Below are 243731 nucleotides of genomic sequence, written 5' to 3' on the forward strand. Positions count from 1 at the left end.
ATTTGCGTATACAATTATTGAATCCTGAATTTTTCCCGAACGTCCTACTTGTCGTTGAATTATACTACAAAATTTCTAAATTTTTTTAATTTTCGTGGCATCTCTTTTACTCTCATATTCTCATAATAGAAAATGCGATTTTTCCAAAAATTTCGGAAAATTTTGACGTTCTGACTTGTCATTGACTTATACTACTGAATTTCGTGCCATCTTCTTCGATATCATATTCTCCTAATTCAAAGTTCGATTCTTAGAAGTTTCGAAAATTTTTCGCATTTTTCTGATTTCTAATAGGAGAGCATGATAACAAAAGAGGTGACGCCTCGTGCCACCGTAATTTAATTCCAATATTGAATATTTATGTCTGGGTTGGGGAAAGAAGAACACATTAACTGTGTAACTAATATTCTTTATTTCTGACCAAATAGATTACACCGTTAAACGTGCACATATACAAAATAGAACAACGTGGAACTGAAATGTAGCATGGTATGAGTCGTTTCGCATGCACGTCGAGTGGTAGTGTACAGTGTACAGGTGATTGTAGCTGGTACAATGTGTAGTGTTGACGAGTTTTTCTTCTCTTTCTGAAGATCGGTCTTGATATGTTCTACTCGAAGACTACTGGCAGTCTGAACACATATTTTATACTTACACAGTTTTATTTTCTATAAAACATATTTTTATTTTAATGGCCATACACATTCGTCAACAATTCTTCCGCAGAAAATCTAGCAAATTTTCTCAGAAGCAAGCTAGAGCGAAAAGTTTATCGCTCTAGCTGTAGACGTCATCTAATTTAGTGTTGCAAACAAGATCATTGCAGGTGAACAACGTAGTAATGACAAAATTGCTCTCCCCGTTCTATGAGATAAATGTCACACTCAAGGTCCTTGCGAATGACGCTCCCAGATTATTTTCCACCCATTTTTTTTTTCATTTCCATCCAACAGGATATGTAACATGGACTTTTGTATTAACAATGTTCGTGTACCATCACGACTCGCATCACAAGACTCGCTCCACTTTTCTTTAAATATCTCCGAAACTAGTGCGCGGGTGAAGAAAAGTATCCTACGAAAATTGCTGGCCTTTTCACGTACAATAAGATCCCATAATAAAAAATATAGATTTCCATTTGAAAAAACAAAGTTGACCTGAAAATGACCTTGAAAACGCCACCCAAATAAAAAACCAATACTGCCCCCTCTTTCATACTTTTCGAGATATTCGGCTGGAAAGTTTTCAAATGAACACCCTGTATGGTGCAATACACAGCTTACTTTTAAAATCTGGAAAGAAAGAAGAACAAAGTGTGTCTGTAGTGCCACGAATCACTTTTTTGACATTTGATTTGGCCAGGTTTTAGTACGAAAACAAGGTCTAGTCTCTCCCGTGTATCGAGGCATTTCCGTACAGGAATCGTTGGCATATTAAACACTTGGGAGAAACTACCATTCATTTATTTTAATTCGCCCTCTCGTGGAGGACGCTGCGGGACAATGGCCGTGTTAAGAATCTGGATTGGTCGACGGACAGTTGTCGTCAGTTGCATTCGTAAAAATTCGTGTTGATGATTGTAGGAGTCTATTAAATTGTGCCCCACCTAGTCCACGCTCAGCTGTGCCGCAACGATATAAAAGCCGTCGAGCACACGGTGATGGCACAACTTTGTTTCGTCTAAACTAACGGCATCGGCATGTATTATGTTCTAGTGTCGTTTCTCCTAAGTCAGTTTAATAATCACACCGAATCGTTTGGTTAGTATAATACTAGTGTCCACAGTTATAGTCGGTGTTTGTCCAATGGTACCCGAAGGACGCGTCGAGCTGTAACGAGTTCTAAAACGTTTACATCGTACTCACTCTCCCCGACGACGACCGAGCGTTTGTCGAAAATTTCTTCGTGGAACTACAACACCCCCAGTGACCTGATTAACCTACCTTTGCACGGCGAAACAAATACAGTGATTCGGTAGATGTATCTACGTGTCGAGTGTCCGGACGTATGGACTCTCTTCAGAAAAGAGAGCATGATCCTTTGCGCATGAATAGTGGCAATGACTGATTTAGAGTTCCTTTCAAAAATTATGCGAGTACGCTGTTGCAATTTCGTGTGATTTTTATATGACAATCAACGCAAACACTTCAACAATTAGTTAGGTACTGCGGCATCGGCAACAGTGAAACTAGAAATTCGGAGCCAGTCATTTCAATTACTTTGACAGTTCTAGTGTTGATTGGTGACGATACAGTTTGATAAAAATGTAAAGAGTACCAAGGGAAACATTAGGTGCACTAGCGATTTGCCATTTTCGTATAACTGCCGCTATTGAGGCTTAGGATATCGGTCCCGAAATGATTCTAATTCAACCAAGTCTACTCAGCATTTGTGTACACTTGGAGCTAACAATACCCGGATCAAATACCTTCACTTAGCATGATCCCATTCGTTGAATCTTCCCTTGTCTACGGGCTGCTTGCTTGCGGCGCTAACTTCTTGCATATTCAAGTGTAAACAGTTGAGAGATTAATTAGTGGCTTACAGCCGAAAGTCTCGACAGTAACAATTGTAAAAATATAATGGACTCGTAGATGCATGAAAGTACTCGACAGTGCCACCACTGCCGTAGTTGATTAGGGTATGGGTTTAACGCCTTGAACAGACCCGTAAGGGCTAAGGAGCTTAAAATCTCGTTTCAGATCTTCCCTCAGCGGACAACGACGTTGCGTGGAAGCATGGAGCGGACTACACGTTCAACGTGACTTATATCACGTATCTGCAACCGAATTCTGATTCGCCGGCCGAAAACAACCCGGACCAGAAGTGGGGAACAAGTTTGATCAGCAAGCTGAAATGCAGGCCCGTGCAGGCGCTCAGGATGCGTTGCCACTTCAACTGCACCAAGTTCGTCGAATTAACGTCGCAAACGTACAAGACCGCGGTCGAAGGCCTACTCGAAGACGTTAACTACAGGAGTCTGGACTTGGGCGAAGCTTCGTTCGAGATCAACCCAGAGGGAATCACGAATTACGAATTCAATAAGAAACAAGAGACGGACGAAAGCTTCCAGAGGCTGTACCAATTGATAACGAGCAATCTGTTCTTGTCGGTGGTAGACAAAAGGTTCGAAAACACGAGCGTGGGCGATTGTCCGGTCGGCTATGAGGTCCAAAAACTGAAACAGGGCAACCCGAAGTGGAACGAAGCGTTTATGATCAAGCAATTGCATGACAACGAAATGAATGAAACGATCCATCTTAAGAGGCAGAGTTACCTGGGTGATTGTATCATTCAGAAGGATTACTTCACCGCGAACCAGCAAATACACGGTTTCATCCCCGCTGATTCTCATATCAAATTGGTATGTAATTGCACGAACTGTAACGCACAGATAGAGAGTATGTACGCGTTTATTTTGAAACTGGTGAAGTATTTTATTCGAATTTTGGGGGTACTAGGCACTTTCGTGTAGCTTCCGATAGATATACACTCATTAAACTATTTTGAATTTCGTTTGCACATGTCACAGATAGTATGAGCAAATGTGTGACTGACTAACGTCTCACTTAAAATTGTCATGATCAGTACATCGGTACAACCATTTTTCGCCTATTATTGTCGGTAACGTGGTGACTCTACCTTATCGCGAATCTACGGAGTCTTGGCTCTTAAATTATATAGAAAAGATTATTTGTTTATTTATAACGGGCTTGTTACGAATAGTGTAACAGTTAGTTATATTATTTTGAGCCTGGATAATATTTAGTTGGTTAATAACATTATTGAGGTCACTCTTTATATTTATGTAACAGAATTTATTCAGGGACTCGTTTAGAGACACGTTGAAAGCACGTCTTTAGGGTTTAAAGGAAACTTCCTGAATGAATTGTTCTGGTCAGGAGAGCAAATAAACAACGCGTAACGTAAACAACGATACGACACTCATGAACAGGTGAACGATAGCTTCATGAACAACTTGTGAGTCAAGGGTCAAATAAATCGATATTTTGTTCTGGGGGAATAACAGATTAATTTTGTACTTTACTCTTTGAAGTACATTCCAACAAAATTAATTTCACATTTTACATGATTTCAGGAATCAACTACGAATCAATTCTCCATTTCACTTCAGAACTGGACTTCGAGAACCGTGAATACCTTTGAAGTGATTGGCCCGAACAAGGCGCCCGTCGGTATGCTGTACGAACATTACCGCTCCCAGTTGGCCCAAATAGAGCCCATTAAGAGGCCACTGAAGGCCCTCCCCAATCTTTCAACGCTTGCTTAACCCTTTGCCCTACAACCACGTCTGAGACTCGTGGTTAGGTATGCGGACCAAAACTGATTATCGCGAGCTTGGCCCGTGGTACATCGGTGGGGCCAAAACTGGGTACAGCGAATTCTCGATATATGTCAACAACATGGGTCTTGTCAGCGTCATGTATCGTCCAGGAGACATACCCGAGCCGTGTTATGTTAAGGCCTCTCAAGCTTCGGGGCCCCTCACGGGGTATACCCCGTGGTAGTGGGAATAATTCCGCGACGTTTACCATCCAGGCCTTGGCGACATATATAAAGAAATCACTGTATCACGAGCCTAGCCCGTGGTACGTCGGTCAGGCCAAATGTAAACATCACTTGCCACGCTCGTGGTTGGTTGACGTGCCCCACTCCAAACAGCACAGGCCAGGCTGTTATCCAGTAGATTGTTATCATCATTTTGTCTCAGTTACGTGTTACATTCCGTAAGACGTGTGCGATTGGTACAAATTAAGACCGAATTATAGCTTTGATGCTCAGTAGTTGTGTAAACAAAAGGAATCCGTGTTAATAAAATAATTTAAACGTTCGTCGAGTACATTTGCAACACCAACAAGATTACTCGTTCTCATTGTCATGAACTCAAAAATTTTCGACTAATTACAGCGATTACTGTTGCGAAATAATTGAGATTTCTAGACTTTTGTAAGCATCAATCATCTCCATCACGTACCTATGTCTGTTATACACTCTTTAACCTGTCCACTTTCCATGAACCTGTTTTTTTTTCAGAAAAATGTACGAAGCAATTAAAATGCAGATCAATCCACGGTCGACGACCGATCTTCAGAGAACCTTAAAGGTTCATTCACCACTAGTATAACAATTTCTTGATTTAACACTAAACCTACCACCGCCGGTCAAAATGACCGGTTCCAGATTTTTTATTTTGCAATTATTCAAATTATAATGATGCTTCCGTGTGAAAATGGTAAACCCTTTGCCCTACAACCACCTATGAGACTCGTGGTCAAGTAATCGGCCGAAAAATGAGTTATGAGGGGTTAAATAAATATATTTAGTAGAACATGTATTCTAAAACGAACCGCATAAAATCCAAATAAATTCAATCTCGTAATTTTTATAAGATAACGTGTACCGGTTACTTTTAAGGCTCGGTAGGTTTAGTGTTCATATAACAAAATTATAATAATGTTCTCCATGTCTCCCCGAACTATATAATTAACGCCACGCCTTAGAATAGCGTCTCAGAAACGCCATGAGTTTTGGGCGCCGATCATTTTGAACTTTCATTATAAACTAGCAGATTTTGTCACTACAAATTATTTTATTTTTCATCGGTACACGTATTCAGAACCCGTCAAGCCAAATGAAATAGTAAGTTTCAATCCGAAACCGTATATAGAATAGACGCATTAATTTATGATCCGCTCTAATGCATGGTTGTTAATGCTGGTCAGGGAATCGTGTGTCAAAGAGGCGCTTAGGGGACTTGTACATAGTGTAACCAATTGCCAAATTAGCGGGAGACGTTGCGAAACGAACGATTTTACTACATCCGTCGGTTCTTGTGCTTGGCAGACGCATGAAATGCGAATAATTAGCACAATTTTGTCAACATTTATCTGTTCTCGCTAATCTTGTAAAACAGGTGCTTTTGGTACCTTCGAAAAGGTGCGTTTGTTTCTGACTTTCATATGTGCTCTCTCTGTCCCGTAATAATAGTAGCAGTTAATGAATTTAATTTGTCCCATGGTAATAGTAGCAAAACAAATTAAATATAGAACGCAACATTTATTATCAAAAAACTAGATTAAATTAAACAATAAATTAAAAATATTACTCCTAATTTTTATTTTGGATGTTCAGATAGTTTCTGGATTTTTCAATAATTTTAATAAAGTTGTAGGTAGGATCCCTTGGCTGCGAAGCTTTGCTTTCCCTGTATGCGTGAGCATAACATTATTGGAACCATCGTTCTTCAAACTCTCTTTTTTTCATCTTACTTTTACAATGGGTTGATATTCAACTGAAATAAAACAATGAAATTAGAAAAATAGTTATTATTCATAATAAGTAGGTTAACCCAAAAATTGAAAGATGTGTCAAAACAAATGACAGATGTCATGAACATTGATTTTCATTGAAGGCTTTGCAATTTTGCGCTACAACATAACTTACAGCTGCATTCACCAATAATTCCCGTTTAAATATTCACTTGCTACTATTATTATGGGACAGAGGGAGTAATAAATATTAAAATAATATTAATCTTTTTTTTCGTATGTCCAGGACGTTCACATCCGCGAGATTGAGATTTCAATTACGGAATCTGTGAAAACATTTTTGGCATGTGCTATGGGACGCGGCATCTTGCTCTAATGCATTTATAACAAAAATGGCTAGGTAGAATGCAAAACGGTAAATGCATGAAGAGAATTTAAGTTATCCATTTAAATATCCAGTCAATTCCATAAAAAATGGAATTAAAATTCACAGTTCAAATTTGCATTAAAATTCACAGTCTAGTTATCAATAACAACCGTTACCTACTTGATAATGTTGTCACTATACACTATACTTTATTTCAATAAACTGATATTAAGTACCATTAACCTACATACGCTCCCCAGAAATATAGTTATATAGGACTAGGATGCTAATTCACCCATTGTTTTTCTACAATTTAAATCAACAAATTATGAGGGTGTTAATTTCATGACAATCATTTTTAGGTAATACCATAGAGCCGGTGATTGATGACCACCGTGCGATTCAACGCTTTGACACGTTGACTGCCGCAGGAATTTGATCTATTTCGCGCAAGTCTTGTTTATTTCCCATAAACGATCAGAAGCATTGATGACCAGTTACTCGGTAATGAAGTTTGTACCTTACACCATCATTTGGTCCATTTCAGAAGGAATATATTGATATTTTTTGCCATTCATTTTACAATGATCATTTGTAAGCAGATCAAGAATGCCGGTCACAGCTGACCCACCGCGACATTGAACGTGTGAACAGCGACGAGCGAGTACAATCGCATAGTTCGTTATGGTCCTAACAGTAATATAGTTCTCAGAAATTCGCTTAGTTTAATCGATACGTGCCAGAATCAGCAGCGTCGACCGCGCGTACTTTATTTTGCTAGTAGAAATAGCGATCGGCTTCGGTAAATTGGTTAAGCTGGTTGATTGTAAGAAGAGGTCAGTAGTGTAGCTAAACTGCCACGGTATAAGAGCGGCCCCAACATCCAGTTACTCCATTGAAGTGGTTGTATGTTGCACGGTGTTACCATGGAGCTACTCATGCAAGTGGTGCCATTTTTCTTAGGTAAGCCAGTCGAAAGCCGGTGCGTAGTCGGGCCGGTGGGCCTTCCCTCAGTATCCGATGGCGGGTCGTGTCGTGTGTCGTGTCGACACCCGGGTGTCGGATGCCCCGTGAAGCCGATCGCTCGTCCACAATGAAATCTTCTCTCGATCTTTTCCGACTCGAATCGGCCAAATGGAGTACGCGGGATCCGTGCTCGTTCCCGTTCGGCGTGGCTGTCGAAACGAAAAGATAAAGAGCAAACAGACAGACACACACTCACACACACGCGCAGGCGCACGCACACGCACGCGCACGGGAGAGCCTCGGGGGCACACAAGGTGCGTCCGCGTGACACCTCATTCAAGACACTACCGACCACCTCTAATCGGCCTATTCAATCCTGGCAATCATTCAATTGAATGGCTACCGGTCGCGTGGGTCCCGTATACGTAGCGAATCGTCCCTCGGATGGCTATTGACGTGTTCGCGCGACCTACATCTTCGCCGGTGATGCGATGCGATGATTTCTTTGATGCGGGAACACGTTTTTCAGTGGCACGTGTCCCCGTCGAACAACCATGGGCCCACGGACCGGTCTACACGTTCCGTGTCGAGGTGAACTCGACGGCGATCCCGCGGGACGCTGTTCACAGTTTCCGTTTGAACATCGCGACCACCCTTGTCTGCCAACCGAAAGGCGTCACCGTGCTCAGCTGCTACTTCAAGAACTCGATGACGGACAGCTTCTTCACGAGCAGCCTCGACCCAAACGTACCCGGCAGCCCCGTCAACGCTAGAACCCCGCAGAAGGCGTACGAGATCTACGAGGATCAGTTCGAGATCAATTTCGCGACGCAGGGTCTGGATAGTTACCTGGTCAACGAGGACATTCAGCCCCGCGAGCTGGACATGATCCGAGCGATCATCGACCAGCTGAACATCGGAAACGTCGCTACCGATTACGATTACAACTACCATATAATGGAGAACTTCACGCAAGGCATCTGCGACACCCATCTGATCGTCAAGAATGACAAGAGCTATCAACGGCCGTGGACCCTTCCTGATTATCTGCTGCGCAATCTGGCGCACGAGTTCACTTACTTCACCTTGGCGTGGATATGGAAGATCAGGGACATGGGCGCGTGCACGCACAAGGTGCCGTACTTCTTCGGGTACGCTGGCAGCCACGAGGATCTTGCTATTAGCCCGGTAAATATGCGTCGGCGCTTATTCGATAATAATTAGACCGTGGACCTTTGTGGCAGAACAAGGGTCGAGTTGTACTCGTCAGTGTCTCGGGGTCCCTGATAGAGTTTGACTGACCTGCTTTTTTATGTAGCCTACTACAGTGTTGACTCGATATATGTCCAAAACACGGGTCTGGCCAGGGACATACAGTGTGTCCCACGAGCTCTGTCCACTTGCATATCTTGGTTATTTCAAACAATACGAGAAAATGTTAGTTACAGAAGTTGTAGAGTTTAAGAAGATATAGAGAAGCGTAGAGAAGATATAGAGGTCACCTTTGTTTTTTTAAATGGAATGTCCAACTTTTTATGCTCGATTTCGATAGATTGCCGTATTCTGAGTATAAAACTACTAAAGCGTATTTGTCCTAAAACTTACCGTTGTTGAGTATTTGACTGTTTCCATTCTATTACTTTCATTATGTAAACATTGGTAGGCTTTCGGCGTCTCTCAGTGTCAGTCAGTTTCTCAGTTAATGAGCATAAGATAGTCAATATAAAATTTTCATTCGAAGAACAATTAATGATGCCTCTAATTTATGAAGAAAGTAAGAGAAACGCAATTGTGGCTCGAAGTTTGTACGGTGAAAGATATCCAAACCGCATATGCCCTTCATACAAGATTTTTGAAAGATTGTGTACAAAATTAAAAGAGACTGGAAGTCTCACTATGTCTACACCGAAGACACTTACTGAATAAAAGGAGAGGAAGGCAACGCTCGATGTTGCCTCGGTGTGGATCGAATCGGTGTGGATCGAAGTCAATAGTGACAACAGAGAGGAAATGAGAGTGCTCACGCCCGGGATTTTAATATCCCCGGTATAGTGCTGCCCCCTAGTCTAATTTTTAGCCTGGACCAGAACCTGCATCATCTTTTTAGCCTGGACCAGAACTGATAATGTCAGAGTGGATGCTACTTCTATATTAAAAGAGGCTCCTCTATGTAGATTCTGATCCAGCCTAAAAGATGATGCAGGTTTTAATACAGGCTAAAAAGATAATGCAGGTTCTGGTCCAGGCTAAAAAGATGACGCAGGAAAAGTGGGGACACTAAAACCCCGAGCGTGAGCACTCTCATTTCCTCTCCGGTGACAAGCTCGATTGAACATTGAACGACCTGTGCATTCAGTGTTTAATTGTTCTTTTGTTTGCAGACGTCGTCGGAGAGTCGGATCGTGATCACCTCCACCGAATTCCTGTCGGGAACGAGGAACGTGATAAAACTGAATAAAGGACGGGAATCCGTGATACTTGATGAGAACATAACCTTATGGTTGGAGTCGATTACGCCCGCGAAGCAGGACCCACCGGAAGTCAGAGATCCCGAGGAGGTCAGCATGTTCATAGGAGACTGGATGATGGACGATAGCGACGAGGTCGAGTCTTCGATAGAAGACTCCCAGGCAGACTACATCTGGATAGGGACTTAAACGAGAGGATACCGGGTCGCTTCGTTTCCACAGTAGGCTATGAGATCTACGCTATGTAATAACAGTGATGAGAAGAAATTCAGTTCGAAACGATATAGGACCGACATGACACTGTGCCGATCACTATTGTTGTAAATAGTGTAATTGTACGACCGCACGATTCTATGAATAAAATGGAGAAACCTCTCGTTTTTAATACGCCAATCTGGGAAAGTACAGTGAATTCTCGATATATGTCAACAACGTGGGTCTTGCCAGCGTCGTGTATCGTACAGGAGACATACCTGAGCCGTGTTATGTTTACAGTTCTTGTCCGAGGCCTCTCGAGCTTCGTGACCCTTCATGGGGTATACTCCGCGGTAGTGGGGATAATTCTACGAAGTTTATCGTCCAGGTCTTGGCGACATATATCGAGAATTCACTGTACTGCATCCAGCGAAACGTATTCGATCGAAAAAGTTAAGCGTCTTTTATAAGAGTTAGTCGTATATTAGTCATCATGGTAAATACGTTTACTGGCTTTTTTTAAATTAAATGCTAATTTACAATGCACTCTACTTAACAGATACAGGGCAATAGATGTAAAGCAACGTTCCGAGATTCAAGATCGAATTTCTCAACTTTAATATATTAAAGATATAATGTATAATTAAATATATAATTCAAAATTGACTATAGCCATTATGGCAAATTTTATTATATACAGTGGGTGATCGAATTAGTAGGGCCACAATACGAAAAATATATTTATTGTACACGTGGCGAATAAACTTACAGTATTACTAAATGCGTATTTGCAAGCATCAACATTCTATAAATAATAAGAAGAATTCAGTATAGATCATTATATTGTCATTTTAAATATTGATTGTTATCACCCACAAAAAGTATCCATACTTGTCCTGTAGAGGCTAATATAAATTTTTACAATATTTTAAACAATAATACAGTATTATGTATTGTCAATTATTTTCTTTTTAGTAGCCAAGTGTAGCATTGCAAGTGGCATTTCAATACTACCTTCAACGTTTTCGTTTCCATCGAGATGTTATGAAACTAATGAAGTTATGAAAATAATACATTTCTAAAATGAATTTAAAAAATGTACAACATGGATTCAAAAATATTCGAATGAAGAAGCTAATAATAATACTTCTATAAATATCGCAAAATGATAGGATAATAATTTAGTATATTAAACAAAATGTATGTCTTCCCCAAAAACTTATTGTACAATTAAATATGACTACTACTAATAATTTTATACTAGTGAAAACAATGTGCAGTACTTTGATCGATGGAAATTTTGTTACCTCCGATCACCTACGCTAATAATTGCAATGCAATCTTTAGTTATTAAAGAAACGACTAACAACAAATAATACACCGTTACTGTTGAATAATAAATATTCATTTCCAAGCCAGGATTGCGTTTGAAAAAACAGCATTTACACATCAATTTATACAGCAACAGTATTTATACATCAGCCCAATACTTGGATAGTGTCTCGTCCAAACAGTTTTCATTAATTAACACACTAAATCCATCACGATGGGATAACCGCTTTTCTATTTTACAATTATTCAGTTCATAAAAACGCTTGTAAGGTAAACCACACAGGTCACTTAAAGTTCTTGTACCCTAATTTCAAATATTTGTACATAACATATCTTTTTATACTTTTTCTTTTTTTTTAGTAAATACAGTTCTAGAATCAATGTCCACAAATCTGCTGTTAATGGGACAAAAACGAAAAAATAAGATCTATTAAGATTTCTTGAATTGATTAATACGGACCGTTATGCATTTATGCAGGATCTGGATTTTAAGTAAACAAAACTACGCAATGCACTTTCATCTTTATTTCTGCTCGCACATCTGTTTCTTATAGCACATACTATTCGAGAATCTCTAGAAATCGGAATAAACACATTCTTATTATTTTTAAAGTGTAATATAGAATAGTCACATTTTGGTCATCCGCATATTTAGTGTCAAACATCGGTTGCATCTAGTTTGAAGCGAACGTTTTGCTCGGACACGCAACGCGCATTACCCGGAAGCAAGGATATCGTGACATGATCGCGGAGAACGTCTCAGAAAGTGACGATCCAAACGAGACAAGTCTGACCTTTAGTATTAACTGCGTTAACAAGTTCAATGGAATAACACTTCGACAACACGAGCCACTCATAGTACAGATTACGGTCACGATTTACGGTAAAGATTACATAGTAACTAAACTCCTTTCAATTACAGACTAATTATTCTATTTATTTGCGGTATGGACACATGATTATTCAAAATGATCAAGCGTAATTCCTACCAAGGCGTCTTCAAACACCTTTTCAAATTTTAAATAAAAATTGATTGGGTACACAAAGACGCATAAAGGGAAACGGTTCAATAAATCTACATAAAAAATAGTTCGTAATAGGTATATATAAAACCACGGTAGAAATAGTATTAATATTATAATATTTATATCGTTGCAAAAATTTAATGCACTTTCCCTGCACAAATTTAGCTACCACTATAGCGTTAGTCTCAATTTTCCGCAAAAATCTCGGAAACTAAACGAGACCGTCACTAACATACAAAAAGAAAAGGATTGTCCACAATGTCGATTTTTGGAAAACATACATAAAACGTCAAAAGCAGAGGATAGATAGCTTTTTTGCATTTTCGCCTGTTTCTAAAATTAGTCAATTGTACGATAACAGCTGAAGCTCTACCAATTTTCCCAGAAGTTTTCGAAGAAATTTTGTGCCCCCATTACTCCCGTCCACAAAGCAAAGTGGAAAAATCATGTGACCACTTACGTATACGCGTGTGTACGCGTGTGTACGCACCTTCAGCTACGCCGGAAACGGCATAGGATCACGTTGCATCAAGAGACAGGACCGAGCTCGAAGACGAAGACGGCACGTGTGCATCGTAATCTTTTCATTGTGGACACCTTTATAAAGGAGCTTTCGACCGCAAGGAGGGCAATTCTATAGTTAAACACGCAGTAACAACATGAACTTCGTATTAATTCCATTCTTTCTAGGTCCGTAAGCCCATTCATTTTAATCAGTTTTCAAGCCTACGCTTATCGCGGCGACTCCTCGCGCGTTCGGTTATGATTGGCAAACACTTTTTGCGACAATACGGGGGCAACAGCTTAAACTTTCGTTAATCGCTTGAAATCTCTCGATACAGTCCCATCGCATCGTCGTGCTTCGCTCAAAGACTAACTAGGGTGACCTGTTTACTGAATGAACACTTGAGCTGCATGTCTGTTGAAATTATTATTGGCAAATTGTTGTTTAATTTATTGAATGATATTTCTGTAGAAGGAATGCGTCATTGTTAAGATCTTACATTCCGCAACACAATTCTAACAATATTTTGTGGTTGTAGCTTGTATTAAAAATTTGACGTAGGATTAAACGAAAAATGGGCGAGATGAGCAATAAATGATCAATTTTTAATACATGAACAGAGGTATCGTAGGACCAATGAACCATTATAAAATTGTTATTCTCACGGAAACAATACTTACCTCGAATACTCGAGATATTCTAATAACTGCTGAATAAATGTATGTAGTGCCAAATAGATTAAAAGAAGAAGTGGATCTGTTTTCAGCTAGACATCTCCGAACTAACACTAGAATTACTGTATAAATTTCAACACGAAGAGGGTGTCGTAAATATTATTTTTCCACTTAATACGAATCATGTTCGCTGCGAAATATTCACGTGGCAGGTCACCTTATGCTTGCATCCAGCTTTGTTCTTCTTTTAGAAAATTATACAAATGCTCAAATTAATTCGAATACCACGATGTCATTAACGCGAAGAATGGTCGTCATTTGTTATAAACCATGCACCACTTGATTGATTATTCTGTTGCCGAAACAAATGACAAACGAGTTTTCGACTTACTTCTCAAAACGACGTTAAAATGCACGTTAAAGACACAGAGTGGCAATAGGTAAGCAATTTTCCTGAATATTAAAAATACTAATCCCGAGTTTCTGACAATTACAGCGGCGAGCGTCATGGTGGACGATCCATCGAAATGGCAGTACGGACTGGTTGGCCCATTTCCACGCGAATATCACGTTTAGTTGAGGCACAACGGAGGACTCGATAGAATCAAAAAACCTGTCGACAGTCTTTACTTGTCGTCAGAGTTCGATAGACGAGTTGATGAGCAGTTCTCCGGTCTTGATGTACAGGCCACAGTTTTTGGTCAAGTTCAACAAGAACGGGATCGAGAACTTGTCGTTCCAAGTGGTGTTGGCTCGGAAACAGCTATCCTTGATCAGGGCCATCATGATAGAGCTGAGCGTCGGCGTGAACCTGCTGCAGCATGCGAACGCGTTGTCGGCGTTCGTCGCAAACGAGAATTACATGCTAGGCGATTTCTTGACATTGTTCACCGTTTAGCAGGAAGTGGGTGTGTCCACGTTCTCTAATTTCGACGAGAAACGCAATTACGAATTGAAGATGTTATATGTACTATATATGTCGCCAAGGCCTAGATGATAAACGTCGCGAAATTATCCTTACTGCCGCGGGGTATACTCAACGAGGATCCTGGAAGCTCGAGAGGCCTCGAACGGCAAGGAGTATAAACATAGCATGGCTTCAGTATGTCTCCTGGACGATTCAAGACGCTGGCAATACCCGTGTTGTTGACATATATCGAGAATTCATTGTACTATCGGGCTGTGAATCAAATTTCAACTACTATCTTATTACTGCGATTATCGATAGGATTTTATTAAAACAGAAGAAACTCATCGTCGTATAATCTGAAACGAATTATTTTCAGAATTACTAACATAAACAGAGTCTGACATATTAATAATATAAGAAGTGATAAGTTTATGTGAAACTATTAATCTTATGGCCATAAGATTCATTAATAAAAATCGTATATTTTTCGAATGAATGAAACCGAATATGTTACTTTCGTTATTGCAAAAATTTCTGTAGTGCTCGTTGACGTTGAGCCGCAGCTTAAATGTTACTTGACACACATATGTATATTGATAACAAGATTCAATGAGAATAAAGTAACGCAATTGTTCATTGTTACAACGGTATCCGTGTCAAACGATCGGAGAGCCGAACGTCGTCACTTTGTTTTGGAAGGATTATTCGAAAATAAAGCAGCTGATAAGCAACGAAGCGAAATCATCGAGTTACGCTTCGTTCCCTCCAAGACCGGGATTCCTGGATTATTCGCGAGCTACTATGATAATTATTTCACCGGTGGTGGGACAGTTTAATTAAATTACGAGGTCGACAGAGTACACCGGTGATATAAAAGGACCTCCGTGACGACGAAGAGTGTTAAACCAGTTGAAGGCAGTGCCACGACATGCTCGCCTCATTAATTCCATTCTTCTTAGGTTGGTAAGCCAATTTTCCATTTAGTCGTCGTTATCGTCTACCTCACTAAATCGGACCAGGAACTGCACACGCGCATGACAAATTACGATTAATTATAACGTTATCTAATGCTACGCTAACGACACAGCTTCCATAATATTTGCTTGCAACACTAATTAGAGGATCGACAATACTTGTGCCAGGTTCGAGATTAGCTTTTCTGCGCGGTACATCATTGTATGCACACCATTAATTCGAGAGCTTTTTAATCATGAATAGTTTGAAAATAATGTTGTTACTAGAAAAATTAGTATTTTCGTCTTTGACTGACTTGAAGAATCACCACTCAAAATATTTGGAAATCCTGTGTATGCAGGGTGTATCGAAAACCGTGGTACAACCGGCCGATTGGTGATTCTACATGCAAAATTGAGTCGAAAAAAAAAAGAAATAACATTTTTCGTTTGACCCCTCTTTTCCGAGAAAATCGAACTAGATACTACGCGTCGATACTACTACTAGACGCGTCTGATCATGACCAACCAATTCTACTTTCTGCATATACCAAAGCACGCGAACCCGACTGGTCTTTGAACTCGATTTTCTCGAAAAGGAAGTGTCAAGCAAAAAAATGTTACTCCGTTTTTTCGACTTATTTTTGCGCGTAGGCCTACACGCGCCCTAAGACAAGCAAAACGTGTTATTTTTCGTAACGCAACAACGATGGACCGTATCTATAAACTATGTTGTATTAATTCAAAAACTGTTTCATATCACGAAATATGTAATCACGGCCGGAATAGTTTTCAGTTTTGACGTAGACAATTTTTTGATTTTGCATAAAGATCCGCATTGATGATGTATAATTAACGAAGACATGAGTTTTGTCCAACTTTCTAGCCCGCCGTCAGCAAAATGGTGAGTATGGAAAAAAAAAACTACCACCTACAATGTCCAACATGATTGTTTCAGTGGCCCGCGTGCCTGTCCACGATACTGTATGGAAGCATGGGCCGGAGTTCGTGTTCGACGTGGAGTTCAACTTCACGTCGATCCCGATGAGCCGCGACGCGGTACACAAGTCGAACTACACGGTGATGAACCTCTACTGTAGACCGAAGGGCGATAACTCATTGATCTGCCGCCTGGGCAACTGTCGAGGCCAGAGCATGGACCTGACCAACGAGAACCAGCTGGACATGTCCGAGGAGATCTATCAACGCTTCTGTGACGCGGACCCGTTCGAGGTCAAGTTCAACGAGCGCGGCATCGAGCATTTGGTTGTCCACGAGAATCTGCACGTCTCCGTCCTGAACGATCTCAAACTGATCGCCGAATGTTTGAACATTGGCGTCGATCTGAACGGTATCCCCGACGGCACCTTCAATGTCCAACAAAACACTACCATTGGGAGGTGCAACCTTAACGTCGGAATCAATCACTATCCGTCGAAGGGGCCGGTGAACAAGATGAGGAATCACCGTTACAAGCTCGAACCCTTGCGGCAGCTGAACAAAGTAGCCGAGGAAGCTATAGTGATCCAGAAGACCACCAACCTGAGCGACTGCACCCGCTACGCATCGTTTTACTTCGGGTCTTATGGAAACACTGTCGTCGAACCGGATCTTCGTTCTCATTTAGTAAGTTCATACTCGAACGGGTAGTTCCCGAAGTCATTTGAAGTAACTTTTTCCTTTGCGGAAATGTTCTCCGTGGCTTTGTTAACCCCTTCCCGTGGCATTTAGTTCGACGAAATCCGGGCTCAAACAGTAGGGGTAAACAGACCAGAATGATGCTCGAAAACTGTTGCAATACTAGCCGAAATGTAAATACCTGTGATACAGTCCTTTGTAAATCATTCCACGATTCTGACTCGTGATGTTTACATTTGGCAGATTTTCAGTCCACCAGTCGTACTCGTGATGTTTACGTTTGTGCCAAAATCTTCATCACGAGTCGGACTCGTTAAAGTACGGGAAGGGGTTAAGGAGTTATTAACGCAAAACACGGACCAATCAGAGCGCGGTTATAGAGAACTGCTCGGCGACAGGTCCCGATGAGCGTGACGTCGCCGTTGGTCGAGCCAGAATCTGTCCGCTGTAGCCGCGCTATGATTGGTCCGTGTTTTTCGTTAAGCGAATTCTCTATATATGTCGCCAACGCATGGCCGATAAATGTCGCGAAATTATCCCCACTACCGTGGGGTAGAGAGACCTCGGTCGCCGAGGAGTGTAACATAATACGGGTGCAAAAAAAAAGAAAGTTTCGAACGCAAAGAAGGACAGAGTATGGGAAAGAAAGAGACAGCGAGGGTCGAAGCAACTTTTTCATTATTAATTATTTTTTTATGAGACTGTCACCAATATATTCATGGAATTTTTCTGATTAAAATGATACCGAACACGACATGATTCGGATTATAATATTTACACTAATTTTCCGTTAACATAATTGTAATGGAAAGTAACATTCATCGTCCATTACGCAAGTCAAATATCATCGGAATTATATCATATTTAGTATCATTTTCATTAGAAAAATGCCACGAATATGTTGGTCAAAGTCCCATAAAAAAATAATGAAGAATAAAGAAGTTTTGTTGTTGGATTAGTAGTGGTCTCCTGGTCTTACACTGACATACCCGATCCGTGTTATGTTTATACTCATCCGCGACCGAGGCCTGTCCTACGTTCGGCTCGGATCAAAGAGTGACTCCTGGACGATAAATGACATCAAGACCCGTGTTGTTGACATATATCGAGAATTCACTGTAACTCCGTAACAAAGCCGTTTCGTAAAAAGGAAAAAGTTACTGCAAATCACCTCGGCAACCACTCCTTTCAAGGTTTGCCGTAAGGGCAAATAAGATGAGTTTTGTGCACAGTAATACGAAAATGTTATGTAACGTTCATAAACCTCGGCAGATAATTACACAAACGATTTAAATTACAGGAGAGCACGATCAGCCGCATTTTCATATCGGATGTTCGGTTTGTTTCGTCGTTAACAAGGAGCGGGACTCTGGGCTCTGACAATACGAACGACCTCGTTGCCATCACGGAATACCTGAGCGTAACTTTACGAGACATTCGAGCTGCCCAGCGCGAATTGATGCCCGATGTTCCAGATGCATGGAAGACCAGCATCGAGGTGAATTCGGAAGTGAATAAAATTTCCAAAATGGAATAAACTTAAAGACATTCGTATTCTACAATCAGACAGGAAAGTTCGATCTATGCACGCGTGTACGATCTATGAAGCAACCAATGTATGTACGGTGGAAAGATTGAAGATACGCATATAGTATCTCTTTGAGAGTAATAAAGAATAAAACGATGTGTCTAATTCAGATTAAACTATTTATGACTCTTTTGCTATACTATCAAAATATTAACACCAGATTTACGGAGCACTAAATGCGACTATTTTACGTTACTTTACAACAATGATAAGAACGTGTCTATCCACATTTTTAACGATTTTTTAAAATAATATATACCTAAAAAAATTAATTTGTTGAATAATTCCTCATGAATATATCTTTACAATGTTAATAATTGTAAATTACAAAGATTAGAACCCGTCATTTTGACGGATTCCGTAAATCTAGTGGTAAGAATCTATTTGAACTATTTAAGTACATCGATTTTCAGCTATTGATAGTTCTTAAAGAAGAAAAGAAACTACGGACAATTTTTATTTTGCGTAAAGTTCCGCGATCTAGTAATAAACATAACATTAGTAAGTACAATAATGTTTCCATCTAATACCCCCCCCCCCTCCTATTGTTGAAACATTTTAAAAGTTGTTGTGTAAACGTCGTTACGACACGTCGAATAATTGGGAAAAATGTTAGCAAAAACAATAACAATATATTAGTTAGTAAGTGAACTCTTTTACACGCTAATTATTCTCTTTATTTGTTTATTTGTTCGAAACAATCACAATGTAACATTACCTATCAATGAATTAACATAAAAGGGTATCCTGGTTTCGAAATTTTAACAAATCTTTTTTTTTTATTTTCTTTAAGTACGCGTTTAAAGGATTTGTTTGAATTCGCAAAATCAACTTAGTTATAAGCGATTAACGCTTGACATATAGTTCACTTTCGGTGGAATTGCATTGCAGAAACATGCAACAAATGATTACAATATACAAGATGATGTAAAATATTACTATATTATATTACACATAAGTTATAGTATGGAGTAAAATCCATGCGATAAAATTACAAAAATTAATTTGTAGCATGGAAATACGATTATTCGAAGAAATCCAGCGTAATGGCGGTGGTAAAAGATATAATATTATAATATTCAAGTTGTTGTGATAATCAAATACAGGAATGCGTAGTGGTAATCAGGTGCAAAAAAAGACAATTGTTCAAAATGAAGATTTCTGCAAAATATCTACAAATCATCAAAATCAGAGGGTAGGTAGCTTATCTGCAGTTTCATCTAATGCTCAGATTAGTCAATTATACGACTATGTCATATAGTGTAGAGGATGGTTGTTCCATTAAAAGCACCTCACAATTTTCAAATTCAATTTTATCTAAGAAATTTTGTGCTCCCATCTCTCCCGTCCACAAAGCCAAAGTGGCAAAATCACGTGACCACTTATGTATACACGTGTATACGCATGTGTACGCACCTTCAAACTGCGCCGCAAACTGGGATCACGTTGAATCAACAGAACGGACTGTGCTGGAAGACGAAGACGGCACGTGTGCATCGTAATCTTTTCATTGTGGACACCTTTATAAAGGAGCTTTCGACCGCAAGGAGGGCAATTCTATAGTTAAACACGCAGTAACAACATGAACTTCGTATTAATTCCATTCTTTCTAGGTCGGTAAGCCCATTCATTTTAATCAGTTTTCAAGCCTACGCTTATCGCGGCGACTCCTCGCGCGTTCGGTTATGATTGGCAAACACTTTTTGCGACAATACGGGGGCAACAGCTTAAACTTTCGTTAATCGCTTGAAATCTCTCGATACAGTCCCATCGCATCGTCGTGCTTCGCTCAAAGACTAACTAGGGTGACCTGTTTACTGAATGAACACTTGAGCTGCATGTCTGTTGAAATTATTATTGGCAAATTGTTGTTTAATTTATTGAATGATATTTCTGTAGAAGGAATGCGTCATTGTTAAGATCTTACATTCCGCAACACAATTCTAACAATATTTTGTGGTTGTAGCTTGTATTAAAAATTTGACGTAGGAATAAACGAAAAATGGGCGAGATGACCAATAAATGATCAATTTTTAGTGCATGAACAGACGTATCGTAGGACCTATGAACCATTATAAAATCGTTATTCTCACGGAAACAATACTTACCTCGAATACTCGAGATATACTAATAACTGCTGAATAAATGTATGTAGTGCCAAATAGATTAAAAGAAGAAGTGGATCTGTTTTCAGCTAGACATCTCCGAACTTACACTAGAATTACTGTATAAATTTCAACGCGAAGAGGGTGTCGTAAATGTTATTTTTTCACTTAATACGAATCATGTTCGCTGCGAAATATTCAAGTGACAGGTCACCCTATGCGTGCATCCAGCTTTGTTCTTCTTTTAGAAAATTATACAAATGCTCAAATTAATTCGAATACCACGATGTCATTAACGCGAAGAATGGTCGTCATTTGTTATAAACCATGCACCACTTGATTGATTATTCTGTTGCCGAAACAAATGACAAACGAGTTTTCGACTTACTTCTCAAAACGACGTTAAAATGCACGTTAAAGACACAGATTGGCAATAGTTAAGCAATTTTCCTGAATATTAAAAATACTAATCCCGAGTTTCTGACAATTACAGCGGCGAGCGTCATGGTGGACGATCCATCGAAATGGCAGTACGGACTGGTGGCGCATTTCCACGCGAATATCACGTTTAGTTGGGGCACAACGGAGGACTCAATAGAGTCAAAAAACCTGTCGACAGTCTTCACTTGTCGTCAGAGTTCGATAGACGAGTTGATGTGCAGTTCTCCGAGGGTCTTGATGTACAGGCCACAGTTCTTGGTCAAGTTCAACAAGAACGGGATCGAGAACTTGTCGTTCCAAGTGGTGTTGGCTCGGAAACAGCTATCCTTGATCAGGGCCATTATGAAAGAGCTGAGCGTCGGCGTGAACCTGCTGCAGCATGCGAACGCGTTGTCGGCGTTCGTCGCAAACGAGAATTACATACTAGGCGATTGCTCGACATTGTTCACCGTTTTGCAGGAAGTGGGTGCGTCCACGTTCTCTAATTTCGACGAGAAACGCAATTACGAATTGAACGTGTTGTCGATGCCTTATCGAAAGTATGGCGCGAACGTGATCATCGAGAAGAGGACGAACTCCAATTGGTGCAACCGTACCAATTACGATGACGGCTCTAGTCCCACCAGTATCTTCATTTCTGTACGTAACGCTTGATTTCTTTAAAGTTCCGAAGTGCAGAGTTTTGATTTTATTTCACCGTTCCCCAGAAAAAGTCAGTGACCAAAATACACATCGGCGTTAACACGTTCGTAAGTCTGAACAAGTTGACCGCCAAGGGAAGGAAACTAAAGGACAATCAGAGTTTCATAACCGAGATGATCACGCAGGTCGCATTGGTGGGTATTGAACCCGCCACGGAAGAACTACCGTCTTTGGATGCTCCACACAAGGTGATGTTATCCTCCTCCAACATGATACACAATTTCGTGGAAAAATGATCGAATCGTTCGATTCGATTAAGCTTTCGACACGAAGCAATATGTAACAATTTATAACACATAGCAGAAGTATGTATTTCGACGCAAAAATTATGATTATAGTAGGTTCTCTCGCTCATTGCACTCCTGATCGAATGGCCGTTCTTTACGCGAACCTCGTTCATCGCATTTTGTTCGCGCTAGGTAACAGCTTAATGGAAATAGTAATTTCGCGAAGGTGTTACGAGTCGCGGTCGCGATTGTTTCTTTATGTGGTTATATGTACACATTGATCGAGCTTCGATTCAATAGTGAAATCTTATCCGATTAGTTAGACACCTTGTTCTTTGAAAAAACATTGGATCTTTCCTGAAATTCCGGTCCCTTTCACGTGCAACGAGAACCTACTGTACTTAAAACTGTCTCAGACGAAACGATATCCATCCTATTCATAAAAATTCAGCGTAACCTTAAAATATAGCCAAAATACAAATTATACATACAAAATTTTAGAACACTAGATCTCTAATAACCTGACCATTCTTTATCTCCCAAATTATCTGAAATTGATGGGTCCGAATTGGAATACCATTAACGCGTTGGCCGCCGCGCGAATCTTGAGTGTTTCATACAAGTATTGCTTATTTCATTTGTATAAACGATCAGTGTACAGTAATTGCTAGCCCCACAGTAATTGGATCCTTTACCCTACTTGGTTCCAAATTCTTCAAATTGATGTAGACAATTTTCGCGCGACTCTCCTCTATCTATAAATAGATTTTATCAATAGTAACTCGTGGATAGTAATAGAAAGGGAAAGCGTCTTCTCTCATCTCGAGCAGAAACATCCGCGACGTGTTAGATAAATTTCTTTTTATTTAAATTACGGTTACATTAAATTATACCTAAAGGCGATCCGCGCGTGTTCGTCCGCGCACCGATCATCGTGTCCGCGTGAACGCGCGCGTCCACAGTTTTACAGCGATCATCGTAAGTTTAGATTGATTGACGGGTTCATTTAAAAACAAAGAAAAAAGGAAGAAAACCATGTTTTCTTCGCGCGTGATCGACAGCATCGATCGTGAATCACCGTGGACCTGCGTCGAAGCGACTCTGCTTCGTGGATTCAAGCGGCTTCTATACACGTGACTAATCCTTACGGTCTAGGTGTGCAGATTGCAATCGGCCCTCGATAAAATGTGTGCTTCGCCATGACGCTCGCGGCGACGACTAACTTCCTCGGCGTGTCGTCGGACACCTTCTTCGACGTTTAACTCTTTCAACGCAACGCTGCAGAGCGTATTTTTCTTCCAAAACAGAGACCTGACTTACCGACCTCCAACTACTCCAGGCTTGTGCCGTGTAAGCAAGAAGTAAGGCAGACGACTATTCTGACTATCGGTAAATAATTAGGTCTCTTCCACCTAATGGTAACAATGGTAACCGGTAGGCTGCGGATCTTTATTCAGAATAGAAAATGTCTCTTTCAATCGCAAGAAACTGGAGTTAAATGAATATTCCCTCAATTAACATTTTTAATACATTGAATAGGTTGACGGAACATTCTCAAGTTCTCCTTCAGAATTTATTGTTTTCTATCTGTCTCATTCATTTTTGTCAGAAATGCCCAAAATCGGCAGTATAGTAATCAGCCTCTTTTTGGAAATCAATGATTTGCTAACTATGTACCATCCATTTAATTCTTCTCGTGCAAATTTCGAGATTGCAGCTGTCATTTATCTCCTTAGTTATAAGATGAAGGATTTTCGCCGGGGTTCGCATAATTTTGTACATTTTCGTAAGTGTTACCCGTGCGTTTGTAATCGGTAGACTGCGGACTTCGTGGATATCTGACAAAAATGAGCAAGTGAAACATCAAACACTAGAAAGATAAAAGGGATTAAAGAGTATCGACGTATTGTCAACTCATTCGATCGACTTGTTTATCATATGCCTGAAGATTTTCACTTTTTGAGGGAATAAACGCCGTATAAAACGAAACGGCTTCTGGCTAACTCGATATTAATTTATTAATGAACAAACGCTCCCGTTTCTTATATTCATAGCTCGGTTAATTAATACACCTCTGTATAAATGCACTTTTTTACAGTTAAAGCACGGCGACGCATCGAAAGAGTTAAACGTTCGAATCCGATCTTTTCGGGTCAGGACATTCGGATCGTAACATCGAAATCCTGATATTAAATAAGAAATGCAACTCGGTACAAATCGTAATTATCCGCTCGTGGAATGGATAACGTTTAGTTGTTCAACTAAAAATAAGATAAAAAGATGTGTATAAATACGTTCGACGTGTCCCTGTCTCTTCGAGAAACGGTGCGTGTCTTTACTTTCTTTCATTTTTTCTTTCGCGACCCGTCGTTCTCGAAATGTTCGAAATAATTTCGATCGATTGCACTTTCATACGTTTCTCGCCTACCTACGCTCGATAATTCGTCTAACGATTTAGAGTTAATTTAGTAGAGAAGTACATCGAATACGATCGCAGTAAATGGTGCACTAACTTCGCCTCCGAAACGCAGCCTAATCATACCGGAGCTGTCCGGATACCCGAATACTTGGACAGCGGTAATTACACGTGAGAGGGTAGATGACTTCTCGTGATTGAATCGACTCGCACTTTGCGATCGAAATATTTTCGCTGCTCGTCGTTATCGATTAAACGAAACAGTCATAGTACCCCCGCAATATGAAGCCAACGAAACACAGTGTTTACTCTATATATGTCCGGAATGCCTATCCGGTAAAAGTCTGAGAACTATCCCCACTGCCGCGGGGTATACCTTGTGAGGTAAGGTCGCGTAGAGCAAAGAATCTCCTGGCCAATATATGTCCGTGGCTAGACTCGTGATTTGGACATATATCGAGTGAACACTGTACTCGAGAACCACCGTGAATGGAAATCAGTGGAAAATTGAATGGACTTGCAGTTTGCAACTGGAAAATATTTTCATCGGTCTCGTTCGTTGTTATCAATCAAATGAAGCGCTTGAAGTACCCCCGTAGCATGAAGCCATTGAAAATACTCGAGGACCACCGTAAATGAAAATCAGTGGGAAACTTGAGAACAAGTGTACAGAATATTGATCAAAAGTCTCTACCTAATGAACACTACCGATCCATACGAAAAAGCAATCGCAATTTCGCGTATCCAAGACACGCAATGGATAATCAAATTATGATCTTTTCGATTAGCTACTATCAACATTCTGCTCGACTCTTGAATCCTCAATTGTTCAGACTAGACTGCGGATTTTATGCATTTGTGACCAAAACGAGCTGGTGCAATTTAAAACGGTATGGCAAAAAGTAGTCGAAAGCAATGGCAATTCTTTTGATCGGTGTCCGATTAGAACATATCATGAAAATAATAAATATTCTAAGCGAAAAAAAGGGCGGCACGAATTAATGCAACAACCTAATATTTCTACGCTTCGCTCTGATCGTTCATCGCAGCTCCAACGTAAACGCACTCTTAGACAGGCGAGTGCGCGCCGCACGGAGGAACTTCCGGTTCTTCGGTTCGCAAAAAATTTTCGCAGCGTGTTGATCGTTCGCGTTCAATCTTTTTAAATACGTAAGTACGTTTGTTCCGTTTGAATTGTCATGCGTTCGGTAAACATCCAATCACGATTGCGCTCGATTATTATAATGGCACGATTACAATGATCATTGTGCGTTAGTTTCGTACACAGTTGGTTGTTCCATCGGTGGTCGATACTCGACGAAATAATTACTGTGTTCGAACGAGCTCGACAAATTGTGAATTTATTGCGTCGAGTTTGGTGGAAAAATAACGTCGATTCTTAATAGTGCGACAGATAATTTAAAACTTCCGCGTACCCTACAATTTATCGTAAATTTACGTTACAGCGTGTCGACCGCTAACGACGTTGATTATTCAAATTACAATTACCAGGAAACTTTGCGAACCTTCGTTGTCTTACCGGTTCAATTATTCTTAATTTTAAGACTGAGCGTACATATTATATTGTAAATTTGACAGACATGTTTTGCGCATATACACTTTCTAAAATCAGACGTCAGCGTGTTGTTCAACCAGTTCGCTGCCAATTACGAGTATACTTGTGTGTTGATTATCGACCTCCTATGTAAAACTATGCCCGAGGAGGGTGGCAGCGAACGCGTTGAATTACAATTTTTACGGACACGTACCTCTTTAATCAATTGATTCAACGTGTATGTAATCGCAATTGGCAATTCGAAATCTTTCTATTGGCACTATACAAAAAAGAACGACATTAGTCTCCCGACCACTGCGTAGCACTTCTTAGAACACGATTCAAATGGTTACAAAATACAACATCCAAAAAATGTTCGTCTGAAAAACTCTGCTCAAAATTTTGGCCATAAAAATGATAAATTTAAAGACGAACACTCGAGTGATATTCGGGCAACAGCCTCGTGAGCAATTGTTTAAACGCATTTACAGTTCTCTTAGTCGCATGCGCTTAACTCGACGAATTGATTGATTGATCGAAGAAGAAATTGCCATTGTAAAAATTATGACAATCCGTAGTATCAAATACATGTATACATCTCAAGTCTAGTTCGATAAGTCCTTTCTCTACCCGGCACGCCGCACCTTCCATGCCTGGACAAAGGCCTAAAAATCCTGGACATCGATCAAACAGCTCAATCATGGTTCCTTGTGACCGTCCTAGACCAGGTGCGCATGGTCAGGAAAGTTTACAGGATGAAATCCGTCCTCGTGATGAACGGATAGGCTCTCAGGATAGAGCATGTCAGCAACCAGCAGAAGCCCGAGACCTCTAAAATGTGATGAGCGGATCAAGGTGTACCAACCCAAAGAGGAACTAGACTACCTTAAGTTGATACCCTTGGAGGGTGCCGAGAGGACCAACCATCGGAACTTCCCCAATCTGTACTTCGCCGCCCTTGATACCGCCACCAACACAAGCCCAGCTGGGGAAAGAGGCTGCTGAATACGCGACAACGGACATCCAAGGTTTTGACCAAGCCATGATCAAAGCTATGCGTACAACGAGGAAAAGAAAGGATGCAAACACATCCGACGAGGCGCGCCAGAATCCCATCGTTGTAGGACAGTGGTGGACACGATAGGGGCCCCTGAGGTGCTTGGTTCCCCCACCAACGTCTCTTTCGTGCAGCACACATCTTTGCTGCGCAGCGGTGCCTCGTGGATGTGGATAGATAGCATAAGCCGCGGGTCAACTATGGCGAGACGTATGAGGGGAGAGACGGAGGCACGAGACACCGCTGCGCAACGAAGGTCTGCACAAAAGAGACGTTGGTGGTGAAAGCGTTTTGCCTGTGGCAGGCATACATGCCCATCACTGCTGTAGGATATACAGCAGAGGATGACAGGGAGACACAGTCGCGAAAAGCGGGGACGACCTTGGAGACAAGAGAAGACGCCACTAAATCAAGGCAGGAGAAAGAAGAACACTCTGCAGAAAAGGGCCAACATGTCGGACATGGAAGTCGACCCTCTGGGGTTAGAGTCCCCTCCGACATCTGCAAGCAAATTCAAGCAGACATCGGTGCTGTTATGACAGAGCAATCAGCCCAATGAAGTCGCATCGACATCCTAACACTAACTGTTGCCCTAACCAACATCGTGCCCCAGAGCCCAACAACACTCTTTACGCTGTGTAAGCTAGTAGGAACCTTCGTCGAACCTTAGCGAATGTCTTTCTTATTCCAGAGTATCCTCTCCGCGGTGCGTCACGACATTCATGCAGCACCTCTTGAATTTTGATCTTCGGGATTGCCCGATGCAATCGGTCATCGGAAAAGTATGCGATCGACCTACTTATATATTTAACGTGACGCTAATCATTTAACTACGAGGCGAGGGTGCATTCATTTCGCAGCAATGAGCGTTGTGGCGCGTCAATCGTCGGATCAAACGAAGCTCAATTCTATTCCAATATGGTGTAAATACCGATTTGATTTCCATTGAACATCATATACTTAATGTATACTCAACCCTGCTCCGTTCTGGGGTCTGTTTCGACCACGTGAAAAACATTTCCAACTTTTCGGTCCTATTATAGTTCTCCACTGCTTTCTTATTTACAGTCAATCATAGAGGTACGAATTAAATAAATTTCAAATGTTTAAGAAACGGCAAAGGCTTCTGTATATTACACGTATGTTTGTTAACTTGTTAGCTGATATTGGACATGCTCTGGTATAAAAAATAACATATGTGGGTCGTACATCTCACACAAAAATACGAAATCGTAAAATTTGCTGTACAGGCCGAAAAAACATATACAATCGTAAAATTGTTTGTTGGCATATTATCGATTACGGAATACAGATCTTACAGATCTTTGTATGCTGTTATTTTCAGTTTACTTGTTTCTCCAAAATTTTACAAGAAAGATTGTAATTTATCTGGAATTTGTTCAATCGTAACTAATAAATTAATCGACGACCATGGAATATCCAAACCCTCTGCTTCTTTATTTCAAGTATTTCAGATTCGACAGGTGTGTGTACATTTTTCTGCATATCTGTACGTATTAGAATTTTCGGAATCTGTTTAAAATACCAACCGGTACATTAATTGACAACTATAAAACATTCAAACTCTTTGCTCGTTTATTTCAACTATTCTGTGTGTATATCTTTTCCCGACTGTCCGTACGTTCCTTTAGGTTTCGACGAGTAGAAAAAGGTTGTCAATGTACGGTAAACGGCGAACCGTGGCATGATTAAATCGACTATTGACCGAGAGGATGCTCGAAAATCGGTTTACACGTGCCTACAGCCACGTGAGGGAGAGCTAGGGGGTGGGGGATATATGATTTCGACAAACTTTGGAGAAGGAGAATCCCATATCACACGAGTACAATGCTCGCGCAAGAAACGCGCAACCAGCCAAGCATGTGTACGTCCCCCTATCGAGATCCTCGGGATGAAAGCGTGGTGTAACGCAAACGCGCGCGGCGCTCGTCGTCCCTTACGTTCGTTGCAAACGACATTCGCACTAAGCCCTAGTTCAGACACGGCGGTTGTCCGCTGGAACGAATACGAAGACACGGATTGTTGGACCGCGCGGACAAGTTCGAACGAATATAAAGACGTTAATGCGAATAAGCTCCGCGCGGTTCGGGCCGTGTCTGAACCAGGGCTGAAACGATTTATGCGCGAAGCCTCCTATCAAGATCTACGCAGAGCGTGGGTTTTGAGCGTGTCCTCCAGCATCCCTGGCGTCTACGCAAGAACTTAGACAAACGAAAAGCAATCGCGACGAAGTTGGGCGCTTCGCCGCCGATGAATGGCCAATAAACCATTTCACCGTTGGATGTCTCTTTGCATCTTTTTTCTTTTTTTTTTTTTTGTTTCCCTGGTCGCTCCTTTTTTTTCTCTATCATTCCCTCGCTCTGATTTCATTTCGGCAAACAAGCTACCCTAACCTAGGTATATACAATCATTACGTTCGCGGAAGAGACACGGCCCGAAACCGTAACTCAGTCGACAGTTCTGATACACCGAGATAGCGGCGGCACGCGGTCAACAGCAGAATGGGACGACATTATTGCCCGTTGTTGATGTTGTTCTGTTGCTTCACGGAGTCCATGTTGGGGACGTAGTCCATCGCCATCAGACAGGCGAACACCGTCATCACCATCTTCGGTTTCACCTCGGTGATGTCCTCCGGCAGCGCGTAGACCCGCGCGCCGCATTTCCGGGCCAAGGATATCGCGTACTTCGCGTTGTCCAGGTTTGCCTGCAACCAACCGGCAGTTCGCGATTAGTCATGCCGATCCGACACAAGGCTGCTTGGGAAAGAACGTGACGACACCGATGGCGAACATCTTCGAGGAACGTACAGCGGCGGACGAAAGGATTCGCACGCCTTTCGAAAAGGAAAGGCTCTCTTCGAATTGGACCGGACGATTTGAATATTTTTGAAATGTTAGGAGGATTTGTTTATTAAATGTGTAAACTTTTTTTTATTAGAACGTGTGAACGAATCATTTAAATATGAAATTTCGAAGGGAAATGTGAAGAGTACGATTTTTAACTTTTCTATCTGAACCTATAATGGACATTTAACAAATTTTTTGTAGCTTTTGTAGCTCTTGGTATGCTGTGTACACACTGGCGTGCAAAATTAAAGGATTACCAAATTTTCGTTAAAAAATTTCCTATGCTGAAATTGTAAACTGGCTAAAAAAAAAGATCAAGGAGGGGCCATTCTAAAGACGAGACTCTAATCTTCAGATCTCCGTTGATTTCGTTAATTTCAAAAATTTTTTAACGTCTGCACATACGTTTCAATTTGCAAAATTTACGAAGCAAAAATGTAGGTTCACTTTCTCACCCATTTACATAGTGAAAAAACTTTGTTGGAAGAAACAACAATGATTAAAAATGGCACAAATCGTGAGAAACTGTGGTTCAAACAAATCGTAAGCCCTAAATTTAAAGATTTTTACATCGTTTAATACCTGTAAGCTTTTTCATGCGTCACCGTTTAGTTGTTAAGGAGTAAAGTGAACAGTCGTCGTAACTATTATAAATCCCATATCTCTTCCTTTGAAATTCGGGTTGTACATAAAATTATATTACGGGAAATCAAAGTTCAGGACGCCGTTATACATTAAAAACGCGTCACACAGTTCATTCGTAACCATTAAGGCCAGCGATAGAACGAGGGTTCGTATTAAAAACAAGAAACTTGGGACCACAGTTAGTACGATTTATGCGTAATGGCAGTGTAATGACTTTTCAAAAAGATCATAGGAAACTTGAACTAGTAACAGAGACGTCGCCCGATTTAGCAATGACAATCGCCATTCAAGTGACTTCTCCGTGACCACGTTGAATCTCTTTCACTAAGAATATTGCTTAACAGGCCGTTATTAGTGTGTCCCAGAAAATTGTGAGCAGCCGCAGCTACCATTTCCTGATAGAGTTACTCGCAATACAATGACAGAATACCATAAACGACAATAGCAATATCTTGCAAATTGATGCTACTTTCCTTATTGCAACTCTTGAGTACGATTGTTTAAAACTTAAGATACTGGTTCAGCACTGCTCCATAAATCTTTTATGTCATTAAAATATATCCTATTGGAACACTTGACACTAAATTGCCGGAGCCGGTTTGACTGATTTACGATTTTAAAACATATGTTGATTTTTCTATACATATATAGAAAAAGTGCTTTTTTTTAGCTTTTGGTTTTTAATAGAATTAGAAACACTAACTGACCAGATACTTTCTTTTTCATCCAGCAATCTCGTGTTAACGGAGTGTCTAAATTTCCATGTGTTAGGTATACGCAAAAGTTTTAGTCTTTTTCAATCGATCATGCGTAAAGGCTGTCGCCCTCTTAACAGTAGAATGGTCTCGTATGTCGAGTATAAATAAAAGAAAATTGAAGAAAGAACAATTCACTTACGAATTTGTGACGATAAATTATATCAAGTGTACATATAATCTCGGTGCCTGTTTTATTCAAACGTAACTTCAGTTCAAATTATACTTTCTTCCCGCTCTTGGTGGCATTTTCAGATCTTCAGCTTTAATAAAGATCGACAGCCGTCCCTTTCCCGGGAAGATCCATTAACAAGACGAGAAAAAGTACTACACCATTAAAAAAGGCACCGAATTTATTTGTGCAGCTAATAATTTAGTAACGCGAAATATTTTCTGGGACATCCTAACGAAACGAATCCTAACAGGATCACTGCAGGTTTACGTTTCTTAGCCTAGGGTGGCCGCCCATATCCGCGGATCCACAAAACCTTCAACCATCTCACCTCCTCGGTGCCACCCTCTTTGACAAGATCATAGTTGACGGTCCCCGGTTTGATAGCATCGATCAGATCGATCACCACCTTCCCGTCCGCTATCGACGAATCCTGGAAGCCCTTGATGCTGCTCGTCTTGCCGGCTCCTTGGAGCTTCGAGTTCACCCATTGCACGATCTCCTTTTCAACGAGGGTGCTGCCCTGCGTGCCAGCCAGCGACGTCAAGATAGACAAGGTGTACGATCTCATCAGTTGCCAGATCAACGCCAATGTCAGCGTGGTGTTCCCGTCGTTGATGTCCTGTCCAGCGATCCCGACCAGCGAGAAGTTCATCGTTTTCCCGAGCTCCACCGCGTAGTTACAGTTCTCCAGCTTCTCCATGAATTTCCTCAGTTTGGTGAACTTCTTGTGCACACGGTTCCAGTTGACCGTGCCGGGCTTGATGATGTCGTACAGCTGGAAGATCACCAGACCGTCCGCAAGGTCGGAGTACAGCCAGTTCACGTACGGTACCACACCCATCGAGTTCATCCAGTTTCTATAGGTCTTCTCCTCCCTGTTCTCTTCCAAGGCCTCCAGACCCTCTATGTTGCTCTCCGGCTTGTCCAGGCCCGGGTAGTTGTTGAACATGTTCGCGACGAACGCGAGATTCAGCTTGTAGATGCCGTTCACGACATCGCTGGGCGTGACGAAGCTGCGACAGCCGAGCTTAGCCGCCTGCTGCAGCATGATCTCCGCGCGGGACGTGTGGTTCGGTTCCATCAACGCCTCCAGCGTGACCCCCGCGCTGTTCGGCGCGATCTGCTTGATCAGGTAGGTGTAGATCTCCGAATCGGTGATGTCCGACTGGAAGTTGTTGCACCGTCTCGCGATTCCGGCGTTCTCCAGATGATGGTTCACCCATCGCAACAAAATCGACTCCGGGGACAGCTTCAGCAAATCCTCGATACGCTCGCCGTCCTGGAGCAGAGTGGCCAGGCCAGGACAATTCTCCAAGGTGATCTGGTTGAACAAACCGATCCTGATGATCTGCCACAGGAGACCGAGGACCAAGTGCGGCGATCCTTTGGTGAGGTCGTGAGCGTCGATGTTCACGATGTTGCAACCGATCGCCTGGGCGGAAGACAGGGCCAGTGTCAGGTTCTCGTGTTTCTTGTAAAGCGTCACGTTCTTCTTGTTGATCGTTCGCTCGTCGATCGTGTCCGGGCAGGAGTGATTGATTATTTTACTAGAACAAGACGTCGAGCATATTAGTTGGTTGGCTGGATCAACGACCGAAGTGGACGTACAGGTCAAAAGATTAGGCCCATTAGGACTGCCATTGCAACACACGATTGAATTTTTTAGACATTCTAATCGAGTAACTTAGTTATCTATTAGCTAAAAAAAAGTCGGTAATTTCACCTCAAAATGCCGCCGTTTTGTAAACGATCAAGATTTCCCATTTCTTTTGGTTCGAACCATAGCTACATTCATACTGATTAATGAACAACTTCATTTTTTTTTGTTTCCGATCAGTAGAAAGACCGGAAATCATGGCAATCGTCGACCCAGGTTTAAAAAAAAATATTCTATAAAAATATTTATAACTCGTGTAGTTTCGACTATTTTTACTTTTAAAAAATCACACATATATTTCAAACGCTAATCAATATGTGTGCAAATTCCCACTGCAAAAGGTTCGATAGTTTACTTGAAAAAAATTCCTACAGATTCGCGTAAAAATATCCTCGAAACTCGGAATACCCCCTTAACCCTTTGCACTCGAATGGTGACTCTGAAGCACCACTAGAAATTGTTGTGGCATTATTTCAAAGAAATTACAAAAAATATTACAAAATATTTGTAACATTACAAAATTTTTATTCAACAGATTACTAAACATTTAAACATTATATGTGTAAATCGGATCAGTTTCGTATGAATAAAATGAAAATATTCTAAGACGGAAGAAAAATTTAGTTTTAGAATGAAAATAGCGCCGAGTGCAAAGGATTAATAGTTAGAAGCATTTATTTATTTTTATGTATATACGAGCCAGTAGTTCTTACGTATCACGTGTACCATGTTAAAAAGTGTCGCATACCACAGAAGAATTCCGTCCTTGACCTTCTCGTACAAAGCCTTCCCTTCCGGATCAATGGGCAGCAGATGCTTCAAATCAGGATCGTGTGACAGATTCGTGTTGATCCAGTCGCTGAAAGCAAGCTGTTCCTCCAGTCGGACCGAGTGCGTGGTACCTTCGCTGGAAGCCTCCGAGATTCCACCCAAGGTCTCCAGATTCTCCTTCTTCGACACGACCTGCTTGAACGTCGAGCCCAGCTCGTTCGCTTTCAGCTCCTTGCACAGCTTCTCGAACTCGTCGAACGACAGCCTGCCCTTGTGCTGTAATCTCTGCTTATCGTCGTACTCCTCGATCATCTGGCGCACCTTGTACCCGGGCATTTTGAACCCGCAAACGTCCAGGGCGTTGCGCAGCTCGGTGAGGTTGATGAAGCCGTCCCCATTCTCGTCGATCTAACAAAAAGACGCTTCGCTCAGTGGGGATCATCTTTTGCGACGGAAATGAATTCAATTCCGGATGTCCGGGTTCGAGGATATCGAATCCGGAATACGTTATTTGGGGAATTTATTAGGCGGAGTAACAAGTTATAACAATCCAGTTATCTTTTGTATCTTTGGACTGCAATGTGTTCACGAATCGATTTTTCGAACAAGTCCACCGTGTCATTTGATTCAATTGATTTCAAAACATAACGGCATATACAGTGATTTCTCTATATATGTCGCCAAGGCCTGGATGATAAATGTCGCGGAATTATCCCTGTTCTAATCGCTGAAACCGTAAAATAAATCGTAATGCAAAGGGTTAAAAACAGTAAAAGCATTAGAACAATTGAAAAATACTGTTACATTACCTACCGGCGATTATTTCAAAATTTATATATTTTTCAATTTTTAAAAGTCTATCATCATTCAACAGCAATTTCAATCACGAACCAACAAGTCATCCCCAGTAACGTAATCTAATAATTTCTAATAATTTCGTTCGGGATCATAATGAAAAAAAAAATGTCTGAGCTTCCTTTTGGTGCAGCAGATGGACTTCCGGTGGGTAAAGTGTTAAGAAATAAAATAAGCTTCTACGTCACTCCAGTTTGCTGCAAGTAGGGTAGTCAATTTTTATTTTCCCCTCTGCCATCAAAAATGTCGACGATATCGCAGATTGGATGCGAGCGCAATGAATTTTATCGACGCGCGTCTATCGTCGCGTAACGATATCTAGGCTGATTGCGGAATAGAAACCGGCAGAGTAAGAATGCAGTCGCGATCACGGTCGCCGTAATCACCACAGTAACAATGGAGGGACACACGGGGGGCAGCCCGAGATCGTCGCACACGGAACTTTCTTGGAAAACTGCATCGGGGTTAATCGACAGTTCTTTATTCCAGGGAAGCCATGTTGCGCTCGACTAATTAGTATCCAGTTCTCGCCAGCGAACCGTTCCGCTACGTAATTACCGATGATAATTGTTTCCGTCTTATCGTCACGAAAACGTACATTCGACTTTTTCCCGCCACAGGCCTGTCTTCGGCTCGCGCTCCAGAAAACAATAATTTTCTAATCTGACAGGAGGTCGCATCCGAGAAGCGTAATCGTGAAACCGTGATTCACATGGCTCTCTAACGTTATCGTAAACGTCTTCGTCGCGTTATATTACTCTTAATGTTATGTTGTCTTAGTATCAAGAATCGATCGACTTCCACTTTGAAATGAAAAATGCATTTGTTTCGAGAGATCAACACGCAACGATGCGGAACAAGTCTCTGTGCTCGAAACACAGTTTGATAACAAATATTCTTTGAATGATATAATTCATATTGTCAAGTTCAAGTCAACGTCGCCTCTATGAAAATATGTTACCCTTTGTTGTCGCAGAGATCCGAATTCAAGTTTTGAATAGTTACGATTTATTCTTCTTATAAACATATTCCCGAACAATAATATTTCGAAATAGGTCGAACAGAGATTACAATCGCGAAATCGGGTGAACAATTTTCGTGACACAAAAGTGTCCCAAAAATTTTCAAATAATCTTTCGCCGAGACTGTAAACAACGTCCGATCGAAGGAAACGATCGCGCGTAGAGTGGTCGGGGATCGATAGATCTGCGGGACTGGTGGATCGGTGTGTTTCACGCCCATCGATCGATCGCGAGTCAAGTGGCTTACGTAAAGACAGTCGCAACAGAGTGTGCTGCGCACGATGAAACAATCGAGGGCGCACTTACCATCCTGAAGAACTCCGGCAAGTCCTGTAGGTACTCGTCGATCACGTTCCATTTCGGTATGTTGCGGATCTCCATGACAGGAAACAATCGAAATCGGCGCCGCGGGAAACTAGTTTGGTCTTTCGATGTGGGCGGCGCAAGACTGAGCTCGCGTCAGGTGCGTTATCACCATCCGCATGATAAAGCCGGGACCAAGAGAAAAAGTGTCCACGGTTTATCAGAAGCGTGAGCATCGCCGAGGCGATTATCTTCGATTATTGATAGCTTTCTAGTTATTTAAATCGCGAGTTTCTTTCGTGTCGCGAGCGAGATATGATCGAAGAGTTTTTTCTTGTACGCACGCTCGTTAATTCGATGTCTACAATGTAGTTGATTAAGTGTGTAATATTTGTTTACTACAAAGAGATTTTAATGCCGGTTTTCTCCGGGAATTAATCACCCCGGGACGACGAGAGTACTGTTAAGCTGATAGAAAATCAATTGCCACTTGAAAACCTGCTTGGGCTGCTATTACTTGCACGATTATGGCTGCAACGTGTGCAATTTCATCGGGGGTTTTTCAACTGAACTGTTGATTAGGCTTCGATCTTTTATTTGGGCGACAATAGAGAATAAACACTTTCTGTAGCAATTGCGGAATACAGCAGCCCAATAAAAGACCCTTTCTTTCTGGAATCATTTTTGGAAGTTGGAAATATTACAGCGGCGTTCTTAAATTATTGTTAAATTTTTACTGTTTTAAATTTCACTTACTCAGTTTGATTACTAATGCATCCAATCCGTAGCCTAATATCAAACTATACGCATATGTCTTATGAGTAGACTGCGGATCTTGAAAATCTGGATCTGTGGAAATACGCATTAAAATTGTTTTCTTTTTTCTCTTTAATGACTTTAATAAACTGAAAATAATATATCGACTTTCTTAAATTCTTTTAATTTATCTACTATTTTGAATTGCACCAACTCATTGTTGTTGTGAATGCACAAAATCCGCAATCTACTTATGAGGATCTTCTGCTTCGTCAGTTTTGAAATTTTGAAATTGTGACCGGATATTTGGAATACTGTCAATTGCATTCTATCATAATTTCTGATTCAGGAAGAAATATTTCTGTTTGTCGAAGCTGCGGGAATTCCCATTACTTGGACGCTCGTGTGCAAACGATATTAGCAAAACGAACAACAAAACAAACATCGAAATGTGCAATCGATATCGGGAAACTTTGAAGTTTCATTTCAAAATTGTGATCGGTGTAAAACGATAAACATTTGCTGCAACGATAAATCAATTAAACACATAATCGCGGGATTAAACTGATCTATCTTTATTTGGTTTGCTCATCAACTTAAAAGTTTTGCAATTCAACATTTACAGATCGCATTTTTAGCCGCGACAAAACTACAAGACACATAATGTCTTTTCTCGTGTTAGTGTTCAGAGGTTAAATTAGCAATATCTAAATTAAAATGTCTACTAAATTAATCATATTACGACAAGCTTGGGTAAATACCTTTTTATAGAGAATAAAAAACTGCATCGATTGATGCATAAAAGAATATACGGTTCTATTTAAAAAGACAGACTTGACCTTTAAATCTCCTAAATTCTTCCACTTATGATGCCCCCCTTGATGACATGTAAAATTGGTAGAAATAATTTTTTTGCGCGACGCATAATTTAGAAGCTATTCAAGGTTATCAAGTAAAGCGTCGCACCCTGTATGCTGTCTTATAGTATTGTCGCGAAGTGTACTAAGAAAAGTTACTATACAGAGTGTCCCAAAAATGTAATTCCTTCAAAGGGCTAATTCCTGAAGTAATTTGAAGTAACTTTTCCCTTTGCGAAAATGTTTTCCGCGGCTTCGTTCTGGAGTTATTAACGAAAAACACGGACCAATCACAACGCAGCAAGTGCGGACGGATTCCGGCTCGGCCAATGCCAACGCCACGCTCAGCGGGGCCTGTCGCCGAGCGACAGTCGGTCCGCTGTTGCCGTGCTCTGATTGGTCAGCGTTTTTCGTTAATAACTCCTGAACGAAGCCTCGGAGGTCATTTTCGCAAAGGAAAAAGTTATTTCAAATGACCTCGGCAATCACCCTTTTCAAGGAAGTACAACATTTTTGGGAGACCATGTAGTCAAGTGAATAGCTCAACCATATTGGTGGGTAAGCCTCACGAACCTCATCTTTCTATAAAGTACAACATTTTTGGGACAGCCTGTATGTATGTCTAACTTATACGAACCTACAAAATCATATTTTTCAAATTTTCGTTACAACCACAAATTGTGAAGAGCAATAATTCTATTACTACGCGTTAGTACGCATTTCGCATACAAATTAATAGCTGTATGAAAGCGTATAGTATACGTCTTCCGCAGTCAAAGGGTTAATAAACTTCAATTTTTACTATCAGAACGCGACTATAGCGGGCGGTCTGTGACTCGGCGACAAGTACCGCTAAGCGTGGCGTTGGCATTGGCCGAGCCGGAATCCGTCCTCTGTAGCCGCGCTCTGATTGGTCCACGTTTGTCGTCAATAACTTCTTAACAATGCCGCGTAGAGCATTTTCGTAAAGGAAAAAGTTGCTTCAAATGACCCGAGGAACACTTTCAAAGAAACACAACATTTTTGGCACACCCTGTATATTGAGTCCAGATCTTTAAAAAACGAGCCGACACGAGAGAAAGCAGTGATCTTTAGAATCTCCGCCCACTATCCGTCATTTCGAGCGAAGAAACAGGAAAATCGTGGTCCGCGAAGCGAGACGGCGGGCGTTCTCGGTCCGCAAATAATTCATCGGTAACTGGTTCCGTCGCCTTTCCGGATTCCAGCGAGCAGCAGCGACGCGTTTCGTATGCAAAAATGCGCATCCACCGGTGGCCATGTAACCCGGTAGATTGCAATCATGGTCGCAGTCCGTAGAGAATTCGTGAAAGCGAGGAACGCCGGGCGTGAAGCGTTTTTTTCCCCCGATATCGACGAGCAAACGGTAGAACTGGCATTGCGCAATCACGCGTGCGTGTAATATATTGTCTTCCCGTGCGTCTTGTTGCCTGCTCACAAGCCGTTTGCTAACTTCCGAACGCTGTCGTCAGCCGTTTTTCCTCGTCCTTTAAACGTTGTCGAGTCAACAGCTAGCGATTCGGTTCGCCGCGTCGCATGATACACCCTGGAAACACGCAATAGAGAGTGTTTCCTCCGTGAAAGTTTGCTCTTGTGGAACTCCATTGAAAGGCGGCTAATAATCGCACCGGTACATTCGACACGTCGATTTTTTCAAAAATGTTATTATTGGTCGTGCGAAATAAAAATTGTTTGCATTAATTGCAGGACGCAAGAACCGAAGTTTGCTTCACTCTCTTGTACTTTGATTAAGCGTGTAAAAAGGATATTGATTTCTACGTCTTCTTGTGCATAAAATCTGCACTCTACATATACAGGATGTTCCAAAATGGTCGTACTTCCATGAAAGGGGTGATTACTGAGCTCATTTAAAAGAACTTTTTCCTTTGCGAAAATGTCCTCCGCGGGTTCGTTTGGATGTTATTAAGGAGAAGCGTAGACCAATCAGAGCGCGGCTACAGAGGACGGATTTCGACTCGGCCAATGTCAACGTCGCGCCAAAATCCCGTCCGCTGTAAACCCGTTCCGATTGGTCCTTGGTTTTTCCTTAATAACTCCTTAACGAAACCGCGGAGAACATTTTCGAAAAGGAAAAAGTGACTTGGTACGACCTCGAGAATCACGCTTTTGAAAATACAACATTTTTGGGATTACCCTGTGCGATAGCGCGGCTCGAAGTGTAGAGTAACTCGCGAACGCGAAACTATTACCGATGCCCGCCCAGTTGCGATGCTAGTTGGAAAGGTATGCTTACGTTGACCCGGTTACAAATTACCCACGATCGAAGCGCGCTGGCCTTTGCTGGGTCAACGCGCTCCGCTCTGCTCGACTTCTCGGCATTTCCAGCGAAATAACGCCAGATTAAGTCATCCTGTGACTGTGCCTCCTGTGTCTCGTTTAATCGAACACGTTCGCTTAAGTGCATACATTGTTTGGCGCCTGGCGCATTTGCATGCGGCACACATGATGTCGTGTCGGTTCATTCATTCGACTCGAACAGTTCTTTCCCCCCCCAACTCGACTAAACTTGAATATCTTAGTACTTGAATTCGTTGGAACGGTGAATTCATGGATTCGGGTCAATTAGTCGCTCTTGTTCTATTAACTCGTATACGTGACAACATACGAAACGTTTGATTTGGGGTATGGGACCAAATTACTGTGAAGGTACCAATTATTATAATGCATATTAAAAAAGAGATATGTAGTATATATATTAACTGATTTTATAGAAAAAAATGTAATATCTCGTATTAGTATAGTAATTGGTACCCCCACAGTAACTGGGTCCCTTAGCCTACAGTAGTACTAAACATAACTATTTCCTAAATAGGGTGACCCGTCCAGGAAACGAACATGATTCATATTAAACTAAAAAATAACATTATGTCGCCCTGACGTTGGAATGTATACAGTAATTCTTCTGTAAGTTCGCAGATGTCTCGCTAAAGAGGTCTTCTTTTTCATCTATTCGGCACTACATTAATTTCTTGAACAGTTACCTCTGTTCATTAACCCTCGGACTCCTGCGAGTTCTATAGGCCTATGCCGGAGTCATTTTTGACCCACGTCGATATTTCACTATATAGTTTTTTTTTCGATATAAGGCGATGGCTCGGGACCGGCTTTCGTCGTATTTCGGTTGAAGAAGAAGAAGAGGGGATAGCGATTTTCTTATTCCGAAATAAAAAGCGCCGTCTTATATCGGAGTAAAATAGTACATATTGACGGTGGCTCGAGCTTATCCCCACCCCGCGACGGGTCACGAATGACTCGGGCATAGCATACGGTTAATTGGTAATTTCGCCGATATTTCGTTTAATTTTATGCTAGATTTTTAATAATAGAGGCACGAGAAAAGACCATTTTACATTACTTTATAAAAATGACAAAAAAGTATCCGAATTTTTAGCCTCGTACAATACATTGTTTTCTCGATATATGTCTACAACACGGGTCTAGCCTGGGACATATATGGACCAGGAGATACACAGTGTTCGACTACAGGTGGGAGAAAATTTGAGGGGTGGTTCTCCAAGACAGTATAACGCGAAAGTGAAAAATAAAATAATTGCAATTTTGGCTTCATTTTTTAGTTATTATCAATTAAAAATCCGCCTAACATGCGGCAATCCGATCAACAGAGGTGTACGTTGCTTACGTCATAAAGGCGCGCGACGTCGCACCCAATTCGCTCACACCCAATGGTTAGGCTTTAACATCACACACTTTTTCCAATAATTCGGCCAGAACGGAAAATGGAAGTACGGAACGGAAGTTTACACAATCATTCCTGCGGAATTTCTGCCAGGTGACTTCTTCTGAGACACGCAGGTTATCTGTCACTTGATACGCGTCTGTCACACGGTTCTATGACGTACGCAATGTACACCTCTGTTGATCGGGTTGCCGCATTCTAGGCGGATTTTTCCGAAATCGCAATTTTGTTATTCTTCCTTTTCGTCTTACATTGTCACGGAGAACCACACCTTAAATTTTCTCCCGCCTGTAGTCGAACACCCTGTATACCCAAAGATATGAATTTCTTGAATAATTTCTCACGGATGCATCTTTGCAATCTCAATTATGAATTAGAAATATTAGAACCCGTAATTTTGACATGAACCTTAATACAATCTGTAACCATAAAATATTGTTGGAATTGTGTTCTGAAATGTAAGATCTTAACAAACGACACAGGCCTTCTATGGTCTAGTCCTTTGATATATTTTCTGAAAAATAAAAATTTGGAATGCACAACTTTACCAGCTGCAAAGCCATATTAAACTTTTTAAGTGCGCGTGCACCTGACAATGCCACGAGAAGCCCGTTGAAAACGCGTTATTAATGATTGTAGTACTACCACATATAAGTGCACGTATTAATTAAAAGGTTGGTCTTTCTTCGCCTGCAATGCCTGTAGCAAAATCATGCGCGCACTCCAGTTCAATTAATTTCTGATTGAGTTTCGTTCGAGAACAATGGTTCGCGGAATACGTCGTTCCCGTTGGCCCTTGGGCGTAGTTCATTTGAAAGAGCACGGAACGACTCGTTTACAAATATATACGCGATTATGGGTTGTTCATAGCTCGCTGGAATTCCTTTTCGCCTGTGGCCGCGAGATTTCGCGCAATTTTCCGCGGGAACTGCTGGAAAAAGCTGTTGCCCGTGCTCTATAATAACTTTCTCGATTCTTTTCTTTGCGGCTGAAGTGCACCATGATCTCATACACCTGGAATTACAAAGGTAACCTCGCCGCGAACGAATTCTTAGCTTGCGTTACGCTCGAGCGTTCCGTTCTTTCCCTGGAAATCCTATTCGGCATTTTGTCAGACTTTTTTTCAGAGAAGAAATAAGTATTGTTCACGTATGCGCCTAATATGCAACATACGCGTACGTAATGTGGAACATTTACAAATTAGTATCAGACGATGAAGTTGATGATGATGATGGAGATGGAATAATTATTTTGTGGGGGTAATTACAAGAATGACACCGATGGCGAAAAATGGCCCCGGTGCACTTCCTGTTTACATTAAGGTCAATGAAAAATAAAGAATGCAGTGCTTCAGGTGTGTCGTTCACATGCCCCAACGTGTAGAAAACGGAAAAATTAACATAATGTAATACAAATTTAAAAAATAGAGGAAATTTCTTTATTTATCCTTTATAATAGAACAAATTCAAAAGTAAATTATGAACGACCAAGAAATTTTAATCACTGTAACCGGAAAAGAATTCGAAGTTCAATAAGAACCGAATACTTGAGAGCTTCGTAAAAATTTTCAAGAAATTGCGCGAGACAATGCTGAGATAAAATTTACTGCAATTTTATTTCATTGATAATTTATTGAAATAATGCGGGAAGGTAATTCATGTATCTCATGAGGGAAATTCGTTTATACGTTTGAATTTTCCTGCATGTTCATTTGCATACGTTTCTGCAGCTTGGCCGTGACGTAAGAATTAATTAACTTTTTCCAGAAGGCATATTCGTGAAATTCTCACAACTGTAATGGATGCTTAGAAATTTTCTGGATAGGTGAATTTATAGTGCTTTTCTCGAGACTGTGAGCTCGTCTCTTCTCAATGATTCTCTGGGGAATATAATAATAATCACTATTATTTAAATTTAAACTTTTATTATGCATTCGTTAGGAATGTAAGAATGCTGTATAATGATTTTAACGATCGCACAAATAGGTGCAGCTCATAACCGCTCCCTAAGTTTCATCAGCATAATGCAGATCGATGCCAGATGTAGAGTGTCCGTCTTTAATTAATTTCGTCGACTGCAGAGGGCTCTTCCAGCCATTCGAATTAATTATTCCGCCGAGATTACTCAGAAAGACTTCTTTATTCATGCTGCGCAAACATTCCAGAACCTTGGGATTGTATAACAAGATGATTCTGAAGACCCTCTGAGGCTACTGCGAATTTATCACCGAGAAGGCTTTAGTGTCCTTTCGATTTCGAATTCTATTGTGTTTACAAAACACCCACTATTAATGAAGTTCTTGATAGAATTTGTATTGTATTTCAATTGTTCTAACCTGTTTTTTTTTAAGAAGTGACATTACCTATAGTCATAGCAACTCCCCTGATCCATAAGGTGCAAATTGAGTTTATGACAAAAGTGGGCAGGTGCCATTTAAAACAAAAGAAAGATTAACAGAATTTAAGAGTATCGACACGTTGATTTCAGTATTCTTAAATTATTAATCAAACGTGTGCATTTTTATTTACCTCTCGTGTCTTGCAATTAATGTACAAAATTTTTATTTTGCACGCCAAATAGGCTAACATAATTGCACACTGAGCAATAAATGACTGAAAAATTGCAACTAAATAAAATATTGTCTTGCAGCAGAAGGATGCATCTATACATCCCAAGAAAACTTATTCGCCTGTCGTCAATACTTTTTTTGGAAAAAATTCATAACAATCGCCCACTTTTATAGTAACACTGATATGAACCTTTCGCACTCGAAGTTCTTCCGACTCCAAAATCCAGAATTTCATCGAGCCCAGAAATTTCGTGCGATCAAAAACATTTCATAAATAAGAAAATTTAAGATGTTACATGATTGATGTATCATTGTTACGTTTATGATGTTATATGATGAAAAGCATTTTCGCTCTAATTCCACCTTTTTCATAGCAACGGCCCAACTGTGGGGCGCTATCCGCGAGGAGGTTCGCGATGATCCTGACGTCCGGGCAGATTAAGAAACGTCGCAGGAGTTATTATGCCGCATTAAGGCCAATATCGTCGCCGATCTCGCCGTAGGAGCTGTCCGACCTAGTCCAGATTGTCTATTAACACAGCGTGCGCAAACAAACGCAGCTACACCTTTTTCCTCCCGCGCCGGTAATTCGATCGTGATTTCCAAGGGAGAGAAACTGAGGAACGCGCACAAATGGACGGCGGGGGTGGGGATCGAGCGCAATGCGACGCCGGAGAAACCAGTTCTCAGGATAAAAGCGGAGGAGATGTGTCTGACCCCGGCAGAGCTCCCATGTCTACAGGGTGTCCAGTAACCCATTGCCAGTCCCTTTTAACCCTGCACAGTCCCCCCCCACCACAGGGACCTTCTCGAATTGATTCGTCACAGGTCAATGAAAATATTGAGTACTCGACTCTGTGTTTCTGCCGTTCGCTAATAGATGTCGGAACTAATAGTACTCGTGTGCAATTTGATACGGTGCAGAATGTACGTGATAGTACTATAAACAAGCCTTAACACCTAGCGTAGAGAGTAATATTGATATTTTTAAGAATGATTGTATTGTATATCACTAGACTGTGAATTTTGAAAACGAGCTGCTGCGATTTAAAACAGTAGAACACAGTCCCGTTCGGCGATTGCCCGTGCGGGCAGAGAATTTTGTTCGCGGGCAACGAACCACGCCTCCTAGGGCAACGTTGCCATGTTTCGTCGCGCGTATTGTCGCTATTGGTCGAAGACAGTAACAGCAATCGGCAGCACAGTGTCGCCAGATCAAGACTTGTGTCCCCACTCTAACTTCCCCTTCTACCGCGCTTCCTTCGGGGCCCGGTCACGTGCTCCCTCCCCTCATCTGGCGAAACTGTCACGGACGAAGGCAGTAGAAGGACAAAAAGAATTTAATAATGCCAACACATTAGTTTCGACTTATTAAGATTATAAAAGAATAAAACAATCTTCTACGTGGCTATTGTCTCTTGCAATTCATGCAAACAATTTTTATTTTGCATAAAGATTCGCAGTATGCAATACACAGAGCCGCCGATCACGGAACACTATGACGTTACAGCGGCATGGATGACTATGACAATTGCACGGTTAGTCATCAGGTGAAACCGTTGACATTGATTCACGAATGTTTTTTAACGTTCGTCAAATAGGAACGGCGTTGCATTAGCCAGTCGCGACAATGTCGTGTCGTCTTATCGCATAGAGGTCGCAGATAAAAGCGCTATTACATAGAAGTAATTAGAATACGACTGAAGGTTAGCGAATTTCAATATACAGGGAATAATTGTTCGAACGGAGTAGTGACAATTGCATGTGAAATCGAAAAAACATTGCTTACAATATTTCCACTGTTTTATATTTGATCTACATAAATGCATAAAGATCCGCAGTCTAATAATAACAAATGACATTTAAGAAGTAAGAAGGTCGTATTTTGGAAGTAGTTGTGCCGTATCGATTGAAAGAAATGTAGTTTAAAATACCAGAAGCCTCATTCAGTATTTACCGAGTATCGATCGAAAGTGTAGCTATAATGGAGTACCAAGAATCAATAGACACTACTGGAAGAAGCGTATGACAATTACAGAATTGTTGACAGCCCATGTACGACACGAGGTCATATTAATGGGTCGTAGAACAGAATATAACTGATCTTGAACTTGAGGGGACGGATACGGCCAGCCATAAGTTCATTGAAATTGATATTCACAACCTTGAACTTGATCTATAATAGACACGGTACTAAAATCAGAGAGGAACTACCCTGGACGTGCACGTTCTATGTAAAATGTTTCAAAACAAAACAAAGCATTATTAGAGGATTCTCAAGCGTTTAAAAATTTTGCTCCTGCACTCACCGAATTCATTATAAATGGGATTAAACTAGCAGAATCTCGAAGTTAACATAGATCTAACTCAACTATTTGCAACTCTTGGAATACTTAACTTTTATAATGCATAATAGAGAACTCTTAACTATATATTTAGCCAGGGACATATATCGGCCAGGAGATACTATTGTTTGATCCACTAATCCAATAACAAAACTTCTTTATTTTTCATTCTTTTTTATGGGACTTTCACCAACAGATTCGTGGCATTTTTCTAATGAAAATGATACTGACAACCGTGCAACTGAGGTCTCTCGAGCTTCTTGGCCCTTCACGGGGTATACCCCGCGGTAGTGGGGATAGTTCTGGGACTTTTATCGGCTAGATATTTGGGACATATAGCGAGAAAATACTGTATCTTCAACTTTTTACACTCATCTATCATAGTCGATTTTTCTACCACCTTCATCTTTTCGTATTTCGACATGTCGATCATTCTTAACGGTGGACCCCTTTCGCAACTATAAAATTGATATTACTAATATTGATTTTTTTCAGAAATGGCGACGTTTGAAGTCAAAGTTACAATTTTTGCAACTTCAAGTTACTGCCATTTCTGAAAAAATAAATACTTTCAAAAATCCGTACCGTCCTTCTCTAGGCATTTTAATGTGGATTCGAAAGAAATTCTTTTCTTGCTCTGGGTGAAAAAATGAGGATAATTATCAGGCCCCGGGACACCTCTAAAAAGACGTGTTGGGTTCCGTAAGAGTTAGCGCTGCCATTTTGGATCGCAAAGAATAGAAAAAATTATTGTAAATACCTTCAGAAATGTTGTAAACCGTGCTCCAATTCAATTTTGTATTAAATGATCTTTTTATAATTATCTTTTCACTAAACAAAATTGTTTAATTTATTATTAAGTACTCTGGATTCGAAGCAAGAACTGACACTATCTAACGAATGATTCCCATGTGGAGAGCGTGAATCGGCGTGAAACCGCCACACGCGTGAACGCGGACGAATTTCGGGTCGGTGCTGACGACGCGACGAACGCGATTTTTTGCAGATTAATTCGCATGCGACGATTCGCTGCACCGTGCGGCATAAATTACGGCGGGCGATTTACAGCCCGTTGAAAGTCCGACGACGATCCAATAACGGCCACCGCGGTCGAAATGGAATAAAAAGTTTGCCAGCCGCTTCGCAGTTGGTCTCAAGTGGCGATAATTGAACAGCTTCGAGCGAGTCGCTCGATCGAGAGAGAGAGAGAAAGAGAGAGAGAGAGAAGCTGGTTATCCTCTGCTCGTAGTACGCCGCATCCATTTACTCCAATTCCATTCATGTTTCCCCCGCGAAACGGCGAGGTGTGCCTAAACGCCCGGCGCGGTAAAAGCAAACCGAACCGCGCGGTGATCGCGGGTATCGCAACCGGTAATTCAGATATTTCCGCGGCAGCTAGTTGGTTTCGCCGGACAATTCCACCGGAACGTAATCGTTAATAAACTCTGCCAACGATACGGGCGTCTGCGCAGTTATTCGACGAACTCGGAAACTTTCACGACGTATCGCGATGTCCTCGGAATAGGAATTTCCGATTTCGATATGTGAAACGTGTCTCGGACACTATTCTCTAGTTTCGTTGCAGCGTTTCCCCATCAACGATGCCGCGCTGAACTTTTCTACCAAACATAATATTCCATTCTTAAAAATATACCTCGAAAGAATTTTCACTGATATTGCATACCAAGATGTGACAAACAAAAGAAAATACTGCAACGAGTTGACGGTAACTATTACTTCTTTAGGCTTGGTGAAGAATAAGTTTGCCAGCATAAGTGCACATACGTGGTCCAGACACTCGCAAAGCCGAAGCAACATCGAGGAGTTTAAAGCCTCTTTTGTAATCAATAGAACGAGTGCCACAGGTCTATGTAATTTAACAAAATTTGCGACTTCGTGTGCATGAAATGCGAACAGTTGGCGTGCAACGGGCTTCTATAACCACGCATCACGACACGAACAATGCTTCCGTAGGAAAGGAATAATACTGAATTTACAACTCACTGTGAGAATTTCAATGGGTGAAAATCCTCTTTGCGCAAATCCTCCATTGAATTCGAGACAGCGCCACGGATTACCGGAAACAATGGCGTTCTATAATCGTGAAAACAAAATGTCGCCTCGACGCTGACTCGAGAGACGCGTATCCTCGACGCGTCTCTCTGCTGATGCGGCCCCGACTGGTTTCGTCGATCGTGGAACACGACTTCGACAACAATGAGATCGTGTCGCAGATTCGTTTGTCGTTATTAGAGAGCGTTCGGGACAGTAGTCGGTTCTGGCCATCGATCGGTCGTTCCTCTCCGATGACTTTGATCGCGGTTCGGTCGCTCGTGTTGCGCACGAGGCTCGATTCGCGCGTGATTTGACTTACAACGAACTTGCAACGTGAGCGAAAGTGAGGCTGGACGCGATCAAGGTTAGCGATACGGATCAATTACTCGCGTAATTAATTGCCATTGATGGAAGCACGCCGAGCATCCGCAAACTCCACGCTCACCGGTTCGGTACGAATTCTTGGGTCTTACTAAGGGTTGATGAGTGAGAGGTAGGTTCAAGGGCGTGATTAGGGATCGGTGAATACGAAGGTCAAGAGTATGGTTCGGGACTGACGAGTACAGTGATTTCTCTATATATGTCGGCGAGGCCTGGAACATAAACGTCGTGGAATTATCCCCACTACCGCGGGGTATACGTCGAGGAGTAACACGGCTCGGGTATGTCTCCTGTGTTGACATATATCGAGCATTCACTGTACTTCTATGGTAAAGATGGAATTTTGGGACTGAATCCTAAATATTACAGTCAATTCTCGATATCCTCGATTCACAAGCTATACCCTGTGGTAGTGGGGATAATTCCGCGACGTTTATCATCTAGGCCTTAGCGACATATATAGAGAAATCACTGTATTTAGGTTAGAGCGGTATAGCTTATACCGTTTTTATTTCAATTTAACAGTTTGAACGCCCAACTAGAAACCCCAAAAATTCCATAATATCAAAGTAAGTTATTTAATGAAATAAAAATTGCAAAAAATTAAATGTATGATACTGAGTAATCCTCCAACCTTCTTGCATGTTACAGATCCTAATCAAGTTTAGTACAATGAATATATCGACGTAAAAATTAATTTTAAAACCTGCATAAATAATTCCGTCACCCAAATATGGGTGACGCGGCGCCGAACGTGTTAATATAGCTTTTATTTGATGATCTTTCATAGTGGACCAAGGATCCTACGTCAGAACAGTGTCGCAATTTTCCACAGCCCAACCACCCTCTAGAAATCATTTTCGCCCTTTTCGGAGAAAATTTCACCCTTTGTCTCCACTTCCTACTATCTCTTGAACACCGCATTGCCGCAGTGCTCGATCGCTCCAATTTTCGTTAGAATGTATAGCATACAATTCGAAAGTAGAACGCCTTGAACCTTGTAATCTCGAGTGTGTTTCTAGTTAGCCGTGGAGCTAGTTTCCGCGCGAACGTAAAATGAAACGTCCCATTGGTGTAACTCTCGCGGCCAGTCTGTCCAACTACGTCGAGGGATTTAAAATGAATTCGCCGAAATGATTTCAAGGACGACGAATTAATCGTAAATTGGACAGTTCAATGAATCGTTGTCCGAGTGAACTGGTTGCTCGTAGTACGTGGGCCACGTGCAATCCGTTCCATTCTCATCTCACCGAGTACGCTCGAGAAGGCTCGGTGACCGGTGAGTCAAGCTCGCATTCTTCCAAGTGCGATCACCTCTGATTTTATTTCTTTGCCCGACGACGTATCCAGGACCTCCTTATACGCCGCGTTACCCTCTAAACATAAACCTGACCCGCGTTCATTCATCACTGCGGAACGTGACCATCGCGTATGATGATTTTTTTGTCGGACCCTTTTGTAGGACCCTCCGTTTATTCAACCCGTTCAAAGGACAAAAAGATTCGTATAACTGGTTCGCATGATAGGAGTCCACCGATTCTTCTTTTTCTCGTTTGTTCGTTCGCTTAAACATTCAAGATCGACGATCGATTGACAATTTCTTTGTATATGACCGACGTTTAGACTTTCGGATATTGTTCATATGTATCCTCAAGTTCTAGAAATCGAACGATGAATAGTATAAAATCGGCAATTTTATGCTTCCGGATTTTTGTAAAAATCGATTTTGCAACCAAAAATTCTGAAATGATTCACCGTCATGTGCGCTATTAGGTAGAATGTTCATGAATTTTTTCGTAATTTTTAGCTGAGCCGAACAGGAGAAACAGAGCAAAATTCGTTAAACCGTGCCGACCCTATAACTACCCTTGCGGTAGGGGTACCGACTCGAAACTTATCACAGAGGGGTTTCTTCGGGAGCCCTATCGAGCGGTGTGACCAAAACTCAATTTGTTTTGGGGGCACTTTTGACCATTTTATCCGGCTATACCCTTTCACATTTACTCATTTTTGCCATAAATGCATAAAACCCGCAATTTAATAATCGGAGCAGTTGTTCACCTCACTGCTATTACGCCAGGCTTGCAACATACGAGTAGAATGGACAGTTACTATGACGATAAATAGACTTTAGGTGATCTAAAGTATACTTACAGTCATGATACCTGTCTACTCCAATTCTATTACTTCAGACTTGCATCATAGGAGTACAATGGGCACCTAGTATGGCTGTGAACATATTTCTGGTGTCTGTTTCAAAAGCAAGTTACACTTTTGCTACTAAGATGAATAACTAATTTCATTTATTGTATTGTACGAATAAATGAATAATCGACGTTCACGATACGCATGCTTAAGTCAATATTTCTCGCCCCATATTTTCATTTTATTATAATTCAAGCGACCGCCATCACCCGATTCCCTGAAAAATTACAAGAGGGCCACCTTACCACCCGTTCCTTTGCTAGAAAAGTTTACGATGAAAAATGGAAGATACTCTCCAACTCCATTACGTTCTATCGGATAGCAGTGTACATAGTACTTACACCAAGTCCTGTTACCCGACCGTTAAGCCGTAATCACAGAGACTCCTAGCAGACAGTTCCAAGCTGCCGGCAAGTGTTTCCGACTGAGATAAACTGGACCAGCTTCCACGAAGCAGAAAAAACGTTTAATTGCTCGACTATGATGACCCAGACGGTTTACGCAATGAAGAACCGAGAGAGAGAGAGAGAGAGAATGTTCAGTGACGTCGGGACAGTCCCTTAGAAAATAAAACAATGATTCGCGGACCTGCTGCGGTTGCAGGAAATTTAACGCGGCCGCGACTCGCAGCAGCCGTCCCTCCCGGCTTGCGACACCACGGACAAAACTGGAAAGTCAACATCGGAAACGAGTCGACGTCCACAATGAAACCGCGCGTGTAATCGCGACGAGAGAACTCGATGCTGGGAGTCGTAACACCGATTGCGACGCGTAATTACTAAGCTCCGACTGTTTATGCAAATCTACACTTTTTTAGTGAACCTCTTGGGCACTTGATCGAGAACAGGTCCATTAGGTTGTCCCACAAGTTCTTTCCCGTAAGGTGCATGCTTATCCCTTCACCGCCATTACGGTAATAATTGTTTAATATTAAACCTACCGAGCTTCAAAAGCAGCTAGAATATGTTGCCTTATAAAAATGGCAAGACTGAATGTATTTATGAATTATTTGAATTTATTTGAGTATATTTGTTTAATCATTTTCCAAGAAAGTATCTTCATAATTTCCATTATTGCAAAATAAAAAATTTGGAACCGGTGATTTGACTTCTTTCGAATTTTTATTGTGAAGTTGATTAAACATTTCGTTTCACTAACACCTACATGTTACGTCAGAGATATCAATAAGCATCTCAGAATATTTTCGAATTCTTTTGCTGCCTGGAACAACAACAATTTTGGCCTGGGAATAAAAAATCAGGAAACCCTGTTAGTATTTAACACGGGTTTAATGTTAAATAATACGAGCGCGTACCGGCATTGTTCTAATAGTCTGAACACTTAGAGTGCAGATCTTTATACAAAATAAAAATTGCCTGCCTGGATTGCAAGAGATAGGGGTCCATGAGAAATTTCTTTCTCCCTAATAATAAGACTTAATTGTAGGTAATGTATTAACATTCTTCAATTCTTTTAATTTTTTACTATTTCAAATTTGATCGATCGATATTTGAAATCTCGACCGAATATGCAGTCGTGATCACAAAAAAATAGTAGCCCTACACGATCTATGTCACAGCACGGACCCGAGGATTGAGCTTTTAGATCAAGACTTTACTGTACCTAGGGATTAGTATAATTTTTTATCAGACACAGTTTATGTGTACTTTTTCCATTGAATCTCTTATTTTTCAAGTTTTTGTTGCGTTTATGAATGTAACGAGTGCATATAAAATTTACAGACTGGTTATGATGAGCGATCGATCGAGTCGCAGGCAGACGAGGGTAGATGAGTCAGTAAATTGATTATGGTTTCGTGAGATAGCGGAGGGTTGGAAGACCCCTCCTGGGTGAAGGGATATTTTTAAGGGATGCAGCACCGAGTAGGGGTGCTTGTTTAAAATGCAAATGATGATGCATGGATCGTTAAATGTTATCTAGACGTGGCTTTGAATATTTGTGTCTCTGTAAATAACACATACATACCTACATTAGTATACTCTTATTATACATTCTTCGTTATCGTTGTTTTTCCTTTATCATAATACCAGCAGTCACGATAATTTAAACTCAGAATTTCGCTAACAAAAATATACCTTCATGCAACGCGGTAAACAAATTTTATCTTCCCGAATACATATTAAATTATTTTATTAAACAAATAACCCCTTGACGTACAAAGACGCCTCGAATATATCGTGTGTTAATTATGCCATTGAACACATTCCAGTAAAGTATTAATATTAATAGCCAATATTACCAGCAAATTGTCTAATATTATCCTAGGAACAGATTTGTTTTATACAAAAATTAATTTTTGAATCCTTTGCAGTTCCCTCTTTTATTTAAACCATTGAGAACAGTCCTATTCAATTATACTTATTTTGAAATCATGATGAATTTTAAAAAAGAGATATATAACCGTATATATTATCTGTGTTAATGAAAAAATTGAACGTCTCCTTTTTAATTAGATTTAATTAGACTATAAAAATAAGTATAAGTAATATAAGCACAGTAATTGGCACCCCCACAGTAATTGGGTCTCTTACCCTAGTTGTTCTTACGTACCATGTAATCGTGACATTATTGACGAACGTAATTCAAATTAATAAAATAAATAGTATGGCTCGGCGTGGGACCGTAAAGAGTTAAGCTTATGCAAATGACAAGTTAAAGAATAAATGTTCTCTTTTGGTCACTTTTTTTAACACTTTCACTACCAAGCCAGCGAATAATTGAGGAATTATTCCATAAAGTCAAAGTAATTTATTGAATGGAATAAAAATTGGAAAGGTAAAATGTATGATACCTTCCAGCATTTTCCAAATCTTAAACCAATTTGGTGTAACGGATATATCAGTATAAAAATGTGATTTTAAATCTGGACAAATAATTCCGTCACCCATATATGAGTGACATGGCAGGGGACATGGCAGTGAACGTGTTAATACGCGTGTCAAGTGGTTAAAAAATACAGGTAAATAATAAAAATTTTAAATCTGTTGCGAGCCATTGCTGGACGCGGAACGGAATCGGTAATCGCATCGAACCTTGCACAAGGGTTCGTCTTACAGTTTCACTTCTCGGAAAATAAACAATCCCGAGCGGTCAGGAGTGGTTGACGCGCAATCGCGTCATCGAGAGCCAGACGATGACAGAATCGGAGCACGCAAGCAGTGATTGCGAGCGACGAGAGCCGAGCCCCTGCGATCAATCGTGGAAATTAAAACAAGTGAGTCAGTGCAGTAACGATAGGTCGTGCGCGATGATCATCTCTGCTGTGATTCATGGTAGCAATGATGGCGCTGAGGATCCCAGATAAATCCCGTCGCTCATTTTCATAATTTTAGACCATTCGTACCGCTATCGGACACGCAGCCTTCCGGCCAAGTCATAACCGAGGACCAGTCTGAACTTTATCTGAGAAACATTTTTTCTCCTGATAAAAAAAAATACTGTGCGACATAAAATACCTCCGTTTGTGTCTTAATTATTCTTCTATTTACAACGTACGTAATAGAAATTTTTAATGCACCACGTTTTTAAGACGGACTAAAATATATATTAGAAATATATACTAGATTATACTATATTAAAATAATTATTTTCTGCTTTTTAGTCTCGTGCGTATTATCATCCAGTTCTGAGGTATGTTTAAAGTTTCAAGTCTCTAGCTCATCGGGAAGTTAGTTTAAAATCAATTGCAAAAGTACCGAACAGACAAGCAGCAGACATAAAATCGAACTAATAAAAACGTGGTAAAATAAGACGGACGTCGCGATAAAATTTTGCAAAACAGAAAAATTCGTCTTTTTGTATTTCTTGTTCGGAAATAGATATTAACCCTCGAATGGTATTCTGTTTCCTCGGAATTTGTCGCATTAGAATCTTTCTGAAAATTCAGAAGAATCTAAAGAAACTTCACATTTGCAATTAACTTGCAACGCATCAGCGAAAAAAGCAGTACAGAGAAAATTTTGTTGGGGTCACGAAAGACCCCAGGGTACGTAGGGTAAGGGACCCAATTACCGTGAGGGTGCCAATTACTGTGCCTATATTAGTTATACGTATTTTTAAAGCAATGATGCACATGAAAAAAGAGATATTACATTATTTTCATTAAAATCAGTTAATATATATGTTATATGTCTCTTTTTTAATATTCTATTAATAAGCACAGTAATTGGTACCCCCACAGTAACTGGGTCCCTTACCCTAGTGAAATCGAGCAAAATAAATTTAAGTCGCCTACTGACTGGGCACTTGAATCATGTTCTTGGTAGTTCGCGTGTAGTCGTACGAAATTACATTCGCAATCTATTCATTATTCGCCGTCATATCAGTGTTTGTACAGTATCTTCTTTGTTTGGGATGATAAGAGGAATTAATGTGTGATCCGGATGCTCTGGGCGTTTACTTTGTCCCACAGATCATCCTCTACTTATCTGTCGTTCAAGGACGGTTCGTAATTCGTGTTTATCACTACGGAATTTTGTGTAATTGTTTACCATAATTAAACTCCTTACGATATGCGTTCATAAAAATAGGAACGTAATAGAATTTAATGAACATCTTCCATCACTTTCAATTTAAAATGTACATGCAGTAAAAGTAAATAAACATACTCAACGCATCATTGTTCGACTGTGGATTTTATGCATTTACTTATTATAAAATGAACATTGTTACATTCTTTGCAATTAAGAAAAAAATTAAGTTCCTTTAAAATTAATTAATTTCCTTTTTTGTAATTTATTAAAATTATTAAAAGAAGAAATAAATTTTAATTGAACCTCTGCTTCTTACACCTAATACAAATCATTTTTATTTTGCATAAAGATCCGCAACTGTGATCACTATATTTCTACCTACCATTTGATTCAAGAATCTATGCAAAACTTGTTTAAAAAAATGAATGAGTTACATACTCGAAATGAATCATCTTACTGTAGCAAAAACATATTTGACTTTATCGTGAGTAATATGGATTGGAGTATATTTAGAAGACGAAGTGCTCGAGAGAGGTGGAAATAAAATAAAGTTGTCCGATTTTATCGCAAGTGACATCATTTCGGCACTTGATGACGATAACATCGGTAAACGTGCTGAACAAAGAACGAAGTGTACGTTTAAATGCCCCGCCATCATCATCGGCTGCAGGCATCTTGAACAAACTCGCAGATTGGAGCAGCGCATGTAAAAAGACGATCTGAAAGTAGTCGCGAGCGTTTCAAGAAATTTTTTAACGAATATCTCGTTTCCTGCGGTTGCGTCTCTCGTGTTCTCATATTTTCAATTTTCTTCTCCCTCGTTCTCGGTTTTCTTGGCTGGCAACCGCATCCAGAAAACAACGAATTATTTTTCCCTTTTCCCGCAATGATATCTGTTTCTCCAGGTGTGATCATTTCTCAGAAGTCCAGTGAAACAGAACTACGGGCGGACATTTTTATATTTTTAAAAATAAGAGATGTAAAACAGCGAAAAGATTTAAAGAATTTAGAAACGCTGTTGTATCATCTCCAAGACGTTAAAACAATCAAAGAAAAGAAATAAATGTGTAGTTTCTGTATATTGAGATTAATGCCGACCATTTTTATTTTGCATAATATCCGAAAGCCACTGATTATTTCAATATCAACTGGTGATACTCCTTGTAAGTCTTTGAGTATATAGTATTAAGTCTCTCCGAATAAGGTCAAGAAATAAACAATTTTTACCAGAATCGTAAAACTAGTTTCTGGACTAAGTCTTAAAGTATTCCATTAAGCACAACGTACATTCTTCACGAAATATTAAAACAATTAACGTTTCTTAACAATTTCTACTAGGAAAAAGCCATGAAATCTCTGAACATTATGCTGCACATTATAACCTTAAATACCAAAGTGTACAAAACTTAATTTGACTGTATTTGAGTATGTATCCATCTGAATGTTTATTTCTTAAATAGTAGGTATCCAAAGAAATAAATTTGTTGAATCCCCACGGTCGCATCTTTCAATAATCGTAAATCAAGAATCCAGGAAGCCGCCATTTTAAACCTAGTCTTTCTACCTTTGCTGCCTAAAACCTTTCTAGTGTTAAATAGATAGAGTCCGATTGCACTCGTGTTTGTGTTGGCGTTATCATTTCCACGCACGACACGAGTCACCCAGGGTTAAAAGTAACAGTTGTAATTACAACGTGCCCACATCTCAGGGAAATAATACGGTGTGCTTTGCGTTTTTACCGGCGGCAGTGAATGCATACAACAACTCCGTGTATGCGCATTCTCGTGCCCTCTGTTGACACAGCTGACAATGTCTCGACTTTCTTAAACGCGCAGTCCTCGTTTTATCTGCGCGCGAGCCGAAGAGAACATTGCCATTTAGGTGACTAAAGGAGGCTCGGGTCGCCGGATGATGGGAGGGAGTGCGAATCGAGGGGAAAAAGTTACCCCCTCTCTGCCAGTACCAGGTTAGTCACGTGACACTGTGACACAGACGCGACAGAGACCGAACGCGTCACGTGACCAGGTCGTGGCGGAAGCGTGGGGGAATAGCGCGGTAGTGGGGAAGATTAGAGTGGCGGCAACGAGTCTTGATCTGGCGACTATGGTCACCGAGTCCTACGGTTTGTCCGTATAGAACGAGCGAAACGAGCGTCCGGAGGAAAAACTCGTCGTTTCCGTCGAAGGAGTCGTAGGCTCTCGCCGCGAAGAACAGAATGTCAACATTGGCGGGCTTTCGTAATTATCACCAGAAATTGGTGAAACCACCGGATGAAGAGCCAACGCCGGGAGAAGTTCCCAGGATATGAGCAACCGATCCAGCGTGTTTTCCTCGAACGCAAGCCAACGGCATCCGGCCAGCAATTTTTTTCCCCCCATTGTCTACTGACTCTCGTATTAATTAAAGCCGAACTTCACTGCCAAAGAATTTACATCGGGAACGGTATCTACGCGGTCTGGGAGGATTAACGGTTTCGAGGACATTCCGCATACGCAGGTTTTCACTGAAAGGTGTGCTTCTTTCCAGGTAAATCGTCGAGTTGCTCTCTTTGGAAAGATGGCGGAAGTGTTCAACTTGAAAAATTCACGACTTTCTTAACGCGTTACTATTATCCCATAATTTTTAAATGTGGATGGTGACTAGAGACTTTTTAATGGATCATTCAATAGCAAACCAACAACTCACCACCAGTTACGTCATTTAATCATTTTGAGATTTTAATGTAAATGTAGATTTCTAAGCTCCATTTTGATACAGCGTAGTTACTGAAAATCCGATTAACAGGCTTCCTTAGGCTTCTTGATGTGACGCAATTAAGGAGCTAGTAATTTTTTGCAGTTTGTTGCTTACAGAAAGAAATGATTCATTTTTCATGATGACATAGATTATAGATCTTCTACGTATCTCTTCCTTTACTAATTGTTCTCCAAGCTGTTCTAATTGCACGAATAAGCACCTTCTATAAATGTAGTCTCTTCTTATTTCAATTTGGATCATTCTCTGTCCATGATACACAGGTAGTAGCCTCTATGTTATTAATAATATTACTAACAATATGTTACTAATATTACTCATAGATCAACACCAAAAACTGATTGTAATACGAATTAATTTCAGATTTGTTTATTTGTGAAAAGTCCTTCATTCCCATTCATAATAATTACAATTATATTTTTTAGATTTACCGCTCTCCATAAATTTATTTTTGAAAATTGAACTACGAAAAGGATAAAATTAAAATAAAGATAAAAGGATTTAAAAAACGGTGAAATTCATTGAAGAAATGACACAGAGAGAAAATTCATTAGTATAATGTGTTTTGCTTGTACAATTGCATAATAATCAAGCTCTTCGATCATGCCTAAAAATTCTGTGTCCTATCCATCATTACCGATACCTAATCCATCACGAGTTCTGGCTGATACATCATTTATACCCTCTAACCGTAACAATTATACAGTGTGGTTCACCAGATATCACCACTTTGTATTATGTAACAGTTACTATTCATAGATAAAAATGCTTCGTGTAGACCTACATGGTTTAAGAAGAGAATTTTAACGTTAATAGCCTTTTTGTTGCTCCGTGAGTCACTAAAAGTTTCCTTAAATGGGAATATATATTTTTTGTCGCGCTAGTTGACGCATCTTAATATTGTTCACAAAGCTGTCTGTAATAAAAATTTAAATAACATGACGCAACGATTATAGTAAATTTTTGTCAACTCTTTTTCCAGACATTTTCAAAGTCACCGTGAACTTTTTCTAAATAAACCTATAATATTTTACAACTATCTTTAAAAAAATCGTACGGTCACTTTTGAGAGCTCATTTTAAAGGAGAAGCTCGAATCTTCAAAATGGTGGATTCAAGCATGGACAAAATTCTGCCGTTGTCGGAGAAACGTTTGAGAAATGGAAGGGGGATTCCGAAAGTAGAAGCGTCATGATTTAAAATAAGCCCGGAGGGTCTGTCATACGATTTCATTTTTATGTCAATAGTTTTTAGCAAAGATTCAAGTGTCCGGTGACTTATGGACGAGGGGGTGCAGTTCCGGTTGATAAGTCAGCTGGACACAACGGACCCTTGATGCGAGTCGCGGGGCAAATAAGGTGTCCCGAAATTGATGAGTCAGAGGGCGGATATATCTTCTTACGGGGGCTCGGACCCTCGGTTTAATAAGTTTCGTCGAGTTACCGATCGTCCGCGGTACCGACGACAGTCGCGCGCGTCACGTTCCGCTTCAATCTGGCGATCGCGATCTCGGGTTTCGCCAGGGGGGCAGGTTTGCTAATCGCGAAACGCGATGCCCGAAGGTCGCGCGAAATAGAAACGTTAGCCCGAGAACCTTTCGCGAGCACCGATCGGTAATTGGTCTCGTTGCACTTAAGCCGCGTTAATGATTCCACTTCGAGCCGAGTGCTGCCCGATTCCCTTAATGGGCGTCAAAGGTGAGCAGACTTTAGATGGCTCGCAACGTGCTTCTGAAATTCCCGTAGCAATTAGCTGTGCCCGCGAGCACCGAAGATCGCGGCGGCTATTGCACGGCCTGAAGAGCCCTTCACAGTTCTTTCTAACAGCGAATTAGAACTCTTATCGAGCTCGCTACATAAAATGAACCGCTTAAAGGTTCAAACGGTTGATTAGAATTTTTAATGACCCCGTTGCTACCTTGAAGGCCAAAGTGTCTTTCAGTCGTTAGAATAGTCCATTTGACTTGTCCCAATTGCGAGCATCTTGGGAGCGAACATTCATAAGTCTGAAGTGCCCTTCAAGTTTTATGGAAGCCGTTTAACATCTTGGTGGACGTCTGTTCGTAGTGGGAGTACATCATGAGAGCCGGGAAGCTGAGAAACGCTTTAGTCGTCAGTATAATTGATTAGCTTTATTGATCCCAGTGGAAAGTGGTACTTCGTAGCTCTACCGATCCCAGACGCTGAGATATATTCTAATTGGAATGCTTCTTGACTTTAATGGCAAAAATCGTGGGAATACTTTTTAGAAGCCTAAACTATCTTTCAGTAATTATAAAAGTAGAAGAGATTTTGAAGAAGACTGAACAACACTTTGTTCCAAGAAATAGTGGGTAAAAGGATTACGTATAGTTTATAGAATCCTATGCGTTATCACTCGCAAAGAGCCAATAACTCTTCGCAACGATCATTGGACTTCTTGCCCATTCGCATGATTTTTAGACGCGCGCATAGTCGCCAGATGTGGGGAGGGAGCACGCATCGAGGGGAAAAAGTTACCCTCTCGCGTCACGTGACCAGGATGGGCAGAAGCGTGGGGGAATAACGCGGTAGAAGGGGAAATTAGAGTAGGGGAAACAAGTCTTGATCTGGCGACTATGGATACACATGACACAATTACAGCCTCGGCTACTGCTGTAGAGGTAACGGTTTTTGCTAGATATTGCATTTAATAGTTTTATAATGTCATGCAAAGTATGTCCTGGATTTTATAACAGTTTTTGAACATGGGAAATTTTTGAACGAAAATTTTTAGTGGTCTTTCAGTTTTGCACTGCAGTGTATTATCCTAGGATCTTTCATGGAACTATTTCTGAGGAGCGTCCGAGAGTTAAACTTTGTTGTAAACAGTTTCCTAGGCGGATGTTCCCTCCACTCGCCCAACAAAGACGAAGAACCTAAAATTTCCAGCTCCTATCCGGTGTTGAATCTGCGCCGAAAGACATTTCCGCCAACAAGCGAACATACTCTTGCTTCCTGTGGGCGTCGTGGCGTTTGGTATTCCCTCGAGGTCGTCCACGAAACCATGTTCTCAGTATTCGTCCTGCGATGCTCGCCAGGACCTCGCCTCAAAAGCGTATGCTTTGGCTTGCAAACGTCGTGGTATCCTCCGAAAATATTTTGTCACTTGGAGAATAAAGAATTTGCCTTTGCTAGCAAGTCAAATCCGAACGAGTAGTCGAAGCTTTTCTAAACTGGCAGCTGAGACGACTCGTGATTCAACGGTGAATCTTTATGCAACATAAATATTCTCTGCACTCAGCGCAAGGATCAGGAGCTCGATCGTTCTTTCAATCTTTTTTGTTTTGGAAATCTCTCTGCAAAATAAAAATTTTCTTCGTCAATTTTAGTCGCAGGAGCCAAATTCGAATTTCTGCTGTTTCAAATTGCAGCTACAAATTGTTATCGTTAGACATAAAGCTGAAAAGAACATTATTTTTAGTTTTACTCTCCCAACTGTTTCAAATTGCACCTTTTCCCTAAATTCATAAAATCATTAAAAATCATAAAATCAACCTGACACCAAGGGACAAATTAAGCTTGAAAAATGGAGGACGGATGATGACGGTTAAACGAAACTGAAAAAGCCTGCAGTTTATTTTCTTCCTTTCGCCAGACGGTAATTGATCAAATCTGTTTCGGCTGTAGCATGCGTGCATATTTTATCAAGCAGACCGGACACGATAACGATGGCATACGAAAGTAATCGGTATCTAATCGCAATGGATAAAGCACACGGTCCCGATTAAACTAACATCGAATACGCTTTTCGTCCATTATAGTTCCCTGTAATCGATCCCCGAAACAACAGGTGCCGGACCATTAATTAACTCGGTGGAATAAGGTGAAATCAACGACGCGAGCCGACCATCGATCAACACTGATCGTTTCCGTGACGAAGGAAGCTCGTTTTGTCGCGCGTTATCTCCGCGCGCTCGGACGTCTGGAACCTCGCCACGGGAGGATTAATTATAAACGCAGGCGTAATAAGGAGCTAAGCGTGGGAACCGAACCGGCAAAGGACGCGCGCGTACACCACAACCACCTACTGTAAACACGCGCGCAACCGTCTCTATTTATGTGAGAAACCAGCCCGGTACCGACCATTCTGATCGTCTGGGAGTGGAATTAGTAACACGCGACCGCTTTTATATCCTGTGGGCTTTCAAATCTTATCACTGACGCAACAACTGCAAGAACCGCAAGTTCCGCGCATTTATAGCCCGTACGATCGGGTAAAGTAAATTAAAAACGAAATACTAACATTGAAACGTAAATTCGTCCTGCAATGTAAGAAATCTTTAAGAAACTCTTCAGATATTGTTGAGTTTGGTAAGCAACCCAGGGTAAGGGACCCAATTACTGTGGAGGTACATACCAATTACTATATCATATACTGTATCATATACTATACCATATACCATACTATATACCATACTATATATGTATATATAACATGGTAGCCATATATATTCCATACTATAATATATATAATATACTACATACCATACTATACTATACCATACTATACAATACCGTACTATACTATGTAATACCATACTATACACCATACATACCATACTATATACCATGCTATACTATATCATGCTACACACAATATATACCATACTATGCTATACCATACTATGCTAAAGCATACTATGCTGTACCATACTATGCTATACCATACTATACTATACCATACTATACACCATACTATGCTATACCATATAGTATAACTATACTAATTCTAGAACATTACACAATACTATTACTATATTAATTATGCTTATTTTTAAAGCATAATGAATATCAGAGAAAGAGATATATAACTTATATGTATTACCTGATTTTAATGAAAAAAACTTAATATCTCATTTTTAGTATTCATTATGCTTTAAAAATAAGTATAATTAATATAGACACGGTAATTGAGTCCCTTACCCTAAACATAAAAATTTTATCACTGACGGAAAAATTTCGAGTTCCAAGCATTTATAATCCGTAAAATTGAATGAAGTTAATTGAAATAGAATTATTAGCATTAAAACACAGTCTTTTTTTGTTTATTTATTAAGATCACGTCCACTACTAGGTCATTAGCGACTACGGAAGAGCTGATAAAATTTATAGCAGTAGATTTTATATAATAGGTATAGTGTAGTGTGTAACCTGAGGAATCTATGAGAAACTCTTCAGATTCTTTCGAATTTATTGGAGATTAATAAAAAGAGAATTTCTAAATCAAAAAGCAAAAGAATAAAGATAGCAACAGGAGCTTTTAGAAACAATTCGAAATGATTGATTGTTTCGAATTTGTCCCAGTAAATATTGTTTATAGTTTTCCTAACGTTGTTACCAATACGCAATGACTAATTCTTTGTCCGGGGTCTTCAACAAGCGAAGTAATGCGTCAGCCGAAAGTTATTCACAATATCGCATCGATAATGAACGCCTCATTGTTATTGCTTCACGATTCGTGGACGCTAAACAAGAGTCCAATGTACTTTAAAAAATAAGCATTCGATCTTTGCTGCATAGAGTATCATCTCCTTTGCTTATCTACGTATAAAACTTCCTAGCGACGATCGCGCCAGATGGCGTTACGTAATTCAAATAAAAAAGTAGAAACAAAAAAACGGTATCTATTAAAACAAACGAAAATTGTTTGCCTAACATGTGCACCAGCAGCGAACCAATAATTGTTCATCGAGATTGCACTCTATTATCAACTTGACCTTTTGATACTGAAAATAATTTATCGGTTCTGATAACACTATATTATACCGTGTCCTGTAATTAACAATACTTATAGAGTTGTCAAAATAAAAATGAAGTAAATTAGTTGTTAGCAAACCGATTTGCATACGTAAAAGAAGTGTCATACTATTAATATATATGAATGTATTAAACACAATACTCGCAAAAATTTCAGCAGAGAAAATAAGACTCACCAAAAACATACTCCAAAACACTATAATATTCAAAAAACACGGGGGAAAATATGGTTTACAAAGCATATTCCGAGATAAAAACTTGTTCGACCAAGAGACAATTTTCTTTGCTAAACTTTTGAGTTTGCAACCCAAGGATAATACGCGTCCGCCATCGAAACGGCTCCGAACAAAATTAAATCCGAGAAGAAAATACGAGGCAGTGAAAAATCACCGAGGTATGATATATTCGCGTGCAAGAAACTCTGCAGAATTTTCTCGTTATAAAGGGCCACATTCATGGGCGAGAAATTCGCGATGGAAGCGGTCCGCATTTTTCCGCCGCGGAAACAGGCGGAACATTGTGCGACACGAAATTGCGTTGAACGCGAAAAGTGAAAAATCTCCGCCGTGTAATGAATATAAATTGGCCAGTCGACGTGTTTCGCGAGATGAAACGATTAATGGGGAAACGGGAAAATGAGTTCTCGCACGTTGAATAATCGAAAATCGCTGGCGGTTCCCAAGGCGCCGGTCGAACTGGTGAAAGATTGCAAGAACATTCCATTTAAGTGTTCGTCGTTACGACGACGATTATGCGTGGCCAGTGCTCGTTTCACGGTGTTTTGCTTCCTTCTATTCGCACGGGTCCATTGTGGTTGCTCCGCGCTTACGCGTAGCAGAGAAAATTCATAAATGATTGAGTCTCAAAAGGAACAAATTTTTCCTCCCCATTGTTGCCATTTTGTTGCCATTTTGTTGCCCATTGTTGCCATTTTATTGCTCCATCTGTGTACCAACTTATTGAATGCTCGAGATAGTACAAAATAAAGGAGACCCATTACTATGATAAAATGTTTTTAACAATTCTGGTCTTATGTTATATGTTTCCAACAAAATGGAGTGAAATTTCTACTTACTTTCTTTCATAATATGTTTGATAAGTTGAAAATAATATAACGGCATTTTTTAATTCTATTGTTTTAAAATACACCTACCCATTTTGTCATAAATGCATAAAATTTTGACCAAGTGAAATTTCGTTTCTGCTCAGATTGAAAATTTCTTGTGTTACTAAAATGAAGATGCTGACTATAAACAGACTGCAGATTTCATGCATTTAGGACAGAAATGAGTAGATGGAACGCAAAGTAGAAGAAACATTAAACGTATTTAATATTCCTGGTACATTATTTACAACCAGTAAAATTATTAATAAAAAAAATCAATTTTTATGTAACTCCCTTTTCTCGTAATTGATGGAGACAATTTTATATCGCATAAATTAGAATTAACCTTTATGTTAGCAACTTGGTACAGGATATATTTCTTTAGCAATTTTCTACGTTCTTCTAAAAATATTGTAAAACTGTTGCGAACTTCCGGACACTGTTACTTCAATCTGTAGTTTCAAGATAAAGATTTATGCAATGGAGCTTCAATAATGAACCTTTAAAATTACTATTTGTTTGTCAACGCAAGGATTAAATGCAGATGTTTTGCATACAACGTTGTTCGATATAAAAGTAATATGGAGCCACTGTGACTCGTGTGAAATGCAACTCGAGTTCTCTGGAAGTTTGAAAGTTCACAAATAGTGAGAACGTTCAGGATTCGTTACAAGATTCATTCCACCTTTAACGCTCGTTCGCACGGTTTCCTGCACTTATTCTGCACTCGGTGATAGACAGTGGTTCTCCATCTCGGAAAATGAATCGAGACAAATTGAATCTCGTGAACAATGTTTCGGAGTTAATACCATAAAATTTTTTATTACGTCCCCCACCGCTGATCGGAGAGTACTGCAAAATAACATATATGGCAGTGACATTGATATTTGGAGTCTAACTTACGCTGCAGTATCAGTCAATTTCACATACAATTTCCCAAGAACCCCATAAGTGTTGTGTACTGTTCCGATAATTTATCGTACAGGATGTATACTTATCGTACAAATTTCGAGGAAGCAGGGGCCAATGATTCATAGTGTGTAATTTACTGGATAGCCAAGACACGTATCTGCTGGTTCGAATCTATGAACGAAAGTTGTCCATTAAATACAAAAAGCGAAGAAATAGTCAACTCATGTCCGCCTTTGTCGTAGGTCCTTATCTTTTGCTCCAAATCTCTTACCTTTACACGAGATTCGAATTTGCACGACCACTTAAGTTTCGTATCTATATTCTATGACTTTCAATCGAATTTCTAAATTGAAGCCCCTGTAGAGCACGATTTGTTCAACTTAAGTAGCCCCCCAAATTCCAATTTTCTTGCAGCCGCTTCCAATCATTAATCATTTTTGTTAGGTTCAATAAGGAGCGCAACGTCCATCTCAACGAGGTGCGTTCAACTGCGTTCCAAAATACATAAAATAATTTATACGTAAAGATTTCAGCAGATACAGCTGTAAAATCGTCAAAAGCCTTGCGAGGGTTAACAGGAAAAAACCCGAAATTGAAATTTAAATAAAAAAATCAAATTCGAACTCTAATCAAATATTGGAACCGCTGCTGACAATCGAGTATCAAGCAGCAGACATTTAATTACCCATTGTTCAACCCTGGGACTCCTGCGAGTTCTAGGCCTACGGGTCATTTCTGACCCACGCTGATATTTCACTAGAGTTTTTCTTTCGATATAAGACGATGGCTCGGGACTGGCTTTCGGATGACGAAGCAGAAGAAGAGGGAATAGCGATTTTCTTATTTCAAAATAAAAAGCATCGTCTTATATCGGAATAGAATTGTACACATTGACGGTCGCTCGAGCGATTATGACTTATACGAGTCGCGAATGACTCCGGCGTAGCACACGGAGGATTAAATGCTCGCCTTTGAACTTCAGATTCGAAATTAGATCAGGTTCAATTTTAAATCGAGCTTGATCCGAACCCCGCGAACGGAAACGTCTACATTTTCAAATTGCTAAATAAAAAATTGAAGGACTGAAAACGGTACACACGGCAGGACAAGGCGGAACTCGAATGGAGCAGTCGGTTTCGCAACGATCCCATTTCTTTAAGCGCCCGATCGTAGTCCATTTACTATTCCAGCGACGCGAGGTTGCATAATAATCGCGGCGCGCCATTATAACAACGGGGTTGAGCAACAATGTGAACAGAGCGCATTGTTAGCTGCAAACAAGCTTTTACTCCGGCACCGTGCCCTATATGGCCGCGACGTTTCGAGAAAAAGCGTGGCCCGCAATAGGAACAATTAATTGTCGACGATGTTTACGACGGAATTGCGAAACGTTTGCGGACGCTCGTCGAATACGCTTATCTTGAGCAACGTTTCGCGGAACAGGAACAGAACGATTCGAGAAAGAGATGTCGTCCTTGAAAGTCGATTGCGGAAACGGGAAACTGGTTGCGGCGACATATTTCGAGGGGAAAACGAGGTATAATGCAAAACCGAGCCTCTTAATCCGGTCTCTTGTTGTCGTCGGATTAAATTAATTATCCCACTAGCTTGCTTCATTTATGAACCACGAGTTAGTGCGATCAGTAGACGGATTATATAAATTTATGACAAAAATGAGTAAGCGCAATTTAGACCTAGCACTCCCAAGGGGAGGGAGGAGAGCTCGCCAAACCCACAGGTTGGACAACTTTAAATTAATACCATTTCTCTTGGGTGAAGAATTCTCAAAACATTATCGATTACCGTTTGTACATTTAAGTTTAATATTTCGAAGTCCCGTTGCTATAGGAAAAAAATTACAGTGCATAGAGAGGAAAAACCAGACAATGCATCGCGGCGTCGGTACAGCGGCAATGACGCTATGCGGCCCCCACCGCTCCTTTTATCACCAAAGAATAACAAAAATAATCCCAGAACTAAGAATTTAATCACAGGACTGATTGGCAAGGAACGATGCAGCATTTTCAGTTACAGTCGAGCATTAAATGCAGTCAGAAGTGAATATTTATTCTGAGAGAAGAGAATTATACTCCCTCTGTCCCGTAATAATACTAGCAATTGATGAATTTAATTGACCCCATAATAATAGTAGCAAAAGAAAATAAATATAGAACGCAACATTTATCACCAAAAAAATAGATTAAATTAAACAATAAATTCAAAATATTACTCCTAATTTTTAGTTCGAGCGTTTAGATAGTTTCTGCATTTTTCAGTCATTTCGTTACTGCATTTTGAACTTGTGGGTGTGGGTTCGAGGAGCCTCCCCTCCCCCCTTGGGAATCCGCGTGACGGCTCGAGGCTTGGGAGTGCCAGGGTTAAGTAGAGGACAAATTAAAAGAATTTAAAAATATTACTGTGTAGGTTTCAGCTAATTAAACATAGAATTCAATTTCTATTTGGCTTTGATTGCTTCTGTTTTATGAATCAGTCTACAGTCTACAGTATTGCGAATGTGCAGAGACTATGAAATAATTCGGAGAATGTGAAATGAACTGATGTTTCAGATACGGACATTTTGGTTTCATTATCGTCCACCGATGACTTTTATTGATCTTCGAGATAAAATGTTTCCTACACGAGCATTACAGCACATTTCTGCATTAATTTCATGCTCGCGCAGCTGTGAAACAGTTTCGGTCCGAAGTAACAATCTCACGGTACCTGAGAAACGCTTGATGCATGAAATATATAATAACAAACACCGTGATGTTCGCGTAAAATTCTAATCACTTGCTTTATATTAAGAGACCCGTTAAAATGCGCGAAAATGCAGAAGTTCTGCGCGGGGTATTATTATACCGTTCCGAATAATCGGGGAATTATGTACTCGAAGATGGCACAACTACCTGGCTAGATAACTGTACTCAGAACACTTTAATTAGTCGTAAAGATACGAACGACGCAGAATTCTACCCAAGTAAATAACATTTTCTTACGATCTTTAGTGCATGAAATTGCAAATGATAATTACTGAAACAAATCAGCTTTACAATGCTTGTTTCATTAAATTACTTCGATACAGAATTTCTGGCATAAAAATAAAAATACACCTTTTTCTGTTCCATAATATGTAACTTCAACGTTTCGATTAATAAACATCGAATAATTGTGAATAAAACTGTAGCTTAGCATCTGCAGAAATGTTCAACATTTTCTTTTGTAATTCTAGGTATGTAAAGAACACAATCACAAAGAAAATATGGTGCGACAGATTTTACGATATGGAGCGACGCATTTCGTCATACGAGGCGACACGTTTATGAAGATCTAACATTCTCCTATCCTTTAATCTTCCAAGTGAATCTCATAAAACACACTTCTTGTGAAATCTATATACATATCTCTTTCCGTCTCCTTTCTCATTGAAACGTACAACACCTGTGCTGCACCATTCGCATATTTCTTTTAGATCAATATTCAATGTTCCTTCGAGATCATTAATGACCCTTTCACTCCTCACCTTTCAACCATCCCTACAATTTTTGTATTTTATTTTCTATTATTTTTCATCTTGAATAATGCGATTAAATAGAATCATTCGATCTAATTAAAATTGTGCTTTTACTTCTTCAAAAATGACTGTGCCTCGAGACGCACACAGTTTCATATAAAATTCAATTTTCGAATTGTTACAGAAAGAACAAATTATAATTCAAGTGTTTCAATTTATCGAACATGCACAGACACATAAAATATTTATTCTTATTAATTAAACATTATTCTGATTCATGAAGATTAGTTCCCACTACAATACGCACGTGCCGGAAGCGATTTCAAATCAAAATATTAACATTAACAATGAAACAGTTAATTGGCATACTAATTGCTAGACCTAGGACCGGGTTTTCAGGTACAAAATCCGGCTTTCGAATTTTACAAAATTCTAGTAAACCGGTTTCTACGAACCGTCTAATCCTATCTCCAAATAATGTGAAACACTTATACGAACATTCGAAATCGTATTTTACGAAACAAGTAACGAGAATAAACCAGATTGACTATCTGTGGAAGGTTAGGCATTAGAGATTGACAAAATCAATTCTAATTACAATCTATTAAATTACTGTTAAGTGACCTATGTTCACTTTTAAACACTGGTGTGGCAGTCAGTGTGCAAAAGATTGACTATGCTTGTTAAAGCATCTTATTAATTATAATTGCTCAGAAGTTTATTAGCCTTCTCGTGATTGACCTGTTCGTTCAAGGTGACTGACCATAAAAAATTAATAACATCCTTCCATTAAAAAGTTTTAAGACTGTGAGACAAGAAAAATATATCTAAATACTGGAGGGGGTGGGGGGGATACTCACGTAACCCCTATAGGATTTGCAATTTTTCTCCCTGTAACCTCAACAGCAACGCGTGCGAGGTCAGTGAACGAATGCACAAGGTGCACTATACATTTTCATGAAGCACACACGGTAACTAATCGAATGAACCCTGCCATTCGGTCCTACCCATTGGCCCATTCACGAATCCAGCCAGAAACGCGATACCCACGAATGTCTCGGCTTCTCTCTGTTTTTTCAACCCCCCTGCGAGCGCGACCATAACCCAGACCCACCTAAACGCGAAGCATTTGATTCTCGGCTAACGCAGCGGCGCGGATGGTCTATTTTTGCTCTCGGTTAAAGGACCAACAGCACGATCTCCGTGCGAGAACAGAACGCCACGTGGCGTACGAACAACACAAGGACGGTTAGGGGGGTGGGGATGGGGCGCACATGCAATAGCACGTGCTCCTTTTATTCACGCCAGGGCATTTTACCAACGCAACTGGAACAACTAGTTCGAGGCAAGTTTCGCGAGCCGGTATACCCCCCCCCCCCCCTTCGTGGACGAGCGCCAGTATTGCTCCTTGTATAGTAGCCTACTTTTATCGAGCAACACTTCGGCAAGTTCTAATTTCTGATACCGTAAAAAGAAAAAAAAAGGGAACAGGCTAAATGCTAAGAACGGAGCCATCGAATTCCGATTACAATGGCGGCCGAAAATACAGAACCATTTCCTTCAGTACGAGTTTACTCTACTTCTTTTGCTGTTAGGCTCTGCATTGGAGAAGTATCGTTACGATTGTTCCGAAGATCCCTGCGACATACTTTTCTACAGTCGCGCAGTCATTAGGGTAGACTCGTTCGATCCGATCATTTTTTCCCACGGATAGGCCCCGGCTGTACGAAGCGTCCGATTTAATCGAGCCTTCCTAATCGAATAACGTTGTCACCGACGAACGAAGATTTCGTGCGGTTCCGGCGAAGAAGCTGGAATTAATGAAATTCCTCGGCGGCGCGGTTAATTGGCCAACGAGAGATCAACCTAGTTTCGCGTTTAATTAATAAATCTCTCGTTCAAGTGCAATACATCGGTCGACCGTGCGAATTATGTCGACGTTTTGAATCGGCCAGCCGGTTCGCAACGTTCGCGGAACGACGATAAAAAGTTGGTCTTGATGGTCTGTGCAGCTTGTCGCGTTCCCTCCGGAAGGTGCGCTCTTCCCAGCATTGTTTCTGACGGGGTGACTCTCAACCCCTTGTGCATCCGAGCAACCATAATCCACACCGACGCCGACACTGTCGCGAAATCCATATTTACATACACGGGGGGGGGAAGGGGGCGGATATATGGCAAAAGAGAGTCGCTCGTTTAAAGCCGATATGATGACATATTTAAAACCTTCGTAAAAATGTTCAGTGACTTGCAGTACCATCATACTTAAAAAAAAAACGATAATTTATTTATTACTATCTTGGACAACATCGAAGTTTTTACAAAAGTGGTTCGAAATTAAGGTTGTCATATTACGTTCTAATGACGAATATCGGAAAATGGTCGATTTTCACGAAAATTAATTTAGAAACACAGCGGTTATTAGAATGGCATTTGATTTTCCATTTCCGAGTTCACCAACCCCAGAAACATATAAGGGTAGCGATTTTATGAAATGTTGAATTTTGGCCGGCTTTTCGGGAAAAGGGACCACGTGCGTTTACCTCTCGAACGCTCCGTCGCGTCGTCGACGAGTCGACGCTTTTCGAGAATTCGAAATCGTCGCTCCGGATGTCGTTATCCGATCTACGCTTGGAATTGCGCCTATTACGCGCCTACCTCGGCGAATTCCTTTCGTCGAGTCTCTTTGTCTCCAGCGCCACTTCGCTCGCTCGTTATCAGGGAAAAACGACAGGTGAACTGCGAACGAACCTCAAATATAAACTCCAATTTTCCTGTTCGAGAAAATTGGGAAATTCCGGCTGCTTATGTAACACTCGTTCAGTTAACCCTCCACGAACCGACGTCCGATTGCCTGGCTCCTTTTTGCACGACCAACGCGTATGGTATTGAAGATGTTACTATCATGGAGCTGGAGATTTACGGCTTTGTGACATTTTTCTTACCTTCGAATGTTAGAAAGTGAACACGGTAACGCTTGAAAAGGTACCGCATTTAATGATCCGATCGAAGATCTACAATCTAAAACTGGGTGTCGCAGAAATGTTGTACTTCCTTGGAAATGATGATTCCCGAGGCGATCCGAAGCAACTTTTTCCTTTACGAAAATGTTTTCCGAGGCTTTGTTAAAGAGTTATTAACGAAAAAGCACGGACCAATCGGAGCGCGACTGTAGCGGGCGGAGCGCGACTATAGCAGGCGGAACGCGACTATAGCGTCCCGCTGAGCGTGGCGTTGGCATTGGCCGAGCCGGAACCCGTCCGCTGTAGCCGCGCTACGATTGGTTTGCGTTTTTCGTTAATATCTCCTTAACAATGCCGTGGAAAACATTTTCTTCAAATGACCTTAGGAATCGTCCCTTGCAAGTACAACATTTTTGGGACACCCCGTAGAAATAAATAGTACATTTGCGGTATGTTAGGCGGAAACTATTACTTTATAGTTTATAAAATATCAATGCAATTATTCGATCTATTGGTTATTTAAGTGAAATTCTCTAGATTCTTCTATCGTTTTCTATTTTATCGACCCATTTTTGTCATAAATGCATAAAATTCGTATTCTTTAGTATTGTGCACGGACGTCCTTGAAGAGTTGTGTTGCTTCGGAAAGTGTGTTGAAAAATTGTTCCACAATAGGTCCGAATTCGAAAAGATAGGTGCGGCACACGCTCGAATGCAGAAAGCTTTAATCGCAGTTTGGGGTGAATTAAGAGAACGGAGGAGTGTTGCGCCAAGTGTTGCCTTAAGTTTTACTCTTGAGGGCAAAACTGTTTAGTTGCAGGCGTGTACCCTCGTATAGGCACGAACATGAACGCTACCCTCGAGACGTGCTCCCACAAGGACGCGTAACGTTAATCCTCCGAGAAGTGCTTCGGTTTGTTCTGGAAACACTTCTAACTTGGAACTCGTGCTTGGAAGACTGAATTAAAATGATCTAGAAATCTAAAAATCCTAAGAGCTTCCACATACAGTAATCTTACAAAATAAATTAAAATCAAATCTTTTTAAACATAGTGCAGTCTATTGTTTCCAACATTTAAATCGTTATTCTGTGCAATAAAGAGGCCTTTAGAGATCTTTGTGCAAAATAAAAATTGCCTACATGTAAAAATTGTGATTTTCTTTCTTAATATTTTTGGTAGGTTTGAAAATAGTATGACAGTATTTTTAAATTCTTCTAATGTTTTTACTAATAATAAATCAGCAGACCTACATTAACTTGTTTGTGAAAGTGAACAGGAAATATTTCATTTCTTTCATTCTCAAAACGTGTTTTGGCATTTGTAGACTCAATGTTACTTGAATTATCCAGTTTGCATGGAAATTAAATTACTTCTGGAAATTAAACTGGGATATTTTAATCTAAATTATTTGGGATATTTAACTATATAAGTAATCCTCCATTAGGAAAGTCGAAAGTGAAATTTTGCGTGGCACTTTTCTAAACTTTATGAATAACACGCGACCGCCAACGTTTTCCGCAAGCGTTATAAAATAATATCGGTCGTCACGGGAGTTCATCTTGTTCAAGGCACTACAATAAAGTACGAACATGAAAAAAAAGGGTTCAGTGTACTTGTAATCGCTTCAAAACTCTGTTTAAACCCGCGAGGACTAGAGTCGCTCCCTTTCGAGCACCCTTCGCGCAGTGTGCAAACACCGAAATACACCTCGATTACTTCCACTAACGACTTTCGCTACCGAAAAGCAAATCCTACAACGCGAAAGGGGAAACTGCGAGAGACTATCAGTCACTTCCCGACTACTAGTCGTGAAAGATAAACTCTGCAAGGACCTGACTCGCATAATTTCACCGAGCAGCGTATGTAAGTAACCCCGCGTCAACTTGGATAATCAATGGCATCATTTAAGGACCATAAGAAGATCAAATAATTGCGTTGTTCTATGAATTATAGAACAACACCTTTCGCCTAACCTACCTCGAACGTAACATGCATCATTAGTAGACCGCGGATTTTTATGCAAAATTTTCGATCTGAATTGCAAGAAACTCGAGTGAACTGAACATTTATTTTCCTTCTTAATGTGTTTAATTTTTTAATTCTTTTAATGTTTTTACTGTTTTAAATTACAGCTACTGATTTTTGACATGACAGCATAAAATCCGCATTCTAATCATTAGTTGTAGTACTTACTTTTAAAGCACAGTGAATATTAAAAAAATTTAATATATCTTTTTTAAAATTGATTATGCTTTAAAAGTAAGTATAATTAATATAGGCACGGTAATTGGGTCTCTCACCCTACCCCTGGCGAAAAGGGGTCTGGGGTTTATATACTTAAAATTTTCCCCTACGTAGTACTAGTAAAAGACTATAAGAAATCTTGTAGTTACTTTTACTCGTACTTAATATGTATCTAGAATTATTTACTTATCTTTATGCGTACGACCCACTAGTTCAAATTGTTACTTTTGACCCCGGTTTTTTCGTCGCGCTACGTTAGACCCTCTGAGAGTTTCTTCATCTTCTCAAAGTAGAGATTAGGCTAAAATCTGTCGTGGGCCACGCGGACATAGGTGGCTCGCTCAAGGGTGGTCCCCTCGGCGTGCAATTTCGCAGCGATGCAGCAGGATACGCCGGAAGGGGTTGCGTTCGCACCGGTAACGCGATCAATAAGATAATTGAAGACTTTCTCGACAATGCCGGCGGAAGGGAGCAATTTTGCCATCTCCCTTGTACTTGAGCAAGGTCATTGTTTCCGAGGGGATTCTCATCTCGGTCCTAAGCACCGTTGTCGACGCATCGTTGCTTATAATCCCTACCCTACCGGCGTAAACGCGTTTCGTCCTCGACTGCGCCCGAAATTATGAATCACGTTCGATGGTGCCGGGAACAAGAGAATATAATTATTTTGTCAGATCACGCTCGATGGTGCCGGGAACAAGAGAATATAATTATTTTGTCAAACCACGTCCGCTCCTTCTTGCTGATCTAATCGAAAATTGTGATCGAAACAGTCCAACGAAACTTGTTCGACCGCTATTGATAAAACTTGTGCCGCAAACAGTTCAACACATTGTTTAATCAGTTATTATACACATTGAGAGCGTGAAAACACAGCCCTCAAAATTGGGCGACATAAACATTTTTTGAAATACAGTGTTTACACGATATTTGTCCAAAACACGGATCTAGCCAAGGATATATATCCGCCAGGAGATACTATTCTTTGATCCACGCCGAACTGGGACTTTTACGGTCTACGCATTTGGGACATATATAGAGTAAACACTGTGTCTCGAAAACTAGAGAGTGTAGTCAATTTTCAAATTGTGGGCTTTCGACTGGAAAATAGAAGAAAATTTCGAGAAAAGTCACTTGTACGAACAATATCTAAGAACCTGAATTTTTTGCAATTTTTCTTACTAATTGTTAAAATTCGTCTTTATGCGAACTCGTATCTGTGATCTAGAGATAAAAATATAGGATACGCGTTCATTACGTAGTTCATTATCATTATCGTAGTTCATACGAGTCCATTCGAATTATTGTTAATGCTTTATTTTTCAACTATCCCGTTTCAACTGTAAACTGAATTTTATTTTGCGTCGCTGCGCAGGAACGAATGGCGCTCGCGCGAACCACGGAAAATGAAATGAAAAGTTTTTATATCGAAACGCGTAACAAGTTATCAACGCCGATGCGAGCTTCCACAACTTTTTCGGGAATAACCGGAGGAAAACCAATAACCGGACAGAACGGTCGAACGCACACGCCTCGCTGCTCGTCTCTAATTTATGTTTCATCCTCGATACCGCGCCCCGGGTACAAACTATTGAAAAATAAATTCTCCGTTTATCTGACCGGCAAAATTCTCGCCGACGTTGTAAAAACACTATGAAAACTCCGGTGTGTACAACAAATTGAACTCTCGCTCGGTGGACGCGGTACATCGAGTGAGCGCAGGCGAAAAAAGGAACGAGACTCCACGGTCAGTTAATCAACCGCGAAAATCGAACTCGAAAGAGACCGAGAAACAGCTATCTAGGCATAACGAAGTAAAGGCGTCCTTCCGTCGTCGAAAAACGGAAGGCGTGTACGAATGACGCTCGGTTTTACGATTATCGGGCCAGATATCTCTGAAGAAAACGTTTGACTTGCGTCGAAAGTAATTAGAACGGGCGCAGGTATTCCTAGAACGGGCGCAGGTATTCCTGGAACGTGCACGCGATGCTAACGACGCGTGCATATCTTTCGACCGTGGAGACTACCATTAATATTCGGACAGTCTTTAAAAGACAACTTTTTCTTATTAGGTGTTCGCAATAGTTTCGGTCTTTTTCAATCGCACAGATCCGGCTATATTTCAAATGAGAAATATAGCAAATAACAATTATTATTACAAAAATCTTTGCGAATATGTATTTATTTTTTAAATTATTAATGGAAATAATATTTCTCGTGGATGGTCTTAGAAATGATTATTTCAAATATTTTGAGGGAAGCATAGGAGGATTTTCTTAAAATTATTTGTTAAATATATCAAACTCTTAACACTAAACCTATTCCCTGAGGTTGCAATAGTATTGCAATATTTTCCTGAATAAAGAAATTTACTCAATCATTTCCCATGAAAGCATCTTCATAATTTCGATAATCGTGAAATAAAAGATCTGAAATCGGTCAGTTAAGCGGTGCTGGGGTTACTTTGTGTTATGTATCGTATGTATTGATGAAAAATGGTTAACGGTTAAATCGGCGCACAAATTATTATACATTAAATGGACACTTTTGTACCTCTCTAATATTATACCGGTCGAATGATTCGTTCCGTGCGTAACAGGTCGGCTTATGGTTCGAGTCATATGCGCGTAAAAGGAGTAACACGATTGCTGGAGAATTCGGAGCCTGTGCAAGCCTAACGGTATCCTCGGAATTTTAGAGACATTTATCTGTACAAATTTAAGTCCGAAATTTCAGTTCCGTTAGGAGAGCGAATACGGGAGAACGGTACAGCAATTCCCTGATAAAAGATAGTGGATATCTTGGGCAACGGAGTAATGGCTGTTGTCTGATTATATTACAGTACAATTAGTTTCTGTACAGGTACACACTCGACGTTATACGGACGTGAGTGACCTCTGGGTTTGGCTAGGTCTCGATTTAGAGCGGCACTATGTCTGAGTTAGGGCTGGTTTGGGCGGTCTATAGGACCGGTTCGGTCTGTTCAAAACAGGTGCTAGGTGTACCTAAGTCATCTTATGGGTTCTTAATACTCTAGAAAAATTCTTGTTTCTGAATAATATCACCTGTCCGGTAAGTGACCGAATAATTGCCATACAGGACTAACGGGCTGTAGTTTAACTAGTTACTATACGACCAGTATAATTTAAGTAAGGCTGCATTTTGCATATGTATAAACTGCAACTATCATAAATAATAATACGTAAACCTACCGCGGTCATATGACCGGTATTTATTATTGCAATTATTGAAAGTATAAAAATGAATTTCTGGAAAATAATGGAATAAATTAAATTGTCCAAGCATTTATTTTATATCGAAAATTACGGGCTAATTTCGGGTAAATTTGAATAAATTTAGTGCTGCCATTTTTATAAGGCAACCGATACCTTTAATGCTTGGTAGGTTTAGTGTTAACGAGCCTGAAGTTAGGATCATAATTTGTCTGATAGTGGACCTAATGTAACATTCTGTAGGACCGGTTACGTCTGCTAGAAACAGGTGTTAAACCTGAATAATTAATCCCACGGGGTCACAATACTGAAACTATACTATACATTTCGGTAACTCGAACAAAGGTGTCGAGCAGGTGGCATCACAATTCGTGACGGAATGAGACTGTTAGCATAAGCGGATTCGAAACTGACGGCGAAAGAATAACAACTTCGGAAGTAATAAGTTCTCCTTTCTACAGTATTATAAATTTCATCAATGGTTACACAATATCAGTCTGTCAGTGATAAAACGTTATAACTCTTTCACGTTGTTTATGCTTGTAACACCTATTTTCAAGTAGGGTAAGCGAGGGAGTGATGTCCTACTTTGTTGAAAAAAACATCGCTACATTGTAAATTTAATCGATATCTACAATAAAAAAATATACTTACTATATATCTACAATAAAAAAATATAAATAATCACAGATTTAAAAAAAAAACAAAGGGAAATTGTACTAAAGTTCTTTCAAAAATGTTTCAAAAGATTAATAGACTGTGGATTTTATGCATTTATGATAAAAGTGAGTAGATGGAAAACAGTAAAATTAAAGCAATTCATAAATGTTGAATAAATTCTTTTCGAAATAATTTAATTGAATTAATTTGAATAAATAATTTAATAGAATGCAAAACATTTTGACTTCGAATAAAAATCCACAGTCTATTAATAAATAATGAGAATGATCCAAAGCATAGTCAATTGTATAATTCTTAAAAAAATCAGCTATCCGCAGATAAAAAAGTCAACAGTAATTTTATTTAAAATTTTAAGCCACATCGATTATTGCGTACGGAACAGAGCGTGGTTACACGTGCGTAAGCATGTGTGAACGGTGCGTAGAGTAGAAGTGAAAAGCAACCAGGTCACGACATTCGATATCGAGAGTAATTATGTGCTCGATCGATTCGAAGTGTTTACGCTCGGTACCGGCCGATCGCGGTAAAATCTTCGCGAGCGAATGTCCGATTCGTGATTTTTACCATTTCCTAAAAAGAATCGTGTCGAGAATGATTCACGTATCGTACTGTCATGCGATCTCGGAGACTCTTGATTCATTTCTGTGCCCACTGATTCATTCGTGCATACATTAACGATAGTATTTTCGTACTCCGTTTTTCTAATAAAGGCACGATCGACAGTCATAATCGTGACTACGAATCTTTATGCAAAATGAAGACACATCGGTTGCAGGAAACTCGACTGAAATAGAAATTTCATTCGTTTCTTCAATAAGTTCCAATATTCTTTTAATCTTTCTAACGTTTCGAATTTTGCCGATTCATTTTTGTCATAAGTGCATAAATTCGCAGTCTAGTCATCATCATAACTGCCTACTCTACTTTAATTGTGAGCAGTCTCAGCTAATAACTAGGCTTTGCATTTTTGTGCGTTTCTGGCTTCGTATAAAATACGAACAACTACATTGGTAAATATTAACACGTCGACCATATACGGGTGACACTATTTTTCCATCATGTTCAGAAATTAATTATAATTTAAAAATATATGGGAATAAATTAATTTTTATTAGGACTAGAAATTGCAAAAGGGTCAAACGAATAATCACCATGATGAATTGTATGTATCGAGTTATAGTTTCGGTAACTAGATTACTTTGTTGTATTGTCTGGTAAATAGTTGTAATTTATCGGGACAATATTTTAATTAAGTTATTATTTTACTCTTTCAAAATTTGCTGAGTGCCTTTAGAAAATATTAATTCCTAATCAGAGTGCAAAACCAACCCATAAGTACATTTGAGTATTTACCGAAAACCTAAGTCAAAAGTGACACCCTGTATATTCTTAGGGCGATATCGTCGTTGTATCGTCGGTTGTAAACATTCATCGGTGACAAGAAGTGTTGGTAACGTCTGCATAGGCAGAATTCACTGTACTCGGGGGTAAGGGACCCAATTACTGTCGGGGTACCAACTGCTGTGCCTATATTAATTATACTTATTTTTAAAGCATGAATATTAAAAGAGAGATATTAAATTGTTTTTATTGAAATCAGTTAATATGTTTCTTAATATTCATTATGCTTTAAGAATGAGTATAGGCACAGTAATAGGTCCCCCCATAGTAATTAGGTTACCCTACATTACATCATTTAGCAAAAGTTTTCTACAATTATATTTAACTGGCATTTATCTGGAAAATAATGTCATCGAAAAATATACTAAATATCCAATCAAAGGACATTTAACATTTATTTGTAAGACTACAAAATTTCGATACTATTTTACGACCTTCGCCAGTTTCAACAAACAAACGCGCGTGACGACACTTTGACTTCAGAATAAATTGCATACATATTGAAAACAGGTAAGTAGTTTACCAATGCAAAAACCGATAAACAAAAAAATATCTCCAACTTGCTCCGAATAAATTTTTATATAACCTTCTTGAAACTACATTTCCATGAATTGAAAACCTATAAATATTAACTACTTTCAATGACAGTTCCTCGTTTCAACAGACAATTACACAGGTGTAGGCTAAGGGATCCAATTACTGTGGGGCTGCCAATTACTATGCCTAAATCAATTAGACTTATTTTTAAAGCATAATGAATATGAAAAAAGTGATATATAACATACATATTAACTAATTTTAGCGATAAAAATTCAATATCTCTTTTTTAATATTTATTATGCCTTAAAAATAAGTACAATTAATATAGGCACAGTAATTGGGTCCCTTATCCTACATAGTTACTCCATTCGGAGCGAACAACTAAATGCTCTGGAGGTTAATGACAAGAATAATAAGATATCCACAAACGTAATTTGTATTACAATTTCGCCCCCCCCCCCACGCAATTTAGCCCGCAATAGACGTATTAGACGCAGACAGCATCCTTACCACTGATCACTGTTTACAGCGTCCCTATTTTCCCTCAATACAAACAATTTACGCCCTCGGAAACGCTTAGGAACCACCCTAAATTTTCCCCAAGGATTTCCGGTGCCCTACGCGTACAATGCGCGTATGTATAGGTGATGGAAAAAGTCTCGGAATGTAACAGACATGTCTATAAATCGCCGTAACAAATGGCTGCGTCGTGCAAGCAAGACACACGCAATCGCTAAGCAATGCCGTCTAATAATGCGAAGGCTCTAAGGTTGAATGAAGGTTTGACGGAATGAAAAAAACGTCAAGAATAAAAAGAGTAAACCGACTGCAAGGGCGGCGACACCCGGCGTATTCCCCTCGAGGGTGGGTTTCCACGAAAGCATGCTGATAAAACCGGCGATCGATAAGAAGCCGGGGTTTGCACGTAGTAATACGCGTGACATCGATGCAAAACCATAGTAACGAGCATATCTATGCGCAGTGGCGCGAACGTTCAAAACGAGCCTGGTCGGAAAATTCGATATTTCGTAGTAAGATAAAGGACTCACCGCTCGGAATTGTTCCAGCAGCTCCTGCCGGTCGTCGATCGCAGTGGCCATGTTGCTCGAATATATAATCCTTCCGTCGTTTCCTTTCTCGGCCCTTCTCCCTTCCTCTCGCGCTGTCCGCAGTCCTCCTCCCTTTTCGGTCCTAGCCGCACCGGGTTCGTCTCGTGAAAACGGGATGCGTGTGTGTACGTCGTCGCCACAGAAACCTTGAAACTCGATGGCGAAGAACACCAGTTCGGCGTGTGTGTGTTTATCTCCGGGGACACGCGAACCAGTCGGGTAACAACTGTGCGTACGTATATGCTCGACACCTCGCGTACGCGTTCTACCGTACACGACGCGGTCACGAAAACTGTGAAACACCGCCGGAACGCGTACCACTGTCACGGAGTCGCATCGAACACTGAGCCGCCCGTGCACCGACCGAACGGAGCGCCCGCCAGCCCACCGACCGAACGCGAAAACGCCCGAACGGACACGAAGGGACCGCTCGACTGACACCTTTGGGACAGGTCCGTGCGACTCGTCGAAAAACAGGACGAGATCAGGTCGAAATTATGATTCCGACTTACTTATCTCCATGCCGCACGAAATTTTTTGTTTATCGAGCTCGATTCCGGTATTCGTACGGCCCTGGCTTCGCAGGTACGGTTCGCGAACAATTTTAACACGTCAAGTTGCCAAATATCTACCCCAGAGATTCTTACAAAATCAGAGTAATTTAACGCGTTCGGCGCCCAACTAGAAACCCCAAAAATTCTATAAACTCAAGGTAAGTTATTTAACACTAGATTTACGGGACCCGTGAAAATGACGGATTCTAATATTTTTAATTCACGAATATTGAGATTGCAAACATGGATCCATAAGGAATTATTTAAGAAATCGATTTCTCTAGGTATATATGATTTAAAAAATGGCTACAGATTTTGATAGATATATTCATGTTATTTTTATAAGGAAATGTAAAATGGTAGTTTTTAGTGCTCCGTAAACCTAGTGTCAATGAAGTAAAAATTGCAAAAACTTAAATGTATGATACTGAGTAATCCTCCAACTTTCTTGCATGTTACAGATCCTAATCAAGTTTAGTACATCAATTTAGTATATCAACGTAAAAATTCATTTTAAAACCTGCACAAATAATTCCGTCGCCCAAATATGGGTGACGCGGCGCCGAACGTGTTAACCCCTTAACGCACAGTTTTTTTTTTTTAAACCGGCCAAAAAAAATCCATTTTTGACATACTGCGCTTTTGTTTCATGGAAAAAGGCTATATTTTATTCTTGAATAAATAAGTGTCATAGCTTACAATCCCATGTAAATGATAAATATCAATAAAACGATTTTTTTTCTTTGCTTTCGCATTTTTATTTTCAATTCTCGATTATATTCGAGTGTGAAAAATTATAGCAACATAAAATACAACGCCGCTCGAATTATCTCGAGTGTGCACAGTTTGGCCTGTTTAGCGCGCTCGAATTAACTCGAGCGTACAAGTGAAGGGGTTAATCAATGAAACCACAACTGGAAATTTAAAATGTATTACAGGGGATGCTGTCTTAGCCCTTTTGAATTCGACAGACTCCAACAAAATTCGGTTTATCTGGATATCTTATAGTAAAAATGAATTTCTAAACCCAGTCAAAAATCACTGTCAGTCATATGTGACTGACGTGGCAGTTAACGTGTTAAGGAGGTATTCTGGTTTTGAATGACACCCTTTTTTTGACAATTTTTTGGAGTTTTTTCAGAAGAACTGTTAATATAATTTTACGTAGGTACGCATCTACAGTGAATCGCAGCAATATTCGGACACTTTTAAAGGGCGATAACTTTTTTATTATTGGACTATGCGACTTGGATTTTTTTTTTTCAAAGTTAGGACAATTAGTTTACTGCATGACTTGCAAAAAAATTTGGAAAAAGTTGCAATTGTTTGGCATTACAATTGTTTGGCTTTTCCAATTTTTTTTTTCAATTTTGTTTCCAACAATTCGCTATCACGTTGATATTTTATTTAAAATATACTTCAAAACGTAATTCCATAATTAATACTAACTTTAAACAATTTTTTTCACTAATTATGTTGAAAATAACTAAGTACATGTATGTTGTTTATTTATGTAAAAAACATAAGTATTATGAAACATAGTGTATTTAAACAAATAATTTAAAAATTTCACCCGATGTACATAGGAGATCCTGTGAAGAAAATTGTACAAAAATTAACATTCATGTTTTGAAAGGTAAAATATTTTTATCACATACTTGCATACATGCATTTATATCTACTTAAATCTATTATTCAAATATTTTAGTGGAACATACAAATTCTACATATAATGGAATTATAATACATATGGTAAGGGACCCGATTACCGTGAGGGTGCCGATTACTGTGCCTTTATTAATTCTACTTATTTTTAAAGCATAGTGAATATTTAAAGAGAGAGAGATATAACATATATATTAACCGATTTTAATGAAAAAAATTTAATATATCTTTTTTAATATTCATTATATTTTAAAAATAAGTAGAATTAATATAGGCCCAGTAATTGGCACTCCCACAGTGAATGGGTCCCGTACCTACGCGAATTATGGGAAGTATTTGTAACGTTATACTTTTGTGTTTCTAGATTTTTCTGCTCGAATCGTTTCACATTTCATGGAAAACGTTACAATAGAACGGACAAGGGGTTCCATTATTTGGAGCTATTCCCCAACGGACTGTCAGAGCGTTACACTTTTAAGAACCTGAGGGCGGAAGTTGTCAAGTTCGACTCAGGTTGGGTCGAACAGAAGGCTCTCTGCGGATGATCTCATACAACCCGTCTCGGAGCTACATTCTGCAAATGAAAAACCATGGATCACGATTCGACTTCACCCTTTTATTCCACCCCAGTTGTTCCAAAAATCGAAAAAACTATTTGGACATGTGGAAACATTAAAAACAAATAATTCAAGTTAACCTTTTACATTGTATAAATCTTAAGACATGAAGAATATTTTTTCGTATTAATCAGTATTTCCTCTTTGCAGCCGTAGAGTTTTCTCATGTCTCAACCACTCGAACGCATTTATTTATTATTTATGGAAGTAGTTACGCTATTTAAATACATTGCATAGAATTTTATTGACACAAATATTGAAACGAACATTTTAGATCTTGTAGTAACATAATTGACGGTAATATGTTCTGTCAAAAGGGATATCCGAGTTGCTGACTAAAATATTTTCTCAGAGGGGACAATCGACTGCAAAGGGTTAAGAACTGAAGGAGGTTGATTGGCTTTTTAATAGTTTGTCATGACGTTACTATGACATTGATTGACTGCTTAATTAGAAAATGTTAATTTCTCGACGGACCTAGGCCATAATAACCTTTAATATTTTACTCTCAACGAAATTTTTGTCCGTTTGTGCTTTACACAAACAATCTCTCTTCATACTTTTACATAATACTCGTGCATTGTCTAATGTCACTTCGTTTAAAAAAATGTGATTAATTCGAACTGTCGGAAACTTAAAATTAATGCCCATTGCTCAACAAAGGAAAAATGTTTGCGTTTCTGGTCACATTGTTTCTAAAACTGTTTATGCGTATGTGACAGAAATGTGAAAGCCTTGGACTCTGGCATTGCAAACCGCAGAGTAAAATATTGCAGACGTTCGTGCACAGGAAATGGCGTGTGCGATCATCCGCACAATAAATCCAATTGCCTTAACAATTCAAAACAGTTGTGAAAATATCAAGCGTGAAGTTCAGAAACACGCCGCGATAGATGCTGATTCTTAAAAAATGATTTACCACTTTTCTTATCTCGATGATCAGTTCAAGCTAGCAGAACCGTCCCGGACGTGTTAAACTGTCTGTATCTACGATAAATGTTCGCTTGTATCTTCTTTTTGTTTATAGGCTGTATGTTACTTGAGTTCTTAGAATTAGAGCATCTTTGGAGATTTAATTGGGATATTCTTATTTGAACTAGCTAGAATATTTACGTGAAAGCAGACAGTTTAAGCGAACGCTACTGATCTTATCGGATTCAGCTATGCGCAACGCAATTTATGTTAACCCTCTAACAGTCGAGTTTATACGATTCTGCAAGGATAAGCAGTAAACCATAACGTATAGAATCACGAATTTATCCTATATTATGTCTACCGTTATAAACAAAACATAATTTTATTGTTGAACGGTAGTTAACACGAGTGCGATAACAAATTGAAGAAAATAAAAATTACAAGAAAGAATTTTACTAACTACTGCCATGATTATTGCCAATCATTTATGCTCTTTAAAGAAATATTTATTTTATTTTCAGCGTACAATTATTCCTAAATTAAACTTCAATATTTCAGAGGTACATGCAAGTTTTGGTCTCCCTATGAGCCAGATTAAATTTTTAATGGGCTGTGAAAAATCATTACACATTATATTTTTTGTTCACAATGCGTATGCCAACATTTCTAATAAGTATCATTTATTTTAATCATTTTGAATGATATTGGTGTATTGATTATAAATTCGCCTGAATCGTTATCTGTAAAAAATATACCGATTGTTTCTTTTCATGCGTAAAAATGATATTACTTATATTTTTATTGACGTATATGATACCAATGCGATGACTCCAGTTTGTCCGAATTTTTAAAACAACCTTACAAACTAAAAAGTACATCAAAAACTATGTTTCGTAAAATTAATTTATTTTAGACGGTAAGTGTAGCAAAGTAAACCAATATAAGTGTTCGCCAAAAACAGATTTTGGTTTACGTTTTATTTGCAAATACAGGTATGATAAATATGTAAATTAATCCAAACAGAAAGTCGAAATTTTTCAAGAAATCAATCCGCGAGTAATCGAAATCAATCCAGGAAATACTGTGTAATCATCCCTAGCAGAGGTGACTTTGTTTATGAGACATTATTCTCCTGTAAGACTCGCGCTACTCACCACAGTTAAACAAAAGAAAGAAGAAACAGAATATTCAATCTGGAGAATGTCTTTGTTTTCATTCAGCTTATTTTTAAAGGCAAGCTTGTTTACCATACTCGCGACTAATTTTATTAACACTAAACGAAGGTAATGGCATTGCGGTTTCGCTTCGACACAATCGAATATTAAAACGGAAGACAAAAGATTTAACAAATTCGGGACTGTTAAACGGTCCGCTCGATCGTGTTGTGCCGCGATTGTAAAGTATAATGTGTCGGGTATGCACTTGGAAGCAAGCAGATTACGAAGGTGAAAAGTATTCGTTTAAACGGAAGGAGAGTGTTGAACGGTTCCTGCGCACGATGGGCGTGAATTTTCATTGAAAACGAACAACAAAATCCCGCCACGGTGAATCACATTTCTTTCTTTTCGCGTCTGCGTCTGACTTGTATACCGGGAATAAGGAATTCTGGCTGAATCATACGCTCGAGCTGTCAGATGCAAAGTAGAATCCGCTTCCATGTTTGATTCCATTGTAAAACGCGTTGTTCGAGCGATCAACGCAATTGCTTCGCGCATTTCAAGAACACCGTTCGAATTGATCGAGGTAGATCCGGAATTTCAGAATTATCGTGAATCATTCTATTACCATCTTGAGCGACTGTTCTCAGAAAGAATTATGTGAAGTTCTTCCTCAATTTTGAGTAATAAAAGATACAGAAGATCTCTCAATAATTGATTGAACGTTCTCAGGAAAAATGAAGTGAAGTGCTTCCTCAAGTTTGACGAATTAAATATACAGAAGATCTATCAATGAAAATTATGTTTATGAGAGAAAGAATCCTGACAGTTGCACCGAGGTCATAAAAAAATATGAGAAGAAAAACATAATAATGTTGGGCGCAAAGAAGAACATTTTTTAAGTAATTATAAGGCAAATGGTTCAATCTTGGGCCAATCTAAATTGGAAATGAATCTTATTAACATATGTATAAGTGGCTGAAAAAATATGTACCAATGTCTGTTTTTGAAAAGAAAATACATGAAATCATTATAGCTGTCCGCTCCTAAGCTGCAAGAAATTTAAAAATAATGTTGAACTCGATAAAATTATTACGAATATAAATAAATGTCCACGGGAGCTCCTGTATCGTGCAATACTTATTTTACATCAAAATCCTCGGTAACAAGAGTGGGGTGAACAGCATTTATGACTTCAGGTATCTCTTTTCGAAAAACAGAGCACGATGCTTGTTGAATTTGCAAAAAGAGGTATAAATAAAAATGCATTGCTACAGTTGGAGAGATCAATGTGTAAAAAGCGAGCACTGAGAGTCGATATTTTTTTTTAAGTTTCTCCTCAAAGTTTGTCCCTTCGGGCTCGACACCAAGATGAATATTATTCCCGCGCCCCAATTTCAGTCTTTTTCCTGTCAGCTTGAACTATCATTTTTTTTGCCGAGAATCCAGTCCTACACAAACACGAAAATCCAGCGATCGCCCGGCCTGTCGTTGTGTGGCACATAAACGAGAAATTCGTGTCTCCGCCAGCTTTCATGTTCCGTCGCGCTTTATTGACATTCTATCTCTCCCACCGGTCACACGAACACGCTTCCACGGGCATCGACCCCTTTTAAATAATGTTACATCACGGGAGACGGGCCACGGATCGACTTGTCAGAACTCCTTGGCTTCTGGAAGGGTTTTTCCCCCGACACCTCGTTCCATCCACCCAGAAAACTCGTGGTTCATATATTCCAACATGCCGGGTTAGTCACCTAACATTTCAGGGGGTATTCTGGTTTTTCATTTTCAAAAAATCGGTTTTTCTTCATTTTTTTTAACGCATACGGAATATATGTGCAAAAGAATTTGTTTAAATTCGCAAAATCAACGTAGTTATAGGGCAAGGGTCTCAATTACAGTGGAAGGTACCAATTACTGTGCTTATATTAATTATACTTACTTTTAAAGCATGTAGAATATTTAATAAAGAGATATTAAATTTCTTTCATTAAAATCAGTTAATATATATGTTATATATCTCCTTTTTAATATTCATTATGCTTTCAAAATAAGTATAATTAAAATAGGCACAGTAATTGAAGATGTTTGAAGAATGCTAGTCGAATTTCATATAATTCAGTTGCAATTTCATCCAGAAATGACTGTTGAAAAAATGGCTGTCACGCCTTTTTTGTTTCAGATATTTAGCTCAATTTTTCAGTAAATATTATTAGATTTTAAAAATGCAAGGAAAATCTTGATTTTTTCTTTTCTTTTTTTCACATTTTCCGAAGTTTGAAGGTCATCCGCCACATTTTTTCGCGGTGATGTATTTTTAATAGTCTAACGCTGTAGCTAACGTATAAGATGATGCACTAATCTGAATGATCTTCAGAGAAGTTTCGTAAAGAAAATTGCTAATTATTTAATATCCTGTAAAAGTGTTAGGTGACCCACCTTGGATAAGTGATTAAAAAATTTGCAAACCTGAACCCATTCATGTCACTAATCTTCGACAGAAGTATCAAGTTATTTATGATCGACAATATTATTCTTCGTTCAATGTAATATTCGTAATCTGAGAATTGTGTGATCTATCAAAAATTATAATATCTTAAATTAGTTTGAGTTACGAAAAATTTGTTTTTTTTCCGTTTAGTTCCACTTGCTTCTTATTATCTACTTATTCGTTATTACATCTTATTTTCGTAAGAACTTTTCTAGAAAAATTGAAAAATTATTACTAATAGCCGTTCCTTATTTTTTAGAGTTATATTACACAATGAACTGAACTCAGAGTTTACAAAAATACAGCGGAAGTTCCTCGGAAGGAAGAAAGTTTTCTTCGAAACTATGAGCACTACATGTTGCCGTACGACGTGCATGATTGAATCACGGAATATTGTCAATACAGTAAACAAAAAAAAAAAAGAAATATCAGTACCTCGTTTAAAATCGAGCTGAACAAAAATGTTGGATATCAATTTGAGAACGTCTGACTTTTATCAAATCGTAACGACAATTACCGATTCGATGGATATCAAATTTTCGGGGTTCAAAAAAAAAAGTCAGGTGATCGTTAAAAAATAGTGCGCATCTTCCACAGTACTGAATGTACATGTACATACACATATACATTGAATATATTTCATCGGAAAATCAAAGTGATATAATCTTACAAATAAGGACTACGTCAACGCTACTTAGCTTTTAAGTTACATTTACTGTTCATAAATATTCATCTGTCTACAATGATTCGCATGTGAAGGAAACTAAACTATAGCCGAGCGTCGTATAGTAAAATAATTAGTTCACGCGATGCGACGATAATGGCGAAATGTTTCCTCGTTGATGAAACGAACCGCGAGGGTAGGTTCAGAGAAAAGGAACGAAAGGAACGCGAATGAACGAGAATGTACGAGTACGAAATCTTCGATAGTGTTCCTCTTACCGACTACACAAATTTTTGGTGAAATTTCAAAGACCTTTCTGCGAGGCAAGCTTCATGGTAAACTAATGTTAGAATAAATTTCTTGCAAACGTTCCTGCGCGAACCTTGCCGAGAATCGCACAGAAAGAAGAAGAAAGTAAAGCTCGAGAAGACCATTAACATTATCAATAAGATTGTATTAAAAGTTAAGTAACTCTTTTCAACTGATTCGAATCGTACAGAAAACAGATTCATTTCCTCATAAGTACAGTGAGGGACAGAAATGTTGATGCAATAAAAATTCACATAAATAAACAGTTATATTCTATAGATTATTTAATTATATTCGAATATGTATGGTCGTATATTGTACTCTCGCTTCTGTACATTTATTACTACCAGTAATACATATTTGAATTTAATCAATTCGTCTTTAATTATCAGGGAATTATACTGTAGAATCAAGAAGCTGATCGACAACATTTTTTTAATTTACAACTTAATAAATTCCTTGGTTCTTCGTCGATCCCAGTTCTTGTGAAATTATAACAAGTGAAATTCGCAGAAATAATTGTAATATTTACAAAAATAATTTCATATTTTCATTGTATGAACAGAGTTTTGTCCATCACTGTAATCACTTAACAGAATCGATCGAACGTGCTCGTTGTATTCGACCGTTTCGAAAATACAAAATTGATGCGTTTCTGCGTTCACAAGGAGATCCAATTTATAAAAAGAATTGTAATCAACCAATTTATATCCGTATCACAAGTGAGGAGTTCCAAACGAAATCCTTATTAAATAAAAAGAGAAAGCAACTGCCGATAATCCTTTTTTTCCTTCAAACAATTCGCACACCGATGAAAAGAAAAAAAAAAGAAAAAAACATTTTAAAAGGTAGCAATAGCTACGGTAATGACGTAAAGCTTTGCTACACAAAAAGTCATTGACCTCGAATCACAATATTTCATTCACAAAGAAACAGGACGTTTTGGTCAAAATGTATAATACTTTTTTCTCCTTTATGTTACACACTACGCATTCAGATCCGGTGAAGCGTTTAATCAGTTCTAAGTGCACGGTACACATGAACATTTCGTTACACAGAACAAAAAGAAAATTAACCCTCTATGACGCCACGCAACATTGACAATACACATGCGTATCAAAACGTTTCAAGTTCGTCGTGTATTTCTTACATTTCTAGACGGGGAAAAAAAATAAATTTTTTTCTTTTTATGATCTACAACATATTTGCAATACGATCTCTTTTTTCTTTCTCGCTACTTCACATCCATGTCTATTTGTTCTTCTCAAAGTGAAAATGTCGAGTTATAGAGGGTTAATACTATTTTGTGCCTGCCGTAAAGAAGTCTAACACAATGAATGAACGTCGTACGATGATTACAAGTATACTGCAAATATTTACGCCAGTATTAAAACTGTATCGAAGAGATATTTATTACATCTACAGAGGGATATATAAAGTTACGAAGAGAACGCGAACATCTGGTTTGTCATTGTTACAGTTTCTGTTCCATTTTCGTTCGTAGCTTTTTATATTCCTCAAGCGCATAAAATCCGCAGTCGAATAGTTAGTGTAACATCTCGGGAACGCGCGTTTAGTACTTGACTTCGAATCATCTGGACAAGTAATCAATGGTCAATATATGGTACACCGACGTGCACCTCTGTGGTAGTCTACATGAGGTAATAAACTAAATGTAGTCTTAACAAGATTCCCAATTGGTCCCAATGATCAACAAAATGTATCGCGATAATAAGAAAAACTGACAGCTACAGAAGGTATAATACATTAACAATTCTATTAAACTTTTCTAATTAATTGACGCTTAGAAAACTAATATTTAGAGATACATTTAAAAAAAAAACATGTAAAATCGACGATTCTATAACCGTAAAAAATATTTAATAATAATCGACCGTAATATCTTTGAAAACTTGTTAACTTATTCTTCGAGGCAACTAAATCAGTCCCCCTTATAAACCAGTCCTAACAATTTCTGTAATACTACAGACAGTTCAGTAGTCACAGATCCTGACTGCGACAAGACCGCAAAAGGAATTTTTGTTTAGGCTACCGATGAGTTTACTACCTCGCTGCATGGTCACTTTCAAAAATACAGAAATGCTTCAGAAGATGTTACCCTAGTAAGATTCGAGTTCTATAAACTAAATACAACGGAAATACTCTAATGAAACTGAAATTAAATGTAATAAAAACATTCGAATAAATTAAGCCGTATACTTAAGTAAGCACTAAATCCTTTGACTCTTGACAATTACATTATTAAGTTTGGCAAACATTTTTTGAACATTGTCCAAGCATTTCTGTACAATTAAACCGGTCCTAAGAATACCAAGAGCCGTGAACAGATATCGCGCAATTCCGATTTCCTCGAGTTATGTTGGCCACAATGTATTTTTAATGATAGCGTGCCTCATGGATTTCACTTTTCTCATATCTTCTTCTACTTCATCTCTCTCTCTCTTCTTCTTCTTTGTTTTTTTTTACATTTTACAGATCACTTAATTAGAAAATAACTCTAAGTACCTTGTATAAAATACACGCAACCATATATGTATATATATACACATCTATGTGTATGTATATATATGTATGTAAACACTCTTTTCATTATGAAAATGAAACAAACGAAATTCATAATTTGGTCTAACCGAACGCTGCGGAAACACTATCGTTAGAAATTCACTGTGTTCCCGCCTATATTCTAGCCGAGTGACCGTAGGGATCGTCGTGCCCTTGTGTGTCTGTACAAAAATATATGTGTATAAAACACATAACGTCTCGTCGATTTTTTGACACGCAGTCCGTTTTAACCGTGAACGTATGAATCCGCCAAAGATTTTCATAACAGTACGTGCACGTTTCTCCATGATCCTTATTATAGACAGAAGCATAAACAAGGTATAAGTGGTGTATGCATTTTTACATAGAAGCAATAATATTAACGTAAATTATAGAAACAAATGGAACTATTTCTTTCGCAAATATTGTACGATTTCGATGTAATTAATGTGATAGTATTAAAAATAATCCCATGCTTTATAATGTGAAATCAGAAAGTAAAAGAACAGAAAATCACAAATACGAATATTAATAATTCCTTGTCGTTTTTTTTCTTTCTAAATACCAATTTCCTTTATTTATCAAGTATAAAATAAAATCAATAAAACTTGCTCGAGAAATCACAAAGCAAGAGCTCCCAAAAGGTGTAAACAAAAATATAAAAATAAAAAATTCTTGGGTAACCCTTTGGTAGATACATAGTTCAACGCGGGATACACTGGACCCGTTGATTGTTTCATACATCTCTGTATACGAGAAATGAATTCTATTAACCGATTGGACGCGAACAATCAATGTTTCTCTCTTAGGGTCTTTCAGTGAAACATTCGTTAACAGAATTCAATTCTAATAATAGACAGAGACCATGTATGTCTTCGATTACGCTGAAAGAACTGATAAATTTCAAGTCATTTCATAAGTCATCGTCCTGTTAAATTTTAATAACGCGAAATGTTTTACATTCCAGTCAATTTATAGAATAGAAATTTTCAAAGAGAAGTCCTAAATCGTCTAGAAGTTATTTAAGACTTAACTGCACATCACAGTTGTACCAGTTTACAAATATTAAAATGAGTAAAGAACTACTTTTAAAAACGTAAAAATTATACGAACCAAATTAAATTAATTGCAAAGGAATCACAGATTTATGAAATGATCCGATATTCTTAATAATACTGCTTCATCTATTCCGACTCAACATACACAGATATTATATGTAATTAACAACCCATAGTCCCACAAGGAATCTATATTACAAACAGGCATAATTACTGTAATTATGAGAATGGCGCAAGTTGTATTACGTTTGGAATTCTGTTTATCGATGTAACTACCAACTCAATTTATCAGTTCTGTTTTCTACTATTTTGCAAAGTTAGTTCCACATTATCGTAATAGAATTCAATGCAACACGAAATGAGTGGTAAATTCAATTTCAAATTATTTATTTACTAGAAAAATCATTTCAACTGTGTGAGATGCAATGAAATGAAAACTCAAATATGTTTCAATGGAAATCACATATCTTTCACTTCATTTGGAACTTGTTTAGAACCTTAATGGGGTAAAATCTCTTTTTCAACTCTCGCTCAGAGAGCGTGGTTTATAAAAATTTGAACTTACATAAACTTCCATAGTATTTATATAGTAGTCTTTCAACATATAATACGAGTGTATATCTACGGTCGCAATTGTTTGTTGGGCACACTGTCAGTAATTTCAACGTAATTTTATCCGGGCTGTACGTTTCGGGTGAAACGATCGTTAAAAACGCACTGCGCATCCCTCCACACATAACACGCATTCATAGAGCTTAAGTCTGCGCGGAAACTGAAATGTATGATATCTCGGCTTCTCGTTAACAAGTAATTATACAAAGTTTCCCGCATTGCCTACTTCCTTCGCCGAACGATCTAGAATAAAATTATCATATCTTCTATTCATCTTTTATACACAATGCACCTCGCATTAACGTGCAAAGAATCTACACAGGTAGACAGAGACACGCACATAACACATTTGCACCGGATGATAAAATGAATCTTGTTATTTTCTGGTTTATTTAAAAAAACGAAAAAAAAAGAACTCGGTTCAATTAATCACATTAAAAAGTAACTAGTAGGTCTATTTATCAACTATGAAGCATGGTTTTGTACCAGAGTCAACATCGATTTACACGAGTTCTAATGATCTCACATCAATTACAGCGATTTACATTTTCGTTTATCCATGTAGCTTTTCTAAGTGTATCGCTTTACAATAGAATGAGATCGATAAATCGTCGGTGTACGACACATTCATAAAATTGGTTTATTACGGAATATACTTTAAATCGTTAGCGTAAATATCTTTTGTAACTCTCCTTCTTCTTCTTCTCCATTTTCTTCCTCTTTCAACGTTTCGTTATAGTTAGCGGTCTCGTAATACTTTAAGGTATAAAGTAATGAGTAAGCCTTCGGTTACGCTATGTGCGGACGTTATAAAAACTGTTCGATAAAATTTGAACGCATAAAAATACACCAGAAATAAACACCAGACGATCGAAAAAGTAACATGAAACTGAGACAATAATAAAATACACACACACATATATATATATGTATTGAAATCATAAAATCACTTCTGGTAAATACTCTCACAAGTGCAATTTCACTTAGGCCATTCGAGAAAATCCGGACTCAACTAATCATTTGGTATCGTGTAACAAACTCGCGCGGCAAGAAATAAAAGAAGAAAAGAAATGAGCAAGAAGAAAAATGATTCGCGGTTTATGCGAAGTGTAAGTTGCACACTCTGGTTCAAAATCTGGACGAATATCCAATAAATCGTTCGAGAAGACAGAGTTTAGATATGCAATGTATCTGCGTGTCAATTCTTTTCCTTTATACAAACTGTTGACTTACATCTACCTATGTTTCAATCTAATTCATCTTATGTACCTATATTTATAATATCTATATATCTTAATACACACATCTCTCAGTCTATCTGTACACGCTACATGACGCGAACGAACCTCCTTCCTATTCCATTCGACGCCGTTACAATTAAAAACTTATACAAAAAGCCGACGGAATATCTTCCTCGATATAGAAGTATCCTTTGCGAAGACGCGTTTTCTCTTCGTTTCCTTACTTCTGCTATCGTCGTGAAGTTTCTTTTCCCCTTTGTCCCTAATTGCCCGAGAACGAAACGTTAGATCGCACAATGCCTCTGGAATCCTTTCGCATCCTTCAATTCTTTAGGTTCCGTGAAAAATCATTGCTATCACGCCGCAGATACCGCGGTACCGTTTTCTTTTTGTTTTTTTACACGCAACGTAATCGCGTAACCGTTAGTTTTTCAAGAATCGTTGATCTGTAATTCCTATTATCACCGACATTGACAGCGAGAGATGAGAGAGAGAAAAATGATTCTACAACCACACGCAAAACATATAAATCGTATTCCATCGAGATACGCGCAGAAAAAGTGTAGGCTATCACGGTTCATCCGCGATATTCGTACATTTTGATTCTTCTAGGTGAAACGATTTGATTAATTTGGGCTTCGACGTATACGCATATAAAGAAAAATAGAATAGGATCGTTGAACATTACGTATCCGAGAATACGTGAACAATAATGAATGACAATAATTTACCGAGAATACAAGTGAATGTATTATTACTTGGATGATAAATCCTTCCCCTTTTTAATAGAAAAAAAAAAACAAGAACGAACACGTCTTATCTCGAAAACAGTAAAAACACAATGACTATAAATATACAAGTGATGATGGAGAGAAAGAGGAAAGAAGAGCCGTTACTATTCGGTAAAGTGCTTCAAATGAAAAATAGAAAAATATTCTTATGTTCGTGATTATGAAAAGCGATTATAATTCGATTGTGACAATGTAATACTTTCATTCCATCTCTAACGTTCGCTCGCGACAATAACCGCATGGCGCATGCGATCACCTGCGGTAATCAATCGACTGGGGTAAAAGTGATAGGTAACATTGAATGTTCGACTATTGTTTCGCAGTCGAAGTTATTTGTAATCGATTAGCATTCTAGCTTTTATACGGAGCTATCGGGATTAAACGGGCTAGTAGGTCCTGACGAAGGATGTCGTCTCCTGAATATCCGCTTCGCTGTCTGTGCCCTGGTATCCCTGGGATTGAGAAAGTGAAAGAAGTGCATCCAGTCCTAACGATTCAGCTAGCGGATCTGGCGCTCTCGACTACAGTATAAATAACACAAAAAAATGTTGCGCTAAAACTATAACGTACTATGCTACTTAGCAAATAAAACATAGTACTTAAGGGGACATTCTGGGGATTGCAAGACCAAGAATGTATTTCTAGTAGTCATGACAATTTGAAGAATGAACGACGTACCATAATTAAGTTATAACATTTTTTCATTCTAATTTTATAACCTGTGAAAGATAGAGAAAAAGTTTCATAGTTGCATGGTGAAAAAAATCCCAAAGCAGATCAAAGTATCGCACTCTGGACCAGGATATCCCCTTAACATACGACATATAAAATAGTACGAACGAATGAACACGTTACAAAGATTATAGTATACACTCTACTATAAACAAGGAGATAAGCATAAGAAGAGCATGATAAAAGAGCAGATAAAGCCTAACAATAGTATCATTTTACATAAGAATAATAAACATAAACGGAATTACGCTAAAATTAACAGAAATAACATGTCATTGAATCTATTTATATGAACGTACCGTTGAGTTTTGTTCTGCTTCCTTGCAGTTACTACATATGTAATCGTCTTCCTCGGCAATTTCTGTACGATCCAATCCGACGCAATGCATGTGAAACCAACCCTCGCAACCTCCGTCACACTGGACCCAATCAACTTCCCTTCCTACCATCCAAATCAAAGCATACTATAACAGGAATCATTGTAGTAAGATATCGTTGTAGTAGAAAGTATACTTACCGCTAGGTCGTAAACAATTGACCGCGGCACAGTCGTCCTCTTCATCTGATGTGTCTTGTTTAGTCTTTTTTCTATTACCGCCCCTCTTCTTTGGACCGTCGTCGCCTTCTTTGCGTTTCATCTGGAATATACATTTAACTGAAATCGAACTAGCCGATGTTCAACGAACCGTACTTGTACCACTGATATTAAATTCCATGTCTCGAATTTAAACTTAACTGCGACAGTAAATGAAAATTCGACAAACCATTGTCGTCGGATAACGTTTACTTGCAACAATCAATTGCAGATATCAATGTCTACTACGTAACATCTTTCGAAAGTTTCAATTCGAGGCAAATCATATTTTCAAGTTCTAGTACCTTTCGAGGTCCACGCTTGATCGGTACCGGTGAGCTAGCAGATTTTTTCTCTTTCTGCAATCCCTTTCGTTTCGCTGAATTTTTATCATCTATCTTTTGCCGTCCAAGTTTCTTCAACAACTCGAACTCTTCGGACTTCCTCTTTCTTCCTCGTTTCCTTATATCTTTTGAGTCCTGGTTTAGATGCGACTGTACCTCTTCATACGAGGCGTACTTGCGAACAGTGCTTGGACTATTCGTGTGACTTAATATACGCCAGATGTGCAGTGTCTCGTCAAGTGCAACTTCCAACAAATCGCCTTCCATCATTAATTCCTCTAAACGTAACCTCGCAGATTGTGAAAGCATAACCGCAGCTTCGGACGAGTCGTTCGACTGTGATTTACGCTGAACTTTAGAAACTATAAGATAAACATAATTAATGGTAATGAATTTTCAATTTGCATCGCGACGATCTGTTTTTATATAAACAGAAATCTTACTATATGAATATGTGTGCTCATTACTACTGAACGTACTACAACTTGGTTCGTCGTCGTCTATGGTGACCACATCGTCGTCGTCATCCTGAAATACATTATGCACATAAATTTGCATGTTATTTATTATACGAGGTCGTCCCTCGTTTACAAAAAGTGTATATTTTGTGTTTCGTATTTCAATATCCAATAATATAGTTATATGTGTTACAAATATTTTATGAATTACCTATTGAATATTGAAACGCATGCCTATGAACCCTGCGATAATTGACGTTTTAATTAGTATCTGTAACACTTACCGCGGTGCTAAGAGCGCTATCATCTGAGTGAACACCGCTAAGTGGAGCAATTGCTTGCACTCTCTGATGCAGTTCAGGATTATTCGCTGCCTTTTTCAACTCGCTGCTGATAATCTTTTCTGTTTTTTCTCGTGCTGCTGCTTCTACCAATTTTTGCGATAATACGGACAGTTTTGCCAACGCTGATGAAATTTCGTCTGTAGCTAATGCTTGACGAGCTCGATCCTATAAAAAAATATATATATAATTCTCATTAATAATGCACCATTGGTTATTTGTACGGGATGCTTACCTGCCAATTCATTGCACGTTCTGTAAGGCATTGTAATGCTTCACCTTCTGGTAAACGAATTGGAATTTTCTGAAGACTAACTAACAGTGCTAGTATTGTTTCTAGCCGCGGCCGTCGCGACCGCAAACAACAGGGACATAAAAATTTCAGTTCCTTGGACATAGGTAATTTTCCTTTGCATGACGTTTTCGGCAAGGGCACGCAATTCGCTGAAAAGCATAGTTACGATTAAATCATTTTTAGACTCGATACAATACCATAAATATGCAACGAATTTTACTCACAGTGAAACCAATCTTTACAAAGCTCGCATTGAAGCATGAGACCAAATCTGGGACGCCAGCAAACGCAATACCTGGATTCCTCCATTTCAGTTTTCATTAAATTTCTCTCCCTCAGATTTCTCATTGCTTCCATCTCCCGTTGTTCGGCTAACTTAAATGCAGCTACGATGGTAGCCGAATCATTAGAATCATCTAATTTTGTATCACAGACAAAGACGGGTCCGATGCTCTCTTCACTTTTGCTCTTCTTAACTTTCAACGTTTGTGTTCCAATCCCGATACGCGGCGATAAAGCCTCCATTAAAGTGCAATGCGAGTTTTTTCTTAAGAATGTTCTCGCTGTCCTTTCTTTCCATGTTTTTGCTTGGGAAAGTGTAGACTCTAAAATTGGCAGAGCATTCAGATGTAATGGAATACTTCTACCCTTCTTAATTAACTCGTCCAATGTATCGTAATAAGGAAAATTCTCTCTCGCTTGTACTTCTTCTACCATTTTCGTCCATGATTTCGCTTTATTTAACATATCTTGAAGAATATCTAAACTGGGCAAGTAAGCCTCTACCTCGTCGGCTTCGCGAATAAATTCTTCCAAAGATGATATAGTTTGTCTGCTTTTTGTATGAAGATATAATTTTGCCTTCTCTTCCCATTTATCAATCGCATTCATCAGTACTTGTAATTCAGAAAGTGTGGTTTCTATACTTAAATGTGGTGGTATCGTCATGCCTTTTTCAATTAATTTTGCTAAATCATCGCGATGAACAGATTTTGGATCTTCTTGTACAGATTTAACTTCTTCAAGCCATTGTGTCTGTGCTAATTTCTATGAAAAAGAGACATACAATTATCTTACAGAAGAGAATCACAGTATTATATTCAATCTGTTAAACTTACTTGTTTCAAACGAACAAGTTGAGGTAACTCGATGCAAATAGAATCTCCAAAATCAATACATTTCTCTAGCTGTTCTATATCACAACTATCTTCCTTAGTGTCTAATTCCTCTGCATCTGTTTGGAATTGCAATACTTGGTCAAGTATAAATTTTACGCCATCGGATTCTTTGAGCTCACAGCACAGATTCGTTATTTCCTTGTAGAAAAGTGTTAGTTCTTCCACCGTCAATTTATATTTAGTTTCGACAGATTGTCTTGTTCTGTATAAAAAATATTCAAATAATTTTCTATTATATAATACATATATTTTGCACAGAAGCTAGAAAGTGATCATACCTTGTACGTTGTTTATTATTTAGAAGTTGCTGTGCGACGCTTGCACATTTTTCAGCATCCTGTACAGCAGTCGTTAAAGCTGTCAACAGTTCACTATCTGGAAACTTTTTGTTCTCTGCTTCATTTAAGAGTTCCTTCAACTCATTCAGCTCAATTTTATCACTTTTTTTATCAGGATCCATAGCTTCCTTTACTTTTGTTACCCATGAGTCAAACGACTCAGCTTTCAATTTCAACTTTTGTAACATAATTGGTAGTTCGTCTAAAGTGTAACGATAACGTAATGTGTGCTTCTCCGGGGGACAATCACAAAGATCCCTGAAGTGTCTCAGACAAACTAATTGTGAACTTTGGCAAGAACATGTAACCGCACTCAAGAAACAAGTTGTCTTGCACGTTTCGCACTGTCTCTCATCATCTGGCAAAAGTTCGAATGCTTCACGCTCAGCTTCCGTTACACCCTAAAAACGAATATTTGTATCACAAAGATCATTTATTCAATTATTTAACATTCTCACATTTTAAAGGAATCGTAAAAGCAGGACGAAACTAGGCACAAAACACATGTAGCCATCTGCAGACAAACTAACTTCGAGATACAAAAATATTTTAAAAATACACTAATCATTTAGGATGATGGTTAACAATTTTTAATAAATTCGCGAACAAAATGATGGAATTCGCCGAATTAACAGTGGAAACGCAATGCCTGTTTAGCATCATGGTAAGGCTTTAAAAACATAACCTCTATTCACCAATAAAAGTTACATAATCAAGAGCAGAGACACACCAAATAGACATCAGCTAGTCAAGGTCGTTAACTAAAGAATGATCGCACAAAAACTATTTTAACGACAACGAACACAGGCTAACCAAATATAACGAAATATAAGGAGGCATTAATGAGAAATATAACGTGGATGGCGGAGTACTACTGAAATGACCAATGGTTGGCAGTATCAGACGCACACACACGTCTTTTACCGCGTGTTCCCGCATGGTTACGTATGTGTGCATTTGCCGACGTGTGAGTGCAGTACTGTGTTAGTGTGAATCGGTGAGCGACTGCTTCAGCACGTACTATACTGTTTGACCTAAATACATTGGTCTGTGCATTTAGAAATACAACCCGTTCTGTGTATTTGACCCATTTTGGAGGCAAGATTTGAACGAGCAAAGTGCTACGCACACTTTTTTCAACAAAATTAAATATTTCCGCGGAGTTGAATCGGATTGGATTGTCTTAAACTAATAATAAGATGACTATATTTATCGCAAATAAATTCGAATTATACTACTAAGTTTGTTATGCAAAAACAAAATTGGCTTGAATATCTAATTTTGAAGGGAACAAGAAAATTTTACAATTTAAAGGAATAAGATTGAAATACACAGAAATTCGCTTTGGCAAAATAAATAAAATATTGCATATAAATGAAATGTATTGACGAGTAATACTGTTTCATGATTTTTACACTTTATAAATTCAGTGACCTTATGAAATTCGTAACTTCCACTGATCTGATTCCATATATAAAAATCATAACTTACCCATTCCAATAAGTTTTTCCTAAGTTTCTTCTCATCATCCACCATTTGAAGCATATCGTGGTAAGTTGCAGTTGCAATTCCTATGTCCAAAGAGTCTGGATCTAGTGACATTTTGCATACCAACTCGTCATGAGAAAATACACAAAATCGTCTTAAATTTGAGTAATGTGATATACAATCTCGTCCAACTTTTAGCTAATAAATAAATAACAGAATTTATAAAGCATGTATATTACGGAAATCGAAGATGAGAATTTGAGATGATGAGCTATACCCAATCAGCAGGGGCGAAATTTACGGCTTCAGCAAAGTTATAACCTTGGTTAAAACCAGCGTGATACGCTCGAGGAAACGTTACAACGAATTCGCCTGCATGTTGATCAGTCCTAACTACTGGAACGCCTGTGATAGAATATAAACAATATTAATGACATCTAGTATTTATATTTTAATTAACGTATTATATAATTAGCGTATATATTACCTTCACTTGTTAAAATGTTAGGATTCATAATAGTGACCAGCTGGTGCAGCAAATCCGGCTGACTTTGAAATAGTTCTGGTGCAGCTGATTTCATTGATTGTTCAAATCGTTCTGCTTGAGAGCCTGGCACACCGTACCATGTTTTTGGTTCTCCCCAATGTAGGTAATTAATCGAGTAACTCCAGTGATCTTCGTTATGCCAGCAGAATGTTGCGAAACACATGGCAACATACATCCATGGTACTTTCATACCACTGATGTCAGCATTAATATGACCTAATACACTTCCACGTAACACTGGCAAATTATTTAAATTCCATGGAGATTCAGCATATTCTTGATCGCACGTAAATAAATTAACACTTGTTTTTGTTGGAAATCCAGATCCATGATCCATTGTATGCAAATCTGCTCCATACTCGACCGTTACATCTTCATCAATTGAAGAAACTATTCGCCAAAATTCTTTTTCTACTAAGGATGTTGGCACCATCTACAAAGAAATAAGGTTATTTTTTAGTTACGTAATTCGATTAGTTTTGTTGGATAATATTAAAGGGCACAACTTAGGTAACATACATGTACAGGCATGTTGAAGTAATCGCTCTTAAATTGATCAGCCATTTCTCCAAATTGTTGAAGAGTGTACTCTCTCTGTGCTTGTTCAAAACCGAATGCTTCCATTGGTTTTGAAACTTCTTCAGCAACACACTTTGGGCATCGCCAATCTCCCTTTGGTATTTCTGTTAACGGTGGCATTAGACAGAATGTATGATAGCTATCATCGCATCCGTCGCACAATAGCATATTTTCTTCATTATCACCTCTTCCACAATTATGACAAATATATTTTGCCAACTATAAAAAAACATATATGACTTTGAGAAAAGCATGTTCACAAAAGGGTGGAACATAGTATAACATGTACGTACAGGGTCAAATTCATAGGTAAGTTTAACGCCTCTAGTTTTGTTTGATTTTTTTCCTTCTTTGGTATTAAACCCAGCCATCTTTGGGCCGGGTCCATAAAATTGTAATTTTTTAAGCTCTTTGCTGTTGTCGTCACCATTTTTACTTCTGATTCCATCTTTACAATCATTATCAGAATCACACTCCTCCTTACAATCTTCTTGTTTCGTACATACTTCTGGCTTCTCTTCCTGACCAATAAATCTCTTCGACCGACGTGAGAATTTTTCAGTTGGAGGTTTAATTTGTTGTCGTGATATAATGCCATGTGGCTTATAATCCCGATCTTTCTTTTCGTTTACATTAGAGTCTGGTTCAATTTTCTGTGTGTTTCGGTACATATTAAGTAGATATTGTCATGAATTACAGTGAAAATAATATTAGAAGAAAGTAATAACTTACAATATCTGATAAAGTTTTTCCTTGTTTAAAGACGTCAAATGGATACAAAATTCTCTCATAATGATTTTTTAATATACTCCCAACACTGCGACCAGATGGGTAACCTAATTTATTTGCAATTTTAGCCCATCTCCTTTCTTTTGTTACTGTTTCAATTCCACCTGCAGATAGTTTGGGTGAGTTTAATTAATCCCTTTATTTGATCTTTAACTGTTAATCTTTGCGAACCATAGAAACATACCTTCATCTGTAACTATTTTGTGTAAAGAATATAAATCAAGCGCTTTACGTTCAACAAGAGGAATTTTCAAAGAAGAACCTTGAAGCTCCCAAAATTTTGCAATTTGATCTAGGAAATTAAGTTTTATTCTAGTTTTTGCTTCCAATTCATTTAGCCTTTGTATCCTTGGAACAAATTTGAATTTATCTACATCAACAGCAAATGGTGGCTGCCAATTCTGCAAACGTAACAAATTCATAATAACAATTTTTATAAAATAACACGAATATTTTCATGTAAAACGATCCTTCAATAATATTCGCTAAATTTTATTTATCGCGAATAAGTGAAAAAAAAACATTCACAGATACATGAACATACATTCGTACGATAATATTAGAAGGTTTTTCAATCAATCGATTAGTGTTACAAAAAATTATACACGTGTGCATTACATACATAGTAAAGAAACTACTAGAGAACCGGAATACGTTTTAATCGATACAGGCTTAATATGTCGAACGAGAGGAGAAGTAAACGTTACTATATTTCATCATTAATTGATTTCTCCAAAAATTCATTTTTGAAAATAATAACTTAAATATGTACGTATATTTTAATAATCGATAGGTGCCTTCGTAGTTTCGTCTTTATCGTGACGCAACAACCATTGCAAGATTAGTCTAATTCTTTAAGGACACTGATCACTTTTAAATACAGCTAAAAATGAATTTCCTTTGTCGATCGCCCCCTTCAAACCTCTCATAATTAATTGTACGGACAAAATATTCTAGGTATCATCAGATAACAATATATATTTCCACTATGTACAAAGTCGGGGTGAAAATAAAACGGAGATTTTCTCCATATACGACGCCCATTTAATGTCGTGACCATAGTTATTTCCGTAATGGCGTCATCCCGTTACAAAATATGAATTTTCCCCGAAGTCCCTCCAATCTCTAATAAATAAATCGATACGCTTAAAGTCGATTGCAAGGTATAGAAAAAACAATGGATCAATTAGCCAAGCAACATTAATAGCAAGAACGTTGGCAAAAATCAATTCTGGTAGTTCGTGAAACACGACGGTTTACGAGACTGTCACTAAGTTATTGTGGTGTTGAAAAATGATTCAATCGCAAAAGCATATTTGCCCATTTGTTTTAAAAACAACTTGCAAAACAATAAGATGATACAGTTTGCTGTGATCGTTCACGATAAATCATTACGACAAACAAATTTCTGCTAAATCATTACTTTGTAACAAAATTAGTAGGATATTTTTTACGAGACACAAATAGAATTAAAAATATATATCGAAAAAAATATATATATGTCGAGTGGAATCTTCAAACATATTTTATGCAGTCTCTTGCAAATAATTTGCATTAACTGTTATTCGCACGCGATGATGTAAAATATGATTAATTTGAAGGTAACGCCAAATTTAACGCAATCATGCTATTTCCAAGTTGAAATTGACATTCTTATTTTAATACGCATTCACATATTGTTGTTTGCAACACTCAGTTTGTTCTAGGAACATCGTCGCAACTACTTTATTTTCTTCTCCTCTATTACTCTGTAAACTGAAATGTATTTTCTAAAAGTTCATGTACAAAGTATCTTTTTGACGCACGTAGATGCAAAATGGTGGCAAAAATCGTTGCTGATTACGTTGCGATGGAATAAACAACTGTAAAGTAGAAGTTGCAATAAAAAAAAAGTACGTAGGAAAAAATTTCCCTATACATACACGAAAGAGTAATGAATGGTTGTACTGATTTTCGATTAGTCTACGAAGTATTGAAACAAAGCTAACAGAAACAACAATATCATTATCTAAAAATGTGTTAAGAACCGGGAAAATTGTTATTTGCTGACGTAGAGGTCGATAACAGTTAATAAAATCCACTTATCCAAAAACTGATCGGACTCTCTGTACGTGCTCTGAAACGAAACAGAAACTCCTAGGAAACTTCAAACAGCTCTCGTATTTGCAATGTTATCGTAAACGTCAGGAGAATCATCTATTACGATTGCTGATAACTTTTTCGAATTTTTGTTCTGAATGAACACCATCTATATGGTTCCACATTTCAGAAATATTTCGAGACATTTCGCTAAGGTGACATTGTTTCGATTGTCTCGGCCATTTTACATAGCGTACCTTCTAGCTATAACGATATTTAATGTCGCAATGGTGCGAGTACTAAAGTGCTTTTGACTCCTCACTATTTCCATTTCCATGAATCCTACACGCCTATAACACCTACTACCACAACTTTCTGGGCATTAAAAAAAATCTGATCTACGTGTTTCAAATAATGTGGCAACACCTATCGGAACATCATGCGAGACAAATGCTACTCTTCAGACACGAGACCATGTCTCTTTTCTACTCTTTTCAATCGTATTATCATTCGTCCCGTGTAGCCGGGAATATTGTCCCTAGTTTTACCATATCGCAACGTTTCAATACGAAACGAGGGAAAAAGTTGTGAAACAATATCGCACGGGAAAGTGTAGTACGATGGTCACGGGGAATTGATATTTTGCTTAATGATTAATTTTTATTCTATTGCACGTATTACGTAGAAACTCGTTTATTTTGTGATGTCACGGCTGTGATGTCCGTACGGAAGCGTCATAGCACGTAAACGAGGTCGGTGCATGCATATCCGTACAGCTCAACAATCACAAAAACAGAAATTTACTCGCAAAGGCAGGCTCTACATAGGTCCGTTCAAAACGAGGTAGCGACGAATAGAGGGATCAATGGTATAGCGTCCTTCTCACGGGAACATACAGGAAAGAGAAAGCAGAGCAGGAACACGACGGCGAGATAGTGGTACAAGAAATTCGATGCGTTTCGCGATGGAAAGGATTTACTTACAGGCGGCGGTTTGATCTTACAAATGCCAGACTTCTCCGCGATCGGTCGTATTTTCGCGATGTAGCTGAGGGGGTCGTGAAACTCCTCGATAGTTGGTTCGAAGACCGGCGCCTCCGGCGGTATAATGAATTCGAAGTCCGAATCACCACGATCGCAGGCCATGTCTTGGGTGCAATGATAAGTCCCGAAAAAATCCTCACAACCGAAGTTCGTGTCGAACCTCGATACCATGACTTGAATGCCCAACACAGCTTGGACGCGGATAGGTGGCTTACACGCACCTAACGCGGGTGAGGACCTCGCGCCAGCTCCAGCACCGTTACTCAGCTGCTGGACCCGAGATTTTATTTGGAACCGTGCCTTGGTAACCCGTCATCACGAACTGCATTTGTATATCTGGTGGAAAGCAGTTGACAATTAACGCAACATACACGAAACACACGATGCACAACGTCTACGATATCACGCGGAGCCTCGCACACGAGCAACTGTCCCATTCCCTGAACCATACACCTCTTCTTCCCTCACACCTACTTGAACGTATCTGCTGAACGAATAATGGTTCCCCCCCTCTCCTATCGTACGAGAGTTACTAGCAAAAGTAGTATTTTTTTTATCTAATATCGCCGTATTCTATGGCTTCGATACCAGTGCCAAGCACGTATCGCAAATTTGATATAAAGTATTATGCCGAGATTATACATGATTATTGCTGCCTTCGATGTGTTAATTTGTTCAAATTTCTTCGATTGTCTACCGACTATAATGTTAATTTTGAAAATGATGAAAATAATAATATACTGTTATAAATGGGTGTTTATAAAGCACAAATAAATGGTGCTTTAAAACGTATTTTTCATTATTTACATATTGCATTTCTTTATTTCCGTAACGAAAACGCTTCATAGTAAATTATTTTATTCTATGATGTAGAGCTGTGTAGCGGAGTCTATAATGGCTGCGTAGAATAATAGTGGCGCCCCCCCCCCCTTGAATCAGGGAATATGTCAATTACGTTTTTGATGTAACGTAATATTATTGAGATGTGTACTCTTATAAGATTCATTACACAAGTACAGCAAATGATGCTATTTCCAATATAGAAAATAATGTAACAGAGGTTGCGACTTCAGTGAATTTCAGTTATTGAACTGGTGAATAAAGACAAAATATCCCTATAAAGTTCTGGTTCTTTTTATTATTTACCATTATTATAGATTTATTCCTTAATTTTCCCAATGTGTACATAAATACGACACATCAAATAACACTTACTCTGCCTACTTGTATTAATTCGAAAACGCATTGATGTTCGAATGGATTTAACATTATATTATTGGTGAATTTAAATAGTCATAATTACGTTATAGAAGTGAAGCTATTTAATTGTATATTTTTCACAATAATATGAATTTCTTGATATAATAACTTACATAAATGTCCATTTAAGGAAGCAATGTTGATACAAAAGTATGAATGCAGTACACAATTTAAATTAGCCGCTCTTTACGACTCAGATGGCGTATTGATCTCTTACAATATCGAATGTTGGTATAGGTAGTTCAGAAACAGCAGTACCTTTTTATTGTCCTTACCTTTTGACGAGGAAAGTAAGTATAAAGGGTTATATAATTTTTGACACTTTAAAATAGATGATTTCTTAAAAACTTTTCAGTTGAAATAAAATAGAAATAGTTTTTGTTAATATATTCATATATTAGGTTTATCTAACATGTAATTATAGTTTCTGTTAGGTATTTCTTATGTTTGGTTATGTTTTATCATCTTCTAACTCAGTCTAATTTACTTTCTGCAGAAATCTATCAAAATGGGCAGACGCTGGGGACAAATTGCGAAATTAAGTGGAGTCACGTTCTTTCGACTCAGCCCATTTGAACAGAGACCATTCGCTGGAATGATAAAGGATGGTATACCAAATACAATACGCAGAATTAATGAAAGTATTCTCCTGGTAGCACCTTGTACGTATTCTTTTTATAATTAATGTTTTGTATATATGTATACACTATGTAATATATCTATCGAAATATATACATTTAATTTATGTTGTAGGTTTTATTCTCGCTTATGTGATCCAAACATGGGCAACCCATACAAATCACCAGCTTCATCGTAAGAATCCAGCAGATTTTGCTAATGACAAATAAACTGTATGCTTCTGTATGTAATTAAAATTAGTAGCAAATTAAAAATATGTAAATACTTATAAAAAATAAAATTGAACTATAAGATTGATTAAATTTAATTAATTAAACCTTAAGAACAAAGAATTTTTAAATCATCCTATTAATACTAGTTTTTTAATAGTTAAAACTGCAGTAATCAGAAATATTTAAAAATAGATTTAAATAAACTATGTTTATAAGATGTCAAAGCATGTTTTTATGTACTATTTTCACTTTTGCATTAAAAGAACCTTTTAATAAAAAGAAGAAGAAAAAAATTATAAATTCTTTTTGTTCTTATTTAAAGATAAAGCAATTGACTGAAGCATTCTTTTTAACTTGCAGCTAATTAAACATCTTAAAGTACTCAATTATCATGTAATACTAACTAATTATCATGTGTTACATATCTTATTTCGAGAAAAATTCCGTATATTCCTTTGTTGTAACGAGTGGTCTCATTGGTTCATCACGTAAGTTATCGGACTTCTTCGGAATTCCTGTGACATCACCTAAGGCGCAAAAATGGTTAACCCCGTGGATAATACCTTATTTTTTATATTTTTGAATTATTCACGTTTACGTGTAATAAGTTTGTTGACTGATAAATAGTAATTCATATTATATGAAATCATATATTTGGTGCATTATAATTTATAATAAAACGACTCGAGGTTCATCTTTTCATACAATGTATTAAGTAAATCGTAACGTTACCATTTACATGTAACGGAAATACTAACTATTACCGATAAATCGATAACGGCACGAAATAAAAATAAAATTGATTTCAAAAGATGTAACAGGTTTCTAATAAATTGTACAAAAATATTGTATTTGTAATTACGATTAATTCAGCGTGATAATCTGAATTTTGTATCAACATCGCTTCGTCGATACTTTCAGTGTGACTTTGTTAACGCTACCGATTTTCTTTATCCTCTTTTTAACGCACACGATACGGAAGATCACAGCATCGCTAAACTTTGATTATTCATTATTCTCTGTCAATTGTTTCTCGATCGCGGTATCTTTGCAAGGCGTTAATACGTCCCTGTTATACCATGTCGAAAGTATCCGATTCCGTTAGATCTTAACGCCATATTCCACAGGTACGTTTCAGCCAATCAGAGAGACCGTACCAAGAATGCACTTCGGGAAAAACAGGTAAGAAGCGGACAAGGCAAAGAGCGATCAGGTAGTCGTTCAGGTATTTCCAGTCGAGCATGTTCGGCACATAGCTCTCTTCGAAAAGCTTCCCCTCCCTCTCTTTTTCTCTCTCTTCCTATCTGTTTCGTGTGTGCGGATTGTGAACGAAAATTTTGTAAATAGGTAAGTAAACGAATAACAACGAGCGTTGTGTGAGAAAAGTTCTTGTTCGCGTACACGTCGTGCAAAGCCACTGTGGTCCTCGACGTCCGTTTATTCCCGTACCTGTGCCAACCCGCGATACCAGTGATCGCAGCAAAACTCGAGTGAAACGCTGCTGTCAAGGTATTTATGGAAATGATTTCTTGACCGGAGTCATTGCACCGAATACACCGACTTGGATTTCTCCTCCGCGGTGAACAGTCGTCGTGATCACACCTGTTGCTCCTCCATACTCCTCGCCGACGATAATCGACATGCGAACACGATTGTTCTCGCTGTGCAGTATTCGTGGCTGCTAACGGGTTCGAATTGCGACAAATCCTTCTGGCATCGGCAACGTGCTGTGTTCCACTGAATTTCCCGAAAAATCTCGCGTGTGTCTGCGCCACTCGAAAAACGAACACGGTCACGTCAGAGAGGTGCACGGTCGGTATGTTTGGTGACGAAAGTAGAAAAGACTTGGATGGAATTAGATTTCCGGTGATAGGTCATCGCGACGCAATCACCGCAATACGTGCTATTCTATATGATAAACAATTGTCCCTAGACTCCTGGTTCGTGTCTCGGCTAATGTCTGTTTACGGCATTTTTATGCAAATCGAGTTGTCGAAGCTGTGACGGGAACGTAGCTGCGTCAACATTCGTCGGACTAACACCACGAATCTAGGTGTTTCTTGTGCGTTGTACCGATGACGTAACAATTTTTGAAAAATTTAACGAACATTTTCCAAGCGTTATCGCTGTCACGTTTGGATGGCACGTGACGGTTAATTGTTTTCGAACGGTTTCTTTCGTTTTCAATTTGTTTTGAACTGTTTTCGTATGGTCTTCGCATGTTCCGGGAGGTAGCCTATCTAAAAAGAATCGGTTATACACGCGAAATATAACAGTAGTTTATGATGATGGAAATGAGATACAATAGGGAATGGTTTCGTGGCCGTTTCAGAAGGAATATTCCCGCCCATGACATCTGCGATAGGCTTCGTATTATTTATCGTGTACCGATAACTTTATTCGAAACTTTACATACAATTGTCTCGGACTATGTCGTGGCAAGTTAAACCGTTTATATCGCGGAGGAATCCTTATCGCCGAGATAGTCGTTGTTCGGATGCAATTACGCGGATTGTTTCGTAACTTTTTATGATTCCTTACCTTTGAATAGCGGTGACTCGATTTCCCGATACTCTAGATGCAGCTTTGTTCCCATTGATTAAGATTGACTTAACCCTTCGCGCTATAGTATCCAGTCGGACGTCATAATGAAGATTTCGAACAGAATCCATTTTGTTGTTGTCGATGTATAGCCATTGAAGAATACATAGACATACGATATACATACATGTATATATATAAATTTTCTTCTGGGAAATTATGAACGACAATGAAGCTCTAATCACCGTGACTGTAAATAAATGCTTCGTAGTGCAAGAGGTTAACAAGATGTGTACTCTTCTGTTTACATATGTACTTGGAGATAGTATACACACAATAATACTACGAGAATATATATTTTAAAGGACGCATTAAGGTTACTAGGTTTAGGGTCCCAATTACTGCGCTTATATTAATTGTACTTATTTTTAAAGCACAATGAATATTAAAAAAGAGATATTGAATTTTTTTCATTAAAATTGGTTAATATATATGTTAAATATCTCTTTTTTTAATATTCATTATGCTGTGTGAGATAAGATAGATATGTACAAGGTAGGGGCATTGTAAACCAAGTCCAAATTTCATGGCTACAAGGCTAAAATAAAGATGATAATAATTAATATAGTCACAGTAATTGGGTCCCTTACACTATGGTATTTAATGATTACTATTTTTACACGTACGTTGACAAACACGCGGATTAATAAATATAATAATAAAACGATGGTACTGCGATGGGTAGAGATGCGGAGGGATTCCAATCATTGGTCAGGATTATTTTAATCGTTTAATGATGCACGGAGGAATCCAAGAAGGAAGATGTCGATGGCACCTCGTCTACGCGACAACCACCTGTAATTCACGCCCACGAAATGCCTACGTGTTCCCTATTACGATCACCGTGACATAAATTGCACGCTTTTACAGAACCCTGTGCGCATCGATATTGCATCGAATGGCCTTCGATATCCTGGGAAAGAAACGGGGGGGGGGGAGAAAAAAGAGGAGTGTGTAACCCGTTGGGTTCAACTCACTATCAACTCACGCGACTACAACGAAACGTGGCAGAACGTCTCGGACGAAACATTGATGATATTTACAACTTGCGTAACGCATTATCTACGCAGATATCTACAGTGGTCCATGACAGTGTTCGAATGTCCTTTAAATCAGAATAATTTTTTTTAAATCGGACCAAACGACGAGTTTTTAGCAATTACAAGCATTGCTATGCTAAATGACATGCAAAACAGAATTACATGAGAAAATAAGAAAACTTTCTCATTTGAGCCGGTAATGGAAATTTAAAATATTCGTAATGCAAAATAGTCACTTTTAGTGCTCCGTAAACCTAGTGTTAAAAAAGTAATTCTGATTTAAAGGGCATTCGAGTAATTTTCGTGGGCATTTAGGGTAAGGATCCCAATTACACCCAATTTTACCCAATTTTTAAAGCATAATGAATATTAAAAAAGGGAGATATAACATATATATTAACCGATTGTAACGAAAAAAATTTGTTTTTTAATATTCATTATGCTTTAAAAGTAAGTATAATGAATATAGGCACAGTAATTGGGTCCCTCACGCTACTGTCTGGTAGTGCTAGTATCAATTTCACTTCAAATGCATTTGAACGTCGCAGGTTGCATCAACGTGAAATCCTAAATGTGTCAATTTGATTGAGAACACAATATATTTATACACTTGTCGCAATATCGATAAGGACTGATTGCTGTTTAGAGAAAAATCGTGTATCACAAGGACAATCGAATTATCTTGGAATCTTACTGCCGATAAGGCTGCATCGATCGGAGCCGTACGTAGTCGGTGTTTTTGCAAGCTAGAATACTCGGAAACATATTTCGATCGAATTCGTGGTTTTTGATTATCGGGGATTAATTCGCGGTTTCGGAACCAGCATAGACGAATGAAAAGTACAACCGCTCCGGGTCCATTCACTGTGAAACTTGTTCGCGAACGCCGGATCAGTAGGTATGCGAGCAGCATTGGTAACTTTCTTTCCACTTTTTCAATGGTCTCGCACGTATGTCTGTCCGCGGTATGTTTACTTTCAACAGACGTTTGCCTATCGCGCCTCCTTCCTGCGAGACGGGCATTTCCTGGAGAAACATGTTGCGAACAATTCACCAACGAGTCCTGAACTGACCGAGCAATCTCGAAACGAAATCCCTTCGGTTATTCTTTGGGTGGTTTCGTGGGCTTGCGTGTAGCTAATCGCCTACCCGAGCCTTCCGTGGTTTCCATTCTTCGGGGCAAACGATTTGCCTTTTGTTACACGCGAAGTGTGTGAACAAAATGATGGCCTGCCATATTCATTGAAATAATATAATGGTACAGAGGTTTTAAGTATTGGAGAAAGGTGGGATGAAAACATGCGCGTATCTCAAAGAAAGAAAATCTGTCCATGGCAATAATTTTTTTATTTTGTTGTAGCGTTCATGCATTTGCAATAGCGTGCCATTTCAAGTTGATGTCGTGTCAAGCATGGTAGCAAAATGCTCGAGTCATTTCTGACCCACGCCGATATTTCTCTACAGTTTTCTTCCGATATAAGGCGATGGCTCGGGACCGGCTATCGTATCAATATTCCATTGATTGCTGGTCAAATTTTACATTTTTGTTGGCAAGTTTATGAATGATTCCTTTTCATAAGTGTCCCTATCAACATTTTACAATGAATATGTACGCACTAACATTCAGAGTGCATGCACAAAACATGTAGTATAAATGATAATAATGATATCTATGATAATTAAGATTATGCACTTTCATAGGTTTCATTCTAGTTTTTCAGTTTCACTATGCATTAATCTTATGTCTCATGGGCTCAAGAATAATTTCCTGTTTTTTAATTTGAGAATTGTATTTGTTTCTTACATACATATATAAGTTTAATTTTTATAATATTTATTGTAATAGCAGTAGTAAAGAATTGAGGACGTCAAAAATAAACAACATTTAATTTATACAATACTTATCGATGCTATTCTGTTTATATACTGCATAGAATGACACCCACAATAAATATTGCATAACATCCGTAGTCCGCGAGTGAACTTCACGGTTTTGAAAGTTTGGTAAAATCGATAATAGTTTTATCGTGGGCGGAGGTGTGAAAATTTCATAGTTGTGCGTCATTTTTAAGATGGAAATAATAGCCGTTTGACTCAGTCGTCGATGACCTAATCTGTATCTGGGTAATTCTCCTACTGTTTCACGTTTATGTCTATTTCCAACGTTTGCAAACATTTTTGCGAGTAATTTGCGGATTCTGTAAATATTGACGATGCTTCGTTTAATCGTAAACGTTTGTATGAGATGTATTTATGGATTTCTTAGTCTTTGTGTTTAATACACTTATACGAAAATCGTTTCTCATTACCAGATTTGATGCATTTATGACAAAAACGAGTAGGCGTAATTTAAAATAGGAAAACCATCGCAAGAATTTGGGAGCCTCAGTGCACCATTTTCAACCTTTTAACACTAAACCTACCACGGTCTAACGACCGGTTTCACAATTATTGAAATTACAAAAATTCACTTATATAATAAATTTCCTTGTTCGAGCATCTCTTATATTAAAAATTACAGACAATCTCGATAAATTTAGCGTTGCTGTTTCTACAATGAAGCAACATTTACCAGATATTTTTCATGGTTGGTAGGTATAGTGTTAAAATCATTGAAGAAAGAAAGAACTTTTTATTTAACTTGTACTTTTAGCAATTGATGCAGACAATTTTTATTTTGCATAAAGATCCGCAGTCGACTCATTACATTTCGTTCCGAATACGAGACTCTCGAGAAGCTAGGGTCAAAAATTCTCTGTTGGTGCGCGTTATCAGCGAATTATTTACAACAGTTGCCACAGTATGCGACAGAAGTCTATCGAGCAGTAATTTAGACTTGATAAGAGAGTAGAGAAAAAGAAGAATTATATCATAGCACTTTCTGGCGATGTAGACCTCTGGTAGCTGGCAGCGACGAGGAAAATTTCGCTCCGAACATAAAACTATTCCGATCTAATTGCTTTTAATTTCTCGTTAGCTCGAAATGTTAACTTGGCAGATATCAAGAGCATATATTACGAAATGAACTTCCGGGACTAGTATTTTCAATCTGAAGTCGATGTAAAAGGAATTTCTGCGCCGTTTTCGTTCTTAAAAATCACTCCTAAGCAACGCACAGTCGACTTATTCGAATGCACGGAATCGTCCTTGCGTGTGCCAGGTCCTCGATCACCTTGCGCAAGGTTTCAGTTAGTCCTAAAGGGTGAACAACCTTCTCGGTGTACGGGATGCTCCACGCACTAGCGAAGGATGGGAATGCGAGCAAGTATAATTTTGTTGTTCGTGCCATGATAAATCGGGAAGACGCGGGTTTTACGATCTGTCTTGTAACCAGCTCGCTTGCGTGAATGTTATGTTAACGACGGTGTAAATTCCACCCCTTTTTCGCGCAAACCAGAGTTTCGCGAAAAATAGAAGCAGGAAAAGGTCCGGCATCGCGCGTAAATTGCAAACGGGACGACGAGTTTTCCGGACGGCCGCTCCTCTCAAACGTTATACCCTATAAATTATATCTTATTAATACCGTAACATCGTGTTACCCGTGCACCATATTGTTAAACATTATACCCTCACGATGCAGAGAATAGTATCTTCCTCTTTTCATCGAACATTTCTTACTTTTCTTTTTCTAGTTACTGTGCACCTACTTCAGATTTATTATGGTAACTGTTAATCCTTGCTGAAACGTATAAAAGTTCATTAGCAATATTTATAACGGATCTTTATGTAGAATGAAAATATTCATCAATTGCAACATACAGGAGCCAGTTAGAAATTTCTTTCCGTATTTAATAATGTCGGTGAGTTGAAAATGATACATAGATATTCCGAAATACAATTTAGTCCTTTTACTGTTTTAAATCGCAATTACATATTTTTATCATAAATGCATAAAATCCGCAGATATAATATATATGACAAAAAAAAAATTTTCTAAAATCAAACAAAATAGATAAAATAAAATGATATATATAACTGATTTATTCAAATATTATCTCACATTGTGCAAATCGTACTGTTTTCGATTTTCGATTCTTTTGACCAATGGCGCTGACATTAATAGACTTCTAAAAATGTAATTACGCAACACAATCATAGCAAAAGATCCACGACTGCAACCGTTAGAAGTGCTAAAACTCTCACACATTATAATTTCTGTAAACATGTTTAAGAGAATAAGAACTGAAGGGGATTCACAACACTAATGGTTTCGTCGATTAAGAAATAGAGTTACACTATATCGCATTTCTTAAACGCTTTAATTATATGAAAATCCACAGTCCAGCGATCGTATTAGACTGTGCACAGCCATCTTATTATGCAGAATTCTGCATAGGCACATTGATACACCTGTTGAACACAATCTCCATATGAAAATGAATGAGTAAATGGATTACATAGAAGTAACCATGTAACATGAAACTGTATTAGCATTAAGATACATGAAAAAATTAAAGTGGGAGGGGCTGCTGGATCACGCTCGAATTTAAATTAAGGGGACTCCGATTTATCAAGTATTCGATTAAATGAATCGAATAATCCGACGAAACATACTTACTTAACATAAATCTTCACAGAAAGATTACGAATGAAATGAGCAGGTGCAATTTAAAGAATACAACAGGTTAGAAAAATTTAATAAAATCCATGTGTTTCAGGTGAAGAAATATCTGTTGGCTCTAGGCTCACTAGTTAATTATAGATTTTCTAAATACCAGGCTATGAAGTAATTATAAGCACAAGATTACTTTGATTTTCTTTACGTGATAAAAATCGTGGGCACTACACACGCGTCATGCTGGCAGCGAATGGAGTGAGCTCTAAAAATCGATATTTTTTATAAAAAGAAAAAGCAATCCCCTCTTTGTTAACAATTTATCTACCGGAAGTCTATTCATAGGATTCTCAATAATAGTGCTGTACCAAGAGGAAGCTCGAAAATATTTATTCACATAGCAATACCAAACAAAATTATTAGTAGATTATTAGTAGTAAATTATTAGTAGCGGCTCTTTACGCAAGACAACAATTTTGTTCTTCAATTGTAAGAAGCAGGGGCCAAGTGAAAAGTTTTTTCTTTCTTTAACAATCTTAGCGAGTTGAAAATAATATACGTTGATGTTTCTAAACACTCTTAACTTTCAAACTATTTTAAATTAGACCTGCCCATTTTTGTTATAAACGCATAAAATTATTAGATTACATTATTGGGGGTGACTTGTTGGTTTACGACTGAGATTGCTACTGAAGGATCTATTTAACCCTTTGCGGTCTTAGCAACTTGCGCCATTTCGTTCCGGCTAGTCCGCATTGCTTTGACCATTTTCGGATAGCATCGTGGTTCAACTGTATCTGATTAATTCTAACAAATAAAATAACATGTTTGCACTTCTATTAATGTGTTGAAAAAAAAGTTTGATTATTGTGGTATGAGAAATATTCTCGGAACCGTCAACACCGATTAAAAATACGACATAAAACTAGCGAGTTCGACATAAAACTAGCTGGAACGAAATGTGACGTCGAGTTAGACTCCACATGGGACCGCAAAAGGTTAAAAGGTCCTTAGCCATGGACATCTAAAAATGACGAAACAATCGCCGGGAGGCAATGGCGTTACCCCTTGTTACTGTAACATCGAGTCAGACTCGCGATGAAAAGGGACCCAATTACTGTGGGGGTACCAATTGCTGTGACTATGTTAACTATTCGACTGCGGACTTTTATGCAAGATTAAAACTGTCTGCATCAGTTCGAAAATACAGAAGCCATATAGAAGATTTTTTCTGCCATGAATAATCTGAATAAGTTGGAAATATTACATTAACGTTCTTAAATTCTTTTAATCTTTTTACTATTTTAAACAGTACTCGCCCCTTTTTGGCATAAATACGTAACATCCGCGGTCTATTAACTATACTTATTTTTAAGGCATAATGGATATTAAAAAAGAGATATATAACACATACAGCGCTGATTTTAATGAAAAAATTTCAAATCTCTTTTTTAATATTCATTATGCTTCAAAAATAAGTACAATTAATATAGGCACAGTAATTGGGTCTCTTACCCTATTCTGAGCAGAGTCTAATAAATATGTTAATTTCCTTTGAACCGAAATAAAATTCTATGTACTTGGTCTCAATGTATAGCAATGGGAGAACATATTGTATAAGCATAGTTAATACAAGCATAGTTAGAGAACATATAGTAGGAAAAGTTCTATGACCGTAAAATAAATCGGTGTCATTTTTCAGGCATAATGGATATTAAAAAAGAGATATATAACGTATATAGCACTGATTTTAATGAAAAAATTTTAAATCTCTCGTTCAATATTCATTATGCTTTAAAAATAATTATGATTAATATAGACACAGTAATTGATACCCTCACAGTAATTGGGTCCCTTACCCTATTCTGAACAGAGTCTAATAAATATGTTATTAATCCCCTTTGAACCGAAATAAAATTCTATTTTGTTGTTGTCGATGTATAGCCATGGGAGAATATGTAAGCATAGAATAGATTGTCATCTTCATCTAGGAAGTTATGAAAAAAAGTTCTTTGACCGTAAAATAAACCGTAGTACAACGCGTCGAGTAGAAGCGACGAGTTTTCAGGTGGGAAGGGCCCCGGTGTCCCGGCGTGCGTCGCGTTCGCTGTAAAATCGCGTCGAGCAATTAATTTCGTGTGGGTCGCGTTTATGGAATCGGGGTTTATCGTGCTCACGAGTTACACACCTTGGAGAATTTCGCTTCGTAGGTATGCAGCGCGAGATGCGATTGCCGTTGAGTTGAACTATGCGCGGGGCCGAGAAAACGCGAGAATGCCAGCCAGCCCGCGAGCCTTTCCGTCCCTTTCCCGTAGATATCGGACGCCGCTCGGGCTCGGGCTCGGGCTCGGGCTCGGGATCGGGCTCGGGCTCGGCTCTGCGAATCTCTTTCCATCGTTGAGAACCAGCCGTGTTTCAATCCGGCCACAATATTCCCTGGTAATTCGCGTGCGTTACGTAGGCGTAATTGAAGGTCCGCTACTCGCGAATGCGTTGCTCGCGGAAAACCTGGAACCTTCCTGTGTTGTCCCTTTTCCCTTCAAAATCCCGCGGCCTATTCCTTCTACGTCGTGAAAGAATTTTTACAATCGTCCCCGCACGCGCGTATTAAAATCTATAACGAGCAAAGCGCGTTGCGCGAACTCGAACTGTTCTGTTTTTTCCCGGAGATTTGTTGCTCCCGAGTTCATGGTGATGTTCATTTTTGTAAAGAAAGAGAAGTTGCAGTTGAAGGCCCGCCATTTGCGAATGCGTTGCCCGTGGAAGACCTGGAAATATTTTTGTCCCCTTTCCCTTTAAAATCCCGCAATCTATTCCTTCAATTCGCAGTATTTTACAGCATGGAGGAATTTTTATAATCACCTCTATGCCCACAGATTAGAATCTAGAGGGTTAGAGGTTCCAATTACTGTGCCTATATTAATTATACCTATTTTTAAAGGATAAAAATAAGTATAATTAATATAGGCACAGTAATTGGGTCCCTTACCCTAACTCCCTTGCCCTTAACTCGAAACGTTCAGATCTTGTTCCGACATTGTTGCTCGCAAGTTTATGATTTATTTTTGCAAAGAAAGAACAGTTGACTCGTTTCAAGTGGAACCATACATCTCGGTTATATTTTGTATTTAATTGTCTGCAGTAGTGCACATTGTTCGGTAAATAAGTATACCGTGAGTTATATAGATTATCTGGTTATCAGGTTAAGACGCGTATTCCGTAAAGAATGTTTATTATGCGATTAGAATCTCCGTTTGAAGTCGTATCATAATTCCTCGTAATGATATTCGGGTAGCTTCATTTATATGACGGTTCGGCTATATTATAATGCTAAGTTATGGCGAAAAGGAAAATTGAAATACAAAACGAAATTGTTTATTCCTTTGGTGCCCATAATTAAGCGGTACGTTGAACTTTGGGGAGAAGCGAAATTATGTGTGTATGTACAGGGGGAGGGGGGAGGGCTCGTTCTTCTTGTTATAGTTGATGCTTTGTTCTTTCATAACAGCGATCCCATAATTGTCTCGTAGAATGTACGAAGATTTTCGCATACTAGGGATAGAAGGAATGAACTCCCTCTAATCATTCAATATGCGTCATTAAATGGCGAATTGATAGATTCCGTGAATTCATTAAATCGTAGGCACCCTAATTATCGTAGGAAAATCTAGGAGTTTGGAGGAATATTTATGGAAACACTGTCTGGATTGTTTCCTCAATTAACATGTGTTCGTTACCGGCATCAAAGAAAGTCAAATTAATTTTGTCTATGTTGCTGTTTAAAATTATAAACATTGGAAAACTGGGAAAACTGTTAAAATACCTTTTCTAAATTATAGCTTTTCTCTGACAATATTCTTTTTCATATTCCACGAGAGTCTACATTTCATACATTGTTATACCTTGCAAAACAAAAATTCTCTGCATCAATTGCATGGGACAAGAGCCAAATAAAAGTTTGTTTTTCCCTTTAATAATTTTAATAAGTTGAGGATGGTACATTGATGTTCTCAAATTCTTTTGATCTTTCTGCTGCTTTGTATTTCAGCTATTCAGTTTTGTTGTAAAGGCTGACAACCCTTACAAATAATATTAACTCATAAGTGGACATATTGATTAATAATAATAGTCTCTATCTATCTGACAAGACCAAATCAGTCGAGTACTTTTTATCCATACGAATTACCTTTCTCACCTGGTTTCTTCGAAAATCTTGTTTCTCCTTCGTGATCGTGTTCTTCTTTTCCTAAATTCGAATTTTTAGAGAGCTCAAGGAACAAAAACGATGGAATGAACTCCAAGCGTAGGTGTTACAAAGTACATAGTGCCATTTAAATATCAAGGCAACTTTCGTAAGAGTTGATGGCTTCACCTAAATGAAACATAATTTGATCGGATACCAAACATTCTTCTACAGACGCTTCACACCTCATTGAGATCTGAAAATATCAGTGGCACAAAAATAATTGCATATTCTATGCATAAATCATTTGATCGAAGTAGGTATACTATAATCCACTGTAACCACTGTAACTTTTTAACGTGGTATCTTTATCGTAATATAATCTTTTTATTACAATAATACGAATAACGGTAATTGGAATAGTTTCAGAATACAATAGCTTTCAAATGACCATTCATTTTCCGTCGGTCTTACAATTTAAAAAGGTCATTTTCATTCACTTCAATTTCCAAAGATCTCCATCCAATCTTTTCCACTCGGACAAGAAAGCTCGGAGCTCGCTGGAAAATTCGAATGAAAATTCTCTACTTATTTATTCATTCCCCACACACCTAAACGATTATCACTTATTTGCATGTCCTTATTACTCGCTAGGCACTTGTAGCGTTGTAGACGAAGTTTCACATTAGTTTCTCTAAAATGTTCAGAATTTTCTTGAATAGAACTTCGGAGGATTTCTATTTATATTCACGCGTTTCTTCGCTCGCAGAAGAAAGTTCAGATGTCACTGCACAATTTGAATAAAATTTTTCTGATTCTTTACTCCATGTTTCAATTATTATTTCTTGTTTTGCTTTCACTCGTAGTGTCAAGGGGCGCATACCTTTGGTAAAATAAGAGAAATCGATTTTCCAAAAACGGTGCAGCAAATATTACTTAAATATCATACAATAAAATGTGTACGATTGGTTTATAAAGGAATATCATTTTACGTATATACAAATAAATTGTTGAACTTCTCTTATCTTTCAACCGTTCAAAGGCGTGTACGTGTTTCGAAGTCGAAGTTCCGCGCACCGTCGCGTCGCTTCAGGAATTTTTCTTCGTGTACATCTTCCGAAGACTTCCATTTAAACTTCTCCGGTCGTGCAAGAAAGCCGAGGTCTCTTGCCGCACAATTTAAAAGGCAATCCTCCGCATCGGGAGTCCATGTTGGGCAACAAGCGAAGAAGGTAACCGAAGATCGGACGCCGTTTCCGTCAAGTACGGTCAAGGACGCGGTTACTTCAGCGCATTCCCGAGATGAATTTTTCTCGGAGGGTGTGTCCGCATCCATAAGCAATTATGTTCGCGCTTGTCGCGCGGGGAGTCGTAAATACAAGACGCGGTTATGCTCTTTTCCATCTTGTTTTCTTTCCATCGGAACGCGTCGACCGCGTCGAGCCGCGATAGACACGTAATCGAATTCCTGCGGGCCCTTCCGATCGAACGGGTTAGTTTTTTTTTTCTTGCGCACATTCGATCGCCACTCCTGGAAATTTGTATAATTTAGTCACCGTCGATAGCGGCGTCGTCATCGCGATAAAAATTTTCATTTCCGTCGCCGCAGCCGTCGCCGTGGACCGTCGCAGTTCTCCATCTTGGATCGCGGTGAACGATAGTTAACAGGGCCGCGGTTCGTCGATGATATTTTACTTGTTCCCAATTCTATTTTGCCATCGTTTTCATATAAAACAACGCTCTTTTACGTACTCGTTCTTAAACTCGTGCGCACCGCGAGAATTTCGAAGATCTCGGAACCGGCGTTCTCACTAGATTCTTGCAAAAATTTGGAATTATTAGACTGCGGTTTTGATTCGTTTATGACAGAAATTAGCAGGCTTCTGTATCTTGAAATTAATGCAGACAATTTTTATGGAACATAAATTATGAAAAATGTATCTATTAAACAGAAATTGTTCATGACGAGCACGTTGTTCAAGGGAATACTGTGCCGTGTTTATTCGATAGGCTCAAAGCCTCTAGTTTATCGAACGTACCCTCGTAGCATACGACGGACACCTATAAACTGGAGAGTTTATCGAGAACTGGTAAAATGAAATATAAACATCAGCGAGACGCGCGTGCGCAGCACAAAATCCAAAGTTTACTGAGAACGCCCGGAGCAAACTGCAACGAGACACGTGCGAATCCGCATCGAGAGCAAACCCGCGAACCGCAAAGGTTCGAAATGCTCGCGCAATGAGCGCCATTTCACGCGGACCGATCTAATGTACACGTATACATCTGCTCGATCGAAGCTTCAGACTTAGTTATTCGATTGGAAATAATTGTTCGCGCTATCGTTTCCAGCGTCGAGCAAAATGAAAGGCGTGTAAGCCGATCCGATATCAACGATTCCATTTGATTATAGCTCCGGTAAACCGGTGGATAGCGATCGCGACGGAGCAATTCATTCTCTGCGCCGCGGTGTGCTCGCGTCGTAACTGTGGATTTAAAATGTCGTAACTGCGACCTAATACATAGTGGCCACGGCGAAAAGGGAAGGGAAAAGGAAGGAAGGTGAGGCGCGCGGGCTTCGTTTATAATACTTCGAGGTATCGAGATCGAAGCGATCGATGCATTCGGAGGCCGCGAGTCACGAATTCCTCGACGCGACGCACCGTGGTCCAGATCGAGAAATTAACTGTTCACGAAGATTTCAGTATTGTTTCAAGACTTAAAGCCATAGCAAAGGAGGTCATTGGATTCGTCTTGACGTCACGTATAACATTATTAAGAAAAAAATATATAGTGACGATTCAAAATTCAAGGTGACATTAATTTTTTATTTAAAAAAAAAATTTTTTTAATTTTTTATATTGAACTTTATAGAAGAATTACTGATTCATTTTTGTTGGAAACATTTTCTTGTTAGAGCACCGGATATGCCCGAAAAAGTGCGATAACATGTGAATAATGAATGATATTTAGTATATTATTGAAAGAAATGGTGATATTTGAGATCTGTTTTCGCTGGCGCATTTCTTATAAAAAGATAAACAATTTTGCCATGTACACAATTTTCCTATCTGCAGTAGTTTTTAAGACATTCGTGGAAAATGTTTTTTACCTTCGTCTTTCAGGTTTTGACCTTAGCTGCCACCAGGTTTTGATATAACAAAATAATCTTTAATTCTGGAGATAATGTGTTTTTTTTTTGTCTTAAATTGCGATTATTTGGCTATCTTATCTTAAAAGAATCATATGACAACCTTACGAACTTCGCGCATTTCCGGTCACAGAGGCGCTTTAAACAATAATAACTTTTGTACCGGGACCGAATGGGATGTGAATCTTGCACAAAACACATTTTTTAATTTTCGTTATAGGCTCAGATAAAAAAGTTGAAAAATCATTATTTTTTTATTTTTTTTATCATTCTAACTGTGGCAGGGGTAATTAAATAATTTGACGCACTCGCGAACAATGTCAATTGACTATAAGACGTATATTTAAACAAACTCGTAATAGTTTTGCAACGATAGCACACGACAGACAAGCTGTTTACAGCTCCGCGGAAGGACACAGAAGGAATCATCGTAAAAGTGAAAAAGAGCGCGTCTATTTACACGCCATCCATCCATCTGCTGATCGTTACGGTAATTAGTAATTAGATCCTTTGTAACCAGGTTGGTAATGCAGTTTCCTGTTACGGATATTACTTTGTATTTGCTATTTCCTAACACCTCCCCTCAAAGTTATATCTCTGGAACAGGAAAAACATGTATAGAACAACATAATTAATTATATACACTCATACCCATTCCAATTAAACAATTTCTGTGTTTGGGCCCGCTGAGACCTTTTGTGAGCACATCAGCTGGCATCTGATCTGTTGGTGTGTATTCGAACTGGATTTGCCCATTTTTTACAGCATCTCTGACGAAGTGATACCTAATGTCAATATGTTTGGATCTTGGCTGTATTACCTGGCTGTAGATTGACTTTTGGGCACTTTGACTGTCATTTTGGATTATGGTGCGCTCATTATTAAGTCCTATTTCTTTGAGCAATCCTCGTAAGTACATGATTTCTCTCGCAGCCTCCGACATTGCCATGTACTCGGCTTCAGTGCTTGATAATGCCACCGTTCGTTGTCTCTTCGTTTCCCAACATATTGGTGCGTTAGCCAATATGAATACGTATCCGGTGGTGGATCGTCGGTCTATGGGGTTGCCTCCCCAGTCAGCATCCACCATACCGATCATATTTTTCCTGGATTTTCTGTACACGATACCGTACTTTGTCGTACCCTTCAAGTATCGTAGGATCCTCTTGGCTGCTTTCCAATGTATTTCCTGGTAACACGTATTGAATTGGCTTAGATAGTTGACGGCAAATGAAATGTCTGGCCTCGTAGATACTGCAAGGTAAAGAAGGCATCCGATTAATCGCTGGTATGGAAAACGATCATCTTTGCCATTGTTTTCGGCTATACGTGGCAAACTGTAATTTATTTCCATCGGAGTGGATACAGCTTTACACTCCGACATGCCAAACTTCTCCAGAAGTTGATACACATATTTTTCTTGTGTCAAACGTACTTCATGTTTGATTAAATCTTGTTTGAACTCTATCCCCAGGCACTTGCTTGCCATTCCGAGGTCTTTCATGGCAAATTTGCCAATTAAGTGTTGCTTCACACTCGTTGTCCAGTCATTTCTATTCGATGCGATTAAAATATCATCGACGTATATTGCCAACAACAATATGTCGTCGCCATCTCGTCTACTGAACAAGCACTTGTCGTAAGGGTTGTCTTCTAAGCCTGCTTCAATTAGCTCTCGTTGTAGAGTTTTGTACCACTGTACACCAGACTGTTTTAGTCCATATAGTGCTTTATTCAATAGACAAACTTTGTCGCCTCCGTTATTCATTGATTTTAGCCAATTCTCAGCCGTTTTCAACATATTTTTATCATTGATCTTCTCTTGTTTGTTTCCAACTGGCTTACCATTTGTTATTTTAGCTAGTACGTGTTCTAATTGAGTTGGTATTTCCATATATACCGTCTCATGTAATTCGCTATTTAAATATGCGGTTATCACATCCATATGATGAATTTCTAAATCCATTTCTGCAGCTATTGCGGACAGTAATCGTACCGATGACATTTTTACCACTGGTGAATAAGTTTCTGTGTAATCTCTTCCGAATCGTTGGGCGCATCCTTTTGCGACAAGTCGAACTTTCTTTTTCGTACCATGCCCGTCAGTTTTTGTCTGTAGTACAAGTCGGTTCCCTATCACTTTGCAGTCCTTTTGTCTCTCCACAATTTCCCAGGTATTGTTTCTTACTAGAGCTAAATATTCCTCTTCGAGCGCCTTATGCCATGCGTCAGAGTCATCTCCTGCCTCTGCTTCGCTCCATGTCTCAGGATCTGCATCTACAATAAAATTTGCGAAAACGTCATCCTCTAATTCTTGTTCATTTTCAATTACGGTTTCAATGTTTCCTGCGCTTGAGGAACTATATATTTTTCTGGGACGACCCACTGATCCTGTACGTAATATTCTGGGTCTCCCTCTCCCTCGTCTCCCTGTTTGACTTGGAATTTGTATACTTCTTTGTGGTACTTCCGGTGTTTCGTCATCGTTTTTGTCATCGGCAGCTTCCTCCTGCCTTTCATCTGGGAACTGCATCTGCACGTTATCCTTAAACACCATATTTTCGTTTTTGATGTTGGTATCATTGCGATTTTCTCGCATTCTAGGTTCATCAAAAAATTTTACGTCTCGGCTCACAATAATTTTCTTCAATTCGGGACACCATAATCTGTAAGCCTTGGAAACATTGGAGTAGCCTACTAAAACAGACGGGAATGCTTTTGATGAGAGCTTACCACCTTGACGGTTTTTATTTAGCACAAACGCTTTGCTTCCGAAATTCCTTAAGTATTGTACTGTTGGTATCTTACCGGTCCATTTGGTATATGGTATTTCACCATTCAATGACTTACTGATACAGCGATTTCGTATATACACAGCGGTATTCACTGCCTCTGCCCAAAATTGTGGGCCTAAATTACCTTGTCGCAGCAAACATCTTGCCATCTCAACTAGAGTTCTATTAAATCTTTCGGCCACACCGTTTTGTTCCGGGGTATAGGCTGCTGTCAGTCTTCGTTGGATTCCCTCCTTCGTTAGAAAATCGTTAAATTCTCGGTTACAAAATTCTTTCCCATTATCGCTCTGTAAATATTTGATTTTCTTTCCGGTTTGGCGTTCCACTCGTGACTTATAGTTCTTGAATGCTTCAAGCACATTAGACTTCTCTTTCAAAAATTCAATTTCGCACCATCTGGACCTATCATCTACAAAAATTACAAAATATTTAGCGCCAGAATTCGATGCTTGACGTGCTGGTCCCCACACGTCACTGTGTACAATCTCAAGTATATCTTTCGTCCTTCCGAGCTCGGTTTTTGGAAATGGTAATTTACACGCTTTTTCTGTTGCACAGATCTCACATTGGGGTAATTTATCCATCTTTTTGATATTTAGACCATACACCTTTTGGTCACTTATCATTCGTTTTAAATCTTGTTCATTTATGTGGCCGAGCCTATAGTGCCACATCTCGATTTCGTTCCTCGGTTTCCATGTATTGGGTTCATGCAATAGTTTGGCTTCTTCTTTCTCACCGGTTATGTAGTATAGGTCACCTTTCCTTATTGCTGCCATTACCACTTCATTGTTATTGTTTATTATTTTTGCTTCGTCCTTTCCGAACACCGTTCTGTATCCTCGATCAGCTATTTTTGCAACTGAAAGTAAATTTGTACGAAGGTCATTAACGTGATATACATTATCTAAATTTATCTTGAGTGGTTTACGGCGGTTTGTGATGGTCATTTCCACATTTCCGACTCCTGTTATTTTGGTTGACTTATTGTTTGCCAAATTTAACGATTTTTCAACTGGAGTCAGTTCTCTAAATAAATTTTTGTCAGCAACCATGTGCGATGAGCAGCCGCTATCTAGACACCACGTTGTTGGTTGCTTTCTGATTTCCTCTGCATTTAACAGGGCAATTTCATCCGTTTGTTCTACTTGACTGTAATTTCCATCCTCGCGTTGTCTTGGTGCCTGTGATCTATGCAGATTTACTCTGCAATTTCGAGACATATGTCCGAATTTGTGGCATCTATGACATTCAATCCTTTTATGTGTGTTATTTCGTGGTCCCTTCCAAGTATTCGATACCTGACTTGGTCGTCGACGATACTCGCTATTGTTCGGTACTTGGTTGGTCGCATTATTATTATTATTATTATTATTATTATTATTAGGGTACCTCTGCGAGCTTTTCGCGAACATTGCATCCTGATTCGTTTGTATCTCTCGACACGGCTCTAGATTTTCTCTTGACTCGTGATCTTCCATTATTTTTATTTTGAGCACGTCTGGTTCGGGTATATCATCCCGTGTAGTGATTGCTCGTCGGAACGTTTCAAAAGTAGACGGCAGGCTGTATAACAATAGTATCGAGAGCAACTGTTCATTTATCTCAATTCCGATCTCGGCTAATTTATCCTTAGTATCAAAAAAATCGGACAAGTGATTCCTCAAGTCCCCTCCTTCATTCATTTTGTTCGTTATTATTCTTTTGAGTAGCAACGCTTTTCGCGCCGGCCCTCTCGATTGGTATATGGCCTCCAGCTTCAGCCATGCTTCTCTCGACGTCTGTATTTTCTTTAAGTGTATCAGCTCCGACGATTCAACTGATAGCACAATATCTGCCATAGCCTTCTCATCTTGTATTTTCCAGACATTTTCTGTCGGAGAGTTTTCTGGTTTGATCACGGTACCGTTAACGTAACCCCATAGGCCATCTTTTACCAACGTCGCTTGCATCTGCATTCTCCACGTATCATAATTGTTCTTATTTAATTTATCAAACTTGATCGTACTTCCAGCCATTTTTGTAATTTGAGCACCACTAATGAAAATTACCGTTATTTTACTCGCCACGTGGTCGCGTGAAAACGTGGTCGCGAATTGCGTCGAACTTTCTCTGATATATATTGCGGCTTTTCGCCAATACCTGGGCCCATAACCTGTGGCAGGGGTAATTAAATAATTTGACGCACTCGCGAACAATGTCAATTGACTATAAGACGTATATTTAAACAAACTCGTAATAGTTTTGCAACGATAGCACACGACAGACAAGCTGTTTACAGCTCCGCGGAAGGACACAGAAGGAATCATCGTAAAAGTGAAAAAGAGCGCGTCTATTTACACGCCATCCATCCATCTGCTGATCGTTACGGTAATTAGTAATTAGATCCTTTGTAACCAGGTTGGTAATGCAGTTTCCTGTTACGGATATTACTTTGTATTTGCTATTTCCTAACACTAACCAATTGCAATCTAAAGAAATTGTTGTTTACTCATTGTCCAGCAAACTAGTCGGTCTAGTATCTAAAAAAAAAATTCAAGTCATTGGGATCTATTTTAAAAAAGTTATGCTATTTTTAAGAATGTCTACTTAATATTGTCCCCTACTGTAGATGGGTTAAAATTTAATACTTCGCATATAACGACGTACCTTTTAAAAATTTTTTAAAAATCGTTGAATTTTACTTATGTCTACCTGGATTTTCATTAGTGAACAGTACGTGGAAAATCATAACCTACACTACACATAAAGAAAGACTTTTTACGAAGTATCTTTAATCGAAATATTGAATAATTTGCGACAGATCATGTAGTTCGAGGTATGGCTATACTCTTGATTTCGGCAGCCTAACAGTTTTTACAATTATTATATATTTTATTGTATTGACTCAAAATGCGTTTATTAAAACGCAAAATTAGAAATTGCAAACGACTAATTTAATTGTGTACATTAGAAAAGATCAGTGCAAATTTTTGATTCTTCTAAGCTCAAAGTCTAAACATCAATCGAACCACGTTAAATAAAAATATACCGCATGTAAAAGTGTAACTGCTTTTTGCTTTCTAAATCACATTATTCGAGTTATTTCAAATTTGTGTGGTATAGAAAGTTGCGCGAAAAGACTTCCGGTGTACTCGGTGATGAAGAATGAATTCGAACACCGAACATAAATTCAATTTTATATTTTTAGCTTCAGCGTCGACCATAATCTTCAAGATTTACAGGTAAAACTATTCGGTCCTTTAAAAAGTTTAATACGATAACGTGAAAGTTTCAAAGAAGCCTAAAACGATCCTGATTTGCATCGTAGCCTGGCAAAATCATTAATTGACATAAGCTGCCGTCACTTTTCCTACGTGGGTTAGTAAAAACGTGGATTTGCATAATTTGCTTGTTTCTACTTGTAAACCTTATCTGAGAGCGTCATTTCGAGCTAGGTATGTAATTAACATTTTTATATATATTATAGTAAGACTTCCAACGAAGATCGATTCAGTTCCCAGTATTTTATTTATAAATAAAAAATATGAAACATCGCCTAATGGGAGAACTAATTAATACAAAAATAAGAAATTCCCCAAATTCTGAAAGAATCCGTTCGATATCATTAAAATGATATTCTTCCAGATCGTAGCGTGTTTTTCAAAAGGATGATTCGTTCATGGCAATGATAGCTGTCCAACTCACTCCAATTACTCCAGACTCATAACATGTGGGTTACATAAAAGCGGTGGACAGCTATTCCGACTGCATTGTCCAACAATTGTTAATTTTTCTTCGTCTGAATAACGAGTAGGCGATTCTTATGAAGTAAGAAACGACTTTGTACTCTTCTAAATATAGTGGCATATTTTTTAACGACATTAATGACATTAAAACACGTTTACACAATCTTCAAAGACAACGAGACGCCTCTAATTCCACAATCGTCTCAGATATTTTGCAATGCATTTTGAGAATGAAATTTCTATTCAGAAACCATGAAAAAAACCGTAACGCAAATTGTCTTTTCAATTGAGAAGATAAAATAGATCCACAAAGGATAGGGAGTTGTTAGTAATCGTTGACGTCAACGTAAACAATCGCATTGCTCATGGAACATTGTTGGACAGTACTATCGGTGTATCTCGCGTTCCTTTCTTCGAAAGACAAAGCTTAAACAATTTTATTCGGAACTAGATTCACTATTTTCAAAAGTTATTGAATTCGATCGGACTCGCAAGTGCTCTTCAACGTGTTCGCCATCATCGTCTCAGTCTTCGTAACTATAGCATTGCACCAAATGTTATCCTCTTATAAAATATGAAAAACTATATTATCGTAGTAAACTCACAACTTTACAAATCCGCAGTCTAGTTCTCGCACATATGCGACGACTGGAACGTACAATTTTGAAGTTATCACTAGACTGCCGAAATAAATGTGCAAAATATGATCTTAAACGATTAAAAATATTATATTACTTTATACAAAATAAATATGCTGTGCCGCATTAATTATTCTTTCTTTCTTTAATAATGTTACTAAGTTGAAAATAGTCAACTAATCAGTTAATATTGTTATATATATATCTCTTTTTTTAAAATATTCATTATGCTTTAAAAATAAGTATGGGTAATGTAGGCACAGTAATTGGGTCTCTTACCCTAATACATCAATATTTTTCTAGTGCTGTATGTTTCTCATTATTGTCATAAATGCATACAATCTGTCGTCTAATTACCAAATTTCGTAGCTGTCTTTTTTCTCAGATTTTCTAGGAATGATTTCGTTGCTGTGCTATAGTTAGATAAATGGCGCTGGTTTGTGCGATCGCTTCAGAATCTGAACAGCAAGAATGTAGCTCTCGCGCGTATGTATCAATTTAGCAACAGATAAGGAGGAAGAAAAGGTAACAGAGCGACACAAAGACGTACATAAAAAAAAAAAAATATATATATATCCCGTGGAAACGCGACTGTATTCCCACCATCGATGATACAACCGTTTTTATCGAGTCACGTGTTGGTAACGTTGTTGCGCAATACCATTAACGGATCGCGATATAGTTCCACGACCCAAATCCGCCGTCACCGTAAAATCATATACATTTGAAATGAAATGAAATGGTGCCGGTTCTCGAACTGGCGTGCTGGCCTCGCCGGCTATTTCAGTTTCCTCGTTAAAGCTTATTTCGCGTCTTGAAAAAATCGCCTAACGACTTGCCACGAGACGTGCTCGTGGATTGAGCTACGCTGCGCGGAGATCGGTGGGCGGAATTTCATGAAATTACGGACACACGGAAATAACGAGGAAGTCATACTCGGCGAAACCGACGACCGTGTACGAAGATTACTAACAGAAATTAATTTGACGCGGATTAACGACCTCTTCACTGGACATTTCGTTAACACCACAACTTGCGAACCCGTCAACATGATGAACTTTAATTCCTTTGTTTCACAATTACCGAGATGGTACAGATGCTTTTATGGTGTCTCCGATATATTTAATTAATCGGAGTTAACACTATTTGTATCAAAGGTGTCGAAAGGGGCACCTTTTAAAATTTTGTATAAAATTTGTTCGGGACTGCACAAACGCATTAATGGGAAATCATTCGATAAATCTATTTCATTGAATGTACAGGATGATCGGTAACAGGTGGTACAATAAAAAATGGAGCGATTTTACGTTAAAAAATAAGTCGAAATAAGTATACATAAAAATATACAAATATAAATAAAAAGTGTGGCGATACCGTTTAACGTATTAGATTGCGTTTTAGTCGAATCAATTTAAAACCACAAAACCCTTTTAAAATTTTTCTGCCATTTTAGGATTTTGAAATATCAATTTTCGAATTTGGAAAGCATTATACAGAACAAATTTTGTACTTCCTTAAATGGGGCGATTCTTGAGTTGATTTGAAGTCAATTTTTCCTCTGCGAAAATGTTCTCCGCCGCTTTCTTAAGGAGTTATTAACGAAAAACACGGACCAATCAGAGCGCGGCTACAGCAGACGGATGCAGGCTGGACGACAGGTCTCGTTGAACGTAGCGTTGGCATTGGTTCAGCCGGAATCCGTCCGCTGTAGCCGCGCTCTGATTGGTCCGTGTTTTTCGTTATACTCGACGAAAGCACTAGATTCTAACTATCCAATAACCGATTATTCAACGTTATTAGCAGCAGTAGTAAATGCGGTAAAGGACCCAATTACCGTGGGGGTACTACTTACTGTGCTTATATTAATTATAGTTATTTTTAAATTATAATGAATATTAAAAAAAGATGTATAACATATATATTAATTAATTTTAATGAAAAAATTGAATTGAATGCTTTAAAAATAAGTATAATTAATATGGGCACAGTAATTGCCACCTCCACAGTAATTGGGTCCCTTACCCTAGTAAATGGTAACTAGCGCAACACTTTGAACACCGCTCCAATAGAAAGTACTAACTAGTTGTCTTAACGAATACAAAGAAACCAATTTAAATTATTGACTCACGAAGCCAGGAACCGCTAGAAGTCACTCTCAAGCGTGGAAACGGATTTCCGATTGACGCGTTCCGCCCGAACGAATTTCAAATTGATTAACGGGCTGCTATCTCGAATTGGAACATTATTGGTGTACCGTGAGAATCTGACGGACGAGTGGGTGAATGAACTTTTTGAGACCTCGGGACATTGTTAGGGAGAATGTTTTTGGGATGGTGGATAGATTTGATAGTCGGCTGCACAGTTGCAAAGAATGAAAAACCAGAGCTGATGAAGAGAGGTTTATGAGACGCCAGAAGAGTGTCGCCAGATCAAGACTTGCACCCCCACTCTAACTTCCCCTTCAACCGCGCTAGTCCCCGCGTTTCCGCCATGGCTCGGTCACGTGACGCGATTTAACTCTGTCGCGCATACTCCAGCACTGGCGGAGAGGGGGTAACGTTTTCCCCTCAGTTTCTGCTGCCTCCCCTCATCTGGCGACACTGTGAATTATTCTTTCTCCTTATTTTCAGTTTCATTTAACGGTTGTTTATGCTTCAGTACAGTTTTAATCGCCCCTAATATTCACGATTGTTTTTACTTCTAATCGACTTTTATTTTCTACATTTCGTGAAAGTTAGTCAGCGAACTTACAAGGAAAGGAACGCGATTGGTTATCTTATTGTCAGATTATCGCGTGTAGACTTGCAGAATAACACATAATTTTAGGTGTGGGCAGTAAATTTAAAACTGTGTAGTACATAGACTGCGTGTTCTTTCATGGAAAATGAAAATGTTCTGTATTAATTGTAAGGTACTGGAATGAAATCAAAATTTGTTTCTTGCTTTAATCATTTGAATAAGTTGTTGATAATATGTCGATATTATAAATCCTTTCTATCTTTTTAGTATTTCATATGATAATTCATTATGCTAATTAGTATAAATAAAATGAAATGTAAAGAAAAAAATCATGCAATGTAAAATTCTATTCTTTTGTAAGCAATATTTATGCACTGAAACAAATGTAGAGATACGGTAACTATAAACTTTCTTTTCTCTTCTGTGAATTAATAAAAATTGATAAAAAAGTTTTCATCATTGTAGCCGTGAAGAAAACCGTAAAACAGGGTATTAATTGTTTATATCTATTAAACGATCCTGTTTCCAGACTCGTACTTTGCGGATAGTATCAGGGACTTGTAGAATCTCGCAGAAACAGTTTTTTATGCAGAAGAACCCCACGATTGTGGTTCTTCCCTTGTTACAGGATACGTACAATTGAAGTCAGGTGCTTAGGGTCCGCTGTACACTTGGTTCCACCGCATCGTAGGGAACGACACCTGATAGAACGTGCAACAATGCCTCCTCCATTACGTGAATTCCCACGGTACCTAATCCCTGGCACAGTGAAAGCATTCCCTCGAACAGCTCGACCGCCAATCGGCGGCGCCGTTTTCTAACGTTTCGAATTCGAATGTTAATTGTTCTCCACGTTCTTGGCACTTCGTTAGCGCAGTTTGATTCGCGCGAATTAGAATTCTAGCTGGGACTCTCCGTTCGATTTTTATTTATCGACTGTGCACTCGATAAAAATGCTGAGAACCTCTAGAACAGAGCTGCTCGACACGACTATTAGAGTGCAAGGGCGCCCGCCGATGCCCGTGGGCACAGCTACGGGCAATGCTACGGGCAAATGACTTAGCGGCGTGGGGTAGCTGGCCACGTAGCTGTGACAATGCGTGTGACAAATACACGCATTCAACGTGGCCCGCAGTTCATCGTAGTATTCATAGTTTCGCTGGAATCTTGACTGGGACGGCAACTGGATTAGAAATTATAATTCAAAATTGGAGCAGTAAATATGCCTGTAAACCGTCGCGTAAAATAGAGTCAACAATCGACAGATATCATGCATCAAGATGCCTACAATTATCAAGGCAACGAATCCCGTTTATGAGCTTCGGTTGTACATCAAGATTGCACTATCAAGATGCTACTACCGTATAGGTAATTTAGCCAACCGAGTTTTGAATCGATAAAAGCTGCGAGTCAGGATGAAACCGAAAAAGGATGAATGACTCGCTAGAAAAAATCAGTAATCTAGAACGCTTCTTGAGTTTACATGCGGTAGTCTAACTCCGTCAGCGGTTATGATCTCTAGACATAGCGTAAACTGCTAGAAGAGAGTTTATGAACCTTTCGAGACGGTTACGTGATTGCTTGCGCGTGCGGATTGCGGCCTCCATTATCGGTTGGTCAAAGTATAATCATTATAGCTAAAGCATCTGAGTGCAAGTTAATTTTTCTTTTAAAAATAAACCACATGACCACGCCTAAGACCAGGATATTTTTTTTAGAAGAGATTTACCGCGAGGGGACATCTCAACAATTCATTAACCCTAAACCTACCAAGCATTAACAGTATCTGGTAAATATTGCTTTATAAAAATGGCAACCTTTTTATTGAGATTGTCCGTAATTTTCAATATAATAAATGCTTGGACAAGGAAATTTATTCTATTATTTTTCATGTGAATTTTTATAGTTTTAATAATTTTAAAATATAAAACCGTACTTTAAAATATATAACAGTATCCTTAAATTCTTCTAGGCTAAGGAACCCAATTACTGTGGGGGTCCCAATTATTGTGCGTACATTAATTATACCTTTTTTAAAAGCATAACGAATATTAAAATCAGTTAACATATGTATGTCATATATCACTCTTTTTATATTTGTTATGCTTTAAAAATAAGTACAATTAATATAGGCACAGTAATTGGGTCCCTTGCCTTACTGTCTTCTTAGCATTATATTCCATCTATCCATTTTGAACGCATGAAATCTAGTAATAACTGTACAGTTCCGATCATGATTGGACGATAGTGACTCGGTTAGTAAATATTTATGAAAGCAAGTTCCATTGACACCGAATGACTATTTCAAGCACAATTTCGTGGCGTTCCACTTTGTCTCTTTGGCCTGATGTACTAATATTTCCGAGTAAGTGTACCGCGGTCTTTCACCGGCGCCATTCATACAATGCTCTTGAATTAACCGGGAACGATGCCCTAAATGCTTCGGGCTAATCCGCCCGAAGAGCGCGCCGAAGAGGAATACTTCATTCATGAAAGTACCGTCGGTGAAGAGAGTACGGGATTCGTAACACCGCGATCAAACATCGCTTCAGGCGAGGTGGAGAGAAACTGTGATAGAAGCGACTCGTTTTTTTTTTGCATAGTTATGCCGCGAGGAATGTGAAATTCTGAATTTGCTCCAAGAGAAACCTATCTGCGCGGCCATACGGGCGCGCGTGCGCAAGCGAGCTAGCACGGACCGTTTCGCCAGGTGTTAAATAAAAGCTCGACGATGCGGGCTTGTCGGGATATTTCGCCCATAAAAGCCATAAATTGTTCGTGGAATCGTCTTCCGTTTCTTCCCGACGCCGCGCCGCGCCGTTCGCCGTATTTGTTCCTGCTATCTCGCACTTCTTTTCTTCCTCGGTCAGACGAGATCGTCGAGATAATGCGGGACAATTTCACCGTCGCTGATAATTAACAATTGTAGACAATTGACGATCAAGCCGCTGGCAATCGAATAAATTCGCGGACGTTTCTGGGAACTTTCCATTTTTGTAGACTATGCCCGAGGTGAAACGGACGAGTTCTATTGATCGCTGTCACGCTGAAAGCGTAGTCACAATTTTTCACCTTTTAACTGGTCGACTTTTCAATCGCGAACTGTTACGGACGCGTAACGAAAGACAAGTAAATTTGAGATCAGAAAAATTTGACCGTAATCAACGGAATATAGGGTAAGGGATTCAATTACTGTGCCTAGATTATACTTATTTTTATTAAGTGATTTTAATGAAACAAATTTGATATCTCTCTTTATAATTAATTAATGTAATATAATTAATATAGGCACAGTAGCTGATACCCCCACGGTGATTAGGTTTCTTACCCTAGTTTGCACTAATGTGGACAAATGCTATCACACAATGAAATGGAGAAGTTATTCATTGAATTAATAGTTGGTTTGATGATGCATCCTGGAGGAATTAGTCAACAAATTTATTGTTTTGGGTATTGTTTAAAAAATGGCTGTAAGTTTGGATAGACTCATTCCTGTTATTTTTATAAAGTAATACAAAATGGTCACTTTTAATACTATGTAAATCTAATGTTAAGAAGATAAATGAAAAGTTTCTGAAACGGCAAACTCGAATAACGAATTAACTCGTCATCTCCAATCAAAAGTTTAACACTTTGCAATACACGATAACGATTAAAAGTTGACAAAAAGCGTTCGATTTTGTATCCTTCTATCATTTTCCAGTGGTCGGAAAGTTTTTATTACCGATTTTTCTACAAATTAAAGATAGGACCGATACTAAGTCGTTTATAATTTTTTCCTATTAGTTCCGAGAGAATAGAAAGCTCGTCAAACTGACGATCATGCTACGAATTGTGTGTGTAACTATAACATAAAAGAATGTGTACAATCTAAAAGGAAAAATACCTGAACGGAGTTTAACGAAAGTTTCAATTGATTTCCAATTAAGTGAACGCATTGGTCATGTGACTAGACTCCAGATTTTATACATTTATAACAAAAATGAGCAGGTGCAATTCAAAACAGTGAAAAGATTTAAAGATTTTAAGAGTATTAATATATATATATTATTTTATATTTATATTATTATTACTATATATATATATTTGACTGAGTAATGTTATTAAAATAAGGAATGAATTTCTATTTAACACCAGTTTATTGCAGTCGGCGCGAAACACTTTTGTTTCGCATAAAGATTCGCTAGTCCCGTCACTTTCGCGTAATGATCCACGACGATTGAAGTTTGCATAAGTACCCGCAATTTACTGGCGATGGTTAGCTGCACTGCGTTTCCACGTTTTCAACAATGAAGAACGCGTTTCGGGACCAAAGTGTGTAGACCATTTACGTTTAATTGTTCGTAGTTAGCAGAGGTGCTGTCTCAGTGAGCAGGATTGCGTGCTTCAAAATACTTCGACGTCGGTCACTTTTACGGAAACCTGCTGAATCTGCGCAGAATTCATGCAGAATCCGTGCAGAATCCACTCCACGATTCCACAGAATCCATGCAGAATCTACTACACGATTCCACAGAATGCATGCAAAATCCATTACACGATTCGACAGAATCTATGCAAAATCCATGCAAAATCCACTGCAGGATTCCACAGAATCCATGCAGAATGCGTGCAGGACTCATTCAAAATCCATGCAGAATCCACTGCAAGATTCCACAGAATCCATGCAGAATCCACGCAGAATCCACTACACGATTCCACGGAATCCATACAGAATCCGTGCAGAATTCACGCAGAATCTGTGCAAAATTCGCTGCACGATTCCGTAGAATCCGCAATGAGCAACATTTATCGATAATCCACAGAATATCAGTTTGCTAGCAAAGTTCGCTGAGTAGAAGGCGCGCGAAAGGAATTCTCGACATGTCCGGCGAGCGAATTAGGCTCATTGGAATTTCACTTTGGTTACAAGCTGGCTTTCGTGTCGCCAAGTATGGTCCCCATGACCCGGTAGCCGGATACGACATCGCGACGTGCAAGTATCGACTGCGACCATCATTAAGCGATTAAAACGGCTTGCGGATTGATCGCGACGTTGTCGTGTCAACGGTTTCAGAGGGAATAAGCGGACGTAAATTCGGACCACCTGTGCTCTATCGTGTTTGTATTCGCGTTTGAAATGTTATCTAGCTCGTACAAGTTCTGAAAAAACGTTTTTATCGCTGCTCGCAAGGTTTCGTGGAAAACAAATAGACGATCAGTCTTTTCAAGCTCGATGTCGATTCGATTGTTTCAGATAAGAGGTACACGCGCGATGCCGTACTACAACAGCGGGCACAGTCCTTCCACCTACAATAAAGGTAATCAGAGCAACTGGTTCAGATCTAAATTTACAGCTTTGTAACGTTCGATCGGGCCGTACTTCTTTTCCTCTACTGTCCGTTTGCGCGATTATCACTCCATTTTATCTGTCAGATAACACGAGGACGTTTCTCAAGAATGTTCTACAGCCCTTGAACAGAATCCTATATAAAATTATACAAACAAATACCGAAGTTCTAAATCGTTAGCTTGTCGATCAAATAGCAATTGCGTGAACAAGTATAAATATTAATGAGAACTCTGATCTATTAGATGGAGGATCGAGCGGGCCATCGAGCACATCGGGCGGCCGAGTCAGTAGCTCCGAGCCGACGTACATGATGGAACATTTGGCCACGTTCACGGTCACGAAGGAAACGGTTTATCCAGCGGATGGTATGAGACGACTTCTGCAGCTGGAGAAGAGCAGCGGCATTTGGAGCCAGAAGATGCAGCTCCGTCTTGAACGGAACTGGGTCCTGATCATGGACAACGAGACAGGGGTAAAGATCTATCCTTGACTCGGAAAACAAAGCAAGAAACATTTCCAGTCGGACAACAGGATATGGCGAGCTCGTAAAATCCTTTCGATGATGCCAGAATGCTAATCTTTACTTCGGAATGATCTGTTTTTAAAAAAATTTCAAACAGGATGCGTGGCTCTTTCAGGACCGCCCAAACTAGACTTATTTTAATGTTAGAGTATCTGTGACGACCTGCAGGAACTACACCCAGCTACTCATATTGTGAGAATCCGTTGACTACTTACAGGTGTATACAGAAGATTAAATCAGTTTAGCATAATCCATTCTGCTTTGGTGCTCTCTGGAGTTCAGATAATATTGTCTTAAATACTTGAATGGCTTAAAACTTTTCTCAGTTCTGTATACATTCGGTAAAGGCTCTAACATTAACTCTTTCACCGATAACAAGTCAATTCATCGTTGACGTTGCTACCACCTTCCAGAAAGCTATCGTTTCTACCCCAATTCAACGATTAACTTTTTTACCTAATTGTCTCACAGTATCTGGTACAAACTGTATCGTATTTGTATTGATTATGACGAAATTTTTGTTACCGTTACTTTTTTACTTGTCTTCACAACAAAGTGGTCGACTAGTAGCGTAGACAGACGCCTTCGAGAAGGCTAATGCGAGTTCGTTGTATCCTGTCTACCGAGTGTGCGAACGAAAATATGCTTAGATACTAGTAACACAAATACGCACTACGGTAAACCCGCGTTGATTTATAAATTACATCGACCGCTCGCGAATGTAACAAACCGGAACATTCGCGAAATGGCTACTTTAGTCGGCGGACTTGAGGTTTTAAGTTTCACTTAATGCATCGTTGATAAATTCGTATGCAGGCCGTCATGGAGCGATTCCCAGCCTCGTTGATACAGGAACCGACCGCATTCACGTCGAGGGACCCTATGGAGATGTATAACAACATTCTCGTCTTCACAGTGGCGGATGACAGCGGTTCCGGTCAGCGGGCAGAGATGCATATATTCCAGTGTCAGAGCGTATCCGCCCAGGATCTCGTCGAGGACTTGAAGATGCTACAAATGGGTAAATTGGTTCCAGGTGGATCGCCGAGGGGACCTAGGGGGCGTATTCCACCTCCCCCGACATTGCCGCCCCCGGAACCACCCTTGAACGGGGTGAACGTTCGCGAACAAGTGTCTGCGTTTAACGCCAATAACGGTACGCTTTCAGCCTAATTCCTCGATTTGTCGATACTCCGACCAACTTTTTATAGACCTTCAATATTTAATAGATTTTTCCCGATCGCCAAAACTTTTTCGTACATAATTTTATACAGCGGGGAATGTATAGAATTGTTGTTACCTGTAATTTCTCTATGTAGAGCACGATGCATTTCTACGATTGACAATCTGTTTCTTTTTAACCCCCGCCCGTTCCTCCGGGTGAAAATCGCCACCCATTTGCTATTATTGATTACGAATGAGTTTTGGTGCATGGTACGAGAAAGACTTGCTAAACGAGACAACGCGTCCTTTGGTGTTCGCAGCAGACGGCCAGAACGATATATCTCGCGAGGAGAACAACGACGAGGTCTCCTCGACGTCCTCGGAGAAATACGAGCGCGACGTGACGATCCTGAACCATTGTTTCGACGACATCGAGAAATTTATCGCGCGTCTCCAGCACGCCGCGGCCGCGTCGAAAGAGCTGGAGCGTCGCCGACGCAATCGGAAATCGAAGAAGCGGAATCTCGGCGACGGTATGCTGACGATGAGAGCGAAACCACCGCCGGAGATGGAGTTCATCGACATCTTCCAAAAGTTCAAGCTCTCGTTCAATCTGCTCGCGAAGCTGAAGGCGCACATCCACGATCCGAACGCGCCCGAGCTGGTACATTTCCTGTTCACTCCGCTGGCCCTGATCGTGGACGCTTCCCGCGACACCAATTACGATCCGAACTTGCCCAGCAAAGTGGTGTCGCCTTTGCTGACCAGGGAAGCGGTGAATCTATTGATCAACTGCGTCACCAGCAAAGAGACGGAGCTCTGGCACTCTCTGGGCGAGACCTGGATGATACCTCGGGACCAATGGAAGGGCCACGTGTCCCCGTACCATCCGATCTTCATGGACGGTTGGTCGCCGGAGTACCCTATACCCGAGGACAGGGACCACGATCACTTGGCGTCGTTGCTGAACGCGGACAAACAGAAGAGGGACGAGCTTCCCGAGCAGCAGAACGATCCCTACTATAATCACAGAGAAGTGGACGAGTCTCACTACAGCAGCGATTACTTGGAGTACGAGAGCAGGGAGGAGCGCGGCGGTAACGAGTACTTCGAGAGGAATTATGGACCCGGTTCGGAGCTGTACACCAGGGAGGAGAGAGTGGTGGATCAGACGAGAGCGCACAGCGATATATCCGTCGATTCGATCGAGAGAACGCCGAGGGGCGCCGGTATCGACAGGGCGCAGGAGGCCTGGCTCGACGACCTGATGGCCAGACACGCGAAGGTCGTGCAGGTCACCTATCCCAGAACGGCGAACAACGACAAAGAGCTGACGGTCGTCAGGGGCGAGTATCTCGAGATCCTCGACGACAGCCGGAAATGGTGGAAGGCGAGAAATTCCAGGGGCCAAGTCGCGCACGTGCCACACACCATCGTCGCGCCCCACAACCCCTCCCATGCGGCCGACAATGATGTTTTTAACAATCCTCTGTACACCAGCCGATACCCCAGGCAGGGGCACGGCTATAATTACGAGGTGAGAGTTACCGGGGAAATGTAACCGCGTCGGATGGTAGAGGTCCGCTCGAACCAGCAATTGCTCTTGTGAAATCTGTGCCACTGGTTACGATCATTACAGAACAGTACATTTTCAATGCGCATTGTTCTTCTTAGTTTTAATGATTACGTTTCGGATCGTCTGGCCAATGGATTTTTCTACAACTAATTGCGTTCTAGTTCTTCGGTTCGATCAGCGGGTATCTCAGCTTCTACCGTGTATATTAATGGAACGCGTCCGTGGTCGCTGACCCAATACCGCGTATTTTTCATCTTATTTTACTCGTAGAAACTAGTTGCAAATTGGACGTGGCATTCGAAACACGAAGAGAAATTTCAGATCACCTTATTTTTAGTTCCTGCTCTTTCTTTGCTCTGCTGTTCGTCGGTTTCTGGAAACCTGTCTACTTGTAGTTGCTAACTTTTATATGCTAGGACAACTTTCACTATGCAAGAGCTAGATCGCGAGTAGTTAAAGCTACGCGATTGCACAAAATAATAAAACACTTTACATATTTATGTATTTCGTATACTTAAAAGTGGGGAATGCACGCTATTTACACCATGTGTGTTGCATGTCGTCTCCGGGGTGAACACACAAAATCTTAAGTTTTTCTAATGTGTAACAGTTACAGAAGGAATTGTAAAAATGAAGTAATGTCTGTTGGACAAAAGCATAAGACACAATGTGGAATATTGAGTCATGTGGATAAAAATTAGCAAGTGCCTGTCGGTATTAAATACTTCCTCTGTCCCATAATAATAGTAGCAAGTGAATATTTAAACGGGAATTATTGGCGAATGCAGCTGTAAGTTATGTTGTAGCGCAAAATTGCGAAGCCTTCAAAAAAGGTTTGCAGCCAAGGGATCCTACCTACAAGTTTAAAATGCTGTAACGAAATTATTGAGAAATCCAGAAACTATCTGAAAACTCAAAATAAAATAACTGTTGCGTTCTATATTTATTTTCTTTTGCTACTATTATTATGGGACAGAGGGAGCATAAGTAAAGGCGAAGACTAGGGTTCTTATGCATAATTTTCTATTAGTGCTATTTTGTCTAGAGAAGCTGTTCGAATTAGCTATTAATAGTTACTGTCGTGTGTTTGCATATTTTTCATATTGATATAATTTCCAGGACTCGGAACTTGAAAGGACCAGCACTAGTCCAGGACCGGAAGCAACCCATCGGACGCACGCAATTCCACCACCGGCGCCCGCTGATTGGGTGAGGAAAGAGAGACTCGGGAAAAAAGGTGAATTCCGATACTTTTAAGCTGATTAACGAGTCAGGCTCTGTGCGTCGCTTTCTTCGTCTTCGCCTGATTCGCAAGGGATTATTGTTAACTCGGGGAACCACTTTGAACGCGTGGTCAAAAAGTATGTTAGAATACAAGATCGAACAAGACCATCGACTAAAGCGAAAACACGATCATTGAATCTTAGGTAATTGCACTGAAAACTGTAAGCTGGTCGGCGACGTTTTCTTGGAAAATAATCAATCTTTGCTTTTGTCCTCGACAGGACCGCTAACAGCATATTCAAATCTATTTTCCAAAGAACGCGAGGCCGTACAATTTACCGCAGAATAAAAGTATGCCGTAACGAGACCGTTGCGACGTAATCGATATTATTTATAGTTAGTGTCCGCATGTTGTGTCTTCAGCTGTCGTGCTCGAATAATTTCTGCCGTGTTCTGACACGGCACGGTTTATGTACACGTTGCACAGTTTGTCCAACAGAATCATTCCACGATGTCCGACATTTTTTTTACGTCAATTCCGTATTTTTTACTCGTATGTGTATATATATAAATACAAACATATAAAGGAGGTGTATGCGAGCAATTAGATCGTGTTCGTCAGCATTATCGTCGTAACAAGGATCAAGTTCTTTGATTTACCAAACTCTTCGAACGACGTTTGCGAGCGTTATCGCGCTTAACATATTCACTGCGGTTTCATAAATGGATGTTCTGGTATGTACGGCATGTATTTCATTTTCGAGGTTGTTTTACAATACTTCGTTGCGACCACATCAGGTCGTGAACGTTCATGCAAACGGATACTTTCGTAGAGGAAATTCGGAATAACTGGAACTAAATAGATTGTTATCTCTTTTATTAATTCTCAGTAGATATAAAGTAGGTATACAGTTGTTATATTGTTGATAATTTAAACTTATCTCCGTCCGTGTACTGTTAACATATCGAGATCGCCAGACTGGTGCGATCCGCAGCGAACGTGTTAAGTATCTTATTTGGCGATTTTTAGGAAAATTCTTTTTTTATACAGTTAACGATCGTCAGACGTTACGCCAGCGATAATAGTTTGAATTTTATTTGGCGCGATTTTGCAATGAAAAAACTTCATTGAATTGCGGATGAACCTAGATCTAAAAGAACGGAAGGTTGAGGTTTTATTGAACAAAACGATAATCTGCCGATATTGCTCTCTGTATGTTTGCTTGAAGATATGAAAATTGACATTACGCTCGGGATCGTCTGATATTATTACGGAGTCGTACGTGTTCAGGTTAGTTTTAACACCTTGTTTTGTTAGTGACCATAGAGAGGACGATACCACATTTTTTTATATTTATCGACTAACCAAATCTTACCATATATATATTATATATAACGATACTTAATAGAAGAGGACGATATGTATAGTTTTCTACCAGAGTGCGAAAGGTCAGGCGAAGGACCCAGATGAAGCTTGTGGTAACGTGCAACGCAATCTCTCCACGCTTCCACTAGGAATAGAATGAAAACTCACATCCATTATGGTCGTTTTTCAAAGTTTCTTCCAGGTTACCTAAATTCTATTTTCCATTCTCATTTGTTACGATTCTTCACGGGTTTTCCTACTTTAATCGAATTGGAGAGTAACATAATGTCTACAAGAAACACGTTTTATTAAGAGGACGAGCAAAATGGAGTCATTTAAAAGAATGTATTGAAAGACACTTTCGTCGTTTTGTCGATATTTTTTGAAACATCAACATTTGTTGCTAGTTTTATGATTTTTACTTGTGACTTTAGAATTACTTCTGTCCTTCTTGATTTACCGACCGCGCCATTCTCTAAGCCTTGGTATTCATCTGTTTCCTGATATTTGAGGTCGTAGAATTTTCTCTAGTTTAATAATTTGATTTTACAAATACCCAATTAGCCAAATCTGTTTCGAGTAAATTTTGCGCAATATTTGTATCATACTCCGCGAGCAAAAAGCGGTCACTTTGGTACCAAACCCTGCTTGGAGCAGAATTTGGTCCCTATTTAACTGCAAAATTCGATGCCAAGGATAGGTCAAAATCGGAGTAAACCTTTCTGTAGGAGGAAAAATAGAATTTTATTTAAACTTCTAAATTATATAATTTTAAGTTTCATGTATTTGCAATAGTTTAATTCCGTTTTCCCTCCTACAGCAAGGTTTACATACTCTTAGAACAAGGTTAGGTTCGCTCTCAGTGCGACCGACCTGCCCTCTATAACAAAGCCAAGGTTTGGCCCTAAGCCTAACGAGGAAACAGATGGATCAGAATTTGTAGACTTTTGGTGGCAAATTCATAGCAAATTGCTTACTGGGTCCTTACAGTAGGAAAATTCATGTGAAAGAGCTAGAGTAGCCTGTCAGAACCGCGAAAAATTTCTCTCGGAGGTACTTTATGGTGTGCACGATCGCAGTCTTGCACTCTCTGCCCGAGCGAGTGAAACCCTTAATTCTTTATCTGTTCTGTGTACAAGGGATGGGGGTGCGATCCGTCCAGTATTTCGTTGCACTGTAATTTATGTACATCAATTATTAATAAATATACTCGGTTACTGATTGTAATTGTCTCTGCCTATGTTCTCGTCTTACCCGTATAGCTTAGAAAACTCCAAAGGATCTTCCTCGAAGCAGGATATCCCAAGCTTTTGGTAGCTAAACCGTGTCACTGTGTTCTATGAGCAATTATAAAAATTTAAGACACTCTACACATATTGTTAAACTGCGGATCTTTATGCAATTTCCCATTTTCATAGTTTATTTTCTAAAAATTGGATTGAGAGAACCATTGGAACAAACTGATTGGAGGATTCATAATAGAATGACGGAACTAAAAATGTTAGTATATTTGAATAATATGAATTCTTTCTTACAATTTCATAAATTTGCATATACCATAAATGCATAAAGATCATCAGTCTACGTATTGTGATTATTCTTACCGTCCTTGTTGAACTATAAGTAGTAAAGATCCTGATCCTAATAGCGTAGGTCCACTGAAGGTGTCCTGCTTCAATTATTAGATGATTAGTACTACAGAGAATAGTGACGCTTCTGTGTACACGAGTATTCGTTTAGTATCGTAGACCTCTCTGTCGATACTTTCACCACCTGCGCTCGCTTAAAGTGTGCTTCTTACTGTCAGTGTGATCGTCCATTGGGAATCGTCTTCTGTGTCCGTTCTGCAAATATTTTAGGGTAAGTTTGAGCCTTCTTGGTAATACAAGCTACATCATTTCTAGATTTTATTAAATATTAATCATTACAGACGAGTCTACCGAAACTTCACCCACTATCAGCGGAAAGGTGTTGGTTACAAATGGCACCGACACCAGTGACTTGCCATTCGGCGACGAGCCTCGGAAAGCAAAGCCGAACGAGACGACGGAAGTCGTTGAAATTCATCCTCCACCCCCCAATCTATCAGAAAATATTGTTTCTGGAAGATCATCACCGCCACCGCCACCTCCGCTTCAACCCTTACAGACTCAAACATCCGTTTCGTCGACCAGCTCCAGCAGAACTGGAACGTACAAGAGCACCAAGTCTATCGGCCGTAAATTTCGAATTTATACTCTTTGTAATAAGACGAGGGACCCAATTACTTTTGGGTTACCAATCATTGTGTCTATATTAATTATACTTATTTTTAAGGCATAATGAATATTAAAAAAAGAGATATTAAATTTTTTTCATTAAAATCAGTTAATATTACTGTTATATATCTCTTTTTTAATATTCGTTATGCTTTAAAATTAAGTATTATTAGTATAGGCACAGTAATTGGGTCCCTTACTCTAGTATAGTTCTGTCTCAAGAAACGGCAGTGACTCAGAATCGGCTTTGGACGTTTCTCGGATCAGGGTACCTATTTGGCTTGCCTTTGTTCTCGAGTACAAATGTTGGCGCCGTTTCTCGAGACAGAACTGTAGGTTCCTAGTTGCTTGATTTATTGTCTTTTTGAAGAACTGAGCAATCAAGAACAGATGCAAGAGGAGCTGAAGTACGTGTTAAGTATGTTCCGCGAGAAGAAGCATAAGAACGATGTTACCGATCGCGGAGTTCTCTTGGACCAGCGCTCCAGCCCTAGCGAAGTGTACAGCTGGCTGACCGCCAAAGGATTTGCAGAAAAGTATGACAGCGTTGAAGAATGATGGATCATTTCTGAAGCATTTCGATCCAAGTCAAAAGCCATTGTACTTCTATATAGCATAAGGAGGAGCTTGAAAATATCTTTCATTCGTTCTTTCAATTTTTATAAATATTTTTATTCAGATATAAATGAGGAATCATAGGCAATTTTTAGCTTTCCTTGAATGAGTTCCTTCCAAATTAATGAAATAGAATTTTTTCTTCTTCAAAGAATAATTATCGAAAAATATATTGTCTGCTTTCAGGACTTGTAAACAATTAAGGGACATGACCGGTGCAGATATTTTTGACTTAACCAGACGACAAATGGAGCAATATTGTGGCGCAGCCGAAGGTGGCAGACTCTTCAGTCAGATTAGTCTAGCAAAAAGTTTGTCCGAGGTAAAGTAGATCGATGGAACGTAATATAAAATTATAACAATTTTAAATACCGCATGTTTTTTTTTACAGAAAAAGAGTCCTCGATCGTCAGAATTGAAAGGAATATTGGAGAAAGTTCGTCAAAAGGCAGGGGAGCAGTAGATTTCGCTATTGCAAAATACTCTTGAAAAATTTAGAGAAAGAACCGTTGAATAATAGATATCTTTACAATGTGTAAAGAATGTAACCTTATATTAGATTTATTGTCCAGTGATACTAATGTATTGATCTTCTCTACAATATTCTGTGATCATACATTTTCAAAACGTGAGCCATATTACGTGTGTGTACTATAGTACTGAAGTGTTTGTTTTCACTGCCTGAATATGTATTGTTAAATATACGGATAACTTTACGACTCGTGCCGTAAAAATGGTTTCAAACTTATACATATATGTATTACGATGTCTACAATTGAGATTCTATTATTCTTTTACACGCGCATATTGTTGGATAGTTGTTGCTCACAAGTTTGGGATCATTAATATTCACAGTAATAATTTAACATTGTTGATATATATAAATACGGAAACTTATATTACCAAAATAGTACATTTAGGAACTTCTTGAACTTTGCATATTATTATATTAATATTTTGCATATATTTCATGTATAGTTTAACAAAGACTAGAAAGATCTCAAATATTAGAGCGATGGTGTATTTAAAGTGGTGATTAGAATTATGAGATGTTTATGTAAATATATATACATATATAGAGTAACAGACTAAATTACAAAAACAAAAGTTAAAATAAACTTACACTTCCCGAGAACCTCATTAAGTTTACGTTTAAACAAGAATGTCGTATTATACAAATAATATAATAGTAATTGCGTTCTCGTTCATAAGACAAATGAAAATCATAGGTAGGCGGTTAATATTCTTGTCAAGTTTTTATTTCAAGCGATCACATACATTATAACAGACATAAATAGTTACTCTAGCTGTATCACTTATTATATCGATAAACTATACATTTCATTTGAATACTCGACTTGAGGTCACGTAACGTGAACACATTGATAATTAGATTATTTTTATAAAGGTAAATCTGTTTGCTAAGCCCTCGCACGTTTCCGAGTTCGCGAATTACCGTGGGAATCATTTTACGCAATACACGGGTCTTCAATTGACGAGGAGATACCTGCGAGTATCTTTGGTGTTGTGAACATCAATTGTTACCTTTATTTAAAAACAAAAAAAAGAAGGAAAAACGATGGTCAACTTGAAACGAACGTACGTGTACGATAACGATTGGAGAGTCAACGAATTGTTAAATGCCTAAATGAAACAGCTTTTGTAATAAATTAGATGAAACTGTTTCTCGATTATCCAAACATCAAGTGGTCTTATGCAATCATTAGACTGCGGATGTTTATGCAAAACAATGTTATTACAAGTTAATTTGTCGTGTCGAGGATTAAGTGAAAACCCACTTTTTCTGCCAATGGCCTCTTTCAGGTAAAATTTGTGATAAAACTTTCATTAAAAGTTTCATTAAACTTTCAACTTAGTTTCTTTCCGTCTGTGTTGCATCTGCTGTGAGCACATAAAACCCGCAGTTTAATAATTATGCACTTCTAGTTACACATTAGACCGGTGCATATGTAAAGGTTTTTTAAACGAAGCTACAAAGTCCATGGCTGTTTTTTAGATGTTATTGTGTACGCTGTACCGTTTACAGTACAAAATTGAAGGTTTTCAAATACAGACAATGTTTATTAAAAGAACAACCAATGTTTAAACATTTTGTATGCACCAATCGAATAATTATTATCAGAAATAGTGGTGTCGTTCCAATGAAATAATTGCGATCTAGATATCTATGTATATATAGCGCTACAATAAAGTTCGGATCGATAAAACGATTTTACTCCGGATTATTAATACTTTATTCATTGTTTCCTGATATGAAGATTTAACGCATACGAACCAATTGACAATTCTTTTCGTTTACATTGAGCTGTTACCTTATCCTAAAAGGTAAATCCTATTTTCAATTGAATAAAATCTCGGTTATTTAGTGATCGAATATTAACAACCGGGAAAAAATGAACGTTTATGATTTTATTGCTTCTGTTGATATTCGCCGAGTATTGCTGCTACAAATCTCGTTTTCTAATCCGTACTTTATTGTAATTATACCCGATAATGAAACGTCACACTCCGCAATCCCTATTAATTTATTTCACGTGTAGAAATTCTTAGAAACGTTCGCGAAATTTCGATAGAAAAATCTATTCAAAAAACCTCTTCGGACCCTTTTAAACGCGATCGAAAAAATCTCATCTGAAAAGTGTATTCACGAGGTTCACATTCACGATGGTAAAATTGTCTCTGTTACAATTGTTACAACGGTAACCAACAGTTTTGGTCGTTTAAGACTAGCTCAGAGAAGCCTTGCACACATTAGTCGGAGTACTTCCGGTTCGCTCTTACACGATAATGAGTACGTGACGGATATTTATTATGCGATGATTATTATCATTAATATCGTTACCCTTAGCGTTATTATCATGTTAAGAACCATTATTGGTTACTCTAGCCGACGAGCGCGCGTCTTGACGCGTCTCTACAGCTCAATAAAATAATAATTAAATAAAGAAAAAAAATGTATATAATCGTTTCCGGGAGAAAGTAGACGCAGAAAGATGTAAACAATGACAATCTCGGAATGTAGGGTTCTTTAAGTGAAGATTTACACTCTGATAAGTTAGAAATAATCCTTTTTAGGCTTCGCTCGTTCTACCTACTAGGTAGATTTCTCATCCAAATTTATATATATATATATAATTAATAATTAATTTTAATTGTACTAAAAGTCAATGTTTCCGTTGACCTAGCATCTTTAATAGCTAAAATTATGTTTTTTGTTTATCGTCATTACAGGCTGACAAGCAGAAGCCAAAGTAGATGAGTAGTAGTAGATATTTGTTATAATTTCCTCAAATCTGTGGAAGTTCGTTTGAATATATGCGCGTGAAAAAGTCTAGGCACATTATCCAGTTTCACAGTTCTTTTCTAACTTATCAGCCCACGGTAGAATTTTCTTGCAATCAAGTTGTAACGGAGTGATCATTGTGCACGTTCTTGCAACCGCATTAATTGTCCACTTTAAGCGAAGTAATTTAGGATATTCGTTCCTCACTCGTAGTACGGGGAGATTTGTGCGTAATTTGTTTAGTATTCTGAAACATATTGTTCGCGCTGATGTTTCCGAGTTATATTCCGTCCTGTAGAATCCGCTGAGAAATGATTACTCGCCAATCGGAGTATCGGAGTACCAAAGTTATGATTTCGGAACACGAGATTGGTGCTCTAAATTCTCAGCTTCTAGGATAAGGGACCCAATTACTGTAGCTACAATATTAAAAATGCCTAATATTAAAAAAAGAGATATATAACGTATAAATTAACTGATTTAAAAAAATTGAATATCTCTTTTTTAATATTCGTTACGCTTTAAGAACAACTATAATTAATATAGGCAAAGTAATTGGGTCCCTCACCCTACCGCGGAGTACAAACACGCTGAAAAAGGTTCAAAAACTCTCTCCTACGTGTAAATCGTTTATTTCTCGACGGTGAATATTTATTATCTCGTCAAGTATGATCGAGTGCCATATCATAGTTTTCCAACAGAATCGTTCGGGCCGTTCGAACCCGGTTGCGAACCGAGGATATTTTAATAATATTTACACTCGGTACAATTAACAGATACAATAATCAATTGTGAAACGCAGCGCTACTCGGTGTCACCGGTGAAACGTAACATTACAATAATCGTGTCGTAACATTGGAACGCGACGTGGAAAACAGAACGATCGACGTTTGTCAATAGATAAACTTACGATTAACATTACGGGGCGCGATCTATGCTAACGTAGTCGATAGTTTATAAAATATGTTATGCCCATGAAATACACGGCTGCGCATGTTAAGTTTAAACTTTGATCGGATGAGAACGAGGCGAGTTTTCTCTGTTGTAACGGAGCACACCGGGGGGTCACGTAACATTTTTGCGTCGGTGATCACACCGATCGCGTAACTATTAAACGTCGGTGCGACAATGACGATCGGCGCGGCGCGTAAATAATCGTACGGGAACAAAAGTGAATAACAATAACCGACCAACAATCGTTTAATGTACAACTCATGATTCGCGATAACACCCGTAATCATTTTTCTTTTTTTTTAATTCAAACACTTTCCAAGGTCACCGACCTTGCGTTACAGATGCTAGGTTTGTTTTTTTCCGTTTCTGTAGTCGAGCGTACATGTAATATGCAATAAATAATTTGCTCGTAAGCTTTTGACCTTGGAGCACAAGAATAACAAGCTCGCACGCAAGTCCACCGTTGAAAAAATGAAACCGACTACAACTTTGTTTTCCCTTTAATTGTGTAAAGCTTGTACAAATGCATCGAATCCGACGATACAACGACAATACCGTGTCGAGTATATATGTATACCGTAAACGTTCACTGGGAATTATTGCACAAACTTGCAGTTTTGTACAGCGGTGTTTGTAAGAACGATCGCAGTAAGAATAATTGCATGCAGATGTCTGTTCTCAAAAGAGAACGTATTTTTCTGTACGATTGGAACAACAATACCTCGATAGTAGATTGTGATGTTTACATGGTGACGGTCTAATAAATGAGCATTCAATATTTCATCCGAGAATAGACTAGTACCGGCGTATTATTGTAATTACAGTTTCCTCGTGTACTCAGCAATTTCTCTTACTGTTGTTGAAGCCTACTTTTGCGAGACTGCTGCATATGAAATCTTTTTTTTTGCTGCAATTTCGACATCTGTCAGAGTCATAAATAAATAGGATTTATTTATAAGATATAATAGAGTTATAAAGTAAAATCAGAGTTACATTAGATAAACTCGTTACAATTTCAACTATATTGCAATTAATATATTAATGGAAAATAAATAACGTTCTACTCAGGTAACGCAACATATAATAAATCTTTCAACAAACCATGCGCGGTCAATCGTATTAGTCGATAACTTGAATTTCGCAAATCTTAAACTATTTTACTTACACTATTGCGATTAGCATATCGAGTGAATGCTTCTCTCGCCCAGTATTAAATCTAAATGGATAAATTGTATCATGATATAAAACTCCCTCGATGCAGATGCAAGACGATTAAGAGATGAAGACGAACGTTGGTGTACTCCAGTCCCGTTCCTTCCCGGGCATTAGGGACTTGGCGGGCAACGAACCATGCCTCCTTTCGACGGTTCAGCCAATGACAATATTTTGCTCGCTGACGTCACGTTGCCCTCGGCTATGCCCTCAGGGCCATTGTCGCCAGATCAAGACTTGTACCCCACTCTAACTTCCCCTTCTACCGCGCTTCCGCTGCGACCATAGTTCCGGTACTGGCAGAGAGAGGATAATTTTTTCCCCTCCGTTCATGCTCCCTTCCCTCATCTGGCGACACTGAAACGGGAATCGGCGGGCGCCCTTGCCCTCCGCGAGGCTTGCTGAACGGGACTGGTGTACTCGGTGTGGCCGTCGCTGCTGCCCACGCAAAATCAGTGCTGTTGTCAGTATTTATTAATATCGATGGTACCATTGACCGCGCGCAATATTCGCATGACGCGCAGAACGCATCGAAGGAGTCGTCAGCTCCTGGAGGCCAGTTCGACGAAGCATTTCATACGCAGCAGTCCCGACACGCGTCACAGTGAACCGATCAAAACGCTTCAGAGTCCCGTGTCAGTGTCGGTACGATGAAACACAACGCAGTCGATGAGATTCGACGCGGTCAGTAAAAATTAACGAGAACAGGTATTATTCAGTTGGTTCGCAAACATGCGCGGATCGACTTCCACGGAAGTAACCTACCGTCCAAGGTCAACGAATGAAGCGCACGGATACACGGAGGCGGCAATGAAGCGATAACGAAGCGAGAAATGGTGATTAAAACATGAGTATACGAGCGTGACCACTCTCTACTGACCAGTGGCGTCCGAATCCTCCTTTTTTGGAACAGACCTTGATCGATGGGAATATACATAGGTGAATTTGAAAACAAGGGAAACGTGTGAATGACGAAACTTAAGTCTTAGTATTTGGCGAAGTAGCGAACCTGAAAGCGGGTCTGACGGTTCTAGTATGTGAAACGAAAAGATAGAGATAGATAGAGAGAGATAGAGTGAGAGAGAAACACAGAGAGAGAGAGACAGAGAAGGAAGAATGACGAATGTGCATATGAATGATAAAGGAGGGTGAGGGTGGGAAGAGATTTTCTTATTTGTTCGTAATAAAAATCTCTATATGCAAAGCGGACCTTGACTCTGTCTTTCAAAAATTACCAAAAACCTCCCGCACTGCGGCCACCAGGCGGATTGTTCACGCGGATGCAAGCTCTTCTCGCTTCCTCGACGTCCTCTGCAAGAAAAGCGAACAATTCGTTAATGCTTTCAGTATCTCAGAGAATTCATGCGATCCACGCACAGTGGGGCCGTTTCTATAAAACACTTGGAGCTAATTAAAAAATGTTCATCTCATGAAATGCGTACTCCGCAGACTAGAAGGTTAAATTCTCGCTACCAACGAAGACCGGAGTCAACACCTTGAAGAAAATATGCTTCTGTAGTCACCTGTTTTTAGTATCACAAATGGATAATATTCTAGGATGTTTAACCCTTCCAGAACATTTTCAGGAATTAACAAGCGTTTCGAAAATGATTACACGAGACCAGATTGTCAGTTACTGGACTGCGGATCTTTATGTAAAATAAAAATTGTCTGCATCGATTACAAGAAATAGAAATCAAGTAGAATGTTACTTCTTCAATTGTTAATTTTAACAGATGAGAAATAGTATATTGACATTTGAAATTTTTTTCAAATTTTATCTACTCAATTTTGTTATAAATGCACAAAGATCCACAGTCTATTAGTTACACACGATTCATTGTCATCCACTATTGCTCACGTTCCAGATGTGGGGAACTGCTATGAAAAAGTTTAATGAATCGACATATTATGGCAACGTATTTAGCAGGGCACAATGCCGGTCGTACTGAAGGGTTAATGCTGTATTGTAATAAACGCTTGAGACTACCAATATTTTTCTAGGGCACTTGATAGTCTTGAGTCGTTAGCACAACCGTTAGCTACCCACCGCTGATGGAGAAAGTAGAGTCCTGCAAATTTCTCTGTCCTTCCATTCGGGGGCCTTTCGAGGATGGCGTCACCACGGCAGAGTCTGGCAAAGTCGGCACGCAATCTGGTATAGACACTTTCGGCTTCGGCCTCTCGTAGGTACCGTTCGTTTGACGGGCATTGGCGATGGCCGCTGCTCTAGCCTCTTCTCTGGCCTTCGCGATGGCCGCGTCTTCCTCCGCGTACTTCTTCGCCTCGGCCTCGGTCCTCGGCACGCCACGCGGTCTCTGAACAAACATTTCACCGTATTCGTAGGCGTAATCGATTATGCGCTCCCCCAGTTAATCGAGTTCAGAGGTAGTTCAAATGTAGGAAAACGGGGCTAAGCATTAACAGTTTAAGCAGATTACTAGTTTCTTATCGTCACACAGTTCGAAATTTGTTTGCCGAGTGCTACCGAAGATTGTGTAGCAGGTAAAGGCTATTTGTATGAAAATTCTTAAATCACTGGTGCACGAACTCGATAACTTTCTCAGATAGCTAGTTTGCTAAGCAGATTACTAATTTTTCATCGTCACGCACATCTCCGTTTGAAACTCTATTCGTTTGCCAATAAGCTCTACTGAAGATTGAGTATCAAGCAAGAGCTCTTACAATTCTTAAATAAATAGTCCGTGAACTCTGCAACCTTCTCAAATAGGTTCTAAACTTAACCCATTCTTTAAAGAATTTTGTAATATTCTTTAAAGACCCTTTTTGTCTTCGTCTAACTTGTGATAAATGAAATGAGCTAATGGTAACGCGACTATTAGCTATCGTAGTAGAAATAATGTACCTTCTCCTTGTCCTCTATCATCTCGTACACATAATTAACGTGGCTCGGTGTCTCGACAAATTTCCCGAAACCGTGCACAGCCTTCAGCTCGCACTCATCGACGCAGACACGTCCTTCCACTATCACATACTCAGGTACTCCATGAACCTCCATACCCTGAAACAGATCAATCGGTTGGACTTGCATTAAAAAGTCTTTTTAAAAATAAAATTGGCGAGTAAAAATTCGAATAAGCTATCAGTAGACTACGCATGTTTATGCAATTTTCAATTTTTTGTGGACAAATTTTAAGAAAGTGGTACCAAATCAAATCCTGTTTTCATTGGTAATAGCATTTGTAGATCCAAAAGAGATGAAAATCGCACTAAATTTCATCGAATTCGATACTCCAGCATTTTTTGAAAATTTCCATGAGACATGAACGCATAAAGATCCGCAGTCTAGCTATCAGTCACGGTTGCCATAAAATGGATCGATCCGCAGATTTTCCCTTGACGTCATAGACTCGTCCCTCGGACTAATAAAATTTCCTGTCGCGGGTGTGCGTGGAAGGATCAATGGAAAGCGAGTTCTCCGACAATAAAGAGTTTATTAACGATTAATATCGAACGTGCCCTTACCTCGAAGATGTTGAAGTCAACGGCCTGCACGTGGGTCTCGGCGGAAATCGTACGCTTCCTGTTGGGGTCCCAGACGACTATATCGGCGTCTGAGCCGACAGCTATCACCCCCTTCCTCGGGTACAAGTTGAAGATTCTCGCAGCATTCGTGCTCGTCACCGCGACGAATCTCGTCGGGTCCATTATGCCCGCGTGGACACCTTTCTCCCAAACGATGGACATCCTATCCTCAACACCGTTCACGCCGTTCGGGATCTTGCTGAAGTCGTCCTTGCCGAGGGCCTTCTGTTCCGCGTTGAACGTGCAGTTGTCGCTTCCGGTTACCTGGAGGCCATCCCTGACAGAACAGAACGTCGAAGATCAATGGTCCGCTAATGTCGGTTAAACCTAGAACCACACTGCTAAAAACCCTGAAGCGATCCCTCGAGATATACCGTTCTCCAAACAAGAGGCTAGGGCAAATACAATAAAGTTCAGAACACGACAAACTTTTATCCCAATATTAGGGTAAGGGAAACAATTGCTGTGGGGGTACTAAGTACTGTGCCTATATTAATTATACTTATTTTTACAGCATTTAATGAATATTTAACAAGAGATAACATATATGTTAACTGATTTTAATGAAAAATTTAGCATTCATTATGGTTTAAAAATAAGTATGATTGATATAGGCACAGTAATTGGGTCCCTCACCCTAAACTCATACATTTCCAGTTGGGAAGTCCTGCATTTTATTAATAAACAGCTCATTTCACGGTTTATTAATACACTATGCTAGCTGCGGATTTAATGTATTTATAACAAAAATGAGTGGAGGCAATTTAAAACAGTGTTCAATTAAAAATAATAGTAGTACAATATATTACTTTCAATTGACCGAAATTATTAAAGTGAAAAGGAAATTTTTAGTTTGATCGACTTTGTAACAAATGCAAAGTGGGTCGCTTTAACTGTCAGTATTTCTATTATTAAAAATACCAATATTACTTTCAACTTTGCTGAAACTAATTAAGGAAGAAATAAATATTTATCTGGCTGTTCATACAATTAATTTAAGAAACTTTTATTTTGCATAAAAATATGCACTCTTACATTAGTTGCATGGAACCGAAGCCAGATAAGTAAATATTTATTTCTTCCTTTAATAGTTTCAGCAAGTTGAAAATAATACATTGGTGTTCTCAACACTATAAGTACTAACAGTTAAAGTGACATACATTTTGTATATGTTATAAAAATTATATTTCGTCATGTTTGATGCAACTTTTATTGTAAAATGTGCAGAAATGTATGAAGAGTTATTTAATAGTTTTTTACAGAAAAATCTTTACAATTGTAGTAATAGTAAAATAAACAATTTGAAAAGCGTCACTTTGACTCGCCTGATAGTTTTCGTGTCAAATACTTTTAATCTTTTTATTATTTCATACCAGACAATGTTGTCATAAATGCATAAAACTAGTCTAATTATCAATATTCATTAACAATTGCCCAACTGTTTGATAATACTTCGTGTCAAAGTCACGAAATGAATGAACTTATTATTTACATAGAGCTTTATTGGAAGACAGTGTCGTTCTAAGGTTGATTAGTCTAATGCAAATACTTCGGATAAAAAAGAGTCATCGGAAGGTTTAACCAAATTGCCCCATTATTTTGAAAAATAACCAAAAAGTCTTTCGCGAAAAGGGAAGCTATAGGGTAACGGACCCTATTATCGTGGGGGTGCTAATTACTGTGCCTATACTAATTATACTTATCTTTGAAGCATGATGAATATTAAAAGTGATATATATATATATATATATATATATATATATATATTAACTGATTTTAATGAAACAAATTTAATATCTCTTTCTTAATATTCATTATGGTCTAAAAATAAATATAATTAATGTAAGCACAGTAATTGACTCCCCCAGAGTAATTGGCAGTAATTGAGTCCCTTACCCTATCGCAAAGCTCCATTTACTGGAACATTTTATTCGATGTCCTATTTAGTAAATCTCTGCTGAGCGGCTTTATCTGAACCTCTGCAGATCTCTTTTATCTACCACGCGGCGCTCCAGTTATGTGTCCGTTAATCTTTTGTACGCAGAAAAATGGGCAAAGGAAAGATATTGTCCGATACCAATTATCCGCACTTAATCTGTCATATACCGGTTATTCGAATACGAAGTTGCAGGTACTGCGGAAAATTTGTCAACTCTTATCGTCACTTATCAACTGGAGTTTCGCTGTAACCACTTTGAATTGGATAGAATAAACCGGGGTCAAAAATAACAGGTAACGAAAGTACCACTGTAAATAATTTAAAACCTGCTGCAAACATTAACGAATGTAAAATTACAATTGAAGTACACACATTCGTGTCCTACAATGGAACACTACTAATACGTAATTAATACATATTTTTAAATAGAATAACTTTTCAACGGTATAAGAAAAGATAACTTAGAAATACAAAGATAATTATAATTGTATTATAATTATAATAATATAAGTATATTATATTATATTATTGTTTTATAATTTATCAGTCCCATTTTAGTGCTTTGAAATTGTTCAAACGCCTGTGGGAAAGGAAAACTCGAAATACATTATATAGAAAGACAGAGGGAAAAAGTAAAAAACACGCAAATCAAACTTGAAAAGAAAAAATTGTAAAAAGAACAAGAGCAAGAATGAAGAGGAGCATCAATTCTCTCGTGTGCCTCGATTCGTATAGTTCTAGTAAACTAAATAAAAAATTCATGCAGTGCACGGAGTGTAATGATTGGACGCACGAAGAACACGCTAAACACAGTTCACGCGTTCACCCTAATCGTGAAATTTCTTAATGACCTTGACTCATGTTTAGTTTCTTTTTGTATGAATTAGTTTACGCCTCTCGATTTGCTGTTACAAGTTAGTTCAATAAGTATTTTTAACAAAAGGAAAATAACACTTTCCTCGGCCTCCATTTCTCATTAATAACTTGGGCATTAATTGTTACAGAACGAAACTGTTATCAATAATGTTATAAGATTTTCGTATAAAAATTGTCGTTGCAAATACAATAGTTTTTACGTGATCATACACTAAAGTTTTTACTGCTTTTGACCCCAGTCTCACCAGTTTAAAAATAGGTTAAGGGACCCAATTACTGTGTCTATATTCATCATACTTATTTTTAAAGCTTAGTGAACATTAAAAAAGAGATATTCAATTTTTGTTGAGATGTTATATCTCTTTTTTAATATTCATTATGCTGTGTGAGATAAGACAGATATGTACAAGGTAGGGGAATTGTAAACCAAGTCCAAATTTCATGGCTGCAAGGCTAAAATAAAGATAATAATAATAATAATTATAAGAAGAAGAAGAAGAAGTAGAAGAAGAAGAATGCTTTAAATATATAGTAATAGAGTAATATAGTCACAGTAATTGGCACCCCCACAGTAATTGGGTCCCCCTACCTAGGTGTTTAAATTATTCATCAATTCGCTACCAGTCTGTTTTGCACCAAAACTACCACCCCACGGCAACACGGTTCCCACGCGCAACGATTGCACAATGCATCCGTCGCACACGCGTGAAACGCATCGAGAGCTGATGGAAAATAGAAGGTTACCTTGACACCTGATAAGCCAAGTCGACTGTCTTATTTTCCACATCGAAAGGAAAAACGCGCCACGCGGTCGAGTGAAACGCGCGACTGTGCCGATCGTCGTTCGTGCGGATCTTTGAACGAGTTTTCCTCTCTGACCGGTTAATTAAGTTTAATGCCGTTTGGCGAGATAAAAGCGACTTCCCACGCGATGTCCATTAGAATTACGTTCAGTTACGCTAACATCGTGTGTGCCAATTCGTTGCCGTAATTTATTGCCATCATTTGAATACTCGTGCGACGCGGACAGCATACTCGTGACGCAACCGCGCGTAAATTACGGCGCTCTTCGATCCATCGATCGTTCGCCTAAATCCATCGTTTCGCACAAATACGCGGTTCGATTTAGATGTATCCGAATGAGACGTCGACAAGGGATAAACGTTCAGGACGTTTCATTGGAGTGCATTCAGCGCCCGAGCCTCTTTACTCTGGATCACTGACCTTCCGTAAAAATAGCGATCGGAACATTTGTATCGTACGATTAGATCGCGGCTTATGCATTTATAAGAAAAATGAGTAGAATTTAAAACGGTGAAAACATCAGACAAATTAAGGATCACTTATTACTTTACATGTATCACAATCGTTAAGGGTGGAAATAAATTTCTGTTTGTTCACAATTTTTATTTTGCATACGGATCGCAGTCTACTTACGATATTAGATGATTAGGTTTTTTTTTATAAATGTTTAAACTACTACATTCTGTGTGAAATAGTAGTTTAATTTAATTTATTCTGCTTCTTCTTTATAAGATAAACCACTTTTGTTTTCAAAATACAAAGAAATTTAATTATAATCATTTTTCTAGTTGAAGTCGAGATTTCTTTATAACTGTACTGTGAATCCTTATGCAAAATCAAAATTTTCTATGTTAATGTTACACGAAAATGTGTTTCTTTTTTAGTAATTTTAATAGATCGAACGTAACAACAATATTCTGAAATTCTTCTGATTTCCCTAGAGTTTTGTACTTTTATTTTGTTTTCACTCTATGGGGTGCAAAATTAATACGAATAAAATATTTCTGATGATACTGATTAATCCGTCTAACCTTCAGTTTGTTTTCTAGGAGAATTGTAAACAATAAATGAAATTATAATTCCAAATCAAATAGCGAAAAGCGTGATGATTATATTCGATTCTTCTTTAAAATTTGTAAAGTGTACACCATCTTGTCAATTTCTCTGTTATAAAGTAGCAATCTAATATTTACTTGTTGCTACATATTTCGATGCTTCTTTTGAATGCAGTAGAAGTGAAACTCAAAGATTTTTACTACAGAATGTACAGTTTGTCCTTTCTGTGAGCGTATTTCCTGAGGATTTGTAATTACAGCGCTATCTCCGCCATATTATGGGGTTGGTTGACGGTAGGCTGCCTCAGTCAACAACGAGAGAGGACAGTGACCCTGTTTGTTTTCATTATCGTGAGAAAAGGTGAAACACAATGAATTCTCAGCAGACTGTGAATTTTTATTCGATCATCATTTTATAAATTAACGAGAAAAGCTGTCAACTGTTGCACTGATTTTTTCAGACGACGATTCACGTATAAGCCTTTAACAACAACGCCACGAGATCAGCTGAAACCTAACAGTGATCTCAATTTAGAAGTTTACAAATCCTCTGTATGATAGATAAGCGCTAAAACTAAATAACAAATACTATTATAAATAAATTTAAATTGCGAATAAAAGAAACTTTTTGGAATCATTTTCAATATCTTAGGCGTTCATACGATGAGTTAATAATTACTAGACAGCGGATTTCATGCGTTTATGGTAAAAATGGACGAGTGCAACATAACACTGCAAATACATAAATTAAGAACGTTGTTTTGCATAAAAATCCGCAACCTAGTAATTACACTAGAAAATCAAGTTTTCACTCGTCAACTTGAATTTTTGTATCACATCAGAACCTCCATATCTAGTAATTACTTTCTATCCACGTTGTAAATTGTATGTGCGTAATTAAAATTTCCGAGGTCATCAATTTCAAAAGTACCAATGCCCAGGCAATGATACAGCGGAAAGATACAAAAATAGAAGTCAATATCTTATGATTTATTAATCATTCACCCCTGACAAGCCTTACAAGGGGTTGGAGCACTCAAGTTAACGAGTGCCTACTAGAATCCGCCAAAGGCTCATCAAAAAATCAGCATAACATTTGCGAAGCTCCGTCGTAAACCTCTCTCATTTTTTAAAAAAGAGACGATTGAACTTCATCTTCTGGGACTAAAAATTTTGCACTCTTTTTTATACAATCCTGTAGATTTTTACGAGAAAACTCCTAAAATGCAAGTTCCAAAACGGTATGTGAGTACACGCCAATATGGCGACGCCCTTACCTGTTAAAAACGCTTAAACACGCATAATTTTTGAACCAGTCAATTCCTCACATTAAAACTTGGATTTTTGGAATTTTCTCATCAAAATCGATAGGATTCTATCAAAAAAAGTGCAGAATTTTTGATCCCAGAAAGTGAAGTTCACCTCTTTCTCGCTTGAATCATCGCCACGGCCGCAAACTGAGGACTCGTAACCTTGACGGACGACAAAGAAAAAGGGGAGGAAGCGAATGAAGCAATTTTGGTGAAATAACGTACGGTGATTAAAAATAGTAGTAGGTAGTAGTAATTTGGGTTTTAGATTACTTACTGGGCTAGGTGTTCGATTAGGTAAGCAGGTGTCGTGGAATCGGGTCTCAACGGCGGGCTAGTAATGTATCGCCTTGCTTTTTCAATAACTTTCCCATATTGCTCGCTGCCATCGATACCGACAGAGCTTGCGAGAGTTTCCCCGAACACGACGACACCCTCGGACCTTTTCACTGACACAACGTCAGCGGCGGATTTGCTCGTCACCGCCGTTATGTACAGCGGGCTATTCACCTAAACGCGACACTTTAAATCCTCTCACTGCTCTCTATTCTCAAAGCAGATTATGTTGGCTGTTCAAGGTCGTTCGTTGGCTACCTGCCACCATCTCCTTTGAGTTCCCAGAATGAGAAGACGCGTAGAATGACCCCATTATTTCTTGTCCCCATTTCAAGCTATTCAAACGTCTCGGAAAATTCATTACACAGCTTTTGCCCTTTTGATCTCAGTATTGCTAATTGTAAGATAGAATTATAGTCCGATTTATATTTTATTGCATCCCATAGGATAAGGGACATAGTTACTGTGGGGATACCAATTATTAAGTACTATGCTTATATTTATTATACTTATTTTTAAGTAATATTATTTTTTAAGTATTATGTATGTATATTATAAAATATATGTATATATTAACTGATTTTAATGAAAAAAATGTAATCTCTTTTTTAATATTCATTATGCTCTAAAAATAAGTGTAATTAATGTGGGCACAGTAATTGGGTCCCTTACCCTACACACATAAAGCTGTATCGATTCATATGCTTTTAATTTTATTTTATCACGTGTTCCATAATTTCCATGATCGTGATGCAAAACGTCGTAATCTAACCCGGTATTGTAACACCCTGACATTAACACAAAGCGACATAAACATCTGCAGTTTAGTCATAAGTGTTTCCGTTTTGAGCAACAGTCTATTTCTCGAATGTGAATGAAGCAAGCGAGTTTCAAACTCTTTCGTCCTCGGGCGAAGATTTGCTGTATGCACAGTTTGTACATAACACGTTACCACCATAAAGAACTTCTATTTTTTCTTTTAAATAAATTAAATATCCGTATAATTATTTTTCGACTCGAAGCAACGATCAATTATAACTTCGTCCCTCAGACACAATATAAAAAGCTTCGATGAAAAGCTAGAAAAAATAAGATCGATTCTTAACACAAGAAGGACCTCCAACAGCCAAAATTTTCTGCTTCGACTTTCCTTATCCTGATTTTACGACACAGATTACATCGAGCCGTGTCCACGGTTGAAACACGTTTATCTTCGTCGACGTATCTTTATCTTTCCGACCGATAGCCAGCAGCTACACTAGAAGGCGCCTAATAATTTCAAAAGATCTAAAAGCAAAAATATTCATTCATCCCAATCAGGTCAATGCACCAATTTTTTAATTCTACGAATAAAATATCGTCTCATTTTAGCTTTAGTCGCGTAATTGTAATTTAAAATACGGCTAATTTGCACGTTACATCGACTCAACGCCTGTTCTACGGTGTGCACCGAGTAAATCCAGCTGTCTCCTGTTTCCGAAGATTAGTCGGAATCGTTCTTGCGTATTTCAACCGTGTTCACGCACAAAGTGGCTAGCGAATACACGTACAACTACGGCTACGTGTACACATCGACAGAAGAGGGATCGTGCCAGCCGTACAACAACGATATATTCGATGCAGAAGATATCGGGGGAAGTAGAAGAAAAGTAACGTTAACTGCAGCAACGATCAGCCTGCATGCACACGAGGATTTCGACAGATATGTATTTCTAAATATAATTTCCGGCGCATGCAACATCGTGGAACGGCGGAACTATATTGCGATGCGGCTCGCGTGTACTGTTCAAGCGAACGTAGATAATCCCTGAATCACGGTTACCGTGGATCGTGACCCGTATCTCGGCAACAAGCGCCCCAGACGCATTGTCTGCTTTTGATAAATGGTCCCGAACTATTCTCGATCCGAGAAGAAACTTTACGCTTATCTGGCCAGCGGAATTGAAACTTTATTCGAGAAGCTTCCGCGAAAGAAAATTATTATAACAATGGTTCGGGCCAACTGTGAATACCGTTTCTCCCGTAGCCTCGTTAGAGTGAAAATGGTTTATTTCCATTAGACACTGCTGGAGATATTCATTGCATCGTTTTTCTTTAGAAACGATGATTTATTTCATCGTCCATTCCTTGATAAAATGAGCTTTTTTTATTAGAGATCTTTATCATCACAAAGATCTTGTGACTACTACATCAAGTTATTTTCTAGCTCTCTATATCTCTCTTTTATGGAAGAGGAGATTTAAAATGGCGCTGCCGGCATGTCTCGGCTCCCTTCTTTAAAAAGACGAGATTTAATGGTAAAGAAGATGTATGCGGGTTTAAGGGAATGATGCCATAAATATTTCCAACAGTGTGCTCAGTCTGAAGAGGAGGTTCGTCCAGTGTCGCCAAATGAGGGGAGGGAGCACGGACTGAGGGGAAAATGTTACCCTCTCTCTGCCAGTACCGGAGTATGCACGACAGAGACGGAAGGCGTCGGAAACTTAGGGAATAGCGCGGTAGATGGGGAAATTAGAGTGGGGGAACAAGTCTTGATCTGGCGACACTGGTTTCATCGAACGTTGTTCGACTAAAGGATGATTCCCGTGTAACGATAACGAAAAAATCCATTTTTCATATAAATCCCGAGTTAAACACTGAAAATAGCAGTTAAACGGCCTATTGTGTCAGTGTTCGATTCTGTAAGTGTCCGGCAATAAGTAAATATATAACTCTGTCTTTTTAGATTCTTTTTGTAATGCACTAACCGCGTATGAAGTCTGTTGCCAATTTAAACAGAACTGTTTGACACTAAACCTAGCACGGTCAAAATGACCGGTTTTACATTTTACAATTATTGAAACTATAAAAATTCACTTATGGAAAATAATAGGCATTTATTATATTGAAAATTACGGACAATCTCGATAAATTTATGGTTGCCATTTTTATAAGGCAGTATTTACCAGATACTGTTAATGCTTGGCAGGTTTAGCGTTAAAAAAGAACAGGAATGATCTATTAGAGAAATGTTAAATTCAGGTGGAAATTGCAACAAAAGTTTTAAAATAACCGTTCGGCGTGTTGGCACAAAAACATCGCGGTTGTAAAAAGATTGAAATAGAATTTTATCTGGCTGCTGCAATATTTAACGATGGTTTTTATAAACTCGGAATAATGGAACGGATTGCGATTGGTCTTGGAACATCATAGTCTTGTAATCGTAATTCCTGAAATAGTGTTAATTTTGCCTCTCGTGCGTGTTCGCGGGAGAATCGTAACGTTACGTTTGAATTGCTTAATAAAATGCTAGACTGAATGTTCTGGAAGAAAAAAATCACAAAAATCGTTGATGGTTCGCGAGTGTTGCACGAGAATCCTCCTCTGGGAAAGTATCGGACTTAGCCCCCGTGGATCAAATTCATCCCCAAAAGAGTAAATTGGTCGTCGGACTCACGTGGCCAACTTGTTCGTGAGAACAAGAGGTGTATCTGGATCTGGCCTGAGCGGTGGGCTCAAAACGTGGGCCGCTGCGTGCTTCCAGCATTTGTGCGCATAGTTCGTGCCATCTGTGCCGATTGCGGCCGCCAACGTCTCGCCGAAGACGCAAGCGCCATGCTTACGCGCGGCCTCCACTGCCTCCGCGGCGCTACGACTCATCACATGCACTACATACAGTGGACAATTCACCTAAGCATGCAGAATGATACAACGGAAATGATCGTGTGACTTAAAAAACTGAGACGCTTTGTCTTTGCGGAGGGCCGACCAAAAAGGAACCCACTGAACACCGAATAGCTACCGATTGCAACTGAAAGGCTTCGCTGAGAACCTCCATGACCGTTCATAAACCTTATATTCCTTTCGTGAAAAAATAATAACTAGACTGCGGGTTTTATGCTGTTGTCAAAAATATTAGTACCTACAATTTAAAGCAGGGGACATATTAAAAAGAAATTAATAACTTCAAACTTTATTTAGCTCCTGTGTCTCGCAATAGATGCAAACCCTTTTTATTTTGTGTAAAGATCCACAGTCTAATTGTGACATTTAACCCTTCAAGGCCGGCGTCTGTGGACTGTACCGAGTCTGGTGAATATTTCAAAATTTATTGCACATAATCAGACTGTATTACTAATATTTTAATAGTCTTTTTAAAGCCAAAGATGAACAGTTGAGAGTTTCTCGATAAACTGTTTGAAAACGACAGCAATTTTAATGATAATTCAACAAATTTTTAATGTAACGTGACAGCTGCTTCTGAAATTATTATTTAAAAGAATGTTACCGAGATTCTTTTGCATATAGCTCAGTCGTTAAAGAGCTTTCGTTCGTTATCGTTAACTTTTTCGATGTCTAACGTAACTATGAATTGACCGCGGATCTATCAATTGTAAGAAACAGGAATGAGGTAAAAACGTTTTCCCGTTCAATAATTTTAATAAACAGGAGATAGTGTAGCGATGCTCTGGAGCTTTTCTAATGTTTTCGCAGTTCTTTATTTTACTTATTCATGTGTCTTATAAATACACTAATTCGCAGTCTAGCTAATATCAATGTGCCGAAATCACGAACAGATTATGTTAATACCGTACGACGGGAGTCGTTACAGAAAGGAATCGATGATCTGACGTCGTCGTCCCGAAGGGGTTAATCGATTTTACTTAACCTTTACCGGTTTTTAAATATTATACTATCTACATCTACAGGATGTATTCAGTCACAAGAAAATAGCAGCCCTGCACGATCTTTGTCACAGCACGGGCCCGAAGATTAGACTTAGATCAAGACTTTACTGTATTCTTTAAATTACCATATTGACATTTTGTAAAAGGAAGAAAACTGGTCTATAATTAAATTACAACGTGTATAAACGATCAATGATAAATATACATATATATTACTGTATATAAAAAGAAATATAGAAAAAGAAAATTTTCCTGTTTATACTGACTCGAAGAGTGTTAAAGGTCAATGAAACCATTCAGTTGCATCCCAAGCCATTCTATCTCCAGTGGTTTAATGAATACGAGAATAATGACTCACATCTGAACAAACATATAGGGTAAGGGACCCAATTCCTGTGGGATACCAATTACTGTGCCTATATTAATTATGCTTATTTTGAAAGCATAATGAATATTAAAAAAGAGATATATAACATATGTATTGACTGATTTTAATGAAGAAAATTTAATATCTCTTTTTTTAATATTCATTATGCTTTAAAAATAACTACAATTAATATAGGCACAGTAACTGGCACGCCCACAGTAATTGGATCCCTTATCCTAAGTAAACATAAAAATGCACGTATATAGCATCTACATTTAACCAAGGTATGCAAATGGCTATAGCCACAAAAAATAGCGCCGCACATCTAACAATTTTGTTTCTGCAAAGGTACGATAACATGTCGATTCCGTGCGAACTAGCGTGCCAGAAATAGTGTAAAAGGACACTAGACAACAGTAAATACAACTTCTAAATATGGTTCCCTTACTTCCGGCTTGTGTCGAATAATTTTTGCTGCCGACATACCTGGCTGGCTATAACGCACGCCCTATTCACAGCCTCAGCTTCCACTTCCTCGGGACGTGACATTTCGTGACCTTCCGGTCCGGTAACACCGGCGTCAAGCAATCGTTTCGTGTTCTGAAACAATTTTCGATGATTCGGTCGATGATCTATTCCCGAAGAAATTCGTGACTAGATCCGCGACGAGCTAGATCCGCCCGTGCCAGGCAATTAGCGCAAACTACGCTCGAGATTCGTACCTTGTTATTTCAAATGGTTATTCAATAACATGTGTAGAACTTTTAGCCGACTAGTTTTACTATTTTCGAATGTTCAGTGCACTGAGGCATGCAACTTTCGGATCTGAAAAAAAATAGTTCGGCGAACGGCTAAAGTTCCGAAAATCGGTCAAATCCGATTGACCTGAAATTTGGTAAGTAGCCTCATTTTGTAATGAAAACATGTTTCCCAAAAGGATCTCTGGCGATTCGAACAAATTTTTTTTTTTATCATACTAATATCATTTCCTACTTTATTGGACACTCACTGTAGCGAATTCTGCCCTTTTTAATTGACGAAGCACGTGTTTTACGTGCCCTCACCACAAACCTAACCAAGATTCATCGGTAAGGTAGAAAATGATACTAGTATGATACAAATTTTTTTTTCGAGTCGCCAAAAATCCTTTTGGGAAACATGTTTTTAATATCACATAAGGTTATGTGCAAACTTTGAACTCAATCGCATTTGTCCGATTTTCGGAACTTCAGCTCAGCGAACATTTAGGATTTTTAAAGTGGGGATTTTACGTATCTAATAGTCTTCTCTTTATGGCTTAAAAGAAATAGCTGTGGTGAAAATATTTATCATAAAATAAATTGATTACAAATTTAAGCTTGATCGAAAATGCATCGTAAATGCAAGTTTAATATGTGTTTTGCAATAGGTCGTACCTATTAACTGTTAATGTATTTCTACGCAAATGACTGAATTTTTGTGCAAAATAACCCTTCTCTGCGTGAATTGCAAGACACAAGGGTTACATAAACACTTGTTTCTTTTTCTTAATAATTTTAGTTATCAGAAAAAATTGTAATCAGAGGAAAAAAAGAATGTTTAAAGTAACAAATTGTCATATTAATTTAGAGGTATCTGAGATTGCAAATGTATGTTAAATTGACAATATTTCGACGTTCATGATTACCACTTAGATATTATTCAGGTCTTCAAATTTCAGTGGACCTAATTTTGTGACCAGAGACTATGGTCTGTTTCTCAAAAGAAGGCAGCTGAAATACGTTCATAGACATAATAACTTCCCTCCTCCTCCTCTTACTACGTGTATAAATTGATTCATACCTCTCACAATAAATCAATTATAACGTTATAAACCAGATCTTTCATCCGTCACATTAGAATGTGCATAATGCACACTCTATTGAGCATGATATTACAGTATAATATCTATATATAACACTATAACAGTTATAAAATAAGTAATATATCTAACGCAGCACTGCTTTTGTATTTCAATTGAAGAGGTGATCCTGAGGTTGAGGAAATGATTTACTTTACTTTTAAGAAACGCTGCCGTGGCTTACATACATAAGTATGTATATAATGTGGCAGGTCGAAGGTTCCAGAATGCGAATCCTGAGCTTTCCAATGAATAATTGAATAAGCTCTTGCATAATTCATCATCAAATACGAAAGAAGCTTGTCAAACAATTGGACATGATCCAACAAACGATATCTAGTTGCTTATATAAACTGGGAAAAAATCGGAAGCTACGAAAGGTAATTTTACTGTTACACGATGACGCATGACCATATTTGGCAAAGGCAACTAAGGAAGTCATACATTCCTTGAGCTAGAAAGTTTTCACTTATGCTGCTTACTCGTCGAACCTAATCCCATTAGAATGTTACCGGTTTCGTTGTTTTCGACACGCGATAGGTAACAGGAGCGTCGATGATTTCGTTGCGTCGAAACCATCGTTTTTCCTTCAAGAAATGATTTATCCGTCAGCTGCAAGATCAACTAAAGCAATGGCGACTGTGTTGAAAATGACTGGTTCCCAATTTTTTCTTTCACGATTTACTGAAATTATGAAAATGTTTTCATCAGAAATTTTTGAATGAACTTCTCTATTGAAGCACATGTTAAAAAAAAATCGTGTATAAATAAATAACAAATTCATGAATAAAAGGCCACGAATTAGTTTGTACATCAACTTCAGACTTTCAACATAGAAGCGGAGCAAACTATTGTGGCTAATGAACGTATTTCATCTTTGTTCGAGAACAGATCACAGATCGAAAATTTAGGTTTATAACGAACACGGTCATACCTCGGCGATGATATCTCCATTTTCCGCATGAACCATCGCGATGGCGCCGAGATCCTTGCACGTTTTGAACACTTCGATCAGTTCCGGATCCCTCAGCATGTACAGGTCGCGGTACGCCATGAACACCTTGAAGCTACTGATACCGTGTGATTGCACCAGTGTCGTCATTTCCTCTTTCACCTGGAACAGGTAGCTGCGAGCTTCAGACGGGTAGATAAGTAAATCCAACCGGATAGACGAGTATGCGGACAACGTTCGTTTTTAAATAGCAAGTAACAAATAAAAATACTACTAAGCCCCCACATAAAAAGACATCAATGTTATTAGTAATAACCGATTGATCGAATGGGTACAATAAACTCTAAAGTACCACTATATACCCCCCCTCTTCAATAAATCAATGAAAAAGGAACCTTGCTAAAAATATGTTTCCAAGAAATGAATAATAAATATCAGATATTTTTAAGGTACACTATGATTAAGATAAATCTTAACATAACTAAAATGTAACCTCGTATGGTATCCTGCAATATATCTCGTTCCACAAAACTCCTACTATATATATATTATTAAGCGAGATATTCGACAAGCCTCATTTTTATCTGTGTCGACCAGTAACTTTTTTATTATTTGATTGTAAACTAAATTCGTTCGGCTGAAGATGTAAATATGTTCTGATTTTGACGATTCTTCGTTGCAACCTATTATCTCTATCCATATCTAATTGCCGGACAGGCCGACAAGCGGCAACAAATAAGGAGCACGATGATTTACATGCGTCCGTACGCGGGACCGGCGATTTCCTCATCGGCCGTTCGTTATTCCATTCACGATCCCGATTACAGTTACCAGTCGACGGCCCAGCAGCCAGCGCGGCGTAGCTGCGAAGCAGCAACCCGTGGCTACCAGATCGCCCAGCGATTTGCCAATTTACCGTGGACACCTATCGCTTTTCCCATATTTAGAGACGACAGACCTGTCTCTCGAGCGACATACTAGGCCGCGGGTTCTACCTCACGCACCGAGCACAATGATCCAGCAGCCGGGGCGGGAGATCGGACAGTCGATTAATCGCCGGGATCGGTTTCTCTGCGGACGGCCCAATCGAGCCGATCGATCGAGCCGATCGATTTTCCGGCCGATTTGCACGAAAGATATCAGTCGTCTAATGGGGCCCCCGACAAAAGAGACCACCACGCGAAGACCGTTCAAAGGATCCTCCCACTAATTTCCGAACGTCGTTAGCGGGTTACGTAAATTCCGTTCGGGTGCTGCTGCGACATTGTGTAACGATTACGTTCGTTCCATATTCATGGAGAGGACAATGTTCGGCGTGACGAAAACGCGAAATTTGAGGCCGCTTTTGTACGGCCCACTTGGTCAAGGTTTTGTCGAAGAGAGACTATGCAGGTTCTGTACCGTGTTGTACTGTTCCGTGCCACTCTGATTGGCTCGCTGATCATTTATATTTTTATTACGAGTAGATGCGTTTGTGGAAAGAATGGGTGGATGTTGTTGCAAACGATACAAAGATTACAAGAATTTCAGCGTATCAATTCTTACAAAATAAAACCACTATAGAGATAAATAAATTCCCGGTCCCTAAGTCATTCAACTAATTAGTCTTTTTCACTTTAACCCTCAGACAGCAGGACTTGCGTCCAGCTCAAATCATGAGATACTTGCTTTAACACTAAACCTACCACGGTAAAAATTACCGATTTTATATTTTACAATTATGGAAACTATAAAAATTCATTTATGGAAAATAGTAGAATAAATCTCCTTGTCCAAGCATTTATTATATAGAGAATTACGGACAATCTCAATAAATTTAGGGTTGCCATTTTTATAAGGAAATATTTACCAGATACGTACTCTGTTAATGTTTGGTAGGTTTAGTGTTAAATCCGATAAGAGAATCGATCGTTGACCTCAATGAAGCAGGTTCAAAAATGTGTAAAAGTAATTGATGTTTGAAGGATTTGAATGGCTATCATTAACTACGGCTGCCATAAAATCGTCAAAAGCATCCGCCGTTAATCAGCAACGACGAGTGCATTTGATGTTAAAACACTTCTGACCCATCTTTGATCCCAGAGATAATCAGCCGAGACAATTACAAAAATAGGCGATCCTGCGCAACATTGTTTTCCGCCCCACGAAGGAGGTTCACAGAGCAATTGACGTTGAACGAACAACTATCAAGAAAGGGGTCATGCCTAGACATGCTTTCTTTTCCAGGAAAGGCTCGTGTTACGGTAATTATCTCATTCCGGGCGACTAAATAGAATGGAGAGCGTGTGCGAATCGCATCGTACGTGGCGCGATGACCTAGCTAAGGCTTCCCTTATAACAGGCCTGTCCAAGCTGCTTTCGCGAGCCAGCCTCGGCTTCTGGCTCTTACTCTCGAAAACCCTATTTGGACAGATCCCGACTATGGAACCAACGTGCCTAGCATTGATAAGGGTATCCTTTGGGTTGGTGTCTCTCCAGGACACCGAGGTCCAGCCTAACACTGATAGGATTCTAGGGTCAGAGTTCCTTTGGAACAAAAGCTCCAATGAGTCAACTAACGAAGAAGTAAGATGAAAGAAGAATTGGCACTCGAGGATCCCCGAGTATAAGGAATTGAAAGAGCACTAGAATTGATAGAAATAAAGTAAAATATTGTTCAATATTAACACTAGGTTTACGGGACCCGTCAAAATGACGGGTTCTAATATTTTTAATTTACGATTATCGAGATTGTGAAGATCCATCTACGTGGAATTACTCAACAAACTTACTTCCTTACATTCTTCTTATTTTTATAAAGTCATGTAAAATACTCACTTTTAATGCTCCGTAAACCTAGTGTTAACAGCAGATATTACCATCGCCCGAAGAACATATTTGTTTTGAATTTTATTCAGCTCGTATGCGAACGGGGACGTTTGAAAATGATCAGAAAAATAGAAACAAGTTCGCGTAAGGGTTATTGTACCGGTTATACTTTCTGCTCGACGCCTAGCTGAACCGTTACCGTAAAACTTGATCGAGTACGACGGTGAAGTGTTTTTCTTCTTTCTAACGAACTGTACGTAGTACAGTGGGGCTAAATAGGTTACGACGCATGAAATAATAATGAGTTTAAAGTTGCATGGGATCGTGACAACCCCGACCGGCCACTCAGGGGTTCGGAGCATCGCGTGTCGAGCTGGCGAATACGTTTATAGCTTACTTTCGGACTCCAGGACGTGACGGCGACGTGGAGCGCGTAATCGCAGCAGACCTTCTGGTCGGCAGTTTCCCTGTACCTATCGTACGCCTCCAAAAGGGACTCGTCCTTCCTGGGGATGACGAAGTCGATGATCATAGTGGTGCCGCCGGCCACGGCCGCTTTGGTGCCCTGGTAGAAATCATCGACCGACTTGGCTCCCATCAGCTCCAATTCGAAATGGGTGTGCGGATCTATGCCACCGGGCATCACGTACTTTCCGCGGGCGTCGATGATTCTCGTACCGCCCGGTATTATCAGATTCCGACCCATTTGCCTGCGAATAGAACGGTCTCGTTAGAAACGAACAGCGGTGCTGGCCAAAGTTGGTCTCGATCTTCGTCGAAGGTCTATTAGAAGCACACGAATTAGGTGGATTAATGATTACGCACGATCGTCAAAGTTATCTTGGAATCTCATTTTAACTTTACGGAACATTGTTGGGAGTTGCGGTTCCGTAGAAATCAACGGCGGTACGGGTGAACGCGGAAGGAGGTCTTGATTTTCATCAGAGGTCTATTAGGGGTCTACCAGTTAGGCGAACGGATGGCTTGTAAATTTATAGAAATGAACGGCGGCGCGGGTAAAGGCGGAAGGAGGTTTTGATCTTCATCAGAGGTTTATTAGGGGTCTGACAAGCACCTCAGAATTTTTCGAGATTTTTTCAAAAGATGGGAACAATGAGAAATCATGCCAGAGAATGAAAGAACCGTTGTGCAGATCAAGGTAAAAAATCATACTCATTAGCATCGTTCACCTGACTATTAGCACGCTACGATTCTTTGATAGATTACGCTAACCGACAGCGTGTTATCTGTTTTGTCGGTACGCTAGCCGCTCATTGATAAAACTGTCGGCGTATATCGCGTCTCGTTTGTGTGAAGAGGCGAGCGACCACGCGATCGGAATTCTCAATGAAACGTTAATCGTCCGACTTCGCGAATCACAACCCCCTGTTTTGCTTCTATTAACACATTCGAATGAGCGTACGCGTAGAAAATCCTGCGCAGTATGTTTGCGTAACAATGACTATAACAGGTAGTTGATAATGCAATAGTGAGATGGTGAATCCAGTGAAGCCATAAACTCGAGCACCTTTTTTTACCGCCTGTAAAGGGACCAGCTTAACCGATTCGGCCCCACTCAAAATGCTAAGAATTATTTAATGTGTAACTGTTAATAATATAACTATTTGCGGATTTGGATGAAATTTGACTATCTCACTACGATTCCATTTATCGTTTCGATAGCGATGAATATCACATACATATTAATTAAATCGTTCCATTTTTCAAGTACATTTTGGAGATCCACTTAACACTAGAACTACCGACCTCTAAACGAGACTGATGTGTATTGCTTTATAATAATGACAGGATATAGTCAGATTTGCTTGAATAAACATTTAATTGAAAATATTTCTATAACTTCGTGAATTGTAAAAGAAAAAAATCTGAAACCCATTATTTTTACTGGCTTGGTAGTTCTAGTGTTCAGAAAGAAATTAGTACTAAACTATGTCCAGTAGCAATACAAGATCTCATCTACATTCAGATCTGCTAGTAATACAGTTTAGGATGAACCATCTTTTTATTCTGAATCTCATTGGAGAGTTCTTCATTTCAGAAATAATTTTTGGAACAAATCTTGACTCTCTATGTCAGTAGAAAATGATTATTCCCAAATGATGTCCAACAAGTTCTTAAGAAACACATATCAGCCTTATTATAACTCTTACATTTATCTGATTAGTACATAATCTTGTTTTATAGAAAAATGAACGTGTTCAATTCATTGAAAAATTCAACAGAAAACATTGTTCATCTGCAAAGAGTTAATTCTATCATTCGTCATTTACTCGTGCACTTAAATTCCACTAAAACAAGAGAAATGTATAGAGATTACGAAGCTAGACATTGTCTTAATTGTCCGACACTTTTGCTGCTATTATTTGTTTCGGCAGCAACTGTCGCAGTTACAAAATTGTTTTTATATACAATATGGAAAAAGATATTCTTCGAATCCAATACCCTGTTGTAATTTTAAATGATGTACAAAATTAATGTGCCTTTCTCCGAAATACAAAATGGTCGTCACACATGTGTGACACTGGTAGCGAACGTGTTAAATATTTACTATAAATCTCATATATCTAAGGTTACTGAACCACATAAATTTTGCAAATCTTCATGATTAAAGTAGTAGTGTTCGAGAAGCTCTATTCCATTGAAAAATGTAGGAAGACGTGACGCGAGTTAAATTTCCCCTGTGAATCTTGTATTTACTACCGGACTCATGGCGGTCACTGAACAGAAAAAACAGGCGTCGAAGGAAACAGAATCGAACGCCGTAGTCTAGAACTATGTACAACGCGTTCACAACTTGTTTTTGTTTCGATTACGTAACGCAGCGACGAGCGTGTTTCGCGGTTACGCGTAAAGTGTTCCTCGGGACTCTTACTTGATGATACCGTCCTCGATGTAAACGTCGCTGTCTGCAATGCCATCGTCGTTCACGACCTTTCCGTTCTTGACCAGTAGCCTGTTTTGCGCGCTCTGGAAATAAGAAATAACCATTTTTCAGACCACTCAAAATTAGCGACGAGTGTTTACATCTTAAGGGCCCGGTTTTTGTAGATTCGCGATAAGGTAGAGTGACTACATTACCGTCAACAAATGGTTTTACGTGCCTCAAGTTTTCGTTCTTATATGAGAATATATTTCGCTGGGAAAGGGAACAATAACAATATTTTTACACGTAGATTATACTAAAATTAAAATATGTAATATAACTTGTAATGTAAAATTATAAATTATTTTCAGGCCTTCTATAGCAGTTTGTAATATTTACGTAGATAATTCATAGTTCAAAGGTTGTTTGTGTTTCTTTTACCTGTTTTAATAAACGTTCTAAAATAACTTGTTTGTATACAACTTTTATTACACGGATTTTAAAGTGTCTGCTCCATGAAAACAGGTTTTTAAAAATATTCAAAGTGTAACATTTCTTTTGATAAAAATTCTGTAGGTGTTTTCTTAAACGAGAGATAGTTCCAACAGAATTTTTTCAGAAGCGAAAGACAAATATTTATTTCAATCTCTGGTTTAAACATTAAAACTTAATTTACGGTTATTGAAATTGTAAGGATGCATTTGTAGAGGATTTATTCAATTTACTTCTTCGAACATATTTTATGATAAAAATCGGTAAAAATCTAAATAAACACTCCATTTGAAAAATCCTTTTGAGAAACACGTTTTTAATGCAAAATAAGGCGATGTGCAAAATTTGAGCTCAATTCTATTTGACCGGTTTTCGGAACTTTAGCCGAAACTACTTCAATCGAGTTGATCAGTGGAAAGCATGATGACAAAAATAGTAAAGTGTGCTTTATAGAGGCTCACATAGTCCAAAGCCAACCACACTTTTTCCAAATTATCTTCAGTCAATTTTTGCAGTCTCAAAATTCGCAAAAAAAGAATACTTGTAGTAACCGGAAATTATGTTTAGAGTTCGAGTCAGTAGAGTTCAATTCGCATAACTGTTATTTCACTTTCGACTCGCCGGCAAGATGATTTCGATTTGTGCAAAAGTGCATTTGTGCAAACGGGGTCACTTTGAATAACAAAGAGGCGAATCTGATCTGCGAGGGTGAATTTAGAGTGCGAAAAGTGATCTTTGTCTCGGCCAAAATTGCTTCCGATTGGGACCAACCACCCGCATAGTATATCGTCCTTGATATTCGTTTGCGACATGCGTCGGATCCAACATCCGGTGCAGACGATTAACGTGCGTGTATCGCTCAACGCTATGGTATACCAATCAGTATATAATAGAAGCTACGCTTCACGCACTTCCGCCAATGCTGGATTTAGAGCAGAGTACGCGATGTGCTCGGACTGATAAAACGCGTGGTGTATTACGACGCACGATGCATCTTTCCATCTGAAAGAATAGGAACGCTTCTGCGAGCGCCGTTTGTTCCCTTGCGTGGAAAACCCGTGCGGTGTTTTCTTTTTTTCATTGACCTAGTCCGAGGATTAGCATACAATACATGCATACACACACGACGTACCGTATCATTTTCAACGGCCACGCGCGTTCCGCATACGTGAAGACGCCCAGGGAATCTTCCAACTTTGTCGGAATTTCCCTCGGACTGTCTGACGAACGAGATAATCGACTGGCAAAATAGAGTTATACCCCCGTTTTGCCAGTGGAACAGGAAGAATGGATGGTTGCCTGGCTTGCGGCATTGTTCCACTGTCTCCGCGATTTTTCCTGCTTAATTGCGTGTACACGAGGTACGGCTACTTCGTTTAAGAGATAGCACACACTTGAACCTTCGAGAGTCGAGGCGCGATACGTTTGAGTGCGTGCAAAGTAGACACATACACTTCGAGAGCGACATGTGGAATGATTACAGAGAGTACACTTTCTAAATAAAGTTCAGGCTAATGTTTAATTGTTTGCAACTTCTGTATGAGTGGAATGTCGCGCAAGGACTCTGTGCTCGTAGAAATCACACAAAATCAGAACGACTTGTTTGATGATAAGCGAATGAAAAAGATCAGATTTGCTGCAGCAATTATATTCATAATCTTCTTACACCTTGTACATGCTAACAAAATTTGGTTAACCGACTGATTAATAAATTGAGATGAAAATTGGTCGTACAGTGAATTCTCGATATGTGTCAACAACGATCGCGGGGTATAGGCCAGTGGGGATAATTCCGCGTCATTTATCGTCCAGGTCTTCGCGATATATATAGAGAAATCACTGTATTGGTCGAAAAACTGTGATACCCACATATGACCTTCGTTTACGAAGGTGCCAGTTATAAATGTTTTAGGAAATGGTTAAAGTTGTTGCAATGACTGCAGCGGTGAAGAAGGACGTATGGCGAAGGATTAAAGCAAGAACTAACCGGAAAGTGCAGTGGAATGTTCGGATCGCCGAATCGCTTCGAACAACAACAAAGATCAAATCAAATGATCCGCACGCACCGATCGGATCGCGTTCAATGGAACGTGAAGTGTGTCCGCGGCACAACGCAAAGACAAAACGTGTAAATATTATCCGGCCGAGGGGGGAGGCAAATTGAAAAGATTCGAAAGAAGTCCAGACTGCATAAAGGACTTTTGACAACCGCCCCTAGGCGTTCTGTAGCCGGGCAAAGATGAAAGCAGATAGGGGAGAAAGATGACGAGGGGAAAAAGAAAGGGCAGGGAGTGGAAAAAAAAGGACAATCCACCGGCGACGCCGACGCCACCCACGTTTTGCGACCGACGTTGGGTCCGCACCCCTGGCGCTCGCTAATGCAACGCGTGGTGCAACAAACCCTTCGCAGTTCGAGGTCTCCACCCCGTGAAATTGCTCCGACCCCCGTATGAATCTAAACCGCCGTTAACGCTGGAGCTCTCTGTGAAATCGATCCCAATCTGCCTCGCCCTTCTAAAGTGTTCCGAAGGTGTTCGTTAAATCGGATTTACAGGCCCCATGGGCGCCAGCCGAATCTCCTCGTGATGTACAATTGTCTTATCAACGAGACGGACTTTCCATTTCGAAAGACTTGGTTAATTATCTGCTAAATAAGATTTGCGGGCCATAAAGGCGTCAGCGAAACGTTCTCGCAGGTTACGATTATTACGGTTGCTCCTTGCTTTACGATCTTCATCGTGACTGCAATGATTGGAACAGCTTCAACACTAAAACTACCAGCGCCGGTTACATTGAAACGTCCCAGATTGTTTACTTTAGAATTGCTGAAATTATAAAGACTAGGGTAAGGGACCCGATTACTGTGGGGGTACCAGTTACTCTGTCTGTATTAATTATACTTATTTTTGAAGCACAATGAATATTAAAAAAGAGATATTAAATTTTTTCATTAAAATCAGTTAATATATATGTTATATAGGCACTACCACATTACCAATTATAGGCACAGTAATTGGTATCCCCACAGTAATTGGGTCCCTTTCCCTATATAGCTGAAGTTTATACAGCTATAAACTATAACTATAGTGGAAATAGAAAAACTTCTAGATAAACTCAATCTTAGAAAGCAAATCATTTTTAGAAAGCAAAGTAGGTTTAGTGTTAATAATTTCTTAGCTCTAACCCGTACCAAGACTAGTCAAATGACCGGTTTCACATTTTTTATTTCATAATTGTTGACAAAATCACAAAATTGTGAGAAATTTAAATAAATTGCAATTTTTATATAGCAACGGGTACCAGACACACACTGCGTTCTAGGAAAGGTCAATGTTAAATAAAACGAGAAATTTATATACTTCATTCTACAGCTACATTTACTTTAATTTTCGAATATTAATTGCAACAGAATAGGATTTTATTTTGATGCAAAGGGAAAGAAATAATAATTCCCATTTTGTAGATTACATTTCCCATCTTGGTCACTGACTCATTATTACACGAGGATTTATTACCATGTACGAATTATGTGATGCAATGAGCGTATATTATCACCGAAAAATATGTAATTATTCGTTTGGTAAACACGAAAGTTAGCGTAGTTAATGAAAACAATGGGAACAGAATAGGCTTGCGTGTCACTTGGCTCACATGTCTGTCCCTTACCGGTTATTACTACTTATACTAACGATTGCAAACGATGACTATGAAATTCCCTATAATTTAAACTGAATTTATGGTTGAGAAATGATTTGATCGAAAACACAATACCGTTCTGTTATGAACAAGAACACACAAAATTAGGCTGAAACCGTTATTCGTCGCTCTACGAATTAAATCAAATTCCATCATCAACATGTTGGAAGTCCAACTTTCTTGCAAGCGAATAACACCGATTAAGATTGCAGAAACTGCAGTATAACTGAATATTTAACAGATATACCATTCACTTATTGCAAGTGATGACTAGCTTACGCGACTGTCTTTAATTCAAAACGGGGAAGGACTGAATCAAGTTTCAATTTCCTTTATTGAATCGAACATAACCCTTTAAAACAGTATAACTTTTTTTACATTGGATCAAACGACCTGACCTTTTTGAGCAATTATAAGAATTGGGTTTCCAAATGATGTGCAAAAAATATTTTGAAAAAATTGCAATTAGTAAGAATTACATGAGAAAATAAAAATGGCACTTTTTACAACTTTTTTATTTGAGTCTTTAATGAAAATTTAAAACATGCGTTTTGTAGATCTATGTTAGTTATACAGATGCTGAAAATTTCATCGAAATCGATTAATATACACACGAACTACAAATAGTTAAAAGTGGTGAAAACCGTAGTTTTTCAAATCCACAGATTCTAACATCTTTCGATGCGGGCCGTTTTTATCTGCGTCAACCGATTTCGATGAAATTTTCAGTATGTGTATAACTAACATAGATCTACAAAACGCAAATTATAAATGTTCATTACAAGCTCAAATAAAAAAGTTTCGGAAAGTGCCTTTTTTTATTTGCTCTTATAATTCCTAGCAATTGCAATTTTTCCAAAATCTTTTCTGCACGTCATTCGGTAAACCAATTCTTCAAATTGCTCAAAAAAAGTCAGATCGTTTGGTTCAATTTAGAAAATGTTATACTGTTTTGAAGCGCGTACGAATATTTTCGTGAGTCTGTGTATGTATTTAATTAAATGTACCAAGTTTATTTGGGTCTCTAATTTTCCTACAAAAAGGCACTAACAAACTCGAAAAAGTCAACGATTTTATACGTCCGGCTATATCACCTATTCTCATCCTTCAGGTGAGTAGAATGACCTCTCGAACATTGATCACTATTTCTGGATCAGCCCCTGCGAGCATCTCCGATGACCAAAAGCATACTGTCCGCCCATGACCGCAGAGAGAAACATGCTGAATTTTCCTTTTCTTCTTGCGGGCGAGACGAGAGCGGGGTGACCTTCGACGAAAAATTGTGCGAATCGACTTGAATATCGAGGCCTCGTCGCCGCGATTCACGTAGGCTGGGACCTTGTCATCTCCGCGGTATAGTTATTAGGTATGGGTGCGAAACATGTGCGTTTCATGTGTTGGAGATCTCTCTGGTTGGATATTTTCAGCAGACAGCGGCTTAAAATACGTTAGCCCCGTTAGTCGTGTCATGATTTTTGTCGAAAAGGAATATGCTCGCCGTCCACTTCGCGAGACCGGCTTTTCGCTCCACTTCGGCGTTGCTTACATGGTCTTAACAGAAGAAGAAGAAGAAGAAAAAAACGGAATATCTCAATTGATTCAAGAGCGTTGATTACTGAACCATGGCTGCGCGTGTCTGACGAGCTACCGACCACTTTCCCTGATTCCGTGAAACCTGGTAGTTGGAACTACTGGCCGATGTTTGCCGGCCACTTTCTTTATAAATAATTCGATTTAAAAGCATTGTAATTAACGCAACCCACCGCGGTGAAATGACCGGTTTTGTATGTCAGTATTATTTATTACAATTACGGAACTCCATTCGTGGAAAATAACAGAATAAATGTTCTTACTCGAACACCTGTAACAATAAAAATTCGTGGGCAATTTAGATGAATTTTGATATCGTCGTTTTTGTAAGATAACGCTTGCCAGTTACGTTTAGTGCGTTAGTGTTAACGCACTCCTTGCGAGTTCTAGGCCTGTGCCGGAGTCATTTCTGACCCACACCGATATTTCACTACAGTTTTCTTGCGATATAAGGCGATGGCTCGTGACCGGTTTTCGGATTTTCTTATTTCGAAATGAAAAGCGCCGTCTTATAGCGGGATAAAATTGTACATATTGACGGTCGATCGAGCTTATTATTAAATAGGAAGTTATTCTTTTTTATCTACAGTTTAATTATCTCCCAAACGCAATCAAAATTTCATTACGCTGTTACGGTGTTATATAGAGTCAAGTCTTGGAAATATTCACAGGATATTTTTTTGATCGTTAATCAAAAAGGTCCATGATTTCATTTATTTTTATACTATTATTAATTGCCTTCATTCTATTGGAACTCCGTTCGAGTTAATAATAAACGAAAACAAACGTCAGGCGCGAGGCTGACTCCTCTTAAAGTGTTGTATAAATTTAGCCCGTCTTCTTGGTCACTCTGTATACAAATACAGTGGATCACGGAGCTTTCAGGTTTGAAGTTTTGTTATATCTACTGTATGGAATCTAATTTTACAGTATTCTATTTTTAAGAATTTTTATTAATATCGTCCAGGAAGTACGGAAGACGTTCAAATATTTTTACAAGGATTCGAAGATTGTAATGTGCTGAGTACAAACTGCTCGAAGAGCACACTTTTATGAAATGTTTTTTGTGTTAAAAATTTTAAGAAAAATTTGAGATTCTTCTCCTGTTTTTAAAGATTTTTTAAAATTTTAATTTTTAGGAATTAATACAAAAATTTTATTTTTGTCTGTGTTGAGACACATTGACTGGAAAAGTAAAAGTTCAAAACATTCTGAACGGCTTCTATGAATATTTATATCACCTATTCTCCAAATCCAATTACAGAACATATTCGTGAATATCGTTTCGTTTTCTATGAAACGCTTTCTATGCCTGGTAAAAATAACTGAACAATGCTTATTTCTTTCTAGTACGAGCACTATAATTGCTTAATGATTAGCCATTCGCCGGAGAAAAAAAAAATTACACGTTCGTTGCACATTTTAATCGGAATGATATATGTATAACAACGTCGTGTACTATTTCATTCTGCGTGAAATCATTAATATTAATTTTCTTTGAATTCAGATTGGAATCTTATCTCATAGGCGTTTGCATAGGAGTTTCTACTTTGAAAAACTAAATTGATTCTCCAGTGCGCCGGTTTTGTTGAACGTATGCATTTCTAATTTCAGATTTTATCCCTACAACTTCCCCACCCAATAATCATCGCCACGAGAAAGCGTCACGATAACTATTGTATAATGTTTTACGACATTCGGTCGTTCGGTTCCATCGGAGCGTTAATTGTTTGAATATTACCTATTCAGTTGCATCGTGTTTTATCTGTCGGCAAACAATATGCGCAAGTGTGCATCAGAATGCTCTTAATCCTTCAGGTACGCAATTTGCCTGTGTACATAATGTACGGAGTATGCCGGATATAAAATTAAATACCTCTGGGTATTAAAAAGAATTTTCCATATTTTCACATGCTGGCTTGTGAAAGCTGCCTGTGGTCGGAATATCGATACGTTCCAAACTTAGTACATTCAATAATTAATCAACGCTCATATTGATTCTGTACTGTATGTATTTTAGGACTAAAATTACCAGATAGGTCAATACCTATTTCAAATCTGTCCTCGAATTGCGAAGATTTTTTTGAAAAATGATTAGATTCATTTGTTTCTGCGCTTATTGCAATAAAAGTCGCATCGAGTACCATCAAATGGTCTCCTATAATTTTTACAAAGAACTAAAGACGAGTCACTTCGATCGTTGATACTTTTAGTGCATACTATTCGATAATGCTACAAAAGACAGACTTCACCCGTGCAACTAACTTATTGAGATCATAAAGGTGCTCACGTGGACTCCGAGTACACTTATTTATTCAGGTCGTATTTTGACAACAATTGTGCAAGGCCTCGAAAAGCAGTGAAAATTAGTCGCTTGCAAGACTTGGTTGTTCTGGTGTAAACTTTAACTCGTGCGATTATTTTAGTCAAGGAAAAATAATTTGTGGAAGTAGAAATATTCGAATGGATAATACCTAGAAATACTAAATATTATTTCATGTCTGTTAAAAATACAATATACTCCCGTATAACCTGATTAAAAAGACTGCATACAGGGTGTCCCAAAAATATTATATTTCCTTGAAAGATGTGATTCCTGACGTCATTTGTAATAACTCTTTCCTTTGCGAAAATGTTCTCCGCTGGTTCGGTAAAGAGTTATTAACGAAAAACACGGACCAATCAGAATGCCGCTACGGCAAATGGATTTCGGCTCGGCGACAGGTCCCGCTGAGCGTGGCGTTGGCATTGGCTGGTCCGGAATCCGTCCGCTGTAGCAGCGCTCTGATTGGTCCGTGTTTTTCGTTAATAACTCCTCAACAAATCCGCGGATAACAATTTTGCAAAGGAAAAAGTGACTTCAAATGGTCTGAGGAATCATCTCTTTCGAGGAAGTACAATATTTTTGGGACACCCAAAATGTGGAAGACACATATAGAACGGGCTTTTTAAACAATTTTTGATCACGTTCTATAAGAGCCTAATTTGATACTGTGATAGACAACAGATAATTAAGAGCGTACGAGAAATTTTCAATTACTTCGCTCGAAACAGAGATTATGGGAATGAAAAGAGGCGAAGCGGGGGACAGTGTGCGTGAGATCTTGCGCTATTATTTCACTATTCCTTTTTTGATCGCAGGCCTAACGAAATCCCCTTGGTTTTTCCAGGGTTAAGCAGTTCCAGACCAACGCGCCGGATCACAATCGTGTTAGAAACTCGTTGAGTTTCGCTCCTTAAATACGGCCGACGGAAAATCCCTTTTTTTCCCAACCGTGAAAGTAGTTAATTATCATTCCTCTTCGATTTCGCGGGGCCTGCGGACGGTAGGATACCGTAACCGAAGAAGAAATCTGGTTTTAATTGGACCGCGTACCAAGCGGAACACCGCTGCCAGTTTTTAAAGCGGCGCGACTTTTGCCAGCACGCGACTAGCTTCGCAGCTACAAAACGATTCGCGAGCTGATACCAAGATAGAGAACAAGGAAGCTTCATCGAGGGGCTGAATCGGCGCGATAAGAATAATAGGGCTGGCAAGTTCGATCGGAGCGGAGCCGCTGCGCAGCCCGATAGGATCTCCCATTTGGGCGGCGCGTGTCGGCGCGGATGAATTGGCGGCGAGTCCTAGGAAATGGGCGAGATATCGATTTTCCAAGGGCGTATACTTTCCCGTGCCTCAGGAATTAATTCCACGCTTTTCGAGCAACGAGCCGAATTTTATTCAGACAGAAAGTTCCCTTCCTTCAAGGGAGGATTCTCGTGTAAAAAAGGAAAATCGACTATTTTAACATTTTTTCTTTTTTTTCCCAGAAAACAATTAAAAATGTATTATTTCATAGGTACAGAGATGATTAAAACATGATATCATGTAAGATCTGTAGTTTCGAGAAAAATTTTTGTAGTGACAGTGCTACTCCGAAGCATTCTTGTCCTTCAACCGTCATAACTTTGTCTGTCCTACACTTTTAGTTCATATATTTTTTAAAAATCGATCTCTTGGACCAGTCACACGAGAATCCCCTCATAACCCCTCAAGGGCGGCGCGGCGTCTGTGCGTCGTAAAATGCCTCTAACCTGTGTTCAAAAATGTTTTACTAGACTGTAGATTTTATGTGTTCATGATAACAATGAGTAGATACAACTTAAGACAGTGGAGAGATTAAGAGAATTTAAGAACATCAAGTCGCAGCTTATTAAAATTAGTGGAGGAAGATAGAAGCTTCTGTTTGGCCCTATTCATTGTAATCGACGCAAACAATCTTTATTTTTCATAAGGATTAAGGCCAATTTACACTTCTTCACCTTGGTCGTTACAGATGAATTGATGAGTCCAAAAAAGGGGAAAAGAAAATTGGAAAAAATTAATGAAAAGTGCTTGAGAAGTGCTTAAAATACAATTTTATTGCCAATTGAAAAAATGCAACTGCTGATAAGTACAAAATAAATATCACGAAAGTACTACAGCCAAAAATGTTGGCTTCGCTAAAGATAGATGCCACGTCTCTGAAAGGAACGACAAATATTACCGAGGTAGCTAAAGGTATTTATTTCCCTAAATTAAATAAATATCACCAGCTAAATTCGAAAAAAACGGACAAGTACCATGAGCTTTCCACCCCCTGAAAAATCAATCCTGTAGAGTCTACAGTGATGAGCAGCCCGCGGGCCGCACTTGGTCCTGTAGCCTCGTTGCGACCCGCGGGCGTTCGGGACAAAAATCATAACTTCTAAACTAATCAATTTTCGACATAAGCACCTTAATACTTTTTTCAAGAGAACAGAAAGCTGCATTGATTTGCATAAAAACAAATTATATGATTTCATAACAAAAATTGTAGTCACCTTCATGTTTCATTGAGTAAAAACTTTTATACAAATTTTCATTGACATCATTTATTCTCAGCTGAATACTGAGTAACTGTTGTTGGAAATATTTTTACAATATATTATCTAAGACTAAAAAATGATGGATCAAATTAAAAAAAAAAACGTTTTATTGTAAATCCATGTAAGAAATAACGAGTACATCCCACAAACTAAAATTATTTGATTAGCATGTTTAATTTTTGGCCCAGTGCAGTCCGCGAATTGCTCATCGCTGCTTTAGACCGACGATAGACTGCAGTAAGTAGCTAAAGGCGTTGGTTTCTTTAAAAATTGATGCCAACGAAGTAGGTGATGCACCAGTTAGTACACCTAATACAATTGTTTGCGTTCTGAATTTGCGATGGTTATAGTTCGTGGACGAGAGAATATGTTCAAGTGCAATCCGTCCACGGATCGTCCTTGAGCCGTCGTAATCGAATGAAACCGTGTTAAAAAAGAAAGAAGAAAAAAAAGGCCAATAGCAACGCCAACGGCGTGATCTAATTTCCATGTGTACACGAACTGCTGCGGAAACGGGTGGGTCACACCTGGCTTCCTCGTCGTATCTATTTGTGTATGCCGCGGCATAACGCCGGCAATCCACATTTCGGCTGACCGGCTTCCATTCGACTATATTCATCGTCAAGTTCTCGGCGAGGCAAAAAGATGACAATTGGCTGGGCGCGCGTCGCATGGCGTCGCGCCGCGTCGTCGGAACCACTTGCTGCCTAGAATCGTCCCGGAGAAACCGCGAAAAAATAGCAAATTCTGCACGTAGTGCGAACAGACTGAAACACGGAGGCCGTTAACGATGCTTGTAATTAAGGTTAACGAATATCAGAAAGAAACAGCAATTGCTAAATGGATTGGCACGCACCAGTCATTCAGAGTCTAGTCGAACCTGAGCAAAATGGAGATTTATTGGCCGCCAACGCGCAGTCGTTGTGCCATCGAAGTCGGAAAAAATGTAGCAAATCGAAATCAGAAGAAAAAGAAACGATTGATATGATAGAAAGAACCAACAATAAACAAGAACAAGAAACTAGGTGAACGAGGAATCTCTACAAAAAGTGAAAAATTGAATCCACTGAAGAGTGAAACAATTGAAATTATCTGAATGAATTGCTCTGCTTAGCACGTAGTCATGAACCTTATAGACAGGCAGAAGGCTTGTATATGAATTAAATGCAAAATGGAAAAGCATGAACCGATGCTACTAAAAAAAGGCAACTATTATTCCCAGGACCATCTAAATGCAACTAAACCCGAATAAATGTGTATCGCTAACTTGACCGAACTGCGAGCTGTATACAGAAATGATAAAACCTGTTCTAAATAGAATTCGCAATCAGCGCTACTATTTAAAGAAAAAGTAACAATAGAGATACGCTCGACGCGCCCACTCGTTCGAAAAATAGAAGGGACAGCTAAAACGTCGGGCTTGGCACCTGGAGAAGCAGCAACCCATCCGCCAAGAAGACATTCCTGACGAAACGAAAGGCTCGAACCGGTCCGAAAAACGTGTGAACGTAGCCAGTCAATGGGGTGCAACCGAGCATCCACGGGGATTTCGAGTTTGCTCGCGATCGGGATGGCTTGTTTCGACTCTAAATCAACTCCCGGTTCTGATCGGGATGAAAAACGGAGGGGAAAAATGTCAGTGAACATCCACGGTTTATTTTTAACGACGGTGTCCCGGGGCATCGCGAGCCTCTCACACAGGAACATCCGACGTGAAACCGTGGACCGGCGAGTCCCGTTCGGGACACGTTCCATCGGACACGTCGGCGTGTGCGTGCTCGTAAAATCGAGCTCGTGGTTTTTCCGACTTTATGTCGGCGTAGTGTCGACGAACTATTGATTCGCCGCGGTTGCTCATGTGCCTAGGCAGCGCGTCCCAGTGCCGTACCATTTCCTCCAAACGGACTTCCGACGAAGACGGTTTTTACCCCTTTCTTCCCAGAATTTTCTTTTATTTCCCTGCCCCCTCCATTTTTTTAGTTTATTCTTAATCCTCTGGGAACGTCTGTGTAGATCTTTGTACAAAGTAAAAACTTTCTACATCAATCACAACAAACAGGAGGCGAATAGAAATTTCTTTTTTCCTTCAGTAATCTTAATAAATTGATGATAATTACAATTGTTCGAGTAGTCATTTAAGGATAACAGTCGGCCATCTTAGGTGTGCTTATTATTAACATGCTACTTTCTAAATATTTCATAATGCGAGAACATGGGGCTACACATTGGAACGTTTGTGCTCACTGAAATTTATAATAATTTGTAAATATTTATTTTTAAAGCACTTCGTTCACTGGTAGACCGACTGTTGGGTAGGGGCACTCGTTTTTGTCATAAAAGCACAAAATCCGCAGTCTTTACACTTTCATGCTCATTGTTTAGTTGTGAAAAATATGAAAGAGTCTAAATCATCGACAGATTATAGTAACATCGTACAAGGTCGATCGCACAGAAGGAAACCTACAGTTGGGCGTCGTCCCTGAAGGATTAAAGCGATTTAAGGGCGAGGAATAAAATGCACCCTTCGAGGCGTAAAAGCATTCCAAATCGATTCCTCGTGTAGAAATAAGTTGTAATCCAAGATTAAATATTTTTCGCATAAAATTTCGATTTCAAGTTAGTCGATGTTGATGATCCGACAAGGACGCGTGTCCTTGGCTAACGGAGCACATGTTCGCTTAGGCTGTTCTGTCATATTTTTAGATTTATCCAGCGACACAACTTCGCCATCAAATGTGTTGAAAGTGATGGTCTCCAGGCTTTCGGATACTAGGTAGTTTTACCTTCGCGAAAAATTTTAACAATGTCTCGCTAATACCGCCAGGAGGACAAACGCAGCACCGATATCGATGTTGCCAGCGAGCTAGGAGAACGTTGGGTTAATTGTTCGAAAAGGACACTTGCAGTTGATAGTCTTAACAGTAAGCACATCGAGACGCATACAAACATATACAATTAGTCAGAAAAGGTTTAGCGGAAACGGATATGGCCTCGAGTGCATGAACCTGAGCCGAATATACATGTCGCATTTCGCATAGACGTGGCGCGTATAGGGCGTTTCCGAAATCGCAATAGTCAGAAGGGGAGTAGGGTGAGGGACCCAATTACTGTGGGGGTACCAATCACTGTGCCCATATTAATTACACTTATTTTTAAAGCATAATGAATTTATAATAAATTCATAATGATCTTTATGCAAAATACAAATTTTCTATCCGAATTGCAGCAAACTGGAGTGAAATAGAAATTTATTTTCTCTCTTAATATGGTTATTAAGTTGAAAATAGTATAACGGTATTTTTAAATTCTTCTAATGCTTTAACCGTTTTTAATTAGACCTACCCATTTTTACCCATTATATATAACATATGTAATGACTGATTTTAATGAAAAGAATGTAATATCTCTTTTTTAATATTCGTTATGCTTTAAAAATAAGTATAATTAATATAGGCACAGTAATTGGTACCCTCACGGTAATTGGGTCCCTTATGTGAGAAAGTTAGTTGAAAATACACGTTCAATTTTTGAGTTTAGGATTGTTTTCTTCTTTTAGTCACATTTGAAATAGTATACCTGGTTCACACAAAGTAGAATTTCCATTGCACGCAGCTTTCAGGAAGGTGTTAATCATTAAAATTTAATGTGTACCTTTTTAGTAGAATATGTTGTATAATATTTTAAAAAATAAAAATAACTAAGTAAACAGATACGAATGCAATGTCAGAACGAGAAGAGAGTTAAGAGGATGAAAAATAAAATAAACAGTCTCAACTCTCTATTTTCACCAAAAGTTCTTTAACGATCGAATCGGTTGTTGTTTCTTATTCGTTTTCCATGTAGAATCGTCTCTTTTCAGGTTGTACTATGATTTTGAAAACAGCCTGTACACATATACTTTGACGGGAATATACATTTAGGCTCCTTTTAGGAGACCAACCACTGCCGGGCGCCAAGACGCTTGGATCAATAAGGCAGCAACCTTGCGATTGCTACCGATGCTACGACGAAACTTTCGGTTTTCATAGCGAGGTTGATACACCCGTACTACGCATTTTGTTTTCTGATATACAAGAAAACCGATCCGACAAGAATTACTTAACATTTAGTAACTCTTTCTGTCCAGTAAGCTTTTAAATAGATTTAACACGAGGTTATAAATTTGTTGTATTTATTCTCCATTTTGATACAGTTAACTACGTCTAGTTAACTATAGTGTTTTATATCTTTTTTTGTTTTCAGGTTTCATGCATGTCTGAAGATTTTTGCATTGCTTTTTCTTTTAACTCAGATATAAATTTTGCAGACTTCGTCTTGAATAATATTTATATCTAAACTACCATATTTTAATGAAACATTGTTATTTATCCGAAGAACTACCTTCTATAGCAATGTCCGAGTTTAGAAAATAAATACTTTCGATCAACAATATTCCCAAAAAGTGTATTACAGTAATATAAACAGCCCAGGAACCTTTATTCGAATATACCTAAAAAAAAATATTGATATAAGAATAAAACTTCCACAGAAATCTATTTTGTTATAAAGCATCGGAAGATTCGTGTAAAATTCCATTTTGTTCAGATCTCGTAAGAACAATGGATAAAAACGTAAATTTGCATAAATGCCGCAATAAATAAATGTTACAATTTGACTCGTAAGAATAAACCTTCCGGCGTGACTATCGATCGGAAGTTCACTGACTTTGCGCCGTGTACGCAACATTATGCGGTGAGAAATTGGTCTATACATAACATTTCATTCATAAAAACAATTCATATTTAAAAATAGCAAATTCCGGAATAGTTGAAACGTATTGGTGTCACGATAACTTCTCGTAACACGATACTGGATAAACTGATATACAGAATCGCAGAATAATCGATGCAGCCGCCGCACAGCTTCCGTGAAAACGTCGCTGCAACCGGAAGATTCGAGCGACACGGAGTCCAGAGGTGTTCGCAATAACCCGCAACACTCGCAGCCCGATAATGTTAGCCTACGCTGACGCTTACGCAGACATTTGCTCGCACCGATTACACTATTTTCGTGCAGGATATCTGTTTACCCTTCGGCGATATTAATTATCGACTGATTACCAGCCGACCATTTCTCAACTTTCCCTATCGCGATTCATTCTCTGCTGTTTGCAAAAACGATTACGTCCGCGTACCGGTTACATCTTTATGTAACGTGTCCTATATGTCGAAACGGTTCGGTTATTCAATTTATTCGTCGCTGAATTTACAAACGTCCTTGCATATACTATATATTTAATTCATGTCGTCGTCGTTAAATAATTCATAAAAACCCGTTAGTACCGTGCACGTCGTGCAAAGTTAACGAGGAAATATTTTAAGCGCTCCTACTGTTGCGGACTTTTCGAGATACGAGGAAATATCGAATGACACGAGTGCAATTTATTTGCTCCGATGATGCTGCACGTAACAATAGACAAGTCGGGTCAATTCCCAATTCGCTCCACCTTCACGCCCCGACGATCTATTCCGACGCAATATTTATTTACGCGGTGACGCTCGATCGGTAACGAACTCGGGAGCTGCCGCAGAAACAGGTGAGGATAAAAATAAAGATCGGCAAACTGACCTGCAGGTGGATGGGCACTTTCTTCACCGGCGTGCTCATCTTCGACCGTTCAGAGTCTGTCTGTCTGTCTTGCCTCGGGAGGGGGACAAAAAAAAACTGTTCACACAATCGTACTGTTCCGCGACGTGCACTTCGCACCGGGATTCACGAACACTGCTCTCTCGCTCCCGGGAAGAAAAACGCGTCTTCACACGAGAGTCTCCACGGCAGAAATCAAAAGGCGCAAGATCGAATCGAATCGAACAATCGACTGCGACTGACGCTACGTGTGCGCGTCGCGAGACGGTGGTAAATTTTCCTCCCTCCCTATTCCCTTTCGGCCCGGCGGGGGTGGGGGATCATCCCCACTGAAGATAGCTCGTCACATGTCCTACGAACTTAAAAAGTCCGTGCACATATTCGCAATTTTATTCGAACTTATATATATATATACACAATAGATTAATAGTAAGGCATAAATATATACACAATAGATTAATAGTAAGGCATATCATTATATACGATTTTATATAGAAAAATTCCATTGGAAAAATTTAATTTTCGAACCACGTAGAATAAGATAACAATTAAATTAAAGAACATTTAACATTTCATACTTGTCGATTTATCATACATGCTATTATAAAATCATTCTCTCTCTCTCTCTCTCTCTCTCTCTCTCTCTCTCCCTTTCTGCTGCATATATTTTATATGTTACACCTACATTATATATTTATACTTTAGATATATATTACTTATGAATTTGTGATTGATTTCGCAAATTTTTAAATTTCTTTTCTGTCATAATTAACATAATAATAATATTTATAACGACTGATACATTCCCGCCAAAACGTTGCATCGCCATTTTCATTTAAACATGGCTATACGACTGCATGTGAAACAAGATGTATCTGAAACGAAAGAAAATGTGTTACACCTAATGCCGTGCAAAATTCATGGCAATGAATCTGCAAACGTTTCTTTCTATTTTAAACCTTACATCCGTAAAGTTGATGATGATCGTAAGTTTGTTTATATTTAAATCTGTACATCGTAGAAACTGTATTTTGCATACAGAGTGTAACTTCTCTGGAAGCGTAATTATGTTTTTAGATATGCAGAAAGATCGTTTAATATTACTTATTCTTCATGTACTGCTCGAACTGATTGCATTAAGAACATATAAACATTGCACTAGTTGATTTTAGGTTACAATAACGTATTATTTGTGCACAGATTACAATTCTTCATTTCGTGGATATCCTCTTCAAGGAAAAAAGATAACAATACCGTCAGGATACAAAGGTATTACATTCCTTGAACACAAGAAACCAGACGTGGAAAACATGGAAAGGAATTTATATTCTGCAGGAACATTTTCACATTTTACCTACTGGAACTATGATAAGCTTCCATCTAAAAATGATGCTCTAGTGGCAGCAATTGATTGGATTGACATAGCTGAAGCAGTAAGTATCAAATTGAACAAAAATAATCCAATAAAGTATTTTCACTTTGCATATCGATTTATATATACATATATTTTTTTCAGCTACATTCTACAGAATCATGATTGAAGTAATAACATTTAACAGAATTAAGTTACAATTATTTTTTGTATTTTGTTATAAATAGGAATGCAAATAAATATTTTTTATATTTCATGTATATTATAGTTTATTAACCATATCATGAGCATATATTCTTGTCATACATAACAGACATCTTATATTTTCTTATGAAGTATGTGAACATCGCAAATGATCTTTGGTTTAATTAGGAAAGCTGTTTCAAAAGTGTGCAGTCTTTTATAGGATAAATAGTATATTTGTAATTTATTTTCTTATTCTTTTAAATATATAAAATCGCAATAAATGTGTAAGCATTTATCATTTTCTTTTTAGCACAGAAGAATTTTCCTTGTTACATGTGATATTGCTAAATATACTATATGTATTTTTTAATACTGTTTTTTATGCTATCAAAGATATAGAGCATTAATCTTATATTAATAATCAGTGGGTATAATCCTTAGTCAAAAATGTGTTATCGTGACATTGCACATAGCTACTTATATGTGGTCGTGTTTGTATAAAATTCATATAAAATGCATTTCTTGAAACTATGTGAAGTACATTGGCAGTCCTATAGATTTGTAATGATTACTTGTAAGAAATATTGTATACATGCATAGTTCCTACCAACATTTTTATACATGCATATATATATATATATATATATATATATATATATATATATATATATATATATATAATATATATATGTATATATATTTATAAAAGTTTATATAATTCTGTTTTCATGTACAATGGCAATGTTGGAAGAGAAAACAGTTTTTCAACTTGAAAACCAAGAAACATCCGATATATATTAAAAATAATATTAACAAAGCAATTAAATATTTATGTTAACTTGAAAATAGTATAAGTATAGTTCATATACAAAATAATATGTAATCACTCTCATGTTTCAGAAAAATTACTGATATGACACAGTGGAATCAATCTTAAACTAGAAATCTTAAATAAAATACTGTTGCTTCATAAATACCTCAGTACACATATAAATGACACTACTATAAAATGTTTTCACTCCTAGAAGTCCTTCGATAAACCTACAAAACCTATGTACAACTGTATTATGATTCTAGTACACAGCTAATCTAAAAATAGGTCCACAATATATCACTTTACTTCAGTTTAGCAAAAGCACCCCAATATTTGTTTATAAAATTGAGAAGTAAATTTGTGATATTTTGTAATACTATCAAAATGAAAGCAAATTGATTATTCTGCCTACCATGTAAGAAGACATTAAAAAAAAAATACGTGTTTTCGGTCCTATAACATTATGTTAGGATATTATAAATTCTGTATAGTTGCTAAAACTATGTGTACGCAATAAGTAATTTATCCTTTTCTACTATTGCACGGTTTTCATTTTGTACCCTGATTTTTAGGTGTTTCTTTGCCACATTTAAAATGAACCAATTACTAAAAGAAGTATACAACGATTTCAAATAAATTAAGTACGAGACATATTAAACATTAATGTGGAACTTTCAGATGCAAAATCTATTTTGCAGAACACAAAATACTTATAACCCCCCGTATTGTCCAAATTGCCCATTTTTTCGTAATCTTGTACTGGAGTCATTTAATTATATACTTGTGCCAACAAAACATTCTGTAAAACCGCTGATTAAATATTAAAAAAAAATATACTTGCACAATCTTACTATCACATAAAGTTTTAAGAAAAATTATAGAAATTTCAATAAATTGTATAGAGCATTTACTTAATTATACTGTACATTGACTAAAATTGGAAATTTTTTAATTTTTACACAAAAGTTATTTCAATTTTCATAATCTTTTTATGAAAATGTGCCTAATTCATTTGTCTGTTCTTGATGGTATTTGTTCTGGTCTTGTTGTTGCTTGATAAAAGCGCTCAATCTGTTAAGCAAGAACTGTTTATCGTGGCCCTCCAATACCAATTGATTCTTCAAAACTCTGACCATATGTTGGTTTGCTACTGACACTGCATAATAATAATACAAAAGTAAAATAAGAACAAAAAATGCTGGCACGCCAAATCCAGCAGTACTAAGAAAATATAAAATTGATTGAAGCCAAACAGGAAACTGTGAGAATGTTATAATTAGTAACTCCCATACTGATCTAAAACCTCTGAACGGACCACAGGATTTTGATGGCATTATTTCTGCGATAGAATATCCAATTGGGATTATAGATAGAATAAAAGAAATTAATAAAATAAACATGAAAAGTGAATTCGATTTACTTGCTCTATAAATTTTACTTGATGGAGTACTATTCACCAAGCAAGCAAACTTCTTAATGTAGAACAACACAAATGTACCAAATACTGCAATCACTGGCAGTAAAGGGGCGAAGAAACACCCAAGCCAACAGATTGTTTGTAAATAAACTACATCCAATACATGCTTCGGTAAATCGAACTCTTGTTCTCCGAAAAATCTTAGCACTTTGTTTTCTGTGTGCTTCGCTATTAAAGACCTGGGAAAATTGACGAAAAATGTCATGATAAGCTGGAGAAGAAGATCAGTTATATAGAGCTTAAAAAATTGTTGCCCCACAAACGTTTCCCAACATTCTGGCCGACGTTGACTAGTACATTCGTCATCCAATACTTCGCTTGTAATTATTCTGTAAAATGACGTAAGTAATACGGCAAGAGAAGAAAGCCGCAGAAATACTGTTCTGAAAAGAGTTATACGCACAACGAATGATGGACTATAATTTTCTAGAGTAACTAAGTATCGAAATAGAAATGGTACAGTAAGGTTTAGAGCAACTATGCAAATGTATGGAAGAAATTCGAGGAGTAACAAAACGATTTTTGTTAATGATATATATCCTACATTGTGACTCTCAGCTGATTGTTCGGAAACTTGATCAAAAGAAAATTCAAATATATAGTAAATAAATGTACCGCAACTACACAATATTGTAAAAACAATTATATTAACAAATAGGCGCATAAGAAAAAATTTTGTTTTCTCCTCTCTTGTTCGATTCTGTCTTTCTTCTTCCAATCTTTCTGTTTCTAAAAATCCTTTCATCTCATTGTATAATGCTTTGTGCTTCACAGCTGCAGACTTTTCATTATGTATGCAGTAATCCCAACCCCCAAAAACTAAATTGCAATACCGATAGAACTGACCTTCGTTTTCAATAACTCTTTGTTTAAAACCTTTAGCGGCTGACTTCACTATTGCAACCAAGCTAAAAATAAATATACCAATAGTAGTACAAATATAAGATAACGGCAAATTATAAAGAAAACCGGAAGCATTGTAGGTCATACGGCTGTACGCACCGTAAAATAGTAAAGTGTATTCCAAAATGCCAGTAAGCTGTACAAAATCTGTTATACTACTACTTTCTTGAGTTCTATTCCAATACCGCTCTGAGCAGCAAGGTATGCTGTGATTACTATTAGAATTTATGCATAACTCTTCTTCTGGCGCATCAAATGCTATTGCAGGTAATGCAATAAATAAGAACATAAGTAAAAATAATGAAATATTGAGATACATCAACCATTTGATAAACAAAAAGTATGCTACTATCCCCATTCCAAAATTTCCTCCAATTGTTTTCAAGCTTTCGTTCCATAATTCCATTTTTGAATATGCTTCTTTCATCCTGATACGAAACTGTTGCCAAGCTTTCCTTCGTTGCCATTTTAGTTGTTCAAAACCTTGCAACCTTAATTTCGTAGCACTCTGAAATGTGTAAACACGCGAATTAGACAATTATTCTTCCAATTAAATGATAGCATTACACAACTTACCTGTAATTGATTTTTTAACTGTATCTTTTGTGTCATGCATATGGGCATAGCTTTGATTTGCATTATCTCTTCCCATGTACGTTCTTCATTTGATAAATTCTCTGATAAGTCTGGCAACATAGATACCGCTACATCATGCACATTTGTTGACATGCGTCTTGACGTAGTTGTACCACGTGATCTTGTACTGGTACGCCTTCTTAATGTTGTTTTCGTGTCATTACGTATTCGTTTAGCCGTAGCTGATATAAAGTGATATTAAATATATAACAATTTGTTTGATTTATAACAATTAAGATATGTAAACACTTACCAACACGTGACTTTTTACTTGGTAATAAGGTTGCTATATGGGAAGGGTCCCTTTGTAAAACTTGCTGTAAATCAGCTTCAATAGCTGCGGGATACCGTTCCTGGTAAAATTCAGCACCTGCTTCTTCCCATCCTTGCCCTCTATCACAAGCACGTTTCTTCCTTTCTCCACCAGACATCCTTCTTTTTTGGCAGCGATCGTAATTTATAAACGTAACACCCTTTCAAAGCCTTATATGTAAAAGTTAAGCAGAAATTATTATTTTAAAACGCATGTTCAATTAAATAATCGAATTCATAAGCATTTACGATGTATCAAATATTTTATTTATATACACATTAATTATTTCGCACGTTTTTGAACCAATTTTAAATGATTTATTATAAAAACAAGATTAATAATAAATTGATGTGTCTTCACGTTCGATAATACTTACCTTAGATTAGTCAGTCAATCAAATGTTTCGCAAACGTGTCATTGCTCGATGAGATCTTCTTACTACACAGATTAATTCAAATTATTATAAAAAAATAACACTCTAATGAATAAACACTCGCGTTTAAAACCCCAATGGCACTGTACACTGTATCGTTTTGTAAACTGTGACGTATGTAGTTGCGCGAAATGTTTGAGCGGTATGTGTACTCAATCACATCAATGTAAGTTTTATACGACCGTACAACAATGCACCTGATTCTTGAAAATAGATAAACGGAGATAAGTATAATGAATCATTAAGAAACACACTCATTGACATTTTGTTTTCTCGTATATCACATTCGTTGTATTCTACAACAGACGACCGATAAGAGGACAATGGAACATGAACTAAGAGGAGTGTAGAAGGTAGTCATGTAGTCGTGTAGTTATAAAAAAAGAAACAGCAAAGAAGATTCTTGCGCAAATATTTTTTATTGAATCCTTGGTATCTTTAATCATTCATAATCCACTTAATGAAAAATTTATTAAAAAAGTTGATCTATAAATTATTTGAGATTTCGTGAACACGTAAATGCGTAAGTTTAGCAATATTTTGCAAAATGAAATAAAATAAATTAGTTTCATATTTGAGACGCAATATACTGTTGAATTTAGAAAAATTAATTTCCGTTATACAAAAATTCATATTTACATAATTCAAATACAAATATATTGTTCAAATCAACACTTCACAAGCTAGAAAACATCATAAATATATAAATAATAATTATTCAAATTTCTACAAATTAAATGATTTAAGTGAACATTCAAAATAATATCAAAACTTCTAATTTCTTTAAAAATTAGTATTAATTCTTTCAATTATGTATATTTTACATAGCATCTGAAGACTTAGCAAGAAATACATAAACAATTAAGCATAATTTGATGTAGATTACTGTTCCTAATTATTATGCTTTGTTAATGCAGACATTACTAAATACTATATGATATAATGATGTAAGAATAATATTTTACATATAACATTTTAGTATTGTTGACTTCTGCCGCCCCTACGTTGATAATTATCCGTGTTTCCTTGATTCCAACCTCCTTGAACTCTACTACCCCTTCCTCCCCTACCACCTCCTCTTTGATACTGTTGTCCACCTTTGTCAGATTGAGAAGAGCCTGTATTACTAGAGTAGCTTTGTCGATGACCATACCCTGTATATGAAAATTTGTAACAATATTGAAATTGATAAAAATTATTTATAACTCTAAAATAGAGTCTACGATTTTGTACGTGTACTGGAGGGACACACGTGTACACGGAATCCGTGAACCCTGTATTCGCGTTTTAAGTATACGTGTTCTTAATACACGTGTAATTATTCTATTCTCCGTGTATTTTCTTTTTGACTGTTGATGTTAAATATTAATAAATTCACGCTCAACTGTTAAACGTTATATCACTGTGTATTAAAATGAATAGTCGTGAAATTAAGATCCGGATTCGTTTATTAGACGTGTACACGTGTATGTACATACACGTGAAATAAGGACTATTCTGAAATCTTCTCTATCACTCTTTCGTTCAAATTCATTACCTCCATCCCTGTTGTCTCCACTGTAAGTATTATTTCCTCCATATCTTCCACTTTGATTTCCTCCATATCCCCCTCCTTGGTTTCCTCCATACCCTCCTCCTTGATTTCCTCCATACCCTCCTCCTTGATTTCCTTCATACCCCCCTCCTTGGTTTCCTCCATACCCTCCTCCTTGATTTACGCCATGCCCTCCTCCTTGACTTGCAGCATACCCTCCTCCTTGGCTACCACCATGTCCTCCACCATACCCTTGATTTGCTCCATATCCTCCTCCAATACCTCCTCCATATCCACCTCCTCCTTGTCCTCCACCTTGGCCACCACCATATCCCCCACCTTGTTTTCCTGCATAACCTCCTCCTTGGTTCCCATATCCACTATTATTGGAGGAATAGTTTGAACCCTGAAATCCGCTATCACTCCGACCCCCTCTATTATCACTAGAAAATGAGGTATTAGAACCACCCCCACCACGACCCCCTCTATTATCACTAGAAAATGAGGTATTAGAACCACCCCCACCACGACCCCCTCTATTATATCCTCCTCCTCCTCCTCCTCCTCCACCATGACCTCCGCTAAATTAAAAACAATGTACATTTTTATATTTGTGGTAAATCGTTTTACCTGTATGTATTAGAGGTGTCGAGAATTTTATTCGAGGTCGGGTCGGGTTCTCGAAAATTTTAGGTTCATTCTGAATTCCCGAAAATAATCTCAAATATTCTTGAGAATCCTGAAATTTTCAAGTACCCGACTCGTCTCGATCCGTCCTGGACCATAGGGTACTCGACATATTCAGGTTTTCGTACACCTCTAGCGATTATCTAGCGATTCATTTTTACTAACCGAAAAGTTGAAGGTCCTGCTACTCTGTCTTTTTGCCATGGTGGCATTTCTGGTGGTGGTGGCTCTTGTTCGTACGGTCTTCCACCTCTATCTGGTACAGTTCCAATAATGACCGAGTTAATATTACTTTTGGTATTTTTTCTAACACTTGCGCTGCTTGTTTTCTCCATCAATGCAATATCATCTCTGGATGCTAATAAGTCAGCAAATGTAACATTGGGTTCTGCACTTAGAAACTTTCTAGTATCCTCGTATCGTTTATTTAATTCTGCTTCTTGTGATCTTATCCTGTCCGACCACTATGCATGAAAATGTTAACTATGTATTCTTATGATCAATTGAGTGTAAGTATTCTTAGTAGATTTATGTAGATAAAGCCAGTCACTATACTTACTAAAAATGACTGTACTGTTACATCAAGACGTTTAAGTAACATATCACGACGTAGTCTATATTCGTCGTGTAACTCTTGTTGTATATGTTGTAAATCTTTCCATTCCTTTTCAGTAAAACCGGTAGTGATTAACGGTTGACCCACAAGCTCATTTGGAACAGTTTTTAATACATCTTTTAATTTGTTTTCTAATCTCACAAAAAGTTTAACAGGGGTAATGTCATCTGGTGGTTTCTCAAAATTTAATGCTATTAACATATCTTTCAAATCTTTAGCTGTATCACTTTCTTCCTATGTTAGACATAAAATTTGATGAATGTTTATTGATAATTACATCATTATTTTCCGACTTATTTTCTTAATAAAAACTTACTACATGAACATCCGTGGAGGTTGAATTTTGAAGTTTTTTATATTCCAATAATCTAGAAGCCTTTAATTCTGCTCCCAAAAAATCTAACAAAATACACCTATCTTCTTGAGTTGATAATCGTGCATTAACATTACCAGACATCAGTCGTTCATTTACGCATCCTAATTCTTTAAGAAAACAGCTTAACTCTAGTAGAAAAGAACTAGAATCATCTGGAGACACTATCGCATGAACAGTTTCATCCATTTCGTTAAGTATTGTTATTTCATCTGCCAGCCATGCTACAAGTTTTGTAAATTCTGGCGATTTGGGTCCTAGCTTTAAAGCTTCCATAAATTTATTAGAATCTGCTAGCTCCCCATTGTACCTAAACAGTGACAAATTGTATTAAATATTAAGATTATTACACTTTGTATTAAAAAATTACTTTTAAATAGATTGTTAGTTTTAAACATTTACTTTAATTTAAATATAATTATCTGACCAATGAGTTTTATTTAAATATAGTACGAAATTACATACATTAATTCCTAATAACCTCTAATTGCTTACCCAAGTTTTTGTGTTCTTTCCAGTAATTTTAACTCCATTGCAAAAGAGCCTTTAATTAATAAGATCCTTCAATTATCAGTGATTATAAAATGTATGAAAGAAATATAGATAAAATGTACTTACAATAAAAATAGGAATAATCAGAATACAATTCGTTCTCTTGCCGTATGTGCTGTCACAAAGTGTAAATTTTATTATCCACGGGGACTGGACATCGTAGTAAGCAGTACACGACGACAGATGTCATGTTCGGAACATATAGGCATATGATTTCAAATATGAATATATGTAGCGAGAAAATAGATATTAAATACACACAAATATATATATAAAACTGGAAACAGATATAATAAATAAGTATATGAAAATATGCTACATGGTAGATTACATGGTATGTAAAAAGTCCGCTTTAGGAAATGTGAAATAATATTACACCAGAATTATAAAAGTAAAAATATTTAGATTTTTAGTGCATTACATATATCATACTTACAGAGTTAATCTTAAAATAATTAATAATTAACATTACAATTGTTATATACAAGTACGTTGATGCCAAAGTAATCATGGCAAATATTATTTTAAAATTATGTTACGAGCAATGATTACTATTTGGATCAAATAATTTATTAATACTGGCATAACTGTAAATGTCAATGACTCCTATTTATCGTTGCCAGTAATTATACATTTATATATTTCCAGTATCATACAATATTATTTATTTATACAATGTTAACTAATTATGACAATATGATCTAGTGTTCCGTTTAAACAAACTTTACCGAATTTTGCACTTGCAGTTAATTACATGGTCAGACATGAAAAGCATAAAATCTTAAATTGCCAGTTAAATGATAAATTGACACAAATTTATTTATCTGTTTTGATCTAACAAGTCGTAAAATTAAATACATTACCTATGCTTCTGGCATAGAAAAACTTCCACAAGCATTGTACTTTTAGAATAACTTTCAGAAAATAGTATGACATGTTTCCATAAACGACATAAAATACTGTACACAATTAGAATCCAGCTAGAAATCTCTGTTTGACTGGCGAATTGTACATTCGGTAGATTGGTTGGATGTATACACATAAATATTATTCTAATAGTATACATGTAAATTTATTTCCAATGGTGCTTTGGCAAATTCATTTTCGTAGCACCATAAAAAGTATAATTTCATTGTGAAACATGTAATTTTAGCTACACTTTGTACTACTTCAATCCACTTATACATCAACCATGAAATGGAAAACGCTGATTTTTCTGTCAAAATTTAGTAATATCTTCGAATGAATCTTTTGCTAAGCACAATAAATAAAAATATTTTTATTTCATTCGTCTAATATTAATCTAGATATTTAAGACTACCCAAGTCAGTAGCTTAATTCAGTCGTTTTTTTAAAAAATGAAGTTAATGAGGCTGTACAATTTTGTAATAACTTCTGGCTAATAAAACGAGCCAGGTGAAAAATTTCTTTTATTCTTACAGTTTGTACACATCGATCTAGTATATCTGAATTTTAAGTTTCACACTTATCATACAATAAAATAATTAATTCTCTATATTCCCTTCATAGAAGGACTCACATTTTTCTAACAGACGTAGAACTGGATTTATATTATAAGGGAACAAAGCTTTAGATACTAATCTATCAATCGCTAAACGAAGTCTTATCAATATTGTCATGGTTTCATCTAACTCTCTTCCGCAACAAGATACAAACTCTGTCCAATTTCGTTTAATATACTTTAAAAATCTCAATAAGTATAATAAGAAACACGTTTCATTACTAACAAGTAAATCTAGCAATACATCTGGATCATGAGATACAGCATGTATAAATTGTATAAATGTTAAAGTTGGACTAAGCATATGACCAAGATCATTTTGCGGTGGTCCTCTATAAAAAAGACCAACTGCTACGTCTAAGCAACAAACCATGCCCTCGATAAGAAAATCATCTTGATCGTGAAACATTTGCACAACCCACTGTGATAAAGGCATTTCAGGGTGAAATGGCATTAGGGTTTTTATGCATTGATCCAATTGCCGTAAAACTTCTCTTATACTTCTTTCGATAACTGCCATATCAGCATCAAGATCTTCAGCTTCAGAACCCAAAGAAGAGTCACTAGAATCGCTACGTGTCTCTTTAACAGTCACAGCAACACTTTTTAAAACTAACAACACTATCTTTTGTAATAGGGGACGGTCGCCTTCTCCGGAACCACCTCCAAATCTTCCTGAACCATGTCGATATGGCAAAGCATCTAATAATCTCCAATCTTTTACAGCGCGTACAATAAAATGTGCAAGAGAGCAAGGCTCTTCTGGTAGTACGTCTTGTAATGCCAAAGTGCTTCCATAACATAGTACTTCGTTAAACAATCCAAGAAGATGTCTCCAAATTACACCAGGAACATTCGCATTCAAAAGTACAACCAAGTTGTCTAACTGAGAATAGAACAGTTTGGTGTCAATAACAGACAAGTTAGCTTTCACAGAAATAATTGACTCCCACAAATCGAGAAATGTGATAACGACTGACTCGTGTTGAGGCGTATATGAACTAAGAATGGCATCAAATTTTGATACTAGTATGGTCCATTTAGACTCTAAAGCTTTAACACACATTGCTTTTACAGGAGTAGTATCAAAACTTTCTGCATCTGAAATCGTTATGGTATTACAATGCGATGGATGCACTGCTGTGCTCTCTGTATCCTCGAGAGGGTGAATACTGCAGTCTTTATGTTCTACAACTCTTTTTACAACATCCAATGTAAATAACATTTGACTCGGGGAATGAGTATTTACTAAAGACTGTGTTAATCTCTCTAGCCATGCTGTATCAATATTTTCCTTTGTAACGATAAAAAATGACGCAAGAACTCTGCTAGCAGAAAATGATATGAATTTGTTTGTTGTACAGGATAGGTCAATTAATTGATCTATAATGCCATGCTCGTTTCGCGCCAGCGCATAACAAACATCTACCACTCTGCTGCACATAACACCTCTTGTGTTTTGTTTGATAGCCAAATCAAACAATAGTTGCAAAGCACTTATAAACTCTAAAATTTGATCAGTTCCCCATTCTGATAACAGCGAAGATCGATATGTGCCATCGGAATCTTCCACAGCTGCACTTGCGAAAGGTTTGCGCAAACTGCTTTCTGGTATGTTGCACAAACATTGTGCTAACAGGCTGTTTTGAAGTTGTTCAATATCCGATAATGTGTCTCTTTCAACTTCATTGTTTTCGATACGCTGTTTCTTCTTTGCTGGCTCCTCCATTGTGTTGCTAGGAGGACAATAATAATAGTGCCAAAGCACCATTAGCAGCACTATTCTTGCTGCTTTTCCTTCTTGATCCAAAATGATCTTTCATCAGGTAATCTTCATAATATATATAATGTTCCAAGGAACAAAACACCATATAAATAATGGATGAAATATAGCAAACATTAGCTTATTGTGTTCCTAGAAAGCATAAATATTTCAATGATCACAAAGTATACCTGTATCAATCAAATAAAAAGCATAAATAGAATCTAATAAGCATTATGCTTTCCTCATTATATGAAGTAATTAAGTAATACCTCTTAACAATTTGTACTATTGATAAAACTAATGATTATATCAAAATTGAATGCAATGCGAGTAACGGTCCATTATATTTGATTTACACATGTATGTATTAATTAAGGACTATAAACAAAATGAAATTTTTACAAATTTATGTGTAATTAATCAAATTTAATTATTATACGACTATTACCAATGTTCATAATACAAATTATTAAATGGTATTGTCCATAATAGAAATTTAAAAAAAATTGCTTTCTTCTCAAAATATAACGTTTAAGATAAAAATGCAGTAATCATTTAAGTAGATTATGAACAAATAGAATGTGATATTTAAACTTACAACGATAATTGGTTCTTCTTGTTATTGACTTTTTAAAATATTTGTAAATTCCAACACCTTGTCAATATACATACGTAAATAAATGTGTATGTATATGTTTACATATTCATCCATACAAGGATGTATACGTCTATTTTCTTTCTCCGATGATTAATTAAATAATTAACGTACAGCATCCATTTAACAGGTTAATATTACATTTCTTCTCGGATACATTCGTAAAATGCTAACTGTGAAAGAGTTTAATACAGGTTGCACATGTAATATGTAAACCGACGCTTGCTGATACATGAATATACACACAAAATGATTCTCTACCGATCACTTCGGAGACAGTTAAACGTATCAGTAGTATGATTGAGAGGACTTTTATCGAGTTACACCGTGTTTCACTATTTTAACAGTGTAAATATATTATTGTTTGTGCCCAAAGAATTTCTTTTGACTAGGAAGTGACAGAGCACTCGTCTACTTTGCTCTGTTGCCACGTATACATGCTACCGAGTAAAAATAAGAATTACGGTTTTATATCATTTAACCGTGTATGCATCCCCGTAAAATAGTTCATATCTTATGTCAAGTGGTAAAATGTTAACCTGATAACGCATAAGACACGAATTCTTCGTGTTTATTACGTATTTTTCCGATGGCATCATGCAGAGCTGCGTAACACAGTAGCTCCTCCTCGCACATTCCACAATATACTGAGTGCGAATAATACGAATTACTTAAATAATTGCGTTCAAATTACGATAAAAACTCCTGAAATATTCATTGAACATCTTTTCTATAGTTTTTCATAATAAAAGTAATCGAAATCAAAAAATCGTACAATAAATAGACGAGATGATCGGCAACTCTGCATCGATTGCAGCGCTCCGACGTTTATGCGTATCCCTATTTGTTGTAGAATTTATATTATAACCATTTATTCATATAAAGTATAATTTCTAATGTTCCTAAGCTTCTATTTTCCTCACGAATGAATAAGTAGAAGATTGTAGAATTTGTGCAATAGTTCTATTATTATTCATATAATTATTTTTTATCCTATCGATTATACATTAGGTAGTTAAATTTACGTTCTCAACGCAAAAATACTCTAAAAGTATGAAGTATGACGATTGTTTTAATAATGTTTAATAATATTATAAGATATTATTATGCATTATACATATACAGTTAAAGGTAGAATCACTCAATCGGTTCCATATAGGATTTAACAGATTCAGTATATGTAAGTACTTGTTCAATTTAAGATTAGAGCAAATCATAACGATAATGGCGGCGCGTCTGATTAAATGATGGATCTCCCATTGGTCTATTTTGCCTAGGGCTAAACCATGCACATATATTTATATACAATAAATTTGAGGAAAAATTCTCACTGCCATTTTCAGTTTCACTTCTAATTGATGAAATTGAAAACTCATAGATTTTTATTCAATTTTGCTTTAGTCGGTAGTTATTTAAACAGAGATTATAATTGTATACTTCGAGGAAGACCTTCCAACGCGTGTTTAATGACGTATTTGCTCTTAATATGTAAGTACATACATCACGTAGATTTGTTGTACTTTTATCTAATTCTAAATTAGACATATATACACTATGGAATGATTTGTAATATTTTTACTTCACAGTATCTATATTATTACTTTAGCATTCATTCATGAGTTTAATATGATTTATATTTTTATAAAATGTTTGTACATATAAGGATTATTATTCCGCAATTTGATAATTAAATAGAATGCGGATTTTACAAACGATTCAAGAGAGTCCAACGAATATGATTTCACGAAGGTCAGAAATCATCTTTGTGAACCGGCTTTATCCTTTCACATCGTATGCATTCCGTACAACCCATCTATATACTGAACTTTCACGGGTGCTTTCAATGACGTAGGACTGCCATATTTTTTTTTCTATATGGGGCCTGCCAGGGGGTCAGCCAAATTGTTGGGGGTTTGGAGGTGGCCATGCAAGATGTTTTGTGATAATCGAATGGTGCGCATAATAAACAATTAAACCAATATAATAGCGGGGCGCAACGTTTCGGCAGATATGCTCGGATCGCTCGAGCAAACGTTCTGGATCGGCGAAGAAAAAGCCTTTCACTCAAAACATCCTTCTCACATGCGATAAGAATTTTACGTCACAAATTCGATTCGGGGCGAGTGTGTAGTGCCGCGTCGAGGTTATACCCGAAATTGGGACAATGGGCTTTAACATTCACCTACGTTCTATCCTGAAGCTATTCTATTAAATAAGTACTGTATAGTTTTGCTATGCAATACCGATTCCTTCCGCGACACGAGTTGTCTTGGTGATTTTGTTGAATTCGCTGACCGCGAATGCGGTGCCCTACCCCGTCGCACTATTTTTGTCTGTACGCTTTATTTACACGTATTTCTCTTGTTGCGTGTTTTCTTCGCCAAATATTTTGGCTATCTTTGTAGCGGTTACGTAATTTCCGACGTGAGTAATTCCGGCACCATGGCCGATGATGAATTAAATGAAACTCGATTGTTTTACACGTAGTGGCGTGTGGACATATATACCACGCAAAGTTAAAGGGAATTGATTTTTGACACTCTTTGCATAAGGGAAAGGAAGAACGTTGGATACTTGTCGGTAATTCACTGGTAACATGATCGGGAAACTGTCGCCGCACCGTTGTAAACAAAATTAATGTTTAAACAGTGAAAGTGATCCTATTTAGATATGTCCATTGGGAGTTATCTTCTTAAGGTAAACGATTATTATATGCTTATGCTTATGATACATTGTGTCTGTATTTTTTTATTGATGTTTTCATACAATTGTAAATATAAGGGTTTCTTCGAAAATATTATTCTTAAAAAAAAAAATGCAAATTATATGTATAATTTAATTATTATGGTTATGAGTATGTTTACATATAATCAGACAAAATTAGACATATTTTTAATTGTATATCATATCTCTTATATTATGACATCCGTTGAAACATATATATATAAATTTTAAAATATTTTAGGATTGTCATCACATCATAATGTGGTGGTTTGAAATACTATTGAATAATATTGTTAAGAATGACAGAAGAAATATCCAAAGACTTTGGTAAGGAGCATCCTTATCGAAAAAGAGACATGTCAGATTCGTCGCAACACCAATATAATCAACCTCCCCCTGATATTATGCCAAAGGGGCTTGCAGTCAATGGTACGTTATTAAAGATATGATAAAATATTCAACAGTATTATATTTTAGTAGAAATAAATATCAAAAGATATTTTCAATAGGCATAGGAGGAAGGTTACGCCAATTAGAAGCTGTTTTTATTGGTGGTCCTATACAGGGGGAAGGAAGAGTTAGCCATACATTTTCTATTGAGACACTCATAGATATTTTACTTGTCTTATACGATGAATGCTGTAATTCTTCCTTACGACGCGAGAAGACTGTCTCCGATTTTATTGAATTTGGTAGATATGTATACATATATACTTTATGCTGAAAACTTTTGAACTTTAACAAATTATCCTATTTTGTAATTATTATGTACTCTTGTAGTAAAACCAGTGGCCACTTGCATAAAGAGTTTGCAATTGGCACGAGAGGATTTTGAGATAGTAAAAGTTATAGGTAGAGGTGCATTTGGAGAAGTATGTGTAGTAAGAATGCGTGGTTCGGACAAAGTTTTTGCAATGAAAATTTTGAACAAATGGGAAATGCTGAAGCGTGCAGAAACTGCATGCTTCAGAGAGGAACGAGATGTACTGGTGTACGGTGATCGTAGATGGATCACAAATCTTCATTATGCCTTTCAAGATGACAATAATTTGGTAATATTTCAGTTTATATTGTAATATCAACGCTTTGCAAATGGAATGGTTCTAATGTAAGCGATTCATGCTGACGAGGCTGATATAGAAATGTGTTTGTTAAATTCATTGCAGGATATTTACACCATTTATTTGATTAGGGGTTTATTTGATTTGGGTTTACTGTCTGCAAAGGGTTGAGGATAATTAATAACATATGAGAATATAAAAATATCTTATATATTTCTTAAATAATTTTGTGCAGTATTTGGTCATGGATTATTACTGTGGTGGGGATCTATTAACGCTGTTAAGCAAATTCGAGGATCGCCTTCCAGAAGACATGGCACGTTTTTATATAGCTGAAATGGTTTTGGCTATAGGATCCATACATGACTTACGTTATGTGCACCGTGATATTAAACCTGATAATGTTTTATTAGATGCAAATGGTCACATTAGATTAGCCGATTTTGGATCTTGTTTACGATTGTTCGAAGATGGCACCGTACAAAGTAATGTTGCTGTTGGTACACCAGATTATATTTCTCCAGAGATATTAAGGGTAATATTCTTTTCCGTCTTATTATTATATTAAATTACATTTTTGCACATTATTCAAATCTAGAGGTGTGCGAAATCTCGAATAAAATTTTCGATCCGACATTTTTGGGTTAAAGGTACACCTCTATTAATTTCACATTTGACTTTATCATAACTAACGTGCGGACTTACACATTGTAGGCAATGGAAGATGGACAAGGACAATATGGACCTGAATGTGATTGGTGGTCGTTAGGAGTATGCATGTATGAAATGCTATATGGGGAGACACCTTTTTACGCGGAATCTCTAGTCGAAACATATGGAAAAATTATGAATCATAAGGTAAATTAGTAGTAACATGAATAAGTGTGTGTTGCAGCATATATTATAAAATGCGTGATCACTAACATTTTGTACAATTTTAGAATTGCTTTGACTTCCCAGCAGACGATATATATGAAGTTTCTGAAGAAGCTAAGGATTTAATGAGAAAGTTAATATGTAGTTCGGAGTTTAGATTAGGACAGAACGGAATTGATGATTTTAAGGTAATACCGAGTATTATTTGAATGATACAATGCTTCTTACTATAAGATAATTAGATTATGTACAATTAACATTGAATTATGTAACATAGAAACACCCATGGTTTGACGGAGTTAATTGGGACACTCTTAGGGACAGTACTGCACCTTACATTCCTGAAGTTTCCTCACCAACTGATACATCAAATTTTGATGTTGATGATACAGATGTTCGTAGTTCAGATGCTGTTCCACCAGCAGCGAATTCTGCGTTTTCTGCACTTCATTTGCCATTTGTTGGCTTCAGTTTTACCCAAGGAAGGTAAGTAAAGAAGTTATTTAGCGATAGAAGTGTAAATATATTGCTTTGATGTAATCGTATATTTACAAATGATAGTTGCATATCGGATCTGGGTTGTGTGCCAGCTATAACTCAAAAAGATAAACGTGTACAAATACTTGAAGAAGAAAACGCGCAGTTACTGAAAGCAATCGAAGATTTAAAGAATCAAGTCGGTTCGCATTCTTTACCAGGAATATCACCAGACTCTACTAATGCAACAAGAAAACTTCAGGACGAGATAAACACACTTACCAAACGCAATTGTGGTGGGTACACACACCATGTCGTCTTATTTTCTTTTATTTTCAAATCAAATTTACATTTTTAGAGCTAGAATCGCAATTAAAGTCAATGGAAGTACCACGAGAGTTACGTAATCTAGACAATGGTGAAGTGACAAAACTGAGGGAATTAGAAAAGTTGGTTCGTTCCCTCCGTATGGAGAAGGAGGAAGCTATTAAAGACAAATTGGATGCACAAGAGAAACTGAAACTTCAGGATAAAGAATTGAAAGATGCGTTAACACAACGCAAACTAGCGATGGCTGAATATACCGAAGTCACAGATAAATTATCAGAGTTAAGACAACAAAAGCAAAAGTTGTCCAGACAAGTCAGAGATAAAGAGGAAGAATTGGAAGTAGTAATGCAGAAGGTTGATAGTTTACGGCATGATATTCGGAAAGCCGAGAAACTTCGAAGAGAATTAGAAAATCGAGTAGAAGAGGCAATGGCGGAAACGAGCAAAGAAAGAAAATTACGAGAGCGCAGTGAGGAGTACTGTAAGCAAATGCAAGAAGAGACCGAAAAGATTAGACAGAGGTCTATGGGAAATGATGTGAGCGCGAACCATGCATTAGCGACGCAAGAGATCAATAGGTTGAAAGCCGAAGTCGAGAAACTTGAAGTTCAGTACAATGAAAATTTGAATCAGCAACAAAGCAGGTTCAATCTTGAGATTCGCAGTCTTCAAGAACAATTGCACGAGGCTGAGGCAAGAAGAGATTTGTTGGAGAGAGAAGTTCAATTAACGAAAGAAAAGTTGGACGCTGCACGATTGGAGAACCTCACTGACAGTGAGGAGACAATAAACGAATTAACCAGACGCCACGAGAGAGAAAAAATTATGCTAGTCGAAGAAAATAAAAAGCTTATGTTAGAACATAACACTCTTACCGATAGTGTTAATAGAATACAAGGTGAAAGACGACAATTAGAAGAAGAATACGAAGAGTTGAGAAATAAGAAAGAAGCTATCGCGCAATGGGAAGCTCAGATTACTGAGATTATACAATGGGTATCTGATGAGAAAGATGCCAGGGGATACCTGCAGGTTTGTCCTTGTAAAAGAAATCAAGTTATTCTTACCCATAATTTATTTGTAATAATCACACGTTTGATGTAAACATTTTAGGCGTTAGCCACGAAAATGACGGAAGAATTAGAGTTTTTGAAACACTCTGGTGGTGTAGGAGGTGTAGGAAGTGGTTCTACAATGGCAGATAAGAACTGGAGAAACCGTAGATCGCAGAAGCTTGATAAGATGGAACTTTTGAATCTTCAAAGTTCATTACAAAGCGAAATACAAGCTAAACAGGCGATATCCGAAGAACTGACAAAGACTCGATCGGACTTAATTGCTGCTCAAAAGTAATTTTCCCAATTTTTTTTTCAGTGCCTTATAATATGAATTATCCTGGAATAGAGTTCAACACTTTTATTAATTCATACCGGTTGTTAATACTGAAAACTAATAATAAACCTTTGTGTGTGTGTACAGGGAATTAAGAGACTTCAGACAACGGTTTGATACTCTCACGCATGAGATAAAACGCAAAGAAATGCAAATAAAAGAATTGCAAGCAAGGCTTGACACAGGCGACGGCTGTAAGTACATTTCAGTTAACAATGCTAGAAATAAGAATTTCACCAAAATTTCATTGTTGCGCTGTTATAAAAATGTTGTATCCACTATTATTATACAAACTGCTGCGATACACGCTATGTATGTAATTTATAAGTGCACAGTTTTCAAGCGATGAATATAGTTAATCTTTTAAAAGATTTTCTTCGTTAATAGTGTTTCCTTAAGCACTTTTTCAAATAATGGCACATTTAATATAATTTATATAATATTTATTAAAAATTAATGTTTAATAAATATTAATATTTTCATTGCTGTTGTATTAAGAATATTTAATCAACAGGCAAATAATGAGTTTAACATAACCATCAATTCTTACTTACTGATTTAGTAGATTCAAAAAGTAGCATACAGATAGTGTTATTGATATTATAAGAAAACAAATTTGCATGTGTTCAACAAAGATCTTCGGAATTGTTATGTTACATTTACGTCATAAAATATGTTATTTCAGTGTTTAAATATTGACTTATTATTTATTATTCATACATATTAAGCAGGTTTATAATGTTTATCTTAAAAAATGAAAACTTAACAATTCCTCTAAATCTAGTATAGAAGGTAGTGCTTCTAAGAAGTATAGTCATTTATTCTTCCTGTATTGTGCATTTAGCCAACTAATGAATTTACATTAAATTGGTATGATACAGTGTGTGAGTATTACTTTTTTGTAAGTCCGAATAGCTAAATTTGGTGAATGGTACCGTTACTGAAGTGTATCACTGAATTGTTACAAATCTCAGTATTTACATTTAAACATAGCTTTACCATAATAATTCCTTACGAATGAAACTTATTCATTTTTGAGATTTATTATGCACCTCTCAATAGGTGCAATGCATGTGTAAACATGTACAGGTGGTCGACTATGTGAAATGAATATCTGAAGAACCGATTTTATGAAATAAAATACGACAAAAACCGATAGTAACTACAATACGGTTTCTGCTTCGTTTTCAAATTATTCCGTGCAAAAATATACGAACATCGAGTAAACCCATGCATCTGTAATGGTTGACTTCAATTATTATTAGTTTGAAAACAAAGTCAAAACCGCAATATCCTTACTCTCGTTGTCTTATTTTATTTTCTAGAATCGAGAATTTTCTAAAATAGACAAACACTTTATATACGCTGGTAATATTTTCATTGTTCGAATGAAACATAAGGCACTTGAAGCTCAGTATGTGATCTTCCTCAAGAATTGTTCAATTACATTTGCTTCTTAAAAGCATAGAATGTTTTATTTGCAATACATATATTATTGTTGAATATTCTTCTGTAATCGCAAAGGATATAAATATAAATGACAATATAATATTAATAATGATAACGGATAATAAGGTATCATGTCTATTGTCAGTATATAAGCTACCAATAATAGAGATCGTTGGTACTGGGATATCTATCCAGCATAGTAATTCGGTCCTCCGGTACGGTATGCGATTCTGATTTCTAGACTACAAAGTGCCTCTGTTTATTGGCGTAACGAGCTGTGTCTGGGGCCTCTTGTTGCTCATCTTCAAACTGTATTTGTGACAGCTGTCCTATCCAGCAAAACGTCAAGCAAATCTTCAAACATCGTTTGCACCAAACCCCAACGCATCATCGTACACCAGCCGTCGTCACCCCTACCAGTAATGCGTGCTCCCCGCGTCACGACATGTCGCTTATTAACTAGATTCGTTCCCGTCAACACATTCATCAGTCAGAATGCCGTCGCCATCGTATCGCCACCTGGTAAATGAAGTGGCAACAGAGAGAAAACGCGATTTTGGTTGACTGGTCGGCTGGATTGCTAATTTTACAAAGCACAGAGCTGTGTTTCTTAAATTGCTGTTTGCAGACCCATCGTACAACGTTGAAACGAATGAGTACAGCCAAACATGCTGAAATTATTTACTCAACAAGATGTGAACTCTTATTCGTTACTTAGAACAGTCCTGTAACTTGGGAGTTTTAACATATTTCAAGGCTAAAGAAAATCTCATGATTCACAGTATTATTTACATTTGCAAACTGTGAACGGTTATAGGGTGTCTGAAACTCTTGCAGATAATATAAACGTGAAAAAATATTACGCCTGTTAAATTATCTTAGATCGAAAACATAGCTCTGCGTAAATTTTCTATGTCAATTACCATCAAGAACAACTATGTGTTTCCTTGTATGTTGACAATAATCGTTCCTCCATTAAGGATAGCGTTAGTAGTTCTTCATCGTTTTTTTTAGGTGATGGTTGCCCTTTGTTAATCTTAGTAGCTGATAATCACTCGGTTTTTGTAATTAAATGATTAACAGGTATGTTGTGCCTGGATGTTTCCGCCTCTAGAATTTGTTTGATCTGATTGACTTTGGTACATTTTATTATCTGCTTGCTACTTCTGCTGGTGAACGATAAAATATCAATCCCTATATACACAATAACGATTACTACTTTAACAGAATTGGTGTGATGCAAGTTGCAGTGGAGTGATTACATTAAAACGTTTGAGAAGGGTGTCATGAAGTTCACTATTAAAACCTGAAATTTTTATGAAAATGAAACCGTAATTTCTCTTACTTTCTACAAGTTTACTTTATTGTGTATCTTTAATGAATAGTAGACCGAATTTCTACCTTTTTTTTTGTTTTTTTTTCTATTAATTTAACAATGTTAAACAATATTACAATCATTCGAAATTTTAAACACATCTTTCCTCGTTCTCTTACACTCGTTTTAACACTTTCTTCTTATATTTCAGTTTTAGAACGTCCTACGTCTCAAATGTCATATCTGGAACATTTTTTGAAAGAAACTGCCAGCAGTAAGCGTCATGGAAGCGCAGACAGTGTCGAGGCCGACATTGAAGATAATCGTGCACCGAGCATTTCCAGCAGCAAAAGTAACTTGTCCGAGCTCAGCATTGTAAGTATTTCCATTTTGGAATGTCATCTTGAATACTAAAATGTTACAACGTAATGGTCTCTATAATACAGGATCCAACATCTCCTTTGTCTCATGAACTCTTAAACAAATCAACCGCATCTCATGGGCTACCCGGTCTTCAACCTAAACCGAAGTCTCACCAATTTTTAGTAAGAACATTTTCAGCGCCTACAAAATGTAACCACTGCACTTCATTGATGGTGGGTTTAACAAGGCAAGGAGTAGTATGCGAAGTCTGTGGTTTCGCATGCCACATGCCCTGTTGTGACAAGGTGCCACCAATGTGTCCTGTGCCCCATGATCAAAGTAAATATACCATAACTTTACCGGATTTGAAACATTAATTTTTAGGGGTGTACGAGAATTCGAAAATGCGGGTACTTGATGGTCGAGACGAGTTAGACTCCTGAAAAGTTCGGAATTCTCGAATATGCTCGGAAATTCCTAATATTCTCGGGAACCCCTAATATTTTCGGGAATCCCGAAATTTTCGAGAACCCATCCTGGTCACGAATAAAATTTTCAACCCGTCCCGACCCGAGGTTTTCGGGTTTTCGCACACCTCTACTAATTTCATAACGAAAGATGATAATAAAATATCCTGTTCACAGCAAAACGACCATTGGGTATTGACCCCACACGAGGAATAGGTACTGCCTACGAAGGTTACGTTAAAGTGCCAAAAATGGGTGGAGTAAAAAAGGGTTGGGTTCGTCAGTTCGTGGTTGTGTGCGACTTCAAATTATTTCTTTACGACATTTCACCAGATCGTAACGCATTACCATCTGTGTCCGTGTCACAAGTCCTAGATATGCGAGATGAGGAATTCAGTGTTAGTTCTGTTCGAGATTCGGATGTCATACATGCTACGAAAAAAGATATCCCGTGCATATTTAGGGTAATTGTGTTGATCTTCTATTTGTCACCTTCGATTGTTCATTTGTGACTGACTGCTTTACTGAAAAATTTTAGATAACAACGTCATTGTTAGAACCACCTGGTTTAAGGAATCACACATTGATGCTTGCGGACACTGAAAGCGAAAAAACAAAATGGGTAGTTGCTTTGAGTGAACTGCATAGAATACTAAAGAAAAATAATCTTCCTAACACAACGGTGAGTAGTGCGCATAAAGCTTACGTGCTACGTATTTATAACAGCTCTGTTACATCGTTTGTTGCTTTTACACAGATTTTTAGAGCAAAAGAATTATTAGATAATACATTGGCGCTCATTAAAAATGTGATGTCAGGAGCAATTATTGATCCAGATCGTCTAGTCATTGGCACAGAAGAAGGCCTCTTCTGTTTAGATTTAGATCGTAGTGGTATGTTGTGCTTACGTTTATGTAGGTACGATAACAGCGAATTGTATATTATTATATTTAATTTATATTAAATTTTTAGAAATTGCAAGAATCGGGGAAGGCAAGAAAATATATCTACTGGAATATGTAACAGAAGAACAATTAATTGTAGTTTTAAGTGGAAAACAACGTCATGTACGGCTGGTCCCAGTACGTGCATTAGATGGAGATGAAGTTGAATGGATTAAGGTTGCAGAAACTAAAGGATGTATTACTCTAACAACGGGAGTAGTACGTCGCAGTCCGTTAACGTATTGTTTGTGCGTTGCCATAAAGAAACAGGTAAAAAATCTTGCTTATGTGTAAAGTTAATAGAGAATTGAGGTATAAATAATCTGTGTCCGTTTATTAATGAAACATTATCGTTTCTAATGTAGAATGCATCACAAGTGATTATCTACGAAATAACGCGTATGAAAACACGTCATAAACGTCTACGTGAACTGATGTTACCATGTCACGCACAAACTCTGCAAATTCTCTCTGAAGGCCGCTTTTGTGTCGGGTATCCTTCTGGTTTTTCTATCTACAGCATTTTAGGAGACCATCACGCAATTTGTGAGTATCTTTGTGAGAAAATTATATATGAGGCCTTTATACGAAACATGAATTATATTAATTATTTATATTTTATAATCTAGCATTGGTCCACTCTGAGAATACGCTTTTAGGTTTTCTCACATATAGCTCTGTAGATGCTTTACGTTGTATCGAATTACCACGTGGTGAATTCTTATTAGTCTTCCATACATTGGCAGTATATGTCGACAGCCAAGGTAGAAAGAATAGAGATCGTGAAATTATGTACCCCGCTGTTCCTACAGCAGTTAGTAAGTACACTTACAGACATTATTTTAACCACATTCTACAATCAGTTACGTAATTGATAGCACATGTTTTATTCGAATAACTTTTTTGCAAATGGATCAAACGACTTCAGTTTTTATGCCAAGCTAGAAGCATTGAAAAAAGTAATAGAAAGTAGTGGTCAAAATTTTTTAAAAATTGCTTTTAATCTGAATTACGAAAAAAAAAATAGAAAATAAAAAAGTTATTTTGATTTAAAGTGTGAGCCATCAATTGTGTGACAATTATGACTTACAATATACTACATGAATCTATCTTTCAGGTTATTGTGAAGGCTACTTACTAGTTTATAGCGATACACACATCGACGTGTTTGACTGTACAACCGGAGATTGGTTGCAAACATTAAATGTGAAACGGGCACGACCACTGAACACTTCAGGTTCTTTAACGTCTTGCATAATTAACGACATGCCACATGTTATTTTCCTGAGCAACTTGCATCAACGTGAGTATGGTTCGATCACAAATGAATAATACAATTGTATAAGGTTATCAAACATGGTGTAAATTCTTTATCATATAATAGGAGAATTACTCAATTTAACACCACTAGACGCAAGCGGTAGACAAATGACAAGACCACGTAGAAGATTCTCATTGAGAGAAGGAAACAGGGCTGTTCGACCCACAGATAGACGCTCCAAAATGATATCAGCGCCGACGAATTTCAGTCATGTCAGTCATGTGGGTCCAGGTAATGGTATACAGGTAGGTAGTTCGGTTTCATTTTGTTCCGTTGTACCTTATTGTACTCTTAACAACATGTATGTGTTTTTAAACCAACAATCTAATATTTTATTCTAGATACAACGATTATTAGATTTGGCTACTACACTTGAAACAGTTGATCAACAGCATAGTGGTCATCACAGTAGCTCACATCTTCACAGCAGTCAACAAAGAGTAAGAATTCATTATATTTTGTTTCTTTATATAACCGATTTGTCGTACAATATTATTTGTAACATTGTATTTTGTGATATTTCCGTATAGTTATACGGACCCACACTTCAAACAGCGAGCAAACCAGCACCACTGCCGCCCAGGCACCCTCCATCTGACACACGACGTCTCAGTTCTCATATATCTAGAAATTCCGGTTATTCACCGCATAATGGTATTATATTCTTTTTTATTTATTACATAATTGTTGCCTTTCGATTTGAACCGACTTCCAATTATCCTGTAACTACCAATACATTGCATTTGTTCGGTCATCTTCTCCCTCTTCTAAACTCTCCTTATTCTATATACTAACTACACCTATCTTAATATCTATCCTAATATTAGGTTCCCAGCCATCTAACTGTCCATACACTCCCATTCTTCTTCCGTTGCACCACCTGCATTCTTTGACTTTTGTTTTGTTCTTTTACTTTTCATCCATCTTTTCAAGTAGCCTGGTTCCCGTCCTTCATGTATTTCTTTTCATGTATTCGTAATACATTCAACCTTGTTCTGTTCCTTTTTCTTCAATATTTACAATAATGGTGTATTCTGCATGGTAATTAATCTTAGGATCAACATCATCACGAAGAGGACCGGCACCACCACGACCAACGGCTACTCCGCCTTCGTTACCGCGTACTCCTGTGGACCAAGTCGACTCGGACTCCGTGCATCTACGAACTCATACCCCACTTTCTCTCGGTAGTATCGCATCTTTGCACGACAAGGTATTTATTTATTTATTTTATGCGAGACACAATTTCTATGTAGAATATTTTTAAGTTCCTCGAATGTATGGAGGAGCATGGTCAAGTTTCTAAAAATCTGTTTCTGATTCATGAACGAAATATCTTGTCACTTTAGGAACACACTTCTGGCGGAAGCCCAAGACATTCAATAGCTTCAAACAACAGTTCAAATCCGTCAACGCCTCCAAGCCCAGCTCATGATCATGGTTCATCCTCGTACGACTCGTAAAAAGATTATTTAACATTTCTTACAATACGGATAAGTTACTGTAATCGTTTGCATTACCTGAACCGTAAAGATTACAGTATCTCTAGTAATATCTTTATACAAGGACGATGTCTGTGCTTGATCCTTTCAGTCTGAAAGTTATCAAATTTCTTTCTTTTTTTTCTAATTTTGTGCAATACATTCTTTTTCTAAACACTGTGAATTACGTTGAACTGCATCGCAAACGTATAACTAAAAGCATAATAATCTTACGTATCTACCTACCGATCGAATTAATTCTAATTGTGAAGATTGCACATTTTAAATGACTTCGTTCAATATGAAATTCAATTCTGATACATACGTTATTTCCGGTTGAATTTTGATAACGTATTGCAATTTCTTTTCGTTTTTCATAACTTTATGCATAATAAGTTGTGTATTAAACAAGGCAATTTATAAGTATAATATAATGATAAATTATTGTACATAATTTATGCGTTTTGAAAGATTAACGAGCCAGCTTTACGATGCCATGGTTATTAAAGTAGGTGTCGTGTTTCTTTTGTTAGTAAATTTTAATGCAAATTTCATTTCGCATAATATAAATTTTTAACTATTGCGACTAATTTTTAAATTAATAGGAGTCAGGAATCTCAGTCAAATTATCTAGCAATAAAAAAAAAGAATTAATCTACTTAATCTATTGTACCTACTTTTGAATCTAGGTATAACAAAAAGGATAGTTTCAAGTAAATTATATAATCAATCATTCTTAGCGGCATAAACGAACTCGAAGGACGTGAATCGATTTGATTGCCTTATGACTAAATATTTTCTATTGCGTCATAATGCAGTAAAGTACATCATATTATTATTTAACGTGTGAATAGTAGAATAATCGTGCAATGTATCGGAATCTACTGCTAATAATGGGTAGTCATTTAAGCAAAGTGGCTATAAACTTTTTCACAACATACGAGTATTATAACGACAGTAATGAAACGATGTTGAACATTGATTTGTCCTTACTGCAACGAAAACTGTGTTTTCCTTCTTAAACATACTGCTTTTCGTATCTTTACATCGATAGGTATCACTGTGAAACCATTAGCTCGTTCATAAAGAATCAACCTGACGATCACAGAGTGCAAGCGCAACGCATGACTAAGAGAGTACAGTATGGAGAAAACATAAACCACACACATTATTTCGAACCAAATAACGGGAAATTTCTATATTAACGTTTCTGCAACAGTTTCAATAAGGCAAAATTGTAAATGCCCATACGACATTGCAGCATTTTTTATTACTTTTATATTAAAAACATTTAAAAATCAACAACTCCAAAAAAAAAAAAAAAATGATGCATGTTATTCAAATTTTAGAGAGACTGCATGACGAATAATCGGTTGCATTCAGTTCATTTCTATAGAGATAAGATTAGAACGAACAAAGAAAAAAAAGAACGAAAAGGAAAATAAAGTTACAAGGAAGACGCAGACACGATAACAAGTTTTATATGTTTCAATGTACAAAATATACATTTTTAATGTATGTATATTTATAAAGATTTGCTAACTACGCTGAGTGAAAAAAAAATTGATAGAAACAAAATAATTATCTCAGGATTCTACTGCCAGTAGCTCGAATACGGAATAACGTGTAATGGTTAAGAATCCCGAGTTGTTTAATTAATACGAAACACAATGGAGAATCGAAGGTTGTTCTTCAACTTGAAATTTTCGGACATGTCGTACACAGTCAAACAAACGGAGCCAATAATTAAACAATATCAATCATCAAGTTTTTTAAGAAAAAAGGAAAAAGAATTAGGGATCTAATCTTCCATTTGAATTTTCATATATTTATAACGAATTTTAATAGGACGAGTTTAAAAGATCTCGAAATTTTATGGAATATTGAAAATGTTACTAGTATAAATATCAAGGCACTACATTCCGTATAAATTCCATTTTACTTTCACGAAACGATATTAATACATTTCATATACGAAATTCCAACTCTTTGGATGGTCGTCATTGATAGGGACATACAGTTAAACGTAACGCAATTATAAAACAAATACAATTTGAAGGAAGAAAAATAAAAAAATAATATTGCAACTACAAAACGTCTTCGACAGATTTGTGTAATGGTAACAAACTCACAAGAATATATTATAAATAAAGTATATATCGACTGCAATAGATTTGACATTCTTGTATTAAAAAAAAAAAAAATATATATATATAGAATATACCGTTAATAGAAGAAACGTGTTAATGTTATCGAACAAAGAATGTAATAGTACTGACATTGCTGTCCGTATTGGAGTAAAATAAAAAGTTAAAAAATGAACTCTAGAATCTATTCTAGAAGTGTAATCGAGGTGTGTTTATAAATTATAGTATTGTACGTGTTACATTGTACTTATCGACGGAATTCAATGATTTGCCCATACCTTTCGCCATTGTTACTTAAGGGTTCTAAAATCAAAGACGCGTCTATTCGATTTATGTTGCTTTGTCCTTGAATCGAGTCTTGTCTATAGATAATAACATACGAGGAAATAGTCACTTTGTATAGCATTGATTTTATATTTTTGTAAATAATTCAATTTATAAATAAGCTCGCATTTTCAAATTGACTTTAGACCCTTCGATTCTTTTTGTTTCCGTTTCTTTTTGCGTGCACATAATACAGAACACCTGACATTTCGAGTACTACGTCGTATAACATGTAAAAAACATTTGCGCTATAATTATTGCTTTTCTTTTCACGCGTAATATAAAAATTGTACGACCGGCATTCTGCATGAGAATAGAATGATCATATGTATACATACATACATAGATTGTATGATTTAATAGTTTTACCTTTTTTATGAACCGTTAGAAAGTACTTTCTGTAATAATTAATAATGATTTATGTATCCCATTGGTCTAGTACCAATGCATGTAATGACCTGACTATTAATCATCTTTTTTTTTTAGCAACTTAGTTTAGTATACTCTATATTATGAACTTATTTATAACTAATATGTGCGTTATTTACAATATTTATTAAAAGCAATTGCAAGCAATTATTCGCATTTTAAATGAAGGATTGTATTTCACTGTAAATTATTGAAAAAAGCGCGCCGATATGACGAGAAGGAAGACCAAACTTGTATGTTTATAAGATATCCTCTTTAAAAAAGCATTTGTTTTGTAGATTTTGTAGTATTTATATTCTTTATGTTTTACACATTTTGTTTCATGCAGAATCTTCCACATTAGAAGAAGAATATATATACATTTTTTTTAAATGCATTATCTACCAATACTTTAAGAAATAACTTAATTTTCGTGTGTAAAGGAAATATATTAATAAATTGACAAAAAGCTTGTGCGTATATTTGTTTACTCTAAAACGATAGATTTCTAAATATTTGTGTATTGGATAATTGGTTTCAGGTGCAATAGCAATGAATAAATCGATGAGCTACTTCTTAGAATTTTTATTGTTTAAAAAGAAATTGTGAACAGTGAGAGGTAACTCCCTACTAAAAAGACAAACTGAACATCGTTATAAAAAAGATTATTTAGAAAGTTACACAAGCTTTTGTACTTAGACTGTATATTGTGCTTTGTATACTTCATTATTTTTATTATGCTACACTGTCTCCTATGTTGAGAAAGTCATGAATTTTTTATGACATTGTATTAATATATTACATAACAATTAATTGTTTTTAATATCTTTATCGCAAATATAATACATATTCTTTAATAAGAATCGTTTGTGTGTATCGTACAGAAGCACGGAAGTTTTAATAATTTCAATATTTCTAGATTGGAGTTTTATTTTAGGAAGAGGTTTCGCACAATCTAATTATTGAAACGGAAATTTACTTCACGTTCTCAATGCTAAGATTTGTTTTATAAAAAACACAATGGAAAAATGATTTCGAATGTAACTGTTGTATATATCGTAGATTTTCCATCAAATCGCCCAGTGAAAGGTATTCACGCGTTAACATTAAATATAACACATTATGTATGATCGATAACATCTATTTGAGTTGTATGCAACATATGACTTTCTAATATTATTTATACAGGTTGAATAAAAAACAAAAATGAATTGGCACTACTTTGTTGCTGCATTTTCGTGTTACAGTTTACATATATGAAATATCTAATAAATTTTATTTTTGTTTTCAAATATCATATTCAAATTGCTTTATGAATTTTTTCTTAACGTGTAACATTATAAATTTGACATCGATAACAGTTTTAGCAACATCAGTAATTCTTTTCCGTTTACCGTGAATGTCTGAGAAAAAATTCATTGAATTACAAATGTGGCAAAAGCCTCTGAAATTATAATGCTTCTGTATTTTAATCCTATGGCGTGCAAAATTCAAGAGCACTTTTACAAGATTTGACATTCATATGGTGTATAATCGTTGACTCAGAATATCTTAATTCTAAAATTATAAATATGTTCTTTATAAAATTGCTTACGGAAATCATATTTTTGTTAAATCATACACAAAAAACAAGTTATATGTATGTTGATTATTTATTACGTATGAATGTCAATATTGATTCAATTCATTATTCATTTGAATTTCCTAACAATAGTAATGGCAGCTGTACAGAGAAGTGTCGCATATATAGGTAGTATAAATAATTATAAAGCAAAATAAATTGACACATGTTTAAAAACATCACGTCAGATTACTTTCTAAAATATAATAAGTAATTCAAATGAATAATATATATGTATATATATATACATACATACATATATATATATGATTTGAATTATCCAGATAATGCATTTCAATGTGTCTTCGTTATAAATACTAATTTTCAATTCATCTTGAAATGGAAAACATTGCATGCATATAATTTCAGCCACAGGACATTTCTTAAGAGATTAATGCGCTCAACCAATAAATAAATAAATTCCAGTCTCTTTACGCCTTTGATTTATACATAATTGTCTATCAATTATACGTCTATTAAATTTCGACTGTATAATACAACAAAGAACACACGCGACATTGTATACTGCCGTCCAATGTTTAGAAGACGACATGTTGCAAGAAAGGCAATTCTTTCAGTACTATTAATCACCAGTGGAATTCACGAGTACAATTATTAAATTTGTACCTCATTTTGACGGTTCCGTTTCTTGGATTCCATGATCCTGGCGATATATATTCAATTTGAAGATAATCTTCTTTTCTTTGTTGCATAAATTCTCTAGAAGGTGTAACTCCTACGGCATTTTAGACCTCCTTCCCCAGAATTAGCCATATGTTACAAGGAAGTATCAGACGATGGTGTACTTTCGTGGTAGCTGACTTGGCTCAAAGAATGTTGCAGCGCGTCAGGTGTTAACCATTCTTTTGGCAAACAGCGTTGAAGGAATGGTACACAAGAACTGAAGTATGCGAGACGATTTACCCAACCAGGTATTTCCTGACCACATAAAATCTGTAGTGCAAGATAAAAATAGCATACTAGCATTGATCACACAAAATATAATTATATTATAATGATATGTACATACAAGTGTAAGTTGGCTACTGAAGTGATTACAATTTTTATTCATTAGATGGTAACGGTCTCCTCTGAAATCTTTTCCTAATTCTGTAACAATTCTGGTCACATCGTCTTCTGTGAAGTCTGTGTATCCAATATGTACAGACTGCCTATAACAAAACAAATATACTATTATATGTAACACAAGAACTTCAAACATTAGGTCTTTTTAAGTAATCAAATTTGTTATGGAAAAATAAGAAACTCACCTATATCTAAACTGCTCCCCTAATTCTTCTGCAACTCGTGGTGTAATTTCAAAGATACCAGAAATTGGTTTGGAATGCCCTCCATATGCATATTCTAATAATGAATTGATAAAATTCATTTTTAGTAATGTAAGATCATAATTTTTTAAGAAATAATGATAATAATGTTATGTTTTCTTATACTAAAACTAAATAACTGTATGTATATGTACCTGTTCCATAAATTTCTACTCCCGAATGGAATACACCCAATCCGATAGGTGTGGTGTATTCATTTATCCAATACTGAAATAAATAATAAAGTCATATAAAATTATGCATGAATAATGGTTATTAAATTAATATGTTTTCTTACCATGTCATAGACATTAAGAATGATTGGCTCTCGAGCCATTTTTGGTAGTAGTTCTTCGCTATCTTGAGGGTATCCCAGACAATTGGGAAAGGAGAGATTACAGCTAAGACCTGACGAAAACATCATAGAAACTTGTACTCGAAGAGATGAACAGCAGCACTACCTATGTTCCAACGCACCTAATAAGCAAATACATATGCTATATACTGGATCTAACGTAAGCAAGTAGCCACAAATTACTACAAAAATAATAATGAATGAACATTTTTTTCCATATTTATGCTTTAAAGTTGGTCTAAATTTTTTAGGAGTTGTACAGTATAACAAAAAAAAAAAAGAGACCTAACATTCTATTGAATTTAAACCTTCTATAATACAATTTAATGAACAGTTACTCATATAAATTTACTTAAAACTTAGAATATCATTTACTCATGTATAATTTTTGCATGCATATTGTATGAAAATGTACTAAAATATGCAAGATGCACAGGACTCAATACATTCTACTAATAAAAATATTGAAATCCATACAAATAAAACAATGAAAAACTCTAAACAGTTAGAATCTTAAAGCCAAAACATAAACAAAGACTGTTGTGATTAATTTTTGTAACTCCATATTACCCTGTCAATGCTAGCAAACTATACAATGCAGGGCATTAACGGATAATCTAGAAAGTTAATTAATAATACGATATGAGTAAGAAGCTAAAAATGATTACATTTCACAACATAAGGATAAAAAGAAGTGAAACATGAATTATTTGGACAAAGGTTTTGTTAAGATAGAATAAGTGAAAATTAGATTTGTTTACCTAAAGAAAAATTTCAATTTCAGTACATCCTGATTTTTTATATTTCGTCATGAAACAACGGAGTCACGTCAAACTTCAAAATATCATCGAAGATTTGTTGATGTTAGACAACGCACGAAACCATAGTTCCATTTGGAGCAATCATATGTTTAAGAAAGTAACAACTGATTATTTATTTAATTATTACGATGAGGGGGTAAATACTAAATCTTCCAATACGTTGTTTAATACCAAGTTTCTCTAAACATTACTCCGAAATAGAATACATTGTGTCAGCAAGAGCTCTTCTTGTCCACTTGAAGCGTGACAAAACATCAACAGTTTTCCTTTGAAGATTAGGTTGCACATTCCAAATGTTTGCTTTATTTTTCAATCACAAACTTAATTAATTCTACATTACATCCGTTAACATTAAAGATTTTTTAAAGAAATTTACACAAATTGTTTCTAAGTAGAAATGATTGCCATTTGTCTAGTAATATTTAGAAAATTCCTCTAGATGAATGCAATGTAGTAGCAGAGAGGAATGAGAGTGCTCACGCCCGGGGTTTCAGCGTTCCCACTTTCGTGACTTCGCCGCTTTAGCATGGCACAGAACCGGTCAGTCTTTTAGCATGGCACAGAACCGTGTCGTCTTTCCTGGAACAGAACCGGTCCGCCTTTTAGCATGACACAGAACCGTGTCGTCTTTCCTGGAACAGAACCGGTCCGTCTTTTAGCATAAAACTGAACGCACATTATTTTTTTAACCAGCATTAGAACGTACAGCTTAATTGTTTTATATGAAATATGTAACTAACATGTAAATCTTGTGTACAAAATCTCTAATTAATATAAATTAAGAATAATATTAATTGTAATGATACGTATTTTATTTTTTTCCAAGTTTGTAGTTGCAAACTCTAGTTGTAAAAAATGGAAAATCCGGAAAAATTCGAACAAATACAGATTTCCTACGTGTATCTTTTTGAGTCTCTGTGCATCGATCACGATGCATCTACAATCTCTGTTCCACCTTTTATTCAAGCGCTCAAACGTTCGACAATTCCGACGGAAACGCATTATAAATGAAAAGGATAAGGAACGAGGAGATCTAGGAAAGAGTAGAAACGAGGCCGAAAAGATCTAGGGAAGAGAAGAGAAGCAAAAGAAGAAGGGGAGTAGGAGATCCAGGGTAGGAAAAAGGGGATAAAGCGCACCGTTGTCCACGAAAATGTCTTCTAACAGTTTAAAACAGCGTGTGTTGCTGCGTGTTTCTTTCCAATGTGTTCAATGCTGCAAATTCATGGTTCCACGACCTCCACTTCTTTTTCGATCTTTCATTGAACGTTGTGTCCATATAGTTATACTTCATCTGTGATCACAACGGTTCATGATCCAGAAGATGAATTTGAAAATTTGAGCGCCCAAAGTTCTTCTTAGTTTTTATTAAACGCTAAATTAAAGAAGCGTCAATTTGTCTTTGGATTTTCAAATAAATATTAACAGGATTACGTAGGTACTTCAATTTCGAAGCAACTTTTCGGAAGATGAGTAAAAACACTAATGTTGATCCAGAATTTTTTTGGTTTCTACGGACTATGACGAACGCAGTCAACGTTTATCTAACTATGTCTCATTTCACATTCTACGACGATTTCGTAAATATGCAGCAGGACACTACCAGTACGTTATAAACGTTTCCAACCCAACAAATCCTTTGCGTATGCAGAAGGTTATAAAGAAATTAAATTGTTATAAGGTTATAAAGTAATGTCACTCATGGCGAAAATGATAAAGTTGCAGAGACGTTGATGTACTCGTTGTTTCTGGCAGCGGTGGATTTCCTAGCGTACGTAATAGTGCTTTGAACAGCAGGAACACCAAAGACACATGCATAAAAGCCGGTTTTATATAATAAAATTATTCGTCATGTATCTACATTTTATAAATATATTCTAAAATCTATAGTATCCGTTGTCAAAATCATTTCTGTATTTCTTCTTGTACTCATCACCATGAAAATCATCCAGAAAACCTTTATGGTAACGTTCCTTGTAAGGATAATGCAGTTCTCGTCCATAAACGGCTCGATGGTTCGGAAAATACCTACAAATAAATAAATTATTCCACACTCGCATTATGCCCCTTTTAATGTGCCATTACCTATGATCTCCTAAATAAGGTACGTCATAATGATCGTCCGTATAATAGTCCCTGGACCCCAGATCATAATGAGAATTCCCAAATGGTAATACATAATCATTACGACGAATCGTTGGGTATAAGTTCTCTTTACGATAGTAAATTTTGTTCCCGTTACGATCGAAGTGATGTCCCGCATCGTCTTGCAAATAGTTTCTCCTGTCATCTTTAAATCGATCTCTGTGATATCCTCCGGTATGATCCTGGTAATTGTGGTAGCTAAACAACAAAAACAAAATCGTCTACCAACTTTATCCAATCGATCACTATAACACATCGATGTGATGAATTTAAAACAGGATCTACTGAATGTAAATGGTAAATTGTAGATGCATTAAATCAATGCAAAAGTGCGTGCCCGATTTCGTATTAAAATGCAAGGAATATAAATTGTATTTTTCTTCATTAAAAATCATTAACCCCTTCTGCTACGATTTATTTTATAGTGATTTCTTCCTACAAAAAAAAAAAAAGAAAAATTAAAATTTATATCTACTGGACGCCTACGTATTTTCTAATGGCTAATTTGACCCCGGCTTAAAAGAAATTAGTGACATTTACTAGACTCTACAAAACTGGTATCACGAGTCTGACTCATTGTTGTAGTAGAATGGGTTAATGACAAAAGAATTTGAACTACTGTAGCCATGAAGAAAATTGTACAGCAAGGGGTTGAATCTCGTTTTGATACTAGTCATCTCGTTTGGATACTAGAGAATCTTTCAGCGGCAGCCATCTAGTGACGTCGTACTTGCTTCAGAATTCGAATTTTCTGCCGATTATTACAAATTACTCCACGATGAGGTAGAAATTCGCAATTTGGGCTCTATACAGACGTAGATTGGACTTTTAGGAAACACAATTGACCACTTCTAAACTGCTCATTGCGATATTGAAGCGGCAGTTTGTCTAAATTTTGACCCTTGCATGCGTATATGGATTTAAAACCATGCCGGCCCCCTAATTGATTAATCTTAAATAAATATATAAAAAATTTGTGGCCGACACGTTGCCGGCGCTCAGGCTTTAAATGTCTCTTATGCCGGCGGCGCTCAATGTGTTAACAAATGTTCGGTTAACGTCGAAAACGTACTTCTGCCTATTGTCGTAGAGTCCCTGCAGGCCCCGATCTCGTCCAGTATAGGCAGCATCTCGGGCCCCGTCCCTAAACGAGTCTCTGGATTTCTGTCCATAATAAACGCCGTTGTTCCCCGTGGACTTATGGCCCCCCTCGTCGTCGCTGTCCTCGTAAAAGCTCGAGTTATTGCCGGATTCGTCCTTATGGTAGTTGTTGGTGAAACCGGTCCTGTGGTGTCCTTTTTTGTAATAACCGCTCCCGTGTCGTTCAAAAGCATTCCTCCCCTGATCGATGGCTTCGGACTCGCCTAGGCTGTGTCTGCCTTTGTCGTGACCCTTCTGCTCGGTGTCCTGCTCGTCGTACCTCCTTTCGTCCTGCTTGCGTTCATCGAATCCTAGCTGGCCCCTATTGCGTCCGAAGCTGTCCCCTTTGCTCGTTTTCTCGTCATCGAGGAACACTCGAGCCGAGTCGATTTTTTTTCGCAGGATGTCCGTCAACGAGGAGCCCGATCGATTCTCCCCTTGCAGGATAATCGAGCTAGAGTCGCAAAGGACGCGCGCTACACCCGCGAGAAACGCTATATTCCAAATCAACGTCGACGACATGACGATCAACGCGCCTCGCGAATCAGTAGACAGCGGATTTTTTTCGACTGATCATCGGTCGAAAGGATCCTCTGTATTTATGCCGGAGCAAGCGTCCTTGCACGGCCGACAAAACTAAACGCATCCTGTGCACACGGAAATCGAGAGATCCCCTGCCCCGTTGGAGGATTGCCTGGCGACCTTCTTGCTCAATGATCAATGAATCGGAACTTAGCCCCGCGATCTCCGAGGCTACCGACACACCGAAACACACGCACATGTCCCAAAACCATGACGGCGGTTTCTCGTCCCATTCAAAACACTTGTTACACGTTCGAATTTCTGCTTTAATACGTTAAAACTTACAAATAATACAAAAAAATGTGTGTACGTGTGTGTGTGTGTGTGATGTTTGTTTGTGTGGCGTGATGTTGAAATAAATTATCATCTCGTTACGGTGGTATTTACAGAACTTACACATGACATCGTTCAGAGGCACCTTTCTCTCTCGTGCGCGCGCGCTCTCTCTCTCTCTCTCTCGCTCTCTACAAGTATTGGTAGTCAGACAAAGGTAAAGGTAAGAAATATATGTAGATATTGTAAAAAATATTCAAAACTTATATTTTACGTTGTCTTCGTGGAAATTCTCGGTGCAGAATTGTACAAGACGCTTTTTTTTCTCAATTATACTCTAAGTATCCGTAAGAGGGTAGGGTGGTGGGGGAGGGGGGGAAAGAAGGTATGCGGCATTATAATACATCACTAATCGTAGTCTTTCTGTTTCAAAAATATCGTAGCTCTTTCTAAATAGTACTTTCATTCGCATCATCCTCGCTCTCTCTCTCTCTCTCTCTCTCTCTCTCTCTCTCTCTCTCTTTCTTGCTTTCAACCAGGCATTCATTGATTACTCGAATTGTTTCTCGTCCGACCAGACAGACGTACCAAACTATACAGTATTTTCTGTAGTTCTGTTTTTAAATACAATTTAACGATTGCGGTAACTTCCCTCCTCGTTTCCTATCTCTTTCCCTTGAATGTGTGTGCTCTCGAACACTGTTCGAACATATTCCAGCGTACACTTAAATACAATAAACACATGCTCCACTTTATTGTTTACCTCCTGCGTTTATAAATAACGTGAACATATACAGCATTTCTTCGTTCTACTGCAACCCGACAGGGCCAAATAATAAAGTTTCCGTTTCATTACTTTTCGTCTACCGTTTTGCCTTTGCTTTTCGAGCACGAGTTAGGACACATTCGACCGAACGTAGAATTTTGTTGGGGATCATCTCCAATGTAACATCGAAAAACATAGACGCGAACCGCTGTTTCCTTTTCTACCACCCCTGGCAGACTGTATTCGATCAAAATCATGGTTGTTCACAATACGGATCAATACTGTTCTATTACCAAATAGAAAATATTACACTGTCCACCGTCCTGTAGGAATTATAAAAATGTTTAAGCAGCATGACAAAGTATTAACCCTTTGCACTCGAGTGGTGACTCTGAGACGCCACTAAAAATTGCTATACCGTTACTCAAAATATCATTTACAATATTAGATTTGTTTGTATTCAATGAATCACTAATCATTTGAATATTGTATGAGGTATTATAGCAGTTATATAAAATGAAAAAAATCTTGCAGTGGAAATATTCTAGATCGGAAGTATTGGTTTTCGAGTTAAAATGATTGCGAGTGTAAAGGGTTAAGCCCATTTTTTGATACTTTAAATAATGTAGATGACAGTAGAGACTGCCAAAAAATATTATCGACGCCCTATCTTCCAAAAAACAAACATATTCGTTTGTATATTAACCAGAGGACAACACGTTTAATGAAAAAATACAGAAGTCAGAACGATGATACATATGTTCGATCGAATAGTTTCTGGCAGTGATGCAACGCATTACACGGTAAAATGAAGAACAGCTTTCCCCGCTCGATGACGCCGAGTGGCCACGTGTACGTATCATCGACACATCCATGCAGAAACTAAACGTATACTAACTGCGTTAGCCCACCCCTCCCATACCGTGGCAGTACGTAAAAATAAAAGCACTTTACAAGTAAAATTCACGGTGAAACGAATGATTACGACGGGTATACGACGCTATGCTCACCGTACACCAGGAAAGAAACTCTGAATTGCTGGTAGACTCGTGTGAAATTTGTCAAGCAGCGATACGCCTTCAAATTAAGAAATGGATCTTCCAACAGACCATCCCATTCACGGCGATGAATGGACAATAAACTTATGTACAAGTGTCTATATGATTAACATACTTCCATAATTTATGCTTACTCTGTACACGCGCGTTCTTCTTTCTCTTTCACTCTCTTTCTCTCAAATAACTACGAAAGAATTAATATATTTACAGAATTTGGCGGGTTTGTTAAAATACTTAAAAATCGACGCGACACAATGCGGCACGCTATTTACCAGCTGCATAATATTTCTTTCTATTCTCAAATTTTTGTCCTTTTGCTTTTGGTCATCGACAGTGACGCGGCTTTTGCAGTTAATGGAAGAAGTTCTGATCAGTCCACACGCTTAACTCGTCTCTCCATACAAAATAATGTAGATTCACTGAAACGACCGCCCTATAGATGTCTATGAAATTATTATCTGACCACTGGCTTCCCTTTAATCCTGTTCCGACATAATCTGTGGCTACGGTGCACGTTTATTCGATCGCGGGACGTTTACTACTACTGCCATTGCGCGTCCTCCTTGGACTTTATCTTCGCGTCCTTCTTAATATACAAGCGTGAATAGTCGTCCTGGTAAGAAGTACATTGCGCGTTTAACTTGTTCGGCTTCTGCATGGTGGCGGTGGTGACCGGCGAGTTACTCGGCGAGTACTTCATCTCCTGTAACTCCTGTAGCTCCTTCAGGGACCTCATCACCATCTGAACGTCTTTCTCCTGCTCCGTTGGCTGCACAGTGTTGCTCACAGGCTCGTCTAACAGTAGACTACCGTCTTTCCGTTTGTCCGACACGGTCCTGGCCGGCGCGTCATCGTTAATGATCTGACTCAAGTAATTGGTAGCAGCAATCGTCTCCTCGTTCTGCCTCTGCTCCTGCTCCTCCTTCGACAGAGACGGTTGCTGTTGCTGCATAGGCACTACAACGTCCGTACTAGCATGTCCTATCTGCTTCTCGGCCGCTTTCGCCTCTTTCTTCCGTTTCTTAACATCGTTTGATTTGTGCTTGACTTCCACGCCCCGTTCCCGTCTCTTGTCTCTTTTCTCAGTCTTATTAATAACATCGACAACATCCTTCTCCTCCGGCTTCTTCTCGTTTTTGGTTTCGGCGTTCTCGTGCAGCAACCGGTGCTTCAGAGACACGGGCTTCGAATGGGAGGAGGACGTTTGATTCAACGCGGGGTAATTAGAATGCTGAGGCTGTGAACACGAATATGAAGCTTCCTGTTGCTGCTGTCTGTGTATGGAATGATGTCCACTTTGAGGCACTTCATTTGCATTTGGAAGAACGTTCGACGTCTCGGGATAAGCCGTTATAGAAACTACATCTTTTTTATTCTCGTTCGCTTTAGTTGATGACTTATGGAAATCGCTAATAGGCGTGATAGAAAGGGAACTATTACCTAAGTCCAACAAATTAATCTTCTCCACGTGGCATTTCGACGGCTTCATCGCCATCAACTGGGACGTAGGCACGACCGAGATTTTACCCACGGCGGAATTATTCGCGGCAATCGACGACAGAACCTCGTGTTGCTGGCTCAAACTATTTAATACGTCTTTACTCTTCTCCTTGTGCTTTACATTCTGCTGCTTCTTCTCGGCGTTCTCGTTCGACTTCGTAGCTCCTGATTTTACATAGTTGCCGGAACTTTCTGCCGCGTTTTGACCTTTCGACACAGTTGCCGACAACTTTTCTTTGTCTTGAGAAACGACACTGTTCAGGCTCGCCGGTTCAACCTTCCCCACAGAGTTGTATACTAGATTCACCGATGCACCGGTGCTGGTGCCGTTTCCGACATCCTTGGCTTTCTTCTGCTTCTTCTTCGTGCTGCAATCAAATCGTGCTGCGGTTAAGGATTAGTGAAATGATTAAATGTGCCGAGACCTAAGAAGCAAGCAATGTGGATAAGATAATGTGATACGATGTTAGTATGAATTATGTGCAGGAAACTTACACAGGTTCGGACTCTTTAACAAACTGTAATAAAGCGCTCTGCGTCATGTATCCGCTTGGCCATAACGGCAACACGTGCTGCACCAAGTAGGACCCGACGAAATTGAACATGTCTTCGGTCTCCTTCGATTTCCTCGGTCTCAGGACAGTGTAAATTTGTCTCTTCGCATTCGCAATTTCATAAACCAGTTTCCTACATGGTGAAATAGGGGTTATTATTATATTATATTATTGTTACTAAATATTAATTTTGTGCAACAGGCGAACGATTAATTATGAGAATCTCACTTTATTTCCTCGGTCCAAGGAAATTGTTTCTTCGGAATTTTCTCTTTTTCTGAATTCTCGCAGTTGTCTTCGTCAAACAAAATCTCAGGGTCTGGTAAACCCTCGATATCCCTGAAACGAACACGATAATTGTAGACAATCAGATACAATAAGAATTCTCTATGTGTGTATGCGCGTATGTATGTGTGAAATGACAATGATTAAAAGTGATGATTCTTTGTTTTCACCTAAATAAGAATCTAACATGAACTCCTACGTAAAAATGCATATGTGAATCGAACTCTATGGACTGTAATGTTTCGTTTTTCGAAAAAAGGATGGCGACCATGAAAAACTAAACACTGATACTGATGATAAAAAGCCCCGCATGTCCTCCGTCTATCTTCCTAACAATGGCAAATAAAATGAGAATGAAATGTTGCATTACAATTTTATGGGCGAATAAAATCATCCTCGCGTATATATGAAACACTGAGACAATAGCGATAAAGTAAGCATGAATGGAGTAAAAAGGGGGAGAAGTAGATATAGAAGAGGAAGATAAAGAACAATTGGAGGTAGGTGAGAATAGAAAGGGGTTTTCCTCTTACGAGGGGCACCTTACCAACAGTACCGGTATATCTCCCAGTATAAAGAAGGACTAAGAAATAGAAAATTATAGTGAGTTCCCAGTCAAAATTTGCGCACTCATTTAATTTACGTTTAAAATTACGAAAGAGTGTCTCTGTACATTATTTTTTGCTCTCTAACGTCAGTTAAATTTGTAAGCCCTGCAAGATTAATATACCGGAAGGATACTTACTTTCCTTCGGCGACCTTCTGACAGTCTTCAAGATATTTGCACATCACAGATGGCGTTATTTCATCGATAGCTTCTTTTAACCTGCAACAGAAATTTTTTTTCAATCATTGTCATTCGTAATTCCGAGGTAAAAAGTAAACACACTACCTTTGTACAAGATCCTTGATACTGCTTTCAACATCCTGTATATATAACTTCTTCGTTCTATTTTGCAGTGCCATTTTACTACAAGGTAAAAATCGTGCCAGATGTTCGTACGTCTCTATCCTTAGACCCGGCAAAGAAAGAGTTCGTAATCTTTTCTCTAAACTGAAACAGGAATATCATGTAATCGTTGTTTGTACACGTCGAACACGTTCCACGAAGACTGAATGTTTTACCTTAACAATAATGCGTTTACTGTTGTATCGAAAAATTTAGTCTTTCCTTCTTTATTATTCTCGGCTCGCGACTTTAATTTATTAACTATTTCTACAACATTCTCCGGAAGGGAGTCAGGCAAAGGTGTTTCTTTGTCGTTCTCGTCGCATTCGGATTCGGTGCCTATACAACGAGATTTACCGGAATCGGTGGTATCACGACTCGACTCGTCCTCGACTCTAGCAGCGTTAACTACACTCTCTATCGCGTCATCAATATTACTATCCTTGCCGCTTAACTTTTTTAAATCTATCTTCTTCCCGTCGAAACCATTAGTGTTAGCTGTCTTCTTTTCGAACTTCTTTATATCAAATTTTTTCTCCAACGTGCTTTTACTCTTCTGCGGATCAGTCTTATCGGACTTTTTCTTCTCCTCTTGATCCTCTGAAACTGATACGTAAAAGATGTTACAGAGTATTTTGGTTTTTCATCCTTAAAAAATAATTTTTTACATTTTCTTTAAGTATAAGCGTTGTAGAATACGTGTGCTAAATATTCACCTTCCGTGTCCGTAGTCTCCGCTTTCTCTTTCCGTTTAGTCATAGCTTCCCCGTCCTGTTGAGAATTTTGTTGATCCTGTAAATTTGGTTGCTTCTTTCTCTTCTTGACGATGTTCTCCTGAACAGACTTTTTCTCTCCATTTTCATCTATCTTTTGCTTCTGTAAAATATCACAAGGATTCTTAACTTAAACAGTAATTCTACGTGGCAATTTTTCATCATAACTTCAGTTACTTTTCTTGGTTGATCACCGGTAATTTCTTCAGCTTCATCTTCATCCGACGAACTGTGATTTCGTTTCTCTGATCTCTTGGGGCTGTCCACGTCTTCGGTGTCCTCTTCGCTGCTCTCGCTGCTCTCTTCCTCGTTGCTATTGTTATTATTATTGTTGTTGTTGTTATTGTGGACCAACGAATGCCGATCCGCTGACCTAAACTCGAGAGCACCGCAGTTGATGTAGAAACCTCCGTGTGCTGTAGTCATCTCTTCCGGTACGATTTCATCATACTAAAACAATCGAATAATTAATTACAACGTATTACATGTAATACAGTCGACCCTTATATAATTTAAATCGTACGATTAATTCATACAGCGTTACATGAACTCAGAATTACTACATATCAAACTCAGTTTGATACAAATCAAATTGCAATTTTTGCTTCGCGTTATAGGAGGGTTTACTGTAGTCGATTTTAACACTAGGTTTACAGGATGCGTCAAAATAATGGGTTCTAATATTTTTAATTTACCATTATTGCGATTGTAAAGATGCATCCGTAAGGAATTATCCAACAAATTTATTTCTTGGAATATATGTTTAAAAACATTACTAAAAATGTAAAATGTAGAAAATCTAAAAATGTTTTTACAAAGTCATAGAAAATTAACACTTTTAGTGCTCCGTAAACCTAGTGTTAGTAAAACCGTATGTCTTACTGCATCAGTATTATCGATGAAAGAATCGTTCTCATCGTATCCAGCACCCAAATCCACATAATCATCATATTTAGTTCTTTTCCTTCCAGTGGTCGATGTTCCCTTAAATAAATGAAATATACGTAAGTGTGCGGAAAATTATAGATTTATTTTGATTATCGTAAATGGATCAAGATCAAGATCTACATACATATTTCGCTTCGAATCGCCGCGCCATATCGCGGAGTTTATCGTCGTCATCGTCATCGTCGTCGAAAGGAAGTCCGTTGATTGTATTTTCCTGCTTAAGTTCTTTCCTACGTTTCTTCTGCGATCAAAAAATGAGAGAAAAATGAATAAGATCATTAGTCTTTGCGGCGCGATCATTCGATTGTATGCCGGACATTACCTACTAACCCACAACGTACGCGCGCGTGGGCTTTCACTATTTTATCAAAAATTCAGAAATAGTCCGCGCACTGCGCATGCACGCAAATCATCAGCTGTTTTCATTGTACCCGGAGTAATTGAACAAAATTATACGGGGCGGCACTCGTGACACAATTAAAAATGGGGCAACTTTCCGAAAAAAATCGAACACATAAATAAAAGCCACGGAATAAAATTTTTTCCATTCGGTGCCTCGTTCGCGAACAAAACGAATTTGACAATTAGTTAAACAAATTGGTCAGACGTGCTATTGAACAGAGGGCAGTTGTATTTCTCCTTTTAAGCAAAAATACGAACAAAATGAATTTTTTTTATACGGAGCTCTGTTTTCGAGAAAAATAAATTTGAAAATATTAAAAATATGTTCTTGAAAATGAAGCTCTGTACGAATAAGTATCAATCTACATTTTTGTTAAGAATTACCCTTCTTCCGGTTCCACCGGAACACCTTCCATATGTTACATATATACTGCGATTATTAAGGAGTGTAATAAGCCTATCTTATTATTGTTAATTTTGATATTAGAATAAGGAGCGTATCGTGCAAAAAAATTTCAGACATTATTGTCAACGAATCGACATAAATAAAAAACACGTGAACGCATTTGTTAATATATATTAGAGTTAGCCACATTTTTCGTTGTAAATAAATATATCGATCAATTGCGACACAGGGGCGAAGACAAAATTGATTCACAAGAGGGCATGAGCCGTCCACTGATACCAGGAGCACATGCTGCGTGCAGAGCATAGCGCTCGCTGCCCTTTCTTTCGGGAGGCGCGACTTCTTATCATCCTCTGTTTCCCTAATACCAGAGACGCTACAACAAGTGAGTTTATTTGTCAATAAACCTGAGTTTATTTATCAATAAATCTGAGTTTATATATCAATAAACCTGGAACATGTGTGGTTCGCGTACAAAGATGAACAATAACAAAAAAAAAACTATGTCAAATGAAATATTCGCGCACAATATCATTTGTAAACAATACCGCGAAAACAATTTGCACAATGTCTAGGTCGCATGCCAATGCAGAACTTTGCGTAGACGTCGTCATTAATGTTTTTCTTTTACATGCATTAATTTCGTGTAAGAACATCCGAATTACAAACAGCATTTATTCGAATAGAAATTGCGAGAATTTTCTAAATGAAAACTTCATTCAACGCGGCTAAAAAGCGTTCGATACCAGGACACCGCGTGCTCCGTTACAACGGGATCATTAAACGATACTAAACAGATAATAAAAAGATAAAGTTTAGATAAAAAGATCTGAAAGTACGATACACGTTCGTGCTCTATATACTTTGATTTGCGTCGGAATCGCATTATCTAATAATCGAATTCAAAAAGTCTGATTATTAAGAAAAAGAAAAAATGCAATACACAATGGTTTCTTTGGTTTCGGAAAATATTGTATTCCGAAAAACGCGGGACTATAGTTAGATAAGAGCGGACGGGTAAATAAAGGTGGAATAAAAATGAAATATAGAACCCATTAATCGAGGTCCGCCAAAAATTTCGAACGCGTGACAAAGCCTTTCGCATCGATCACAAAATTAAGATCGGGGATTTTCTCGGGCGCACACGTCCTCGCAAGATCACCAGCGATAAGAACAAACGCAGAAAAGCTGTAGAGAGCTACGTGGAAAAATCATTCGAAACGAAAGCTGAGCAGCTATGCAAAGCGATTGGGAAACGAGAGAGCCGCGTATACGGAAGAGAGACCCGTGCAACAGTCACACGTCGCCTTGGTGAAGTTACAATGCCGGACCGTATGGTCGTACAACAGTAATTCCGTGGTATCTATTTCGTGCATCCCGAACAATGACTATCGTGGTGGAAACGCGCGACTGATGGCCCGTTGCTCGGTGACGACGGTTCTAAAGAAAACCACGAACACGCTTCTGGCCCGAGCATACATTGTCACGGGCCACAAACCGGCGACGCATTATGACGTTTCTATTCGATGGCTTCGAATTGATCACACCTTTTTCGCCTCTAAACCCGCGGACACAGGTGCAGGCCTGTGGTTCTGAAAAAAGCCCGAGATCCGCGAGCCCGAAACCGCCGAGAAACTCGAAGTTGCAAGATGCCCGGATCTCACGCGATAATCGCGACATGACAATTCGCCTAAGCGGCGTGCACGAGTCCCCCTTGTCTCGTGCAACACGAAAATGGTCGATCCCATTGGAATTTTTGCAGTTTCTTGTCAAAGTATGGTACGCGAAAACGATATCGCAGGGCCGGTGTTTGCCTCGGCCATCGGGCCGATGTTTTGGCCGTAGTTGAACCGTATGGGACCCGCGTTTCCAGGGCATTTGTTTCGCTCTGCTCGGGAATATTGCTGGTGAAAGGAAGAAACTGACCTCGCCTGCTTTGAGGAGCTGTGCATAGTTGAACTCAGGACATGCCTTCTCGTTCGACTCTGGCAGGGTGAGTACGAAGCGGAAGGAGGGCGCGAGCTGTTTGCCCTTTTCCTCCTTTTTCTCCTTCTTCGCGACGTAGCCCAAGGACTCCGGGAACTCCAAGGTCTGCAATGGTACCCGTTTAGCCTCTGACATTCCTACATTTGCACGAGCTCAACGCGGATCACGGAAACACTGCGAACGCTGCAGCAACAACATGGTCCTTTATCTCAAACACCGCACCGACACCGCCACTCGCACGTCGCCATCTTCGGCTCGACTGTTTTTAGAGTGCGCTGCCGACGCCGCCGCTATGGTTCCGTTCTCATTGCACGAGTTTTCAATGATCTTCGGGCGCGTTCGCATGAAATCGCGATTCATATCAATTTGTTGTAAACTGGTCTTGATACATAGTTTGTCCTGTTACAGTCAGATGGCTCATTTGATACGATTTTAGAAGGGCGCCAAATTCAAATTGCAAACTTAACGCTTTCGCACCGGAAGACGCAATATGCGTTTTTGGATTCTCCAAATGACTCGATTTATCTTGAGATATGTTAAGATAGATGTTTTAGTAGACATACATATGTATCGGTTAAAAAAGTGAAGTAGTTTGTTTAAAATTATGTACCTTTGCAGAAT

The 243731-nt window shown here is 38.1% G+C and overlaps 18 protein-coding genes and 3 long non-coding RNA genes across 35 annotated transcripts; 10 read left to right on the forward strand and 11 right to left on the reverse strand.

Moving 5' to 3' along the window:
- Window positions 1-1609: 1609 nt before the first annotated feature.
- On the forward strand, window positions 1610-4852 carry LOC143352642 (uncharacterized). Its single transcript, XM_076785311.1, has 3 exons — window positions 1610-1760; window positions 2703-3364; window positions 4100-4852. The coding sequence occupies exons 1-3, from the start codon at window positions 1700-1702 to the stop codon at window positions 4289-4291; spliced, it is 915 nt and encodes a 304-aa protein (XP_076641426.1). The 5' UTR covers window positions 1610-1699; the 3' UTR covers window positions 4292-4852.
- Window positions 4853-7427: 2575 nt separating this feature from the next.
- Window positions 7428-11254, forward strand: LOC143352643 (uncharacterized). Its single transcript, XM_076785312.1, has 3 exons — window positions 7428-7620; window positions 8153-8811; window positions 10005-11254. Exons 1-3 carry the CDS (start codon window positions 7566-7568, stop codon window positions 10278-10280), a joined length of 990 nt encoding a protein of 329 aa, XP_076641427.1. The 5' UTR covers window positions 7428-7565; the 3' UTR covers window positions 10281-11254.
- A 1910-nt stretch (window positions 11255-13164) lies between these two features.
- On the forward strand, window positions 13165-15568 carry LOC143352648 (uncharacterized). Of its 2 annotated transcripts, none has more exons than XM_076785318.1 (2): window positions 13165-13333; window positions 14319-15568. In XM_076785318.1, exon 2 carries the CDS (start codon window positions 15224-15226, stop codon window positions 15566-15568), a length of 345 nt encoding a protein of 114 aa, XP_076641433.1. In that variant the 5' UTR covers window positions 13165-13333; window positions 14319-15223. The 2 variants fall into 2 exon arrangements, with proteins under 2 accessions (XP_076641433.1, XP_076641435.1); XM_076785320.1 differs by having other exon boundaries at window positions 14319-15360.
- On the forward strand, window positions 15525-19042 carry LOC143352645 (uncharacterized). Of its 2 annotated transcripts, none has more exons than XM_076785315.1 (3): window positions 15525-15691; window positions 16644-17311; window positions 18624-19042. In XM_076785315.1, the coding sequence occupies exons 1-3, from the start codon at window positions 15661-15663 to the stop codon at window positions 18858-18860; spliced, it is 936 nt and encodes a 311-aa protein (XP_076641430.1). In that variant the 5' UTR covers window positions 15525-15660; the 3' UTR covers window positions 18861-19042. The 2 variants fall into 2 exon arrangements, with proteins under 2 accessions (XP_076641430.1, XP_076641431.1); XM_076785316.1 differs by having other exon boundaries at window positions 15558-15695.
- Window positions 19043-19446: 404 nt separating this feature from the next.
- On the forward strand, window positions 19447-27365 carry LOC143352647 (uncharacterized). 2 transcript variants are annotated; one of them, XR_013081980.1, is made up of 4 exons: window positions 19447-20524; window positions 21510-22096; window positions 22165-25196; window positions 25239-27365. XR_013081980.1 is itself a non-coding variant. In XM_076785317.1 (3 exons), the coding sequence occupies exons 1-3, from the start codon at window positions 20494-20496 to the stop codon at window positions 22393-22395; spliced, it is 849 nt and encodes a 282-aa protein (XP_076641432.1). In that variant the 5' UTR covers window positions 19447-20493; the 3' UTR covers window positions 22396-27365. The 2 variants fall into 2 exon arrangements, 1 of the variants encoding a protein (XP_076641432.1); XM_076785317.1 differs by having other exon boundaries at window positions 22165-27365.
- On the reverse strand, window positions 24031-82434 carry Fim (plastin-2 fimbrin). Of its 2 annotated transcripts, none has more exons than XM_076785314.1 (4): window positions 82036-82434; window positions 34265-34695; window positions 32188-33406; window positions 24031-30142 (listed from the first exon to the last, which is right to left on the reverse strand). In XM_076785314.1, exons 1-4 carry the CDS (start codon window positions 82084-82086, stop codon window positions 29948-29950), a joined length of 1896 nt encoding a protein of 631 aa, XP_076641429.1. In that variant the 5' UTR covers window positions 82087-82434; the 3' UTR covers window positions 24031-29947. The 2 variants fall into 2 exon arrangements, with proteins under 2 accessions (XP_076641429.1, XP_076641428.1); XM_076785313.1 differs by lacking the exon at window positions 82036-82434 and adding an exon at window positions 36471-36625.
- A 6817-nt stretch (window positions 82435-89251) lies between these two features.
- On the forward strand, window positions 89252-95117 carry LOC143352650 (uncharacterized). The gene is made up of 2 exons (XR_013081981.1): window positions 89252-89289; window positions 89344-95117. It is a non-coding gene; the product is annotated as an uncharacterized LOC143352650 (long non-coding RNA).
- Window positions 95118-96148: 1031 nt separating this feature from the next.
- On the reverse strand, window positions 96149-108007 carry Kdm5 (Lysine demethylase 5). 3 transcript variants are annotated; one of them, XM_076785323.1, is made up of 18 exons: window positions 107460-108007; window positions 104582-104798; window positions 104341-104501; window positions 103902-104261; window positions 103549-103827; window positions 102970-103462; window positions 102760-102887; window positions 102486-102680; window positions 100935-101395; window positions 100597-100858; window positions 99703-100525; window positions 99419-99627; window positions 99127-99351; window positions 98828-98912; window positions 98346-98746; window positions 97984-98104; window positions 97766-97908; window positions 96149-97186 (listed from the first exon to the last, which is right to left on the reverse strand). In XM_076785323.1, exons 1-18 carry the CDS (start codon window positions 107688-107690, stop codon window positions 97121-97123), a joined length of 4860 nt encoding a protein of 1619 aa, XP_076641438.1. In that variant the 5' UTR covers window positions 107691-108007; the 3' UTR covers window positions 96149-97120. The 3 variants fall into 3 exon arrangements, with proteins under 3 accessions (XP_076641438.1, XP_076641437.1, XP_076641436.1); XM_076785322.1 differs by having other exon boundaries at window positions 96149-97255; window positions 98864-98912; window positions 107460-108006; XM_076785321.1 differs by having other exon boundaries at window positions 96149-97255; window positions 107460-108006.
- Window positions 108008-108981: 974 nt separating this feature from the next.
- Window positions 108982-109720, forward strand: Uqcr-q (Ubiquinol-cytochrome c reductase ubiquinone-binding protein). The gene is made up of 3 exons (XM_076785341.1): window positions 108982-109069; window positions 109276-109441; window positions 109533-109720. Exons 2-3 carry the CDS (start codon window positions 109288-109290, stop codon window positions 109625-109627), a joined length of 249 nt encoding a protein of 82 aa, XP_076641456.1. The 5' UTR covers window positions 108982-109069; window positions 109276-109287; the 3' UTR covers window positions 109628-109720.
- A 1114-nt stretch (window positions 109721-110834) lies between these two features.
- On the forward strand, window positions 110835-150258 carry LOC143352654 (epidermal growth factor receptor kinase substrate 8). 2 transcript variants are annotated; one of them, XM_076785328.1, is made up of 10 exons: window positions 110835-110977; window positions 140297-140360; window positions 140635-140864; window positions 141732-142071; window positions 142400-143616; window positions 144775-144892; window positions 148176-148463; window positions 148874-149039; window positions 149305-149440; window positions 149510-150258. In XM_076785328.1, exons 2-10 carry the CDS (start codon window positions 140315-140317, stop codon window positions 149579-149581), a joined length of 2613 nt encoding a protein of 870 aa, XP_076641443.1. In that variant the 5' UTR covers window positions 110835-110977; window positions 140297-140314; the 3' UTR covers window positions 149582-150258. The 2 variants fall into 2 exon arrangements, with proteins under 2 accessions (XP_076641443.1, XP_076641444.1); XM_076785329.1 differs by having other exon boundaries at window positions 142403-143616.
- On the reverse strand, window positions 110984-112257 carry LOC143352664 (uncharacterized). Its single transcript, XR_013081983.1, has 2 exons — window positions 112172-112257; window positions 110984-111870 (listed from the first exon to the last, which is right to left on the reverse strand). It is a non-coding gene; the product is annotated as an uncharacterized LOC143352664 (long non-coding RNA).
- Window positions 150259-153038: 2780 nt separating the features above from the next.
- On the reverse strand, window positions 153039-194505 carry Crmp (Collapsin Response Mediator Protein). 2 transcript variants are annotated; one of them, XM_076785332.1, is made up of 10 exons: window positions 194284-194505; window positions 178021-178115; window positions 175525-175837; window positions 172302-172481; window positions 169975-170088; window positions 164396-164628; window positions 158075-158411; window positions 157455-157610; window positions 156639-156906; window positions 153039-155899 (listed from the first exon to the last, which is right to left on the reverse strand). In XM_076785332.1, the coding sequence occupies exons 1-10, from the start codon at window positions 194320-194322 to the stop codon at window positions 155820-155822; spliced, it is 1815 nt and encodes a 604-aa protein (XP_076641447.1). In that variant the 5' UTR covers window positions 194323-194505; the 3' UTR covers window positions 153039-155819. The 2 variants fall into 2 exon arrangements, with proteins under 2 accessions (XP_076641447.1, XP_076641445.1); XM_076785330.1 differs by lacking the exon at window positions 164396-164628 and adding an exon at window positions 167891-168123 and having other exon boundaries at window positions 194284-194499.
- Window positions 194506-195020: 515 nt separating this feature from the next.
- LOC143352668 (ribonuclease H2 subunit C) lies at window positions 195021-195933 on the forward strand. Its single transcript, XM_076785344.1, has 3 exons — window positions 195021-195287; window positions 195502-195734; window positions 195818-195933. Exons 1-3 carry the CDS (start codon window positions 195143-195145, stop codon window positions 195836-195838), a joined length of 399 nt encoding a protein of 132 aa, XP_076641459.1. The 5' UTR covers window positions 195021-195142; the 3' UTR covers window positions 195839-195933.
- Window positions 195934-196545: 612 nt separating this feature from the next.
- On the reverse strand, window positions 196546-200759 carry LOC143352667 (transmembrane channel-like protein 7). Its single transcript, XM_076785343.1, has 4 exons — window positions 200379-200759; window positions 199943-200172; window positions 199630-199871; window positions 196546-199561 (listed from the first exon to the last, which is right to left on the reverse strand). Exons 2-4 carry the CDS (start codon window positions 200118-200120, stop codon window positions 197663-197665), a joined length of 2319 nt encoding a protein of 772 aa, XP_076641458.1. The 5' UTR covers window positions 200121-200172; window positions 200379-200759; the 3' UTR covers window positions 196546-197662.
- A 319-nt stretch (window positions 200760-201078) lies between these two features.
- LOC143352669 (protein FAM98A) lies at window positions 201079-204368 on the reverse strand. The gene is made up of 7 exons (XM_076785345.1): window positions 204264-204368; window positions 204141-204189; window positions 203589-203955; window positions 203216-203506; window positions 202822-203120; window positions 201973-202550; window positions 201079-201589 (listed from the first exon to the last, which is right to left on the reverse strand). The coding sequence occupies exons 2-7, from the start codon at window positions 204176-204178 to the stop codon at window positions 201411-201413; spliced, it is 1752 nt and encodes a 583-aa protein (XP_076641460.1). The 5' UTR covers window positions 204179-204189; window positions 204264-204368; the 3' UTR covers window positions 201079-201410.
- Window positions 204369-204580: 212 nt separating this feature from the next.
- On the reverse strand, window positions 204581-208946 carry Lin (protein lines homolog). Its single transcript, XM_076785346.1, has 2 exons — window positions 208083-208946; window positions 204581-207634 (listed from the first exon to the last, which is right to left on the reverse strand). Exon 2 carries the CDS (start codon window positions 207488-207490, stop codon window positions 205703-205705), a length of 1788 nt encoding a protein of 595 aa, XP_076641461.1. The 5' UTR covers window positions 207491-207634; window positions 208083-208946; the 3' UTR covers window positions 204581-205702.
- A 1008-nt stretch (window positions 208947-209954) lies between these two features.
- On the forward strand, window positions 209955-224418 carry Gek (serine/threonine-protein kinase gek). 3 transcript variants are annotated; one of them, XM_076785348.1, is made up of 27 exons: window positions 209955-210836; window positions 211105-211292; window positions 211373-211555; window positions 211644-211915; window positions 212160-212459; window positions 212639-212782; window positions 212866-212988; window positions 213078-213286; window positions 213362-213573; window positions 213636-214639; window positions 214721-214956; window positions 215087-215193; window positions 216773-216970; window positions 217975-218138; window positions 218210-218465; window positions 218771-219057; window positions 219132-219275; window positions 219351-219486; window positions 219566-219807; window positions 219903-220083; window positions 220167-220355; window positions 220655-220840; window positions 220949-221103; window positions 221200-221298; window positions 221389-221512; window positions 221914-222071; window positions 222208-224418. In XM_076785348.1, exons 2-27 carry the CDS (start codon window positions 211163-211165, stop codon window positions 222319-222321), a joined length of 5553 nt encoding a protein of 1850 aa, XP_076641463.1. In that variant the 5' UTR covers window positions 209955-210836; window positions 211105-211162; the 3' UTR covers window positions 222322-224418. The 3 variants fall into 3 exon arrangements, with proteins under 3 accessions (XP_076641463.1, XP_076641462.1, XP_076641464.1); XM_076785347.1 differs by having other exon boundaries at window positions 209956-210836; window positions 220922-221103; XM_076785349.1 differs by lacking the exon at window positions 216773-216970 and having other exon boundaries at window positions 209959-210836; window positions 220922-221103.
- LOC143352674 (uncharacterized) lies at window positions 215371-217982 on the reverse strand. The gene is made up of 3 exons (XR_013081986.1): window positions 217372-217982; window positions 216866-216967; window positions 215371-216777 (listed from the first exon to the last, which is right to left on the reverse strand). It is a non-coding gene; the product is annotated as an uncharacterized LOC143352674 (long non-coding RNA).
- Window positions 222472-229794, reverse strand: LOC143352673 (deubiquitinase DESI2). Of its 3 annotated transcripts, XM_076785353.1 has the most exons (8): window positions 229515-229794; window positions 229284-229356; window positions 229093-229139; window positions 228466-228644; window positions 228323-228395; window positions 228111-228204; window positions 227870-228011; window positions 222472-227793 (listed from the first exon to the last, which is right to left on the reverse strand). In XM_076785353.1, the coding sequence occupies exons 4-8, from the start codon at window positions 228589-228591 to the stop codon at window positions 227617-227619; spliced, it is 612 nt and encodes a 203-aa protein (XP_076641468.1). In that variant the 5' UTR covers window positions 228592-228644; window positions 229093-229139; window positions 229284-229356; window positions 229515-229794; the 3' UTR covers window positions 222472-227616. The 3 variants fall into 3 exon arrangements, with proteins under 3 accessions (XP_076641468.1, XP_076641465.1, XP_076641467.1); XM_076785350.1 differs by lacking the exon at window positions 229093-229139; XM_076785352.1 differs by having other exon boundaries at window positions 229284-229794.
- A 1424-nt stretch (window positions 229795-231218) lies between these two features.
- Window positions 231219-233152, reverse strand: LOC143352265 (uncharacterized). Its single transcript, XM_076784593.1, has 3 exons — window positions 232561-233152; window positions 231429-231686; window positions 231219-231371 (listed from the first exon to the last, which is right to left on the reverse strand). The coding sequence occupies exons 1-3, from the start codon at window positions 233148-233150 to the stop codon at window positions 231221-231223; spliced, it is 999 nt and encodes a 332-aa protein (XP_076640708.1). The 5' UTR covers window positions 233151-233152; the 3' UTR covers window positions 231219-231220.
- A 476-nt stretch (window positions 233153-233628) lies between these two features.
- Yem (yemanuclein) lies at window positions 233629-243365 on the reverse strand. 3 transcript variants are annotated; one of them, XR_013081987.1, is made up of 13 exons: window positions 243051-243365; window positions 240441-240557; window positions 240251-240352; window positions 239546-239818; window positions 239312-239471; window positions 238772-239201; window positions 238539-238700; window positions 238392-238472; window positions 238194-238229; window positions 237590-237700; window positions 237303-237494; window positions 234020-237175; window positions 233629-233989 (listed from the first exon to the last, which is right to left on the reverse strand). XR_013081987.1 is itself a non-coding variant. In XM_076785354.1 (12 exons), the coding sequence occupies exons 1-12, from the start codon at window positions 243243-243245 to the stop codon at window positions 235849-235851; spliced, it is 3186 nt and encodes a 1061-aa protein (XP_076641469.1). In that variant the 5' UTR covers window positions 243246-243365; the 3' UTR covers window positions 233629-235848. The 3 variants fall into 3 exon arrangements, 2 of the variants coding, with proteins under 2 accessions (XP_076641469.1, XP_076641470.1); XM_076785354.1 differs by having other exon boundaries at window positions 233629-237175; XM_076785355.1 differs by lacking the exon at window positions 238194-238229 and having other exon boundaries at window positions 233629-237175.
- Between the last annotated feature and the right edge of the window lie 366 nt (window positions 243366-243731).

Source organism: Halictus rubicundus, chromosome 3 (assembly GCF_050948215.1).
Source record: "Halictus rubicundus isolate RS-2024b chromosome 3, iyHalRubi1_principal, whole genome shotgun sequence".
Classification (NCBI taxonomy): Eukaryota; Metazoa; Arthropoda; class Insecta; order Hymenoptera; family Halictidae; genus Halictus; species Halictus rubicundus.

Bases quoted from the DNA above. Each gene is read 5' to 3' on its own strand.
- LOC143352642 (XM_076785311.1), top strand. From the start codon at position 1,700: ATGTATTATGTTCTAGTGTCGTTTCTCCTAAGTCAGTTTAATAATCAC. The intron at 1,761-2,702 runs GTTAGTATAATA...ATCTCGTTTCAG, and splicing joins TAATCACACCGAATCGTTTG to ATCTTCCCTCAGCGGACAAC. The intron at 3,365-4,099 runs GTATGTAATTGC...ACATGATTTCAG, and splicing joins CTGATTCTCATATCAAATTG to GAATCAACTACGAATCAATT.
- LOC143352643 (XM_076785312.1), top strand. From the start codon at position 7,566: ATGTTGCACGGTGTTACCATGGAGCTACTCATGCAAGTGGTGCCATTT. The intron at 7,621-8,152 runs GTAAGCCAGTCG...CACGTTTTTCAG, and splicing joins AGTGGTGCCATTTTTCTTAG to TGGCACGTGTCCCCGTCGAA. The intron at 8,812-10,004 runs GTAAATATGCGT...TTTTGTTTGCAG, and splicing joins AGGATCTTGCTATTAGCCCG to ACGTCGTCGGAGAGTCGGAT.
- LOC143352648 (XM_076785318.1), top strand. From the start codon at position 15,224: ATGAATGAAACCGAATATGTTACTTTCGTTATTGCAAAAATTTCTGTA.
- LOC143352645 (XM_076785315.1), top strand. From the start codon at position 15,661: ATGCTCGCCTCATTAATTCCATTCTTCTTAG. The intron at 15,692-16,643 runs GTTGGTAAGCCA...TGATTGTTTCAG, and splicing joins ATTAATTCCATTCTTCTTAG to TGGCCCGCGTGCCTGTCCAC. The intron at 17,312-18,623 runs GTAAGTTCATAC...TTTAAATTACAG, and splicing joins CGGATCTTCGTTCTCATTTA to GAGAGCACGATCAGCCGCAT.
- LOC143352647 (XM_076785317.1), top strand. From the start codon at position 20,494: ATGAACTTCGTATTAATTCCATTCTTTCTAG. The intron at 20,525-21,509 runs GTCGGTAAGCCC...TGACAATTACAG, and splicing joins ATTAATTCCATTCTTTCTAG to CGGCGAGCGTCATGGTGGAC. The intron at 22,097-22,164 runs GTACGTAACGCT...ACCGTTCCCCAG, and splicing joins CCACCAGTATCTTCATTTCT to AAAAAGTCAGTGACCAAAAT.
- Fim (XM_076785313.1), bottom strand. From the start codon at position 36,545: ATGGAGATCCGCAACATACCGAAATGGAACGTGATCGACGAGTACCTA. The intron at 34,696-36,470 runs GTAAGTGCGCCC...TCTTTTTGTTAG, and splicing joins TGCCGGAGTTCTTCAGGATG to ATCGACGAGAATGGGGACGG. The intron at 30,143-32,187 runs GTGAGATGGTTG...GGTTGGTTGCAG, and splicing joins AAGAGGGTGGCACCGAGGAG to GCAAACCTGGACAACGCGAA.
- Kdm5 (XM_076785321.1), bottom strand. From the start codon at position 107,690: ATGGTATCGAGGTTCGACACGAACTTCGGTTGTGAGGATTTTTTCGGG. The intron at 104,262-104,340 runs GTAAGTTATTAC...CGAAACACACAG, and splicing joins GAAAAACTTTATCAGATATT to AAAATTGAACCAGACTCTAA. The intron at 98,913-99,126 runs GTAAGTGTTACA...AATGTATTTCAG, and splicing joins ATAGCGCTCTTAGCACCGCG to GATGACGACGACGATGTGGT.
- Uqcr-q (XM_076785341.1), top strand. From the start codon at position 109,288: ATGGGCAGACGCTGGGGACAAATTGCGAAATTAAGTGGAGTCACGTTC. The intron at 109,442-109,532 runs GTACGTATTCTT...TTTATGTTGTAG, and splicing joins TATTCTCCTGGTAGCACCTT to GTTTTATTCTCGCTTATGTG.
- LOC143352654 (XM_076785328.1), top strand. From the start codon at position 140,315: ATGCCGTACTACAACAGCGGGCACAGTCCTTCCACCTACAATAAAG. The intron at 148,464-148,873 runs GTAAATTTCGAA...GTCTTTTTGAAG, and splicing joins GAGCACCAAGTCTATCGGCC to AACTGAGCAATCAAGAACAG. The intron at 149,441-149,509 runs GTAAAGTAGATC...TTTTTTTTACAG, and splicing joins TAGCAAAAAGTTTGTCCGAG to AAAAAGAGTCCTCGATCGTC.
- Crmp (XM_076785332.1), bottom strand. From the start codon at position 194,322: ATGAGCACGCCGGTGAAGAAAGTGCCCATCCACCTGCAG. The intron at 158,412-164,395 runs GTAAGTAATCTA...CTGTTCTGTCAG, and splicing joins CTAATCGAACACCTAGCCCA to GGATGGCCTCCAGGTAACCG. The intron at 156,907-157,454 runs GTACATTATTTC...ATGTTTGTTCAG, and splicing joins TGATAGAGGACAAGGAGAAG to AGACCGCGTGGCGTGCCGAG.
- LOC143352668 (XM_076785344.1), top strand. From the start codon at position 195,143: ATGGCTATACGACTGCATGTGAAACAAGATGTATCTGAAACGAAAGAA. The intron at 195,288-195,501 runs GTAAGTTTGTTT...ATTTGTGCACAG, and splicing joins CCGTAAAGTTGATGATGATC to ATTACAATTCTTCATTTCGT. The intron at 195,735-195,817 runs GTAAGTATCAAA...TATTTTTTTCAG, and splicing joins GGATTGACATAGCTGAAGCA to CTACATTCTACAGAATCATG.
- LOC143352667 (XM_076785343.1), bottom strand. From the start codon at position 200,120: ATGTCTGGTGGAGAAAGGAAGAAACGTGCTTGTGATAGAGGGCAAGGA. The intron at 199,872-199,942 runs GTAAGTGTTTAC...ACTTTATATCAG, and splicing joins AAGTAAAAAGTCACGTGTTG to CTACGGCTAAACGAATACGT. The intron at 199,562-199,629 runs GTAAGTTGTGTA...TACACATTTCAG, and splicing joins AGTTAAAAAATCAATTACAG to AGTGCTACGAAATTAAGGTT.
- LOC143352669 (XM_076785345.1), bottom strand. From the start codon at position 204,178: ATGGAGTTAAAATTACTGGAAAGAACACAAAAACTTGG. The intron at 203,956-204,140 runs GTAAGCAATTAG...GTCACTGTTTAG, and splicing joins GAAAGAACACAAAAACTTGG to GTACAATGGGGAGCTAGCAG. The intron at 201,590-201,972 runs GTAATGAATTTG...TTTCATATACAG, and splicing joins TGGAGACAACAGGGATGGAG to GGTATGGTCATCGACAAAGC.
- Lin (XM_076785346.1), bottom strand. From the start codon at position 207,490: ATGGTGCTTTGGCACTATTATTATTGTCCTCCTAGCAACACAATGGAG.
- Gek (XM_076785347.1), top strand. From the start codon at position 211,163: ATGACAGAAGAAATATCCAAAGACTTTGGTAAGGAGCATCCTTATCGA. The intron at 213,574-213,635 runs GTGGGTACACAC...TTACATTTTTAG, and splicing joins ACTTACCAAACGCAATTGTG to AGCTAGAATCGCAATTAAAG. The intron at 219,058-219,131 runs GTAATTGTGTTG...GAAAAATTTTAG, and splicing joins ATATCCCGTGCATATTTAGG to ATAACAACGTCATTGTTAGA.
- LOC143352673 (XM_076785350.1), bottom strand. From the start codon at position 228,591: ATGATGTTTTCGTCAGGTCTTAGCTGTAATCTCTCCTTTCCCAATTGT. The intron at 228,396-228,465 runs GTAAGAAAACAT...TATTTATTTCAG, and splicing joins TTCTTAATGTCTATGACATG to TATTGGATAAATGAATACAC. The intron at 228,205-228,322 runs GTACATATACAT...ATTCATTATTAG, and splicing joins AGTAGAAATTTATGGAACAG to AATATGCATATGGAGGGCAT.
- LOC143352265 (XM_076784593.1), bottom strand. From the start codon at position 233,150: ATGTCGTCGACGTTGATTTGGAATATAGCGTTTCTCGCGGGTGTAGCG. The intron at 231,687-232,560 runs GTACGTTTTCGA...TTTGTTGTTTAG, and splicing joins CTCTACGACAATAGGCAGAA to CTACCACAATTACCAGGATC. The intron at 231,372-231,428 runs GTAATGGCACAT...ATTTATTTGTAG, and splicing joins CCTTATTTAGGAGATCATAG to GTATTTTCCGAACCATCGAG.
- Yem (XM_076785354.1), bottom strand. From the start codon at position 243,245: ATGTCAGAGGCTAAACGGGTACCATTGCAGACCTTGGAGTTCCCGGAG. The intron at 237,701-238,193 runs GTAAGGTGCCCC...TGTTCGTTTCAG, and splicing joins GAGATATACCGGTACTGTTG to GGATATCGAGGGTTTACCAG. The intron at 237,495-237,589 runs GTGAGATTCTCA...TTCACCATGTAG, and splicing joins CCTTGGACCGAGGAAATAAA to GAAACTGGTTTATGAAATTG.